Source organism: Triturus cristatus, chromosome 10, assembly GCF_964204655.1.
Source record: "Triturus cristatus chromosome 10, aTriCri1.1, whole genome shotgun sequence".
In the NCBI taxonomy this organism is placed as follows: Eukaryota; Metazoa; Chordata; class Amphibia; order Caudata; family Salamandridae; genus Triturus; species Triturus cristatus.
In genome coordinates, this window is record NC_140593.1 from 908,318,907 (window position 1) to 908,607,264 (window position 288,358).

The following is a 288,358-nucleotide window of genomic DNA, read 5'->3' on the forward strand; positions in this document are numbered from 1 at the left end:
AGGGTTCCAGGGCAATGATAATCAAAAGAGGTTAAAGGACACCCTTGCCGTACCCCTCTAGACAAAGGAGAGTAATCTGAAAGTTTACCATTAACAAAAATTGAGGCCTTAGGACCTGAATACAGTGGGGAAATTAAAGTAATCAGTTCGGGTGGAAAACCAATCCACCTCAATGCATGAAACATGCATGAAACATAAAATCCCTTCCAATCCTATCAAACGTTTTTTAGCGTCCAAAGCAATAGCATCAATAGGATGATCCAAAGAGGAGGTCTTGTTTAGGACATTAAAAAAAACTTGAGAATTGTCAGAGGCTAGTCGTCCCTTAACAAAGCCACATTGTTCAGGGCCTATAATATCAGGCAAGATAGGATCAATACCTAACGCGAAAAGTCTTGGCAAAGATTTTGTAGTCAGTATTGACTACGGAGATGGGACTATAATTCTTACATAGGGAAATATCTTTATTATCTTTTGGAATTAGACATATCATGGCTTCTTGGAAAGTGCCCTGAGAGGTATCTTTAGCAACAAAAGAATTACATAAATGTAAAAGATTGGGCAGCAAAAGGTTTGCAAAATGGTCATAAAATTCAACAGTAAAGCCATCAGGCCCAGGAGCCTTCCCGTGGCGTAACACCGAGATCACATGAGTAATATCCGCTATGGAAATATCAGCTCCCAATGAGTCTATATCAATATGATGAGAGGGAGGAGAAGCAATGGATTAGAAATAATTGGATAAATCTGTTTGCAATGGTTGTATTTCTGGAGAATATACATTTTTATAAAAAGTAACAAATTCATTTAAAATATTGTTGTCTTTAAAAAGAGGAGTCCCAGCGTGACTTTTCACGGATTCTATTCTAGTTTTTTCTCTTCTTATTTTTAAATAATTAGCCAACAATTTTACCATTTTATTTTGACCCTCATAGTAACTAGTACTCATTTTCAATAAATAAGAGGTAGCAGCATCTGTAGTTAATCTGTTAAAAGTGAGTTTGGCGTTGATTAGATTCTTTAAGGAAGACTCATTATTGGGGTGATAATAAGTATATATTCTAATTGTTTAATTTTGTTAAGTAGTTGAGTAGATTGTGCATTCATTGATATTTTTCTTTTGCAAAACAAAATTCATGATAAAAAGACCTAGTTGCTGCCTTAAACAAGTCCAAGATCATTGCAAAAGAGGAGTCTGGGGTAGTGTTAATAGTAAAAAAAAATTCAGAAGCAAACGAACTAAACTGGTCAGTAAATGTAGGGTCTAAGAGAAAGGAATTATTAAAGCACCATCTACCAGCGTGTGGTGAAAAGGGTATAAGGTCAAGATCAACATAAACTGGAGCGTGATCTGATAATAAAATTGATCCTATTTCAGACGTAAGAACATATTAAGCTAAAGATTTACTCAGAAAAAGATAATCAGTACGGGATTGTGAGTGGTATGGGGGTGAATAAAAACTATATTTCCAGAGATCTGGGTGGCAGAGTCGCCAAATATCAATTGATTATTTACACCGGACTATGGATGTAAATTGTGAATGCGTTTTAGTATGAACAAACTTAATTGTTGAATGCAAGTCCAGTATGGGATCATGAATGTGATTGCAGTCACCACAAAATATAATGTATTCATCATCACATAAAAGCAGTTTATCAGAACTTTTTGTCCAGAAAAGCTTATCAATAGAGACTGGACCATACACATTAAAAATAGTTAAAGGTATATTATCAATAAGGAGTTTAACAGTAATCCAAAGACCTTCATAGTCAGATTCCTGATGAACAACTGTAACATGCAATTTTTTATGGCAAAGAATCAGAACCCCACAATTTTTTTCTAAAGCAGGACAAGTGAACACATTACCTACACAACTGTAAACAGTCTAAATATCGAGTTTTTAATTTCAACCTACAATAATATCGAGTTTGAAATATCGTGGGGACACAATATCGAAGTCAAGAATATCAACGACCAGAATATCGACCTGAAGGTAAGAAATATTATTTGTATTAATATCGAAGTTAGTAATATCGATAGCAAAAATATCGATGTTACTAATATCGATAATTATATTAGTGTTATGTATTTTATCATGTATTTTATATGTTTGTGTTTATATTTTTTGTTAATTATTGTACTAGTTTTAGAATATATGTATAACATTTTTAGAAGTTAGTAATTTTTTTTAAAGTAAATTATGCGTTTTAGTACCGTAGTGGGTTGTGGGTTTATAGGGTAATAGGTTGGGAAGTAATTTAATGATATTAAATTATTTAAAATTTTTAGGAATTAGTAATTATTTTTAAGAAAATGTTGTGTTTTAGTTCTGTAGCGGGTTGTGGGTTTATAGGGGAATAGGGTGGGAAGTAATTTAATTGTAATTAAGTAATTATTTATTTGTATTTATTTGTATTGATAATTAATTTTATGTTAAATAATTATTAATTGGTAATTAATTTTTATTAATTGGTAATTCATTTTTATTAATGAATCAATTGGTAATTATATTAAGTGTATTAATGTATTATTGAAGTGTGTTGTGAGTTTATAGGGCAATAGGGTGGGAAGTGATTTAATTATAACTAAGTAATTATTTGTTTTTATTTATTGGTATTGATAATTAATTTTATGGTAAATAATTAATAATTGGTCATTGATTTTTATTAATTTGGTAATTAATTTTTATTATTGATTAATTGGTAATTATATTAAGTGTATTAATTTATTATTGAAGTGTGTTGTGAGTTTATAGGGCAATAGGGTGGGAAGTAATTTAATTGTAATTAAGTAATTATTTATTTTATTGTTGAGTATTGCTAATTAATTTATTGTTAAGTAATTATTAATTGGTAATAACTTTTTAATAATTAATATTTTTCTGTTTTGGAAATTAATTTGTTCATTTATTAATAATTGGTAATTGATTGTTATTAATGATTATTTATTGGTATTTATCAATCATTTATTGTTAATGAATTATTCATTGCTAATTACTTTTTAATAATGATTGTTTTTGGGTATTGAAAATTAAATATTTTTTATGTTTTTATTATTTGGTAATTAATTGTTAATAATTATTATTTAATTGTATTTATCATCAATTTAATTGTTAATTAATTATTAATTGGTAATTATTTTTAAGTAATTATTGATTGGTATTGTTAATTAGTTTATTGTTATTTAATAATTAAATTATTATTTATTTTAAAAAATATATTTTAATTATTAGTAAATTATTTTTACCCCTACGCTATCCAACACTTTCCCTACTGTTGCACTCTTTGGAGTTGGAATAGTTATTTTTACCCCTAGGCTATCCAACACTTTCCCTACTGTTGCACTCTATGGAGTTGGAATAGTAATTTTTACCCCTACGCTATCCAACACTTTCCCTACTGTTGCACTCTCTGGAGTTGGAATAGTAATTTTAACCCCCACGCTATCCAACACTTTCCCTACTGTTGCACTCTCTGGAGTTGGAATAGTAGTTTTAACCTCTACGCTATCCAACACTTTACCTACTTTTGCACTCTATGGAGTTGGAATAGTAATTTTTACCCCTAGGCTATCCAACACTTTCCCTACTGTTGCACGCTCTGGAGTTGGAATAGTAATTTTTACCCCTACGCTATCCAACACTTTCCCTACTGTTGCACTCTCTGGAGATGGAATAGTAATTTTAACCTGTACGCTATCCAACACTTTCTCTACTGTTGCACTCTCTGGATTTGGAATAGTAGTTTTACCCTCTACGCTATCCAACACTTTCCCTATTTATGCACTCTCTGGAGTGGGAATAGTAATTTTTACCCCTACGCTATCCAATATTTATTGTTTTAGTTAATGTAGTGTATAATTTATTTAACAATATTTTCTTTAAATTTGTTATATATATTTGTTATATTTTTATTTATATTATTGTTGAATGTGTATGTATGTATTTATAATTTATAAAATGTTTTTTTAACAATTTATACGTTATTACAATAATTTATTGTAAATATTATTAATTAAGTATATATATTATATTTTATAGGTAAATGTTTATTTTTTTTTACATTCTGGGGCCGATTCCGATTCCGGCCGCAAAACTAACCGACCGACACGGACCCGGACCAGAGACCGACCGACACGGACCAGCGCCGTACGACCTGTGCAGTACGATGCAACGCGTGTGAATGAACCCGACCGACCCGTACCCGCGATGTACGATTAGCGCAGTACGATGCAATGCGTGTAAACTCAGACCGACTCGCACGGAGACCAAGCCGCACGACCGACACGCACAGACAACCCAGCACACAAGCAATAGAGACCACCGCGACTGACGCGTACCAAACACAGAAGACAGGCAGCGGGAACGAGGCGCAGAAGGATGCACGAGACAACAGCAGCGTCCGTTTCCGTCACATGAACGTCTCCTTCATGCCTACAAAACACAAAGGAAAAAAGACAAAAAAAGGACCAAACAAGCAATGACAAAGCCAATAAATATTTTTTTTTTAAAACTGGGACTAAGACACACCCACAACTTCAACTATATAAAGGACTACAATCACTACCATCATCCCTTGCAAACAGGAGACACAGCCAGCAGCAAACACCAGTACACAGCAACCACAGACACACTCACAACTCACCCATCACATAACTAACACACCATCAGAACCTCATACAAAAGCACACACACAAACACACAGCAAAACCAACACCAACCCACCATCACTTACACCCTCACACACACATCACTCACCACCACCACCCATCACCATGCCTCCAACGAAGAATCCAAAGTTCACAGATAGTGAGTTAGAAGTGCTGGTAGACGAGATCATCAGAGTAGAGCCACATTTGTTTGGTACATTGGTTCAAAGGACCCCCATCTCACAGAAAACCAAGATGTGGGCGAGGATTGTGGACAAGGTGAACGCACAAGCACCAACGTTGCGCACAAAGGACGATATCCAGAACAGGTGGTATGACGTGCGCAGGAGGGTCAAGAAACTCATCGAGAAAGATCACGCCTTGAGTCAGCGCACCGGCGGTGGCCCTCCTGCCAAACCAGTCTAATTCAGGAACTGGGAGGAGAAGGTGCGAGACATCCTACCACCAGAGAGTGTCCATGGCCTAACACACACCCCAGAGCCTGGTGAGTACACAAACAACATACCCAAGATTGTGTGGCAAGGGGACAGTGAAACCATGCACCGCAAGCAAAGCTACACTAACCAATAGATAATCAGCCCAAGATGTGTATGCCAGTCAGACACACACAATACCTGCCATCTCATAGTGACTGGGGACTGTGTCATGACATGCAGCAACCTACAAACAAATAGAGCAAGCCAGTGGCACTAAGCCAAATAGACCCTGCCAGACAGTTTGACACCACAAACACACCACCTCACAGTGCAGCTGACTGTCAGGAAGGAATAGTGGGGATGCAGGTGAAGTGAGTGTATCCAAAAGCATGATGGGGCCTGTAGTCACAGATAATGCACACCCTCCTTATTGGCCCATCAAGACATCTCTGAAACATGCCCACATCACAGGGAGTGGAAAATGACTGACAATATGGTTGACACTGGTTCCTGCTGTGGGGAGCACAAGGCCCTGCTAGGGCTTGTGTGCAAATCAGAAGCAGGACAGCACTGACTGACATCCTGAAAGACAACTTGCACGCCCTACAATGGAAGCACGTTTCATGATGGGAAGGAGAACTGAAAGCTCTGACCAGACTACTCAGCATGGGGAGACAACCCCCCTAAACACAAACTCCACACAACTCACCGGGTACAATGCATTAACACACACCTCTGTGAAATATCAGCAAAAGATACCCCGTAATGGGTGCTGCTGTGTGAAGCACAGGGGTTCACTTGGGACTTGTAGCCAAACAAACACCAGGATTTCACAGCCAGCCATCTTGCCACTGCTGTCACACCCCCTCACAGGGAAGCAGAGTCAAGAGGGATGAAGCATGGGCATGCTGGGAAGGGGGTGTAGCCAAGAGTATGATGGGAGTCGCAGTCACAGACAACCTACACCCACCCACATGGCCCAGCAAGATCAAACTGAACCATACTCGCCTCACAGGGAGTGGGAAAGGACTGACAAGATGTCTGACACTGGGCTCTGTTGTGGGGAGTACAAGGCCATGCTGGGAAATGGCCAACATCATACATCAGGACTACACAGTCAGCCATCTTGCCATTGCTGTCACACCCCCTCACAGGGAAGCAGAGCCAAGAGGGAGGAAGCATGGGCATGCTGGGAAGGGGGTGTAGCCAAGAGTATGATGGGAGTTGCAGTCACAGACAACCTACATCCACTCACATGGCCCAGCAAGATCAAACTGAACCATACTCGCCTCACAGGGAGTGGAAGGGGACTGACAAGATGTCTGACACTGGGCTCTGTCGTGGGGAGCACAAGGCCATGCTAGGAAATGGCCAACAACAACATCAAACTCTGTCTGTGATAAGCTGGGAAAAAGCAGTGTACAGGCAGGCATCTGTTTGAAAAGTAGAAAATGTCATGTTTGTGAACCAACGATGCATGTAGAAACATAAATCACATTGTGTGTCTCTTCCAAACACAGGTGGTGCTGGGCACCCACCACCAAATGACGAGTAGTCCCAGACTCTGGTGGACACTGAGCTCTCTGGTCTGACTCTCTCACTGTCCTCTTCGGATGACGACGACCAACCTGGCCCCTCCGGTGTGAGCCATCATGCAGCACCAGCAGCATCAACATCGGCCCCCCCTGTACCCACGCCTCTAGCATCTGGACACCGACAGGGTACCCCCGCCAACACAGACACATCAAGGACAATCAACACCCACAGCACAGGGACACAGGACCCCCCTGAAGCTACAGCCAACACCACCAGCAACACCACCCAAGGGGTCCCAGTGTCACCTGTGCGTACCGCCGCTGGTCCTGCCTGTGTGGAGAGGGGTGCTGGGAGGGGTGGGTGGCACAGGGCACGCCTTGCAGAGGGGTCTGGACTGCATGATGACCCCCAACTGGCATGCATCTTAGATGCGTACCAGGATAGCACCGGAGGATTTGGCCAGGTAGTGGGGATCCTCAAGGACATGCAACACGAGCAGGTCGCCCACCATGCCCGCATACAGGCCAAGTGGGATGACATCACTGCGGTGCATCGGGACATACTACAATGCCTCCGCCAGATCAAAACAAACCTGTCCACACCCCCCTGTGTGCCCACAACATCTGTCACAACACCATCTGCCAGCGCCACAGGGAGGGAAGAGGACTCTGGCGGAGAGTCCCCTACACCGCAGAGGCCTGCACATGAGGATCCCTTCCCCCGCAAAGAAGAGGGGTCATCCGAAGAAGGACATGCGAGAGGCAGATGTCCCAACACATCCCCCAGGGCCTCCAAACCTGTTCTGGACAATGTTCTTTGTGCGCAACCCGTTCACCTTGTCTAATCGCACACAACTCACCCAAATGACATCATGGAGGGTTCATGTTGGGCCAATGTATCAGATGACTGTGGACTTTACTCTGGACATTTCATCTACCAGCACTTCCAACTCCAATGTGAACTTTGGATTCCCAAACCACTGTACAGCACCCACCATCCTGTGCACTTCCCTCACTCTTGTTTGTAAATAAACTCACCAGTACACCTTACTTGCCACTGTTGCGATTCCAAATTGTCATGTTCAGGGAGATGTCGATCAGCTACACAACACAGTGCATGCCAAATACTGCAACAATGTGACCAACGTAAGGTGAGTCATGGGGATGTGACACATGTGAGGGAGACACACCACTATGGCAACACAAAACATACTCACCATGGCCATGTTACTCATCACACACAATGATGTTGACCTGAAACACATTGGCATGCACAGACACAACACCAAGCCCAGTCAGTGGCAACAAGTCCACAGGTGAGGTAAGCAGATGTCACTCAGATGTGGGATGACAGACAACGCACATAACAAAGCATAGCACAGGTTCATTACACATCAGCAACACGTTTATTCCAAAATAGTTGCACGGTAATTCTACGTAACAGTGGACACACGCTCCCAATGTGTTGGAGAATGGAAGTCCAGGGATGTGTGGTACATCAGTTGATGGGAATTGTCAACTTCCACACTGGTGTTGGCTTCTGGGTGTTGGGGGTCAGTGTTGACCACACAACAGGCAAAGTACCCTGGGAAGGACAGATAAGATACAGTCAAAAGCACAGAAGAACAGGAGAGAAATGCAATACACATGCACAAAACATGTTGCAAAACACCTACACAAACACTAGTTAGCAGTACTACCCTATTGTGGAGTACACACCAGCTGAATGGACACATCACAGCGCGCATCCAGTCAAGTGGCACACAGACACACTCAGACAGCAACAGAGCTGGCTCCACACATTCCAGGCTACCTCCATACATTCACATAACAACCATGGAAACTCACATTCAGGTGAAGAAGTTGTTGATGAGCTGGGAGCGGACGTCACCATCATCTTCATCATCACTGGCATCTTGGCCCAGGCCGGGATCCTCCACAGGTGCCGGCGGTTGGTCGTCGTCATCGTCATCCTGGATGAGAGGCACCTCCTTCCACACCGCCATGTTGTGTAGCATGCAGCAGACAAGGATTATTTTGCACACCTTTGCAGGCTCATATGGGAGGGCCCCTCTGGTCTTGTCCAGGCAGCGAAAGCGGCTTTTCAGGAGGCCGAATGTCCGCTCAATCACCCTCCTGCTCCAACCATGTCCCTTATTGTAGCGCAGCTCGGCTGGTGTCACAGGGTTCCTGAGGGGTGTCAGCAACCACGGCATGTTGGGGTATCCGGAGTCACCTACACACACAAAAATGAACAAGTAGCTGAGTTTTGTAGGAGTGTGGAATACAACAGTGACAAACACACACAATGAGAAACAGTCAGTACACACCGACAAACCAGGCACGCTGAGCTGGCATCTGTGACATCAGCGTTGCAATGCGACTACTCCTCATAATTTAGGCATCGTGCGCCGAACCAGAGAACCGTGCACACACATGTGTGATCGACATGTCAGCAAGACAGACCACCAGAGCATTGATCGAATGGTAGTGCTTCCTGTTCCGGTATGCCTGCTCATGTGCCTGTGGTGGTATCAGGGCAACATGTGTCCCATCAATAGATCCGATGACATTCGGCATCCTCCCCAGTGTATACAAGGCATCCTTAATTTCAGGGAGTTCATCTGGGCCCGGTAACTGGATATACAGGTTGAGGAATTGCAACATCCCCTCCAAGACATCGCGTGGCACCCGACTAAACATCGTTTGCGACATACCACCAGCGGTAGCCACAGTGTACTGGAAGGTATTGGTAGCAAAGAAGTGCAGGGCTGCCATTACCTTCACCTCTGTGGTCAGTGCTGTAGGGTATGTCCGGCCAGGTAGCAGATGTGGCACCAACTGCTCCGCCAACTCCGCAATCAGTGGCCTGGTGAAGCGGTACCGTCTGATGCAGTCGCGTTCCTGCATGGTTGCAAGGTCTGGGAACGGACGATGGACAGCTGGTGCCCTGCAGTACAGAGATGCACAAAGGAAGATTGTCAGTACATCCCCCCATGTGGCCATGACCACGATCACTATCACATGCTAGTTCATGACATTACACAATGTACTGAGGTGTGTGCTGTTGGGCATGGACACATATGTCACCTACAAGATAACCACCTCACATCTCAATTCCACATGTCCACATGAGTCCCATGTAGTGCAATGGGCCAATCATCTGGCTGTGTCACCCAACCTATGTGCCGCTGCAACGTTAAAAAAAAACACCCCAGTGACAATTGAGGCCTCATGTCTCCCAGGCATCACAGATCTTTGCCATGCATAAACCCAGGCTCCCTGTATTGCCACATCAACACAGCAATGGTGTAGCACGTACACACCACAAGGCAAGCGTAAGTCCCACAGGTAGTGGCCACTGTTGTTCCTGCCGGCCCTACATGTACGTCTCTTAGACACACACCCCATCAAGGTTGATGCATATACCACATGGATGTGGAGACTGTCACCCATTGGTAACATGTGATCAGACACATCTGAGACACAACATGCACACAGACTGTGTGTGCACATCAGTATTGTGGCTACAGGTCTCACTGTGACGTACATGCCATCACCCCCAGGACTCAGGGTGTATGTGATATGTCCTAAACATATCCAGCCTGACACTGTGGCCTTGACTCATGCCCATTACTGTCCAATTGCACATCACAGTGGTAATGTGCACAACACACAAAGGATTTTCTGCCCCCATGTACACGTGCACAGCCTGGGAGTGGCTGCACAAAGTGCCAGCCAAAAAAACAGCTGTGGCCCCCCCAAACACCCAGGGAATGCAGCCTTACATGCCATGGAACACTGTGTGGCCAATACTATAGTGTGGCAGGTGTGCGCAGGTGTCCATGGCCAGTATATGTGTGTTGCATCCATATAATAGTCACACTAATGAGGTCCGACGCGGGTGACAATGCGTACGCATTGCACGGGTCATGTCCGAGCCGTGCGTATGCTTTGTCATTGAATGCAATGAGGTCCGACACGGGTGACAATTCGTACGCATTGCACGGGTCAAGTCCGAGCCTTGCGTACGCTTTGTCATTGAATGCAATGAGGTCCTACGCGGGTGACAATGCGTACGCATTGCACGGGTCTTGTCCGAGCCGTGCGTACGCTTTGTCATTAAATACAATGAGGTTCGACGCGGGTGACTATCATGCATATGTGTCGGACAGGCATGGTCCGAGACAGGCGTACGCCTTGGCCATTGAATCGTATGGAGACGGGTGCATGTGTATATTCAAAATACGCGTTGTACAGTCAGCTGAACGAGCCGGGCGCACCCATTGGCTCAGGACTGTCATGGAGACGGATGCGGATTCAAAACTTGTACGAGTTGTGCACTGGAAATTCAGTTGGATGCCTACAACAATGTTGAAATTTCAAGTGTTCCATGAAGGTGAAGATTTGAACGATGCGGAAGGTGTGTATGAGTCGTACTTTTAAATGGATTGGCCAGATTCATAGAATGCAACTGTGTTGGACCTATCACTTGGGACACATGGCAGTGAGTCTGCCTCTGCAGCACAGATATAAGGCTGGCTGGCCCCCAGGGAGCTCACTTGCCTGCACTACATGCTACTGGACCACATCCCTGCTACCACTGCTGCTATCTCTGCATCCTCTGGCTCCTGCTATGGCACGTACTCTGGAGAGGGCCCCAGCCTTCACTGAGGAGGAGAACCAGGCCCTGCTGGACGGGCTCCTTCCAGAGTACAGAAGGCTCAATGGGACACCAGGGGAGCAGGTGAGTGTGCATTCCACTGCCTCCTAATTATGCATGTTGTCTGACTAGCAGTACTAGCAGTGTGTACACCAGTGGCAAGCATTCTCACTGACTACTTTCATCCCCCAAAGTGTGTAAGCACATGTAATGAATAGTTTTCCTGCTGCTAAAGAGCATTATTGCAAGCTTAAACTATCCAGGCATTGTTAACATGTCAGACATGCATGTGATTTTTCATTCCCCATGGTTGAACTACCTGTGTAATTTATTTCCCTTTGTGATGATGACATGTATATCCAAATATGTGCTGCACAATTCTGGGGCATGTGTGTTAATGTAATTTTCACTTTGTCCTCCTCACAGGTTGAGGCCCACTAGAAGCAGGAGATCTGGCTGACCATCGCCCGGGCTGTTCGTTCTGTGGGGGTCTACAAGCGCCGGATCCGCAACTGCTAGAAGAGGTGGCAGGACCTTCGGGGCTGGACCCGGAGGATAGCTAGAGTCCAGCTGAAGCTGTCACCTCCACGCAGGAGGGGTGGACACCAGACCCTGACTCCCTACATGCTCCGTATCCTGGCGGTGGTCTTACCGGACCTGGATAGGCAGTTGAAGGCCAGACAGCAGCAGGAAGGGGGTGAGTCCATGTCTGATCTGTGTACTATGTCTTACATGCAAATAGCAGTCTTTTGTCCTGGTCACACTTCCACATTACATAGGTCTTGTAGTCCGAAACTCAGGACCCTCATTTGTGTGATGCACCCTTCTCATCTGTTCCACAGGTGTGGCCCCTCCAGTCTGTTGCTTGTGTCACTAGGGCACTGTGTCCCTGCAGTCAGCTATGCTTCAGGTACCGGTCAGCATCAGTTCTCGTGAATCTGTTGTGTGTTTCATGGGTGGGTCAATTGTTTACACACTGCCTGAGATCTGACATGTGATCTGTGTGTGCCCTTGAGATGTGTACCAATTGCTGGTCTGACTCGCAACATGTGGCTGGGGTATTCCAAACAAACCCATGCAGCAGGGGACTCTAATTTTGGGCCTCAGGAGTATGTATATCAAGCATGTCACACTTGCTTAGCCACCTGACTACTGTCCGGGCCAAACACTGTTTCCCTTAGTCCTGGCCAGTCATGCCCCCTCAAGGGCATTTAGAAACACTCTGTAATCCCACTCCTGTATATGAAATTGCAGGTTGTGCTAAGTGACATGTGCCCTCAGGTGTCTGCCTCTGTGTCATTAGGGTGTGGCTTGTTGCTACGTACAACTGGGGTGTCCATGATTCAGAGGGTCAGCATGACATCTGCGATGTGACTGTGAGAGACAAGACCTGTGTGACATATAGGTGTGTGATCATCTGACAGCGCACAATGGTGTATGCAACTGTGTCCTGCATGCAGCTGGGTTACATGCATGGCAGACTGTGATGTGTTAATGTACAGGGAGTTGTGTTTGCTGAGACTCATATGAATGATTTGCATGATGTGGGGTCTTCTGGGTCCTGGATATGTTGTTTGCATGGGATGGGCAAGTGCGCCGATCATCTGCAGAGTTAGCTTTACCCCTGAGCTAGGATTGTGAGTCAGTGCATATTGTTGTTGTCTGGATGCCCTGCCCCTGTGACAGGAGACAGTGTTGACTGACTTTCAGGGAATCCCAGTGCCATGGCATTTAACTTGCTATGAGTGAGCCTGCATTGTGTTCAAGTGTGCACCATGCATCCCATTGTGGCATTGCCCATTAGGACACGAGTACATCATAGTGTGTGTTGCTGGCATGCATCACAAGCATGTGAAATGAGTCTCTGCCCATCCCTTCATCCGGACACCTGTACTGAGTCAGTAGCAAGAGATGTGCTGTGTGTATAGTGACATACTCCTACATGTTCACTTGCATGTACAACTAATGTGTGGGTGGTGCATGTAGGCACATTGGTGTGTTAGCATCCAACATGCAACGGACATATGTGTGAAAGTCAAGGAGGGATATGTGTGCCATGGTTGATGTTGAGAATGACAATTGTCTTATCCTAAACAGTGTTGGCACTTTGAGCTGTGTTCAGCTGATGATGCCAGGGCTTGCCCTGTGATGTGATGTACTCACTGTGGTGTGTGCAGTTGGTGTAGGTGACTGATGTTACTTCCTATTCCTATCCAGATACATCCACGGCCACAGGAGGGGACAGCTCCACAGACCAGGAGGAGCCACAGAGCCTTACAGGGACAGAAGGAGAGGAGTCGGGTTGACCAAGTGGCACGAAGGGCGAGTTGAGCCACACAGAGGAGTCGTCAGCACCATCCCCCCCAGCTGAGGGCCACAGCAGCTCTGAGGATGACTCCCTTGTGGAGGCGGGTGTCAGCAGCCACCAAAGCCCAGCTAGTGAGGCTGTCTCCTTCCATGCCACCGCCACCACCACCACCACCACCCCCCTCCCATCGGCTCCCATCCCAGAGGTCCCCGTGGGCTCCCGTGTTCCTGAGCATGTCTCCTTTGTGCCAGGCACCGCACCCCCTGCCCCTGTGCCCCCTGCTGCCCTGAGTGAGGAGTCTGTGGACTTACTTCGACAGATCCATGTAGGGCAGACGTCGATGCTGAAGGTCCTCAATGCACACACAGGTCTGTTGACACAACTGGTGTCATTCATGGAGGGCATTTCCTCGGGCATGTCTGCTCTACAGAGGACCAATCAGTCCGTGGCCTCCTCCCTGATGGCAGCAGTGTCCCTCCTCCAACAGTCACGCACCCCTACTACCCCTGCACCACCCACGATTCCTAGCATCCTACCTGTCCCAGGCACAGAAACCCCCAAACCAAGGTCTAGACGTGCACACAAGCAAGGTCAGAGGACTGATTCCACACTCACAGGGGCTGGTTTGCTGACACACACACAGTCATCCACTACCACTCCACAGTCCTCGGAGACCTCTCCCTCCCAGCCCCCTTCCCTTGCCTCACCTGCAACCCCATCCCCCCAGAAGCTCTTCCTCTGTGACCTTGGCCTCTTCCCCAACGACCCCGCAGATCCTGATTACAAGGGGAAGAGGAAGTCCCCACACACAGAAGGGAGTGCCCCTCACACCCAGACAACCTCCCCAGGTGCAGTCAGACCGAGACGCACACCCGCAAGTCCCCCCGGCGCAAGAAGAGCAAGATCCCCCGCCACCACCCAGCTCTAAGGGAAAGTCTCCGTCCTCCATCCCCCAGGCCACCACTCCAGAGGTTCCCCTGCCACTCCCTGCCCCGGGTTCCCGCACACACAGATACACCATCCCCAAAATGCTAAGGCCATCCCCCCCTAGCACTTGCTCCTCCACACCTGGTCAGACAGTTGGTGCCACTGATGTGGGGACCGTGTGTCCCCCCTGCCCTGCCGACCTCACCTGTCCCCCATTCCCTCCCATGGATGTAGGCACTGCTTTGAAGTCCACGACCACCCCATCTGACTTGTGCACTGCAGTGGTGAGCCAATCCACTCCATCTGACCTGCCCACTGGAGTTGTGCCGGCACCAAGCCCATCTGACTTGTGCCCCACAGTTGTGACAGCACCCACCACTTCAGTCAGCTCCACTGCAGTTGCAAGTGTCTCGCCTGCATCCACCACCTCTTCACTGCCTCCTTCTGCTACAACCTGATCCTGTCCCTGCGGTGCCTGACCTGCCCCCATGTATGCCCCTCCGAGGGGATGACCCCGGTGGTGAGCAGTCTAAATATCGATAATTTAATTTCGACCTACCATAATATCGAGTCTAGAATATCGTAGGGACAGAATATCGATGTCAAGAATATCGATGGACAGAATATCGACCCTAAGGTAAGTAATATCGATTTTTGTTATATCGATGATAGTAATATCGAAGTTAGTAATATCGATATGAAATATATCGATGTTACTAATATCCATGTCACTAATATCGATATTTTTAATATTGTTATGTATTTTATTATGTATGTGTTAATTATTTTTTGTTAAGTGTTCTACTGTTTTTAAAATATATGTATACAATTTATATATGTTAATAATGGTTTTTTTTAAAGTTAATTTTGTGTTTTAGTACCGTAGCGGGTTGTGGGTTTATAGGGGAATAGGGTGGGAAGTAATTTAATTATATGAATTTAATTATACATTTTTGGGAATTATAAATTAATTTTAAATATTTTTTGCGTTTAAATTCTGTAGCGGGTTGTGGGTTTATAGGGGATTAGGGTGGGAAGTAATTTAATAATATGAAATTAATTATACATTTTTAGGAATTATACATTTTTTAAAAATAATTTTTGCGTTTAAATTCTGTAGCGGGTTGTGGGTTTATAGGGGAAGAGGGTGGGAAGTAATTTAATTGTAATTAAGTAATATTTATATTTATTTATTGGTATAGATGATTATATTATTGTTAATTAAGTATTAATTGGTCATTAATTTTTATTAATTGGTAATTAGTTTTGAATAATTGATTAATTGTTAATTATATTATTGTTAATTAAGTATTAATTGGTAATTAAGTTTTTATTAATCGGTAATTAGTTTTGAATAATTGATTAATTGATAATTATGTTAACTGTATTATTTTATTATTTGAGTGTTTCGTGCGTTTATAGGGGAATAGTGTTGGAAGTAATTGAAATCTAATTAAGTAATTATTAAATTTGTAGTTGGGTATTGATAATTAATTAATTGTAGATTAATTATTAATTGGTAAATATTTAAAATAATACTTTTTTGGTTATGAAAAATAATTTATTGTTGATTAATAATCAATTGGTAATTAAATATGTTTAAATATTATTTAGTGATATTTCTAATTAATATATTAATAAGATATTATTAATTGGTAATTAATGTATAATAATTATTATTTTGTGTTAAAAAATATGTAATTGTTTAAGATTTTTTAATTGGTAATTAATGTTTGATAATTAATTTTTGGTATACAAAATTTAATTGTTCAATAATTTTTAAATTGGTAATTAATATTCCTTAATTATTATTTATTGGTATTTATTAATAATTTTTTGCTAAATAATTATTTATTGGTAGTTATGTTTTTATTAAATATGTATTGGTATTTTTAAGTAATTTTGAGTTATTTAATAATTAAATTATTAATTATTTTAAATAATTATTTTATTTAAAAGTATGTTATTTTTAACTTCTAAGCTATCCAACACTTTCTCTACTGTTGCACTCTCTGGAGTTAGAATAGTAATTTTTACCCCTACGCAATCCAACACTTTCCCTACTGTTGCACTCTCTGGAGTTGGAGTAGTAATTTGTACCCCTACGCTATCCAACACTTTCCCTACAGTTGCACTCTCTGGAGTTGGAATAGTAATTGTTACCCCTACGCTAACCAACACTTTCTCTACTGTTGCACTCTCTGGAGTTGGAATAGTAATTGTTAGTCCTACGCTATCCAACACTTTCCCTACCGTTGCACTCTTTGGAGTTGGAGTACTAATTTTTACCCCTACGCTATCCAACACTTTCCCTACTGTTGCACTCTCTGGAGTTGGAATAGTAATTTGTACCCCTACGCTATCCAACACTTTTCCTACTGTTGCACTCTCTGGAGTTGGAATAGTAATTTTTAACCCTACGCTATCCAACACTTTCCCTACTGTTGCATTCTCTGGAGTTGGAATCGTAATTTTTATCCCTACGCTATCCAACACTTTCCCTACTGTTGCACTCTCTGGAGTTGGAATAGTAATTTTTACCCCTACGCTATCCAACACTTTCCCTACTGTTGCACTCTCTGGAGTTGGAATAGTGATTTTTACCCCTACGCTATCCAACACTTTCCATACTGTTGCACTCTCTGGAGTTGGAATAGTAATTGTTACCCCTACGCTATCCAACACTTTCTCTACTGTTGCACTCTCTGGAGTTGGAATAGTAATTTTTACCCCTACGCTATCCAACGCTTTTCCTACTGTTGCACTCTCTGGAGTTGGAATAGTAATTTTTAACCCTACGCTATCCAACACTTTCCCTACTGTTGCAATCTGTGGAGTTGGAATAGTAATTGTTACCCCTACGCTATCCAACAATTTCCCTACTGTTGCACTCTTTGGAGTTGGAATAGTAATTGTTACCCCTACGCTATCCAACACTTTCCCTACTGTTGCAGTCTTTGGAGTTGGAATATTAATGTTTACCCCTACGCTATCCAACACTTCCCCTACTGTTGCACTCTCTGGAGTTGGAATAGTAATTTTTACCCCTACGCTATCCAACACTTTCCCTACTGTTGCACTCTCTGGAGTTGGAGTACTAATTTTTACCCCTACGCTATCCAACACTTTCCCTACTGTTGCACTCTCTGGATTTGGAATTGTAATTTTTACCCCTACGCTATCCAACACTTTCCCTACTGTTGCACTCTCTGGAGTTGGAATAGTAATTGTTACCCCTACGCTATCCAACCATTTCCCTACTGCTGCACTCTCTGGATTTGGAATAGTAATTTTTACCCCTACGCTATCCAGCACTTTCCCTACTGTTGCACCTTTTGGAGTGGGAATCTTAATTTTTACCCCTACGCTATCCAACACTTTCCCTACTGTTGCACTCTCTGGAGTTGGAGTACTAATTTTTACCCCTACGCTATCCAACACTTTCCCTACTGTTGCACTCTCTGGATTTGGAATAGTAATTTTTACCCCTATGCTATCCAACACTTTTCCTACTGTTGCACTCTCTAGAGTTGGAATAGTAATTTTTAACCCTACGCTATCCAACACTTTCCCTACTGTTGCACTCTCTGGAGTTGTAGTACTAATTTTTACCCCTACGCTATCCAACACTTTCCCTACTGTTGCACTCTCTGGATTTGGAATTGTAATTTTTACCCCTACGCTATCCAACACTTTCCCTACTGTTGCACTCTCTGGAATTGGAATAGTAATTGTTACCCCTACGCTATCCAACCATTTCCCTACTGCTGCACTCTCTGGATTTGGAATAGTAATTTTTACCCCTACGCTATCCAGCACTTTCCCTACTGTTGCACCTTTTGGAGTGGGAATCTTAATTTTTACCCCTACGCTATCCAACACTTTCCCTACTGTTGCACTCTCTGGAGTTGGAGTACTAATTTTTACCCCTACGCTATCCAACACTTTCCCTACTGTTGCACTCTCTGGATTTGGAATAGTAATTTTTACCCCTATGCTATCCAACACTTTTCCTACTGTTGAACTCTCTAGAGTTGGAATAGTAATTTTTACCCCTACGCTATCCAACACTTTTTCTACTGTTGCACTGTCTGGAGTGGGAATCTTAATTTTTACCCCTACGCTATCCAACACTTTCCCTACTGTTGCACTCTTTGGAGTTGGAGTACTAATTTTTACCCCTACGCTATCCAGCACTTTCCCTACTGTTGCACCTTTTGGAGTGGGAATCTTAATTTTTACCCCTACGCTATCCAACACTTTCCCTACTGTTGCACTCTCTGGAGTTGGAGTACTAATTTTTACCCCTACGCTATCCAACACTTTCCCTACTGTTGCACTCTCTGGATTTGGAATAGTAATTTTTACCCCTATGCTATCCAACACTTTTCCTACTGTTGCACTCTCTAGAGTTGGAATAGTAATTTTTAACCCTACGCTATCCAACACTTTCCCTACTGTTGCACTCTCTGGAGTTGGAATAGTAATTTTTACCCCTACGCTATCCAACACTTTTTCTACTGTTGCACTGTCTGGAGTGGGAATCTTAATTTTTACCCCTACGCTATCCAACACTTTCCCTACTGTTGCACTCTTTGGAGTTGGAGTACTAACTTTTCCCCCTACGCTATCCAAAACTTTCCATACTGTTGCACTCTCTGGAGTTGGAGTAGTAATTTGTACCCCTACGCTATCCAACACTTTCCCTACAGTTGCACTCTCTGGAGTTGGAATAGTAATTGTTACCCCTACGCTATCCAACACTTTCTCTACTGTTGCACTCTCTGGAGTTGGAATAGTAATTGTTAGACCTACGCTATCCAACACTTTCCCTACTTTTGCACTCTTTGGAGTTGGAGTACTAATTTTTACCCCTACGCTATCCAACACTTTCCCTACTGTTGCACTCTCTGGAGTTGGAATAGTAATTTGTACCCCTACGCTATCCAACACTTTTCCTACTGTTGCACTCTCTGGAGTTGGAATAGTAATTTTTAACCCTACGCTATCCAACACTTTCCCTACTGTTGCATTCTCTGGAGTTGGAATAGTAATTTTTATCCCTACGCTATTCAACACTTTTCCTACTGTTGCACTCTCTGGATTTGGAATAGTTATTTTTACCCCTTCGCTATCCAACACTTTCCTTACTGTTGCACTCCCTGGAGTCGGAATAGTAATTTATACCTCTACGTTATCCAACACTTTCCCTACTGTTACACTATCTGGAGTGGATATAGTAATTTTTAGCCCTGCGCTATCCAAAAATTTCCTTTATGTTGTTTTTTTGGGAGATGGAGTAGTAGTTTTATTGTCTCTGCTATTTAATATTTATTTTTATTATTTTAGCTAATGTAGTATATAATTAATTTTAACAATCTTTAAATTAAATGTAATTTTGTAAATTTGTTATACATAATTATTTAATTTTTATTTATGTTATTGTTTTATGTGTGTAATGTGTTTGCAATTTTTAATATTTTTAAATAATTTATAATGTATTACAATAATTATAAAAACATTATTAAGTATATATATTATATATTATATGTATATAATTAATTCATTTTTTATTAAATTATATTGATTAATTATAAATTTTTAACATTATTAAATATATTTAATTATGTTTATTTTATTTATAAGTATTATTATGTTTATTTAACATATTTATTGTAACAACAAAAAAAACGATATTTTTAAAAACGATATTTTTGACATCTATATTTTTTTTTCGATATTTTTGCACTTACCATGTTGTAGATAGGATGTCGATATTCTTGACATCGATATTTGTGTTGCGATATTTTTGTAGGTCGATTTTCTGACCTTCGAAATTTTGTCAGAGATCCGACCCCGGTCCTTAGCAGTGCAGGCAAGCAATCTGTGACAGTTGTCACTCTAGTTTACTCCTTGGCATTTGGACATGGACTGGCCATTGGCCTTTGGTTTGCACAGACGTTTAGATTTTCATATACTGAATTTGTCTCTCTATTTCACTCCTTGGCATTTGGACATGGACTGGCCATTGGCCTTTTGTTAAAACAGACGTTTCACTTTTAATATACTGAATAAAGCTTTTTTCTTTCTCCCTGTGAACTTGATTTAGCTCTACATTATGTTGATGGTGTTTAACATGCCCTTGCACCTGTGATGCTTTGTTTACAATGTTGAATACTGATGTGTTGCTGTGAGGTACTCCCTGTGGTCCATGAGATATGTATCATATTCTGGTGGGAATCCATGTCATCCTTTGCAGCTACCTGGGTGTGTCAGGATCAACTATTTGTGGACCTCTCGCTGTGAGCATTTCATTGGCATGGTCAGATCTGTGGCTTGCACCCCTGCACATATGATGTTCTTCCCATTGTCTAATTTGTTACTTCCACATACTTTGTGCTCATCAACACTGGACCTACAGGTGTGGGCATCATTGTAATAGGAGCACCTGGGTCCTCTGTGCAATGTGCTAGACATATGTTTTGGGTAAGTGCAGATGACTTAGGGGAAACTCACGTACCCAGGCTGTTGTGACCAGAGCCTTCATTGTGTGGTAACTGATGGCTGACTGACCAAATGTTCTGCAGACATGAGTGGGACTTGCGGTGGGTATGTTTGGCACAGCTGGGCTCCCACAGGAGTTGTGTCCCCTCAAGTTAGTGTGTTGTCCAGTGACATGGCCTGGGCCCATGGTGTGTGTTGTATGAGCAAGTATGTGTGTCCACATCCCTGTTCATAAACAGACAATGTTCCCTTGATATGTTCCTGTTGTTGATGCTTGCTGAGTGGTCTTGGGTTCATCCCACTACTTTTCCAATGGGCTACCAGATGTGTGGGTGCATGACACACTACTGTTAATTGGTGTATCATCATTGGGATTTGTCAGTTCTGAGTGGTGATGATGTTGTCAGACACAGATGGGACACAGTCAGGGTTCCTCAAGGCACTTGTTTGTTCGCAATATCATGTAGTTGTCCCTAGGTGGTAGTTTTCAGTGATTGAGACATTTGTATGTGTGTGTGACTGCTCTAACTTGTCGGGTTCACGGCTGCGATGCTGGCAGGTGTCAGCATGTGTGCCTTGTGTTTCTCCTTGGCATCTGCATTGTCCTGGGACTGTGGCAGGGATTCTGAAGGTTACATGAGCTTTGAGGTCATGGCCATGTACCACATACTGTGCAGTATGTCTGACATTCCCCAGGGTTGTAAACTGTCCTTGTGTGATGTGTCTGTGCACCTTAGTTCCTCCCAACATTCCTGTGTTTGTCATAGGTGCATGTGCAATGTCACCTGTCCATGTGGGCTTCACAGATGCACATTGTTGCAGTTCAGGGTATGTGGTGTGGAGGGTGGACTGATGTGAATGTTTGCATGGATGGTCCCCTAGCTCCCGTTTGTCCATGGATGAGGGGCCATGCTGAGTGATTTGTGTTTTTGTATGTGTGATGTACAATTGTGGCACAGGACACATGTCTGGGTTTCCCAGTTTGTAGGACATCTGCCTTTGTCATCACAGTGGAGGTGTTATGCATGCTTGTGTCACCCCACTGTCTGGTCCCTGGGGGTAGTGGTGTTGTGTGTCAGTCTCTTGCTGTTAGTTAGTGTTCATTCCAGCTTGTGTCACATGTGTCTGTTGTGCTCCCTCTCATCACCCAACGCCTGATTTCCCACTGAGGGTGTCCCAGTGATGGTTTACTTTTGTATGGCACTGTGTACACATCTGTGTCACTGTGGTTCAGCCCCCCTCATGTGTTGTGTAGTTGCCTGGTGATACTGTGACACACACACACATATTGTGTCCGATGTGCAGTGTGAGTTTGCCTGTTTGTGTTTGTGCATCTGCACCAGTGCATTGGGATTGCTGTTGTGGGCCTTTGTCTGGATGCTGTTTCTGTGATTTTGAATGCTGTCCCTGTGAGTTATTTCACATCATTGTGCACATTCATCCTGGTTGTTGGGTGTCATTGCTGGCATGAAATGTGAGTTTGTGAGCTGACACCTACAGTCTACACATGTTGTTTTGATTGGTGTGTCTATTTTCGAGATGTGTGCATGCTTGGTGATGGTCACTTCTGCTGTTGTGTCATTGTTCGCTGTATGCATTGTCAGCCCCATGTGTGGTGCTTGTCTGCACATGGCCGAGAGTGTTATGTTTTCACAGCACTGTTAGCCTCACCACATCTCTGTGTGTATGGGACACAACCACTAGTTTGCCCCAGAAGTGTTTGATGTGTTGGGAGCAGGGATCATACAGCCTGTTTGTTATTTTCAGCTTTGACCATGATGACACTTACCTTTTGGTCACTGTGATGAGGGGGGTTTGGTCCCCATCACCACAATGCTCAACATCTGCTGCATTTTGTGAGCCCCCACTTAACTTCTGTTCTACACAGTGAGGGGGTGTACTTTTGGTATTGCCACAGTGCTATGGTGATGCTTGCCTTGTGTATGTCACACTCATGTGTTGGTCACACATGTGCTGTTACTTACATTGTATGCTCGTAGCCGTAATCACTGTTGTGGGCATTTGTCACAGACTACACACTGTTGTCATGATGTTATGGGGGATGTATTTTGCAGACATACCTGATGTTGGAGTATGCTGGATGTGTTGCGCATCACCCATCCTATGGCTGGGGGTGGCAGGGGTGATGGGCAACATAAGCCCTATGGCTGGGGGTGGCAGGGGTTATGGGCAACATAAGCACTATGGGTGGGGGTGGCAGGGGTGATGGGCAACAGGTCCCCTGTGAGTGGGGGTGGCAGGGGTGATGGGCAACATCAGCCCAATGGGTGTGGGTGGCAGGGGTGATGGGCAACAGGTCCCCTGTGAGTGGGGATGGCCGTAGTGATGGGCAACAGGTCCCCTGTGAGTGGGGGTGGCAGGGGTGATTGGCAACAGGTCCCCTGTCAGTGGGGGTGGCAGGGGTGATGGGCAACATAAGCCCTATGGCTGGGGGTGGCAGGGGTGATGGGCAACATAAGCACTATGGGTGGGGGTGGCAGGGGTGATGGGCATTAGGTCCCCTGTGAGTGGGGGTGGCAGGGGTGATGGGCAACAGGTCCCCTGTGAGTGGGGGTGGCAGGGGTGATGGGCAACAGGTCCCATGTGAGTGGGGGTGGCAGGGGTGATGGGCAACATAAGCCCTATGGCTGGGGGTGGCAGGGGCGATGGGCAACAGGTCCCCTGTGAGTGGGGGTGGCAGGGGTGATGGGCAACATAAGCCCTATGGGTGGGGGTGGCAGGGGAGATGGGCAACATAAGCACTATGGGTGGGGGTGGCAGGGGTGATGGGCAACAGGTCCCCTGTGAGTGGGGGTGGCAGGGGTGATTGGAAACAGGTCCCCTGTCAGTGGGGGTGGCAGGGGTGATGGGCAACATAAGCCCTATGGCTGGGGGTGGCAGGGGTGATGGGCAACATAAGCACTATGGGTGGGGGTGGCAGGGGTGATGGGCATTAGGTCCCCTGTGAGTGGGGGTGGCAGGGGTGATGGGCAACAGGTCCCCTGTGAGTGGGGGTGGCAGGGGTGATGGGCAACAGGTCCCATGTGAGTGGGGGTGGCAGGGGTGATGGGCAACATAAGCCCTATGGCTTGGGATGGCAGGGGTGATGGGAAACATAAGCACTATGGGTGGGGGTGGCAGGGGTGATAGGCAACATGAGCCCAATGGGTGTGGGTGGCAGGGGTGATGGGCAACAGGTCCCCTGTGAGTGGGGATGGCAGTAGTGAAGGGCAACAGGTCCCCTGTGAGTGGGGGTGTTAGTGGTGCTGGCCATGCAACCCCTATGGTGGGCTGTTGTTAGTGGCCAGGATGAGGATCCCCTGTGTGTGTGTGCCATTTTGCGGGTACGTGTCGTTTGTTTGTGTTGTAGGTGTCTGACTTACCGCCTGCGCTGTCGACGTCGGTCCCTGATCCGGTCATAGATGTAGAGTACTGGTATGACCTCCGCGATGGGATTCATGATGTGTTCATGTCGTACACTCTGCTTGTTCCTCTGTCTCGTACCCGCTGCAAGCTGGTCCGTCTCGTAGCCTTGTATTGATTTGTGGCGTGAATCGTAGATGATATGCTTGTTTTCCGGATGCTGTGACGTGCCGTGTGTGATGACCCGTCCGGCGCGTAGGAAGTACGCATTGTACTTGTCATGCCGGAAACTGCTATGGATACTGCTTCCGGGCGACTCGGTTCATCTTTAGGAGTTACGGCTTGGACGGAGAATGGGGCTTGATTCACAGCCTACGTGTCGGTCGTGTTTTTGGCAGTTATGCGCATCGTACTTACTCGACAGGACTGATCGGCTCCGGGTACGTGTCAGTCGAATGTATTATTATAATTGTAAACATATTTTTAACTATGTTTATTTTAAATATATGTAATATTTACTTTGTTTTACATTATTTTTTAACATATAAAAAAACAATATTTTTGACAACGATATTTTTTTTCCGATATTTTTGTACTTACCATAATTTAGATAGGACTTCGATATTCTTGACATTGATATTTCGGCTCCGATATTTTGGACGTCGATATTTTGGACGTTGATATTCTGTCGGTGATTCCTACACAACATCTCTTCAGCTTGGAAGCCTCCAGCTCAGAAAGAGGGGATTCCGGAAGCACTGCAATATCAGTTTTTAATTTAGCTAAATGAGATAAAACATGTTGCCTTTTCATAGGGTTACCTAATCCATTAATGTTCCAAGTAGTAACCCTGAATGTAATACTAAAACAATGACATGAACAATCGATATGTCTACAACAGCGAAACTGAGAACAAGATAAAACAAATATGAAAAGAAAAAAGAATAGGAATAGAACTTTTCATTTGATGAAGAGAAGAAAGGAATGTGGAATGACGGAATAGATAATAGGAGGAGAATATGGTAGAGAAGAACGATATAAGGCAACCCCAGGGAAGGGGAAATAGAACAAGAAACAAAGAGACAGTACATGTCATACAAATGACGACTGAAGAACATACCTACAAAACACAAAGACGAAAGAGGGTGGCAACACCAGAAGATGACGACAACAGCGCTTCAAATCCACTGAACGTCTGGGCAGCTTTGAATTGGATATAGACCTCAACATACAGAGGAGACCATATGGGAAAGAGGAAGCGAGAAAGTATACCTGTATTATAAGAAGAAAGACAATATGAATACAAAATGTAAGTAGACAAGAAAAAGAGCAACATAAAGATTAAACAAAATAAAACAGGCATTTAATGAGTTATACAGAAAGGAAAGCAGGCAGAAAAGAACAAAATAACAATCAAGTAGACTTTGAAGTATCCATGACATCTGCTACATGTTGTTGAAGAAATTTCTGTAGCGCAGCGAGTTTCTCATATGTGGTTGTCTTTTCTTTGTAAGTTACTTTAAATAGGCAAGGGTGTATTAGGCCGTATCCAGTGTTTATAGCTTAGTTGAGGACGTAGATCAATAAATTGTATTCGGCGATCTGCAGTGGCCTTAGCTACATCTTGAAAAAAGAACAGGAGATGACCAGTCCAATAAATGTGTTTTTGGCATTTGGCAGCTAACATGACTTTTAACAGGTCAGTATATTGCAAGAAGAACAAGATGACACCACATGGTTTCGTTGAAACTCTGGAACCAAGTCTGTGAGCCCGCTGTTTGTTAAGTGGGGCAGTAGTAAACATATGAAGAAGCTTAGGCAAAAAAGTTTGAAAGTAGACTGTCGGGTTAGAACCCTCCGTGTTTTCAGGAATTCCATATATGCGAAGGTTATTCCTGCCATTTCGAATCTCAAGGTCTTCAATATGCTTTCTGAGAAGAGTTATTTCTGACTCTAGAAAAGAAATACGTGAGCATGCAGACTGAAAAGATTTCATTTTATGTTCCACAATGAGAACTCGCGATATCAAAGAAGACCATTTGCCATCCAGGTACAATAATGGCTTATTAGTTTCCTCCATGAAGGGTTTTAATGCACACATTTCCTCAAGAATCATATCTATTGAAGCTGATGAGGCTTGCACTGGAGAGGGCGATCTTTTTTGGGTCGTTTAGTGGAACCCACAGGCATCTTGCTTGAGAACAGTGCTTTTTGAATGGCACTTGGAAAAGATTCAGATTTGATGGAAGAGGTCTCTTCCATGTCATTGCAAATAGAGTCTGAATCTAAGTCAGTAGTATGATTGGAGGAAACAGAGAGCTTAAGATTCCAATCCAATCCAATCCAAACAAGCTTTATTCGACAGATTAAGTCATTAAAGCGCTTACAAAGTACTGATAAAAATTAGTTAAGTAAAACATCTGCAACATTATGATACATAGCCTGAATGGAGAGACAAACAACAATGACGTTAAGAAGTAAGGTATGTACAAATATCTTAAAAATTTAAAAATCTCGTGTAACAAAGCTTGGTTTAAAACGTTTTAAATTTGACAATTTAATGGAGCATTTTTAAACAAATTTGGCACTTGGTTCGGTCTAATGTCTACTGTGCTAGCTCAATTAGGTACAGCCAATCACTGCCTCCCTTATCCTGGGCTAGGCGTAGGAATTAGATCTTACTGCCCACGACCACCCTAGGTATTCTGCCATCGCTGTGACAATCGTTGCTGATGTATCAAATCACAGGATTCTTTCGGCCTCACTGGCCCTTCTTGTCCCTAAAAACTTACAAATTGGTGTCAACCAGACATGATGTGGGACATCCTGTCCGCCACAAGCAAACAACAAGTGAGCCAATGATTCCATGCTAGACTTGCATACCGGGCACAGATCAACACTAGATTGGTTCCATCTAGCAGTAAATGCTCTTAATGGTAGTATGCCTACCCTAAACTGGAAGTATAATTTCCGGTCAAGTGGTTTTGAAATTTGGTCCCAGTACAACTCCAGCTTCGGTATGACTTTGCATTCCAGAAAAAGGCCAGTTTGGGAAAATGACTCACTGGTTCCAAGTGTATTATGCTGGACGCATTCCCAATATTTGTCTTTCAAGAACTTCTTTGTGGGGAATTTGGAATTTATTGGGTCATTCCACAGTGAAATCATACCAATACTAGATAGAGTGTCTCTAACCACCCATAGCCATTTTATACGATGACAAGTGTTGGCCCTTATTATGTCTTGAAACCCTGCCGCTTATCCTGCAAGTTCGGGTGTAGTCCAGAGTCTCTGCCAATACAGAAGGGGATGTAGTTTAGCCATAACTGCGATAGGTTTCCTCCCAAGATCGTACAATAACGGACACATTGGGGTACTTTGTGGCAACCTAATAATTTTCCTCAAGAATCTGTTTTCTGAAGATGTAAGCATAGATAGGTTCTACCACCCCCCACCCCCAAAGTTCTGATCCGTAGAGGGCTGCACTGATGACTTTCAAGTTATAAATCTCGAGTGCCGGGCTAATGGGCTTGGTGTATGAGGTGTTATGTTCCGTATGTAGCACCCCCGACAATTTTCTATGTTTAAGGGATGCCAAGTCAATCTGATGATTCCATTTCAGATTATCTTGAATGTTAACCCCTAGGTAAGTGAACTCTTTAACTTGCTCTAGCGGTCTATCATTTATTTGGATGCCCCCCTTATAGTCCCTATGCATGTTAAATGCCATTAGTTTTGTTTTCGACACATTGACCTCCAAGCTTCGCTGTAAGCAGAACTCCTAAAAACTTTTTAGGGCTCTCTGGAGTCCGCTTTTGGTCTTGGAGATAATCAATGTGTCGTCCGCAAACATTAGTATGGGGATTTTTTCGCCTGCTAATTTTGGGGCATCTGTAGGGATAGAGCTCATACTGTCCACTATTCCATTAATATATATTGAGAATAGCGTTGGTGTCATCACGCATCCTTGATGCACACCTCTTTCTACTGGGAACGATTCAGTGACTTCGCCCTGGTTACCCCATCTGATTTTAGCATTATTGTCCTTGTGTAATCTAATGATGAGTGTCAACAATTTCTGGTGGCATCCCCAATTCTTGTAAAGTACCTCATAGTTTTGCATGAGGTACGAGGCCAAATTCCGAATTAAGGTCAACAAAAGCGGTGTACAAACTACCCTTGCCGAAAGTCATTGGTGCCGATCACGATCCGGTAAAAAATTCCCCCGTGCGACTCGTATCGGGTCTTTTTACCGTACGAATCGTACAAGTGCCGTACGAACTGGCAATCACGATTCGCATGGTAAAAAGTCCATACGAACCGCACTGGGAATCATTCCCCACACGTCCCCGGGTCGGAAAATGTGTCCGACACGTCCTCGGACGATTTACCTTACAAACGTGAAAAACCAAGTCCGACCTAGGAATCACGATCCATCCCGTGCGTCCGAGGTTACAACCGTATGGAAAAAACACCGTCCGCACCGAACTCCTACAGCAACCATGGAGACATGTGCCCGCATACGCGCCCAACACTCCCCCCAGCCCCCGTACGTCCGACACGTACCCCCCGTATATGTATACCCCCACCCGTCTAGGTACACCCCAGTACGTTCCAGTCGAACCCCCACCCCAGGACGTGTCATAGCCCCGTCTACCCACACCCCAGTACGTTCCAGTCGTACCCCCACCCCAGTACGTGTCGTACCACCGTCAATGTACACCCCCCCACCCCAGTACGTGTCGTACCACCGTCCATGTACACCCCCCCCCGTACGTGTCGTACCCCCCGTGTACCTACACCCCAGTACGTGCGAGCCACACCCCCACCCCAGGACGTGTCATAGCCCCGTTCACCCACACCCCAGTACGTTCCAGTCGTACCCCCACCCCAGTACGTGTCGTACCCCCCGTGTACCTACACCCCAGTACGTGCGAGCCACACCACCACCCCAGGACGTGTCATAGCCCCGTCTACCCACACCCCAGTACGTTCCAGTCGTACCCCCACCCCAGTACGTGTCGTACCCCCCGTGTACCTACACCCCAGTACGTGCGAGCCACACCACCACCCCAGGACGTGTCATAGCCCCGTCTACCCACACCCCAGTACGTTCCAGTCGTACCCCCACCCCAGTACGTGTCGTACCCCCCGTGTACCTACACCCCAGCACGTGCGAGCCACACCCCCACCCCAGTACGTGTCGTACCACCGTCAATGTACACCCCCCCACCCCAGTACGTGTCGTACCCCCCGTCTACCCACACCCCAGTACGTTCCAGTCGTACCCCCACCCCAGTACGTGTCGTACCACCGTCAATGTACACCCCCCCACCCCAGTACGTGTCGTACCATCGTCCATGGACACCCCCCTACCCCTGTACGTGTCGTACCCCCGTGTACCTACACCCCAGTACGTGCGAGCCACACCCCCACCCCAGGACGTGTCATAGCCCCGTCTACCCACACCCCAGTACGTTCCAGTTGTACCCCCACCCCAGTACGTGTCGTACCACCGTCAATGTACACCCCCCCACCCCAGTACGTGTCGTACCATCGTCCATGGACACCCCCCCACCCCTGTACGTGTCGTACCCCCCGTGTACCTACACCCCAGTACGTGTCGTACCCCCCGTGTACCTACACCCCAGTACGTGCGAGCCACACCCCCACCCCAGGACGTGTCATAGCCCCGTCCACCCACACCCCAGTACGTTCCAGTCGTACCCCCACCCCAGTACGTGTCGTACCACCGTCAATGTACACCCCCCCACCCCAGTACGTGTCGTACCCCCCGTCTACCCACACCCCAGTACGTTCCAGTTGTACCCCCACCCCAGTACGTGTCGTACCACCGTCAATGTACACCCCCCCACCCCAGTACGTGTCGTACCATCGTCCATGGACACCCCCCCACCCCTGTACGTGTCGTACCCCCCGTGTACCTACACCCCAGTACGTGTCGTACCCCCCGTGTACCTACACCCCAGTACGTGCGAGCCACACCCCCACCCCAGGACGTGTCATAGCCCCGTCCACCCACACCCCAGTACGTTCCAGTCGTACCCACACCCCAGTACGTTCCAGTCGTACCCCCACCCCAGTACGTGTCGTACCCCCCGTGTACCTACACCCCAGTACGTGCGAGCCACACCACCACCCCAGGACGTGTCATAGCCCCGTCTACCCACACCCCAGTACGTTCCAGTCGTACCCCCACCCCAGTACGTGTTGTACCCCCCGTGTACCTACACCCCAGTACGTGCGAGCAACACCCCCACCCCAGGACGTGTCATAGCCCCGTCTACCCACACCCCAGTACGTTCCAGTCGTACCCCCACCCCAGTACGTGTCGTACCACCGTCAATGTACACCCCCCCACCCCAGTACGTGTCGTACCATCGTCCATGGACACCCCCCCACCCCTGTACGTGTCGTACCCCCCGTGTACCTACACCCCAGTACGTGTCGTACCCCCCGTGTACCTACACCCCAGTACGTGCGAGCCACACCACCACCCCAGGACGTGTCATAGCCCCGTCTACCCACACCCCAGTACGTTCCAGTCGTACCCCCACCCCAGTACGTGTCGTACCCCCCGTGTACCTACACCCCAGTACGTGCGAGCCACACCCCCACCCCAGGACGTGTCATAGCCCCGTCTACCCACACCCCAGTACGTTCCAGTCGTACCCACACCCCAGTACGTTCCAGTCGTACCCCCACCCCAGTACGTTCCTGGCGCACCCCCAACACAACCTCCTAAGTACGGAGCGCACCCCATGCCCCAACATCACAACCGCATGTACGAGTCGTACAAAGCCACACACAAGGACCAAATCGTACAACCAAATGGCCCATGTACACACCGTACACACGCTCAAAACGCACGTACACAACAAGGACAAAACAAAACAACTCAACAATACACCATTCGAAAGGCACACAGCCACTAAACATGGCCAACAACCACTAAAATAACACAATCACTGACCTGCAACTGTCAAAAACAAACAGAGGCCCAATACACCACCACTCCTTATAACACACCCACCCAAAATTCAAACACTGCCACACCCACCCATGGACCAATGAAAAGGGCCCACACACACAAACCATGAGCCTTTGCAACAGACCCACTGCTGCCAGACACCACAGAACCAGACTACAAGCGACACCACATCTTACACTTGCACACCTTCACACGACCACCCTCACAAACACCCTCTCATCACATTCACACACACACACAACCATCCACACCCCCCCCAACATCCACACACCCCCCACACCCACACCATCCCCACCCACACCCCTCACCATGCCCACTACCAAGAATCCAAAGTTCAGTCACCGAGAGTTGGAGGTCCTTGTTGATCAAATCCTCAGAGTCGAGCCACAGATCTTTGGAACATTGGTCAGAAGCACCAGCCAGGCAGCCAAAACAGCCATGTGGCAGACCATCGTCGATGCTGTGAATGCTGTTGCGGACACCAGGAGGACCAAGCAGGATTGCCAGAACAGGTGGTACGATCTGCGGAGGAGGGTCAGAGCCAAGAGACAGGAGGAACACGACCAGGCCAACGCCACCGGAGGAGGGCCCTCCCGCAGAGCCGTACAGTACCATCCCTGGGAGGAGAGGGTGATGGCCATACTGCCGGTGGAGGCAGTTGAAGGAGTAGAAGGACTCCGAGACCCGGGTGAGTACACAAACAACGCACCTCACATGGGGGGAACTGCAACCACAACCAAAATTAATAACAGGCACGCAACCACCACAAGCCATCGCATTACTCAACCACACTCCATGAGCAGGCACATGCCACTGCTGCCACCATGCCCCATGCACCCAGCTGGACAATGTCAAGTCACAGGCCACAGAAGACAACAACACATGACACGGTAACCCGGATGTCGGGAGGCTGGGCACCAAGAATCACATAGTGCGACTCCAAAGCAGACAACAATGCCCTCTGCCCATATGGCCTAGGTCACAGGCAGACAAACACTGTGTCCCAACACAGGAATGACTTGCCAGCAAATGGCGGACGCCTTGCATCAACACATGGGGGTGAAGGCACTGTTTTGCACATGCCAGCAGCTAATGAACAGCCAACAGTGTGAAAGAGTGGCAGCACACACCACCACAGCAGCAGCGCACAGACACACAGCAGACAAAATGGGTGCCTGGAGATCAGAAACAAACTCACATCAACAGGCCAAGGGCCACTCAAAGATCTGCTAACAGTGTGTGCCCAGGAAGCTGGGCCAAGGTGACAGAGGGTGACACACGGAGGGAGGGAGAGGGGGACACAGAGGGAGGGAGAGGGGGACTGAGAGGGAGGGAGACGGACAGAGGGAGGAGGCTGACACACAGAGGGAGGGAGAGGGGGACAGAGAGGGAGGGAGAGGGGGACAGAGAGGGAGGGAGACACAGGAAGATGGACAGAGGGAGGAGGCTGACACACAGAGGGAGGGAGAGGGGGACAGAGAGGGAGGGAGAGGGGGACAGAGAGGGAGGGAGACACAGGAAGATGGACACAGGGAGGAGGCTGACACACAGAGGGAGGGAGAGGGGGACAGAGAGGGAGGGAGAGGGGGACAGAGAGGGAGGGAGACACAGGAAGATGGACAGAGGGAGGAGGCTGACACACAGAGGGAGGGAGAGGGGGACAGAGAGGGAGGGAGAGGGGGACAGAGAGGGAGGGAGACACAGGAAGATGGACACAGGGAGGAGGCTGACACACAGAGGGAGGGAGAGGGGGACAGAGAGGGAGGGAGAGGGGGACAGAGAAGGAGGGAGACACAGGGAGAGCAAATCAGTCCTTTGGTGTGTGGGAATGTCTGCTCGTCAGCAGGTGGACTGCGTGCATGTAGACAAGGGTGGCCAGTGCCAGAACCCCCCCTCTTCATCATGGCAAAACGCAGGGCCATGTCACAACCTGTACACGAGCACAAGGACAGCCACCTGCATCATATAAGTGTGTGGATCCACTCCATGTGCACATGTACAGTGCTACAAGGAAGGCGCAAATGCATAGCTCGGCACACATGCACACTCCACTGCTGACTGCAGTCACACTTGACGCAGCAAGTAAGACTGTGCCACACATAGTTAAAGGGGCCAAATTGGTGCCCAAGGGACACACACATGCACAAGTGCACTGTGAGTGGAATGCAAGACAGATCCTAATTCCAAGAGGAAATGTGCCAACTTTGTAACGGATGAAACATGGATGTTGCATGGATCCAAATTAACATTTTCTCTCTCACACACAGGTCAACGTCGTGCTGCACCCCCCAACACTGGGGGGGAACACTCACAGGACCCGGATCTGCAGGAGACCGATCCCACCGGCAGCGACCACTCTCACCACTCTGCGGACGACCCCGACCGACCTGGCCCCTCTGGTGTCCAACCACCTGCAGCACCTGCGTCAGGTACAACCGTGCCAACCACCACCCCCACTCCTGCCACATCCCAGGAGACACCCAGGATCCCTGCCCCAACACCACAATGCAGCCAGGCTCGCCAGGAGGGACACGGTGTCCCGGGCACCCAGGAGGAGGCAGGCGACAACGCCAATGCCACCCCTCAGGGGTCCCGGAGACCCGATGTGCCCACAAGTGCAGGCCAGACGCAAGTGGGCAGGGGTGGTGGGAGTGGAGGACGGCGGAGGCGCGAGCCTGACCAGTTGGCTGGGGATCCGGTATTTTCCCATGTCCGTAACATCCTGGACTCATACCGGCAGGACACCACGGGCATGGCCCAGGTTGTGTCCGTCCTCGAGGGGATCAAGGTCCAGCAGGCCCAGCAACATGCGGAGCTAATAGCCTGTCTACAGCTACACCAACGGAGGATGGAGGACAGACAGGCTGAGCAAGTGACGGCGTCCCAGGGGATACACGCTGAACTCCGTCGGATGGCCGACACCATGGCCGACCCTCCCTGTGCCAGAAGGCGGAGAACATCACCACCCACAGGGAGGGATCATGAGGAGGAGGAGGAAACATCCGACGGAGCATCCCAGACGTCGTCACGGCCTGCTGCTGAGGTTCCCCGCAGGAAGCCGGGTCGTCCACGGAAAGGACCGTGAGGGTGGCTGCTACATCACCATCTCCCAGGACACCTGGCCTGGCACCTGGCCCACTGGAGCAACAGCATCACAGCATCAAGAGACATTCTCTGCCACATGGCCCTGCTGGTCACTGGCTGACCAATGTTGACAAAGACTGTGGCATGGACTCTGAGGATTTCCAATGGCAAGGACACCAACTCCCCTACTGAACTTTGTATTCCCTAATCCCGGAAAGCCCCTCACTTTGTCCCCCCCCCCCCAATAATAAATCACACTATTAAGAGTAGATGCCTGCTGGTAGCATTATTACCTAACATGTGTCTTGTACAGTCTAAACATGCCTGAGTCATCTGTTCACTTCAACCATCCACACCCTGGGGCCTGAGTCTGGCACAGGACACATGGGTCACAGTTTTTTAGGCAAGACAGACATGGAGCACCATACACACCCGTGATGGTCAGAACCAGCTGAGGGGGTGGCCGAACAACCGTGCTGACAGACACATTGAGTACAGCAACAGTCATGCGCAGAGGTCAGGGATCCTGGCCCGTGTCCTGGGGGGCACCCAGGTACGTGTAGACAGGTGGCAGAACCATGTCCTGCAAGCTTGAGTCCGGTGGATGCAGAGAATGGGGTCATGGACAACGTTGGATGCATGGGGATGGCACATGTCACAATACCCACACAGTCATGGACATCATGCCCAATACACAGTCTCAGCACACGCACACAGCTTGCATCTTGCCACTCGACACATTGACACATAGCCACAATCAGGGAATACCATGCCAGACATGCAGGATGCACCGTGCCAACACACCAGCATTGACTGAGAAGAGGCACCTTGGAGGCATAGGGACACCTTTAATAGTCATGTTTTTGGGATTGCAGAGGCAACTTGAAGTACACATGAACACATCATGTGGAGTAACATGTGGCTCAAACACTGGCACCCCCCTTCTGCAGCACAAATGCGTGATAGCCATGGAACTGGCACACAAGTGTCGGCTAACAGCTAAATACCCACAGCTGCTCACGGAGAGACTGCCATACACCATACATCCGCTGATGTGGAAGTCCCACGCCATGTCAAGACAATGTTAACCGTATGTGTCCGAGGGCAGTGTCACACACATTGATGCCTTCATCACAATCCACTATCCCATCACTGATGACTGACAACCAGGCAGCCCATCTATTCAGGTGTACCCAGCTGCATGTCGTGTCCCATGGGGATGCCACATGTCTGCAGAGGAACCAAATCCCGACCGGGGCAGTGTGCACACATCGTGAACAACTGCCACACCCAATACACCCCAGATGCATCCCTTACCCCATGGAGACTTCCAAACGTGTCCGTGCCTGTAACGCTGAGTCAGCCCACGATGCCATGTCCATGAGGAATAGCAGTGCCACAACAATGCAACCAGAAGACGGCATGCGCAGGTACCTGGGGAAGAGAGACACACAAGAAGTCAGCCACAAAAAGCACAGCCACTTGCATGTGCATTGACTCAACACATGTATGGATGAAAAAATGCTAGGTCACAATTATGAGTGGGGAAATACTACCATCACTGCCACCATCACTCCAGTGACACACCCACACACACCTCTGACTCACGTGCCATACATGCAGGTGGAGACACGCATCACAACACATGCCACACAGGGACCAAGGCGTGCACACTCAGACACTGGTACTCACCACTAAGCAAAGAAGTCGCGTATGAGCCGAGTCCGGATGTCCTCTTGCGGCTCCACATCCTCCACATCACTAGCCCCATTGCCAAGCCCTTCGTCCTCCACGGGTGGATGGTCCTCGTCATGTTGATTCAGGATGAGTGGCACAGCTCTTTCAACTGCCATGTTGTGCAGCATGCAGCAGACCATGAAGATCTTGCAGACCTTCGCCGGGGCATATGGGAGTGCGCCGCCGGTCTTGTGGAGGCACCGGAATCGGCTCTTCAGCATGCCAAACGTCCTCTCTATCACTCGCCTTGTCCGGCCATGGGCGGTGTTGTAGCGGAGCTGGGCCGGCGTGATGGGGTTGCGGAGAGGTGTCAGCAGCCAAGGCATGTTGGGATAGCCAGCGTCCCCTAAATGGAAAGCACATGGATATCGTTAGAACTGGCGAAGCGGTAGTGCTGCTCGGCCAAACAGAATACAGGACAGACAGACTGTACCCACCAACGACACATGCTCGTTCGTTGCGCAGCTGCATCATCATATCAGGCATCCCGCTACGCCTCATGATGTAGGCATCGTGTGCTGATCCTGGGAAACGAGCACAGACATGTGAAATCACCATGTTGGACAGACACACCACAAGGGCATTGATGGAGTGGTAGTGCTTCCGATTGCGGTACGCCACCTCCCGTGCGTGTGGTGGTACCAAACCTACATGTGTCCCATCTATGGACCCAATGACATGGGGCATCCCTCCCAGGGCATAGAAACCACGCTTGACCTCAGTCATCTGTTCAGGGGTTGGGAACTTGATGAAGTCATCCAGGTGAATCAACATGGCCTCCAAGAAATCATGCAGCACACCGCTGAACATGCTCTGGGACATGCCACCAACATGAGCTATGGTATTTTGGAAGGTACCCGTGGCAAGGAAATGTAGGGCAGCCATTACCTTCAGCTGGGGTGTCAGTGCCGTAGGATACCTGTGCTGCGGTTGCAGGTGTGGTGCCAGTCTCGCCGTCAGCTCCAGAATCAACGGTTGGGTGAAGCGGTAGAGCCGGATCCTGTCATTCTCCTGCATGGTGGCCAAGTCTGGAATTCTTCGAGCAACAGGAGGCGCTCTGCAGTAATTTGGAAGTGACAAGGAAGAGTGAGTGCACTACGAGAACAACTCATGTCTACTGAGCACATGTAAATCTGGCAATACACACATGCCACATAGGGAGTCAGGCATGTGCTACATGCCCAGGACACGTATGGATGCAAGGTGACACTCCTTCCAAGACCCAGCTACACACGGTGATTGAGAACCTCCCCATGCCACGCCATGGAAATAGCTGTGTCCCAGTGCAAGTGCACTGCCCGACGCAAGACAGGAGTGACATACACCCACACATCAGCAGAAGTGTGATGCCGATTGCAGAGACTGGCAGCGGAACACTTGAGCCACAGGTCACATGACATTACACTAGTCCAGCCCACACACCTTGCCATGAAGGTGCACATGTCATGACTCACCACACATTCCTTGTGAGTTTGCTGACATGGCCTTGTCACGCTACTCCGTGTCCCTTGCATACATGTGCACCTCACATCCGATAACACATGTGGCATGGTGTTGGGAACAGTGTGCAATGACAATCTACACACAGCCACATGTTGGTTGCTGCAACGGCTGCAGCTTTTGAGGGTGCTACAACATCAACCTGATGTAAATCCCGGACACATATATGGCATAGTCACATTGTGCACTGTGGGTAGTGATAAGTCATGTGTCATGACCCCTGTACCGGGCATCATGGGACACTTCCGTGTGTTGGTGTCCGTGCCATGCCAGTGACGCTCACCCCAAGTGCGCAGTCCCACATGCACACATGTAAAAGGAGTCAAGGGCATGCCTGGCACACATTGCACCCTCACACAGTACACATGTACACATCTCATCATACATCTGGTGCCTTCTCCACTCAGGAGGCATGTTCCACATCACAGCCTGTGACACCTGTGCCCCACACATGTGGTAATGCACAGACGATGCCTTGATGTCCATTCCTGGACAAGTATGTCCATCCATGGACAAGTATGTCCGCCCTATTCCTACATGTGTGTCGCCTATCACCACAGTGATGTGTAAAATCCGCCGTACTGCTGCTGAGAGGGCCTGTGCATGTTCCCAAATCACTGTGGGAGTGCTGCCGTATGTGTACCCATCGTGATGGCGAGCGTAGATGCGAGTGTACGGTCCGTGCCACTACGGGTACGCATACGCGTGCAGACCCATAGTGATGGAGAGCGTAAATGTGAGTGTACGGTCCGTACCACTACGAGTACGCATACGCGTGCAGACCCATAGTGATAGAGAGCGTAGATGCGAGTGTACGGCCCTATCACTATGGGTCTGCACGCGTATGCGTACCCGTAGTGGCACGGACCGTACACTCGCATCTACGCTCACTATCACTATGGGTCTGCACGCGTATGCGTACCCGTAGTGGTGCGGACCGTACACTCACATCTACGCTCACTATCACTATGGGTCTGCACGCGTATGCGTACCCGTAGTGGTGCGGACCGTACACTCACATCTACGCTCACTATCACTATGGGTCTGCACGCGTATGCGTACCCGTAGTGGTACGGACCGTACACTCACATCTACGCTCTCTATCACTATGGGTCTGCACGCGTATGCGTACCCGTAGTGGTACGGACCGTACACTCGCATCTACGCTCACTATCACTATGGGTCTGCACGCGTATGCGTACCCGTAGTGGTACGGACCGTACACTCGCATCTACGCTCACTATCACTATGGGTCTGCACGCGTATGCATACCCGTAGTGGTACGGACCGTACACTCGCATCTACGCTCTCTATCACTATGGGTCTGCACGCGTATGCGTACCCGTAGTGGTACGGACCGTACACTCGCATCTACGCTCACTATCACTATGGGTCTGCACGCGTATGCGTACCCGTAGTGGTGCGGACCGTACACTCGCATCTACGCTCACTATCACTATGGGTCTGCACGCGTATGCGTACCCGTAGTGGTACGGACCGTACACTCACATCTACGCTCTCTATCACTATGGGTCTGCACGCGTATGCGTACCCGTAGTGGTACGGACTGTACACTCACATCTACGCTCTCTATCACTATGGGTCTGCACGCGTATGCGTACCCGTAGTGGTACGGACCGTACACTCGCATCTACGCTCACTATCACTATGGGTCTGCACGCGTATGCGTACCCGTAGTGGTACGGACCGTACACTAACATCTACGCTCACTATCACTATGGGTCTGCACGCGTATGCGTACCCGTAGTGGTACGGACCGTACACTCGCATCTACGCTCACTATCACTATGGGTCTGCACGCGTATGCGTACCCGTAGTGGTACGGACCGTACACTCGCATCTACGCTCACTATCACTATGGGTCTGCACGCGTATGCATACCCGTAGTGGTACGGACCGTACACTCACATCTACGCTCTCTATCACTATGGGTCTGCACGCGTATGCGTACCCGTAGTGGTACGGACCGTACACTCGCATCTACGCTCACTATCACTATGGGTCTGCACGCGTATGCGTACCCGTAGTGGTGCGGACCGTACACTCGCATCTACGCTCACTATCACTATGGGTCTGCACGCGTATGCGTACCCGTAGTGGTACGGACCGTACACTCACATCTACGCTCTCTATCACTATGGGTCTGCACGCGTATGCGTACCCGTAGTGGTACGGACTGTACACTCACATCTACGCTCTCTATCACTATGGGTCTGCACGCGTATGCGTACCCGTAGTGGTACGGACCGTACACTCGCATCTACGCTCACTATCACTATGGGTCTGCACGCGTATGCGTACCCGTAGTGGTACGGACCGTACACTCACATCTACGCTCACTATCACTACGAGTACGCATACGCGTGCAGACCCATAGTGATGGAGAGCGTAGATGCGAGTGTACGGTCCGTACCACTACGGGTACGCATACGCGTGCAGACCCATAGTGATGGAGAGCGTAGGCATGCATGTACGGGCCGTTGCCATGCATTTGGGGTGCCCTAGGGCCCCCACACGCACCGTACCTGTGTGTGATGCTCCAAATTACATAGGGGACAAGTATTAAGGCCTACATGCATGCTGGTTGTCATGGAGACCAAGTTCAAAATTCGAAATTGTTCTGGAAGGTGCACAGCAGAAGTCAGTTGGAATTTGTCTACTTTGTTGCAATGTGTTTGTGGGGCTGACATCATGCAGGAGAATGAAACCGATAGAGAACCCACAGACTGCTAGGTTTGTAGGGATTGGTGGAAACATAGGATGCAAATGTGAGTGACCAATCTCTCTGTACTCCTGTGCATGAGACTGGGCAGAAGGGCACATATAAGGCAGCCAGGTCCCATGAGGGAGCACTTGCCTGCACATCTTTGCATTCGTCGACCCAGCTGCTGCTACTGATTCCCTGGAACCATGTCAAGGGCTGTGGAGAGGACACAGCCATTCACCCTGGAGGAGAACATGGCTCTGCTGGATGTGATCCTCCCACAGTACTCCATGCTGTATGGGCGACCAGGGTATCAGGTGAGTGCATAGGCCACTGCCACAGACTGTCCCTATGTGGTGACTGTGACTTCTGCCATTGCGTCCAGGTGTAACACACATGCCATGTACTGTCGGGGGGGTCCCAGGGGGGGGGTGCCTGATGTCTCCCAGCAGTGCCCTGAGACAGGAGGGGTGGGGGCCTATCACTCACAGCAGTGCCCTGAGACAGGAGGGGTGGGGGCCTAGAACTCACAGCAGTGCCCTGAGCCAGGAGGGGTGTGTGCAGAGTCCTCCCAGCAGTGCCCTGAGACAGGAGGGGTGGGGGCCTATCACTCACAGCAGTGCCCTGAGACAGGAGGGGTGGGGGCCTAGAACTCACAGCAGTGCCCTGAGCCAGGAGGGGTGTGTGCAGAGTCCTCCCAGCAGTGCCCTGAGACAGGAGGGGTGGGGGCCTATCACTCACAGCAGTGCCCTGAGACAGGAGGGGTGGGGGCCTAGAACTCACAGCAGTGCCCTGAGCCAGGAGGGGTGTGTGCAGAGTCCTCCCAGCAGTGCCCTGAGACAGGAGGGGTGGGGGCCTATCACTCACAGCAGTGCCCTGAGACAGGAGGGGTGGGGGCCTATCACTCACAGCAGTGCCCTGAGACAGGAGGGGTGGGGGCCTATCACTCACAGCAGTGCCCTGAGACAGGAGGGGTGGGGGCCTATCACTCACAGCAGTGCCCTGAGACAGGAGGGGTGGGGGCCTAGAACTCACAGCAGTGCCCTGAGCCAGGAGGGGTGTGTGCAGAGTCCTCCCAGCAGTGCCCTGAGACAGGAGGGGTGGGGGCCTATCACTCACAGCAGTGCCCTGAGACAGGAGGGGTGGGGGCCTATCACTCACAGCAGTGCCCTGAGACAGGAGGGGTGGGGGCCTATCACTCACAGCAGTGCCCTGAGACAGGAGGGGTGGGGGCCTAGAACTCACAGCAGTGCCCTGAGCCAGGAGGGGTGTGTGCAGAGTCCTCCCAGCAGTGCCCTGAGACAGGAGGGGTGGGGGCCTATCACTCACAGCAGTGCCCTGAGACAGGAGGGGTGGGGGCCTATCACTCACAGCAGTGCCCTGAGACAGGAGGGGTGGGGGCCTATCACTCACAGCAGTGCCCTGAGACAGGAGGGGTGGGGGCCTATCACTCACAGCAGTGCCCTGAGACAGGAGGGGTGGGGGCCTAGAACTCACAGCAGTGCCCTGAGCCAGGAGGGGTGTGTGCAGAGTCCTCCCAGCAGTGCCCTGAGACAGGAGGGGTGGGGGCCTATCACTCACAGCAGTGCCCTGAGACAGGAGGGGTGGGGGCCTAGAACTCACAGCAGTGCCCTGAGACAGGAGGGGTGGGGGCCTAGAACTCACAGCAGTGCCCTGAGCCAGGAGGGGTGTGTGCAGAGTCCTCCCAGCAGTGCCCTGAGACAGGAGGGGTGGGGGCCTATCACTCACAGCAGTGCCCTGAGACAGGAGGGGTGGGGGCCTATCACTCACAGCAGTGCCCTGAGACAGGAGGGGTGGGGGCCTATCACTCACAGCAGTGCCCTGAGACAGGAGGGGTGGGGGCCTAGAACTCACAGCAGTGCCCTGAGCCAGGAGGGGTGTGTGCAGAGTCCTCCCAGCAGTGCCCTGAGACAGGAGGGGTGGGGGCCTATCACTCACAGCAGTGCCCTGAGACAGGAGGGGTGGGGGCCTATCACTCACAGCAGTGCCCTGAGACAGGAGGGGTGGGGGCCTATCACTCACAGCAGTGCCCTGAGACAGGAGGGGTGGGGGCCTATCACTCACAGCAGTGCCCTGAGACAGGAGGGGTGGGGGCCTAGAACTCACAGCAGTGCCCTGAGCCAGGAGGGGTGTGTGCAGAGTCCTCCCAGCAGTGCCCTGAGACAGGAGGGGTGGGGGCCTATCACTCACAGCAGTGCCCTGAGACAGGAGGGGTGGGGGCCTATCACTCACAGCAGTGCCCTGAGACAGGAGGGGTGGGGGCCTATCACTCACAGCAGTGCCCTGAGACAGGAGGGGTGGGTGTGATGCACAGTGTGAGCCTTGATCATTGATTGTGACATTGCCATCATTCCACCTGTGTACCCACTGTGGCACGTAGTGCTTTTTCCCTCACCAGGGGATGATGTCCCTATGACAAAGGTGCAATGCGTTGGCTGCATGACATGCCTTGTTGTAACCAGCTAATTTGTACCCATATGTCTCTCTGTGACATGTGGCTGGTGTATTGATGTGGTGTCACTTGTTCCTCCTCACAGGTAGGCGCCACTGCCAAGGAGCAGATCTGGCTGACCGCCGTCAGTGCCGTGAGGGGTGTGGATGGTCGGAGGCGGAGCCTGCCCCAGGTGAGGAAACGCTGGCAGGTTATCCGGTGCTGGACGCGGAGGATTGCACGGCTCCTGCTGGGGGACTCACCTGAGAGCCACAAGAACCGCGGCCGCCGCCGTCTGAGCCACCTCCACAGGCGTGTGCTGCCGGTGGTCTTTCCAGACCTGGAGAGGCGCTTACAGGCGATGCAGCAGCCGGAAGGGGGTAGGTACATGTGTGTTTGTTGTGTGTCACCGGCATTTGTAAGGGCACAGTAGCATGAATTCACTGGCAGGGTTTAAAGGTGCTGTGCAGATCCTGTTTGCCCCAGTATAGCGCTGTGCCCCTGCCACCCTTCCCCTCCTTGCAATGTGTTCCCTGGTCTGTGTGTAGTCACTCCTTCACAGGGTAATGTAGGCTGGCGCTTTGTCCACGGGAACAATGTCTGTAGCATCATGTGTGGGGGTGGTGTGTAACAGGTTGTGGGACATTGCCTGTGCACTGTCAAGTTCACTGCATGTGGGTTCCATGTCAGTTGGCACTGATGCTGACTCCAGACATGGGAGTTGGTCTCTCATGTGTCATGCCTTACAGCGCGCATGTCCCATGTAGTGGCCTGTGACATGATGTGCATGAGTGTGCGATACACATAGTGCAGGGATGGTGACGTGTGTTGCAGTCATTACCATTCAGTAGCATGTAGTTGCGTGCCCACTACTGTCCCCTGGGGCACCTTTTCCTCAGTGGTGTATGTGTCATCATAAACGTGGCCACTGTCAGTGTCTACAGCGTAAGTTGTGCTCTGTGCCATTGTCCCCTGTCACCATGTATATAGACGTGCTATTTTGTACAGGTGTCCACTGTGCAGCCTGACCTGATTGTCCTTCTTCATACTCACAGTTGCCAGTGCCTGTGTGTCTTGTTATACTCATCTGAGGATGGGCACTGGTACCTCATTATTTGTACAGGCGCACCTTGGCTGTTTGGCGTCCAATCTTGCTTTTTGCCTGCCCCTGTGTGTATCACCCAGACTATGAGATGTTGGTGCCACCTGTGTCTCAACAATTTGCCTCGTGTAGGGTCTTGTTGGGGCGGGCAATGCCTATGTGTTAAATCCTGATTACCACTTGCTGGGTCTGGGCAGTGTGTGATGTGTCTGGACACACACGCAATGTGCAGTGACAGAGTCATGTTGTGCATGTTTTCAGCATTACCTATGCAGCATGTGTCTCAAGTTCATGGATATGGTCCCTGGTCATCGGTATTTTCGCCAACGCTGTGTGGTGCAGATGCAGTGCTGGATTGTCCCCAGGGCCTGGGTGCTATGTCAGACTCCTTTTCCTGTGTTTAGCTATTGTCTCATGCTCTCCATGGTATTTCAGTGGCATGGTGGCTCAACCAACTGTGTGTTTCATGCCCTACATCGGTACCCTGTTCAGTAGATGTTAGGGATCTTCCTTTTCAGGCCATGCAATGTTACCTATGTAGATTGGACTCATGTGACAGATGTGTACAGGTGTCTGATTAATTTCTGTCTCTCCACCCTGCCCACAGCATCGTCGGGGGACACAGAGGGAGACATGGACACAGACCAGGCGGAGGGACCGAGCACCAGTGCCAGCCGTGACATCGGGTCTGGCACATCGAGTGGTACAGAGGCGGAGGAGAGTGTGGCCGAGGACCTGTCGACTGGCACATCAGACTACGAAGCTGACAGGTCCGGGGACGATGTCTCCGAGTGGGCGGAGGCTGCACCAGCAGCTGACAGCGGAACAACACCTCGCACCACCCCCTCAGTTTCCACCAGCCGCCTCCCACTTGCTCGTGTCCCTTCCCAGCGTGCCCGGTCACAGCATGTCTCCTTCCTGCCAGGCACCGCACCCCCTGCCCCTGTCTCCACTGCTGCCGCCAATGCAGAGTCTGTGGACATCCAGCGGCAACTGCAGGTTGGTCAGGCTGCGATCCTTAATGTCCTCCATGCCCACGGCAAAACCCTCACCAACATCGAGGCTTTCTTGGAGGGCATTCATTCATCGCAGGCTGACCAACGCAACTTGCTGAGGTCCATCGACTCCACACTGACTGCAGCAGTGGGTCTCCTGCAGCGCGACCTCCCCCCACCTACCCCTGCCCCATCCACACTTCCCACTCCCATGCCTGTCACACGTACACCCAGACGTCGGCATGCACCCACATCAACGGACACGGGCACCACACCAGCAGGGAAGGTCCACCGCACTCCTCCTGACACGCACACACAGGGTGAGGTAGGCACACCCACTGGGTCGGGGGGCAAACGTGTGACACGCAGCCATAGTGGGAGTCCGCATTCCACCCAGTCCACTCCCTCCAAATCCCCTCCCCTCAGCTCTCCTGGCCACATCTCCCCCAAGGACTCCTTCATGGCCGCTCTGTCCCTGAGCCCCACAGTTACACCACCACGCAAGCGGTCAAGGAGGTCCCCGGTCAGGGTGGTTGAGTCTCCCCCCCTGTCTCCACCCTCCCCCTGTGGCGCTGCGACCCATCCCTCTGACCCCCCCCCTCCTTGGGGCCTGAGGTCCCTTCGGGTGCAGGGGACTCCCTGGAGGACCTTGCAAAGGTGTGTAGTGCCATCCTGGCCTCCGCCTTTGGCACTGACCCACCCCCTGTGGTGGAGTCCTCCATCCCTGCACCCACAACGCCGCCCCTTTGCCCTGATGTCCCTGCGGTGCCTGTTGCTTCCCCCCCCCCTGATGCCCTCACCAGTGTGGAAGACGATGCCATTTGACTGTGCAGGCAAGGTAGGGGACACGCATCCCACTGTGTCCCCCATCCAGCTGAGAATCATTGACTGCCCTATGGGCTTTGTGAAGATTGAACTGCCTGCGATCCACGGACATTGTGCTCATGCTGAATAAAGCTTAATTTTGTTTTCATTATCACACTACTGCTATGCTGGTATTGGTGTTGGTGGGGCTGCTACATGGTTTTGGGTGGTGTGTAAGGGTTTGGGTGTGTGGGATATGTAGTAGTGTACTGCTCATTGGTGGGACCCTGTGATCTGTGTGCCATCACAAGGTGTTGGCTAACTTTCTTTGTTCATGTAAGCAGTTACTGCATGGTGCACTTGTCCCAGGGTGTATTCCTTCCTCTGTGTACCCAGCTTTCTTCCCTGCAGGGTGTTCCCAATGTTTAGCGCAGAGCTGTGTCTACATGAGCTGTGTGTGTGACGGAGCCCTTCTACTTTGGCCATGCATGCAGGGCCATGTCTCCACCTGCGACAATCGTGGCATCCTTGGTGATCACTGTACTTGTGTGTGGAGTCTGTTGACATGAGTTCATGGGGACATGTTCCCTTGTAGCCAGTATGCATGTGGATAATTCTGGCCTCACACACATGTGTTACACCCCTCCTGTCTCAGGGCACTGCTGGGAGTGATGGGCACCCACCCCTCCTGTCTCAGGGCACTGCTGGGAGGACTCTGCACCCACCCCTCCTGTCTCAGGGCACTGCTGGGAGGACTCTGCACCCACCCCTCCTGTGTCAGGGCACTGCTGGGAGGACTCCACACCCACCCCTCCTGTCTCAGGGCACTGCTGGGAGTGATAGGCACCCACCCCTCCTGTCTCAGGGCACTGCTGGGAGGACTCCACACCCACCCCTCCTGTCTCAGGGCACTGCTGGGTGGACTCTGCACACACACCTCCGATTTCAGGATATGTGCGCTTGGCACATACACGGTGGGGGTACGCACAATGCATTCGAGGTGAGGGTACGAGTCTACTGACACTGGTGTGGTGGGGGTACGCTCCGTACGTCCGCGGGTGTGGGTACGGGTCGTACTTACACTGTTGGCATGGGGGGTACGCTCCTTGCATTCGCGGGTGGGGGTACGGGTCGTACTTACACTGTTCGGCTGGGGGGTACGCTCCTTGCATTCGCGGGTGGGGGTACGGGTCGTACTTACACTGTTGGGCTGGGGGGTACGCTCCTTGCATTTGCGGGTGGGGGTACGGGTCGTACTTGCACTGTTGGGCTGGGGGGTACGCTCCTTGCATTCGCGGGTGGGGGTACGGGTCGTACTTACACTGTTGGGCTGGGGGGTACGCTCCTTGCATTTGCGGGTGGGGGTACGGGTCGTACTTACACTGTTGGGCTGGGGGGTACGCTCCTTGCATTCGTGGGTGGGGGTTCGAGTCGTACTTACACTGTTGGCATGGGGGGTACGCTCCATGCATACGCGGGTGAGGGTACGGGTCGAACTTACACTGTTGGGGTGGGGGTACGCTCCGTACGTCCGCGGGTGGGGGTACGGGTCGTACTGACACTGTTGGCATGGGGGGTACGCTCCTTGCATACGCGGGTGGGGGTACGGGTCGTACTTACACTGTTGGGCTGGGGGGTACGCTCCTTGCATTCGCGGGTGGGGGTACGGGTCGTACTTACACTGTTGGGCTGGGGGGTACGCTCCTTGCATTCGCGGGTGGGGGTACGGGTCGTACTTACACTGTTGGGCTGGGGGGTACGCTCCTTGCATTCGCGGGTGGGGGTACGGGTCGTACTTACACTGTTGGGCTGGGGGGTACGCTCCTTGCATTTGCGGGTGGGGGTACGGGTCGTACTTGCACTGTTGGGCTGGGGGGTACGCTCCTTGCATTCGCGGGTGGGGGTACGGGTCGTACTTACACTGTTGGGCTGGGGGGTACGCTCCTTGCATTTGCGGGTGGGGGTACGGGTCGTACTTACACTGTTGGGCTGGGGGGTACGCTCCTTGCATTCGTGGGTGGGGGTTCGAGTCGTACTTACACTGTTGGCATGGGGGGTACGCTCCATGCATACGCGGGTGAGGGTACGGGTCGAACTTACACTGTTGGGGTGGGGGTACGCTCCGTACGTCTGCGGGTGGGGGTACGGGTCGTACTGACACTGTTGGCATGGGGGGTACGCTCCTTGCATACGCGGGTGGGGGTACGGGTCGTACTTACACTGTTGGGCTGGGGGGTACGCTCCTTGCATTTGCGGGTGGGGGTACGGGTCGTACTTACACTGTTGGGCTGGGGGGTACGCTCCTTGCATTCGTGGGTGGGGGTTCGAGTCGTACTTACACTGTTGGCATGGGGGGTACGCTCCATGCATACGCGGGTGAGGGTACGGGTCGAACTTACACTGTTGGGGTGGGGGTACGCTCCGTACGTCCGCGGGTGGGGGTACGGGTCGTACTGACACTGTTGGCATGGGGGGTACGCTCCTTGCATACGCGGGTGGGGGTACGGGTCGTACTTACACTGTTGGGCTGGGGGGTACGCTCCTTGCATTCGTGGGTGGGGGTTCGAGTCGTACTTACACTGTTGGCATGGGGGGTACGCTGCATGCATACGCGGGTGAGGGTACGGGTCGAACTTACACTGTTGGGGTGGGGGTACGCTCCATGCATACGCGGGTGGGGGTACGGGTCGTACTTGCACTGTTGGGCTGGGGGGTACGCTCCTTGCATACGGGGTGGGGGTAGGGTCCGTACATATCCGTCCCCACGCTATGTGATGTTTGTGCGGCCCGTACCCAGGCCTTTGCCACGTGGGTGCGATCCGTCCCGCCATTGTTGGGGTGACGTGTGTGGGCGTGGTCCGACTCGTACCCACGCTCTTCAGGCGTGGGTACGGGACGTACCTGTCTGGTTGTGTTGCCGGTTCGCGTGGTGACGGACTTCCGTTGTGGCGGTCGCTGGCTTATCAGGACACGCCCCCACCCCCTCGTGGTGACCAGGGCATGGGAGTCAGGTATGTCCAGGCCATGTGTGGTGTGTGACTTATGTGGTTGTTTTGTGGCCTGCCCTGGTCGTGCCACCCCCACCCCACCCCACTTTCCCCCCTCCCTTAGTTATTCTGACCTTCTGCGGCGTCTGCGTCGTAACCTGTAGAGGAGGTGTACTGCTATGAGGGCAGGGATGACTCGTAGGTTCGGGTCCATGTCTGTCCGTCGCGTACTGGTCCTCCTTGTTCGCGTCGTCGTCTGTCCGTCGCGTACTGGTGGTCCTTGTTCGCGTCGTCCTGATTTCCCGGCAGTTTTTGGCTGCCGCAAAATATTCACCGTGCGGGGTGACGTCGGTGCGAATCGTGATTCCTGGGTAGTGAATGGCTGGCTGCGAGCGTCCCGACGTCAGGTCGGCGCTTTCCCGGATCGCATTGGTAGGTGTTTTTTGTTCGGTCGGGCTTTTTTACGAATCGTACGGTAATGGTGTACCCGTGCGAATCGTAATTCCTTGTTTGTAAAAATTGACGACCGGGTACGCGTCGGGCGGAGATTATGCTCCGTCCGACGGTTCGTACCCGGTTTTTGCCGGATCGTGATCGGCACCTTAGTCTTCCAATAGAGCAAGATGAACCTAAACACCTGGTCTATCGTGCTAGTAAAAGACTGGAACCCTGCTTGCAGTGGAGATAAGACATTGAACCCATCAATCCATTCTTGTACTATGTTTAGCACCAGTCTCCCCATACCTTTTGCACACAGTCAATTAAGTTGATTGGCCTATAATTCCCTGGGCATGACTTGTCCCCTTTTTTAAAAACAGGTATGATTTCTGCTCCTTTCCAGGAGTCTGGGACTGGGGCTACCTGGGCGATGGTGTTAGTCAGCAATAGGATATATTGGCACCATCTTTCCTTGTCATAGAGAAAAACATCCCCAGGTATACCGTCTGGCCCAGGTGCTTTCCCGGCCATTATCGATTTAAGTGCCGCTTCTGCCTCAGCCCTTCTAAAAGCCTTGGCCTGGTAAAAAGATCTAGTGTTATCACCCTCTTCTTTAGCTACTTTTGAGGCTTATTGGGGTTTAACATGGTTCACCCAATCCCCTGAGATACGTGATTTTGGGGCTGCTGGGCCTGTCCTTCTCTATCCCACTTATAAACATTCCAAAACAGTTTGTAATTTTTCATGGCACATGCCTCCCTTAATTCCTGCCATCTTTTGTCATCCCATTTTTTCTTAGCTTTCATCTGGATACCCCTATGGATAGACCAAGCTCCTCAAACTGCTATAGGGTCGCCTACTTTGATGGCTGCCCCTAGGGCTACTCGTGCCTCTCGACATTCTTTATTGAACCAGTGTCCAACTTTCTGATTTGGGAACTTTTTATTTCTGCCCTGCTTAAAAAAGTATGTACGCAGATTAGCAAAAAAATTGTTATGGATGCTCGTTAGTTGGTCTGGGGCCGTGGGGTTTGCTACACTGACCTCTAGCTCGCTTATAGCGCTATCCAAACCCTTGTTAATGCTATCTAGCAGTTTGGGCGATTTGACTATTTTTAACCATTTAAGACGTCTCATGTCATTAGATGAGATGACTTCACTTGTTAAGTATTCGTTTCCTGGTTGGATATGTACCTTGTGCTTGCTTAATTTCATAGTCACGCACACTGGGTTATGGTCACTTTCAAGCCTATCTTTGACCTACAGGTCTTAAAGGGCGTGCCATAATTCCAAGCTCATCAGTACATAATCTATCCTGCTGGCACTGTAACCATTATTAAAAGTGTTAGCCCCAAATCTATCAGAGTGTGTACGTCCATTTACGGCCCGCAAGCCCTTTTCCATGCAGCTAGCATTTATTTGAATAACCACATCGGACCACTTCCTTATAGGGTGAAGCTCCAACTTTGATATGCCCAACTTATTAACTTCATTAATTATGAACAAGGGAGAACCCGTTAGGTGAGAAGGACCTAGGGTGCTTACTATTTCAAAAAACAAATGGTCCTTCAACATCACTTCAGTGTATGAACAATAAATATAGACCAGAATTGGCGCTATATTAATTGGAAATGTCCAGCCGGACATATAGATTTAATAATATGCGTGATGAATAGAACATACAGCCAACAAAATAGAGTGGGACACAGTCCTGTGTCCTTCAACAAACAAAACAATGAAAGACAATCACAATTTTGAAGACATTTTTCAGGCTAAACAAACAAGCTTAACGCCGATAGAGAATAAAGGGGCAAGCTTTTTAGACGGTAAACAGTCATGCACAATTTTTAACTAATGTGTTTAACATGCATGCTGTTCAGCAGGACGACGACGTTTCGATCTATTAAGGGATATATAGATCATCATCAGGACTAATTAATGACAAGCCTGAGAGCGCACTGCCTGTAAAAAATGGAAAACGCGGGAGAGGAGGCAGGAAGGAAAACATTAAATTCTCAACACAGATAGGAAACAGTGTACCACACAGTGTACTTAAAAGTGCAAAGTCAGTTGGTGCAGGTCATATCAGAAAGAACATTCACTACAAGTTAAAGCAAAACTTGGGCAGAAACTAGGAATAAGGCAATGACTCCTCACTTCATTTAACATAACAATCTCAAAGCCAAACAGACGAAAAAGGTTCAAAAATCAATTCAAAACTGTAAGGGTGACGTGGTGCGTTCTCAAACGTGAGTAAGGTGGAGCAGAGTGAAAGACGGTAACGTAGCGCGTGATGGAGGCCCGTTGATGTTAAAGGTATTGGCCGTATGGTGAAAGTGCCGAAACAGGAATACCGGAGTGGGTAGATTGTAGGTGGTTGCTTTAAAATAAAGCGACGATCGGAACAATAACGGGTTCGCTATCTAATACTAACCACGCGTTGCAGGGAGCTCGCCGTGAGTAGTTGGACGCAGAGAAAACCGGATGTTCCCGGGTTTAATGGACTTCTAAGGAAGGAAGGGTAATGTTAGGAGGGATGGGGAGATGCGGTGGGGGGGTACGGAACAAAGGTGAATGCCAATAACTCACCGATCAGTTCAAACGGGTGAACCCAACTGCGGTACTTTGGAGCAGAATAGGTTTAAAATCGACGCCGCCGATGAAGGGGATCTGGGCGTCCGCGTTGTAGGTGGACAGCTTGTCGATCACAAGGTTGCCTAGGATGGGAGAAAGGAGGTGAGGATTGGTGTGGAGAGCCTAAGCAGGGGAGCTCCGGAGCGGAGCAAGGCAGATTCTTACCTTAATGCCGGTGACTAGCTCGATCGCTGGTGAAGTGAAGCCCGCGAATGCCTAGGTTAAGGAAGGGTGTTTGGACACGTGATGAACCACGCTCTCACCGTGCTCTCAACGTTCAATAAGCTAAATCGCCGGCAAAGTGAAGGTTTTAATGTTTTCCTTCCTGCCTCCTCTCCCGCCTTTTCCATTTTTTACAGGCAGTGCGCTCTCAGGCTTGTCATTAATTAGTCCTGATGATGATCTATATATCCCTTAATAGATCAAAACGTCGTCGACTTGCTGAACAGCATGCAGGTTAAACACATTAGTTAAAAATTGTGCATGACTGTTTACCGTCTAAAAAGCTTGCCCCTTTATTCTCTATCGGCGTTAAGCTTGTTTGTTTAGCCTGAAAAATGTCTTCAAAATTGTGATTGTCTTTCATTGTTTTGTTTGTTGAAGGACACAGGACTGTGTCCCACTCTATTTTGTTGGCTGTATATTCTATTCATCACGCATATTATTAAATCTATATGTCCGGCTGGACATTTCCAATTAATATAGCGCCGATTCTGGTCTATATTTATTGTTCATACACTGAAGTGATTTTGAAGGACAACTATTATCTTCTTCATCTATATGGTGACCTTCCTCCTTGGTTAGGGGCTCAAACGTCGTGTTAAAATCACCTGCAACTATAATATTCGAAACATCCTGTTGTGAATCAAGGAGATCGTTGAGAGCCGCCAAAACTCCCGACTTCATCCCTCTAGTACCTCTCACGTAGACATTATAAATGCCTATGTTCCAATGTTCACTCATGATTGGTCTAACTGCCTGGTCTAACTGCCTGGATATCACAACGCTGAGTTGGGAGCTCCTGTATGTTTAACCATAGATCTTGTCGCACCCAAATGGTCAAGCCACCCGATGGCCTCCCTTTTGCACCTTTACTAGACAGAATATAGTAGTTTAGGTAACCTACACAGAAAAGCGGAACCTCTGCCCAAGTTTCTTGAAAAATATCTCCCTATGAAAGCGTGCCACTCAGGAGAACCCATTTTCGTGCTCAATCCTGCGATATTTCAGGACAGCATGAAATCCTTGGATGGGATTGTACACGAAGACGGTGACCTAGTAGGTATAACCGGAGGAAGGCTACCCACCTCCAACACCCCATCTATCTGGTTAGAAGGGTCCGAGTTATTCTTTGGGGATTGCACCTGCTCTACAGTAAAATCCTTAGGGCACGCTAGGCTATCCCTAATAGTGGGGCTAGCTATTGTGCATTCTTGTTGTTCTAGGTGCAATGCTTTCCCCAGTCAATCATTTATCTCAAGAGTAGAGTTTCCCAGCATGCTGTGTAACCTGTAACTAGGCAAATGGTCACTCTTACTACTTGGGGGTGAACGTCTAAATTGAATTGATGAATGCCCTGGAGGAGTAGTACGAAACTCCAGTGCAAAAAGGTTTTCCACTAGATCTGTTTTTTTCATGGTAAGCTCGATACAGTCATGCTGGTGGTTTAGTGAAGATAGCCTATGGGCAGCTGCTATATCTTCCCTTATCACTGAACGACATCCCCTAACATGCCTTATCCAGTGGATAGCTTTATTGGTTAGTGAATCCCTGTTCTCTATATCTCTACTTGCATCATACTTGGGTACATTTACTATGAAGATTCTATGGGTGCTAGGTGAGTTAGATGAGTACTTTTCTTGAGAACCTAGCAGGAAACCTGTCTGTGAGTGGACGGTGTGTGGTAAGGTATTTCTACTGGACGACGATTGGGCCCTCATTACTGCTGCCGTGTTGGAATTAGTAGAACTACCTACTGCGTGATGTGGTAAGTGCGGGGTTATTGGTGGCAATGGCTTTTTCATATTTAGCTTTACCTTGTCTTGAGGAAATGATACCCTACTAGATGTGACATTACTGGCCACGGTGGAAGTAGCCAGTGCGACCAGTGGAATAACAGATGTGGCACCATGTGAACATACTGTACGGCTACTTTCTTTTATGTTTCCATTCCCTCCTTGGGTTGGCTCTGATATTAAAAACTTAACCATTGACGTTAACTCTATCATACCTCTCATGGTCCCCACTTCTAGTCTTAATGTAGTGACTACTTGGAACATGTTCTGCCATTCTATATAGGATCCTGGCACTACATCTTGGCTTTGGGTAACTGGTATCGGTGAAGTCTGAGCCCTCGAGGACCTTTCACCCCCACCTTTGTCTTTGTTAACTTGATCTAACAGGGGATTAAATCTATTAGTACAGATGACTATGGGGTCTATGTGTTTGATATTAGGCAATGGCTCGGTCGGACTGGTGTTTAAATGGGGTGTTCCTGTAATATCATGTTCCCCGTCATGTTAGTTACTGGTTTTTTGTTATTTGATTTGCGAAACCTATCCGGGATAGCGAGTTTAGGGGGTTGACTCAGCCTGGCGGTGTTTTTATTAGTGGTTGTTGTTGTCATAGGTGTAGATTCTAGGATACCCTCACACTCACTTATTAGGGTGTCTATACGATCCATTACGCAATTACTACCTGCCATTTTTTGTAGTTTCCTAGTTTTTTTTCCACTATTACCCCGAATTGCTCCAGACCCTCCAGCCTCCCCCTTCTCCACTTCCTTCCAGTGTCTTTCCTTTCCCCATTAACCTGAGCTATACTGCCAAGACCCTTTTGTTTGCTGGTCCTACCAGCACAAATGTTACAACCTCGCTTAATTTCTTGGTATACTTTTGACTTTCAGGCACCAAAGTGTACAAATGAGAAGGGGAGATAATAAGACGTTTTGGGGTCAAAGACATGAACCGCAGGGTCAACCTTCCCCTCAAATAGTAAAAAATGAAACTTCAAAAAAGGTGCTTAGAGTAGTCTATATGGTGGGAGCCATTAACATATTAGTTATCGGATTCTGATGGCAGGGGAACTTAATCGAAAGTACAGCTAATAGAGAAATTATTAACACCCAGTCTGTTAGTGCTTTCATGCTAGCAGAAGTATTATTGTAATTGCTTAATGTACATTATTTTAGTGTTATAGCTTTAAAACAATTTTGTGCTCTCACGCGCCACGCAATAAGCATTTATTAGCTTTTTATAGTAATCATTGTACAGTTTTAAACTTAAGTGGAGGATTGTGTTTTTAAAGCCAATTTGTTTGCTCGTGTCTTTTAAGTGTATTGAAGGTTTTTAACATATTTCCATTTTTTACAGGATTGTAGACATGTATTTTCTAATTTTATGGCCGAATAAAGTTTATTGAATCATATCAGTTATGAGCTGCAAGAAGATAATCCACACAGACAAGTTACTGAGGTAAAAAGACTCCTGAGACCTGAAGAGTAGAGTATCCTTTATGAAAGGTCAGGCTAAAAAGAAAAAATATGAGGCCCATGACATTTGAGGCAAAAAATTAGCCAAAGTTCCTGTAGAACATGAGCCGGTATATATTTGCTGCCTCGTGAATGAAAGGAATGCGCTCGCCGTTCAAAATGACGGGCTCGACCTTGTATGTGAGGAGAAATCCCCTGGGGCCGCTGCGGCCAGAAAAACACACTATAACAATCTATCTTTTTGAAGAAGTGTCTTTTCTTCAGCCCCAATCCTAAAACACACTGACATTTGGCTGATAGAACAATTCTCTGACAGGGAGCTGCTTCATCTGGCTGCTTCATAGTCCCACAAATTATCTTCAGACTATTGATAAAGTCACATTTGTTTGGTGTAAGTCTAAAAGCATGAATCTGAGGCCTGTGCTGACCATTGAAGCTAAAACATGCTATAATGCAGCTGTACAAAATCACCCAGAACTGTCTTCTTTCATTTTCAATGTCATCACCACCTGTCTTTCAGGACCTGCACACATGAATGCAAATGACATAAGCGCTTAAGAAAGATAATAAATAAAACACAGAGGGGCAGATTTACAAGCCCCTTGCGCTTCATTTATGCCGCCGTTGCGTCACTTTTGTGACGCTGCGGCGGCGCAAATCCTGCGCCATGGTGCGGGGTACTTACAACGTGATGCATCTGAGAGATGCGTCACGTTGTAAAGCCCTGCGCCACATGTAGGCGTTCCTGCACAGGGAGGGGCGTTCCGGCGCAGGAACGCCTCCTAAAAGTGGCTGAGTGAAATCTACAAGATTTCACTCAGTCACTTTTAGACCCATGCTGCATCAAAACCCTGCGCCTGCCTGAAGCAGGCGTAGGGATTGATGCAGCATTAGCAAGATAGGGCCCCCCAGAGCATTGCTGGAGCTGCGTCGCGCTTGCAACGCAACTTCAGCAATGCGCCACTTTTACGGCACAGATGCGTCACGCATCTGTGCCGTTTATGCCCCATGGTGCGCCGCATTGTAAATGCGGCGCATCCATGGTGGCGGAGCTGTGGCGAACAATAACTGACACATCCCTGCTGATATGCAGGGATGAGCCAGTTATTGTAAATATGCCCCAGAGAGTTTTCTAGAGCAGTGGAGCACCTGAGAAGTTTGCAATTTGAATTTTAGTGGTCGAACTGAAGGACTGATTAAATCAAATCAGTAACAGGTTCAGAACAGTGCAACCACCCACCTTGTCAAATATCTGGCATAGTAGGGATATATTTCCCTTGCTGAGTCCTCACGGGTTCCAGTCGCTCATTCATGTACCACTGCAAAGCTGAGGGGAGCCAAGGAACACTTAGGAGTGAAAAGGGGGCCACAGTCCTAGCAGCACCAGACCTGATGCTGTCCAACACAAGAAGAGCCTTCCTGGAAGGTAAATTGCAACATTAGTTTAAATGGGCCCCCAGTCAGGAAGTGCTGGGGAAGCCCCAGTGAAATGTTCCTAGATGTTAATTTTGTCCTTAGGAATGTGGGCCTGCCAAGGAGGTATTGCCTGGGGCCAATTGAGAGGTAATTAGAAAAAGGGAACCAAGACTCATGGAGCAGAATTGGCATCTTGCTTAGGTGTAGGAGTTACATAAAGAACTGCGAGTGCTATTTAGCAAGGTACTAACTCAGCATCACATTCTAGGGGACTTTCACCTAGCAGAGTAGATGCTGAACTTTCAACTACTTGAGTAGCGTATGCCCCTTACCATTCCAATCTTCATTGCTATGACTGTAACCAAGACCTCTGCCTGCTGCTGTCAGGGGCTTCTCTCTTTACAGCACTTGGGCTTAGTGGAGCTGTGAAAGTAAAGGGAAGTGCGGAAGTGGGTCACCAGAAACAGAGGGGCAGCCTTTGCTCCTCTGACTTTCTCTGTGGCCTTCCCCAGACATGACAATGCCTCTGAGCATCGAGCTTGGTGTGGGGTTTCCATGTTCTGTAAGAATGACTAGATGAGGCAGGGGCAAACACCAGTTATCCATATCTCTTCAACCTCCTTGCAACATGAATTGCCATGGAAAACACATTTTTGAAGCATTGAGCTGAGCAGGTGTAGAGCAATTTGAGATGCTTTTACTTTATATTCTTTATTATCGAGTAATTTCATCATAAAAAGACAAGACAATATAAAAAGAATCATTACAAACAAAATAGAGGATAAAAACGTTTCCAAGATGAACTCAAAATAATGAACAAGATAAAACACATCACTGGTGCCTAGTGATTCCTATTTCTAATAATCCAAACCCAACCTAGGAATTTGGCCACCGCAACTACAATACATTCACTAGTATCGGATCTTAAAATTCTTAGTGCCTCAAACCCCAGTCTAGTTCCCAGATTACGACATATGGGTTAGAGCCATTTGGCCCGAGGGGCTGCATAGGCCGGGCAGACAAAAAATATGTGACCCACGGATTCAGCACAATCTATACACCAGCGACAGGATTCACACGCCTCTCCCTTCCAGTTTTTAGTAAACAGTCTAGTGGGTAGGGAGCCAACCCTCAATTGATGGTAGAGTTTCCTGTCATTGGGCCTGCTAATGATGTCCCAATAGGCTTCTAAAAGTGGGACATTTTTCTGCACAAGAAACCTGCCTGTCAAAGACTCTACTGGCACTTGGGATAATTGTTTCTGATGTACCAAAGACCAGTAGAGGCTTTTAAATAGTTTTTTAGGAGGAAAGGGATTATTGACAGGGTCGGACCAAAGATTTCCCAAACCCATGGATTCCAATAACAGACCAACTTGCTTAAGCCAAACTATGTTACCGGAGCCCAAAATGGAGCGAACATCCAAAAATGCCTTTGCATAGGGGCCTAGCTCCGGTGTGGTCCACAATCTCCTCCAAAAGGCCAGAGGTTTGAACCTGGCGATGTCTTCAAATGAATGACAACCAAGATGCAGTAGAAGCGGTTTCACTGGACTTGAACTGGGGAGACCCGTGAGGATCCTAAAAAATGTATTTTGCGCCTTGACCAAAGGGGATAGATCAGCAAAACCCCAGAGTTCAGCGCCATAAAGGATCGCTGAATTAATCCTGGCGTTATAAATCTTAATAGCAGGACCTATACTTTTAGTCTGAGACTGTTTCTGTTCTTTAAACAAACACCCGGAGAGCTGGGCAAATTTAAGAGATAAAACATCAATTTGTGGCTTCCAGCTCAGTTTGTTTTCAAGAACAACCCCCATATAAGTCATAACGTTCGTACGTTCAAGTATATCATTATTCATAGTGACATGACCTTCCACACTTTTTCCTTTATTAAAAACCATATACTTGGTTTTTGAAACGTTTACTTGGAGATCATAGTCAGAACAAAAATTGGCAAATTCGTTCAGGGCCGCCTGTAACCCCATCTGTGTCTGGGATAGTAATAGGGTGTCATCGGCGAACATGAGTAGTGGAATCTTGGTACCACCCAGCGAGGGGGCGTCAGTAGAAGTAGATGAAAAGTCCAGCAGCCGCGGCAACCGGGTAGGTGCTCCGGAGTACAGAGGAAGAGCGTGAACCGCCTCTACTTCCGCACGGCTACGCTGACGAGGTCCATCCTTTAGCTAAGGAGGGCCGCATCTAGGGACACGCATAATCGACGTGTTCCTCTCCTACTTTTTCTACAAGATTTCCTAAAATATAGGACTATTGGGATTATAGGGCGTCTTTTCCCGATTCTCATGTTGCACATTCTTTCTTAAGGTCCTGATGAAGCGCTCTTAGATCCATTAGGGACTCATTAAAGCGCGAAACATGTCGACCCTCTATATCCACCTTCTTCACTACACGGGTGAGAGAAGAGGGAATGTATTTGTTTAATTTCCCCTCTCACATAGGCAACTGACCTTGCTTCTCCATCCCCCGTGACATATCTTAACCAGACTCCAGGGACATCCTCAATAAATTGTTAGTGTCCTTGGGTTCTTTTTATATTTCACTCACCACCATCACTTTGTCCCACACACCCCCATGCACAACTGCGGCACACTCCTAAAAGATCTCCATCAAAGAGCCCCGTCAAACGGGCCCGTGAGGGACTGCAGCGCCACCCCACGAGGAGCACCAGCCCGATGATGATGCTATACACCTGAAAGGGTGTGTGAGGGCACCTCTAGATCCACACAGGAGTACCTTACTCTCTCTCGGCACACTCAAACTCTTTTGGAGACATCCCACACTTCTCTTCAGCCTACCTGGCTGTTTATTCGCATCTCTTTGCCCCTAGGAACTGTTACCATCCTATTTTGCTACCGCATTTAACTTGGGAGCTCTGGTACAGGACCTTTCTTCCAAACAGCTCACCGTCCCCCCCTCTTTTGTTTGATGGGGATGAAAAGTACTGCACAACTCTATTTATAAATAACAAAAAGAGAGTTGGTGCCAAGACGCACCCGTGCCTAACACCCCTATTTACTTTAAATTTATCGGTGACCTGCCCTTGATTCCCCCAACGTACTTGTGCAAAGTTTTTATCATGCAACCTAATGACAATATTCAAGAGATTGACAGGCATCCCTAACCCCGCTAGAGTCCCCCATAGTTTAGTCCTGTTAACTAAGTCAAATGTTGACCGAAGGTCAACAAAAGCGGCATATAAAGAACCACCACAAAGATAGACCGTTTTCCAGACGATCAGTTGAAACCTAAAGGCCTGGGCGATGGTACTAGTACTGGATCTAAACCCTGCCTGCAGTGGCGAAATAATATCCTCCTGCTCAATCCATGTCTGGATTCTTGCCAGGATAATCCTGGCAATAATTTTTTGGATTGAGTCAATTAAACTAATCGGGCGATAATTCACCGGGCACGAGCGATCACCCTTCTTGAAGATGGGCAGTATCTTGGCACCTTTCCAGGATTCGGGAATATCTGCCCCTTTTGCTAAAGCAGTTGCCAGGAAAGCTATATAGGGCACCCAATTACTGTGATCGAATTTAAAAAGATCCGCAGGGACACAATCTATGCCCGGGGCCTTGCCACTGGGAATCTTGCTTAAAGCCATCTCGACCTCTTTACAGTCGAATGAAACATTTTGGAGGATGGACATATCCTGTAATATTGAAGGAATAGTCTCTTCAGCCAAGTTAGTAACGGAGAACTGAGACTCAAAGTGCGACACCCAAGATTCTGGAAGAACATGGTTTGAAGGAACCTGCGAACTCGGAGAGTTACCCCACTTCACAATATGCCAGAACAATGACAGGTTTTTTTGTTTACTAGCAACCAGGAGATCATGCCAATGTTCGTTGTCCCATTCTTGTTTTGCCGAAACTTTGGCCTTACTGTAGTTTTTCCTGGCTGTTCTAATATTAGCCTGATTTTTAGATTTAATAGCAATTTTCAGTTTGCCATAAAATTCACGGCACGCTTTGTTATACCAGTGATTACGCTTGGGTAAAATCGTTTTCTTAACCTTACTGGGTTTTGAAAAAAGAGCCTTAAGACCCAAAAATAGATTTTCATGAATACGATGCAAGTCAGCGGAGCAGAAATGGTAAATAAGTAAACAAAGGTGATGGCATGTGCTGGGCTAAACACCCAAATTTAGGATACATATTGTTAATTGGAAGATTTATATACATTTGCTAAAGTGTCAGAATGTGATTGGAAAATTAAGTACTTTTTACATCAATCAATCAATCAATCAATCAATCAATCAATCAAAAGTTCTTTATTCGATAACTATTACAGTTGACCATAAAAGCCCAATACACATATCAAGACTATTAAAACAGCTTTCGAGATTGTGTGTACCTAAAATTAGCTGACTCATATCAAAATTGATTTGCACGACTTAAAAGAGTTTTTTTTAAAAGCAATCATGGAAAAAATAATAAAATCATCATCTAGCCGTTGAAGGGTCAAAAATGCAGGGTAACATTGTCTAAATCCATGTTTTTTGAGCACAGGAATAATCCATCTTCTTCTCGGTATAGAATAAAATGTACAAAAAAACAATATATGTAACATTGATTTTACCGAAACATCATCACATGGACAATTGCATAAAGCTCTCTACCAATCATTTGTTAAGGAAAACTTAACAGTCTATGTAATATGTTCATCCTAAAACATGTTAAGAGAAACCTTTCATAATCGCCAGAAATCAAAACGATATATGGCTGTATAGTTGGGGTCGTCAAGGCCAAGAAATATGCTTGCACCGTTGATTTCTTTAATTCAATTATGGTTCCCGCTTCACCCAAATAATGCATACAACTGGCTTTAAGACCTTTCCTAGACACATTTCGCATAGTGCGTGGATCTTTATAATATTCAGGATGGCCTAATTTAGACACAAACGCTTTAACATAATCTAGCCATCTTATGTTTCTGGCCCCCGTCAGTTGCCAAGGCATCATTCAGTATTTGCCGATTCAAATCAGTCTCATCTGCATTCCATACTCTATGCCACAAGAGGACAGGCTGTGTCTTGATTATATACTTTTTACATCAATAATACTCCATATTTCATTTGGGATAAATGAGTTTATTGACACACACATTGCTCATTATATGTTCATCATGGACAGTGTGCCTGGAGATAGACGAACTGGATAGGCTCACACCAAAGCCATGGGGTTGCTAGAAAATTGGTTTATGAGATCCATTACCCTTGGTATGCAATATATTGAAAATGCATCAATGAAAAAATATTTTTCGTTCAAAGAAAAATTTTGGCAGGTGAGATGCACATTTAAGAGTGTTATAATTGCTTCCAATTCATAATTAGCTGCATTTGAGGAATCAAGCATCTATAGCAACAATTTGTGCTCTAAACACTTGCCGTGTAAATGCTATATGTGCTCCCTGCAGCCCCCCAAAACAATTTTTAAAACATTTTGATGGTGGCCCTGCCCAGATTGAGGCACCACAAACCAGGAAAATATTTAGCTACCTTACTAAGGTCAGGTGCTCCTTGTTAGGAGCAGTGATTAATAAATGAATTGTTGTGGCCACTCATTTATTATTTATTTTAAATGTTCTAATTGTTAGGGTGTCCTGGTCCCACATGGGGCACCCACAGCTTGCCATACTATTGGGGGCCATGTAGGGAGCCCACACAGCACCCACAGCCCCACTGTTTCCCCAGTCTGCACCCATTCTTGGCTGCCAGCACAGGAGCCGGCTTCAATTTGTTTTTACATTTCTTGTTGTTTGTGGGTACCCTGGACATACAGGGGTGTTCACAACGAGCCCACTGTTTGGAGTAGCAGGGGAGACCCAAGGCCCCACTGGCTGTCCAGCCAGCACCCATGTTAATGTTACGGTGAGAGACAGCCACTCTGACTTGTGCTTCCACCTGGCAAGTAACATTTCTTTTGGTTCCCGCTGGGTGGAGCAATCCAGTGCCTCCTGCTCGCATGTGTACATGCTGGGGAAAAATAACTAATCTTAACGCCTTTTATGTCCCTGGGGATTGGGTCCCTAGGACAACCTACTTGCAGCAGGCCCCATGGGAGGGAGTCCTCAAGTCTGTTAAATTGCTCAGGGAGGGGAACACACATGCCACTCTACCAAGTTTTAAATATATATATATTTTTTTTTAATGAAAAAGGGCACAACGTTCTTTTATAACATAAAACTTTCTGTACCATTGGACTGCGGCACAATTTGAAATTAACATCATTTTGGCACCAGGGGTCCCTCTGAGAACCTCAAACAAGAGCTAGGGGACCAGGGTATCCCTACTCTGCCACCTCATTTCCTTTTTATCAAACATTTTCAGGACAGGGGGCCAAGTGCCTGAGTCTTGTAATGGCAGCCGCAACATTTATTTTCATGTTGTGGTCAACACTCAGAGCGCAACTCCGTGAAATCCCGCCTCAATCAATCATAAGCATTGAGTTTTCGAATTTCAGTCCAACAATCCACATATCTAATCATTTTGAACTGTTCATTAGAATTTGAAAAATTAAGATGAAAAACTTTGTATATTTCACTCCAGTAAGATAAGATAAGATAAGAAAAGATGAGATAAGACAAGATAAGATCAGATCAGATCAGATCAGATCTTCTAGGCTGGCAACACATCAGCAAAGATGTGGGGGCAGCCAATTTAGGATTCAGGGACTCAGGCGGCTGCTATACATAAAAATAAAAATAGCACTGCCAGACCAGTAGGTAGTTAGAGTTAGGTTCTAGTTTCCATAGACAAAGCCTTTTTTGGTTTGCTAATAACTTTCAAGCCTTTGACGAACCTTCACTAAGTTTTCAAAACAAGTGGCCTACTTTGTCTAGTTCTACATGAAAAGTTTCAGAGTGATCCATCAAGGGGGGGTGAGAAAAAGAGGAATCACATGGCATGTATCACTCACAAAGCGATACACTACAAAACACCAATGTACCTTGCCCAGAAAATCACACTATCAGGTGGATGCAGAGTTTCCCGGAGTCATGGAGCTCTATTACTGAAACCAGCCCTCTTCCAGAAGAAAATAACTTATGACCGAGCTTTCTCTGGTGCAGCACCAAAAATTTGGAACGCTCTCCTCCCTAACATTAGAAGAATTTCGTCCATCTCTGCTTTCAAAAATGAAGCAAAATCCTTTTTATGAGCAAATTCCTTCCATAAGTTCAGCAGACTTGACATTATCATTGGTCTTTCTGGTTCATACACTTGCTACTACACATCGACCATTAACCTCATTTGGATCTTGTATATTTAATTCTTAAAGCACAATTGTTTCTTCTCAAATTATTGTACAATTACTTATGACTTTGTAGCATAACTTTTTCTAGCAACTTGATGTACACTGATTATTTTGACTAATTCTGTGTAGCATTCGTGTCGTTCTAAATATAAAGATTTGTAAATGTAAAGCGCTGTGATACCCTTATTAGGGTCGTGTTCGCGCTATATAAAACACCAAATAAATAAATAAATAAAATCAAGAAACTAGTCCCATGCTGAGATCTGATTGGCTGACACAACATCAACCAGGAAGCGATGGCAGCAATCTTAGGACTCAGGACTCAGTTCAGAGTCCTAAGAAAAAAGGCAAAAAAGGGTGTAGAGGCCTGGGTAAGGATACCCTGACATCTTAGACCTAGTAGTAGGGTCCCAGAGAGACCCCTTCTGGGGCCAAAATGCGGGGGCTCCATGCTTATTTCTGTAACACCACTGGGGGGTGGGCCAGTGCCCGGGGGGTGATGCATGTTATTTGGGAAGGGGGCAAGTGGCCCCACTCCCCAACCTCTGAGAGGCCCGAGAGACCTCGTTCCCTAGGTCACGGGTACAAAAACAAGGAAGCGGCACATGACATCCATCCCCATGCCTTAAAAAGATCCCATGGACCCCATCCCCCAGGGTGTCACACTTAATAAAATGGAGGGGGAGCCACATGGCTGCCCTCCCTGAGTTTTTAAAGGCTCCGGGGACCCCATTACACAGGGTCAGCTAGTGACTGTGTCGCGTGGAGCTCACCCCCGGGACACAGTAGTTTCCCTGCTCACACTTAAGTGGGTAGGAAAACATATGTTTTCTCTTGTCTGGAAGGACCATTTTTAAATCTCCAACCAACCGGGAGCAAACATGGGAGTCTACTACCAGCTGGCGAGAGATTTAAAAATGCTCCTGCCGCTGACACCAGACTTGTGTTCTGTTTCACTGCCTGCCCTACTGCAGTCAGGGCAACAGAACCAATATTTCTCCCCTTCAGAGGGAGCAGGCATAGTTAGGGGCACCCTCCGGGCGGGAGCTATGCCAGCTCCCGCACCATGCAGAGAGCCTGCTGGGACCACGGGGGCCCTAGGGCTTCCGCCGCGGCCTTCCACATGTTGGTTGATGAGTACCCACCTATTAGGGTCCCCAGAGCCACAGAAGGTTCGGGAGGGTAGCATCATGGCCCCCTCCCCTTTTTAATAAAACACTGCTCTGGGGGTTGGAATACCTGGGGATGGGGTCCCCAAGGTCTGCGAAGGCTCGGGGAAGAAGCCAGCAAGGCCCTCTCCCCTTTTTTCTAGAATTTGTTTCTGGGGATGGGGTCCCCAGAGTCAAATGAGGCTCAGGGAGGGGGATCCTGCACCCTCTCCCCTCTTTTTAATTGAATATGTCCCCAGGGGATGGGGTCGTAGAGCCTTTAAAGGCTGGGACAAGGGTTCATGCAGCCCCTTCACATTTTGTTGAATTTGGCCCCAGGGAATGGGGTCCCTGGCACCTAATTAGGCTTCAGAAGTGTCCCCCTGCCCTTTTTAAAATTTATTTGGCTCACGGGAATGGTGTTCCTGGGACTAATGAGACTCAGGGATGAGGCCACAGGACCCACACCTTTTTTCATTGAATTTAGCTCATGGGGTTGGGGTACTCGGGCCTAATGAGGCTCCAGGAGGAGCCATACGACTTCTCTCCCCTTTTTAATGGAATTCAACCATGAGGATGGGGTCTCCAGGACGTATTAAGGCTTTGGGAGGAGGGCTGCATGCCCTCTCCCCTTAATATATGTGTTTTGGCCCTGGGGATGGGGTCATCTGGGCCCAAAAGACAACACTTTGCTGTGCATAGCTTGGCTTGGAGTTGGCAGACTGTAGGAGGTGTAGGCTGCATTCAGGTGGGCTGGATACAGGGCCGCGCTGCAGGCCAGGTCCTGTGGCCAACTCCTGCTGTGCACAGCCAAAGGCCATGTGTAGCATGGGTTTGGCTGTCTGCGGGGGTGGCCACAGGGCCAGTATAGTTACCTTGTACTATAAGATAACTGTAACTCAAGGCTAAGGTGAAGTGATACATGCATATATGTTTAAAAAAAAACTCAGACATTCACCTAAAAAAACAGGTCAAGTGCAGATATGGTTATAAAATAAAAATAAAAAAACGGTGAAATTCGCAAGCTGTGGTAACTCACACACCAAATGCAATGTGTTTGACTTCACAATGTTTATTCCAATAAATAAAAACACCCAAAAATATAATGTAGTTAAACAACACTTAAAGGACCCAAAAATTATACTACATTCCTAATCACCTCTGTGGGAGTGGTATGGATAAAGTGATATGTAATCTCACCTGTAAGATGCTGTACAATGTTTCTCCCTGCATCTGTTTAATAAAGTGTGCAATCATGTGCATTGTTTTTGGTCTGAGGATTATAGCAAAGGCTGCCCCCGAAGGGGGCCTCGAGGGCCGGCGCCATAACAGCCGCCAGACCCCACAAAGGAGCAGATCTGGTTGGAACTGGTTTGCGCCACCAGGAAAGGACACGCGGCGAAACACGCCTGGGGCCTTCCCCCCCTTCCAAGAACAAAGGGAAGGGAGGAAGGGGAGGGGGATATAAGATGACACTCCCTTTGGGCAGCTCACCTTCCCATCAGGGAGCTGGGGGAGCGGCGCCAACGATTTTCGAGTGGATGTGGATTACCGGTGTCGGCGCTGCACAAGCTCTCCCCAGGCTCCTGGTTTGTCGTCAGTGGTACTTTATCCCACCCAACCGGACTAGAGAATGCGCCGAAGGTCGGGTGTGCTGCGCAGCGAGCCACGGTACACGCGGAACCTTACCGAAGGACTCCTTAGATGTTGCGGGCAGCAATCCAGAAATATTCAGGACGTCGCGATTTTCGGAATTACCGGCACCTGCAGCCATCACGGCGGTGCTCCGGCCTGGAGGTACGAGGACCAGGCGGTCAGATCCGCATGCCCCCGAGACAACGGATGAGAGAACAACGAAGGTGAGCACAGGTCGGCCAGGGTGATAGGGGCGTAGTGTAGCCTTTTCAAATAGGGCCGTAATCGGAAGAGAGTGCATTCTAAGCACGCAATTTACAAGGCAATCACTCGCTGCACCAATTTTTGGTTAAAAGCCCTGCGGAGGGTTGAGTTCGAAGGCCGCGCTGCTATGCGCATTTTCACTGCATAGCAGGAGCAGGATTGAAGTGGAATCAAAGAGGCCTGATTTCGCTGGCAGCAGAAGCTGTTTTGTGGCAAAAGGAAAGGCATGGCCTCCAAAGCGCTAGATATACACTCAGAGTCTATGTGCAGGGGGACTCCCTCCTCCCTTACGCATAACTCGGATGTGCACCGATAAAGGTCGGCCTTATCCGGTTGGGTCAGTACATTTGATAACTCCCCGGCACAGAGTGGCAGAACTCGAGGGCTGTTCTGCAAGTTCTAAAACTGGTCACCGCGGAAAGGCAGCAATCCTGAAGGGGTGAATAGTTAACACGGCAGGAGCTCTGGCGCTAGCGGATTTGGAGAGTGTTGCTGCTTCTCTGAGAGACTGCAGCCTTTCAAAAAAAGAAAATGGGGTAAAGTTCTAAAAAGGAAGAGCTGAGCACATGAAATTAATGTTCTAGGGTGGCGCCCACTACAGGCGGCATCTGCCCCTAGGAACTGCCATACGTTCGCGACCCGAGGGTATCGAATATACGAGATGTGCCCAGGATCACTGACGATCGGTCGAGTGATGGAGCCAAGATTTGGGCTCCAGTCGCCTCTTTCAAATACTTCAACTGAGCTACCACATCATGTTGCACAGGATAGCTGGTGCCTGGTGATGCAATGTGCACACCTTTGGTATGCCTTTGGGAGCGGGGGAACCAGGCATGATCCACGGAGTTGGCTAAGCACCCAGTGATTCGGGGCAAATCACGTAATCACCCCCGGGACTAACAGTAAGGAATGGGCCCCTTTGTATAACGCTGCCGGTGCGCGGGTAAAACGCTTTCATACCCGCGGGCCGAGTCCACGCCAGATGTCAGATGTCCTATTCATTGGAGGTAATGTTACAATAAAAAACAAAACAAAAAAAAAAAAAGTGAGCGGAAAGTTTCATGCTGAATATCCTGTGTGTCTGGTCAAACCACTTAATCTCCTGGTGAGGGACATTTTTAGGCGGAATGGCGCTGATCAAAGTCTTTTATCATGTCCCGGTAATTTTTCAATTCCTGCGACCATCCTGCTACCTAACTCTGAAGCTTGGGCCACTCTCACGTGGTGGCCATACATTACTGAAGTTTGTCTAGCATGCATAACCTTACACTGAAAATGATACAAGCTTCTGCCTATGGGTGTCTCTAGTGCAGAAGGATATGGTTAAAGGAAACAATTGGGCTGCGCTGGGGTCCAGCGGAGAGCAGGCCGTCACTTTCAGGAATGATGGTACTCGCAACCATGTAGCGCAATATAAAGCATGGAACGATGTGCCTACAGCTGCCGAATAAAGTATATTTAGTAACTTTACATCCGATGGCCATACCATGCTTGGAAGGGTCTGATCTCGTAAACTAAGCAGGGTCGGCCCTGGTTAGCAATTGGATGGGAGACCGCCTCTACTCCAGTAACGAAAAATCCTCAATAAAACAGATTTTCAACCACAATCTTAGAAAAGGTTGTATATCACCCAAAAGGAGCGACAGGAAATCCACAGATCACACTCGTACTCAGGATTAAACGTTTTAATCCTAACTAATGATATAGCATTACCACCCCTTTCCTCCTTTCACTTCATTGTTCCATCCCATTTTCTATTTTCCCCTCTTACTTTTTCACTCTGATTCACTTGCCAAAAAAATCTACGGCTTTTTTAAATCTTAGTTGTATTGCTTGTTGATCTGCTGAACAAATTATACAAACTAGAAATGCTCGAGTATTAATCACACCTCAGTGGTTTCATTGAGTGCCAATGGAAGAGCTCAGCCTCTGTTGACACACCTAGAAAAGGGCTAATTATTGTGGCATTCCTGGAAACTTTCAGGGAGAAGCACGTATTCACTGGTGGTGGCGGAGGATTTCCCAACTAAAAGGCGTAGCTCCGAAAGCCTCCCTATAAAGTTAAGTAAAGGAAGTGACGTCCTCGTCTAACCGAGTCTGTGTCCGAGCAGGGTGTTCAGTCTAGCTCCCGCTTGAGCAGGTGACGGATATGGCTCGCGTGCTGACAGCTGTGTTGCTTCTCTGTTTGATTGCAGTGATCAGCGCAGCAGCGCGTGGACATCCTCCAAGGAATGTCCACGAAAGGGCAATTTCATCAGCCAATGAGAACCACGAGAGGGATCAAAGCAGAAACAAGCGACCGGCCGCCGGTGTTGTGCTCAGCCCTGTGAGTATACTGCAAGACTAGATTGTTCAAATGTGTGTTTAAAGCAGAACACCCCTGAGACAAGCGGCCGCGTGTCATAAGTGAGCCCCGGCAGCGCTAACATGAGACATGGTGGCCCAGGTTTAAGAAACACGTCATGGAACGCAGCGCTGACCCTGTCAGCTGCATTGCATGACAGGGGCAGAGCTTTAAGTGGGCCGGGTCCCTCCGGGTCTCAGGTCCAGTCGTATTTTAGAATGGACATTGAAATGGGTCCCCCGAGGGCCGTATATTCGTGCCCTTATCTTTACTGAAGATTCTGAACAATTGATTTAAGGAATGTTCAAGTATTCCATCTCGGTGATTTTGTTTCCGTTTATATTTCGCATGTTTTACTGAATCTTGCACTCCACTGGAGTGCTAGCTATTCTCAGGATGTTGTGTATTTAGTTTTTTGTGGAGCATTACTATGGTATAGTGCATGCATTGAACTAGGTCAGCTCCAGCTGTTTATAACGACCATGGTTGAACGCTCTGGAGCTGAGGCTGAAGGCAGTGTGAGTTTCTCACAGTGCTGTCAGTGGGTCAAAAAGGTGCTCAGAATACATAGTCACCCAATACTTGGCTTCACTGCCGAGCTCACAGAGACAACCCCTGACAAAGCCAATAGTCAAGGCTGTATTTAGGTGTATGTCAATTGTTCTGTTATAGCAAGAACAGAAAGCACAGAGAGACCCCAAAATACAGGTCCGGTGGCACACTATGATGTGGCGTAACGGCCAGAGCAACCGACTTTGGAGCTAGGGAACCAAATATGAGTCTCAGCGTCGGCTCAACAACCTGTGATTCTGGGCAAATCACTTAAGGTCCCCGTGACTACCAAAAATTAGTGTGTCCTGGTGTAATGCAACTGCTGCTCATGTGAAGCGCTCCAATACCTTAGAGGTGAGTTTGCACTATAAAACCTGCAACAGAAAAAAAAAATTGTTTATGTGCTTAAGCCACGTCTCTAACTACATAGGCCATGCCCCTTTTTGTGACCCCCCCACACACATTTTTCATCCCACTTAAAGCCCAGAGAGTGAGAGTGGAAGAAAGCACCATACCTACAGAGATATGGTGCTGTCCTGCTCTATCCCTAGCACTGGCACAGAATTATGCTGCAGAGCATCATGCAAATACCTTTGCACCATAATGCAAAGGCATGTGCGTGATGTCTTGCATGGGTAGGATAAATATTGTGCTTGGACAAACTTGAAAACCTTTTCCACTGTAGATGTGTGATGTAAAGTGCAGCACATATGCAAGTCGGAAACATTAGGAGAAATAATAACATTCCTCCTTTTACCCCTGCTTCAAAGCAGCATTATTTTTTTGTGCAAAACCCTGTCTTTTATTGTTAATAGATAGGGTTTTGCATCAAAAACCATGTTTGGTTGCATGGGAATGCCCATGTGACACTAATGGAATGTCCCTTGAAGCAGAGTATCGTAAAGCAGTGCAAAGCGTTACTTTGTGTTAATTAGAGGCAAATTTCCAGTGCAAAACAAGCTTTGCTCTAAAACGTATATCCCCACAAATCATTTGCCTTGGTTTGCATCACTTCTGTGACACATACTCAGGGCAAATTGTTTGTAAATTTGCCCCAGTCTCTGCTACTGTTTTAAGCTGACTTGTGTTTCATGTAGTTGAAGCGTCTGGTCTATCTCACCTTCTTAGACAGTGGTAAAGGGTTGCTTGTGACAGTAAATTGAATGGAATGTTTGGTTTGGCTGGAAATGTAGAAACATTTGTTGGCATGTCCACTGTAAATAACCATATAATAATATATTGCATATACAAAGCAACATTACACAATTAGAACACAACAGGGCACATAAAAGCAAAGCAGTCAAAAGAGAATTAAACACAATACTCACAGTATAATACAACGTCATGTTGCAATAATGCACCACAAATACAGAGAAGCACAAACAAAAACAGAACTCACCACCACAGCAACAAAATGCCACATAACAAATATGTGCAAATGTTCTAGTCACATATTAACACCTCCAAAATACTGTTTTTGGAATGAGGTGGTAAAAGGTGTTTGGGGCAAGAACTGCCTTAACTTACCACCTAATACCTGAAATAGCACCCGTCAAAAATCTTTTGTGATCCAGCTCTAGATTTCAATACAGAGGCAGGGCTGCGAGGCAAAGGGGTGTGTGGTGACTAGGTGTGATTAACTCCTGACTTTAGTGTGACATGCTTTTGGATGTCTGAAGTCAGAACACACTGATATATTTTGGATCTAAAACATCTGTCAACACCTCTGCCTCCCACAAAGGCATTTTAAAGTTCATTTAAGTTAGCACCAGCAATAAAACAGAGCTCTGTCGACAGTAGTGCCCCATCAGGTTTATTGCACAATGGCATTGTAATTATGCAATCCTGTGTGTGGTTTGAAAATATCATTGGTGATAAATCCTGATTGGGTAATTACCAGCTGGTGGTAAAAATTTCAGTCATTGTAATACATATGCCTGTGCATTTTACAGTTAAATAAATGCAGTTGAGTGTTAAATGTACCAACAGGCAAATTGATTATTTAATTTAGGAGATTATTGGAATGTTTTTCGAATATACACATTTCGGGGTATATTGACAAGGCACTGCACCACTGGAGCATCACCTTTTTTGAAGTTCCATAGGTGCACAATGCTGAGCCATATTTAGAAGGCCACACAAAGCCACCCTGCAGACTTTTCATGGCCTTGTAAATATGGCCCCCTTTCACACATTGCTCTGCGCAAAAGGAGCATTCCACGGGTGTTTCTGTGGGTGTTCCCTTGCAACACTTAATTCTGATGCATTCCCAATTTTATAGGGTTTCATAACGTGGTAGTGCGTCAGATTCCTATGCCTTCCCAGGAGAGGTATTAATGTGGCATAACGAGGAAAAACACCATTATTTCTCCTCGTTTTCTCCCCTTTCTATGTGCGCTGCATTATGCAGCACACATAGAAGGAAAACACCATTAACAATCGTTTTTGTGCAGGAATGTATCCCTTGCTGCACAAAACTATCATCCTTGCAATGCAAGAACCCATGCACCATGGTGCAAAGGTGACTGAGTTGGAACTAGACAGTCAATTGTGCGCCAGTGCAGAGGAAAGCACAGGAATGTGCCACATTGCTGTAAATACGATGCATCCCTGGACTTTCCTAACAATGCAGCTTAGTGCAGAAAGATGGCTTTCAGTGCTGCGCTGCGCCCTTTTCTAGTAAATATGCCCCTTTGTTTTCTCCATCATTTTCATTTCACCCAGGTAGGTAACAATAAATCTCGTAGTATATGTTTTCCTCTTTACTGGCGCACAATTGGCTGCCTAGTGCCAACTCAGGCACCTTTGCACCTTATAAAATTGGAATGTATCAGAATCGAGTGTTGCATGGGAACACCCACACCAACATGTTGACATCCAGGCAGGCCTAAACTCAGAAGCAGGCTTTTTCCCCCTCAACAATTCGAAAGGAGAGACACCATTAGATGAATATGGTGTTGTTCAATAAAACCACAACATCATTCTAACAGCTACTGGTATAAAACACTTTTGTATAATTGCCCTGCATGTTCCCTGTCAGCGTGTTGTGTAAGTACTGCACCCAACACAAGATTGCATGCATCAACTGTCAACACACACGGCAGAGAGGGATCATACTGTTTCTAGGACTTAACCTCACTCAGTTGTTTCTTTAGCCAAACAAAAGTTGCCTAACACACCACATCATCCCACTAAAAATCAGAATTTCTTTTCAACAGATTAGAGAGAGGCCTGACTTTAGTTGCGTAATCAGGAATGAATCTTGAATAAAATTCACATAAACCTAAAAAAAGATTTAACGCCATTTTTGTCTTGTGGTGCAGGTGCCTCTCGAATTGCTTTAACTAAACCTGGTCTTGGCTGTACTCTATTTACGGATATGAGATGTTCTAGAGATTCTACCGACTCCTTCGTAAATTTGCATTTTCCTGTTTCAGAACCACCCCTTGATCTTGAAAGATATTTAAAACTTTATGCAGGGGCGTGGCCAAGATGGCGGGGTGAGCGGACGCTTCCTCCCGTAGCTCCTCCGGCCCGGCCAAGCTTGAGCCCTTTTCTTATGCTTTTCTCCCCCCGCTGAGGCTCAGCGTGGAAGAGGAGCGTGGCGGAGCACCTGGTGCGCACGTTGTTGCCGTTTTGGTTCTGATCGCCTCGGGGGAAGCCCCCAAAAAGTCCGATCGAGCTCGAGGAGCGAAGGAGGGCCTGAGAGGCGGAGCGCATCGGAGTGCTGTCCGGGCGCCTCGGCTGGGCCTGGTGCTGAAAGTTGCGATCTGGAGGGAATTTGGCCCGTCGCTCGACGGAGGGTGAAGGAGCCCTGCGGGAGGGGACCCGACGGTGCGGAAGACTTCGGACGGGTGCTTTGGCACTCAGACCTGTGTCGGCGACACTTCGCACTGTGTAGGCCCCTGTCCCTTGGCCGAAGTACGGCGGACTCTCTGTTGGGGTCGGACCATCTGGGCCCCTGCGTGTGACAGACTGACACCGGCGGTGGAACCTATTTGATTGCTGTGCGTTTTGGGGGCCCCGGTGGTGTCGTCGTGCCTGGTCGCTCTGCCCTGCCTCGCCCTGCCGTCATCTTGTCCCCGTGGGATCAGTGGTGTTGGCCTTCACCGGAGCCCTTGCTGGTGGATGTATGTGACCGCCGCGGCTGCCGGGCTGACTTTTTGGGGGATGTGCTGACGAGGAGCCCCTCACTGTAGCTTCCATTCCTGTCTCGGATGGGCACCCGCGGCTGGCGGTGACCGGACTGGACCGCCATCTTGTCACCTGTGACGCAGCGACCCTGCTTGTGGGGGGACACCCACGTCGAGTGCTTGCCAGCAGCTGGGCATCCCTGGGGCGGCTGGACCAGGGCCCGACCGCAGTGCTTGCGATGTCTGGAAGAGGAGGCTCGAAGAAGGGGGACCACACCCTGCCGGACATGCTTGGCAGGGCCCAGCAATTGAGGGACAGAACACAGCCTTCGCCGGGGACCTCCCGGGCCTCGGCGGACGTGACTGGGGGGGAGCCACCCGTCACGAGGACCTTTATGGAGGAACTGTTTAGCTCCCTCAGGGAGGACTTCCAGACACTGAAGCGGGAGGTGGCCAGCGAGGTCCGGGAAGTGCGCAGGGAAGTGGAGGGCCTTGGCGAGCGCGTTGAAACGGTGGAGACGGAGGCCCAACGCCGGGAAGAGGAGATAGGCCATCTTCAACAGGACGTTCTCCGCCTCCGGGAGCAGTGTGTTGAGCTCCAGGCCCACTCTGAGGACCTTGAGAACAGATCACGGAGGAACAACATTCGAGTGCGTGGTGTGCCGACTGCAGATGAGGGGTCCGATCTGGGGAGCTACCTGCGGGACCTGTTCCGAGAGATCCTGGGGGAAGCGGCAGACTTCCCCATTAGCATTGATAGGGCACATAGGGTTGGCAGGCAGCGCCAGTCATCGGCACCTCCACCGGACATTCTGGCCTTCCTGCCCGATTTCCCGCTGAAGGAACGCATCATGACTGAGGCCCGCAGGAAACAGCCCCTGACTTTCCGGGAGCGGCCGGTGGCGCTTTACCAGGACCTCTCCGCCATCACGCTGCAGAAACGCAGGTCCTTCAGGATTGCCACTGACTTTTTGCGCGAGCACGAGACGCCGTACTCTTGGGGTCATCCCTTCTGCCTGATCTTCCGATGGAACGGGGTGCTACACCAGCTACGCTCCTTGCAGGACATTTGTGGAGTCCTGGGGCTTACGGCGGCGGAGGAGGAAGGAGCTACACCGTCGTGGAGGGCCTCGGAGAGACGGAGCCGGCGGAGGTCGGCGAGGCGACGATCAGCGGCCAGCGCAGGGCGTCCTGATTCCCCTACCATCAGGGCGGACATGGCCGACGCTTTGAGGGCGGCGGCCAGGGACTCGGCCGGCTCCACCGGCGTGGCCTTGACGGCCTAACACTCACTCCGGGGGGAGATGCCTTTAGCTTCTTTAACTGCTGGGTTCGGGGCGGGGGGGTCGGGGGGGAGCAGCTGGAAGTGAGTGGCTGGACGTCCACTTCGTTCCTTTCTACGGACTTGCCCGTTGTGGGGCTTGACTGGGACAATGGGGTGTTTGAGTTTGCGTTTGGCTAGTTGCCAGGGTTGTGTTTTGGGTGGGTGTAGGGGTTGTTCTGGGGTTGGGGAGGTCCCGTCCGATGTTGTCCATGCCCACGCTTGGTCTGTTATGGCTTGTCCTGAGCGGCTGCCCCGCGCGCCCCACCCGCTGATCCCCTGCCCATTGCACGGCGCTCCCGATCCCCGAGAGGAATGTCGGCCCTAAAGGTAGTGACCCTTAATGTTCAGGGTCTGAACAACCCCGTGAAGCGCAGAGCGATCTTATCTTTGCTGGAGGGGACGCAGGCGGACATTTGCCTTTTACAGGAGACCCACTTATTGTCCCGGGATTGCCATAGGCTGCGCTCTGCTAAGTTCCCTACCCAGTTCTTCTCCTCGGCAGCGAAAAAGACGGCGGGGGTAGCCATTCTTCTAGCGAGCTCCTTTAGGGGGGAGGTTTTGTATAAGTGTGCTGAACAGAAGGGGAGGCTTCTTGCGTATCGCATGCGCTTAGGAGGCATAGCGTTTACGGTTGGCTCCGTTTATAGCCCAAACGACCACCAAGAGCGTTTCCTAGACTCCGTGTTGGTGGATGTCACTGCTTCCCCCGACCGCCACGTCATTTTGGGGGGAGACCTTAATATTGTATTTGATTCTGTGATGGACAGATCGGCGCAGCGCTTCCCGCAGACGGGGGAACTGTCCCAGGCTGTGAAGGCCCGGATTGCGGAAATGGACTTACACGACCTTTGGCGCTCCATGCACCCCACGGATAGGGACTACTCTTACTTTTCACACGCACATCGAACCTACTCACGGCTGGACTACCTTCTGGTGAGTGGACCGATGCATGCCGCTGCCACGGCGGCGGACATCGGGGTCCTGACCTTGTCTGACCATGCACCAGTCACCGGCGTTTTCCAGTGGCCGGCGGCCTCCCCCTCTCGGGGGGTGTGGCGCCTCCGGGATACCCTTCTACACAAAAAGTCTGTAGTGCAGCGCATTGAGGAGGTCATACAGGACTACCTAACTCACAATAGCAACACCGACACTTCGCAGGCGACACAGTGGGCGGCATTGAAGGCAGTCCTCCGGGGGGAATTTATCTCTATCTCCGCAGCCGAAAATAGGGAGCGGCAACGGAAGAGGGACGAGCTGACCGTTCAGGTCCGGGAGCTTGAGCAGGTCCACCGCCGTACGGGGGTGCCAAGGGTGTGGAGGCAGTTGAAGGCTGCGAGGAAGCTCCTGTCGGCATTGGATCTTGATAGGGCGGAGTACGCCGCCTTGCGCTTGAAACACGCCTTCTACACTGGAGGGGACAAATGTGGCAAGCTCCTAGCACACCGGCTCCGGGTCACGCAGCAGCGTGGCGTCGTGAGGGAACTGGTGGGCGCGGACGGGGTGGTCGTCTCCGGGGACGCAGAGGTAGCGGAATCATTCCGCGGCTTCTACGAGGCGCTGTATGCGGAGGAACCCTCCTCGTCACAGGACGCCGAAGGCTATTTGGACTCTGTGACCCTTCCGGTGCTGGATCCGGCTCGGGCGGACCACCTGGAGCGGGATATCCATGTTGAGGAGGTGATTTCCGCTATCGCGCGGCTGAAGCATCGTAAGGCCCCGGGCCCGGACGGGTACACGTCTTTGTTTTACAAGACTTTTTGCATGGCTGTGGCCCCTGTCCTTACTCGGCTATTTAATTCCTTTTCCGAACCGGGAGCCATCCCACCGGATCTCCTGAGGGCGACGGTCGCGGTAATTCCGAAATCTGGGAAGGACCGGGCCCTCTGCGGTTCGTATCGACCCATCTCGCTCTTAAATGTCGACCTCAAGTTGTATACAGGGATTCTAGCGTCCAGGCTGGGTCCACACCTCCCCGGATTGGTGGAGGCGGACCAGGCTGGCTTTGTACCCAGCAGACAGACGGTTGACAATACCAAGCGGGTGGCGCATGTTCTGGAGAAGGCCTCGCGGATCCCGGGGGAGCGGATGTTGCTGTCCGTCGACGCGGAGAAGGCCTTCGACAGAGTTCACTGGCCGTATCTCGAGCTGGTTCTCAAGAAATTGGGAATCGGGGATAAGTTCCGCACCATGGTATTCAACTGTTATAAGCATCCTTCAGCGTCGGTGCGGGTCAACGGGTGTAGCTCCGGTGGATTTGCCATCGAACGCGGCACAAGGCAGGGCTGCCCCCTCTTGCCGCTCTTGTTTGCCCTCTACATGGAGCCGTTTGCTCAGAGGATTCGCGATAACCCGGATGCGGTTGGGGTCCGGATGGGCCAGTATGTCCACACGGTCAGTCTCTACGCAGACGATGTCCTGTTGACCTTGGACGACCCTAGGAGGTCGCTGCCTGCTTGCCTCCAGGAACTAGACGCCTTTCCCTGTGTGGCCGGCTTCAAAATGAATATGAGCAAGTCGGTGGCGTTAGACGTGTCCCTGGCTGCGGACACCAGGAGGGACCTTCAGCGACTCTTCCCCATGCAGTGGTCCTCCTCCACGGTGCCATACCTGGGGATTCTGCTGGCGCCCACATTACCGGAGATGGTCACGGCTAACTATGCCTCCCTCAGCAGGAAGATCAAGGAGGAGCTTGGTCGCTGGAGCAAAGGCCTACTGTCCTGGTTGGGGCGAATCGCGGCGGTTAAGATGACGGTGCTGCCCCAGATACTGTATCTTTTCCGGGCCCTCCCTCTCCAGCCCCCGGTGGGCTGGATACGACAAATGCAGGCTGACATCTCCCGCTTTGTCTGGCAGGGCCGCAAGCCACGAATGAAGAGGGTCCTCTCCACGCTTGCTCCGGAGGCGGGGGGCCTCGGTATTCCGGACCTCCGTAGGTACTTTCAGGCGGCACAGCTGCGATATTTGGTGGAATGGAGCAGGTGGGAGTCTGACAAACACTGGCTCTTTCAAGACCAGGCAGTGGCGGGCCGCACTTTACAAGAGGTTCCATTCTTGCGCCGCGCGCACCGCCCCCCTAACCTTTACGCTTCTTTTATTACGCGGGTCCCCCTGCGGGTGTGGGACGCAGTCTGTGAGGCTCGGGGCCTCACCACCTTCCCTTCGCCGTTCACACCCATAGCGGGCAACCCGGACTTCTCCCCAGGGATGGAGCCAGGAGTTTTCTCCCACTGGGTGCAGGCGGGCTGCAGGGCGCTCTTCCAGATCTATGGCCCGGAGGGAGTGATTCCATTTCAGCAACTCCGCCAGGAGTTCGGCCTGACGGAGCTGGACAGATTGCGCTACATGCAGGTTCGGCATTGGGCCCTCCAGCCCCAGGTGCGTGACACCGCTGCTCGTCAAATTACACCGTATGAGAGGTGGCTGACTACCCGGACCTCCGACGCTAAGCTAATTACCGATCTGTACAAGTACCTACAACCCCCGCCGTTTCACTATTACAACCCGGGGAGGGAGCGCTGGCACAGGGAATTGGGTAGGACACTCGGCCACAAGGAATGGGACAAAATTGTGTATCGGGCGCGGCACTCTGCATATCACACGGGCCTTACGGAGACCTTCACTAAGGTGTCCACTTATTGGTATTACACCCCGGAGCGACTGTATGAAATGCATAAAGACACTGACAAGGGGTGCTGGCGGGGCTGCGGGCAGGAGGGTACCCTCTCACACATTCTTTGGGATTGCCCCGTGCTGACCGCTTACTGGAAGGAAGTTTTGGACGAGGTGGATAAGCACGTCGAGATAGAGCTGCCGCGCTTCCCGGCGTATGTCCTGCTGGGCCTCCCCAATGACCTAATGTACCCACTGAAGTCCCGCAGGGGCAGGCAGATCGCGATTGCGCTGGGGTCTGCGGTCCAGAACATCCTTATCCACTGGCGCACCAACACTGTCCCCTCCATCACGGGTTGGTTGCATAGGCTTTGGCATGTGCTGGGAATGGAGAAGCTGTCGCTCACGGTGGCGGGGGAAATAGACCAATTTGAAGAGCTGTGGCAACCCTTTCTAGCGCTGCTGTCCACCGAATTCCGGGAGCTCACCTGTCCGAGGTATCTTAGGCTTCTCAGGCTGACGCCGCCGGTGATCCCGGCGGACTAGATCACATGTGAGATAGAGGCCTCGGGGGGGGGGGAGGGGGTGCGGGGCTTCTTGGTGAGGACTAATCTGACGCGGGACCATAGGACGGGGGGGGTGGGGTATTGTTTTTTCTTCCTTCCTTTCTTTACTGGGGGGATGGGGGGGGGGGTGGATTGTGCTTTGTCGAGTTGCTGCTGGTTTTCATTGCTCAGATTTGGGGTGTTGGATATGCACGCAGGGATTCCACAGTTTGCATTTCCAGCCTTTCATTTACTGTGCTTTTCCCCTGGCCCATCGAGCTATCCATCGCCAACCCTCTTGAGTGGCACCTTTTTTCTTTGATTGTATTAAATGTACCCTAACCTCCTACCCCCCTCCCCCATGGTTTGTTTTGTTTCAATAAAAACGTTTTAAACATAAAACTTTATGCAAAAGTCCATCATGGATCATTTAGTCTGGAGCATATATAAGAACGTCACCTTGAAAAATTGCAACATTCATAACCCCTTTTAGAAGATTGAGCATTAGATGCTGATATACTGATGCAGCCGAAGCAAGTCTGAACCGCATGCAACATCATTGGAACAATCCTGAGGGCAAAACAAAGGCTATCAGATGTCTTTATTCAGGATCTAACTCTACTTGATAGTATGCAGCTGTCAAATCAAGTTTCGTAAAAACCATTGCCCCAGCAACCATGGCCAAAATCTCAGTAATATTAGGAAGGGGGCGAGAGTCAATCCAGATTTCTTTGTTTAGCCTATAAAGATCGACACAAATCCTAAGATCATTATTTTGTTTCCAAGCCACGACCAATGGAGGAAGCCATGTAGATGATTCTATTAGTTAAATTATACCTTTACTACACAGTGCTGTAAGTACCCTTTCTAGGTCTTCCCTAACATCGCATCTTGTGTTTGAGGGGTATGTCACCATCTTTAATTTGTATGTGAGGTTTGAAACCTTTTATTTTAGCCAATTCTCCAGAAAATACCCTGGGGTAGTTACTTAGAAGTTCTTCCACTGAACTATCATCTCTGATGGCTAGGACCTGTTCCTTCACACCAGGGCATTACATCATGTCAAACAGTCCTTGATGGAATCACCCAAGTATATTTAGGCTCTTGAATTCCAACACATCTTCAAAATAGCCAATTTTGCAACCCTCATAAGAAAATTTGGCACAATCCGGTGGTAGCAATTTTCTGTTGCCCCATTTACTTTCAAATAAAGCATGAGTAATCATAGTAATGCATGCACCAGAATCAAACAGTAAATGAAGATTTTTGTCTCCTACTGCCATATCCAAATAGGGATCAATGCCATCCAGGATGCCTGTTCTCACATTGTCATCACTTATAACCAATACCATGTCTCTTACATTTTAAATCGTGTCATCAACCTCATTATCACTATTGTCTTTGACATAACTAATCATTGTTTTAGGTTTCTTATGATCCTGACACACTTTAGCAAAATGTCCAGTCTTGCCACAAGACCGACATACATTTTTAGCTCGACAACATTTCCAGCTCTGTTGTGACAGGAATTGCCACATCTGAAACATATATCAGTGTGTTTGAAACCCGTCTTCTGTGAGAAAAATCTCTTTTGCCTTTGGAAACATCAGACGTCAAACATACAGGATTAACTGGTACTGTCTTTCTGTCCTCTAACTCTTTTTTAGATTTTTGAGCCATTTCAATACTCTTGGCCTCTCTCACACTTTCCTCTAAAGTAGGATTACCTAACATCAACAACTTGTGTTGAATAGCTCTGTCTGAGCAATGACTTATAAATTGATCCCTTACTAATTGAGCACTAACATTTTGCAACTCATATTCAGCAACTAATTTCCTTAAAGCAGTAATATACGTGTCAACGTCTTCATCCCTCTGTGATTCCCTTTTAAAAACTTGTGCAAAACAACTAGACTCGGCTCAACATCACACCTATTGGCCAATTCTTTTTATTGCCTCCTGGTACTCATCTAACTATGGATCATCTGCCACCACCAGAGCCAATAACATTTTGAATGTTTCCCTCCTTTCAAACCCTAGGGATTGGAGTAAAAGAAACTTCTTCCTTTCTGCTCTAAATCTGTGTGAACCAATGGCACCAAGATACGTTTCAAATGCATCCAAAAGGAGGTTCACCTGGTGTCTCTGCAAATGGTGGTGGTGGATTCACTGTCTGCATTGTATATTATTAACAACTTGCACTAATCTATGCACTTTTTTCAAAGATGGGGGATTTATTTTTATTGTAGGTAACCACATGTCAAAATGATACCACAAAATCTTTACCTATGTCATAAATTACAGATTGCACAATAATTTTCCCCCAAAAAATACATTGATGTTCAAAGCTAAAGTACTGGTGTGCGCATCACCGTGCCGATGAGCACAATGTGTGCATGTCACAGCTGTGTTAGAATAACCAGGTAATGGTGTGCATATCACCGCGCTGACAAGCACAAGGTGTGCGTTTCACCGCTGATGAGATGAGAAATACATCCACCACTAAGCTTCGCAGTGCATATGTGCGCAAATATCCTAGAATAATTATTAGGGATATTGCTGACCCACTGTACACTGTATGTTGTGTTAAAATAACCAGAAATTGGTGTGTATCATCGTGCTGACAAGCACAAGGTGTGTGTGTCACCGCTGATGAGATGTTGAAATACATCCACTGCTAGGCTTCACTTTGCATAGTTGTGCAAATATCATCAGGGCTAATGTTGCACAATTCTACACTGTTGCCTACAAGCAGACGTTTAAATAGCCATTACTGCATAACTTTACGCTGTTGTCTCAGCCCGTGTGATGAGAATATTCAAAAACAAGCTTGGACGTGTAAACAAAACCAATGTCAATTTCTTGATTTTGAACGCCACTCTCTCAAGGAAAACAAATACCAGCCTTTCAACGTGTAACACTTGAATGTACTTACAATGTCCCATGTACAAACCATCCTGCCTTTCACAGCTCACTGCTCCAACGACACTGAAATACCTGTGCTTTCTGCTTCACTTGTTTTCCTACAAAACACGATTCCGTCGCACTTAGAACCACCCCTGGTAGGCGGAGTTACAAAAAGGCGTTCAGGGATATGCTGGCAAACTTCTGATCCTCCCTGAAGACGGAGCCTGGAATAGATGGGAGCCATTGCCGAACCACGCTAGCGTGACATACGTTGCTTGACATCCCATGACTTCCTCATCAATCATATCAATATGCGATGGACTCCACAGTTTGGAAGAAAGCGCTGTACTGTGAGTTCTTTGCAGGGCTTTTCTAAAATCATCTCCATATCAGTCATGTAATGACTGCACACGAGCCAAGGTTAATGTTAATAAGTTTATAAGAAGAGAGCAACACCAAAACCCCACAGACATTTATCGGCATCAGTTGGTGAGCGATCATGCAGCGCAGTCCCAACGGTCAGTTCGGGAAGCGCTCGCGTACGCTAGTATGATGCAACACGCTGCCCACACAGTAACCATATACGTGGGGCAGATAATACAGACTGCTCTTGGGTTCAATAGATGCATACCTGCTACAGAGTAATTAGGATGCAATTGGTATTATTATAGGAGGAAGAGTGTGTTTCAATAACTGTATTATATAAGTAATAAGACCGCCCTGGTTGCAATTGAGTCATAGAACCACTGGTATTATGCAGCATTGTATGGCCAAATTATGCAGCAGGATTAAAAGGCAAATTTGGGGGTGAAATGCAGTACATTCTGAAGCAGTAGTAGCTATTTTATCATTTTTTCCAACGTTAACGCTGTCTGGGCAAACGTTTCACCTGATCATCCATAGTTTAACACCTAAATACACCAATCAGCAACTGAAAAGATAACTAGCTTTCTGTGACAAAAAAACTTCCACTGCATGGTAACACATATGGTAGAGTTTTTAGTAAGTTTTAACTGTTTGACCTAAAAACAAAATCAGATTATGTCGCAGGCGCAGCAATTTCATAATTAGCAGTTGTAGAATTGCATAATTTGAATGGGACTGTGTTGTAATCTCCCATCTGTGTGCCCCTTCCTTTCTACCCTCTCTTGCCCCTTCCTCCCCTGCCCTTGCAGGTTGGTCATCATTTCATGGGTTTTCTCAGCAATGGTATTTGGTGAACTTTTTTTCGCCATCCATGCCACAGATACAATAATAATCTATGTATTTGTTACTTAATAGGTTATCTCACGTTGTAAGGAGTGAGAATAAAGAATGCCTGACAATCAGAAAACCAGGTTTTCTCCATGTTGTACACACTTGTCCTTTTAGATCTCACAGCCGCATTTGATACCCTGTCTCCCGCCATTTTAACATCTCGGCTTAGGGAGGCAGGGGTCACTGGATCGGCCTTGGATCTTCTCAACTCTTTCCTTTTGGGTAGAGGACAGAGAGTGAAGCTCGGAAACTTTCTCTCCCCGGCCAAGTCATTGCAATGTGGGGTGCCACAGGGGTCGGCTTTGAGTCCGACCCTGTTTAACATCTATGTGGCCCCCCTTGCCAGACTAGTAAAATCGCAGGGGATGGAGGTGGTGTCTTACGCCGACGACACCCAGATTATGGTGTCACTGGCTCATTCCTCTGTCCATACATCCGCCATTAGCTTTAGGTCCTGTATGCAGCTGGTAGCAGACTGGATGATCATCAACTCCCTAAAGCTAAATGGTGATAAAACAGAGGTCCTGGTCTTTGGGAAAGACCGAGACGTTTGGTCGGGTGAATGGTGGCCTTCATCCCTCGGCATTTGCCCCACCCCCTCCCAATCAGCCAGAAATCTCGGCGTGGTTTTTGACACCTCACTCTCTATGGTGCCCCAAGTAAATAGGACAATGGCCACTTGCTGGGGTGTCATCAGGATTCTGAATAGGATCCGGGATTATCTCTCACCTCTTGCTCGTAAGCAGATTGCAGTCGCCCTTGTGGGCTCCAAGCTTGATTATTGTAACTCCTTATATGTGGAGTCCAATAAGGGCCTTATCCATCGACTACAAATTGTGCAGAATGCTGCAGCACGTTTTGTTTTGGCCCTTCCTTTGGCATCTTCAGCCACGACTGCTAGGAGAGATCTTCACTGGCTCCCTGTTCAGTATAGAATCTCTTTTAAGATTCTTTGTCTTACATACAGGGCCCTCGCGGCTGGCTCTGATGATGCACTTGGGTCTTTGCTTACTCGCTACATCCCCACCAGATCTCTTCGATCTGCTAGTTTATCTCAATTGGTAATGCCTCGCACAAGACTAGCCAGATGGGGAGCGAGAGCTTTTTCTGCTGCTGCCCCTAAGCTCTGGAATTCTCTTCCAATTGAGTTTAAAATCCTCCCCTCAATTGATTTGTTTAAAAAGGCCCTTAAGACGTGGTATTTCACCAAGGCTTACCATTAAGAGATTACTGATTTGATCTGCATGCTGCTTTATTTGATTTAGGCGCCTTGACGCCCATTGGGCTAAGTCCGCGCATGATAAGACTCACTTCATTCATTCATTCATTCATTCAGATGTACTTCTGTGCAACACACTCTGGGTGAATCCACACATTTATGATCCATGATGCAAAAGTGACTTCACTGGTCCCACCATTGGGATGTAAAATTGAATATTGAATGGAAATGAATGGTGCCCTAACATTACCTTCAATACTTGATCAGGTTTAATCATTTTTGGAAAATCACTTTATCCTCCTCTATCTCATTTCCACTGGGAGTATGCCGCAGTGAAGGACAAAATAATGGGGCAGAGTCGACTATTGTATGTGGCAATTAAACCCAAATCATGCTACACCTTTGCATAACCTCTTAAACAGTTGCATCGAACGCCATAGCACTATTTATATACTGGTGCAGACAAAAGCATAGTCCGTCGAATAGGACAACATTGGCAACTCTTTTAACAGCTGACTACAGTAATTAATGGCTGGCGGTGACATACGCTTTCAAGTAAATTGCTATTGGCCAAAATATCAGAATAAGTGATAATTATCACATGTGATAGATTCTGAACATCTGGGTGTCTTATTTTTCTGGATGCAAAAATTATGTACCCTACTGGGGACACTCGTAATTTAGACCATAAAGTATTGTTAACATAGTGTGATTTCACAGTGAACTTGCATACCTAAGATTATTGAAATACATGGTGGTCCCCTTACCAAGGTTTCTGCATGTATCTGTTTAATGAGTTTTTTTAAAGGTATACAATACAACCCCAGTAAAAGCTTTACAAAGGAAGTGAATGAATCATTGTTTTCCGTGTAATCACTTACCAGCACTCCCTACTATTTCCAATAAAACGGTTTCACCCAACAATGTCAGGCATCTATACGAACTCATCCAAACTAGAGTAAAAAAAACACGAAACTTCCAGTCTTACATCTAAGAAGCCCATTAATTCCTAAACAGGATTCTTGCTACAATCACCTTGTGCACTTATCACGTAACAAATTAGGAATTAGCAAGCTAATTGGTAATTCCATTTCTGATTCCTGTGGTAAATCCTCATTTTGGACAGGACTTTCACCTAGAGGAAAGGAAAAAAAACACTGATAACTGCTAATGCTGGGCCCTTTGTAATTCAGAGGCCACACGTAATGAGGATCAGTGTGGAACATGTTACTCTCAACTGTAATTGTTTCACTGCTAAATGCATGGAAATATGTATCACTTCAAGACATAGACAACAATTGGCTCCATGTTTGGCAGTCTCGGCCAAGAAGCCAGAGATGCGTGTGGTGGAAAAACTACCTCCTTATTGCAAAGTCATCCTGGGTCCTGGGCACCCCCAACTTTTTTGCTGACTGGTATTAGTGGTAACTGACTTTGACCCTGGGCTCTGACTAACCAGGGCCAGGACCAGGGCCAGTGCTATGCTGAAAGAGACACTTAGAATACAATGAAAACACCTACTTACACAAGGGTACACTATGGGTTAGGGTACCCCAATGATTAGCAGGACCTCCCCTCTAAGGCCCTAGTACATAATAGGGCAGGGGGATTGTAATTACCTTTATGTCCCTATTATGTAATAGGGCATGGCAGTTTAGAGACCAGCAGCCCTTTCTGCAGTTGCATGTGTGTACTGCTGAAATCCGAGGGCAGTTTAAAGCAGCCCTGTGTTGTAGGAGTGTTTTTAGAATGCAAATTGTGCCCAAACTCAACTTTGGTGTTTGGGGTGCTTACAACTTGATAAACTACAATGTTTGGGCTTATTAGGTACCCCCAGGGTCTCCCCTTGGTGTCCCAGGGGTGGAAGGTCATGGATTTATAAGGAGGACCCTTATAAAATGAGTTTTTAGATGCCCTGGGTTAAGTGAAATTGCACATTTCACTCCCAATATTGTGGTAAAGTGCTTCCCAAAATCAACGTTTGTACTAGGCGCACTGTGGAGTGAGGATCTGAAATATAGTTATATATTCAGAACTCAAGTCTCCCCTAGGTGTTCCAGGGGAGGGGGGCTCCTGTCGATATAGGCAGGGTCCTTATAAAAGATGTATTTGTAGGCCCTGGTTGGTCTAAATGGCCCAAATCATTTTTCCCATTGCAAATCACCTGCCACATAAGTTAACATTGCAAGAAGTTATTAACTAATAATTCCCGCTAGGAGAATCATAAAATACCACTCAAGGACTTCCTAGAATGGTGTTGATAAATCCAACAATATGGTATTGTTGAATTCCTCCTAAAGTGTACAGACAAGAAGTTATAAGACTTTCTTGCCTGTAAGCCAAAATCCAGCCTTCCAGTGGTATGTCCTGATTGGTCAGAGTTAAGTGGATTAGCCAGGCTCCTTTGATGAGGTGCTAAATAGCCACTGGGATTAGAAAGCTCTTCAGGGAGGGCAGGGTTCTGCTACATAGGAATGCCAGAGCCTGGGGAGGGGTTGTAACCATTATTCTTCAATGGAAGGAGGAGGCAGGCAGGAAGAAGCCAGTTTAATTTACCCCACTACTCTTTGAATCCAGCCAGATGGTAGGATTAAGGAAGGAATGAGCAAATGCAAGAGAGAGAGACTATGGAGATTAACCATCCTGGAGGTGTGTTTAGCCAGCTCTTCTCTCCCTGCTGGAAAATCTACCTTGATGAATTTTAGAGAAATGGTGCTCCCTGGGAGAAAACAGTGCCACACTTTTTTCTGATTTTGGGTAAGGATCAAGTTCTCTGGAACCCTGCACATTGGCCGGACCAGATGGGCACTTTTCCTACCCCGGTGTCCCATGCTCGAAATCTGGGCTTTATATTGGACAATGCCTTATCCATGGACAAACAGGCCAGCAAAGTAACCGGCCTTTGTCTCACCATAGCTAAATGGTTGAGGAAGATCCTGTGGATGTTGCCAGTGTCAACGCAAAAGACCGTAGTCAATGCCCTTATCACATCAAGGCTTGACTACGGCAACATCCTCTATCTGGGCGCAAATAAATCTGTGATCGGACGACTACAGGTAGCGCAAAACGCTGCGGTCAGACTCCTTTGTAATATTCCGAAGAACTCTGGAGTCTCGAACCATCGTCGGAATCTTCATTGGCTCAGGATAGAGAGCAGAATCCGCTTCAAGGCCCTGAACTACATGTTCAGAATAAAAGCAGGAATAGCACCAAAATATCTCCAATCTCTTGCCTGCCTCTATACGCCCAAGAGAAACCTCCGGTCACAGACAGCAGCCTGTTTCTGCATACCAAGGTTTAAACGTGCAAGAACAGGTGGCAGATCTTTTGCCTATCTGGGACCCTCCCTGTGGAACACGCTTCCCCCCGGTATCCGGAAGGAAGAAAACTACTGTAGGTTCAGAAAGCTTGTAAAGACCTGGCTGTATGAACAATAACCACTTAACAGTCACCTCCTTCTCTGTCCTCAATCTAGCTGTGTCTAGGCGCCGGGAAACCCTTTTTGGGTAGCTGTTGCGCCCTATAAATTGATAAAATAAATAAATAAAATAACTTTGGATGATGTGGTCATACGCTGGGGTGTTGCCCTTCACGTCATTGGACAGAAAACCCTCCTTCTTGTCCCAGAGAACTTTATATAAGCATCTGAGAGGGGCAGAGCCTCTCATATATGCTACTTGAAACTCAAGGAAGAAGGGTCCATGCTGAGAAGTTTAATTTGTAACAACCAGGCCCTGCCCTCTGAAGACTGTGTCTGCTGCACAAACTAGAACTACAGCCCTGTGGACTACCTTGCTTCAAAAGGACTAAAGATGGTCTCCCTGCAAGGTGCAGCTTACCTGGAACATTACCACCAATAATCCTCAGCCTGGAGTACTACCAGTGGACTTGTAAAGGTTTTGTCCAAGATTGTGGGAACTGAAGTCCCAAACTTTCAATGACCATCTTGGAGCTTCCAGACCCTTGGAATACGTTTTGGACACTTTGGGACCCTTTGGGGAACTTCAGAAAGAAATTCAAAAAGTTTGTAGAACTTTGTAGCAATTTTAAAAAATTCTCCGTAAGTGGACCGACTCGACCTGCCCAGCCAAGTCGGCAACCCTCAACCGTGAGCCGGCCTGCCGTTCAGGTTCATCCCACTGAAAAGCTCTGGAGGGCCGACTTCCAGAGTTTTAACAGGATTAAGCTGAAACCCAAGCCGGCGAACCCTCACCGAATCCGGCTTGGTGAAGAGCAGTGAGGGACCCCTGAAAAAAAGGTTTCTAAGTCCAAACATAGCAGAGGTGACCGGGACCAACAACGAGAGTCAAACCGCCCACCTTCAACCATGAGCTGGCCTGGACCCCTGGTTCATCTGTCTGGAAAGCCCCGAAGATCAGACCTCCACAAGTTTGACCTGGAGCTCGTCGCAAGACAAGCCGGCGAACCCTTACTGAATCTAGACTGGCTGAGAGCTTCGAGGGACCTCGGACAGAAAAGCTTCAGAAACCTTTTTAAGTCCGAAGGTAAAACTTTGACCAAGATTTACCACGAGGTGTAGCCGCACAGGGCTGCATCTCGGTTGGCCTGAAACTATGACCTTGCCCTGCTCTAGCGCGACCAGATGTCCCAATAGGCGCTATAGGTTTCTATGTGCTATATAGTGCTAAATCATTACGCATTCATATCTCTGGTTACCTACATTGTATTTGTTGTTTTGGGGACATTTTAAAGATGAAAATATGTCCTATTTTTATAGAGTGGTGTTGGATTTTTATTGTGTGTTGTGTCTTAATTGTTTACTGAATTGGTGTTTTTAAATGCTTTACATACCTGTCTTTGAAGTTAAGCCTGCCTGCTCGTAGCCAAGCTACGAAGGGTTGAGCATGGGAATCATTTTCTGAGACCTGTACTAAGCCTTATATTGTGTTAGTGGCCGTATTGACAGTGGTAGATATATATTTACCACCACTAATAACCCACGTTCCAACACTCCCCACCTTAGCAGGCGTGAAACACAATTGAGTGCATAGAAGCTTGCAGTGCCTGGGCACACTTTTTAATTTGTGCAGGCTGGAATGGAGGCACGAGGTGGGCACCAGTGTTGATCACTTAGACAGGAACTCATTTCTTATCATCAGGCTTTGATTCAGAGAAAGAGAGAGAATGCAAAAATTGAAAAAAGATGTAGGAAACAGTGACAAATGGAGAACGGAGGGATGGAAATGAATCTGAAAGAATGAGACAAATAGATAGAATTGGAGGGTGAAGGAAGACATGAGGTGGAATCAAGACTAAGCAGCATTGGTATAGGCAATCTCTTCATTCTATGGCACATGTGGCAGGCTCCTAACAAAAAGTTTAAGCCCTGCACTTTCATTCTTTTAACAAATAAAGCATTGCTATAGAAAAATTAAAGTCCAGGCATTTCTGTTTCTGCATTTTTCATTTGTATTTAATGCATATTCTAAATTTGCCCAGGAATTATTTCAGTGTGCATTGTTGTGGATGCAAAATTACTCCCTTCCTCATTCCACATGGTGGCTTTACTGCATCGCTCATTGCCAGATGCGGCTATAATAATGTTCGCCTTTGATGTACACATATAATTTGTTCATCTGACTCTATTGTTTATTTTTCACTGTAGCTCATTAGGCAAAAGCAATGAGCCACCCATATTTTCTATCAGTTTAACTCTATTTTTCTTCGGTTACAATAAAGTTAAAGAGACAGAAATTGAGTAAATATTCCCAGCACCGTACTGAAGCAATGATTAGTAGTGGCACTTACTTTGAACATGAAAATAACTGAGGTTGTGATCACTTTGCGCGGAGGAGTACTTGTACATTTTATATTCATAGCGCCATATCCACAAAGGCAGTTTGTATGTAAAGTAGTACTTTTTAAATACTTGCTGTAGGCACTTTTGAGTTCTCAAATGTGAATAAATAGGAACTATCATACACAATTAGTTCAAATAGAAATCACGTTGTCCTTATTGTACCGTTACCAAGAGGGAGTTGGACCTTTCAGGGCTAATTCACAAAGGCATGTAAGAGTACCTTAAAGAATATTCCTGTGGTATTATTTCCCATACTCATAAGGACAAAAGTGAATCTTTCCCAATGTAAGACAACTGCACACCTGACTTCAAAATACAATGATTGGGTGTTGATTTGGTTGTCATGTCTAGTACTGAATATATTTGCACCTGCAAGTGATTGGACCAGCAAGTTTGCAGATGTGGCTATTACTACGTGTGCCTGGTGAAATCTGGGTCTGTCTTTGTATGTGGTTATTCTTAGTCCTACATCTACCTGCTTCTAAGAGTGTGTGTGTGCACGTGTGTGCGTGCGTGCATGTGTGTCTGTCTCTCTCTCTACTGGTATGACTGTGTGTGTGTGTCTCTACATGTCAGTGTTGAGCTAGTTACATTGATCACATCACGTACTGGGAAATGGTGCATTTAAAGTAGATGGATCCAGTCTCATTGGAAATAACTTGACAGGAATTTAAAGACTACTTTACAATGCATTTTGACATAGCTTTCTAAGGAACTAGTCTGGAAAATAGCCAAATTGTTGATTTGAAAGCACATCAGGCCTGCACCAACTGTATGTCAGTGTTTTAAATATCCCTTAAAGTATCACTCCTTCCTTCTTTCTGGCAATGTTTCTATCTCAGGATCTCTTTTTCTCAACCTGCTTCACATAATTTGCCCCTCTACTGTATCTCTCTCTCTCTCTCTCTCTCTCTCTCCATCTAAAATTGGCTCTCTATTCACCCTTTCCTCTCTCTTATATTCTCTATCTCTCTCTTTTTCATCTTTGTTTCCCTCTCCTTGTCATCCCCATTTGCCTTTTATCTCCAACTTGCTCCCTGGCTGCATTTCTCCTTGAATCTACCTAACCTTCTCCCTCGCTCTACCCTTTCAGCTCCCCTGGCTTTTTTCGATTCTCATCTGTCTTTCTATTCTCTTTACTCCCATGTCACATTTTCTCTTGATGTTTTGATGTCCACAATCTCTCTCTGGTTCTTATCTTCATTGATGTCACTCACTCTGCTACCACCTCTCTTTTTTTGACCCTTCTTCCCTTCTTTGTAATTGTTCTCGCTCCCAATTTCATTTTCTTCTTGTATTCTCTCTCGCCATCTCCTTAGTTCCCAATCTCTCACTTTCAGTACTTTCACCCTTTCTATCTCTTCTGCCTTTCTTTCTCAACCAGCCTGGTCAGTACCAAAAAACATTCTCCTTCTTGCTTTTTTTTGTTTTTCTAGTTCTTCCTCTGCTGGTGTCGATAGTCTGCCAAAACATCAGATTAAAAATATTCTCAAATATCGTGGCGAAAGCTTTGTGATGCCAAACATATCGTGGGACTTAATAACAGAGGAAAGGTTATTTTTATATAGCTGTATATAATATCATTTTAATAAGTTTAAACAATGTTAGCTATTTCAGAACTATTAGTTATTGGTATTGTAATAATATTTGTGTTTAATCTGTTCTAATATATTTTGTGAATTTTGTATGAGTAATACATATTTTTAAAATGTCAGAAATTGATATTTAGTAGTGGGTTGGTCAGCTGTAAAGGATTAGGTGGTGAAGGGTTTACTAAGTCCATTATCATTTTTAATTGCCAATAATTTCAAATGTAATGTGTTTATTTAATTAATAATGAATTATGTAAAATAATTAGTTCTTATTTTAATTAGTTGCTGATTTTTAATTAACTGTTAAGTTCCTCGTGGGAGTGCCATGGACTCTCAGCCAGGGGGAGCGCATGGAGGCATGGAGGCACTCGTGATGAAGATATCACGTTTCTACCTATCACCACAGAAATCAGCCTTGAATCTATGCACTACAGCCAATCATAAATTGGCTGCAGTAAGTCCTTCATAAATTCTTTACCACCAAGACAAAGTTGACTCAACACAGCCAGCAGATCAAGTGAGAGGGGGCTCAGGGTCTGCATTGCTCCAATGCATTTGTCAAACCTTTCCACAGATGGATTAACATTAAACACTTCCCTCTTTTTTTGTTTGACCACTGGCTAAATAGGAGGTGACAAAAACCTTGGTGCTGCGTGATAATACAGGATTAAGACTATCAATATTCACCAGGCTGGTGCACTGGATTGTGGCGCTAGGACCTGTAGATTGTGTAAAGGGAATATTACCTTTCAGTGCCAGTCTCAGTGCTGTGACTGTCATTTCTTTTGTAATTACGCCAATACCACATTCTAAGAAACTTTCAAGAATGGTACCTTTGCAAATGGGTCGAATGCTGCTTGCTGCTGTCTGCTTTCCCATGAAGTAAATGCAAATAAATGGTAGGAAAGAGGATGAAAGAGAGGTGGACCAGCCCGCCCTCTGTCAGTCGCTAAGTGCACAGACAGCCCGCTCTTGACCTGGTTTTAGAGTCATTTTTTATTTTAAAAAGATATTTAAAACATTTTGGTCTATATTTAAAAGTTTTATATACAACATTTCGGAATAGGAATAGTAAATCTGACCCCTCCAAAGTAACACTTTCCCTACTGTTGTTCAGGTTGGAGTGGAAATAGTAAATGTGTTCCCTTCCAAAGTCCAACACTTTTTCTAATTTTGCTACATTGGAGGGAAAATAATCTCATCTCATCATACTTAATTTTGACTACAATTCATAAAAGTTCACTTACAGTACAGAAAAGATATCAAAATGGTACAATGCAGTGCAAATCTTTAAACCAGACATATTTATGGCCTACAAAAGTGCAACTGTGGTGAAAAGGATGCTGCCATTGATGGATAGTCTCCAGGCAGTCGTGCTGGCCAAGGAATTTTATACATCAGCCTTGAAACACATTGGAAGATGGGTAATAGCAATGCTATAATAATAAAAATACATATCATCAAATAAAATATTTACAGTTGAGTGTAATCGATAATGTAATTAGAAGGTAATTCGTTATCCACATCAATTACTTTGTTCCAATGGCGATCAGTATAACTATATAAAAGAAACCAAATAGATATTTTAAGAACAGCGAGACCATAATAAAATATATCAAATATAAATTCCTCAAATGCAGTAAAAGATCTGTAGTAGTAACATCAAAGTGCCAGTATGCACAATTCCACATAATCAGCCCCAAGAGGACACCATTTACAAGAGGATTTTAACAGTACTATGGCCTAGGAAAAAACTCCACTTGTTAATCGTCCTCTGGGCTCTACCCCAACACCCCATATTTGACCCAAAAATGTTGCCACTGCACAAGCAAATAATGGCCTAGCATCTGTCTTCAGGATTCTCAGTGCAATCTGAAAGTCATCTGTTCCTGTTATCTTACAAATTGGGGTAAGCCAATTTTTCCTTGGTGTGGTATAAAATAGACAAGCAAACATTACGTGGGGTAGGGGTTCTTGATGGATTTTGCAACCCATATAACTAAGGTTAGTTTGTTCCTACAATTCCAGTTACTAGTAAAAACATTCAGAGGCAGTGTACCAAACCTGAACTGAGTATATAGTTTCCTACCTCCCGGGTGTTCTATAAAATCAACATAACCTTCCATAGAATGATTCAATTTGTGAGCAAGAAAATCCAGAGTAAGCTTCCCCTGAGCCCTATTCAGTTATTCCTGGAACACCCACTCCCAGTAGGGGTGCTTCACGTCACATTTCCGGGGCAACAAGGCGGAATCGTTGACTTCCCATGCCTCCCCATCCCAATAGCATTAAGCAGATTCTTAACCCCTCTCAGCCGGCTGATTCAGTTGACTGTGTCCCTGCATTTTACATCCTCCAAAGTATGAGCATGCAGCAGTAGTTCAGGGGTTGTCGTGATCTTAAGCCAAAATAACAAAAGGCGTAATCTTACTTTAGAGGCAGGGTAGTGTCTGCCCAAGTCTAACATAAGGGGAAGAAGGGGAGGACTCTGGGGTAGCATCCCTAAGCCTCTTAAGAACTTAGAATCAAGGATACTTCACTCCTCTACACGATCCAGACACCATATTTTTTCTATTTATTTATTTTTATTAATTTGTAGCATACACATTAATGCAGTACATTTACTTGTACAGCCATATTGCAAGCACATTTGCCGCATATCGGTCACATAAAAAACAACAAGTTAAACGCTCATTAGGCAAACATGTAATATGCAACTAATGCAGTACAGAGTAGTGATTACATACAGTATGACGACGTAGCAGCCAGCAGTCAGCTGTATCCTGAGATATTTCACTCGCTTCTCCATATTTACTGAGGTACGTACTTTACAACCCTATGTTTAGGGAATCATGGCAATTGCGGGTGCGCCAGTAGGTACACAGTTAGTGGTGCCCAGAAGTCTTTGGGTCTGCAGGCCATTGGCAGTTCCTCTGTGTAAGTGTTCAATTGATCCCTGCAGTATACCATCTCTTTGAGCCATGGTGCCTCTGTAAGGGCAGTCCTCCCCCCATCCCCCCAGTGTTTCGCCACTTGTCGTTTGGCCAGTAAAGTAGTAGTGATTTAGTAGGACCCAGCAGGCAAGTATTCGGGGAGCAATGTACGGTTTCTGACACCATTTGTGTTAAGCTCGACGTGACTTTTACCCAAAAGGCATATATATTTTTACACTCCCATGCCAAGTGCACAAAATCAGCTGGATCGTTCCCACATCGTGAATGCTTTCTAAGCCCGAATTTCATTAGCTTATAAGGCGTGTAGTACATCTGGTGTAAGTACTTGAAATGTATGATCCAAAGGTTACAATTTGCTTTAAGGTTCTCAGTAAGCGAGCAGGCCCCAACCCATTCCTCCCAAGCCGGTGGTGAAGTAATCCTATTGTTCCATATGGCTGCGGCGGTCAAGCACAATACTTCATTCTCTTTTTGAGAGGCATTATATAGTTTTGTAATTAGGCCTTTACAACCAGTAATGCCTTGAGGATTTGCGGTTCTGCAGGGAACTCAGGAAATAATACTTTTACTGCTGTTCAAAGCCTAGTGTATGTGAATCCTATCATTGCTGTGTGTGATCATCCCCCTGTGAACACGTTCAGGGACGAAAATTGTCCATTAACGTACATGTCCACTAGTGTGTTAATGCCTGCAGTGGTGAGGATTGCCATCGCCCCCTTCTCTTGAGCCACCAAGATATTTGGATGCTCTCTTATAGGCATTTTTGGTGCATATATAGGTATGCTATCCGCTCCCAAGTCTCCCCAGGCCCCGGCAGGGCAAGTGACAGTGTTTATATCATTTCGCCCATTTTCTAACCTATTATGTAATATTATGGCGGTCAGCGGGGTAGGGTGAGCGATGTCTGCTTCCACCGCTAAGTGCGGGAGGTAACGCTGAGGGAACAGCCAATAATGTGCAAACTGCGCCTGGGCACTTAGATAACACAGACGTAAGTCTGGCACTCCGAACCCACCCCTGTCAAAAGATAGGGTTAGTATGTCCCAGCTGCAACTTGGCTGTTTGCCCACCCAGGCTAGAGTAAACAAGCAAGTCTTGAGGGTCCGGAATATTGTTTTGTTCAGCACAATGTTTGGAAATGGATATAAGAATTTGGGGAATATAGCCATTTTTGCTACCACTATTCTGTCTGCTAGGGATAACGGCAGTTGTGTTCATCTGGCGACTTGATACGTTACTTTTGCTATAGCCCGCCCATAATTCATGTTGATCACTACCTCTGGGTCATTGTGCACCCATATGCCTAAATACATCACTGGTTCCGTCCTCCAAGCTAGCGGGAATTACAATATGTGGCTATTTGTGCATGGCGTTATGGGGAATATAAGAGATTTGTCCCAATTGATTCGAAGGCCGGAATAACTGTTGAAGCGTACATATTCTCTTAAGAGGGGCATCAGGCTTATCTCGGGGTCCCTCACATATAGCAGCATGTCGTCAGCGTACAATGATATAGCTAACGGTCGTTGACGGAAGCCTAGGGCTGCCTGGGCGTGTCTTTGCCTAATCTTGCATGCTAGGGGTTAAAATACCAGAGAGAACAGCATGGGAGAGCGAGGGCATCTCTGCCTAGTTCCACTATATATTTGTATAGGATCTGAGACTGTCTTATTAATACGGACTCTAGCCAGGGGGAGCGTATATAGCAGGTTCACCCATTTTAGAAAGGCCTGTGGCATCCCCATGCGCTGTAGCACTACAAACATATATCCCCATTGCACCGAGTCAAAAGCCTTAGCCGTGTCTAGCAGCACCGCAGATGCCTTTAACTCCAGGTTCAATTGGTGAAGTAAAGCAAGCTGGGTGAGCAAATTATGTGACGTGGTCCTTTGGAGGTACAAACTCCGACTGGTCCGGCAGTATCAGATTTGGTACTAAAGGCTGTAATCTATAGGCTATGATCTTGGCAATAATTTTGGGGTCTATATTTATTAATGAAACCGGTCTGTACGATTCACAGCGGTGAGCCTCCTTTTCAGGCTCTAAGAGTGTCACTATCAGTGCTTCTCACATGGTGGGTGGCAGGATGCCCTTCTCGCAAGCTTCCATGTAAACCTCTAACCGTTTAGGAGCCAGGCTATCCGCGTACATTTTTATAAAGTTCCCCCGGCCACCTTCCCATTAGGCAAGGAGACTATTGCCTACTTTACATCCTCCACTGTCCAGGGATGGACAAGGAATTCTTTTTGTCCTGCCGACAACCAGCCCAGTGCGATGTCATCAAAGTACTGATAGATATCGCTCTCTGTTGCCGTATTTTACGCCCATATAGTTTAGAGTAGATGTTAGTGAATACTTTCAGGATCTCAGGTGTTGTGTTACGGATGTGTGATCTACCATTTCCATTACGTGCTCTTGGTCTCTTGGTTCCGCAAATTTGTTTGCAAGTGTCCTAACTGGCCTGCCCCCCCTCCCCGAATGCTCTGGCCCTCCATCTTCATGATCTGTGGTGCACCACTTGTTCTGTCAACTCGGTGTGTTCAGAATTCAGTTCTCTAATCTGTGCTAGAAGTGCTTGGGTGGACGTTTGTTCATATGTACGCTCTAATGCGTGTATTTTGTCTTCCACCCCCCTGTATGCTTCTGCCTAGCATTTTAGGGATTCCTGCCTGGGCTCCCATTAATTTTTCCCACATAGTCACCTTGAAGGCCTCCCAGTGTCCCGGCCTCGCTCACTAAGCCCTCGTTTAAAAAACATAAAGTTTTTGATGGCTGAGCCCACTGTAGTGCGTAATACCTGATCCAACAGCTCAGAGGGCTGCAGTCTCCATTGGAATGGCTGCCTAGCACACGTCGGGATTTCTAATTCTAGCACTACAGGGGCGTGGTCTGACAATGTTTTGGCCAGGTGCTTAACTCCTGTGGTCCATACACTCACTTCACTTGATACCAGCCAGTAGCTGAGTCTATACCATGAGCCACCTACTGTAGACATGCAGGTTCCCTCACGGGTCGTTGGGTTGTGGCTCCGCCACACATCCACCAGGCCATCAGCCTCAATTATTTCCCTAAGTATTCTGGAAGCTTGTTTGTTATGGGCTATTGAGGAGGATGAATGAACCAGTTCCAAGTCTAGGTTTCCATTGAGATCTCCACCCCAGATCACCATATGTGCCGAGAGGTTATCTATTCTCCTCCAAACCTCATTGTAAAACTTTGGGTTGTCCACGTTAGGACCATCTGTGTTCACAAACAGAATTGTCTTCCCTCCCAATGTCCCTTACAGCATGACCAATCTACCTTAGTCATCCGCCTCAGTGTGTATCAGCGTGAATGGTGTGCCCCTTCTCACCAAAATCAGTACCCATCTCGCATATGCTGAGTATAACAACGCAGCCCTGATGATAGACCATCTTTTCCCTGCCTTATGTTCAATGTGCTTTGTAAGGTGGGTTTCCTGCAGTAAAACGATGTGTATATTATAATTGTCTAAATTTGCAAGTACGTGTCATATTTTTGTAGGATTATTTAAGCCCCCTACATTCCAGGTTATGAGTTTAGTCATAGTGCTTGCATATTGTTTGCCCTGCCTTGAAATTTCCTTTGTATCACCCAAGTCGTTACATCTTGAAGGATCAGCCCTTTGGACTGCTGTAGATTTTGTCTGTACTGCATTGCTGAGTGAACAACCCACCCTATCCCCCCCCCACTTCCGCATACCCAACCTACTAAAGACATCCCCAGAAATCCCTAACTCAACTAAATAAGAAACAGGTCCCCAGTGAGCAATTTGGGGCATTCCCATGCAGGGGCACTAGTGCTCCTTAACCCTCCTGATACTGAGGGAGGAGGCCGACTGTGAGCATCGGGTATATTGCCATTGTCACCAAGGCCCATCAAATGCAGTCCTAATTGAGTCTGAAAGCTGTGCTCTTCATCCCTGTCGGTGAAGAGAGCTCCATTCAGGCGCCTCTTACCTCATGTGGCCAATTTTAGCATTTGGCGCTTCCTGTTTGCAGTTTTGCCCTCTAGTGCCATGTCTGCCCACATCATGATCTACGTCACTACAGTTTAGTGCGCCCTGTGTGCCGATGTGGTTCTTCCCCCAGGTGCTCTTTAATTCCGCCTGGGGTTATGAATACTCCCCCTCTTCTTCATTGTTCTTCGTCATCAGTTCTGTCAGCTTGTTCCTGTTTGTTCCTCTTGAGTGAGTTGGTGAAGTCCATGTCTGCTTTTGCGGGTGTTAAATAGTTTTGATTTCCCAACTACCTCTATTCTGAGTAGGGCCGGGTATAGCATTGTGTATGGGATTTTGGCCATCAGTGTGACTAAACTCACTACCTGGAATGTAGGGGACTTAAATAATCCTAAAAAAATACGACATGTACTTGCAGATGGTATTTTTGTCTCGGCCCATGCTCTCACACTAAAAGAAGACCTTCCCTTGACGTGGTCAGACCATTAGTTAATTAGGTTCAATCTTCCACTCACTTCTTTCGGGCCCGGAGGTACCTTCAAGCCACCTTCCTCCACCCATTTAGAGTGGAGTAAAATGAACATAATGATCTTTCGTACAGATTTAGAGAGTTCACAAGCAAACTTGAATGGTCATTCACAATTAATTGTCACCAAATATACTGAATGGCTTGATGAAGCAGTTAAAGCCCCAATATCTATAAAAGAAAACCTCAGGGAACAGTAGTACCCCCTCCGCCCCCTGGTTTTCTGAGGCACTACAGAAAGAATAGCAAAAATGCCGTCGACGAGAACAGTGTTGGCGAGCAAATTATCACTCACCTGAAACAAAAGCATACTGAACGGCCCTAACACAATATAAAAATGTATTGATAGCAGAAAAGAGGAATTAATTCACCAAACAGATTGAGGAAGCAAAAATTCCTCTAAAACACTAATTGCAATGGTAAATAAACTCACCATACCCAAAAATATAGAGACCAAGGGCAATCAAAAGTTTTGTGACGACATTGCAGCTGCTTTTAAAACCGAAGTCTTGGACATTTTTAAAATCTTCGAGGATACACCAGTTAACCTCCCCACCACTCTTCCGACAAGCCCTGACTCTGAAAGGAACACCCTGCTTAGCTTCTCGCTCACTTGATCTGAAACAATGGAAAAATATATACACAAAGCAAAGTCGGGATCCCCCTCCGACCCATTTCCGCCGGCATTTCTGAAAGAAATAGCCGACCTGGTCAGTCCTGGGCTAACAGAAATTTTTAACTCTGTTTGACTCTGGTAATTTTCCTTCCATGTGGAAGAATACTCCCATCCTTCCGTTGCTAAAAAAAAAAAAAAAAAAACCTGGATGCGACCAACCCGAACAACTATCATCTGATAGCCCGGTTTACGTTGCCAGCAAAAATAATTGACAAAATCATGAATATTCAATTAAACCAATTTATTTGTGACAATAACCTACTTGATCACTCCCAGTTTGGTTTCTGTCAAGAACACAGTACGAAAACGGCACTCATCAAAGCCACAGAGGAGATTAGAGCGGTGATGGATGGAGGAGGCACAGCCGCCCTTGTGTTCCCCGATCTGTCAGCCGCTTTTGATACTGTTGATCACTCTCTCTTGCAACAGCGGCTGGAGTGTCTGGGGGTCAGGGGTATGGCACTAGCCCTACTGTCCTTCTTTCTCAAGGACAGGAGATTAACAGTATCGGTGGACGTGTATCATTCAGAGCCTTATACCCTCCCATGCGGAGTACCACAGGGCTCCTTCTTGAGCCCTTTTCTTTTTAACGTCTATATCTCTGAACTGGCTCCTCTGATCCGGGACTTTGGATTTAGTCTGACATCTTACGCCGATGACACCCAGATAGTGGTGGCTGCATATAAAAATCAGGCTCCTCCTACCCAACAATTTCAGAGTTGTATGTGTACTATAAACAGATGGATGAGTACACATTGTCTCAAACTCAACTCTGAAAAAACAGAGGTCCTGACCTTTGTTAATATGCAGCCAAACTGGGACAATCTGTGGTGGCCGGCAGAGATGGGAGAACCACCAAAACCAGCGGTCAAGGCTAAGAACCTGGGACTATGGCTTGACAACAAACTATCCCTTTCTCAGCAAACAAATGAAACTGTCTCCGCCTCCCACTTCCTTATCAAGAAAATAAGGAAGATTTTTCCTTGTATCCCCGTGGACACCAGAAAAACAGTGGTAACTTCATTAATTCGTTTTAAACTGGATTACTGCAATGGGCTGTATTTGAACATACAGAAAAAGTGCTTAAAAAAGCTTCAGACTGTTCAAAATACAGCAGCACGGTTACTGGTTAACACCCCTAGATGCAAATCTGTATCTAAAGAGATTCACAGCCTGCACTGGCCTCCGGTAGCTCAACACATCAAATGTAAGGCTCTGTGTTTGGCTTACAAAGCATTGAACCACACAGGTCCTACCTACCTGCAGAACTTTTTTGTCTGGTATGAACCAACCAGACATCTCTGTTCTACGGGGGCCAAACTCTTGACAGTGCCCAGTATTCGAACATCGCACTGGGGTGGCCGCAGCTTTCATTATGGCACCTCCAAACTCTGGAACACTCTCCCTAGTGAGCTCAGAAGTGCGAGCTCCCTCCCCACCTTCAGGAAAGGACTAAAAACCTGGTTGTTCTAGAACTAGGCGACAGAGCGGGCTACTGTGTTCTCAGCGCCAAGACACCTCCGGGTATTTGTGCGCTTTATAAATCCTGTTAACATTAACATTCATAGGTAAGTATTCTCTATGGGCTGCCTGGACTGCTAAGGTGAAGTCTGGATAGAAGATCATTACCTTTGTAATTTATGCTCTGCTGTTCTCTTGCCAGGCACAGCACAGTGTCCCGATCCCTATAATTGAGTAGTCAGGTGATGATCGGTCTAGGCGGAGCCCCAGGAAACGGCCAAGTTGTGAAGGACATGTGCGCCCTTTCCACAATCAGTACCTGCGACAAGTTTTCAGGCCCGAAAATTAATTTTATCATGTCTTCTATATATAACTCCAACTTGCCTGTGTTTTGTTGATTCTGGCAGCAACATGATTCTAAAGTTATTGTGCCTTGAGCGTGCCCCCAAATCCTCATTTTGGACCTGTATGATGGCCAGCACTTTTTCTATGTCTAGGCATTTAGTGGAAACATCCTTCAGGCTGTCCTCAGTTTCTGATATTCGTTTTTCGACTTCCCCTAGCTGGGCACCCTGCTTGTCCAGCTTAGCAACCTTTTCCATTCTTAGGTTCAGAGCGTCGATCTTACCATCAATGAATTGGAGGCTGTTGTGCATCGCAGCCAGGGTTGTTTAGAGTGAGCTGGCTCCATCTGCTTGCTCCGAGTCTGACATTGTTCATTACTGAGATCTGCCTGGATGTCACAGTTTGAAGGTAAGATACATTTGGTTTTTATCCATTTTACCCCATCCTCAGTCTATCAGTCTTGCAACTTTCTCTAGTGGTTGGTATGTGGTGCGGTTCGTGCTCGCATGGCACTGTATTGGACTAGATACTTATGTCGGGGGCACAGGTGACAAGAAGCGTCTGGGGTGTACTCCACTATCCTTTCACTCCGCAATACCACACGTGGGGAGCGTGGTGCCTTCCAGGGCTGCTACCTCTCTTTTCTTGCCGCTTTTAAACCTCCACCCCTGACCCTTTTGCCGCTTCTTTCAGTGGCTCGTGTTCTCAGCACTTCAACTGGCACCGTGACCTATTGCTTGCTGATCATAGAATTTGGCATGGTCCCTGTGCTGCGTGGCGTCAGCTCGCTCGGTTGCCTCTGTCTGGCATGGGGCACTGGCCTGCACCTCAATTAAGTCTGCCTTCGCAGCCCGCCACATTCTGCCTCCTGGGGCTAGATTGTGCAGTCCATTAGCCCATTATAGAGATTGTGGCGGCCTGTGGGTTCATCGAGCTTATTCACAGTCTTGCGCCGTTCAACCCTCTGATGTCGCTTAGCGGGTCTAAGACACCGATACACACCCCCTGGCAATGTCCGCTTCTTGCTGTTCCTCCTTTTCACTTACTTGGTTATTGCCGTTATATCCACTCTGATGCTGGTTACCGTTATAGCACCAGGCACATTCGCAGGCTTCGGCTGGCTTCCCACCACCATCGCCTGGGCACCATTCGTGCCTATTTCATGCCACGCACTGCTGTCGGGCTATTCGTTTCTGCATGCAAGCCATGCCTCACTGTTTAATTATTGGGCCTTTTCTCGACATTCGTCTGTGGTCGGGTTCACCGCGCCTGCTACTGGGGCACTTCCTTTTGTCTCGGCAGGCTGGCGTTGCTTCAGACCGCCACACTGTTCCCCAGCCTATTGGCTGGCTCACCACCCCAGTCCGCGGCTCGTCCTGTCCCCTCTGCTCTCCTGGCAGCCGCACCCGGGTGCCATTGCCAGTTGCATTCGGGTCATCGCTGGTGGTCTCCTGACCCTTGGCGATTGTGCACTGTTCTTTGCCTCTACAGCCACTGCCGCTTCCGAGGTAATGCAGGTGCGGCTTATTCAGCGCACCTGCGCAGAAACTCCGTGCATTACTGACACTGGTCTTCCCCGATGTGGCGCTCAGTCGTGCGGCAATTGCAGGATCTTGGACGGATTATTGACTCACCCGGTGAAGCTACACTAAAGCGCGGCCATCTTGCCGCGTGCCCTCTAACGCCCCTTCCTCCAGGCACCATAGTTCTGTGCCATACATCACAGAGCTCACCACTTTAGCATCCTATACCTGAAGTGCAGGGCCAATCGGTTTGCTATGTGATATTCGATGCTCTCTCCCTAAGACCCCAGACAGCTGTTTATGCTTCAGAACCATCTTGCTAAGGTGGGATTTCCAGGACACGTTTTCTGCTATCTTTAAACACAAATAATCAAAAGCACTGACCCTTTCAAGCGGAATACCTCCAAGCCTCAGGCAGTGCCTGAAGGATTTGTGAGGGTCCAGGGCCATAAATTAGCTTTTTGTTGTATTGATTATTAAGCCTTTAGAATTGCAGAAATCTTGGAACATATCTAGCAACTGGTAAAGCCCTCCAGGTGTTTTGGATTCAAACAGGGTATCATCTGCAAAAAAAAGTGACTTTCCCCCGCCTAGCATAGGAGCATCTGCTGGTTTGGCACTAAGAAATTGAACCACGCTGTTAATGAACCGTGAGAAAGTGTTGGGGCCAAAACTCAGCCTTGTCTGACACCCTTGGTAACAGAGATTGGGTCTGTGAGCTGGCCTTGAGAGCCCCATCGCACCCTGGCAGAATTTCCTTTGTGCAGGCGACTGAGTAGAACTATAATATCCTCCTACAAACTTAGGTCTTCAAGAGTTTGCCACAGTTTGTGCTCAGGTACAAGATCGAAGGCCATCTTAAAGTCTATAAATGCAACATACAGGATGGCTTTCCCAATTAGGACTGTTTTCCCGCAAAGAGCGAGAAAACGGGGTCTGCAGTACCTGTTTTCTCACTAAATCCTGCTTGGTATGGAGATAAGATATTATTATCATTGGCCCGTAGCTGGATTTTATTCAAGAGCACCATGCTAAAAACCTTCTGTAATGCGTCAGTAAGGCTGATTGACCTGTAATTACTGGTGGATGACCTATCGCCTTTTTTTAAATATTGGTACAACTTCTGCAGCTTTCCAAGAATATGTGATGGGGGCACCTTCAGCAATGGTATTAAATGTTATGCACATATATCGTGTCCAGCCAGGGGTGTCCCACAGGAAAAGATCACCCAGTATTCCATCAGGACCTGGTGTTTTGGAAGGGACTACAGTGCTCATTGCAGATGAAATATCTTCCATAGAAAAAAGGACCCCATTTGTTGTAGGATATACTTCTGGGTTGCACAGCCAATTGCTTTGGTGCTTCTTGGATCAGTGTATAGGGTAGAAAAATGAGTGAACCAGACATCAGGCGAAATATGGTTTTATAATTCGGTATGCCCTAATTCAGCACCCCAAGCCAGCAACAACCAGAATTTTTTGCTTTCTCTAGTTTGGCATGCAACACTAAGGGACTGCCATCTAGCTTCGTCCCAGTCCCGCTTTGCTCTCCAGATTTCCAGCTTATAGGCCTTTCCCCCATTTCTTATCCCAACTAAATCCCTGGTTTTGACAGCTTGTACTAATAGTGATATAGAGTGTCTACAAGCCTTGTTGTACCAGGTCTGCACCTTATTCTTGTTGGACTGCATATGTTTGCTATGTTTATTAGCTGTGAAATAGTGGTTCAGCTGGATGAAAAAACGGCCATGGAGCCTTGTAGCTGCAAGCCTCCCTTCCTCTGTTGACATCGATGCCGCAACCTCAGCTGTGGCAATCGCTAAATCAGTCCGAATGCTCCTTAATGTTTCCTGGTCAGTAACTAAATTATGCCAATTAAGGTGGCGCCTATCATTTGTTGAGCACACCTCTTTTGTAACCAGCTCTTGGATCTTTGGCAGGACTACTGGAGCGCCCCATAAATATTGCTTTGTAATGCAAAGGAGGTTATGATCACTATCTATTGTATCACCAACCACCATATCTTCTACCAAGAACCACAACTCAGATCCAGCAGGATGTAATCAATGCGGCTCTGCCCCCCTAGTCTGTTTAAGGTGTTGCCCCAAGCCTTATCTGATTTGGGCCTTCCATTAACTGCCCTAAGGCCAAACTCCAGAGTCATAGCTTTAACTTGCAGAACTATTTGGGTCCACTTTTTGACAGGCTTCAAGTCCACTGGTGGGACCCACCCCTTCTTTTCTTCTTCCAATACTTCCTGCATTTCATCCCTGTCTAGAGGTTCAAAGGTTATGTTAAAATCCCCAGCTATTATTAGGGGGAGAGAAGGATTTCTCAAACTCAGATATTCCTCCAGTGATGTGATAGTCGCCGAGGGTCTACCCTCTCTGGTATATCTCACATAGACATTGAAGATGTCAATGGCAATATTCGTAAGTCCCTTTTGGCGAATTCGCATAATATCTGGGTTATTCACAGGTAGCTGAGAGGTATTTCTGCAAAGGCTGAGCTTAACCCACATTAAAAAACCAACCGCTGGACAGCCCATTTTGCTTTTGGTTGCTGGTACAAAAAGGCTAGCAAAACCTACCTTATATTGACATATGGCCCATGGGGACTTTGTCATCTTCTCTAAGTTAGCATGAGCATGCTACAGTTTGCCTGCTGCTTTGCACACATCACTATAAAACATTATTTTTGCAATCGTCTCTATTGCCGTTTTTTAGATGAGAACCCATCACTGCACTCACACTCTGCAGGTTCCTGGGATTTTGTCTGGACATTGTGGGCAGGGTTGAAAAACAATGCCCCTTGTTATTTTGTTCTGGCCAGGCTGTAGCACTTAGACAAAACAGGCCAATGCAGCTGTAGTTTGGGACAACGTACTTTGGTTTTATTGGAATACACGGATAGGCACACACACTTGGAGAGGGACCTTTCCAGGGAGAACAGCGAGACAGCACCTATGATGTAGATCTACCTTCTATGGGCTGAAGTATGGGATCTGCAGACAATGCCCAGAGATCTTCTAATATATAATAATACTATTTCTATCCAAGGGGAAGGAGGTTAGGCTATGCTGTCTTTTCACAATGACATCTCCTCTCATGATTTATGGACTAACTGCTATGTTGACCGTACTCGTTTTAGGCATTTTTCTGTTTGTTGTGGCACTTATACTGAATCTTAGAGCACGTTTGTTAAAATAAATAATTTAAACTTGTTGGTGTCTCTGTCAAATCATATTGTGGACAAATACAGGAGTGCAAGCGAAAGGGTGTGTCTTGCAACCGCAATTCCTGAGAGATCTGGGTGTGTTGTGTTCTGGGGTGTCTAATCATTTGTTTCTCTTTGAGTGAGTAGGAAAGCAAGTGAGACACTATAGCTAGTCGGTACTGGGCTCATGGGTACTATAGTGGTAGGTTGACTCCGTCCCTATACACTAAGGTCCCATAGTCCTACACATAGTTCTGTTTTTTGGCAGAACCCCTGCAACATGGAGCCGCCAATGTTTGGTCTGGTACTTATCAACGAGACCCCTGTATAGCGCTTGTGCTTGCCCACAATACCTCTCACCGGTGCCTGGAGACGTCCATGGTGGGGGGCTTGGCCTCCTGTATTTGTAGGATATCCCTATTTCTATAGGTTTTACAAGCTTGAAGTTTAAAAGGTATTTTGGACCTAATTTGTGTGCTGCTGTTTTACTTGTTCATTCCTTAATACACATGGCACAACCTGTCTCTATTGTAGCACCTAACCGCGCTGCGGTTAAAGCTTACTTAACTAAACACGGAGACCCCAATGCAGGGGCTAACATTATTTTCGTGGTTGAAGCGGATCCCGCATACCGCTTTGAAGCATTTTATTCTTGGGTTATATTTCCCGCGATGTATGCGAATGATAATTTGTTTTTCGCCTAAACGGTCGCTGCTCCTCCAGCAGGTTATCGTCCTTTTGCATTAATTGAAATTCCGTTGACATCCTGGGAGCATCCAATTTGGTTTAATGGCACCCTTCCTCACCCTATCTCTTTTGTTTGAATGGACCCCTTGTCTATTGATGGGGCCACCTGGCCTGTTTTGGCTGGTTTTACACCATATCCTAATTATCTCAAAGTTACTATCCTAGAGCTACGTCGGGGGCGTGGCCAGGGTTTGAATGCAGGTGGATATGTGAGCCTGCTGCTCTGCCGAGGCCCGGCCGAAAATCCTGAAATAGGAGCTGAAAGCGGAACCCCGAAACAGCGTGTGCCGGACCGTAGAGCTGGCCGTGTGAAGAGGAGCATTTTGCTACGAAACGAACGGTTGCTGAAAGTGGCGGAGCGGGAGAGAGCCGAGGGCTGCGGCGCGTCACAAACGGAAGACAAGATGGCGGCTGCGAAACTATCCGGAGCCTGATCGGGCGGTCGCTGTGCCGCGCTGCTGCCGGAGAGGTGCACTGAGGCCGGAGAGGAGCGCGAGGAGCACCGGAGCAGAGGAGTGCTGCGGCGAAATAGAGAGGTGATAACTGGGCGATAGCGGGAGCCGAGAGGCGCCCGGGAGTGGGGCACGAATCAGAGACGGCGATCGCGAGGCGGGTGGAGGCGGCGGTTTGAGATCCGAAGCTGGACGACGAGTCGATTGAGGAGGTCAGAGCTATGTGCGGAGAGCTGGCTTAGAGAGATACCAACCCGGCATGGTCTGCAGACGGAGCGGAGGCACCTGACGGCCCACTGCGGAAGGCTTCTCCCTCCCCCCCTGGTCCTGGAGGACGGCGCGAAAGTTTGCAGGGGGAGGCGGGTGCGGTAGTTGACTGACGAACGGCAGCAGTGGAGAGGAGACCACGACTAAAGATAACGTGGAGGGGAGCCTCAGCTTGCACTGCATTACACTGAGGAATGGGGAGGATCCTTTGCGGCACCGGGTGCCCAGATCGGCGCCCGGCCCTGAGAGCACGGAACTAGCGTTGGCGGAATGCTGAGGTTCTGAGGGACCCTGAGACGCTCGACAGGGTGAGATGACAAGCTGATACCCGAGCCTCGACAACCCAGAGGCCCAGAGCAGCAAACTTGTTGCGACCAGAGCAGAGAGAAGGGCTGGGCCAGAATGCTGAGTCCTGAAGAGGGAATGAGCCTGGGCGCGGTCCTGCTACGGCGCTAGGAGGGGAAACGAGCTGCTCGAGCAGCGATTGTACCGGTCAAAAGAAGGGGGTCTTGGGAAGGATTGCTACGGTGGAGCGCGCGATAGCGCTATAGACTACGACTAACTCCAGGAGAGAGCGTGAGGGCCCATCACGGGTAGGCCAGAGATCTGTTAACTCGTGCTAGCGGTGGAGACGAGGTATCGCGACGGGGGTCCTAAGAACATGTTGGGGAAACCCTGACACAAGCAGGGCGGAGGGCAGGCGACCTGAGACACAGAGGCGAGCTCAGCGGCGGAGCAGACAAGACAGTCGACGCCAACTGATTGCCTCCCGCAACAGCAAGTAGATCAGATCTTGCAAGCCATAACAACCACGCGAGTAGCGTTGCAAGCGGACATAGCACAGGTAACACAGAGTCTGGGATTATTAAGAGCGGATCACAGCAAGCTAGCGGACAGAGTGAAAACAGCTGAAACAGCACTGGAAGGTATGGAACCGACAACTAAGGCGTTAACAGCCCAGATGAAAGAAGTGCAGAGTCGGCTACAAACGCTGGAACAGAGGGCGGAAGATGCTGAAGGGAGAAATCGGCGAAGCAACATTCGCGTGGTGGGTTTGCCGGAAGGAGTTGAGGGAAAGAGTATGCTGGAGTACTTAGAAACCTGGTTGAAAGCTGAAGTAGCACCGGAGGGCCTGAACCCCTTCTACACGCTGGAGAGAGCGCATAGAGTACCGGCGAGACCACTGGCGCCGGGGCGCCCACCCAGACCGGTGATTGCTAAGTTGCTGCATTATAAGGACAGAGACTGGCTACTGGCCCAGGCGCGCAAGAAGGGACCGTATAAAGTGGACAATGCTTCTGTAACAATATTCCCGGATTATACATGGGAAGTGCAGCGAAAAAGGGCATCCTACCTGGCGGTCAAAAAGGTGCTGCGAGAAGAGGGACTGCAGTATGCCCTAATGTATCCGGCGAACTTAAAAATCCTGGTTGATAATAAGTCCTACTTCCACAGCAATCCGGAAGATGCATGGGACTGGCTGGAGCGTTATAGGGCAGGAGCGGAGCAGCCAACTCACAAAGGAAGGGTGATCCCAACACGGCCTAAACCCAGACGAATTCCAAAGAATCGGAAACGACAACTGGGATCCCCACGACCGACATCGCGACAAGTGGAAAAGGAAAGATCGGCAGCGATAGAGGCGGTAGCGGCGCTATCCAGGACGGAGGTGGACTCGCAGAGCGACAAAGGGGGCTCGGAGTTGGGCACAGACGGATCGGACTCGGAAGCGTCAAGGGCGGACAGTGTGCGGCTGCCACATGTGACGGTGAGGACGGCTGATGAGCTGGTGGACTTATGATTAGTTCACCCTGAACATTTGAGGCGGCCTCCTGCTGAACTGGTCTGTATACTGCTGGATGGGGAAGATGTAGCTAGCTAAAGGTTGGGGCTCGGCGGGTGCGAACTGGGCCTCTTTGGACCTTTGTGCCTACCCCCAGTGTCATAGGGTGTTGGAGATTCCTTGGGGGTCTGAACACTCTGGTTACTTCATTAGTTTGGATGGGTGTTCAAGTTGGGGCAATTGTCCTGGGGAGGGGGAGTTGGTGTGTGTTTAGTTTTGTTCATGGGTATCAGAGGGGAACCAGTGTGCTCCAGGTAGAGTGGCGGTTTGATGGGGATAGGAGATAAGATAACGGCCTCCATCCCTGTATTTAGGTGCATAACCTGGAATGTACGGGGGCTCCACACTATGACCAGGCGACATCAGGTGCATGCCTACCTGGTACGCAGGGGAGTGCAGGTTGCTCTCTTACAAGAGACGCATCTTACGATGGACGAGGGAAAGGCGCTTCAGAGCAGATGGCGAGGGCAGGTATATTATACTACCTACTCAGCGTACGCAAGAGGTGCGCTGGTGTGGATTAGGGCGGGGGTGCCATTCCAACTGCTGCACAAGATGATCGATCCTGAGGGGCGCTACGTTCTGCTGGTGGGGCGCCTGAATGAGGTAGATGTCATGATAGGGAGTATATACGCCCCAAATGTTGAACAAGGAAGTTTCTTTGACCACCTGTCTGGGGCCATAGCTGCGCACGCGCCGAGCTCGATGCTTCTAGGGGGTGATTTCAACTCGGTGTTAGATGTGACCATAGATAGGTCTCACCCGCCACTGCCTGAGTCGGCGAGTGCGAGATTTGCGGCTAAGAGGCGAAGATGGCAATCAAATTGAAATCTAGTAGATTTATGGTGGGAACAGCACCAGCTAGAGCGAGATTATTCTTATTATTCGGGTCTGCATTATTTGCATGTTAGGTTGGATGCGATGCTGGGCACTTCTGATGTCTATGTGAAAGTGCAGCACAGTGAATTCTTGCCCAAAACATTCTCAGACCATAACCCTCTGCTGATCCACTTGGGATGGCACAGAGAGCGGGCGTTGATTCCAACTTGGCGGCTGAGCCCTGAAATCCTGGAAGACCCGGTGTTCAGGAACGAGCTCCAGCAGGGGATCCTCCGTTACTTTAATGAAAATGAAAATACAGCGACAACACTGGCGGCAGAATGGGATGCATTCAAGACTGTGGTCCGAGGGATCTGTATCTCTAAGAAGGTGGGGGTACGGAAAATCCTGCTTGATGATATCCAGAGAGCGGACGAGCGGTTGCGAGAAGCAAAGAAGCGTAGTCACACAGTGGGGAGGGATCAAACGGAGGTGGCAGGAGCGAGGAAGGAGGCAGCGCGGCAAGTTGAAAGGCTCAGGGCGTTTGATTATAAAGCATATAGAGTGCGAATGCATGATGAGGGGGACAAAACGGGTAGGTTATTAGCGCGGCTTGTCGCCCCTGATAATGGAGGAGCGCCAATCCTGGGGATCCGTACTCAGACAGCAAAGATGGAATATACCCAACGGGGAATCAATGACATGTTCGCGAGCTACTATGCCACGTTGTATAGTAGCCGGGGGGCGGCTGATGTCGAAGAAATGGAGAGTTATTTTGCTGGGTTGGTGTGGCCCCAACTAGAAGAGGAACAATCGCTAGCATTGGGGCAAGAGCTATCGTTAGGGGAAATCAGGTCAGCAATTAAGCACATGGCCCGAAATAAGACTCCGGGAGTGGACGGGCTACCAATTGAGTTCTATGCCACATTTGTGGATGTACTGGCCCCCCGGCTGCAAGCGCTGTATGAACAGGCCTGGATGGCGGGAGCGCTGCCAACCACTACTCGGGAGGCTATTATAATTCCCATTCTAAAGCCGGGCAAAGACCCGGATGACCTAGCTGCGTATAGGCCACTCTCAATGTTAACGGTGGATTATAAAATATTAGGTAGGATACTTGCGACGCGCCTGCTCCCTTATATGGCCTCCTTAGTGCACAGTGATCAGGGGGGGGTTTATCCTCAAACGGAATACAGCCGGCAATATCAGACGTCTCCTGCGGGTTTTAGAGGAACACCGAGACACTACAACGGGAGCGACGGTATTGGCGATAGATGTCGAAAAGGCCTTTGACAGCCTGGAATGGTCTTTTTTACATTATGCGATGGGGAAAATGGGATTAGGAGACGACTATGCGAGATGGACTCGGATCCTCTATAATGGGGCCACGGCTAGAGTGCGAACGGGCACAACAATTTCTCGGGCATACAATATAGAAAGAGGGATGAGACAGGGCTGCTCTCTCTCCCCGCTGTTATTTGCAATAACAATTGAACCGTTAGCTATGCTGGCGCGCACGGGAAAGCAGTACCGGGGCCTAGTGCTACAGGGGGATGTGCAATACATTTCGATGTATGCAGACGACCTCTTAATGTTCTTGGAGGACACTAGAGAGGCTCTAACAAAGGCGAAACACCTGTTGACCGGCTATGGAAATAGATCGGGGCTGCGGATCAATTGGTCGAAGACTTGTCTATTCCCGGCGAAACCGAACCTACCGGCGCTGACCTAGGTGCAAGGGATCCGATGGGAGGCACAGTGCCTGCCATACTTGGGAGTCCTCATTTATCATACACAAGACGGGCTCCTGGAAGGTAACATTAGTCGGGCAATCCGTGGAGTTAAAGGGAGTCTGGAGTTCTGGACTGCCTTGAAGATGTCGGTGGCAGGAAGGGTGGCTTTGCCAAAAATGGTAGTGTTGCCGAGACTGTTATATCTCTTTAGGACTCTCCCAATATGGATACCTGGGGCGGTGTTCAAGCAGTTGAAAGCGATGGTGGGAGGTTTCCTGTGGGGCACTGGTAGGAGACGGGTTGCCCTAGACACAATGATGCGCCCCAGAGCGGCCGGGGTTGGGCGGTGCCCGACTTTGAAAGGTACTATCTGGCGGCCCAGCTCCAATGGCTCACGCAGGCAGTGGCGGCGACGCTTAGAGGGCCCTACCCAGGCAATAACTGCTGGATACCGAGACATGTGCTCTCCTATATCCTGTTGGGGCAGAGACTGCGTAGAGATACTATCACAAATGAGGAGAGAACATTGCAACGTTGCTGGATCAGGAGTCACAAAAAACTTAGAGTGGAGTCCCCCTACGCACCTGAACTCCCGATAGGGACGTGTACAGCGTTACCCAATGGGGGAGACTGGTCCGCATTGGGGGATTGGGAGGAGAAAGGAATATTTATGGTGGGTGACCTCTATGACGACGGTGCCTTAGTGCCGTTCTCGAGTTTACGAGATAGATATGATCTACCGCGGGGACACTACTTATTGCACGCGGCACTGGTAGCGGCGATCCAGCGCAGGTGGAAGATGGGGCTATCAGAACCAAAGACGTCGTTAATTTGCCAATATGTAGCTATGGCGGCCGGCACGTTCAAGGCTGTCACGTGCCTTAATAGGAGAATGGAACAGGAAGGAAGGCAGCCGATGGATAGACTAAAAGAGAAGTGGGAGCAGGACTTGGGAAGGGACATTCCGGACACTACTTGGCCCAAACTAGTGGAAAGAGCATGGAAAAGCACGAGGAACGCTAGGTTTCAGCTAATACAATTTTATGTGCTACATAGGGCATATATGACCCCGAAGCATATTAAACAGTTCTTTAGAGTAGAAAAGGCTGACTGCCCTAGATGTGGGACGGAGGAGGTGGACTTTCACCATATGCTATGGTCCTGCCCGAATCTGACACTATATTGGGGAGACGTAATTACGGCACTGAAGTTGGCAACGGAGCGAACACTTAACAAGGACATGGGGGTGAGTTTGTTACATTGGTTTCCGCATACCAAACGCAATAAAGTGACCAGCAAATTTATAGACTTGGGACTGATATTAGCTAAAAGGGAGATAACCAGCCATTGGAAGCATAGCCAGGGCCCTAGAGTGCAGAGATGGAAACACAAATTCCTTAAGTGGGCTGCGAGTGAAAGTGTGATTAAGCTACGGCTGACGCATAGATACCAGAAAGAGACGATGTTGGAAGTGGCGCGTGCATGGGAGGCGCTAGTTGAAGCACTGCGCAGGGCTGACAGGGACCTAGACGATGAACCTGACCCATCACTGGACCGAGGATCACGGGGAGCACCGGAGGGAACGCGGGGACTAGAAGCGCAGTAGGAAGAGAAAGTGCCAGATAACCTAGGGAGGGAGGCTGCGCTGCAGCGAAGGCACATTGTAGGCAGACACCTATAGGACAGATCACATTGGGAAAGGTGCGCTATGGAGGAGCACACTGGAGGGGGGGGTAGGGGTAGGGGTGGGAAGGGGTAGTAGTTCTGTTGTTGGGGAGGGTTCAGGAATGCAGCTATTAGCAGGTAATAACTGTTGGGAGACTACGGGACACCGTAAATAACTGCCTGGATAATAAAGTGTACGCTTATGTTTGAGAAGAGTAACAACTGAGCACATAAGGGGCAGAGAGCAATTAATAACTATGCACTGTATGCAACATACATGGATGTTAAGATGACGATTGTAAAAATGACAATAATAAAAAAGTTTTACGAAAAAAAAATCATAGAGCTACGTTTGTGGTACACACAGTTGGTTCATCTTCATAGATGAGTAATGCAGTTTATGTCTCGTGCCCTTCAGGCAGCTCTAGCTGGAGCTGCTCCTCCGGCACCAGGTCACAGCGGAGGTCTTGTGATTAGCCCCATCATGATTAACTCTGTGATGGGTAAACGTCCGCAAAATCGGGATGACTTGCCATTTTGGCTCACACAAACTTACATCTCCCGTTGAAAAACACAGGATTCTTACAATGGATGTGCTGAGTGGTCTGATTCCTCCTTTAGCGGACCGCACCACCTGGGGGACGGTGTTTGCTTCAGTGTATACACTAATCTTTGGCACCCTCTCAATTAGCCTTCTGCTGAGCATTCTGAAGAATGCACAGGATGAGCATGGGGCTGCTCCAGGCCTGGATTCGGGCATGAAATTAGTGGGTATGTTCCCTGTTGTATCCAATATGATAATGGCCAATATTAAAGGTGAAGCAGAGTTGTGGATGGAGGTCTGTGGCGGTTAGTCAAATGTAGTGAAAGGAATAATAATTTCTAAAACTCATATTCTGTTGTGCTTAGTAGGCAGAATATGCCATTTTAATTGCTTCTTTTCAACAGTGAAATCGCACGAAAACAACAGCCGATGCATGTTTCGCTCGATGGTTGATTGACCGAGTGCTTTCTCAAGGCTGATATTGACAAAAGGCCACAAGAATAAGTGGTACAGAGGTAGGGTCAAATTGTCAATAGTTTACATCCAAAACGATGTAGATAGTGTGCACAGTAGATAACAAAAGACAGTAAAAATCCCAGATATACCAAGTCAGTTATGTGAGAGGGATGTGTGTAACACAGGGAGAATAGGAATATAAAGAATTTGGGAAAAAACAAGAAAAATGTCAAAGGTTAAAATTACGATAGGCAAACCACAAGAAAAGATGTCAAAGCTTAATATACAGATTATACAGATCTTTCACTGACGTTCAATAACAGGATTATTCCAATGGCTATAATAGCAACATGTGCCAGACGATCTCATAAGCCACATATGAAGCAATATAAACAATTATCCCTCAGTATGTCATGGCCGCAGTTCAGTCTTTACAAGATGAACGTTACAAGTAAGGTGATTACATAATATGCAGTTGTATCACAGAGCAGGTTCAAGCACAAACACACACATCAGTAATCAAATATATCCATTAAGCAGTCATCATCTTTAGGAGCGTGTGCGAGTACAGTAGTAGCAAAGTGTGCAGTAATGACACTGAACATTTTCAAAGGAGAGAGACACATCAATAATAAGGTATAGACATTAGGTCGTCCTTATTCTAACCACAATGGAACTAAAACTTGTTATGTTTAGAATAACTATATCACCGTGATTAAACCGTATAGAGACCCAAGTAAAAGCAAGCAGAGTACTCACTCATATATTATGCACAGGATGTTGCTAAAGTGAAACTCAATGGGCTTACAAAAATGTCTGTTATGCGGTCCTATAGCCTTCAATAAAAGCAGCATGTTAAAAATCTATAATCCATCGATAGGTAAACATCCTAGTTGTTAGCAAGGGCCAGAATGAAATGCCCGCTTAAATAAGAGTATCATGCAAAACACAGTGTGTTGAGGTGAAAGAAAAATAGAAAGCAGTGCTGGAACCAAACGGTGATATATGGGCTCTGTGAAACCACTAAACCTGTGTTGCTGAGAGTCATAAGGCTAATAGTTGATCAAAGGTCACGTTAAGCCAAGCTAAAAAAAGGAAGCTATGGGGAACAAGCAGGATGCCGGGACAGAATCTGTTGCAGGGATTCTGCACATACACGGAACCATGCACAGGAAACCAGGACCTCGGAGTATTGCGGTGTACCAAAAACAGTCCTAGGAGTCCTAACTTTACTACTCCTAAACTGAGAAAATCCTAACTTTAAGACTTTCGGTATTCATAGAAGGCATTTAGGAGTCCTAAAGTTAGGACTCCTAACTTCTGTGAATACCGAAATGAGTAAGTGCATTCTGTGAATACCACAATGGTAGTAAGTTTAGGATTTTTTTCTTAAGTTAGTTCTGTGAATCAGGCCCTGTATAGTTTAAAATGTTTATTTCAACTAACGAGCTCTGTAATACAGTACACGTGCTAATTCTAGCAAAGAAATGCATAAAAACAATGTAATCAGCATCGTTACAACTCCATATAATATGAACGGGGATATCATATTATAATGACAGTGGATTAAACTATAGAGCTCCTTACCACCCTCCCCGTGCTAAGAGCAATGTTTATTATAGCAGTGGAAGACCTCTGGGCTTTGTCAGCGGAACCCCCTACCTCAAGTGTTAGATGATAGGCTTTACATCTCCGGACAAGCACAGCTCTTCCTGCTCCAAGTGTGTTTAAACTGCCTCCTGTGCAACATTAAAACACTTGAAAATTCAGAAGCGCAGCTGTGTTCCATGTTATGTCTATATGTGCGTGGGGCAGACCAAAGCCGATTAACCAGTGGAGTTGTTTTCTGGCCTTGAACACAATGTACAGACGAGAACACAGAGTTCCACAGAATATTGAAAGGTAGACAGTTCTCATGCATAGCAGTGAAAACAGAAGTGTTTACGAGAACCAAGGCATGTAGTGTTGTGTGCAAAAGCGGCAAAATAGCTGTGATGCAAAGTACGATCTCATGCTAACTTAGCAACGTCCGCTGGCACCTCCTAACCCTCACGACACCCTCCCCTTTGGGCAGTCCTACGCACAGTGACAAAAGTAGGTCACAGAGTTCAGGCAGCCTGAGCAAACAAGAGCCAATATCCATAAGGTAATGAACAGTATGCAAAGAAAACCAACAGGGTGTGAAAGAGGAAAGCAAAAAAAATCCACGGTGGTATAAAAATCTATCCAAAAACGTGTAAGCACAGTAAGTTGCAACAGTTTCCAATAGGAAATCGTTGTTATCGTCTGACAAATTAGACGCCATCCAATTCAGAAGTTCAAAGGAGCACACGTGCTCATCAATAATGGGTGCTTCCAGTACAGTAGGCGGGTAACTTGCGTGGTACTCGATATAACTCCTTTGTAGAAAATCATGCGCAGCCGCACAGATATTCCACTGAGCTAGCACTCCAAGAGCAGCTGCACAGGCCATTAAACTAACACCAGAACACTCCTGCTCATGAGACACCAGAGGGCTCATCAGTACAGCAAAATCCGGGTCGGGATACGCTGTGTTTGTGAGGCATAGATCCAAAGCCCATTGAAAGGGACATTCCATGCATGTGAAAATTGGTTGCACGCAAGTATATTATGGAAAGCGAAAAGACAGACTATAAGTCATGCTTAAAGTCGCCAGTGGCAAGGTCCCGTAGCACTGACGTATGCAGTCACGAAGTAGCTGAAGCAGGGCCGGATTGTGAACGACCACAAGAGGATCAGCCATTTTTAAGCAGACAAATCAACAGGAAAACCCCGACAGCTAAGGCGAGTATTAGTGGCAACCCACCAAAGACGCTGGAGAAAATAGAATGAACAAAAGCCGGGACCACACCAAAAATAGTTTGAAAAGAAGTTACAAGGCCGGAGCCCAAAATTTAAAAAAAATTAGCAATCCCTGTTGTAATAGAAGCATTGAAAATAGAATGAATCAGCTCACCAAAATGTTGTGGGAGGTCAGTGTTTAAAAGAGCTTGAACCTCAGTTCCCTTATTAGCCACCTGCAGGACATAGGTTTCATGGGCAGAAGTGAGAGAAACTTCTTTCAGGGAAAAAAAGGCTCTTCTTCGGCTCAGTTTGTCGAACTCTGCCTTCAAGGTCAGAATTTAAGGCTCAATTGAGGTATCGAGACTCCCATGTGGAGGAGGAAAGAGAAAATTTTTACAGCAAACCACTTGTTGTGAGACAGTCACAATGTATGGGATGCCTGCCAACATGCCACAGCAGTTTTCATTATTCAGTAGCAAATAACTCCCATTTGACAACAGTGTTAAAGTTGGCTTAATAGAGGGGACGGGTTTACCTTTGAAAATACATGCTAAATTTGGCACCTCTAAATTGCAAGCGCCATGCAATTGTATGTTTTTACACACAAGGGAGTGTCCAATGGAGGAATCACAAGATTCACCAGTCAGATACACCTCTGTGTCATCCTGCAAACATTTAAATGTGAAAGGTAGTGACCAAACTTCGTGAAGGAAAGAATTCCCTTATGGTTCAAAGCAGCCTAGGGAAAAATGTTTCATGCACGATGTAAATTTAAATAATGAGAAAGGGAGTGTTATCACACCGTGGACGAGCCGATCGGCAGAATTTGTTTCCGCTACAGAGAAAGGCAAGGGGTCTAATTGTTTGATTTGCAAAAGTGTGTAAGTGGCATCTTTCATTGACCTAGACTGTTGTCTTTCAGTCAAATTAAACGGTAAGAACAATGAGGATGAATTCACTTAGTCCCAAGGCATGCAACCCATTTTAAGTGTCTGCAAAGTCCATGCTAACTGCATAATAGAGCGCAGCTGGTTCTGACCATGATATAACACAGATACATCATCCTGTACAATATCGACAAAAGATGAAACAATATCGTCTAATGTGTATATCCTGGAAGCAAGGGTATTAATACTATAATCCACCACAGCGAGAACTTTCTCAAGATTAGCTTGGTCTATTGCCCTTTAATGTGAAGCAGCTTCAATTTGAGACAATTTCCAAATTTCATTGTAAGTAGCATAAATAAATCGTTTAGGCCTAGGGCCAGTCGGGCCCTTAATAAAATCAGATGAATCCACATCATTTGATAAAAGTGACAAATGTTGTTTAACAGAAGCTAGTGTCGAGTGTTGTAACCAATTTTTACATAATTTACCAACAGAATAAGTTGTAACTGTATGTGCACTCAAAAATCTTGGATCAGGCCTATCCTGTGTGTACCCAGGAGCCCTATTACGTAAACGCATTTGACATGCATCAGCACTAGCCTGCCAAACCAACCATCCCATTGAATCAAAATTTGAGATATTGAATGTTGCATTTGTAAATAAAGACTGCAACTCCTCAATGGTGTAATTGGTAGTAATATTCCAGTGTGGATATTCTGCAAGGGAGGGAATGGCTGGAGCATTCAGCTGTTTAGCAGTAGCCATCCCCAAACATGTAGGTTGTTAGATGGAAGCATTTAAAAATAATATTTGAGTCGGTATAAGACAGGCACAATACAACGCCTCTGTGCCCTGCACCTGCCAGGGTTTAGAACCCCAAACTGATTTTAAATCAACGGTATTTTTCCAATGATCATAGCCACCCACTGTCAATTTAAGGATGAATGAATCAGAGTATACTAATTTAGTGTGGGTTAGCATAACTTTCGCTTTTGATTTAGATTTTAATCTAAAATAGAAAGATTCTGGGTTTGATTTTTCAACACCCGAAAAATATGTAAATTTATCCAATAGGGTTTTTGAACTGCCTATCAGTGGGGCGGGCAATATTCCCATTGTGTGTAATTAAAAACAGACCTAAAAGTACTAGCTTTATGTAAATAGTAGTGGCCGTAATGCTGGTAGCAAAACAGGTCAGCATAATTTGCAGAATTGAAATACAAATCTTCAGCATCAAATGCAGCATAGTATTCCAAATCTGAAAATAGAGACTGAATTGCCCCCACATCCCAGTCATCAGAACGTATGTTATATTAAAGCACATCATCCATTGAAACACGAAGTACATTCGGAACATTAATCATCTCGGTGGGGCCATGAATTTGAAATGGGACTTTATCCCAAACTATGCCATCCGCAATGGGCCAAGCTGTAATATTGACAAAATTCTGGTCCCTTTTCATGATGTGTGATGAAGAGTGCTGTGCCAGAGTCCCATCTACCATTTCAACAGCAGAGCGTTCTTTAAGGTAGTGCCCATTGATCAAAAGAAAAAATACTGTCACAAATCTACTGGACATGAACAAAAATATGAAGATGAGCACCATCCAAATATATGTCCAAGGGGGAACCAAATCAGTGTGTTTAAACCAGGAGACAAAAATTGCAGTTGTTGAAGGGGACAAAGTGGATGTGGAATGTGAGTCGAAAGAAAAACGTGACAGGTTCCTGGTTGTAGCATTCAAACCTGGCAACGACTAACTTGTAGGGTAAGCATATTCAGTGTCCTCATTTGTTGCTGCGGACTGTGGGACCAGCAAAGGATTAGCAACAGGGTCCATCTCTATGGCAGTGTCCGGCAGAGTGTTGTCTAACGAGCACAACACAGGATTATCAGAAATAGAGACAAACGATGAGGCAGGCGGCAAACTATTCCGAATCGGCCAGTTGTTGTAGCTTGACATTGTCAATGGAGATGTATCTGTTGTTCATGCGACCAGGAAGTGGTGGTAAGATGACTGTACGAGTTCCCTGCACGCCTAGCACCGGAACCGGGGCTCGATAGGATGGACCAAATTCTTTTTTGATTTTCACCTTCTCACTGACAAGTTCTCCGACTTTAGGTAACCAGCCGACTACCGGAATCTGTAGTGCCCCTTCAGCGGCTGTGAGTAAATGTTCTTTTGCGAAACTGTCTCTCGTTTCTTGTAAATTCTGTAATACAGCAGAATGTTTACCTATGTAAAATGGAACGGCTTGAGCCGTCAAGTCTAGACCATCGAGGTCTGGCACAAACATTTTCATGCCAAAGAGCATTTTGTAAGGGATCTTCTCGGGAGTTCTTCTCGGGAGATTAATAAGTGCACATTGAACGCTATACAAATGGGCTAACCAGTTCCTGCAAGTACCTAGGACTCTAGCTGTTAAGGATTGCTTTCAGTCACGGTTCATTTGCTCCACAACTGAGTTGCCCTCAGGCCTGTATGGAGACGAAAATTTGACCTGCACCCCCAAAGACCTCATGGATTCTTTGTTCGCCCTAGAGGCGAACGCCGGAACCTGGTCCGAATGTTAGGTGCCCACTGCAAAAATTCTCACAAAGACACGCAAATCCCTGATTACAGTTAGAGCGTCAGTGCTGGGTTGTGGCCAAACCCAAAGAAAACGTGTGCACGAATCAACTGCAACTAAGATGTATTTATAGGCAGTATCTGGAGAAAATGGACTGCAGTGATCCAAATAAACACAAGCAAATGGTCTGTTGGATATGCATAACGATGTTTGTGGTGGGCGGACCACAGTTGAAGACTTAATTTGCTGACAGATGTCACAGGAAAGCACATAAGTATGTGTTCGTTTATATAAGCCGCGCCACCAGTAATGTTGTTGCAAGATAGAGACTGTAGCAGACACGCCAGCATGTGCTGAGGCTATGCCCTCGTGTGCTGCAGTTATCAGTGCCTGCCTGTGGTCCACTTTGGGAATCAACCCGTCACCAACGTCATTAATCCTTACATAAGGGATATTATCGGGACTTAAATGATAAGAGTATTTAGAAGGGAACCCTTGCGGGTAATTACCACCCTTCTTTGTAGCAGCTATAGCTGCCAGAATGTCATCATCAATCTTACTCATGGACCTTGTAACTGCTGCTACTAAGCACGTGGATACTGCTGCCTTGGCTGCTTCATCAGCCAGGCTGTTACCAACCGCGTGTACTCCTACATGTTGGTGGCCAAGAGTATGAATTACCTGTGTGAGCGGCAGGCGGTCTTTAAGCTCCGCCACTCGAACCCATAGCATTTTATGCTTTATTGTCTTGCCTTTGGAATCACGGTAGTCATTTTGAGACCAAAAGAATAAGTTGCCATTGAAGGACTGTACACAGTAGTAAGAGTCGCTTACAATTAAGGTAGTCACATTGGGATCTGCAAACTCAAGTGCGAGCACCAAAGCACGCAGCTCCGCCAATTGGGCTGTATAGTCGCCGAGCACCTGCGTGTGTATTACACCCAATGTAAATTCGTCATTGACCATAGAACCAGCCACAATCGTGCAGGCTGGAGAATAAGAATGTTTAGATCCAATCGCCGGTTGCGCCGAACCGTCAGTGTATATGATACAGTGGTACTCCTCGAGCGGGCGCATAGACAGAGGAGCAGGATGAACAAATTCATACTGTAAGGACTCCTGAGTCTTCAACGAAGAATCATAGATAAAAGTGACATCCGGGAGGACAACAACGTTGCCCACTGTATCCACTGTGGATGTAAAGCTTTGGAATTAGGAACACTCACCTTCGTCACTGCTTCTAGACCAGAATATAGTGACATGACCAAAATGCATTTGCCTTGTTCCAGGGCCCGTTCTTTCAGAATGGCCATTTGGACTGCCGTTAAGCATTTTTCGACAGAGGAAAACCACAGTTCAGCAGAAGTGTACAAATGTGACTTATAAGCAATGGGTATTGTATCACCTTCATTAAAAGTCAAGTAAGTGAAACCAACAGTGCCTGGGACGATTTTTATCACCAGGTTAGTATGGTTATCACGGGTCAACAAGTATTTAGATTCATGTAGATCAGACTGCAGTATATTGGTGTGTTCCGGAAGCCAGCATGCTTTCTCAATGGTTGGTTGTATCTATGCATATAGAGGATTGATACGCTGGGTATACTCTGGTATGTATGTTCGACCAAAGTTTAAAAAACCCAGTAAAGATTATAATTTTTTCAGGGCTGTTGGAGGACACAAACGTGCGCACTTCTCCAGGAAGTGAGGGGCTAAACCTCTTCCTTCATTATTGAGCTCGTAGCCCAAGAACAACATCGTAAACTCCGCAATGTGTGACTTTGCAAAGTTGAATTTGTAACCGTAGTCCGCAAACAATACTATGATGTGGTCCACGTGACAAAGATGCGGTCATAACTCGTCGTCTGTGAGATAAATGTCATCCACTTACGAATACGCATCAGGGTCTATTGTTTCTAACAATGGAACCACACACGCGGCGAAAACCACCGGGCTGTTTTTACAGCCCATTGCAAATCTTTTAAATTGCTTTTGTTTGCCGCCGTGAGTAAATGCTGTCCATTTTTTTCGAACTAGACTGTCCACTAAGGCAGAACTATGGGTATTCTGGACCGCATTCATCCAAAAATGAGAGTTCAAATGATGGTAATCCAAAACTATGCGGTACGACCCATCTGGCTTGGTCACGGTAAAGAGAGGGTTATTCATAGGTGACACACATGTTTCAATTACTCCCTGATACTCTAATTGGTCGAGTATTTCCGCTACGGGAGCATTCACCTCCCGTCGGATGGGATATTGTGGTTGTGCCTGTGGCATTAACCGCAGTGGTATCCCGTGGGGGGAGGAGACATTTCATCCCAGCCCACATGAGTACGGTACAGAGCCAGTGCAAGCACTAAAGCCCACTGTTCTGCAAATGTTAGCGCATGCTCTTCCAAGATACTGTGTGCGAAACTAGGGAGGATCACCTCCTCCCCTCTTGGATCAGCCAAAACAAAAGGCGGGGGCCAGTCTGCCTCCGCTAACAGAATGTCATACAAAGAAGTCAGATTTTCCCAAAAGCCCCCTTGATTATGCGTTTTATGTCACCTTCAATGAGAATAGTAATATCATATAGTCTGTCAGGGGGAGCCACTTGTGTGTCAGCTGTTTCAACTGTAATGAAAGTATCAGTTGCTTTTGCCCCCAGAAATGGACGCAGTGCTTGCCGCACTACTGTAACCTCCGCTGCACTGTCTAGCAGCGTGACCGCCCATGTTAGATTCCGGAGCTAGGTTCTCACCGTCCATGGCATATCTCGCTGTTAAAGCGGCCACCTTCTTCTTCTGAAATGGAGGGCGTTGACGAGGAAAGTCGTCTTGTTTTCCTTTACAGTCACCCGCATGTGGCTGTTCACGTCCTTGCGGGATGCCTCGACCTCTGCCGCGTACCTGGCAATCACCTCCACCGGCTTGTGAGCCCGATGTGTCCTGTAAAGAACGAGGAGAACGCTATCAGGAACCTGAAATCTATCAGGAGACCTAATTCTCGCGCGGTCACGCAATTCATATGTGCATCCAGCTCCCGAAGGGGCTGGGGAAGCAGCACGTGACTCCTGTTTCTGTTGTGACTTCCCCTGTTTTTTATTCTTCCAATTCTTTTTAGGGAATATTGGACGATCTCCTTGATCAGTTTGAGATGTCCGTTGAGCACTGTGGCTGTGCAGGTACTCTAGCAAAAGGCTTAACACCCAAACTGTTACGCCCAATTGTTTTATAAGCTTGGGCTATAATCTTAGGTAATTCGCGGGGCTTATCTGCATCTGGGACAAGAGCCAAAGCATTAGACACCTGAAAGTTGACTGCATCACCCTTAACATTAGCAAGGATTAGATCAGCAACTACGTCGTACGCTCCTACTACCCTCAGTCCCAATTCTACCGCCGCTTCTGGTCCGTGCTCATCCTGAACACGTTTGATCACAGAGGGAAGTACTGTCATTGATGGAGTGCCAAAACACTTTGCATAAACTGCCGCAAATATTTGACCCCAACTCTCACAATCAGAGACTTCGGGTACTAAGTCTTTCTGCAAACTTATTATCAAAATTCGGTGCTTCTCCACAGGAGTGGTATGTGGAAACACCGCTTCCAGCTGGTCAAATTTCTCAGCAAGCCAATAAGGTAAATCTTCCTTATTTGGGGGAGGCTTACCCAGGACCAAATTAACCATGACGGGGCTAATAATAACACCGCCAGCACCAGCTGGTTGTTGTGCAACCCCAGGTGCTCCCACCTGGACGTTGCGGTTTACAAATTGAACCAGCGCTCTATACTCACAGACTACTGTAGTGTGCATGACGCAGAGAGCCTGTACATCACACGTTAAATACCGTGGATGAGGCGTGTAACCTGCCAACACGGGCCAAGTGGCCCCATCTATCGATAACGGGCCTAACATGACAGGTGTTCAGGGTATGGGAAGGCCGCCATCTAACCAAATGCAATGCTGCCATGCTGTCAACGGAACTTCTAGAGTTCTATATGGCCGATATACAGCAGGAAGGGTGGTAGGACTATATTTATGCCACAAATTATCCGCCCCCTCTACTGCTGGAAAGGTCACCCAGGAATAAAACACCGCATATGTGTATACTGGGTCTGCTTGGACCACAAAGATCAGATTGACACCAGCGTCTAGCACTCCAAATGCTTGCAAGTGTTACCAGAGCGCCGCACGGCTGTGCGCCGCAATGTCAACGTCAGCCATATAGAAACGTGAAAAGAAAACACAACTTAAAAAGGCGGCAAGACAAAGTTGGGTTGTAATTCAAAATATAAACAAATACCTTTTTATAATCATCAAGCTTGAAAAACCTATAAAAACAACAATATAGGTAGGTCATACTAGCATCAATGTTATCCGGAAACAGAAGTAAGGTAATTGTGAACAAGTAGTAAATACTACTAAAGTGCCTCGTAAATAAGTACCAGACCAAACGTTAGGGGTGCCATGTTGCAGGGATTCTGCACATACACAGAACTATACACAGGAAACCAGGACCTCGGAGTATTGTGGTGTACCAAAAACACGCCTCAGTGCCCAGAACCCCTATCCGGCTAGCTATAGTATCTCACTCGTTTTCCGTACTACAGCGGAGCTACCAATGATTGGATATCCTAGAACATGCGACTCAGGGCCTCTCAGAATTCGTGGGAACAAGACACTCTTTCGCTTAGACACTCATACCTGTTCACAATGTGAGTAACCAGAGACACTGTATAGTTTAAAATGTTTATTTCAACTAACGAGCTCTGTAATGCAGTACATGTGCTAATACTAGTAAAGAAATGCATAAAGTAATCAGCATCGTTACAATTCCATATAATACGAACGGGGATATCATATTATAATGACAGTGGATGAAGCTATATAGCTCCTTATCACCCTCCCCTTGCTAAGAGCAATGTTTATTATAACAGTGGAAGACCTCTGGGCTTTGTCAGCGGAACCCCCTACCTCAAGTCCGGACAAGCACAGCTCATCCTGCTGGAACGGTTTTCTCCAAGTGTGTTTAAACTGCCTCCTGTACAACATTAAAACACTCAAATTCAGAAGCACAGCTGTGTTCCATGTTATGTCTATATGGGCATGGAACAGGCCATAGCCAATTAACCAGTGGAGTTGTTTTCTGACCTTGAACACAATATACAGACGAAAACACAGTTCCGCAGAATAATGAAAGGTAGACAGTTCTCATGCGTAGCAGCGAAAACAGAAGTGTTTTACGAGAACCAAGGCATGTAGTGTTGTGTGCAAAAGCGGCAAAATGGCTGTGATGCAAAGTACAATCTCATGCTAACTTAGCAACATCCGCTGGCACCTCCTAACCCTCACGACAAATCTAATAATCTTGCTTACTGAAAGTAAAATGAAGTGACAATATTAACACAGTACTTAGAACCGATCAGTACTGTGAGAGCCCTATGAAAACGCTAAACAGCTGTTGCTGTAAGTTGCAAAGCTATTGATTTACCAAAGGTCACGTTCAGCTAATAAAGTTGAACTCGAAATAGCATGTGAGCAGCATGTGAGACTGGTAATAAGCCGGTAAAATAAATATCTAATTACTTTCTTCCTTTAAGAAGATTTAGCAAAGTGATCTCTGCGGTCCTGGGAACAAGAATGTTCCGAAGCAAGCCGAGCTCGACTAAATAACCTTCAACCTGACTTGAGACAGCGTCTGGAGTCATCCCTGTGATGACCTAAAGACGGACATGGAAAGGTACTCCATGCATAGTGAAGTGGTTATATCACCTCCAGGATTACACTTTCAGCATAAAGTATGTACCAGGCTCTAATAATACGAATGCTGATTGTCTGTCTCACCAGCCTGTTGATGATGGTACACGGCATAAAGAAGATGAGTGGATCACGGCAGAAGTCCGCGATGTGTGCAGGGAAGCTATTTGGGAGTAGGAGTGGAAGGAGACATTGTCTAAGGATCTGGTTATGCATGCATTGATTGCTGTATTCCAACAATTACAAAAAAGGAGAGTGATGGCAAATTAAAAGATAAGTCAGGTATTGAGGGGTGTTAAAGTACTCTCAGGAAAAGCTTCCCTTTTAGGGGATGGAGAGGGAGGGTCAAATGAAACGTATGCCAAAGAAGTTGGCTGATTATGTGTATAACTGATGGAGTATTTGCGGGAGGAAGTTTTTGCTTTTGATGTTCTTTTGTTGTTTGGATGTGACGGTAAGTTTAGAATTAACAATGTGTATGTTCAATGGTTTGATTTTTTCAATTATGTTTATATATCTCGTGTTGTCTACATTTCATGTTGTAGCCATGTGTAGCTTTGTTTGCAATAGTATGGGAGATGTGTTGTAAATGCACTCTATGACCTGTAACACTCTCTTGGTGGATTATCTCTATGGTGGGGGATGACTTTGAAGGATTCCGGAATATAGGAACAGTCCTGCGTGGGGTTGCACTGTATGGATGAGTCTGACAGTTGTTCTTGTATAAACACGCTATTCTCCTAATTTGGCTGTGCATGTGTTTCCAAAACACACCTCGCCCTCGCACAGATACCTTGGATCCACCGATGCCGCTCCAGAGGATGCTTCTTTTCCCACCTCACCGCCAAGTATTGGAACGCCCCCCCCCCCCCCCACTCCTTCACTCTTCACCCATGTTGACCCACTTCAGGAAGAGACTCAAGACCTGTCTCTTCAACTGATACCTGCAGCGCAGCACCTGGATACCCCCTTGGGTGATAGGCCGTGCTATACAAGTATCACGTGACTGATTGATAGTAAAATCAACAAACTTACCTGGCACGTTGACAATATTCTGGTCCACAATATTTATGTCTCAATATTTTTGTAGTCTACATACAAAGTATGTTAGCACAGTATTTTTTTCCCTATTTTTTTCACAATATTTGAATGCTGTAAAATGTTTGCTCTTGATTTTATGGCATTCAACTCCTGTGTAGAGCTCCTTCTTTGTCACTCTCTGTCCTCTACTATGAGCCTGTATTTTATCTCTCTTCTTCTTGTGACTTCTCAAAAACACCCATAGCCAGAGAATACCGGACCAAATGTTTTAAAATAGAATGAATGGTGCATGTTTAAAAAGAGCATAAAAGGCAACCAAACATTTAACCATGTTATTTTCATGGAGCAACTTGCATCAACAATATGTTTTCTTGAGGTCTATGTTGTGCTCTTCTTCTAAACAGTCCTCGTCAGTCCTGTGCTTGTTCACAGGAATTAAATGAGTATAAGTGGCAGCGGATTGGAAAGAAAAGGCATACATTAATCGTTTCAGATTTCTGAAACATGGAAAACCAGGTTGTAGTTATTTTCTAGTGCATTGGTAGAGGCGGGTCTTAATCATTCTTCCAAGCACATCTGTATGACACCACAAAAAATGGTTCCTACATATGATAAAGCAACTAAGCAGCATACGATTATCCAGAAAACGTGGTAAGTTTAGACAGTTCGAACTATGTAGCCCATTCTTATGCGGGATAGGTATTTTGTACAGCAACCTCTGGAAGGGTCAAAGCAAACTATGCAACTCCTCTTTATCAATGGTTCTCAGTGATGGAGAGATCAAACATTGCAGTGCCTCTTGGCTCAGAAGAGTTGGCAAGTGCATATACCGCCCACCCCCACGGACCACACACGCAACCTCGGAATCATCCTGGACTCCGAACTCAAAATGGACCGCCAGATCAACTCTGTCGCATCCTCCTGCTTCCACACCCTCTGCCTCCTAGGCAAGACTTTCAAATGGATCCCCCTCGAGCACAGAAAGACCGTCACTCACGCCCTCGTCACCAGCAGACTTGACTACTGCAACGCACTCTAAGCTGGAATAAACAGAAAACTCACCCGCCAGCTACAAAACATCCAGAACGCCGCCGCAAGACTGGTCCTCAACCTGCCAAGATACTGCCACATCTCCCCACACCTGCGCATACTCCATTGGCTCCCCATCTAGGCTAGAATCACCTTCAAGATTCTCACCCACAACACCGGACCTGCATACCTGAACAGCCAACTTGAATTCCACGCACCCCACAGGAGCCTATCTCTCCGATGCCATTGTCCCACACACCAGGAAGTCCAGATCGGGAGGCCGCTTCTTCTCCTTTCTCGCAGCCAGAGCCTGGAACACCTTACCGCTCCACCTCAGACAGACAACATCACTCCATCTTCACAAAAAACCTAAAAACATGGCTCTTCGACAGACCTCCTCCTTGATGGACTGGAACCTGCCCCTCCCCCCCCCCCCCCCCCCCAGCACCTTGAGACCCTCACGGGTGAGTAGTCATGCTCAACAAACCCATGATTGATTGATTGATTATACCCTTTCCTTATCTAATAGAGGTACTGTAATCATTTAATAAAAATCAGACTACTGTGTAAAAGGAATGCTCATCTGGCTGATTACAAGTATAGATGCCCATTCAGAGGTGTATGTACTGCTCCAATAAAAGCACAGCAGCCCTACTGACAAAGGGTATTGTATTTTATTTATTGCATAGCAATCAATGAGCTTTGCTGATAAGTAATGATAAAGCCCTGTTTAATGTATGGTGACCTTTCTATGAAGTGTAGCTCACCTTTCAAATATAAAGCAGTTCCACTGAGAAGCCCATGTGCTGCCCTATTTAGAATTGCTGGTACTGATCCTCTTACTGTATACTACCTATGCTGAAAGATTAGCACTTAGGTCGTATGTCCTGTGCAACGGTGCAAGATTCTGATCAAGACCATCAGTGTGTAAACATGTTTCACATCTGATCCAAACGGTGAAAAGCATATTCAGCTTATGTCCATACAATCATTGGGACCTTAGAGCAACACCACACATGTGCTGGGTCTGTGTCATGAAACGTGAAGCAGCCCTTCTGAAAAATGGTACTAATCTCCCATGAAATGTTTCCCAGTTGAAGGGCAGTTGCTTTCTACTGTGAATGACTACAATTGCTTCATTAAGAAGAGCTGCCCTACCAAGTGGCTCCTGAAGCTTATTTATTATTCTTTTTTTTTATGGAGGCCCCTGTGCCAAATTGATGCACCCACAAAATACTCAAATATTGGGGGCTGCCAGGAGAGCCCAACGCCCCTTTGGCCCCTGCTGGGTCCTCTACCAGGTCCCATACTGGGAGCTGGCGGGACAGCAAATTTTTTATTTCAGTGAGTCCTCCAGTGCCCACCTGAGGCACCCACAACATGTTCAATCACAAAGGAGCTAGAGAGGGAAAACATGCCAGAACGCCCTCCAATCAACAATAGTTTCAACACAAAAAGTACTGGCACACTGTAGCATAAATTTATTTTTGTTCTGGAATAGGAGGAGGAGGTGTGCTTTATCACAAACCACCAACACTCATTTATATTATATTATATGGAGACAACCCATCCAGAATGCTACAAAATTAAAAATTGAGTAGGTAAGAAAAGTCAGAATGAAAGAGAATGTGAAGTCAGTCCACAAAAAGATACACTCTACAGAAACCCTCGATGATAAAGAGGTGAAAAAATGTGTAGAGAGAGAGAGAGTACCTCACGTGCGCACCACCAGAGGAGCTACTGGTTGGTTCTCACCAGCTTGCCCACGTTTATTTCATCATCGCCAACTCTCTCTCAAGAAAAAAGTGTGCAGTTTCCAGTGAAAAAACACATAACACAAAACGGTGTAGTGTAAAAAACAGAGAAACACATAAACTGTGCAGACAAAGACAGTAAAAAATAGTGATGGTATATAGACTCTCAAATAATTGTTTTATTCTGGTTAGGAGTCTATCCCACTACTTAAAAACACAGCATGTTGCATACCTTGGTAATGACGGCCAACATGTTTCATTGCCAATTAAATTTGTGGCAAATTCATCAGGGCAAGAAGGGGTCAAAGATCACCTTCTCTGGACACACACCTTTAAAATGGACTGACAAACACAAGAAGACAAACATACAGCTTAATCAGTTCGGCGGGGGATGTATTCACTGTCCATCCTAAAAATGATTATGGTAATGAGCTTAAATCCATTACCTAGTTGGGGCTATGGGCCCACATACCAGCCACCAACCAGTCGCAGGGGCGTTCTAACCTCTTTACTATCGCCTTCCTGCTCTGCAAAGCACGACCGCAGTTGGTGCCTGCACCTGTAGAAAAAGTATATAGACCATATAGACCTAGTCTAACACGACACTTTCTCTGCACATTTATTGTTCCTCGATCTCTCATAGATCATTCACCTATCAGGTTGAGAGTTCTGCTCAACCATGTACCCTTTTCAGCGATTCACCCATTCACTTCTGATGCCTCACGTCAGCACAACCCATTTTCAAATATTTCTACACACCTGAGCTGGCTTCGAGAACGACACCCCTCCTATTTGTGCCACGCTTAAAAATAACCTTGGTTTTCACATACCGCGACATCCACGCAACATCCGAGGGTGCAGACAGCCTTTTCTCAGCGGCTCATGTACCCCCAGCTTACCCTGTAACTGTACACCCAGGCGGTACCTCAACACTGGAACAACTTGCAGCGCGACTGTGTCTGTTTTCAAAACCGGCTCTTGCCCCATCTCGCGAGACTACGCGGTTTCCCGGCTCGTATCAATATACTCAGGGGAAATGCAGCGGCCATCCTAAAGTAGTCTTGGGTCCTGGTTTCAGGTAATTCAGAACTTGCTGGAAAAATGTTTCCCAACCACAGAACGGTTATTGAATGTGTGCCGTATGACTTAACAACAAGCCCGAATCACGCGGGCTAACACCCCATATGCAAAGGACGTATTCCTTCTCAAAAACAGCACCCCTCGAGTGGGAAAACGGATCTCTACTAAAGGATGAAAAACGCGGCAGCCATCTTACCAAAGATAGATATAGAAGGAAGAAACCAGTTCGAGATTAATGAAATTAAGTAAACTCCAGACTGCAAAGTAGAGCGCACATGCGGGTTCGAGGGCATGAGTGTGTGCTCCATGAACATATTTCACAAGGCGCCCTCAACAATAAAAAGAGGGACACAGACTCGACCCGTAAGCCACCAAATGCCCACATTGGAGAGCAGATATACCCCAAGTTTATCATTTCGGATCATACAGCTAGACTTTTCATGGGTAAAACTGCAATTATTGTGCCTTAAATAGAACATCAAGGATTGGTGCGGGTAGTGGGGTCATAATTCCATGGTGTTATACTCAGCTTATTAATGACCACCTATCTGCTCACTTTGTTCCACTCAATTTGGTCATTAAGACCAATAGTATCCCCCTTCTCTGAGTAGATACAGCGGGCCTCCTTCACAGCCAATCTCTTGTCTATTTCGCCAATGTCGCCACAAACTTTCTCCAGAATGACCCACTTTAAAGATCTAAAGTGATGTTGCTGGTCTCTGTAGTGTTGTACCAATCGTGTAGTGAGCTTGCCGGCCCTGATCGTGCTCAGATGTTCCTGTATGCGTACCTTGACCTTTCTAGATGTAAGACCAATGTAGTGTAGGCCGCATGGACATGTCAGTCTGTATATTACATGGCATGTATTGCAATTGGTAAACTGACGGAGAGACCAGGTTCTCCCACTACCTAGTGTGATTTCAGTTGTTTTCTCCGTCAGTTCACACACCGAGCAGTTACCACAGGGATGATGTCCTGGGGGTAGGCTTACATTCTTCTGACCATGGGCAGGTCTTGTATGCACCAGTCTGTCCTTTAGGTTTTGCGTCCTTTTAAACGCGAATCTGGGCTGGGGCATCTGAAAGTCACTAGTTGATAACAATGACCAGTGTCGCTTGATTATTTGTCTGATCTTATTAGACAACGGGTCAAATGTCAGAACTACTGGCAAGCTCTCCCTTGCTTCCTTTTTATTCCTCTCAAGCAATGCCTCCCTAGGTGTATTGTGAGCCCTTTTGCGAGCTCTAGTGATGATTCTCTTAGGGTAAGCACGTTGTTCTAATTTCATGCTCAAAACCTCTGATTGATGTAAATAGTCAGTTGTGGAGGAGCAGTTTCTGCGATATCTCAGAAACTGACCAACCGGGAGGTTGTCCCTTAGAGCTCTGGGGTGGTACGACTGGTAGTGCAACAAGGAGTTTTTGTCAGTGGGCTTATGATGAACGCTGGTGCTAAGTCTATCATTAACCACAGTGATGTCAAGGTCAAGGTACGTTGCCGTCTCTCTGCTGAACTGCCAGGTGAATTTTAAACAGATGTCAAGCGAGTTCAGCCATTCCAGAAATTCACAAAGGTGTTGTTGAGTGCCCGTCCAAATACATAGAACATTGTCTATATATCTCTTCCAGAGGCAAATGTGCCCCTGGAAAGGATTGGAGGGATGGTCCAGGTAGTGTTCCTCGAATTGGCCGACATAAATACATGCCAGGCTCGGCGCGAATGTAGCGCCCATAGATGTCCCCAAGATCTGTAAATACAGGGCATCTTTGTGACAGAAATAGTTTCGAGTAAGGGCCAACTCCACACATTGCATAACAAAGGACTGAGGAGTGTCGTAAAACCACTCCTGGGCCCCCAGGGCGCGAGCTGCTGCCACCAGCGTCGCGTCCTGGGGGATGCTAGTGTACAAGGACTCGATGTCGATGGTCACAAGTAACTGCTGAGAAGGATCAAAGTCCATTTCATTGATGATGTTAAGGATATCGGTCGTATCCTGAACATATGACCGTTGGGTGATTACAGATTCCCTGAGGAAAAAATCAGCAAACTGGGAAAGGGGCTCAAGTACCGAGGAAATGCCCGATACAATAGGGCGGCCTGGGGGTGGACGCTGGGCCTTATGAATCTTCGGCAGAATATAGAATGCCGGTGTCCTGGGGTTGACGTTGAGGAGGAACTCTGCCTCTTTGGCAGTGATCCATTTCTTCTCCCGCGCCTGTGCCACAATGATGGTAATCTGTTGTAGCAGTTCAGCCGTGGGGTCACGTGCAAGAGGACAGTAGTTCTTCCTGTCGCTCAACAACCTCAGTACTTCCGCCTCATAGTCGCTGGTATTCATAAGAACCACAGCGCCCCCTTTATCAGCAGATTTGATGGTAAGTGCAGCGTTATCTTGCAAGGATTTTACTGCAGCCCAATCCAATTTGCTCATGTTGTTGAAGGTGTTAGCCTGTTGTGATTCCTCAAGTAGTCTAATCTCATTCAAGACCTTGTTCTCAAAAACTGCCACCTCAGGGCCAACTGAGGATAGTGGTGGGCAGAACTGGGAGGGACGGTGTAAATCCGTGGAGAAAACTGAGGCAGGAGGCTGTTCTTTGTTTGCAAAGAATTTTTTGATCTTGATTTTTCTCACCACTTCATGGAGTTCGGTCCGGCATTTAAAAGAATCATGTTTAGGGGTCGGAACATACCCAAGACCACGGTTCAGTACTTTTAATTGGCCTGCTGTTAGTTCATGTCCTGAAAGGTTCACAACAATGTTATTCACATCTACATCGGGGCTCGACCTCGACTGCGAGTTTGACGCGGGGAGAACATCTGCCAGTTCTGAGACTGGTTCTGTCTGGCTCTGCCCCGTCCCCTGTGACCTCCCCCTCTGTTGCCTTGTTGTGCCTGGCCCAAAAAAGAACGGATCAGGGAGCCAAGTTCTTGATTGGCCTGGGGTTCCAAATTGAATCTGACCTTCCCCTGGGCTATGGGTGGAGCTGCCTCATCATCCTCGCTGGAGGTATTATCGAAGGTCCAATTACCAGGTGTTCTCCTAGGCTGTTGACGCCCCCCTCTCTGATATCTAGATGGAGGAATACTCTCACTGCTTGCCTGATAATGTTTATCATCCACGTAAGGGAAAGCCCACTCATGTGTGTACCTCTCCAAATTTCTTTTGAGTCCCTTAATTTTTTGATTGACCATGTAGTTTTTATATTCGGTCAAATCGTCTTGTATTCTCTGTAGATGATCTTTTGTATCAGTAAGGGTTGTGTCATTTTTTATTACTTCCTCTAGATCAAGAATCTCCTTCAACAGGGCGTCACTCAGCCTTTTGGCCGTCTGAATAATTAAGATAAGCCAATCCCGGGTACATTTATTTGCGATGAAACTCCAATTGACCCGGAATTGCTTATCTTCTAGAAAAATCCTTGGTTCGATCCTGACCAATAAACTAGCAGGAGCAGCCCCTGCCCAATAGTATTCGGTCATTAGGGCCCCATGCAATGCCACCCTCACCTGTCGTTTCTTTAAACCACTTAACTTCTCCCATTCTTCTCTAGCAGAAAGTGTACTCGATAGGGATGAATCAGGAAAAAGTGAAGGGCCAGACAGAATGGCCGCAATCTGGTCATCCGTGAATGCAAGACAATTACGATCCATACTTCACACAATCACCTCCCCTCAATCAAGAAATCCGAAAAAAAGGGGGGAGTGGGGTGATAAAAGAAAAGGGAAAGGGAGAAGGGTGAGAGATATTCCCAGTTGCAAACGCCAACAGAGGCCAACCTTGGAGTGGGTAGGGGAAATTTTCACAGTTGCAAGCACCAACAAAGACCAACAGTGGATGTATACTGCGGTCTGCAGGGAGTGAGCACAATCCCAGGCCAAGAACAAATCAGCTGATGTTGACAGAAAAATTTAAAAAACACATGTAGTGTGAGCTCTCACGGCTGATCCGCCGTTCAACGTATTCAATCACAAAGGAGCTAGAGAGGGAAAACGTGCCAGAACGCCCTCCAATCAACAATAGTTTCAACACAAAAAGTACTGGCACACTGTAGCATAAATTTATTTTTGTTCTGGAATAGGAGGAGGAGGTGTGCTTTATCACAAACCACCAACACTCATTTATATTATATTATATGGAGACAACCCATCCAGAATGCTACAAAATTAAAAATTGAGTAGGTAAGAAAAGTCAGAATGAAAGAGAATGTGAAGTCAGTCCACAAAAAGATACACTCTACAGAAACCCTCGATGATAAAGAGGTGAAAAAATGTGTAGAGAGAGAGAGAGTACCTCACGTGCGCACCACCAGAGGAGCTACTGGTTGGTTCTCACCAGCTTGCCCACGTTTATTTCATCATCGGCAACTCTCTCTCAAGAAAAAAGTGTGCAGTGTCCAGTGAAAAAACACATAACACAAAACGGTGTAGTGTAAAAAACAGAGAAACACAAACTGTGCAGACAAAGACAGTAAAAAATAGTGATGGTATATAGACTCTCAAATAATTGTTTTATTCTGGTTAGGAGTCTATCCCACTACTTAAAAACACAGCATGTTGCATACCTTGGTAATGACGGCCAACATGTTTCATTGCCAATTAAATTTGTGTCAAATTCATCAGGGCAAGAAGGGGTCAAAGATCACCTTCTCTGGACACACACCTTTAAAATGGACTGACAAACACAAGAAGACAAACATACAGCTTAATCAGTTCGGCGGGGGATGTATTCACTGTCCATCCTAAAAATGATTATGGTAATGAGCTTAAATCCATTACCTAGTTGGGGCTATGGGCCCACATACCAGCCACCAACCAGTCGCAGGGGTGTTCTAACCTCTTTACTATCGCCTTCCTGCTCTGCAAAGCACGACCGTAGTTGGTGCCTGCACCTGTAGAAAAAGTATATAGACCATATAGACCTAGTCTAACACGACACTTTCTCTGCACATTTATTGTTCCTCGATCTCTCATAGATCATTCACCTATCAGGTTGAGAGTTCTGCTCAACCATGTACCCTTTTCAGCGATTCACCCATTCACTTCTGATGCCTCACGTCAGCACAACCCATTTTCAAATATTTCTACACACCTGAGCTGGCTTCGAAAACGACACCCCTCCTATTTGTGCCACGCTTAAAAATAACCTTGGTTTTCACATACCGCGACATCCACGCAACATCCGAGGGTGCAGACAGCCTTTTCTCAGCGGCTCATGTACCCCCAGCTTACCCTGTAACTGTACACCCAGGCGGTACCTCAACACTGGAACAACTTGCAGCGCGACTGTGTCTGTTTTCAAAACCGGCTCTTGCCCCATCTCGCGAGACTACGCGGTTTCCCGGCTCGTATCAATATACTCAGGGGAAATGCAGCGGCCATCCTAAAGTAGTCTTGGGTCCTGGTTTCAGGTAATTCAGAACTTGCTGGAAAAATGTTTCCCAACCACAGAACGGTTATTGAATGTGTGCCGTATGACTTAACAACAAGCCCGAATCACGCGGGCTAACACCCCATATGCAAAGGACGTATTCCTTCTCAAAAACAGCACCCCTCGAGTGGGAAAACGGATCTCTACTAAAGGATGAAAAACGCGGCAGCCATCTTACCAAAGATAGATATAGAAGGAAGAAACCAGTTCGAGATTAATGAAATTAAGTAAACTCCAGACTGCAAAGTAGAGCGCACATGCGGGTTCGAGGGCATGAGTGTGTGCTCCATGAACATATTTCACAAGGCGCCCTCAACAATAAAAAGAGGGACACAGACTCGACCCGTAAGCCACCAAATGCCCACATTGGAGAGCAGATATACCCCAAGTTTATCATTTCGGATCATACAGCTAGACTTTTCATGGGTAAAACTGCACTTATTGTGCCTTAAATAGAACATCAAGGATTGGTGCGGGTAGTGAGGTCATAATTCCATGGTGTTATACTCAGCTTATTAATGACCACCTATCTGCTCACTTTGTTCCACTCAATTTGGTCATTAAGACCAATGGTATTCCCCTTCTCTGAGTAGATCCAGCGGGCCTGCACTGGACAGACCACCCCAAAACTTTCTAGGAAGAAGCTGAGGTGGCCGATTTTTTTTTTTTTTTTTTTTTTTTCTTTTTTTAATTTTTTTTTAAGTTTTGGGAAGATTTGTCTTACGGGCTAAACATAGCAAACCAAAAAAACACTCCGTCCATGGAACAACAGACCTAACTATAACTACCTACTGGTGACTGCCAGAAGGTAGTATATTAGCCTGTGGCTGCCACCACTAGGTAGTTATAGTTAGGATCATGTTTCTATAAGAAATGCCTTTTTTGCTTTGCTAATAACTTTGGCACTGTTTGACAAATCTCCACAAATCTTTCCAAAAAAGTGCTACTTTTTTCCTAGTTTGCACATGGCAAGTTTCGAGGTGATCCTCCATTCATTTTCCGGTTCGGACTTTTGACACAGCTACAGCCTAAACTGCTGAATGGCTTTATACCAGTTTTGGTAAAAAGCTTGATATAGGTCCAGAAAGAGGGCTTTGTGTTTGGTGCAAATCCATTCAGTCTTTTTTGAGTAATTATTGAAAAATAAACTTTGTTTATCAAGGGACTGCATATCCTGACAGATCTCAAAGTGAGATCTGATTGGCTGCCATCATGTCACCCAGAAAGGGATGGCAGCCATTTTAGAACTTGAAACTCAGTCCAGAGTCCTAGTAAAAAGTAGAAAAAATACCCTGAATCCCTAGGCCTGCTATTTGGGTCCCTGGAGCCAAAATCATTTGTGGCAAAATAAACAAAAAAGTGCCGTCTTCTCCGCCTGTTTTTTAAGCCACCCTGGGTGGGCCAGGTCCGAGGGGAACCAATTTATTATTTTCAGGAGGGGGGACACATGTGGCATGCTTCCCAGGCTGTTTTCAGCCCCGGGTACTTCCTTCTCAGGGCCTGGCCAAATTTGGAAAGGAGAGGGAGGAACGTAGCCTCTCTACCCGGGCTGATTTTAGCCCAAGGACCCAGTCCCCTTGGGCCCGGCTGCATCTACAAATGGGAAGGGGATGCAAGGCCCCACTCCCTGAGCCTTAATGGCCCAGGCGACCCCCACCCTAAATGCTAAGTTCCCGGGCTGCCCACCTCAGGACATTACGGGTTCCCTGCCTGCACTGGCATGGGCAAGGAAACCTGTGTTTGCTTTCACTTGGAAGTGGGAGCAAACACCAAATCCATTACCATCAGGCGGGAGCATGAAAAATGCTCCAGCCGCTAGGGAGCGGTCTTTTCATCTCTTTCCCTGTTCACAGTGAAGGAGTCAGGGAAACAAAGGAAAATATCGCTCCTGACTGCAGGGAGCAGTATTTTAAGCTGCTCCATGCGGGCAGGGACAATGATAGCTCCCACAGGAGCCAGGTAGAATCAGGGGAGCCTTATGGCTCGGCACTCAACCATGGTTTGGTGGATGCACTTGGTCGGCACCAGGGCATCTACCCTTTGTTGGCCGGGCCTGGGTATGGGGTCCCCAGGGCCAAAATCGGCCCAGGGCCAGGAGGTCTGCCTGTCTCCCGCTCCCTTTTCCAATACTCCTGGTCACGGGGATGGGGTCCTTGGGGCCTAAATCAGCCTGAGGAGGGGTCCTGAATGCCCCTTTTTTCCAAGATGGATTGGCCCCAGTGGATGGGGTCCCCTGGGCCAAGCATGGCCCAGGGGGGCCATGTGCCCCATCCCCCCAAAACGTGCTGGGCCCAGGGTATGGTGTCCCTGGGGCAAAAAGCAGCCCAAGGAGGGGGGAGCAAGTGCTCCTTTCCCCCAAAAAAGTTGTCAGGCCCAGAGAGATGTGATTTCTGTGACCGAAATAAGCCCGGGGATGCGCATCCCCCTTTTTATTAGTGGTCCTATGGGATGAGGTCCCCAGAACCATATAGGCTCAGGCAGGGAGGCCACATGGCCCCCTCCTTTAAAAAAAGGCCCTAGGGTACGCAGGGCCAAGCCCTGTGGCCATCTCCCCACAGTGTGCCATTGTGCGATGTGGGGTCGGCTTCTTTCGAGGGGTTGCCCACTGGTCCTGGCCACAGCCAGGCCTTGTGGCCAACTCCCGCTGCGCAGTGCCAAAGGGTCTGGACCTTGTGGGGTTAGCTGCATGCAGGGGGTTTGGATTAATGTATGGTAATTAAATATTACTTTACCTTAACAACGATCTAGAAATTCACTGAAAAAAACAAAGGGTAAAGTAACATTATTGTTAAATGAAATGTTAACTTTTAAACACTATAAAACACTGAAACTCACTAGATATAGTTAGAGCTATCTTAAATAACTATAACTTGTGGTCTAAGATAACTATAACTCACTTTCTCGCCATGCACTGCTATTTACTCTAGACATTACATCACTCATGATCTTCTTCAACATCATTGATAATATCACTATGCATTACGGGGCTGTGAGTTATAGTTACCCTAGATTAAAAAAAAAACCTACTCCAAGACCTGTCCCATACTCTCTCACACCCCCACACAACCACTCAATCATCCATTCACCTTCTCACACACCCATACATTAATCACACATTCTCTCGCACACCCATAGGGTCACTGCTACATCTACTCAGAGACCCAGAAAACCACTCACACACCCACTCAGAGACCCAGACAGGCACTCACATAGTCACATACTCTACATGTGAGGGGTTGGCCGCAGGGCCTGGCTGAAGGCTGCATGCAGCATGGGGTTAGATGCATGCATGTGGGTAGGTTGCAGGGCCTGGTCTCTGGCCAAGCACTGCAGTCAAGCCCCTGCTGTGCAACACCAAAGGCCATGCGCAGTGTGCGGTTGGCTGTATGAGGGCTGCGGGCCATACAAGGCAATGGTTGGATTAACCTTTGGTAAGTAAATATTACATTATGTTTAAAAAAACATAGAAATTCACTGAAAAAACAAAGGTTATTGGGACGTTATAGTTAGAAAATAGAACTAAGAAATCATAGAAATTCACCAAAAAACCAAAGGTTACAGATTTTACAGAAACAAAACTAATGGAAATTCAGCAGTTATAGCTATAGAAAGTAACTACCACCGTGACTCCCATCAAAAATGTTTTAAAAAATGTTTTTGGGCTCCGGCGTTCCCTGTGGGACCCCCCTAAACAGGCCAAGGGGGTCAGGGGTTTCTACCCTGACCCCTTCTCTTTTTAAAAAAAAAAATTCTTGTGACTCGGTTCAAGTCACAAGATGGCTTCCAACACTTCCTGGGTTGATGTGTTGGCAGCTAATCAGATCTCAGGCAAGAAATCAGGAGTGTTCGAGGATCCACCACAGCCACAGTTGTATATCTGAGAAATCCTCACATTTCTCAGGAACTACGGAACGGATTTACAACATTTACCAAAATGAGTGCTTTCCGGACCAAGAGCTGCCTTTTTGCCAAATTTGGTGTAATTCCGTTTAGCAGTTCGGGTTTGTAGGAATGTCTAAAGTTTCCTGCGGAAATTAACAGGGAGAAGAAGCAATTTGGGGCCCCACTTTTTCTCGGCCCTCGCTTGATGGATCACCCTGAAATTTCCAAGACAGGAGCTGAAGTGAGCATCCAATTAGTTTTGAAATTTTTGGGAAGATTCGTCAAATTACGCAAAGTTATTGGCAAATAAATCAAAAACAGCTTTTTAATAGAAATCAGGTCCCAACTTTAACTACCTACTGGCGACTGCCCGTAGGTAATGTAATAAAACATAAAACCACACACTCTTTTAACAAAGCTCATTATTGCACAGTGCGATATGCGGCAGCTTTCCTTATTTCCACAGTTCCTAACACGCTTCAGCTCTGTTCTTGAGCCTTGATCACAGCTTTTGGCATAGTCTCTGTTTTTGAATTGACTATGTGTTATTTAAAGACTATTTGATTTGCTATGACGTAGTCTTCAGGTCATGTTCCCAATCAAAGAATGTGCATTTGAACATTGTTAAAACAATAATTGATGTTCTCACACTGCAGCTTGTTAGTAAATCTTTTTACTTTGTTTCAGACACTGCAGTCAATAGATATTCGTATGATTCCAAAGCGCAAAATTATTTACTGCCTAAAAGTTATCGAGCATGCCATCTGCTCTACATCTCACCATTGCACTTATTATAAACAATAAGAGTATGCAAGTAGGAATAAACATGTTTCCCTTGCTCCCATCCACTCACAGTTATTTTGGGATACATCCTGTCTTATCCAGTAGAAGCGAACAAGTCAGGCTCCCATTAATTAATACCAAACAAACACCTTCTCTGTTCAAGGAGCCCCAGATGCTCCCAGGGCGGCTTCGATATAGTGGGGATGGAGAGCAGCAAATATGTCCATGCACACACTCGTTTAATGAAGAAGCATGTGGACTGCAAACTCACACGGATTCTGGACGCTTTATTACAATGTGAGATATGTGACTTTTATCATTCAGAGTTTTCCTGTGTGCAGCGGATCCTGCCATTATGTACATCGCTGCATTTCAGTGGAAATACTAGTTAAAACCACCTGCTTCAGGACAACACAATTTGTGATATTCGGGAGACTTTGCACGATAAATTGGCACCATCAGGGATCCCTGGTGACAGTAATAGCCCATCCGCAGATGCTTAATAGACACACTGATGTGTCTTAATTGTTCTCCCTTGTGTTCTTGGTTTGTGCAAAGTTGTTTATATTCAATTAGATTTGAATATATGTTTTCTATGATCATATGTGTTTTATATGTTCACTAAGGCGAACCCATGCTGCATAAGCCAATAAGGGGGTTGGTTGCACACGTGGCCTAAGCCGAAGGCCATGCTAGGCCCTGCACTGAAAGCCCCTACTCACAACAGGAGGGCTGCACATCGGTGTTGGCCAGTTATACACAGAGAACTATTGCATGTGGTATATAAACAATAATGAAGTGTCGGTACACCTGGCAACTGGACAAATACTTAACAATCTGTGTACCTAGTTGGTGGCCATCTAAATAGCAGAGAGTATTTATTATTCTGCCAGTCACTGGAGGAATGTCAGTAAGAATGCTCAATTTTCATTTCTCCAAAGGGAACTAGTGTATCCACATTAAAGGAAGACTCAGGGGGCAAGCACATGATGTCACTTTGCCAGCTCGTTAGTGAGAGGAGGATGGGTAGCTTGAAGGAGTTAAAGGAGTAGAGAAACTAGGAGACTTTGGGGAAGAAAATGAGGATGGATAGAATAGATAGGTGACTCCAGAGGTAAGGAAAAGGGGCAGAGAGTGCAAGACTATGTCTGGAACAGATAGATGGCGAATAGTGGAGAGGCTGGAAGGGAGAGTGAGAGACTGGTGAGGGATGTACAGGGATTGCAGAGAGAGCATTAAGACCTGGGAGAGACAGGATAGACAGGGAGAGTAAAGAAACCAAAATACAGACTAGACAGAAAGGAGGAAGAGCTGAGGCTAGGGTGGAGAAGAGACAGACTGTGGTGAATGGGAATAGGATAGGGAGTAAACTGAGAGACTGACAAGGAAAGCAGAGAGCTTGGGAGTTAAAGGGGGACAGACTTGGGGGGAGGAAATGAGGGCAGACTGAGGGGGAGAGGACAGATATGGTGTTAGAAATGGAGGTCTGTAGTTGGCAGAGGTAGGTACCTTTGTCCAAATAGAGACCCTTGTTTCTAGTCGGGATAAGGGGTATACACACTTTAGATAACCCAGATCACCCCATGGGTAGCTTGGCACGAGCAGACAAGCCTATCCCAAAGGCAATGTGTAAAGTAGTTATGCTCAAAACACACAGTGATACAGTGATAACACCACAAATGGGCACCACACCAGTTTAGGAAAAATAAAATATCTGTATCTAAACTCATCAAGACTAAAACAAAAGAAAATCCAACATACATGTAATAAGAATATGACTTTTAAAGGTTTCAAGCAACTGGGTCCGTAGAAAACTATGAATGCCTGATTTCTAACAAAGTACCTGTAGATGCGTCAAAATTCACAAGGCCAAACCGCTGCAGAGATGAGAAGCGTTGAGAAACAAAGAGATGCACCAGTTCCTGAGACCATGGGAAGGCTATGCAGCAGTTTTGCTGCACGGATGAGAAGTGATGCGTCGAAACCGTTCTGAGGAGGGAAGTGATGCGTCGACTACAAGATGATTCTGCGCCTTGAGTGATGCTTTCAGAAAACTTGCCACACTGGTGCAATGCATGGAAATCCAGGATACGTCGGCGATCAATACGACAGTGTCGAGTGGCACTGAGTCAGTTTCTTCAGCCATGATCCCTTGATGCATCGGTTCTTGCAGCGGTGACAGGCGCTGCATCAGTTCGGCAGAGGCGATGCATGGAGATTCTTCTCGCACAGCGGTGCTGCATCAGAAAAACAGCCGCAAGAAAATCGATGTGTCGATTTCTTCCGTTTTTTAGCTTTCTTCCAGCTCCCAACAGCAGGAACTACCTCCAAAGGCCCAGAACTTGAACAGGAACCTCCTGTCAGACCTCTCCACAGCAGAGCTCAGGGGAGCTAGGGGTGAATTATTTGTGTCCCTGAGACTTAAGAACAGGAGACCAGCACACACAGGCCGTTGGAGATATTCTTCAAGCAGGTTCAAAGCAAAGTTTCCGTTTTTGTCCTCTCTTTGGCTGAAAAAGCAACTGCAGGCCAACCCCACACCACACAGCTAAAGGGCAGTACTCCTCCTCCCAGTTCTTCAGCTCTTCTCCATGGCAAAGGTTCCTCTTGAGTCCAGAAGTAATCTTAAGTTCTGGGGTTTTAGGTGTAATGCTTATGCCCAAAAATGTCTGTTCTCTTTGTGCACGGGTCTCTGAGCCCAGTCCAAACCAGTTCTGTCCTCACTGGTGCAGAATGACTACAGGGGTGGAGACATTATTGTGCAAGGCAGGTAGGCCCTATTCAGGTGCAAGGGAATCATTTGAAAATGCGGAATAAAGTATTCTGGTTCAACGCAGCTGTCTCCTGAGTGATTTCATAAAGCATCGAATACAAAGATTATTTGATTTTGACAAAATATATTGGTATACAATGGAGCACTTTTGGTTTATTCATGAATATATGGTTCACTTCAGGAGGAAAGTCTCTCCTCTTTCGAGCAGTGCAGCAGCTGGGGGCACAAGTGTCGTACTCCTTTGCATTATCATTGATAGGCTGTGTTGGGATGGTCACAGCGCTGTTATGCACGCATCTACTTGGCAGTTAAAGCAAAAACTTGACTATTTTCGAAGGGAAGGTGTGCACTCGCTACTTGTACATTTGCATTGCAACACTTTTTAAAAGTGGCATTTTAAAACCATCTTTACTAAAAGATGTCATCAAATTCTGAGTTCAGAAAGCCCAAACTTTATTTCTCTATCTTGTCCCAATGAAAAGTTGTACTTGTAAGATGTTACAAAAAATGCCCCACTCTATCTTATGGGGCAAGATAGCCTTTCAATATTGAAAAACGAAATTGGCAGTAATTCACTATCAGGACATGTCACACACACCAGTACATGTCCTACTTTTCACATATACTGCACCCTGCCCAGGGTACCTTGGGCCTACCATAGGGGTGCCTTGCATGTAAAAAAGGGAAGGTTAGGGCCTCGGAAATAGGTGCACTTCCCAGGTCGACATGGCAGTACAAAACTGCGCGCAGACACTGCAGTGGCAGGTCTGGGATACATTTTCAGGGCCACTCGTGTGGGTGGCACAATGAGTGCTGCAGGGCCACTGGTAGAATTAGATTTACAGGCCCTGGCACACTCAGTGCACTTTAGTTGGGGCTTATCAGTAAATCAAATATGGCAATTGTGCAAACACCAATCCATACTAACAATTTACACAGAGAGCATATGCACTTTAGCACTGATTGGCAGTGATAATGTGCTCAGAGACCTAAAGCCAACAATAATAGGTCAGGAAAAAATAGGAGGAAGAAGCAAAACTTTGGAGATAACCCTGCAAAAAGAGCCAAGTCCAACATATTGGAGATAGTAGAGCGAAGGAACACAGAAGGGTCAATGTGGGGGAGACCAGAGATGTTGGGCGAGCAGAGAGACTGGTGGGGACAGCGGAGAGGCTGGGGCAGAGTGGAGAGACTAGGAGTGAAAAGATAAACAGGAGGAGAGAAAAGACAGATGGGTAATAAGGGTAATGTGAGGTCGGAGAGGGCAGAATGGGAGAGGGAAGAAACTTGGAGAAAGAAGACAGACTGCAGAGAGCGAGGGGAAAGGAAGGAAGAGCAGATAATATAGAAGAGATCATGTAGAGCGACACAATCAGAGAGACAGGTGTGGAGACTAGATAAGCTGAGGTAGAGTGGACAGTTGGAAGCAAAGATGCTTTGGGTAGAGCCGGTTAGCTAAGGCAGGACAGGCAAAGCTGGGGAGAAACTATCATTGAAACCAGGCAGAATGGGAGGGTGGAAGAACAGACTGGGAAAGAGAGCTGAGATATGGGAAGAGTGAAGCAAATAGGACAGAGGGGATAGTCTGGGTGAGCATAGATAGTAAGCTGAGAGACCGTCGAGCACAGTGGAAAGACTGGGAATAGAAGACAAGATACTAGAGGAGAGCAGACAAAATGGAAAAGAGAGTGGAAAGACTAGGGAAAGCGTGCACAAGCTGAGGTGGCAGAAGGCAAGCTAGGGGAGAGAGGACAGGCTGGGAGAGAGAAAGGACAGACTTTGGAGATTGAAGGAACTGGGATTGTGGAGAGTGAAGAGACTGAAAGGAAGAGCTGAGAGAGTGTAGGGAGTCTGGATGGAGAGCAGAGACACTGGTGGGAGAGCAGAGAGATTAGTGAGGATAGCAGTGTGACAGGGAGAATGGATCATTTGGGGGATGGACAAAGTGTAGAAAAGGGCACAAAGCATGGGGGTAGAGCATGGAAGTGATGGTGGGAGATAGCAGGCTATGTGGAAAGCAGGCAGACTGTGGGTGAAAGCTGGCAAAACGTAAGTGAGAGCGGAGGACAGGGAGACCAGAGAGCCTGGCAGGGAGAGGAGGGACTGGAAATGAGAGTGAATAGACTAGAAAAAAGAGTGGACACATTGAGAGGGACCTAGTCAAATTTGGAAAGGCAGTGGAGAGGGCATAGAGAGCGAAGAGACTGAGCAGCAGAACAGGTAGTCTGATGCTAGAGAAGGGCATTTGAGGGAGAGCAGAGAGATGAGAGATGAGGAGGGAGAAATACTGGAAGGGAAACTTGAGAGACTACAGAAGTGTTGACATTTTCAGGCAAAGTAGCAAGATGAGGGGAGAATAGATAGTGTGGGAGAGTGAGAGGACAGTCTGGGAGAGTAGAGAGAGATTTAAGGGAGTGTTCATACTTGAAGCCAGAGTAGAGATACAAGGGGCAAAAGAGGGAAGGCTAGGAAAGATGAGGCAAGTTGGGGCTGAGCAGACAGACTGAGAGAGAGCGGGCAGTTTGGGCGGAGCAAAACAAATTCGAGAAATGCAGAGAATGAAGAGTGGAGAGACTGGTGGTGAGAACAGACAGGTTGAGGTGAGAAGGGAGAGACTGGTGGTAAGACTTGAGAAACTGTGCAGAGTGGAGAGACTGGTGGACAGTGCAGTGAATGGCAGTGAGAGCAAATAATCTAAGGAATGTACTAGAATAAGAGGAGCAGAGTGAGGATAGATGGGAGGGAGAGCAGTGTGTTGAAGCTGGAAAGGGCAGTTTTGTAGAGGTAATGGGAAGACTCTGGGTGAAAGCGGACAGAATGGGGGAAGAGAGAGATTGGTAGACAACAGAGCGATTGGGGTGAGAACAGAGGTATTTTTGAGAGAGCGGAGAGACTGGCTTGAAGAGTAGAGAGACTGGAAGGGAAATAAGACGGACGAGAGAGTGGAAGGCTCATGGGGGAGTGCATAAACTGGCAGGGGGAGCACATAGTCTAAGAGAGACTGCAGAGAGACGGGACTGCAGTGAATCTGGTAGGTAGAGCAAACTGGGGTGATCAGATTGAAGCAGTGACATACGCCAGACTGGTAGAGAGACTAGACAGACTGGAAAGGGCAGAAAATGAAAGAGGAAAGAAAAGTGGGCAAAGAGAGCTGATAGTTTGTTGGAAAGCAGATGTACTGGAGGTGATCAGACAGAGACTATAAGACAATGAGGAGAGACATGGGAGAGCATGCAACTGAAGCCACACAGGATAGTCTGGGAGGGGGAGCCCACACACTCTGAGTGAAAGCAGACAGACCAGGCAGACCAAAGGGACTGGGAGAGTGAATAGGTTGGAGGGGGAGGATGGAGCCATTTGAAGAGAGCAGAAAGACAGCTTTAGATAGTGGTGAGGGACAGCGGAGCAGATAAATGTGGACAGTGAAGGGCTGTCAGGAATAGTGAACAGACAGGAGAGAGTGCAGACAGACCGGAGTCAGTTGATAGATAAGGGAGAGAGGACAGGCTGGGGGGAGAGTCAGGAAGAGGCTTGAGAGCAGAGAATCCAAATTAGGAAGTGGACAAACTAAATTGGGGGTGGGCAGGCTGGGCTATGAGCAGAGAGACAGGTGGAAACTTACAGACCAGTGAAGAGCCTATGGAAGAGAGGACAGACTAGGGGAAGAGTATGAGAATGGAAAAGCTAACAAATTCAAGCGGAGAATGGGCCTCGGGGGGCAGTGGACAGGCTGAGGGAAAAGTGGCCAGAGTCTGAATAGATAGAGAATAAGCAAACTGGGTGGAAAGTGAGCCTACTGGGAACACAATGGCTGACCAATAGGAAGCTGGTCAAACTGGGGGAGGGGGAGACCAGCTGACTCTGAGGAGAACTGTCAATCTCTGTGGACAGCAGGTGTTCTTGGGGGTAGGAAAGCAAGTAGGTAGAGGGCAAATCAGGTCAACTTGGATAAGAACTCACAACCTTGGGGGAAAGCTTGCAGACATGCAGCAAAGAAGGCTGTATAAGGAGAAAAGGGGCTGAGGATAGAGGTAAAATAGTCTGCCTGAGGGGTAATCCGCCAAATCCACTTGGAGATCAAGGTGGGTGAAAGTGAGCCACCTCATGAGACCTCAGGCAACCTGGGGGAAAGCAGAAAGACGTAGGGGAAGCATACAAACTTCAGAGGACAATAAATAAAATGGGGACATTAGGTACAGAGGTGAAAAAGCAGGCAAGTTGAAGGTAAAACAACCAGACTTCAGGGACGTGAGGGTCACTAGGCAGACTCAAGTTGAGCAGGCAGGCTGAAGACAAAGTGATAGAATCCAGGGATGATTCTGCCGACTGGGATGAAAACAGGCTAATTTGGGGACCAAAAGTGCATACTGGGGTTAAGCAAGCAGTTTGAGGGAAAGCAGACAGACTGGGGAGAACAAACAAACTCAGGATAAAGTGGACAGACTGGGGAAAGAACAGGCAGGTTGAGAAGAAAGTGAAAAACTATGGTAAACCAAATAGGCTCAATGGAAAATGAAGTTAACAGAATTGGAGAGGGAAATGGTCAAACAGCAGGAAAGTGGGAAGTCTGAGTTGCAAAGGAGACAGACTTGAGGGAATGTTGACAGACTTTGGAGGAAAGAGTGAAGGCCAAGGGAAAAGCGAGCAAACCCAAAAGTAAATTGTGAAGCTTTTTGTTAATTGCACAGACAGTGGCCAAATCATGCACCATCTCTGCTAGTTTTCCAGCAGCTTGGTGAATAGTGATGTTTGAATAACCACTGGCCAAATAATGCATAATCTCTGCTTTTGATCCAGTGGCAAGTAAATAATTACATTTCTTTATTATTTACCGTGCCATCAGATAAATTGTGCATAATTGCAGGTTTTTAGACCTGGCATCCTTGGTGTAGTTACCCCCTGACTATTTGCCTTTAGACCTCCTGTTACACTTATTTTGTTTTCTTGCTGCAATTATGCTACTTTACCACTGCTAACCTCTGCTGAAGTGCTTGTGCTCTACCCCTAAAACATAGTAACATTGGCTTATATTCAATTGCCATATTTAATTAACTTATAAATCTCCAGTAAAGTGCACTACATGTGCCCAAGGCATGTAAGCCTTAAATTAAATGCTACCAGTGGACCTTCAAGTCTGATTGGGCCACCCACTTAAGCAGCACTTTAAATGTGTCTCAGGCCTGCCATTGCAGAGCCTGTGTGTGCAGTTTTAACCTGCATGTTCAACCTGGCAAAATAAGCCTTTTGCTAGGCCCATACATTCCTTTTTTAATATATATGTCACCCCTAAGGTACACCCTAGACAGCCCCAAGGGCAGGGTGCAGTACATTTATAAAGTAGAACATATACTTTTAAGTTTTACATGTCCTGTAGTGAAAAACTCTTAAAATTGTTTCCCACTACAGCAAGGCATATCTCTCTCAAAGGATAATATTAGAGTTACCTAATTACAATTTATAATTGCATTTTCCAAATGCGAAGAGATAGCCCTTACAAGTTTTGTGCCTCTGGGATCAAAATTAAAAATCCCAACTGATGGTGAAGTCGGATTTTAAACTAGAATTCTGAAAATGACAATTTAGAAAGTTGACATTTTCTTTTCTTAGCCTTTTGGTGACTGCAGCCTATCTCTGGTCCATTGACTGGGGGTGGTTAGCAGTTGGGCTTTGTGTATTGTGTATTCCTTTTAGACAGCCACCCACAATGGGAGCTTAGCTGTGAATGCATGGGTCATCACTGGCCAGATGAGAGTGAGGAGCTGAGCCCAGTCTCAATTACACCTGTATAGGCTGTGTCCTGTCTCCACACAAAGGGTCTAATGACCCTGTATTGTCACTTCAGCTATCCTGGAGCCAGGGATGGGGAGGCAAGACATCTGTGCACTACAAATGTATGCCCCTAGAAGCTGCTCCCCCACTTAAAAGGCACAACCTTGTATACAAGAAGGACCTCAGACTCCACCACTTCAGTACACTTCTGGACCTTTGGATACGCCACCAGGAAGAAGGACTGCTGTGCTGCTGAAAGGACTGCCACTCTGCTGGACTTTTACTCTGAAAGAGCCACTGCCTTGCGGGGCACACCTGCTGCTTGCTGCCCTCTCGCCTGGGGAAGATGAACTGGACCTGCAACTCCAGTTTGAACCCAGGAGCCCAGATAAGCACAAAGGGCTAGTATGCCGGCCTCCTGATCTGAACCTCCGGGACATAACAGACTTCCCAACAGCTCCTGGACCAGTTTTCAGTGAATTCCGGACCGCCGAGTGGCTCCTCTCAGGTTGGGACCCCTTGGTGTGGCTTTCGAGCTCTTAAATTCAAGCTTTTGGACTCTTTGCAAACACGAGGGGGTCCGTTTGCACCGGAACAGGGTCGCTTGCATGGAAAATCAGCACTAGTCATGGCAAGTTTGTATCTTCACACAGCAACATTTAATTGCCCATGTCGACCGCCAGTGCAAAGCCCAAGCCCGCGATGCTTATCCTGCTCTTGGCACAAAACATGAGATGGTAAGCCTTCAACAGGACTAATCTGTATCCAACCTGTGATCCATCATGCTTTATGCTTTTAGGTGCCATTTTACAGTTTATTCTTTAAAAATTCATAACTCCGGTTCTCCTAATTGGATTTTTGTTGTTTGGGTCTTGTTTTATCTATTACATTTTTCTCTATTGTTCTAACCTGGCGTGGCATCTTTTTCTATGGGGTTTTCACTGTGTTACTGTTTGAAGTGTTGCACAAATACTTCACACATTGCCTCTAAGTTAAGCCTGACTGCTCTGTGCCAAGCTAACAGGTTAATTTGGGGTATGGCTGTGCCTTACCCAGACTAGGATTGTGGTTGCTACTTGACCAGGGCTCACACCCCAGCCAATCAGTAACCAAATTTCTAACATATGTATTTAGCCAGCAGTTGGATAAATAGTGGTTTGTTTGCTTCTTGCATGGTCTTTGGCCAAACAGTGCATAATCTGTACTACTGGCCAGCAGCCAAGTAAATGCTGAAGTTTCTTTACTATTTGCACAGCAGCTGGCCAGATCATATATATTTTCTGCTATTCAACTACAAATTAAAAGAAACTTCACTATTCACCCACCTGCTGGCTAAATAGCAGTCTTTTGGTACTATTTTAATGTCGGCTATGCAAATAACAAAGAAACTATTTGCCTGGCCTGTGGTCAAAGAAAGCATATCTGCTTTTTAGTCAGCAGTCAGGCAAATAGTAAAGTTTCTTTGCTATTTGCATGCTGTCATTCAAATAGTACCTATAGACTGCTATTTAGCCGGCAGGTGGGTGAATAGTGAAGTTTCTTTGTAATCTGCATGTCTGCTGACCAAACAGTGCACAATCTCTACTATTAGATGGCCAAGGGCCAAAGAGTAAATAGTCTTCTTTTTAGCCAGGGGGCAGATAAATAGTAAAGCATCTTTCCTATTTGCATGGCTGACATCCAACTAGTACCTAATGTCTGCTATTTACCCAGAGGCATGGTAAATAGTCAAGTTTCATTCTATGTACACGACAGGCAGCCAAACAATGCATAATCTCTACTTTTTAGCGAGTTAGACACTGAGGTTGATTTGCTGTTTGCATTGCCATGAGCTAAACAGTGCATAATATGTTTTATTTAGCCAGCAACCCGATAGATAGTGAAGTTGCTCTGTTATTTGCGCAACTACAAGCCAAATCTTACATATTATCTGCTATTTAATCAGCGGCTGGGTAAATAGTTAAGTTTCCTTACTATTTGAATGACTTAGCCAAATGCGTTTTAAACAGTGGCCAGGTAACTAGTAAAATGCCTTTGATATCTTCATGGCCACCATCCAGATAGTACCTAATGTATGCTATGTAACCAGCGACTTAAAAACAAAATTAAGTTAAAAAGCCACAGTTAAAGTGTAATTATAGGTGTGAATTAAACAGAAACACCACTGAAATGCACAAATGATGGCTATGTATGTAATCCATAATTTGCACAAAGGCCATGCAATCCATGCCTTGCACATAAATGCTATATTTATAACCTCACAATGAATATACCAAGAAATAACAACACCCAAAAGCACAAAGTAATTCAATAACAACTCATATTCAAAGCAATAAATAATTCAGCATTTACAGTCTTTAGGAGTGTTCAGGGTAATCTCATCTGAAATATGAGCAGTACATGGAGAAAGTGTGAAATGCTCCTACATGTGTTCTATATGGTCTTTGTCAATGAGAGGAGGTTGGGGACCGTCCCCACAACAGTGTTCGTAAGACATCCCTGCGCTTTAGCCATGTTGTATGTTTTGTATATGTGTGAAGACTTGTCTTTGCTCTTTCATTTGTAAGTGAAGCATGCACAACTCCTGCACATGCCATACCTATTCTATCTGTGTGTGCACTGCCACTGCTGCCTATCCTGCCACTCTTTTGTGTATGTTTTGTAGAGGTGCCTAGTCTTAATTCCACCTCATGCCTCTCTAATCCACCACCAGACTCTTCCTGCTCCTTCATCTCACTCTTACAGGTTTCGGCTTTCTCCCTTTGTCACAGTTTTTCGTCCTTCTCATTCTGTTTCTTTACCCCTTTTGGTTTTTCTCTCTCTTGCTCTGGACCAAAGTCTGCTGTGGGAAAATAAGTGCTGGTCCACAAAAATGAGTGCCGGTGGGCCCCAGCTTCAGCCACAAGCACCAATCAAGCACTGGCCTGCTCTCTGAGTGTGAGGGAGCCAATAACAGCTTCAGCTGTCACCCTCCTGCCTCCCCCCAGCAGTTTCTTGTATTAGGGGTGCTTGCACTGCTGCTGCTCTTGCTGCGTTGGTGTTATATGTTAGTGCAGTTTTGAAAAAATCATTATAAATCCGAAAACGGATCAACATTGCTTGGTTCTAACGTCTTACACTCTGTTCACAGCCACCCTCTCAGACATCTGGAAATCAGAAATTCAAACCCAAAGATTCATCTTCGGCATCGTTTGGTTATTTAATATGCTGTGTGATGAAACTATGTTCTGGTAAGTCTCAGCAATATCTCTAATTCATCCTTTCACTTGCTGTTTAAATATTTATCATGTTTGCTCCAGTAATAACTGTAATACGCAATGCGTCTTGCTGCATAATTATAATAAGATGTTTCTAAATCAAGGAATGATTATGGACATATTGTGCCTCTCCATAAAGAACTATCAGACAACCAAAACTGGAAACAGTAGGTGCACATCTGATAATTAAACGGATGTGGGAATAGCAGAAAATTCATTTAAATACGATCCGTGGCCCGTAGTATAGGGAAAAGTATATGACACTGATGCAACCTGTGCAAGAAACCCTACTGACTGTTCGGTCTGCAGAAAGTGCTGCAAGGCCCATGCTGTATTCCTGAATTCACACTCCTAGCTACAGTGGACACAAAGATAAGCAAGGTCATGTTACAGGTACTACATATTAAGATAAAAGGGATGATGGGGTCGCATTGGTGTGTGGGGGGTGGCGCTGAGCTGACGTACCATATGTCCTCCACCTACAAGTTGCCATTATTTCGCAAACCTCGTAAACCCCTAGGGAAACATTTAGGAGGGAAATTGAGGGGGCTTGCAACATTCATGAGAGCCCCTCCCCCTTCTTCTGAGTTGAAGCTGGGGGTCACATGTGCAGACATTGTGAGTGTGCCTGGAGCCATGCTGTCTGTATTTTTCCATACACACCCTGTTCCCCAGCTGTTGGGATAGGAATCACCCAAGCATGGTATTCAGGCATCTTCCACTGACCTATGCCCAAATGCATGTGTATCTGACTTTCACTTTGGCTCTAGTATTGCACAAATACAAGCATGTGCACAGAGACATAGGACTATCTAAGGTGCTGAACCTGTCACTTTGAGGGGTGAAAAGTGTGCACTTATAAAGAAAAGAGGACTACTGTCCCTGTCCTGGGCACAGCACACAAAGTGATGGCTGCAGCATGCTCTATTTATTGAAGCTGATAATGTGGCCAGACCCTATTATCTGTGTTACCTAGAGTGTGGCCTACACACACTTCTTGTCTAAAGTTCCACTATCATGTGTATGCCCAGAGCCTTGTTTTGGCATCAAGTATGTATGTCAAGGGAGTGTGTGTGGTTTGCAAGTGTATATGACATATGCAGTTGTGTGGCTCTTTGTGTGAGCAAGCCTGAGTATTGAAGCTAGTGGGATCCATTTTGTCCCTGTCTTGGCATGACACAAGCTGGAGGATGAGGACTGCTACCTGTGACAGAGGAAGTGTATTGTCTGCACTTCTTTGACTTGCAGTACAGATCTGAATACTGAAGTGTGGAGGATGGAGTGAAGGCTACCTTTAGAAATTCCATCAGGAAATTTGTTACCCATAGTCTGTAGACAGGTTCTTCCTGCGCATTGACATTTGGTTGACAGTAGGGATTGGGGTGGGACTTAATTTTTTATTTTGCTAGGTGAGGAAATTTCTAAATCAGTCATACATTTTTTCCATTCCTGATTGCCACTTCAGAGATGAAGAGAACACCCAGCGGCAGAAACCTTACACTTCCATGTGTTGTAGGTACTCCAGTCTTGAGACAGCCCCTGTGCTACGTACCCTAAGAAGCATCAATCTTGCACAGTGGCTTTGCCTGGAGAACAGTCTGAGATGGATACTTGAAAAGAGAACCACCCTAAAACAGTTCTGAATCTTCAAACAGTAGATCCACATCCCCTGTCTAGAAATGAGTATAAAAGTGGGACCCAAACCACCCAGCTTTATTCCAGATTTAAGCCCTTCAGGACCCAGAAAGAGAGCGCCTTTTAGAGTACTCAATGAATTTGGTGTGATTGGGGCAGGTATCTGCCTGTCGAACAGTTTTCCAGTGTTAACAGGGCATCAGCTTCAGCCTGTCTGTCTGGCCCTGCAGCATTTCAAACAGTCCAGGACAAGAGAGGACCAGCATTTCTCAAATACTGAGGGGCATTCAGAAAGGGATGGCTATCTGAGGGCAAGTCACAAGCAACTGACGCTGCAGAGGGTTCCTCAGTCATTTCCAACGGGTCCCTGGCTGGACCCACCTCAAGTATCTGTGCCTGATGGCACAATCCGGTCTGCTACTGCTTTCGAGGCTGCATCTGCCTGCACAAGTGTGGATGCCAACTGGATCTGTTACTGGTGAGCAAGGAAAAGGTTAACACATACCTGCTGCACCGCCAGGGGTAAGAACAGAAAAAAAATTGAGGATGCATTTGACTTCCAAAGGAAAAATAGATAGGTGAGTATTGGATAGACCTGTCAGGATGATGTTGTTTCAGTTTATTTGAGAGAGAACCAGAACTTGGTTGGTCATTCGAATGTCTGTAGCAGAGATGTTGACACCTTTTTGGAATTTAAACTGACACCAAACACTGTTAGCTGTCTGATTTACAGGCTTATGAAAAAGCAAGTTGTAATTGAGGATGAACCCCAAGGACTTCAGGTATCAAGGACTCAAGGTTTGGGTGAGAGTCAGGGGTTACATTAATAGCTGCAAGGAGAATTGCCATAACATGTCTGCAAGATCAGGGGAGTTGAGATGAAGAGGAGAACTAAAATCATTTTGGGGTTCAGTAGTAAGTCATATTGATGTATGCAGAAGTGGAGGGTACTCAGGATGTGGGAAAGCCTAAGGATATCATCTTCAGAGGGAACTCTTAAGTAAATGTGTGCTTTATTTGTGTCAGTTAAATGCATATAGTAAGCACAAAACCTGCACTTTTTTAATTCAGTTAATAGAATGCAGTGGCAGTTTAGAAGTTGCAGATTTCAAGGGATAACGTGTAGGAGTTCCAAGTAGAAAACCAGAGCACATATTCTCCGGCGTAGAATGGGGTAATATTGTCTCCCCTCTACATCCTATATTTCTAGCAGATATACAATTTTATGACTGAAAATAAATGTTATGTTATGCTGCAAGGATTTAAAAGGTGCTTAATTCACCTCAGGAGGGGTATCCAGGTGCACTAGACCTCTGAGGAGAGAAACTGGAAATAGAAAGAAACGGCTGTGGCCATTTTAGAGAAGCCAGTTCTTCATGATTTTTTAAAGATAAGAAATTGTTGGAAGGATGGAGAGTGGGGGAGGAGGTTCCAGGTTTAAACCATGAGGTAAGAGAAGGAATATCCTCCTATATACATGTGGCAGATGCATGGAATAACTGAAAGATTAAGTGTACTGGAGCAGTGAGCTTTAGTCAATCTGTATATGGTGAGCCTGCTACTCAGAGGGCAAGTTTCATAAAGTGCTTCTTGCATGTGACAAGCAACTTAAAGGTGACACGTTTATGAATATAGGCAATTCAGGGCCTTGAGGTGAGGAGCCATCGAGTTGCAAGCAGGGAGGTTGCAAACCAGGCAGGTGGCAGCTCACTGTACAATGTAAACGCTCCTTACGAGGTACTCAGGAATGCCTTCATTGAGCGCATTGCCGTAAGCAAGCTGGCCGGTGATTAGGGCTTGGGTAATGGTCAAATGGGTGCTGATGGGGAGCCACCTGAATATTTTGCAAAGCATTCTGAGGGTGCCAAAACAAGCAGAAGAGATGGAGGCAATCTGCTCACTCATGAAGAGCTTGTTGTCCAGAATGGGCCCTAAGTTCCTGGCTGACTTTGTAGGTACAGGCAGTTTGCCTCATTCTTTTTGCCATCATATCTCGTACTAACTGAGGTGGACTTGCCAAAGAGGATCACCTCTCGCTTATCTCCATTGAGCTTTAAACAGTTTTCCTTTATCCAGCTTGTACTTCGTAAATGTAGACAGTGAATTTGACCCTATTTCCTGGGACGTTTTCAGTAATTGACACAATGATATCAATGTGAATTTCTACTTGAAGAGGAATGCTACTTTTGGCTAGTAGGACATACTTTAAATTATTAGATTATTTTATGAGCTACCCCTCATAATTTAAACTACATTTTCTGACTTTAATAAATCTTTATTTTTTGGTACATAGATGTGGAGTTAGATGTAGAAAATCTGTACATACTTACCTGTCGATGTTTTTCGCCTCAATATTTTGGCTTTGATATTAGGAAAGTGCAGTATTCAGTACTCAATATTTTGGGCCCACACCGTAAGTCCATAAATCTAAACACCTCATGGTATTTTATCCTCAATGGAGAAAATATAATAAATGGGCTAGATATATTAGCAAATTATTTACACATTAATTTCCTTTACCATATGTTGAAATATGAAATTTCAAGAAAAGCCTTCACTGTAACAACGAGGTACAAGAGAGTGTAACAAAATATAGTTAATTTATGGAAAACGGAAAACTGTACAGAAATCTGGATCCATGTGAAAACGTACACTGAGAAAACGTTTTTTACAAATAACATAACTCCAAAATTTGGACTACATAATTCAAAACATTATATTACTATCTCCCAGCAAAAATCGCTACCAGAATTTAATTGCTAAAACCAATCAAACTCACTTCCTACATATTTTAGGAATGATATCATTCATGCGTAAGTCCATTACTAGCACAACTGAGGGCAAGTAGTTAATAGCATGATTAGGTGCAAATTGGAATGTATTACAATTGAGGGTTTTGCTAATCTAAATTTTGGAGTCTACGTGCTTGCAGAAGATAACTTTAAATTCATAAAGTCCTTTCTATAAGTACAATGCATGACACTCCAGGAATACTGCTACAATGAGCTTTATGAAGAATCGCTTGCCGAAAGAAGTAATCTAAAAACCAAGGAAAGAATCATCTTATAAACAAGAGTGAATAAGAAGGTTAATTAACGTGGGGAACAAGTAAAGACCAATATGACATGTTATATTTCAGTGTGAGTTAAACATTATATTTAGTTTGAAATTATATACTGGAAAGATTCCCTATTTATTTCCTACTTTTCCTTACTTAATTTGCTAGCAATCAGACACTCTGCTATCAAGAATAGTGTCTTGATTATAAATGCATGTAATTTTTATGCACCCCTCATTGCCTAAAGGGTTAACATTGAGCTAAATATATATCATATTATGTAGGAGGTTTACTTTTGCTAACATTGAAAAGTAAGAAATAAGAATGCTATTTTAGAAACTTCCACATTTTCAAATTATTGCCATTTTAGAACAAGTTATTTTTTAAAACAAGTATATTTTTTACGAAAAATGTACATGTTTTTGAATAATATCACTTTTGAAAATATTGATGTGCAAATAAATATGTATTTTTCTCTAGAGAATAGAATGTTTAAAGTTATCAAGATCTTCAAACCTAATGGGATTTTGGAAACGATTACCATAATTTTAAGGAAAAGAAGATACATGTTTTGGAAACCAAAGCGAGAGAGGCCACATTCTTGATGTGAGTGAGAGCTGATCTCCAGACTTCTCTGAGACAGCTTACTTTTGATATCTTGGCAGGAACAGAAAGGACTATCTCAGCAAAAAGTGCATGTGACACATGGACAGCAAAATCAAAACAACATTAGAGTTGAGCAATAAGCACAATACATTTCCCAAACCAATGTTCATAAAACACCTAATATAATTACTAAAATGATTTTTAAAAGAAAGTGAAAAAAGGTTGAGATGCTTATTGCATTTAAAGTAATTTCTTGAAGTGAAATATTAAACATACCAATGTTTTGCTTATGCCTCACTGAAATGAGCAGGACTGGGCCATATTGAATTTGTTTTTTAGCACTGAAATTAAGCAATTCCCTCATTTTAAGAAAAGATACTTTTCGTAAAACATTCTTCTTTAAATCACATTTTCATTGACATGTAGTAAATAAATGTTTAGAAAGTAGTTATACAAACAAATAACCATCGATTTTGAACATAATTTGTGGTACGTCAGATGTTCCCATAATGTCCACAGAATGTTTCTTGGCCACCATGCTGCCAGTTCAAGAGGGAATAATGATTGTATATTCTTACAGTCCAAGACGACCGCTCATGTTTTTGACTGAAGTTCTAAATCATATTATAGCACACTGCTGCCTTGTAAAGGACTGCAAGCCCCAAGATGCACCACCAGCTTACAGGAGAGGAGGAGCCACACCCCCTTCACGTATATAGAGCTACTTCTATTCCCGCTGCGTAGGGTGTGCTGCTGCCTTGGAGGGGACTGCAAGCCCCGCGGTGACCACCAGCTGCCAGGAGGGGAGGAGGAGCCATACCTCCTTTGGGCATATATCCCTACTTCAACCCTTTCTGCGCAGGACACTGTGCTGGCCAAGGGTGGCCCATTTATGTTTATCAGCAGCAGGAAGCAGCAGGCAAGGCACACCTCTTGATCCTGTGCCTGGATGATGCCTGGACATTGCTGGTAAGCCTGTTATCTTAGCCGTACTGTTCGATTTCTGGAGTGCCCCTCTGTTTTCTTTCTTAAAAAATAAAATAAAAAATCCCTTGGTTCCAATTTAGACTGTAAATAATTAGATTCCACTATATACTGATGTGCTACTGAATTTTATTATGGACAAAAGAAAGGCAGCCGACCATCCTCCAGGTGCTGGGAAGGAACATAAGAGAGATGCAGCTGAAAACTGCACTCTTCAGGCTTTTGACTACTTAATAGTGGAGTTGGAGGATATCCTCAATAAAGGGAGAAACCTGCATGTTGTGCAGGCTTTCAAGGCCTTAAAGTCCAGGATAACTCAATTTTACAAAGAGAGTCCAAATGATGTTCATTCTAGTGCAACAAACTCCTCCCCACCAACTTACAAAAAGTAGAGGCGGCAAGGGCCATGAACGCTGATACTTCACATGTCACACAGATAGCCTCTACCAACAGCCCAGTTGCAATTGGAAGCTCCTACACCTGATCAACCCACCGGTTTGACCCTCTTAATCTGTATTAATCATCATATTCCTCTAAATAGCCTAGACAAAGAAAGGAAACTGCCTTTTACTGATCTGGTACCTAATGCTTTGTGTCTTGACAATATTAAAACCATTTTTAGTAGTTTGAGGAATGAACTTAATATTGCATGAGATGCTGTTTTTGCTTTGTTAGAAACAAATCATACCTTAATAGACACATTTTTGTCATGTCGGACTTGTAATTATCCAGTTTGTCAAACAGTACAGTCCAACTGACTTCCCAGTTCAGGTAACTCTAATGGAACATCACAGGGTAATTGTGCCACAGGGAATAGTCATTCATCTTTCATTCCTACCTTTCTATTATGCAGAGATGTCACCGATCACAATTTCTCAGGACATGGTGTTATTTGTGTAGTAAAGACTGCTCCTCCTGTATATTTACAGGTAGTAAACAAGTGTAAAGTAATCTCCACTTGTTCCTCTAATCCAGGCTTGTTTGGGCATATACCTTCCCCACATACGCTAAGTAAGATTCAAACAGCAATTTTTTTTCATGTGGGGACACTGGTGCACACTTCTCCAACACTGATCAATTAGTTCTTCCACCCAAAGGTACACCTTTTGTGGTTGTTTTGGTGAATGTACCCCCGCTTAACCCAAATGTCAGTGAAAATTTTCTACAAGTCAAAAAATAAAGTAACACATTGGCTAACTACAAGGGCTGGGGCGAAGTAAGCACTCGCACTCAAATTAACATGGTATGTAGGGTAGGATGGGTGGGGCGCAACACCAAACCTTTTTATGGCGATTGCATAGTGGTTCATTTTAGTAATAGTTGGGCTGAAGGCAGAATCCTTGCCTCTTTTGAGGGCCAGGAAGATTCACCTATGAATTTCGGCTACAGCCATTGAGGTTTTTCTATAGTCCGGGCACTGTTCATAGTCTGAGAGTTCCTAGGCTTACTTCAACCCTGTCGAACCAAAGTCATTGTAAGGTACATCTTAGGCCTATTAGGGAATCTGGTACCTCCCTCCCCCTCTCGAATAGATTTGATACTCTCAATACACTTGTGAAGGGGGATTGACTAACTCCTATTGATCGCAATGTAGTTATGGATCTGAAAGGAGAGGAGTTGATCAACCCTCTATAGGGACTGATGTCACTGATCAGCTTAGTTTTTTGTCATGGAATATAGCAGGGTTTTAGGAGCAGGACAATGATCTGTATTGATTAGATTTCATTTAGCCTTATTGCAACCTGGTCAGTTAGAAATATACACTTTTTAGATGGTTTTGTTTATTTCTTTCGCCCAGCTATTCCATCTTCTTCTGGGCAAGCTGAGGTGGGGGCAGGGGTCTAGCTTAATATCATTGACCCTGAACTGTCTGATTGAAGATTTAGAGACAAATTCTTCAAATTTAGTGGTGGTCTTCTTCACTTTCCCTAATAAAACAAATTTGTTGAATTTAAACAACTATAATTCTAATGGCCAATCCTTCCACTCTGATGGAATTGCCTCTATAGGTATGGTTTTAGAGGAATAGAAGACCTTTTCTTTAGCCTCCGGCTCAAGCTCCACTCTTCTTGCACAATAGTTATTATGGGTAATTTAAATATCCATTCCTGTCAAAACGTTTGTCAGATCTTCCAAGATTTCCCATTGGGGGAGAGGATGGAGCCTAACAGCTAGGGCGCTCGATCTCAAATCTGGGCAACCGGGTTCAAGTCTCGGCAATGACACTCATCATCCTGTGATTCTGGGCAAATCACCTAATCTCCCCGTACCTAACAAAAATGAATGTGTCCTTATGAAACACAACTGGTGCGCTTGTTAAGCGCTCTGATACCTGATACATTTGCGTCAAGTTCACGCTAAATAAAACTCAGAGGAAAAAAACTCAACTTTTTAATTCAATCTTTGAATCTGGTTATACCAAGCTCTTCGGGACATCCTACCTATGTTGGCAGAGGCTTTGAAACAATAATAGAATGCATATTAATGTCCTCACCTCTATCCTATTTTCTAACTGACTATAGGGTTCTATTGTATGGTTGAAGCAATTACAATCCACCGGTATTACTGTTAAAGTATTCAAGTAAGAAATTGTTTCTGTTCACCCCTGCCACCAAACATCTAGCTCCAATGGATCAATGCGGACCACTGGTACAACATTGACTCCTATAACATCGATCTACAAAAATATTGAGTCAATAATATTGTATACAGAAAAATCGTCACCCAATACACAAAAAGCTTGATATAAATAATATTGACAGAACAAACATCAAAGAAATTCATATAAACAATACCCAAAAATAACATATCAAAATAAAAATAAACTATTTTCAATAATATAGTAAAATAACATATGCTAAACATTTAAAAAAATTCCAAAACCAATAAAACTAAAAAACAAACAGATACACTGAAACAGCCCAAAAAATAATAAACAAACAATACAACATAAAAAAATCCCAACTATCAAAAATAAACAAACATGTATATATAAATAAAAATGAAATAAAAATATATAATATTTATTTACACATACAATTTAAGTACACTAATAAATAAAATAAAAACATTAAATAAATAAAATTAATATTAAACATATTTAATTATAGCTGCCCAAAAATGCAAAAAACGTATCTCGACAAATAAATTTAAACTGCACCAACAAAAACGAATAGGAACAAACACTCAAGTAGCACAAAACTTTGCAAGACAGAAAACAGAACAAGAACTACACAATAAACTATTCAGAAAAACTCTCATCAAAGGTAAGAACAAAACTCTTTAACTAAATAAATAAACGTAACTTAAAAAATATAAAAAAATTAACTAAAACTATAAAATGTTTTCCTTTATATGTCACAGATTATACTTCACTAAAACTCCACCTAGGAAATTCAAAACCATGATTTACTTCCATTACATGTGCAAAATCAACATTAACAAAAAATATAAAACAAAGTAAGTATATGACTTAATCAACACATATAGATAACTAATAAAAAGAAAATTTATAAAATGAGAAGCAAAATATAACTAACAAATACTTCTCTCTTAACAGCTTCTGCAGACTTCAACAAAACAATAACATCGACTAAATAAACTTCAACAACTAAAAATAGTAAGTATTTTTTTATAAAACTAAATAAAAATAGAGACTAAATAAACAAAATAATCAAACTAAGGGGCCGATTCCGATCCGGGAAAGCACTCCGACCGAGCCGGATCGGGAGTGTTTTCCGACCGAGCCGAAGTCCTGCAGTCCGACCGAGCGAGTACGATGCAGCCGTATGCTGTCGGACTAGGCTCGGTCGGACTCCCATAGAAGTCAATGGGAGCCGGTCGTACGACGCGTACATGGGCTCCCATTGACTGAATGGGTATGTCGTGGACAAGTGCGGCCCCTACAGTGAGTACGTGTCGGTGCCATCCGCACCATACATGCCTGTGTTGGGGAGACCCATGGGTCTCCCCCTGTGTCCAAGTCGTAGGGCTGCGGGTGACAGGGGGTTCGATGCGGACCCGCAAAGGCAACCACCCGGACGAATTGCGAGCCGGACACTCCGTCTCGCACAGGCTGTCTGACGCGTGCATCATACTGGCTCAGTCATGAATCGCATCCCTTGCACGCCACGGTTAGCTTCCGACCGAGACATACGATAGGTTCAGACCCGGAAACGAGTCGGTCGGTGAATTTCATGTAGCTCGCATCGTACTTACTCGCTGTACAAGTCGGGCGGAAAACACACGTACGGCGCGTAGTTTTTCCCGCCCGATCGCGTTCGGTGCCCTTCCGACCCAGATCGGAATCGGCCCCTTAATGTAACAATTTTACAAAATAGCATTTTCCTTTTAAACCAACATAAAAAAAGAAACCAGTTAACAAGCCACGGACATTAAAAAAAAAAAACGATAAAATCAAAGCAAGACAAATGTAAGTATATTTTCAAATATAATAATTGTAAAAACATGTTTACTCTTCAATAATTTATAATTAATAAATATATGATATATATATATATATATATATTCACAGACATACAAAAAAATCGAAGAAGGAGCAAAATTCATCATATCACATAAGGGAAAACTACTTCTGTGCTACATGGGCTATACTTACACGCAAGAGAAAATAACAGTAAATAAAACCCATTGGAAATGTAAAAAAATACTACTCAAATTCCTACTATGGGAGAGCCACAACAGTCGAAACAAATGTTATTAATGTAAGGGAACACAACCATCCCCCCAATGTCACAAAATCGAGGTCAGAAATGCTTTAGAAAACATCAGAGAAGCAAGCACAAGCTCCCAACCGACCAATACCCAAATATTTAAAAAAGTACTCACTAGGGTTCCTGAACATGTGACAGGACAACTGCCATCTATCATATGTCTAATAGTAAGAACTAGAAGAGCTACTGCTCCAACACCACATTTGCAGAAATCAAAATATTACAAGAATAAACTGTCACACGTGAAGATGAGAAATTCATTTTTCATGACAATAACAGTCATAAAAAACAAATTATTATCTTTGCCACCAACAACAACATTCAAAAGATAAAAAACTGCAAAACATGGATGATGGATGGTACATTCAAAGTTTGTCCCAAGCCATTTTACCAACTCTATACTATCCACGGCGAATATGAAGACACTAACATCCCCTTCATAGACGCACTACTCCCCAACAAGCAAAATACCACATACGTAGAACGCCTTACAGTAACAAAACAACACACCGACAACTACTTCCCACAAAAATAATATTTGACTTTGAACAATGAATAATTCAGTCAATTTTAAAAATATACCCAGACACTGCAATACAAGGTTGCTATTATCACTTCAACCAAAGCATCTGGAGACACCTCCAAAAATCTACTCTAAGTATAGCTTACGCCACAAATAGCAACTTTGCTTACCAAATCAAAACATATATAGCCCTGGCCTATGTACCAACAACAGAAGTAGCCAACCACTATAGTATACTTCTTGAAAGTCCTTTCTACTAAGCCAGCAAAGCAAAACTAACATCCTTCCTTGACAACTTCGAAGACACCTGGGTGGGAAGGCTACATAGGTCAGGGCACTGAAGGCAACCAAAGTTCCAAATCCCCTGGTGCAACGTCTATGATAGCACACTAGCTCAAAAAGCTATAACTAATAACGCAGTGGGAGGATGGCATAATGCCACCCGAGCCACAATAGGAAAAGCACAACCAATCTTACACAAACTAATAGAAGCCACAAAAGAAAACAGAGCTATAAAGAGCTAAGGCTAAAGTAACCCCTAACTAAAATAGGCCCTAAACTCAGTAAACAAACAAAAACAATGTATGAATACCTACAACACAAAACTTGAGTATTTCCAAACACCAAAGTGCTATAATACCTTGACATGATAGCTAAATCTATACTATAAACAAAAACAATGCTAAACATCATAAAACATTTGAAAATGACAAAACACTTAAACAACATAATACTACTCTTTTTTAAATTATTAATTATAATTATGTCATTTAGAAATTAAAAACCTAGATATAAATATATGAAATAATAAAATTATTAAAAGAAAAAAGAAACAAACAAACCAAATGTAACTAAAAACCTTTCGCACCCTTAATAATAAAAATATTCTTACAGTTATGTCGCAGTAAATGGTCCTCAAAAATTAACAAATCCATAGCGGACAAATTGAAACACGAATTCATTCAGAAAGAAAGCCCCCGAAAAAAATGCAAAAATAGTACTGTAGAAAAAAGGCTCCAGCGGCGTAATCCTCTCAATATCGAAACCCTCAAATTCCTGAAAATTTAAAAAAAATCCAACAAACCCGAAGAATAAAAAGAAATGTATAAAAAGAAACAAAATACATTTCCCTTTTTTTTTTAAAAGAAATGCGTCTTCAGCAACATCCGTCCACGAAACGAGAAACCTGCAAAAAAAACACCCTCCAACAATAACATATTTAAACCCTCACACATTTATTTCAACATTAAAAACAACATAACACAATTAAACAACACATATCTAACACTTTAACACACTTTACTACTCTTCAACAGTACGTCAAACACATCAAACACTAAACTACCAAAACAACACCTAACTACACAGAAAATGAACATTTAACGCCCTGACAATTCGAACTACACTACTACTACCTCGCCCCTACCCCAAAACTACCTTTAAAGTAAATTAAATCAAACGTACCTTAACCAACGAAACACAGCTCCCAACCACAAGGTTCTTACTTCCAAAATGACCTAAAAATGAAACAGAGAGAGAGAAAAGTGAAGAAATGGAAAAAGAAATGGCTACATAATGAAACAAAGACTTACTTTCCATAGACAACAATGAAGAAATAATAAAAAAATCTAAAAAATTATATTAATATTTTTTTGTAAATTCTTTTTAAAAATGTACAAAAAATGTACAATTGTAAAATATATTAAATATTATAATATCCAAAAACAAAAAATATAATATTTAATATGTATTAAAATGTATATGTCTTTGATATACTCACCTTCAAATTACAATAACACTATTGTAAATGTGCAAGCAATATAACAATGTTTAATTAAACACAATATACGATACAAACATATATTTGCGAAATTTTGTTTACATTATTTAATATATATATATATTACGTGCTCACACCCTTGCTGCTAATTCGTTTGGTCCTTGAGCCTGCCGTGAGGGGAACGGCCAGCGTTGGGGGCATTCTTGACTTTCACCCTTGCTCACCTTATTTCTGACATCGCCGCCGTGAGGGGAACGGCCCTGGGAAGACTACATCCCCCAGAGCTCACAGCACCCGGCGCTCGCCGCAAACGTCATCAGGCAGTGCCCGGGACCCATTTAAGGCTTCCAGTAGTCCCGCTGCGTGGGACGTGCTCACACCCTTGCTGCTAATTCGTTTGGTCCTTGAGCCTGCCGTGAGGGGAACGGCCAGCGTTGGGGGCATTCTTGACTTTCACCCTTGCTCACCTTATCTCTGACATCGCCGCTGTGAGGGGAACGGCCCTGGGAAGACTACATCCCCCAGAGCTCACAGCGCCCGGCGCTCGCCGCAAATGTCATCAGGCAGCGCCCGGGACCCATTTAAGGCTTCCAGTAGTCCCGCTGCGCGGGACGCGCGCGGGCAGCGCCCGGACGAAGCCCGGGCCAAGGGCGGGCCCGTCCTTGCCCGTCAGTGGCCGATGGTGACCGGGCTGGGCTCTCCCTCTTGGTTTTGGGGTTTGTCATTTGTGTGCAGGTTGTTGTCAGTTCATTCGTAGAGATTTGGTGACTTAGTGAGGCTATATTTGTCTTACTGGGAGTTGGGGTAGCCCAGTCATAACATAAGTGCACTAGTGCTAAACCAATAGGCATCATGAGTAAGAGGACAGCCGAAGGAAGACTGGTGGGGACTCTGGATGACTACCTGACAAGGGCAGAGTCGGTAATCAATAATAAGATTCAAGCAGTGGAGAGAAGATTATCTCTAGACCCATTTACGGTGCTGCCAGCTCCTCAGCTTGTGGATGCGCTGGTTACTATTACGAATACTGGGTCTGTTAATTGTCCCACGGTGGACCTAGCTTGTTTATCTCCTAGGTCAGGTATTACCGATACCCAGTCAATTGTAGGTAGTCCCCCTAGCCCTGTTATGGTAACAACAAGGGCAAAACAGAAAGTTACCGACCCCAAGTCCAGAGAACCACCTTGTAAGAAACGGAAAGGTAGAGGTCCCAATAAGTTAAATGCCCCAAAGGTACCTGTGGGAAATAGAGGGGTTCAACCCTGTGGGATTCCAACTGTGCTTGAAAATAACCCCTCCATGCAACCCCCAATTCAGCAGCTTCTTGAGCCATTAAGCTTATTTCTCAAGGACCAGCTGACAGCCCTTATTCAACCTTTTCTGGGAAAACTAGACCTAGTGGTGCCAAGGTTAAACAGTATTGAAGATACCTTGGTAAATAAAATTCCTTCAGCTGTAATTCCACCTGTACCTATCTCTAATTCTATGGCTAGTACTGCAGGTGAAGTGGCTTCTGCTGCTCATTCTGACTCAAGATCTCAAGGCATTAACCCTCACGATAAAGCTGTAAGCAGAGCAATTCCAAATCGGTCTATGGTCCCCTCCTCTTTCTTGGAAAGGCCTTTACCTGCTCAACAGCTTAGGAAGATATATTTTTTAAATAATATAATTTAATAAACTAAACAATTAAAAGAAAATGTACAAACTATAACTTTGTAAAATATATATAATGTTTCAACAAAAATAAAATTATATAAAAGGGATTAAACTTGTAAAAACAAATTAACTAAAATGTTTACTTTTTTTACATACAAAATGATAAATAATTAAAATCAATAAGTTTATAATGAGAAAACTAAAAATATATTTACTTTACTATTACGTGCCTATACTTAAAAAAAAGGTACCATTTTTCAAAACTATTGAAAAAATATTTATTCAAAAATATATTTTTAATTTTTCAAATGTACATTAAAAATATATGTTAAAAATATATTATACTTTATAATGTATTCTGAATAACACAAGCATTTGTGAACCATGTTTTTCAATATTTTCAAAAATTGTATAACAAAACAAAATAAAAGCAATTTAGTTGTGAGCAACAAAGATAAATACATGTGTTTGCAAATAAAAACGTTAACAATTAAAACTGAACTCAGGGAAAGTGCTGGATAATTAACCATAAAAAATTATTATTCCAACTCCAAAACCAACTAAACTCAGGGAAAGTGTTGGATAATAAACTAAAAAAAATACTATTCCAAATTCAAAACAACGTAAGAGCAATCTCATAGCTCAAATATATAAAATCACAACTTACTACATTGGGTGGTCCAGATTTATTTATTTCATACTGCGAAATGATAACTAAAGCAGATTACGAGTGTTTTAAAAACAATTTCTCCATTTGTGTTGCTGCTTTAAGGGAAGGTAACAAATTGTGGAAACCTGCTGCTCATGTCCACTGCTTGATTAAAACTCTACTTATAACTGAACCATATTTGACATCGACCTATATCGAGGCTGCCTTGCCCAGCCAAGCTTGTTGAAAAGCTAATGAATTCGCAACTGGGATCCTTTTTGGATAACAAACATTTGCGGGATGACAAGCAATTTAGGTTTCACAAAGGCCATTGTACTGAGTCAGCATTAATAGTGGCAACAGAGGTAATCAAGGCATCCATGGACAAAGGCGGTAATGCTGCCCTTGTCCTACCTGACCTATCTGCAGGGTTCGACACGGTCAATCATAATCTCTGGATTCACCTGTTGGGGGCTTAGGGATTGAGGGTGTTGCGTTCTCACTATTGCGCTCATTCCTGACCATTTTCAATCTGCTTCCCTAAAAGATTTTACATCTGAACCTTTTTCTTTACCATGTGGGGTTCCACAAGGCTCGTCTTTAAGACTAACTCTTTTCAACCTGTACGTCACATCTCTAGTAAAATCTTTTGGGTTGTCATTGGTGTCATATGCTGATGACACCCAGATCACGATTTCTCTCTCTAGCAAAGGCCCAGATATGACATCCTATTTTGTAACTGTATGAGTACTGTGAGCCAATAGATGGACAATTGGCTTAAATTAAATTTGTCAAAAACTGAAGTCATCCTATTTGGTAACATCACCTCTTGCTGGTCCCCTACTTGGTGGCCAGATGAACTTGGTTCTCCTCCGATCTGAGTAAAAAAAATTGAAAAATCTTGGTGTTTTAATTGACGAAAGACTCACATCAGGAAATGTGTTCTTTGGAAAGCAGTCATTATAGCCTTTGTGCTATTTAGAGTTGATTATTTAATAATGTGGCTGTTCACTCCAACAAGCTTTACTCCTGAAGAAGCAGAAATGTTGTTATTTACACTGCCCAGAACTAAAACTTGCTCCCTTTAGGACTGAAAACAGCTCAATCCCTGCTCTTGTTGTGAAAAACTTTAAAAACCTGGCTTCAGCCAATAGGATTCCAGCTTGCACCGTAAGACTTATTTTTCTGGCTTTTAGCCAAAAGCATCTGCAACCTGCTCATTAACCCTGTCATTCAGCTCCAAGATGCCTCCAAGTATTGGCTTGTGCTTTTCAAATGTATAAATCATATTAAATCACATGGGTGACAGACGCTTAGCACTGCATGCTATGGACAAGCTTGAGGCTTAATCTTTGTACAATGAATCAGCTTTCCCAAGGCCTAGTCTGCTGATAATTCTCTAACCCGCTTCTGAGTGCAATAAAACATCGGCCCAGACCATTGCCCCTTTTGTATTGCTTTGTCTGCATTAAACCTGGCCAAGGAAAAGATTTTTAATACCTTTATAAAAAGTTTTAGAATTCATATAAGTGAGGTCTTCTACGCCACACCTCCTGATGCTTAATGATTTTAAAACTTGCGTGGGTGTAGGTAATTTTCTAAGTAGTGCAGTTAAGCTAAGAGAGGCCTGGATTTTATTTTGTTATGGCCTTTCAGGTCTTTATTGTAGTGTCTTGTAAATAAAAGAATGCTGAACTCTATTGGTTCCCACTGTAAACCGTAGGCCTGTGACATAACCGTTGGAGAGAAGTTGAAGGCAGGATTAGAATGTTGAGTTCTGACTTACACGCAGCAGAATAAAGATGTGTAAAATTACACTCCGTGAGTGACATGGTTATTTGCGAGTACCTGGCAGGATGCTACAAATGGTGACAAGATAGGGGATGCAAGCCCGTACATTGAAAGTGCTCTTCCAGATAGTTTACTGTGGTCCATCAACCTGCTTGTGCATGCCATGTGTGCCACAGTCAAAGTGTGAAATCGGCTCTGGCGGAGTCTCAGATCAACACCAGCCGGTGTAAAATGTGGGCTAAAGGCAGGCAACCAGGTTACGAAAGCAGCATACAGCAATAGTTCAGTGCAGATAAAACTGAAATTCATGTGTTATGAAACTGAGTTTAACCAGGTGTTTGCAAAGAAACATTTTAAGCACAAATATCATAACATTATCTTCTTTCATGGACTGCAAGGTTTATCTACTTACCTAAACCATTCATGAATCATCGTACCACAATGTGCTACAGAGCCGACCCAGAAAGAGGGGTTTGGGTTGTGCTAGTGGAGTTGTCCCCAAACGTAGCGGCCCACCACTAAAGTTGCCAGGTAGAGGCTCAGAACAACTCCCTAGACCGTCGTTAAATAAAGAGTTCCGATGGAGAGTCAAGGCAAGATCCAAAGTCCACAAGTCATTAAGGCTGACCCTGAAGTAAAAACTTCACAAGGCCCTAGAAAAGCTCTGCCTGATCGAGTTCCACAAGAAGCACTTGAGAGACCACAACTGTCCACTAATTTTGCTGCATTCTTAAAACTACCAACTGTATTAGATACTGCCAAAAACACAATGGTGGCAATAGATGAACGGCATGGATAGAGACTTTTGAAGATTTTATAGATGCAATAGATGAAAAAGATGATAAAAAGATTATAAAATATCTGAGGAACATTGTTGGTGAAGGAGGGAAAGTAGCCATAAGAAAGATAGCACAAGAAGGGGAAGTGACATACAATCACATCAAAACAGCCTTGAATGTCAAGTTTATTCCAGTGCAAATGTGGATTATGAAAGATGCATATTCAGTCAGGAATGCCAGAGACCAGGAGTTTGTTGAGAGACTGAATGTTCTGGTGAAACACTGTAAATTCAATCAATTTAATGATGAGGAATGTGCCAGCCTCAGAATAATCGATGGATGGATGTCAGATTCCTTTCAATTATGAATTCTGAAGGAAACTCATAACTTGGAACAAGTTCTTAAGGCTGCTCATGCTGTAGAGCCTGCTGGTCATCAAGTGACTGACATGCAGGCCAGAGGCACCCGATATCTGTCAGTCATGAGCATATAAAGTAAGCCAAAGTACAAGGCCGAAAGACACAAAGCGATGTCTCCAAAGAAAAAGGAAATGTGTTACAGATGTGGACTGTCATTCCCACATGAAGGTAAATATCCAAAGGAGCGCTACCTCAGCGATGTTCGACAAGCTCTAACAAGCCAAGTGTTCACATCAACTGAGGATAACCAACACCAAGTGAAGTTGCTTCTTTTCTAAATCATCGACAAAGAATGCTGCAGCATCAGTTTCCAGTGAAAGTGACAATGACAATTGTGCAAGTCTATATTTACTTCAAAAAGGCATGCACAAGTGGGCCCAGTAGAATGTAAGGAAAAATCCACAGTGAAGAAACATCTGCACCAAAAAGAACCAAAAGCATTCAAACATTGTTCGAAGATCACTCTAAAAATACATGGGTGTTGGATACAATTCATAATTGACAGTGGTGCACCAATAAATATCATGACTGAGGAGAAGTATTAAGAATTGTCTCTGTTACCACAACTTACAAAGTCAAAAACTAAAATATACATATGGGCTGCTTCAACTCCCTTAAAGAGTTAAGGCTCTGTTGTAGCCACAATGAAATATAAGAAAACTGTGGTACAAGCACTGATTTATGTACTTCAAGGAACAGCTCCAAGGGCCTGTTTGTTGAGCTTCAACACTGCTGCTGATATGGGTATATCAGTGAACGACAATATGAATGCCCATCATGAATTTGTAAATCAATTTCCTTCATTATTTCATGGGTTAGGAAAACTCAAAACATTGAAAGTAAGGTTACATATAAATGAAGATGTTTATCCTGTTGCTCAAAGACACAGACATATTGTGTTTCACTTGTGGGATGCTGTTGAAAAGGAACTTATTTGTTGCTTAAACATGGCATCATTGAACAGTCCACTGGTCCGACTCCAATGGTTTCTACCATGGTAGTTGTGCCTAAAAGAGACAGTGAAGGAGCTGTACGCATATGCGTTGACATGTGGCAAGCCAGCAAGGCAATTGAGCGAGAGAGACATCCCGGTCTGCACATTGCTGATATGATAACTCAATTGAATGGTGTGAAGTTCTTCTCTCGACTCGACTTAAATAAAAGATATCACCAATTAGAATTTGAATAAAAATCCAAGTACATTTCAACCTTTTCTATGCATACTGGTTTGTTTTGCTATAATCAATTGAGTTTTGGTGCATCCTCTGCTGCCAAACTTTTTCAAGATGTCATTTGACTTGTCGTATAGCCTGTAGTACATGCATTTAACTACTGTGATGACATATTTACTTTCGGAGCCATACAAAAAGAGCATGACAAAATTCTCATGCAAGTATGTTGGTTGCTGAACGATGCAGGCTTAACTTTGAAAGCTAACAAATGTGAATTTCACAAGAAAAGCTTGAATTTTTTCTTCCCATGTTTTTTCTGATGGGAGCATGAAACTAGATGCAGCTAAAGTGCAAACGTTATCCTCTGCATATCCCTACAAAACATTTCTGTGTCATGATCATATCTTGGAATGGCCAGTTACTGTTCTAGATACAGACAAGGCTTTGCTATGGTCAGTGCACAGTTACGAGAAGTAATTAAAAAGAATATGTCATAAGCCATATGAAAGTGAGAAGAGCTTCCAAAAAATCAGGCAAGCTATTGAGAGTGCCACAGAAATGGCATACTTCTATCCCAAGCTTCATACAGAGGTTGTAGTTGATGTTAGCCCTGTCAAGTTAGGTGCAATCCTTGCACAGCACAACTGACAGCCTATTGCTTGGGGAAAGTAAAGGCCTGTCATAAACAGAATGTCCTTGCTCGCAACCTCAAAAAAAAGGTTTGGGAGTGGTGTGAGCATCTGAATATTTCCATGTATTCTTGTACGGAAAGCCTATCACAGTTGTGACTGATCATCAAGCACTGTTGATGAAATATGGCAATCCCAAAGCCAAAATGCCACCTCAAATTGAACGTTGGGGTTTGAGGTTACAAGAATACAACTATACAGTTCTTGATCATCCAGGGAAAGATCAGAATCCTGCTGGATATTTTTCAAGAGTGACATTACAGTACCCTGGTACCCCATCTAAGACAGTGGAGGTCTGCATCAATTTTATTGTGAACTTAAGCACACCAACTGCCATGTCTTTAGAACAAATTGTCACTGCCATGAGCCGAGATAGTGACATGTTAAAGCTAAAAGACATTATTGCTCATCAGTCAGCACTCTAGACCTCTCACTAATGACAATGAGTGTTTGAAGTTTATAATGTAAAAGATGAACTTTTAGAGGCTCAAGAAGGCCTACTTCTGCAAGGTACATGAATTGTTATTCCTGAGAGTCTACGGTAAAAAAAAGGGATTGACATCGTCCATTAGGGACAATGAGGAATAGTTGCCACCAATAGAGCTCTCCATGGCCAAGTCTGGTTTCCTTACCTCAATGAAAGAATCGAAAAAGAATGAAAGGCTTGTCATATAGGCAACTGTCTTTTGTTTCAAGTTATTCAGCACCCTTTAAACATATCAGAATTGCCACATCATGCTTCTAGTCATTGTTGATCAATACTCCCTTTTCCATTGGTAGAAGACCTTTTATATACTACACATGAAAAAGTTATTCAAAAATTAAACAGCATCTTTGTCACACAGAGTGTACCTACAGACATAAAATCCGACAACAGCCCACCTTTTAATTGTCAAGAATTCAGAGACTTTCCAAATCACCTCAATATAAAGCATTAAAAAAGCACTCCTCTTTGGCCCCAAGCCAATTACCAAGTAGAACGGTTTATGAGTACTTTAAAGAAAGCTTTTCAGCTTGCTGCATTGGAAAAGCTTAACCTCAAAGTTAGTTTGAACACTACTCTTTGAGCTTACCATTTGACCCCTCATTCAACGACAGGGAAAGCTCTACCACTCTCATGTTTGGAAGTTAACTAAGTGGGAGAGATGAAACAGAAAAGGGAGGGTTTATTCTTGTGTGGGAGAAAATGGCGCCTATTGAGTGTGCGTAAATTATATTGATGCAAGTAAGGCGGTGCATAAAGGTGAGGGAGTCACCCCTAAGCCCTCAGAGTAGACCCAAGGGTCAAACATGAGTATAACAAGCTTATGCACATGCTCCTGTCAATTGCAACTTCTAGTAAGACATTCGTTGAACTTCAGAAAACATTCGATATACACATGTGTAACAAAAAATGAGAATAATCTGTGCAGTTGTAATTCTCCTGTTCCTTTAATCCGAGAATTGCCCAGCCAACACGTGTTTTGTCACTAGGGATGTCCCCTTCGACTTCTTCGGCGCTGAAAAAATGTATAATGGAACATAATATATCATGAAATCTTGACATTTTTCAATTAAATATGATATGTAGACCACATACCATACTCCATGTAGTGGAAACCCTAATTTAAGGAAGTGCACTCATATTCGCATTCCACCTGGAATAAATTTGGTGCGATAAATCCTAAGTACCTGCCACAAGGTTATGGTGGTACCTATTGATAATCCATGGGTTGCATTTTTCTAACCTCCAATATTGCTAAATACAGTCAAAATTGCTACATAACCACTGTAGGAAACTGTCATGAAGGTGAAGAGAGAAGACAAAGAGGATATGAGGACTGAAACATTATACATTTGGAGAGAAAACAGCGAAAGTTTAAATGGGGTCTCAAATACGCCCCAGTACAAAATGGCTGAAAGTGAGGATTGTTTACCCTCACCATGTGTGATATATGCATAAACCTTGGTAAACATGCGACAATGCAGTGGGAAGAGCCCTACCTTTCAGGCAAGCGCAGTCAATATCAAACTCCTAAGAGAAGGATTAAATTGGACCTTGTGTAAGTATCTGACCACAAATTAAATGCTCCAAAATTTAGTGAGTAGGTGAGAAAGAATTTCTCACCTCTCCGCCGGTTGTACTTCCGTCCCGGCTGGTAGTTAAAATCTGTTGTTAACCGACTTCCACGAAATCCCTTTAATTTTTATCAAGAGTGGTTCCTGTGTGAGTAAAGAGTTGAAAGAGACTATTTTTGAAGTGCTATTGTAAAGTGACAATAACTTTATGATATGTCCACAGCTTCAAATCCATGCCCCCGAGTCTCACCTTCTGGTTCTAGGTAAGATCAGAAAGGCCTGTAATGTCAATCCAAAATCTGACTTTTATCCTGTCTTCAGAAATGGCACTCCATATATGAGTACCTAGAGTTGCCCACACAAACTATGTGTAAGTTGAAAGTAGTTCTTGAGTGTCAATATAGTACCCCCGTACTTCCATACTTCTAACTTCTTAATAAAGTGGGAGAGATAGTGCCTTGTAAATAAAAGAATGCTGGAACTCTTTTGGTTCCCACTGTACACCCCAGGCCTGTGACGTAAGTGTTCGAGAGATGAATCGAAGGCAGGTTATTGGTGAGTACCTGGGCTTTCAGGATGCCATATTTATGAGTTATCGCCTTCATGTAGTCGTCATTTCCATGTTCCGTGGACAGAGTATAGCGGACCTAGTTGAGGTTTCTGCACTGCCTCAAATATTTAAGGATCTATTTCATGTTGACAACAAACTTTTGTTGCAAAGTCTCAAATGTAGGTTGAGCTTCACATTTTGATGTTAAAATGCCATCACAATCCTCTCCTATCTCCCTCAACATTTCCTTTGACTTATGGCAAAATAAATCCCTCAAGGCCTTATTTTTCAGTTTTACAAATACCTGAGTATCTTTCTTCCTGCTTCCTATCCCTAACATAAGCCTACCTCTTCTAACTGTTTGATGATCAAAGTGAAACCCACCCCGTAGGATCAGCGCTGTATTATCCCTTTCAGACAGTATGGTGACTGCCTCTCTGTTTGACCCTCTCACTTCAAAGGATGCAATGGCTCTTTGCCACTATGATGTACAATTGTGAACTCAAAAGGCACAGAGTTCTTTGCGTGTGCGGACCTGGCATAAATGTCACCCTTCTCACCTAAAGATGTTCCCCTATGCAGAAGAGAACCACTTATTGCCAGTTTTTTTTACCTGCATAGGTATCTTATCAATGATATTCTTTTGTTGATCGATGACTGTGAGAAATAAAGTAAGCAAAGCTGATCATTTCTTTTGCCTTGGGAGATGTCTAGATTTGTGGCTATTTACACCTCCTCACACCTTTCCAGGACTCGAGGGAAATGTGAAGGAAAGTAATTAATGCTTAACTGTTGGGGGCAATCCAGGCATTAGAAGTCAGCAATTATATATGTCAGCCTTTTAAAAGTGATACCTCTTACTGGTAGAATAAAAAATTCAATGTAAACTCAAAATGTTTATTTTTGCCAGTCGCCTAGCAGTAGTGAGAGCTCGGTTTCTAGTTCTCCCGAAGCCAAAGTTAAAAGGAAGCATGATTGTAAGCACTGCACAAGTTATCAACTACAGCAGGGGCACGATGATTACTGAAGAACAGTCACAACTGCCGTACTTAATAACAGATTTAACATTTAAATGGGCAGGAAGGTATACCTTCCAACACAAGAACAATCCTTAGAGGCATATTTATCTGTGTGCTGTAGAATGTAGCACACGTGGAAAAAGGAAGTAACTTTACGCCTCTCTGGGTTAGGGGAACTATTTTGTCACAAATCCAGGTTTACTGCCTTTAGTAAATCTGGGTTTGTGGCACAATACTTGTGTGTATGCATGGGAACAGTCATGCTTCACCCATGTAATGCCTGCCAAATGCAAAGCCACTGAAGGTGACACAAATCGGCCCTTGCGTGACTTTGTAAATCTCGAATAGCATTTCGCGTTGTGGCCAAAAAGTGGCAAAACCACGACGCAAAATGTTAGTAAATCTGGGTCAAGGTATATAACTTTTACACCATCCAACCTGTTATCCGAACTCCGGGAAAACAACACGTGCTGATAAGCTGTTTGGCAGTTCCTAATTGCCTAGAGGTAAAAAGTACCATTAATGCAGGTCCATAAAAAGCAAAAAAAGCTGGGTGCAATTAAATCAAAAGTAAAATGTCATACATTGTATGTGAAAAACAGCAAAATATTGTTATTTAGGGCAACGGTCACTAAACTAGTCCAAAGCTCGACCATCAGAAGCAATATCATGCTAAACTACAAACTGATTAAGTCTTGCTGTTGATTTGTTTGATTATTTTCTGTTAGTTGGAGAAAAAAAGGTTGTGTAGGCAAAGGAAATCACTATTTTTAGAGTGTGTTCAGTATTATCGTAAATGTTGAATCATCATGAAATTTGATAGACATGCTTATAGAGGATCAAACATTGCCTGTAGCTCGTTTTGTTAGTCAATGTGGATAAATGGTATAGAATTAAAACATAGATTTGCATTCAATGCTTCTTAAAAAAGTCCCAAAATGATCTTTAGAAGCATTCATCTATTTATTTATACAACACATCATATTTACTCATGTCGTGATTGTCTTGATATAAGCGGTAAAAACGTCTTATTCCAGGTATTCCTGTTTTTAAGCTATACTTTATAGTAGTTTCATATCATTTGTATTTCTGCTGTTTCCTGATATTATGTCATATCACTATTGTTTGTTCAGGCCCTGCCTGTGCGAAATGGACCAGCTAATGAAGGCCAGAATGCAGAAAACCTACAACGAAAAGATGAAGTGATATCTCAGATGTGAATAGGAAATACCACCCCACTGTCCATAGAGTTTAGTTAATTTTGCATTCTTTTTGAATAATAGTAAGTCCGAAGAAGACAACCACCCAGTTCAAATGCCTAAAGGCGATTCACCTGTCAATGTTTCTATTAAAAATAACTATTTTGATTTAATTCTGCTGCAATTCGGTATAACATCACATCATTTGCTATTCAGAAATAGATTACATCACTTGTTTTAGATAATATTTTCTTGTCATCACAGTTTTTGCATCCCGAGAGCTGATAGATTTTTTTTACATTTGTGCATGTCCACTTTACTTGTCTGCATAGTTATGAAAGATGCCATTATGAAATCTGAGTAATTACCACAAGATTATAATTGTAACGATGTCTGTAATTTGTGATTTTAAAATACGAATGTGAGTACATGTCTAAAATATGTCAATATAGTGTTTTTTTTAAAGAAAGGTAACAATAAAATGTGTTAAACAGTGTGTTTTTTCTGTCTAAGGCTGTACCAGCATGTTTGAATCCCATATATTACAATCCCTTACTCCTCACAGAAAATGGTGTTTGAAACAAAATGTTTAGCAGTATTAAATCTGTTTAATCACAGGGGGTTAACCTTTCCTTTATTCATTTTTGTAGATGCTTAGTGCATTTGCTTAGTAAAAAGTGTAACTATTCTGTTAATGTTGCAACAAGGAAAGGTGTACATTTTTGAAAACTATTGTTACGTCCACATTCTGAAATCATAGGAGAAGGGAGTTGAGTCCATTGAGATGGTGACATAGTTATCGGGTCCTGCACAAGCAGATGGGAAGGTGGCACACTTGGTGTGCAAGAAGGATTCCCCATCATCTTCACCCAGGACTGTGGACCAGTGGTGGAGAGAGTGCTCACAGACACAGCATCCATGGAGGCCATCTGCAACCTCCAGGCTGTTCTGTAAATTATCCAGGATTAGAGCCTTTGATTTCCTTTCTACACCTACCATTCCAGGACAATGCTATCCTGCCGAAGACGGTGTTCAACCGTTTTCTTATGAAGTTGTCTCTTGTCCACTCACATATAAGGGAGCTTGGAGCTGAGAAGGATGTGTAAATATTATGTCCACAGTGTTAAAAATATACTCACTCAACTCCATTCTCCTATGTGACTTTTCACTTTTCTATCACCTTCTGACTTTAATCAAGCATATGCTGGATGTTTTTTTCTCTCTTTTAAGAGATGTTCCTGAAAATGCCTTGGATTCCCAGTGAGGCCTTCTCTCAGGGCCGGACTAGAGAACCAAAGTAGCCCTGGCAAAAATGCTCAAATCAGCGTCTCTTCCTTCATCACCTCACACAATCTCTCTCTCTCAATCCATCCATCTATTTTCTCTCTCATCTCCTTCTCTGATGGCTTTCCGTCTACCTTTCCACCTTTCTTTCTTTCCTTCTCTCTCTTGAAGCCTCCCCGTACCTTCTGAAATTAACCTGAGAATGCTGGGGAAAATGACAGGTGCACCAGGAGCAGTCACACCTGCCATAAAAAGCAGACACCTGGGGCTCCAGCACACCCAGGAAATGCCCAGTGGAATAAAAGGCCTGTCCAGGCTTGCCTTTTCATCAAGGATTCCCTGATCTGCCAAGGCTATTTCTAAAATATTCTCTTCATGACATGTCATTTGTCTACAGTCACTTTCCTTTTTATGGACTCTTAGGGCTAATTGTTCCTTTGAGTTGGAAATGGACTAGTCAATAATGTTCTTTCGGTATCGCATACATTGGGAGTATAAGTGTTAACAGAGTTAATGGTCAGAGTTGTTCCTAAATTCCCACTCTCCAGAGGCGCTGATCATGGACTTTCTTCACTGTCATACCCAGGGACTCCTTCATTATGTATTCGGCATAATATAAATTACTGGTGGACAACATTTCTGATATCTTCCTCTTGCCAAATGTTCTGGACTCTATATTATAATCCAATGAGGGATCTTTAAGCAAGGGATCCAAGGGAGTTTGGTGAAGGTTGTTTTTTTTCTTTAGCCTCTCCCTTTCTCTCCTGGTTCTTGATATCTCAACTTCTTGGCACTTCAATGATGTGGGCCTACAGTAAATTGTCAGTGGGATGTTGCAAGTTGTACAGTAACCATGGTGAGGAGAAAAGTCAAATGAACCTGTCTCCTTCCACCAAAGAACTAACCCCATGGAAGCTTCCTTTGACTTTCCTCTTCTAATGACATTTATAAATAAAAAATAACTTGCAAGTGATACCTCAGCTGTGAAGTGCATGCAGAATTTAGTGACTTACCAATGGCATCTTTAACATCCAAGCTGCAAAACCATGAGGACTAGACTGCTTTGCAGGGACAATGTTTGTTACATGGCAGCACACCTTATGGTACCCAGCCTCAACTTGCACCAGGCTAGCTATGTATCATCCAGTACTAATAATACCATTTCTCTGCCCTCACTTCTTCAAGGTTAATCCTTGCTGACATCCTCTAGATCTGTCTCATTCTTGAGAAAGCTAGGTAGGATGGTTTATCTCTTTGTCAGCATCTCCAGTGTGCAGCTAGCTGAGGTCCCTTTCCCTGCGGGTAAATGTGTGCTGCAGGGCACACACCAGCTACTTACACTACAGTAGAGAGGAAAACCAAAAGTCAAGTAAAAGAAATCCACACAGTTCATTGATGGGGTTTTCATCACTTTTGATGGCCTGTATTTTGATGAATGTCCCAGTACAAATTTGAAGTAAAGATAGGTATGACAGGAGAACTGTGGGTGAACTCTGGCCTCTCCTCCATATGTTAATGCTGGTGATTTAATTCATGCACAACATTTATTATTGACTCTTTAAACGCCATTGCATCCTCTATATCAACTACTTCATTGGCATGAAGCTGGCTTCACTCAAAATTGCCAATGTAGATATAAGGAAGCTACATTTCATAGGTTTACAGGTATGATAATTTTCTAATATCTGGCTCATTTACTGGACACTAATTTCCTCATGAATGAGGTCTATAGCAAATGGTATCCTTTGGGCACCTCAAAGCCCTCTTTGTGGATAATTTAGCCTACTTTGTTAGTAATAGTATGTATATTGTCCAACACGAACGAATACTGCACAAATTCCAGAGTGGTATCAGCATATGCTGATCAGATTTGTGGATCAATTCACCCCTCCAGCATGCTTGCATTACAAAAGACCGTGTACATCTCCCACCTGGTCTAATGAAGAGATTAAACTGATACAGACAGAGGTGATGAGCATAGGGAGGATGTGGGGGAAGGACCCTAAAGAATGCACCAATTGTAAGCTAACATTCAATTTGAAAGCAATAATTATAAAAAGACGTTATCATGAAAAAACAAAAACATCTTTTCACCTTAGAAAATTTTTGAGGGAGTAAATAAGACTAAAGTAATGCAGACTTTGAAAGATTTCACCATTACCACTGTCTCTCCCTCCTGACCAACTTGGAACTATTGTACGTAGGAACAGAGACTTTTAAAATACAGACTTGCTCTGTTTGAGATGATTTGGATACAAAAGAGCGGCTGAAATCTTGTTCTATGTCAGTGGATCATGCCATTGCTCCTTTCATCTTTTGTGAGTTCTCCCTTGATGAGACCATCTGAGACGATCACTGTTATAAAGACTATCAATCCCTCTTTTTGTCTGGGAGGTCTCTGCCCAGTGAAAATTCTCCAAGCTGAACATATTGAGCTGTTTCCTTATATCAGAGAAATTATCAACACCTCTTTAAAAAAAAGTATTGTTCCCTATACACTCAAGCAAGCCTATGTGAGACTGCTCCTTAGGAAACACAGTTTGCATGCCACTAACCCCAAAAAACTGCTCAGATTCAAAAGTCCTGTGGCTTCTGAAACTGATGTAGAAAGCTGCTTTACCACAATTTCAGGAACTTGTGAAAGCAGTCGGATTTCTTGGGTTAGCTCAATCTAGATTTGCCCAAATAGAAAACCAGAGACAGCTCTCATCGATGTGAAGTCCACTGTCCTGACAACTGTAGGCTCTGGCGACAATTCACTTCTGCTGCTGGATCTATCTGCAGGATTTAATGTTATTACCTACATATTTTGTCAAAACTACAACAGGATGTGGTGGGTATTTCTCATCTGTTGTTAAGTTGGTTAAAGTGTTCTCAGGTATCGAGTTTCTCAGGTAGATATTGGTCAGGAACAAGCACAAGATGTGCTAGTAGATATTGGGGGGAAAAGTGAAGAGAAAAATAAGTGCGTCACAGCGTGAAGACAAAACGGCTGACGAAAAGCTACCTCAGCAATGTTCGAAATGCTCCCACAAGTGACAATGACAATTGTGCAAGTCGATATTCACTTCAAAAAGACCTGCACAAGGTTTATCTACATTTAAGGGGCCGATTCCGATCCGGGTCGGAAAGCACTCCGACCGAGTTGGATCCGGAGTGTTTTCCGACCGAGCCGGACCCCTACAGTCCGACCGAGCGAGTACGATGCGCACGTATGCTGTCGAACTTGGTTCGGTCGGACTGCCATAGAAGTCAATGGGAGTCGGACCACCGACGCATACATGGGCTCCCATTGACTGAATGGGTACGTCTCGAACAAGTGCGCCCCCTACAGTGGGTACGCAGCGGTGCCATCCGCACCGTACATGCCTGTGTTGGGGAGACCCATAGGTCTCCCCCTGTGTCTGAGTCGTAGGGTTGCGGGTGTTAGGGGGTCCGACGCGGACCCCCGAAGTCCGACTCCGGGAGCTTTTGCGAGCCGGACACTCCAGCTCGTACAGGCTGTCCGGCGCGTGCATCGTACTGGCTCGGTTGTAAATCGCATCCATTGCACGCCACGGTTAGCTTCCGACCGAGACGTACGGAGCGGTTCGGACCCGGAAACGACTCGGTCGGTGAATTTCATGTAGCTCGCATCGTACTTGCTCGCTCGTACAGCTGTACGAGTCAGCCAGAAAACACACATACGGCTCGTAGTTTTTCTGCCCGGATCGCGTTCGGTGCCCTTCCGACCCGGATCGGAATCGGCCCCTAAGTATTGCCATTCTTTCTCACAGATGAAATTCTTATCAGGGGCTTTTGTAGTGGTCTCCAAAATTAATTCTCACATATAAGTAAATAGTGGAAAATAGTGCATCAAGCTGTAAAGACACTGGTTACAGATCTCTTAGGACTTATCATCTCGCTAAATCTACATCTATAAAATATGGGTAGATATAAAGTAGATACAAAGATCACGGCTATTACAAACCCGGTAATCTCATGTTTTACAAACCCTCTTTTCTCCCCCCAAGTCCCTCCCCCCTTTGTTCTCAGGCTTAGGATCGCTATATGTTATTAATACATCACTAAGATGACAGCTATTCATAATGATATTTAAACCTTAGACATCACAACATACCATCTTAATTCTACTAAGATGATTGCCACTTTTACCCAAATAATCTGTAGAGCACTCTAGCCTGTTATGTCAACCTATAAGGAGCCTCCTTAGAGATCCTTATCAGGTCCAGAATCTTCAGATGCTATTAACATTTCGTTAAGAAAGCATTAACACATCACTAAGATAGCCTCAATAACTATACATATGGCATTAAGACATCACTCAGATGGCCATATCAGCTATTCATAATGGTATCAAAAAAATTCTGATTAATTTGACATAATCTTTTTAAACACCATCAAGATGGCTCACATCTTTATTTAAACTACCTGCGGAGCACCTTAGCCCTTGATATCTAACAATCAGTAACCCCTTGAGGAATTCGAATATGCCATTAATACATCACTAACATGGCAGCAATAGCTATTAACAACCACATCTAAATTTTAGGTATCTTGATTCACCATCGAAACACCACCAAGATGTCCGCCATGTTTATCCAAACAATCTGGAGAGCACTACAGTCCTCTAAGTCAACCAATTAGGAACCCCCTACTGAACCTCTGCTTGACATACGCGGGAATTTTTCAATACAAAAACCACTCCCACAACACGTAAGCACCTTTCCCCCCTCCAATGTAGAGAACTCTTACAGATGCGGAGAGAAGCTCGGACAAGCCTCCGGACAGACGGTCACGGATGTCCGGTATACGAGCGTCTGTTTACCTGAATTGCTGAAGCAACAGTTTCCATTCCTGGAGAACGCGTATGCGACCCGGTCACGCCATGCATCTTTAAAGCATGGGTAAGAGATATCCGCCATAGCTAGCGGCACCACTAAAGCATTTTTACTATCTAGGTAGAAAAAAGAAAGGGAATAGAACATATAACAACTGAGATTCTGTGTTAGCTCCAAAAACGTATGAGGCGCATATTATATTACCTGCCAAAATACGTTTATCGAGTTACGCTAACCAATGAATAAATGTTTACTTTAATCGTATTGGAGGCAGATACAAATTATGTAAAATCTAAACATTTAGTTGTTATCAAAGCTCCATTAATTCAAATTGGCTTATTTATTTATTTATTTATTTGTGTATTTTGTAAAGCGCACAGCTGCCCCAGCGGGGCGTCCCGGCGCTAGAAACTCTGAAAACAGGGAGCAAAGGGTTTAGCAGACCTACTTAAGAAGAGAAGAGATGTGTCTTCAGGGATTTACGGAAAGCAGATTCAGTTTGGCAGGTGCGTAGGGCTAGCGGGAGCTTGTTCCAACGCTGAGTGGCACAAACCTCAAAGGTTTTTCCACCTGCACGTGCTCGCTTGAATCGTGGGGTGACTAGGAAAAATAAGGAGTTGGAGCGTAAAGTCCTGGAGTTGGCGTACGGTCGCAAGGTGTTTTTCAAATGGGCCGACCCATGGCCTTTGGACGCTCGAAAGGCCAGCGTCATAGCTTTGAAAACACATCTTTTGGCAATGGGTAACCAATGCAGTTTACGAAGGTGTGGGGACATGTGATGTCTAGTGGGGACATTCTCCACCAGCCGTGCAGCGGCGTTTTGGACCGTCTGAAGTTTATGGCAAAGACCAGCTGTGATACCAAGATAGAGGGCATTGGCATAGTCAAGATGGGATGTTATCAATGCCTGGATCACAGTCTTACGGCAATCCGCTGGCAAATACTTGATAAGCCGTTTAATAGTTCTGATCTTTGCGAAGCAAGAGGCTGCTACCGTTTGTACCCGAGTACTGAAACTGAGGTGGCTATCCCAGCGTACTCCTAGATTTCTAACCGAGTCTTTGGGGATGGGAGCTTGGCTCAGATCGACTGGCCACCATAAACTGGAATCCAGAGGAGATGGGGAGTTGAAGAACAGAATCTCCGTTTTACCTGCATTAAGTCGGAGGGAGTTGGCATCCATCCAACTAGAAATGTCTCGTAGGCAGGATTTCAGCGGATCGAAAGCAGAAACAGAGGGGGAATCAAAAGTAAAAAGTAGCTGAATATCGTCAGCATAGGAAATGGATTTAATCCCAGTCTGGGCGATCAGCTTAGCTAAGGGGGTAAAATAGACATTAAATAGAAGCGGACTCAGAGAAGAGCCCTGTGGGACTCCCCATTTGAGTGGTCTGGCAAGGGAAATGTAAGGAGGGGTGAAAACCTGCTATGAGCGGTCCGAAAGGTAAGATGAGAACCATTTCAGCACAGCGCCACCCAGACCTAAGTCCTCCAGCCTTCTCAGCAAGATCCTGTGGGAGACGGTGTCGAATGCCGCTGAAAGATCCAGCAGCACTAACACCGCCCTCGCCCCCCGGTCAAGCGTCCACCTCACCGAGTCAGCCATTTCAATAAGGGCCGACTCCGTGCTGTGGCCCGACCTGAAGCCGTGCTGGGATTCATGGAGCAGCCCATTGGATTCGATGTCATTCGCCAACTGGGAATGCACCAGTTTCTCCAGGATCTTAGCTGGGGCAGGCAGGAGAGAGATAGGCCTATAATTACTGGGGAGGTCCGGATCCAGATTGGGCTTCTTAAGAATGGGAACCAGGGAGGCATGTTTCCATTTAGCAGGAAAGCTGCCTGTTCTGAGGGAGTCATTCCAAATATGGTTCAGGTAGGGATTAAGTAGGGGTACAAGTTTTTTGTATTGCTTGGCTGGCCAAGGATCATTGGGAGAGCCTGATTTGCATTTAAGTAGTTCGGCCAGAGACTCAGCCTCTGAGACTGCTGCGAAATCGAGGAAGGAGGACAGCGGTGGCGAGAAGGTTGTAGATTCCTCTACCCGTTTTTCTATAATGGGGATGGGGAAGGAGGAGTAAATGGTCTCGATTTTGTCCTCGAAAAATTGTGAAAGTTGATCGCAAAGCGACTGTGAGGCAGGCTGAGTACGAGTCAACGCGTTGGGGTCAGTGAAAGATCTAACTACATTGAAAATCTCCCTAGCACCATTGTTGGCGTGTTTGATTCTGGAGGCCAGATAATCCCGTTTGTGCTCCTCAATCATTCGTCGATATTCTTTGAGGGCTGTTTTATAGATGATTTTACTTTCCGTGGTATAGTTCTGTCTCCAGTGGCGTTCAAGGGATTTACAAGAAGTCTTTTTCTGTCGGAGCTCGTCAGAGTACCAAGGTGCTGAGGGTACATCCCTATGAGTTTTGATAGATTTGAGAGGTGCCAAAGCGTCTAAGGCCTGACCGATCCATGCATCCAAGTGGTCAATCTGTAGGTTGAGATCAAATGACAAGCCAGGTTGGGTGTTTTTTAGGTATTTCTGGAGTGTTTCAGGGGTGATGCGACTCCAGTTTCTGCCTGATGATTTGGGGGTAATAGCGGGTCGAATGTGGCAGGGAATGCCAATCTCAAAAGAAATGAGGAAATGGTCCGACCAAATAACCGGGGTAGGGGGGGACGCCTGAATAGATGGTAGGTTAGAGCAAATCAGATCCAGTGTATGACCTGCTTTATGCGTGGGTAAGGTTATTATTTGGGCTAGGTTGCAGGCCGCTAACAAGGAAATGAAATAATTGCTGTGCTTACAAGAATCGTTGTCAGCATGGAGATTGAAATCACCTAAGGCGGTGAAGTTAGCGTAACGTGTGCTTAGCTGAATAATATAGTCCGCCAGAGCCGATAAGTGAGCAGTGTTGGAATGGGGGGGCGATAGATAAGAATTCCGGAACAAGAGGAAGACGAAGAAGTTAGGACACTAAAAGGCATGCCTTCTATACAATCAATTTGGTCATATGTGGGGAGGGTGACCGTCCATATGGATTTGTGAATTAAAGCAGTACCACCTTCTGGTAAACCATTGGGCCTGTTGGCACAGATGATACTGTAACCCTCCGGTAGGGCAAGGGTGATAGCAGGGTTAGCGGTGTCATTCAGCCAGGTTTCAGTTAGAAAGAGCAGATCCCAATTGTTATCCCAAAGGGACTGTCAAATGTCGATGGCATGTTTGCTCAGTGATCTACAATTGATCAGTGCAGCTCTGAGGGTCAGGGAGGACTGAGCTCCATGTATGGAGACAGGGTTCAGAGCATGCACTGAGCGAATAGAGTAATCTGAAGCAGGGAGGGAGAAATGGCAGACTGTGCAGGCACGTACCTGGCTCCGGGCGTCAAAGGGGAGACAGGGGCAGGTCATGCAGAGGGGGGATCTCAGAGACAACAGCTCAGACGGCTTAGAACAATAATATTGAACTGTCATAATCAATAGGCAATAATATATACTCTTTTTAGGGAATCAATATCAGGCCACTTCCAAGACAGAGATATCAGCATGCTCTATCCTTTGGGTAAGTTTTTTCACCACCCATACTTCAGTATACTAACTTTATCTTCGCTATGCGAAGAGAAATTAAAGCCAATTCTCTTTTTTCCTTCCATTTTCAGTGCCTTCAAAGATAAGTAAATTCAAAAGAATAAATCTTCGAGTTTTGATCTTAATACTGCAGTCTATGAGATGTTTCTGAGCAATGATGTTACTGTTTTCAACAAGGTAACCGCTCATTCCGAACCCATCAAACCTGATCACAGATACCAACTTTGTAGGCACACCCTGGAACTTTTGCTGTGCTATGATGATCACATGCAAGGTAGAGCACTATTCCCACACCATCTCAAATCCTCTTTCTTTTAATATTCTAATCTACATAGAATTCCTACTTAAATCCTCTCTGAGTCTGGGTTAACTTTTTCCCGTGACAATAGAATCACCTGAAATCAACTATAGTTTTTTAAGTTGTATGAATGTAAGTACGACTGACATTATGTACCCTGATACTTTTAAACCTTTCTTTTCAGGTTTCATATCGAACATGGCTGCCTGATGAAGGCGTAATGCCAAAACACGTGTAGGATCCTATTCCTAGCCATGGCATATAGGAATGCCCTTGCTCATCTTATGTATCTTGAGATGCCAAAAAGTGTGACAATGTTTTGAAGAAACTACACTGTCTGTATAGAGAAAATAATCAAATAGAGCCATATCTAACTCTTTTGACCTAACTGTTTTTTTATTATGTATATCTTCAATAATGTAAACATTGAAGAATCATGATTTTTGATGAAACCAGTGATATTAGACAGACAAATATGAATGCACAAGCATGTCTGGAATACATAGATTAGCAATTGTCTTTAAAAATTATATGATGGATATACATTTGAGAGTAGAATTCTGAATTTTTATAAAATAATTCTCACTTTTTTAGACAAAACGCATATTAATAGATGACAAAAGAATGAACAAAACAAAAAAAATAATTTGGGTGTTTGCATATTCTTAAATGTAAATTTGGGAGTCCACTTTTTTATTATGTTTCCTAAATGTTTTTTCAAAGATATTATGTAGACCCTAATTTAGGAAACGCGATTAGGGGTACCCCTTTTTGTGTTTGACCCTCTTACTTAGAAGGATCCATTGGCTCTTTGCCACCATGATGTACAATTGCTAACTGAAAAGGCACAGCGTTCTTTTCGTGTGCGGTCCTGGCATAAATGTCACCCTTCTCACCTAAAGATGTTTCCTAAGCAGAAGGCATCCACTAATTACCAGTTCTTTTACCTGCATAGGTATCTCATCAATTATATTATTTTCTTCATCGATAATTGTGAGATATAAAAGCAGCAAAGCTGCTTATGTCTTTTGCCCTGGGAAATGTCTAGGTTTGCCGCTATTTACACCTCCTCACGCCTTTCCAGGACTCGAGGGAAATGTGAAGGAAAGTAATTAGGGGCATATTTATCAAGAAACGGCGTTAAAATTATCGCCGCTTTAGCGGTAGAAAACTGCCGCTAAAGCGGCGATAATGAGCTTGATAATATGCCGCAGAGAATTCCCATAGAAGCCCATGTTCTGTTGTCAACATGGGCTTTTATTGGAATTCTCTGCGGCATATTATCAAGCCCATTATCGCCGCCCCTTAATGCTTAACTGTTGGGAGCAATCCAGGCACCAGAAGTCAGCAATTATGTATATCAACCTTTTCAAAGTGATGCCTCTTACAGATAGAATAAAACATTCAATGTAAACTCACAATGTTTATTTTTGCCAGACGCCTATCAGTAGTGAGAGTGTGGTTTCTAGTTCTCCCTAAGCCAAAGTTAAAAAGAAGCATGATTTTAAGCACTGCACAAGTTATCAACTACAGCAGGGGCACGACTACTGAAGAACAGCCACAGCTGCCTTACTTAATAGCAGATTTGACATTCAAATGGGCAGAAAGGTAAACCTTCCTACACAAGAACAATGCTTGGTGGCACATTTACCTGTGTGCTGTAGAATGTAGTATACATGGAAAAAGGAAGTAAGGTTACGCCTCTCTGGGGTAGGGGAACCATTTTGTCACAAACCCAGTTTTACTGCCTTTAGTAAATCTGGGTTTGTGGAGCAATACGTGAGTGGATGCATGGGAACAGTCATGCTTCACCCATGTAACGCCTGCCCAATGCAAAGCCGCTGACGGCGACACAAATCGGCCCTTGCATGACTTAGTAAATCTCGAATAGCATTTTGCTTCGTGGCAAAAAAGTGGCACAACCACAACGCAAAATGTTAGTAAATCTGGGCCAAAGTATATAGCTTTTATACCATCCAACCTGTTATCCGAGCTCAGGGAAAACAACATGTGCTGATAAGCTGTTTGGCCGTTCCTTATTGCCTAGAGGTAAAAAGTACCATTAATGCAGGTGCATAAAAAGCAAAAAGGTTAGGTGCAATTACATCAAAAGTTAAATGTCATACATTGTACGCGAAAAACAGCAAAATATGGTGATTTATGGTAACGGTCACTACACTAGTCAAAGACTAGACCATCAGAAGCAACATCATGCTAAACTACAAACTGATGAAGGCTTGCCGTTGATTTGTCTGATTGTTTTCTGTAAGTTGGCGCAAAAAAAGGTTATGTAGACAAAGGAAATCACTATTTTCCGAGTGTGTTCGGTATTATCCTAAATGTTGAATCATCATGAAATTTGATAGACATGCTTATAGAGGATATATATGCTAATAGAGGAGCAAACATTGCCTGTAGCTCGTTTTTGTTGTCAATGTAAGCAAATGGTAAAGAATTAAAACATAGATGTGCATTCAATGCTTCTTGAAAAGAGTACCAAAATGTTCCTTGGAAGCATACATCTATTTATTTATATAACACATCATATTTAATCATGTAGCGATTATCTTGATATAAGCAGTAAAAACGTCTTACTTCAGGTATCTTATTCCTAAGCTTTACCTTATAGTGGTTTCATATCCTTTGTATTTCTGCTGTTTCCTGATTTTCTGACATATCACCATTGTTTGTTCAGGCCCTGCCTGTGCAAAATGGACCAGCGGATGAACGCCAGAATGCAGGAAACCTACAAAGAAAAGATGAAGTGATATCTAAGATGTGAATGGGAAATACCAACCAGTTGTCCATAGCGTTTAGTTCATGTTGCATTCTTTTAGAATAATAGTAAATCCGAAGAAGACAACCAACGCAGTTCAAATGCCTAAAGGGGATTCACCTTTCAATGTCTCCATTAAAAATAACTGTTTCAATTTAATTGTGCTGCAATTCGGTATAAAAGGGGGGGTGGGGTGGTGATGGACGGAGCATCAGAACCAATCAAACACTCACACCCAGTCAACAGATCTGGGTTTGATCCATCACCGTTCTTTAGCCCACTCTGCCACCCCAGTTCAGACATGGCCATATGCAAATCAGTCTGACCCTGTGCCTCATGGGAACAGTCCAGCCCGAACTGCCAAGCCATGCCTTCCCTGGACCGGAAACAAGCTTCCTAGGACCGGTTTCTGGCATTTCAGCCGTCTTCAGCCAGGCTTGCTTGAATCCAGTGGCAAAGTGAGCAAGGGACTCACGTCTGAGCATACCCTGCCAACTTATGGCGAACAAAGCGGTACAAAAGGGGGGGGTGGTGATGGACGGCGCATCAGAACCAATCAAACACTCACACCCAGTCAACAGATCTGGGTTTGATCCATCACCGTTCTTTAGCCCACTCTGCCACCCCAGTTCAGACATGGCCATATGCAAATCAGTCTGACCCTGTGCCTCATGGGAACAGTCCAGCCCGAACTGCCAAGCCATGCCTTCCCTGGACCGGAAACAAGCTTCCTAGGACCGGTTTCTGGCATTTCAGCCGTCTTCAGCCAGGCTTGCTTGAATCCAGTGGCAAAGTGAGCAATGGACTCACGTCTGAGCATACCCTGCCAACTTATGGCGAACAAAGCGGTACAAAAGGGGGGGTGGTGATGGACGGAGCATCAGAACCAATCAAACACTCACACCCAGTCAACAGATCTGGGTTTGATCCATCACCGTTCTTTAGCCCACTCTGCCACCCCAGTTCAGACATGGCCATATGCAAATCAGTATGACCCTGGGCCTCATGGGAACAGTCCAGCCCGAACTGCCAAGCCATGCCTTCCCTGGACCGGAAACAAGCTTCCTAGGACCGGTTTCTGGCATTTCAGCCGTCTTCAGCCAGGCTTGCTTGAATCCAGTGGCAAAGTGAGCAAGGGACTCACGTCTGAGCATACCCTGCCAACTTATGGCGAACAAAGCGGTACAAAAGGGGGGTGGTGATGGACGGAGCATCAGAACCAATCAAACACTCACACCCAGTCAACAGATCTGGGTTTGATCCATCACCGTTCTTTAGCCCACTTTGCCACCCCAGTTCAGACATGGCCATATGCAAATCAGTCTGACCCTGTGCCTCATGGGAACAGTCCAGCCCGAACTGCCAAGCCATGCCTTCCCTGGACCGGAAACAAGCTTCCTAGGACCGGTTTCTGGCATTTCAGCCGTCTTCAGCCAGGCTTGCTTGAATCCAGTGGCAAAGTGAGCAAGGGACTCACGTCTGAGCATACCCTGCCAACTTATGGCGAACAAAGCGGTACAAAAGGGGGGGGTGGTGATGGACGGAGCATCAGAACCAATCAAACACTCACACCCAGTCAACAGATCTGGGTTTGATCCATCACCGTTCTTTAGCCCACTCTGCCACCCCAGTTCAGACATGGCCATATGCAAATCAGTCTGACCCTGTGCCTCATGGGAACAGTCCAGCCCGAACTGCCAAGTAAAGAATTAAAACATAGATGTGCATTCAATGCTTCTTGAAAAGAGTCCCAAAATGTTCCTTGGAAGCATACATCTATTTATTTATATAACACATCATATTTAATCATGTAGCGATTATCTTGATATAAGCAGTAAAAACGTCTTACTTCAGGTATCTTATTCCTAAGCTTTACTTTATAGTGGTTTCATATCCTTTGTATTTCTGCTGTTTCCTGATTTTCTGACATATCACCATTGTTTGTTCAGGCCCTGCCTGTGCAAAATGGACCAGCGGATGAACGCCAGAATGCAGGAAACCTACAAAGAAAAGATGAAGTGATATCTAAGATGTGAATGGGAAATACCACCCAGTTGTCCATAGCGTTTAGTTCATGTTGCATTCTTTTAGAATAATAGTAAATCCGTAGAAGACAACCAACGCAGTTCAAATGCCTAAAGGGGATTCACCTTTCAATGTCTCCATTAAAAATAACTGTTTCAATTTAATTGTGCTGCAATTCGGTATAACATCACATCACTTGCTATTCAGAAATAGATTATATCACTTGCTTTAGATAGTATTTTCTTGCCATCACAGATTTTTCAACTCGAGAGCTGATACATTTTTTTACATTTGCGCATGTCCACTTTACTTGTTTGCATAGTTATGAAAGATGCCATTATGACATCTGAGTAATTAGGTAAACAACGTTTACCCCGAAACTTTTTCCCCGCTTGGAATCACAACGCGGTTGTTACAACGACCGCGTTGTGATTCCGCATACCATTACTCCGCAAGTCGGAAGAACGACTTGCGGAGGGGGGGAGGTATTGGATTTAAAATCCTTCCCTAGTGTCCGCACACACTGGAGTTGGAATAGTAAATTATACTATTCCAACATCCAGTGCCCCCCCTCCGCAAGTCGTTGTTCCGACTTGCGGAGTAATGGTGTGCATTTCCCAAGTAAAAGTGTAACTTCTGTTGATGTTGCAACCATGAAAGATGTACATTTTTAAAAACTATTGTTACATCCACATTCTGAACTGACCGGAGAACAAACTTGAGTCAATTGAGATGGTGGCATAGTTATCTGGTCCTGCACAAGCAGATGGGACGGTGGCACACTTGCTGTGCAAGAAGGATTCCCCATCATTTTCGCCCAGGACGTTGGACCAGTGATGGAGTGAGTGCTCATGGCCACAGAAACCATGAAGATCGTCTGCAGCCACCAGGCTGTTCTGTAAACAATCCAGGATTAATGCATTTGATTTCCCTTCTTGCACCTACCATTCCAGGACAAAGCCACTTTCCTGTGATGTGGGTGTGGTTATGGATATATTAATTTCTAACCAAGATGGTCATCTTCACAGCTTTTGTTGTCAGAGCTATTGTTACATTCCATATAGGTACCATAATATAGGCCCCGGTAACTTCATTACCCTTCACCTATATTCTTCCCTACATTACACGTGTAACTGTTTACAGGGACTGACCTTTTACCTAGATACAACACTGCATTCAGAACGTGGGTTTTCCCTAGTTCGAAATTTCATACATTACACATGAGGATTCTCAGAAGCACGTCAGAATTACCTTCTCCTGTATAATATCTATGTATAAAGTTTGTGCTCAATGTCATCCTTAGGCCAACATAGTAATACAGCGAGGTAGGACCCCCGGGGAGACCTATGAGTATATATATATATCACATCTTGCTAAGATAGGAGGAGAAGACCGAGACTTCCCGGCCGACACACTGACCAGTGACGCTGAGGTTCCTGCATGCAGACACTCCAGCTTGCCGTGGTCTAACATCGGTCGCGGGGTGTCCAACTCAAGACCAAGACGGGGTCCCACAGTCTCTCACTTCAGTTAATGGGATAGACTAAATTCTAGATGGATTCTTGGCTTAACACCTATACACATGCTAGGTACATGTAGGTACATCTAGTTAGGGAAGCATCGTAAGAGTACGCATCTTTTTATCATGTGTTTTATATACTCGTATGTATTAATGATTATTGAAAAATGGTAGAGCTATACCATCTGTTGGAGGTCGGAGGCCCAATCCTGCACTACTGTCACTAAATGCGCGGCCCGGGGCTCCTCACTCAACGTTAGGCCAAGTAAGGACACCGTTTGAGATAGCCCTGCTCACCCCCTTAGTAGCTTGGCACAAGCAGCCAGGCCTATCTCCAAGGCACGAGTGTTCAGTATGTGCAACCACGCCCACAGCAACCCCCTGGTGACACCACAAATGGACTCCACATGAGTTTGATAAAAACGAGCATAAACTTTATACAAAAAGTCATACTATTAGACCACACGATACATAAGCCAACATAGAATAAAGGGTAATATTCGTTCCGGCTGGTTGGTAGGTTCAAATCCCAACCACCACTTTCAGCATGCTATGCTGGTCGCAATGCTAGAATCACACACGTAGCAATAGACAGACAATAGTGCACTGCATAATGATATAATCCTGTGCTGGGCAAAGGAGATATAATACGATGCGTAACGATACACCCCGGTACCCGCAATGGGAGAAATAATGCAATGCGTACCACTGCCTTTATGTACTGCGCAATGAAGGAATTATGAAATGCATCACAACCCAATCCCATACGTTGCAATGAAGAAACAATGCAATGCGGGCCGCTACAATCATGTACTTTGCAATCAAAAAATAATGCAATGTGTAACGATAATCATGTACTTTGCACTGAAGAAATGATGACTGAAGAGTCGGTGGTATAGTGTATAGGGAAGGGTGCCCCAATGGGTATATCCACTAAATATCCGTTGATCTGTCTATAAAGGTACGGTGCTAAAGGCTGGGGAGAACCACCTACCTCCCTAAATTCTGCGGCCTTAGCTGCAACTCTAGAGCTTTGATTCCCTAGCACACGTCAAAGTGATTTATACAAAAAACACAAAAGACAGCAGTAGCATTATTAAGTCAATGCACATATAGACACAAGTCACAGTAGCATCTTGTGTTTTCTATTTTTCTTTTTTATTGTTTCTTCTGAATCGTGAGCCAGATTGAAAGACAAAGCCAACACGTGTTTCGTCGCTTCTGTTCTGTATACCCCTGCAACTTTTTCAAGGCTCAACTGCCTCTTCTTGACATGTGGTGATAATGCCAACCCACATGTTTCTGAAGCAATAATGCAATGCGGGCCGCTATAACCAAGTACTTGGCAAGGGAGAATTAATGCAATGCGTAGTGCTACATTTGTGTACTTCGTTAGGCAATAATAATGTCAGGCATCCAAAGACAGTCCAGCAGTTCATTAGCAGCAATGTTGGCAATGTGTTTTGCGACAATCAGCCTCTTCAATAACAGTTGCCCCCCGCACGGCTCAATGATGACACAGAGTACAGCTTATTTCTCTGTACTGCCACGCCTTTCGTCAGTACGTGCCTCACTCTGAGCCAAAGCTAAAGGCTCACGTCGTCAGAAGGACTAAGAGGCCAAGAGAGTGTCCCTCCCAGCCTGTACCCTGCCCAGGTAGTAATCCACGTTACTGGCAGCTCAACTCTGCCGGGGCTGCCGGTCCGGGCCGCGACTCTTTGGAAGGTCTCAAGCGGCCGCAGGGCACACGTACCCCACACCCCTGAGATTACTTTTACTCCGGCTGCACGTTCACCACCGCACCCTCCGGGTCTCCTCTGGCACAAAGCCACACACACAACGCTGATGGGACTTCACGCTCACCAGGCACTCCTCCATTCGGTCTCAGTTGGCACCAAGACACGCTCACCGTGCTGCAGAGACTCACTTTCTTCTGGTGCGCACGATGATCAGCTGATCACCTCCACAGTCCCAGGTTGCACCAAAGCATGCATGCTGCTTCACTGAGACTTACTCCAACTCCGGTGCCCCGATATCCAGGCGCTCTTCACCAACGCCTTTGATGCACCCCGACATGCACCCTGCGCGTCCAAGGCTCACTCCACTTCCGATGCACACGTTGGTCAGGCGCTCCTCACCAACGTCTCCTGTGCACCACAACACGCACCCTGCGCGTCCGAGACTCACTCCAGCTTCGATGCACACGCCGACCAGACGCTCCTCCCCAGCACCTGCGGTGCACTACGACATGCACCCTGCGCATCCGAGGCTCACTCCAGCTTCGGTGCACACACTGACCAGGTGCTCTTCACTAACGCCTGCGGTGCACCACGACACGCACCAAGCGTGTCCTAGACTCACTTCAGCTTTGGTGCACACGTTGACCAGGTGTTCTTTCTAATGCCTCCTGTGCACCACGACACACACCACGCACGTCTGAGTCTCACTTCTCCTCCATGTGTCCAAGATCACAAGGCACACATTTCGAGGGTCTCAAGCTGCCACAACACGCGCCCACCGCATTGCTTGTAACTTCTCCTGACACTTTCATGTTCCTGTGTTTCCAAACAGGGAGCCAGCTCACCCCGGGCCCTTGGGGTTACAAGACACAGCACAAAGCACAGTCTTTGTCAAGCAGGGGGACCCAGCGCCTTCAAGCACTGTCTCAAAAGCCTCTTCCTTGGTTAGAGCAGTAAACCGCAGACCAGCCCCAGATCACGAAGCAAGGATTAGTCTTTGCCCAGCAGTCTCTTCAGTTACTTCTACTTTAGCAGAGGTTCCTCTTGACCACAGAAACGGGTCCAAGCCTTTTCAGTCTCAATCCATTCCTGTTTCATTCCAACGTTCAGGGGCCTCAGCTCTCATAGTTATACCCCTAAATGTCTTTGAAGTTCGTAAGTGCTCAGGGGTCCATTCCCAGCAGCAAATGCAAGAACAAAAACATTTCATTTCTACACAGAAAACGAACCACCAGCGAAATATTGTCCATATGAGGACATTGAAGTTCCGCTCACGTACCAGGAACACTTATTCTGGTTTAAAGGTGCCCTCCCCCATACAAGAAATAGAGTAAGGCTCGGTCCACTCGGAAGAGAAGGAGCGACATGGCCATTATTAGTGGCCTATACACCACATCCTGACATTGAAACAATGCCAGAAGGAGACTTGCTTATACTTCACAAAGAATTAATAAACATGTACAGAAACATAACCCAGTTTGTCATGAGGACACTTACAGTCCAGCCGGCAACGGTTACAACAAATACAACTCCAAATCAAAGTACAGCAACTAAAATAACACCACAAACGTTACACGCAATAATGGGTAGAATGCCCGCAAAACGTGAACATATACCATTCTGGGTAGCTCAGAAAATAACCCAGCTAGAAGCAGTATTTCCAAATATTAGCCCATATGAAAAACACAGAATGCTGACAATCTGCTTGCCCATGGGGATAACACCAAAGATAATCAATCAATCAATCAATCAATCAATCAATCAGGGGAATTGTAAGGGCGCTACTCACCCGTGAGGGTCTCAAGGCGCTGAGGAAGTTGGCGGGGCGGCAGATCTGTCTAGCCGAGGAGCCAGGTCTTGAGGGTCTTCCTGAAGGTGTTCAGGGAGGGGGCACGTCTGATGTCTGCCAGTAGTTTTGTCCAGGTCTTGGCTGCAATGTGAGAGAAGGATCTTCTGCCTGCTCTGACTCTGTGGGTGTGCGGGGTTTCAGCCAGTGCGAGGTTGGACAATCAGAGGCTTCTTTTGGGTACGCGGAAGTTGATTCTGTCATTGAGGTATTTGGGTCTGTTGTTGTGTAGGCATTTGTAGGCATGAGTGAGGATCTTGAAGGTGACTCTTTTCTCCACGGGGAGCCAGTGGTGTCTTCGTAGGTGTTGGCTGATGTGTTCATGCCGGGGAATGCCGAGGACGAGTCTAGCGGAGGTTTTCTGTATTGTCTGGAGTTTGCGGAATAGGGACTTCTTAATGCAGGCGTATAGTGCGTTTACATAGTCCAGTCTGCTGGTGATGAGTGCGTGGGTGACTGTCTTCCTTGACTCAGGTGGGATCCATTTGAAGGTCTTGCGGAGGATGTGGAGGGTGTTGAAGCAGCTGGAGGTGACGGCGTTGACCTGTCGGTTTATGGTGAGTGATGATTCGAGCACGATGCCGAGGTTTTTGGCATGGTCTGAGGGGGTAGGTGGGCTTCCGAGGGTGGATAGCCACCAGGTGTTGTCCCATGCTGAAAGGGTGGTTCCGAGGATGAAGACTTCTGTCTTCTTAGTGTTGAGCTTCAGGCAGCTGTTGGTCATCCAGACTGCGACGTCTTGCATTCCTTTCTGGAAGTTGAGTTTGGCTGTGGTGGGGTCTTTGGTGAGGGGGAAGGATGGGCTGGGTGTCGTCCGCATAGGAGACGATGTTCAGGCCGTGTTGTTGGACGATGGCTGCGAGGGGGGCCATGTAGATGTTGAAGAGGGTAGGGTTCAGTGATGACCCCTGTTGGACTCAGCAGGTGATTTTCGTGGGATCAGAGAGGTAGGGTGGCAGTCTGATCCTTTGGCTTCTTCCGGTGAGGAATAAATGGATCCAGGCCAGGGCTGTTCCTTGTCTGCCGGCGGCGTGTAGTCTGGTGGCTAGTGTGCGGTGGGGGACGGTGTCAAAGGCCGCTGATAGGTCGAGTAGGATTTGGGCTGCAGAGTGGCCTTGGTCCTGGAGGGTGCAGATGTCATCTGTGTCGGCGAGTAGGGCGGTCTCAGTGCTATTGTTGCTTCGGAATCCAGATTGGGATGGGTCGAGAATGGCATTGTCTTCAATGAATCGCGTCATTTCCCTGTTGACTGTTTTCTGTGCAACTTTGGCTGCATAGGATAGGAATGAGATGGGCCGGTAGTTCTTGAGGTCGGCGGGGTCAGCTGAGGCCTACTTTATCAGGGGCCTGAATTCTGTGCGCTTCCAGTTATCTGGGAAGGTGCCTGTTTTGAAGGTGGTGTTGATGGTGTTTTGTAGTTCGGGTGCGATGGTGGCCGCGGCTCTGTGGTAGATGTGACTAGGGCAGGAGTCGGTGGGGGCCCCAGAGTGCATGCCTTTCATGGTTGAGGCGGTGTCTTCGGCCGTGGCCGGTGTCCAGTTGGCGATGGTGAGCTGGCAGTATGGTCGACAAAGTTGTCGTAGAGGTTTTTGATCTTGAGGTGGAAGTAGGTTCCAAGCTTAATGCAAAGGTTTTGGGATGGGGTGATGTCTGTGTCTTCGCTGCGTGGGTTGGTGAATTCCTGGATGCAACTGAAGAGTTCCTTGGAGTAGGTGGAATTATTGTACCTCTTGGGGTACAGTTTGTGCTGCCATATACACCAGAACTCATGGTATCCCATCATTAGCAGTGGTACCAGATGTATTGAGACAAATACAAAATGAGTATGGGGCAGAACCTGCTCTGAACTTAGGGACAAAATTACTAGGTAATTATGCCCAGGTATCAGCAATATTATTTGCAAATATTAAAGGGGAGGCAGCATCGGTGGCTATCCGCCAACATCTAAGGGAGTTAAGTCCTTTACAACCGGAGCACGAACTACCTAAAAAAATTGAAATTGAATATTCAGAATTAGGCGGGGCATTTTGGGTGGAAAAGCATTAAAACCACAACTGATGGGTAGTCCCGAAAAGGAGACCATCAAGCAAACACCTGCTTCGTCAAAAAAGAAGTGGAACAAGAGCAAAAACCAAAAGTTAAAGAAAACAGATCTCAATCTAGAGGCAGATCTCCTCCACAGGAACCCTCTGAAAGGAGGTATAACTTTAGAAATAGGGACAATATTAGGAAACCTGACAGTTATCAGGAAACTGATACAGGTTCCTCTTGTTCCTTTCAGGGTTCAACAAAAAACTCGTACAAAGTCCAGAGACAAGCAGCACGCTCAAGAATATACTTCCAAAAAAGAAGATTAAACAAAAGCTAAAGTTCTAAAAGAAGAAGGTTGCAGGTCTAAGAATCAGACATACCCAGAATTCTGAGTACTCGACTGCTGAACGGGGAATGGGCTCTGACGATGCTAGACAGTGCGGCAGAAGTAACAATAGCTTGCCAGAACCTGATCAAATTTCTGGTGACAGCGGACTTGAATGATTATATCATGGTGGAAACACCTGATACTAGGGTAACTGTCCCAAATAAATTGAATGAAATAAGACTCCAGATGGAGGGGGACAAATGCAGGGCAGTTAGAGTTCTCCTTTGGTAGAACCTGATTTGTGGCTATGACATCTTGTTGGCTGAACAAGATTGGCCGCCAGCATTCGTCATAGATAGCCCTAGGTGAGAAATGGTAATACTACCAGCAGTTTCCAACCCTGTTCCAAAATATATAAAATATACATATGCACGGGAGGGGGCGGTAGCCCTAGCTCAGGCATTATACAAAAACCATGTTGGATGGGATGAGGATTCAACCCACCACTTTATTCCATTAAAGAATACCCAGATTGCACAAAGGCAATATCCAATAAAGCAAGAAGCTAAAAAACAGGTCAGGAGATCTTAGAGCAACTTGATTACCAAGGGGTGACTTTGTTTCCCATATCAAAACCGGACAATTCATATTGTTTAGTTTTGGATTACAGGCATTTAAACACTTGCACTAAGACATTTGCATTTCAAAATGCACACAGTGAGCATTATTGAATAACATTGTGTGACAAAATGGTGTTGAGCCATTTTCTTATGATGTTTTTTCTTGTTTCACTCATATGTGGATATGTCATGGATCTGAGAAGCATGTGTTGCAATGCTTTTAATTCCCCTATTTTTATTGCATTCATCCCCCAAGGTAGATCCTTGTTGTCACTGATTTTTGCTCCTTTCTCCTCAGCTGCTTTCATCTACAGAAATTATACTGGACTCCTCCTCTGCTCTGTCTCAGGGTAGTTTGGTGTCCTGCTTCCAAAGTCTCGTTAAGCTTTTTATCTTCTATCAAGAACTATTCATATTTCAGCAGATGTTTTTAGATCCTTGTGATATTTTTCCTTGCAATGGTACCCATATAAGGAGCACCCATCCAACATATGTCAATTGCAGGGTGGCAGTGGGGCTAGTGGGAGGAGTCCCCCTTTTTTCAAGCAATTACAAAGGAAACAAGAGAGAGCTTCATTGCACCCAGTCCTTGAAAACCATGCCATATTACAAATCCAGCCAGATTTTATACCCACAGTTATCAAGCATATGCTGGATTCTTTTTTTTCTCATTTTAGAAATGTTCCTGAAAATATCTTGGATTTCCAATGAGGTCTCCTCTCAGGACTGCACTGGAGAACCAAGGTAGCCCTGGCAAAATGTTCAAACCAGTCTCTCTTCCTTCATCTCCTTACACAATCTCTCTAAGTCCATCCTTCCATTCACTCTCTATTCTCCTTCTCTGATGGCTTTCTGTCTACCTTTCCACCTTTCTTTCTTTCCTTCTCTCTCTTGAAAACTCCTCGTACCTTCTGCAGAGAACCTGAGGACGTTGGGGGAAGTGGCAGAAGCACCAGAAGCAGCCACACCTGACCTAAAAAGCAGACACCTCGGGGTTCCAGCCCACCCAGGAAATGCCCAGTGTGAATAAACGGCCTCTAAGAATTTCCTGCTTTGCCATGGCTATTATTAAAATATTCTCTTCATGACATGTAATTTGTGTCACTTTCCTTCTTTAGGCCAATTGTTCATCGCCTTGTTGGAAAGGCACTAGTGAAGAATGGTTTTTTCTTATAGCTTAAATTGGGAGTATCAATGTTAAGAGAGTTAGTGGTCAGAGTTGTTCCAAAATTCCCACTCTCCAGAGGCGCTGATCATGGATTTATTTCACTGTCATTCCCAGAAACTCCTTCATTATATATTTTGCATAATATACATTTCTGATATCTTCCTCGTGCCAAACGTTCTGGGCTCCACATTACAATCCAACGAGGAACCTTTAAACAAGGGATCCAAAGGGAGTTTGGCGAAGGTTGATTTTTTTCTTTCCCCTTACACTTTTCTCTCCTGGTTGCTGATATCTCAACTTCTTGGTACTTCTATGATGTGGGCCTCCAGTAAATTGTCAACGGGATTTGTGAGATGCCACAGCAACCAAGTTGAGGGGAACAGTGAAAGGAACAAGCCTCATTGCACCAAAGAAATAACCTACTAACCCCATAGCAGCGTTCATAGACTTTCTTCCTCTATGGACGCCTATAAATAAAAAACAACTTGCGAGTGATCCTTCAGCACTGAAGCGCATGCAGAATTTAGTGACATACCAATGGCATCTTTATCATCCCGGCTGATAAACCATGGGCCGTATCACAGAAGGTGCCCTGGGGGGGCGCAACAGGCAATTGCGCACGCTTTGCACGCCCCGGGGCATTTAGGTATTATAGAAGGAGGCGCAGATGCTTTTGCGTTCCCTTCTATAATATGATAGCAATGGTGCACTTAATGTGCCAGCGCTTCCTTCAGAGGGTGTTCCCTCATTTGCATAGGGGCTTGCCCCATGCAAATGAGTCCTTTGACTCTGCACCTGCTCCATATTACAGACAGGAGCACAGAGTCAAACAAACCCACAGGACACTCACTGCACCCGCCTGCAAGTGCAGGTGGGTGCCGCCTGTACAGTGAAAACACGGAGCAGCTGCTCCATGTTTTCACATGAATGCACTGCCCCAGGGCGGCACGAGTTCACAGCAGCCTGGGGGCATAGCATTCACCATAATAGGGAGCATTATCCTTTTGGAAGGTGCACCAGGCTCAAACAATGATAATGTGTAATACGGCCCCCTGAGGGCTAGACTGCTTTGCAGGGACAATGTTTCTGATTCATGTCAACACAGCACATGGTGCCCAGCCTCAGCTTGCTCTGCCCTCACTTCTTCAAAGTTCATCCTTGCTGACATTCTCTAGATCTGTGCCTCATCCTTGAGGAAGCCAGGTAGGATAGCTTGTCTCTTTGTTGGCATCCCCAATGTGCAGCTAGCTGTGGTCCCTTTACCTGCAGGCAAATGTGTGCAGCAGGCCCATACCAGCCAGTTGCACTACAGTAGACAGTGAAAGCAAAAGTCAAGTTAAAGAAATCCACACACTTCATTGATGGGGTTGTTATCGCTTTTGATGGCCTGTATTTTGATGAATGTTCCAGTACAAATTTGAAGTAAGGATTGGTATGACAGCAGAACTGTGAGATAAACCAGGCCTCTTCTCTAATGGTAACTCTGGTAATTTGATTCATGCACAAGATTTATTATACACTCTTCAAATGCCATTGTACACTGTAAATCATACTTCATTGGCATGAAGCTTGCCTGTAATGAACATTGCCTATGGAGATATCAGGAAGGTACATTGCATAGGTATACAGGTATGATCACTTTTTAAGGTCTGTCTCCTTTAGTGGACAATGATCTCCACATGTATGGGGTCTACAGCAAATTGTAACTTTTGGGCACCTTCAAACCCTCTCTGTGGACAATTTAACTTGGTTTGTTAGTTAAGAGTATGTGCATTGTCCAACAGGAGGAAATACTGCACAAATGACAGAGTGGTGTGATCATATGCTGATCAGATTTGTGGATCAATTCACCCCACCCCCAGCATGCTCTCATTAGAAAAGGATGTGCACATCCCCTACATGGTCTAATGGAGAGATTAAACTGATACAGACAGAGGTAATGAGAATAGAGAGCCTGTGGTGGAAGGACCCTAAAGAATGCACCAAATGTAAGCTAACATTTCATAGAAAACTCTAATTATAAAAAAAAGTTATAGTGAAGAATTCAAAAACGTTTCACCTTCGAAAATTTGGGGGAAGGCAAATAAAACTAAAGCCATGCATCAGATATTCACAGATCTCCGAGGGTTTGAGTGGGGGAACTGCTAGCTGGTTGTATCAGTTTTCTTGTACTGTATTGCACTGTTTGCACTATATTGTATCTGTAGCGTATTTAAGTATTTCGTCCTGCACTGCTGCATGTAGCAGGGTGCAGGAGCACTTGATCTCCGCATTTAAAACGTTTTACCCATTATTTTAACTGCTCACCTCCCATCCGCATCCTCTAAGCAGATTTGTGGCCATTGAGCGTGCCTGGTGTGCTCTTCCTGCTTCTGCACAAGCACAGGCGCCATTTTGGAAGGGTCGGCGGTCTAATGTTCAGACCAGCTGACCCGATCCATCTGCTTAATGGGAACCGTAGCGCAGATGTGCCACTGGCGTGCCAAAGGCGCACCTAAGGCAAGCCCGTCTGCGCCCGTCCGCGCTCCAGGTGCACTCAGCGCCAGCCCCCCTGACAGTTTTGCTCCCCAGGACGGCATCTCTGCGTCTCAGCACCGCAATGACCAGAAATATAGTAGGGAAGAGCTTATTTCTCGTGATGGTGAAGTGCATCTCCGTACAGGCCCCATTCTATCCCCTGGTGATAAACCAGCATGCCAAATATGTTCAGTCTTAGACTTAATTGCTTCATGATAAAATCACTCTGCCACTCTGGGGATAGTACCGAAAAAGGCATGGCAGGAAAGATAAAATGCACTTTGATAAATGCCCGCTCATTCATTAAACACGCAATGGAAATGGACGACTTTCTAGACAGCTCTAATATTGCTATAGTTTTTCTTCTGAGACCTGGGCTGATGCTGCCTCTGGGCCAGATCTTGTCACGGCCACATCTCCCGGCTATTCGCTAATTATGCTGGACCACATTGCAAACAGAGGCGAAGGCCTAGCAATTATCTTTAAAGTCAAATTTAAAGTCAGATTTGACCACCTTCCCCACCCTGGTTGCAAAGCCCTGATCTTCAAAATTGATCTTACAAATCACTACTCCTTTAATGGGGCCTTGATTTATAGACCCCCCCGGCCCTAGAAATCACTTTCTAGATATGGATAAGTCCCCTTGGGACATTAAAGTCAATTCCTCTGACTTTACCATCCTTGGTGATTTCAATTTTAACCTGGAGAATAAGGAGGATTCAGATGCCCAGGATCTTATAGCCTCCTTCTCTCTCTTAGGTTTATCGCAACTAGTTTGCGGTCCTTCACATTCTGGTGGCCACACCCTGGATAGTATTTTCTCAGATTGTCCATTCATTCAGGTTTCCCCTTACTTACACCTAACCTGGTCAGATCATAGAGCAGTGATGTTCCTTCTGAACCCAGCGGGCCACATTTCAGAACAGCCCAGGAGCCTGCCTAGTTTGACCCTGATTTCAGGTAGGTCGCCCCCCCTTCTGCCGCCTCATGGTCCTCCTGTGATGCTGCCTGTGCCTGCCACGCTGCCTGCTCCGGCCGCTTCCTGCCCTCGTGCCACCGGTATACTTGTGCCCTAGTGTGCGCCTTTCTGCTGTAATATTGTAAAATTGTGCCTCTTTCTGTTGTAATTTTGCTTTTAGTTCTTCCGCTTGTTGTCTTTGCTCTTCATTGTACCTCTGCCCCCCGTTTTTGTTTTTTGCCTTCTGTATCCCCCCTCCTGCTCCCCTCCCTCGCACTCTCCCGCCACTGCGTCCCTGCGTCCCCGCCCCCCTGTGAGCCTTCACTTCCAGATACACACCGACCCCAAGACCACCCTTCGAGGTACCCTTATCTACAGACCCCCGGGGCCACGCACACAATTCAGCGAAGCCATCGCAGACTTCATCAGCCCGCATGCCCTCGCCTCCTCAGACTACATCCTCCTAGGGGACCTGAACTTCCACCTGGAGAACAACAATGACAACAACTCCACCACCCTGCTAGACAACCTCGCCAACCTCGGACTCAAGCAACTGGTAGACACCCCCACCCACTACGACGGCGCTTGACCCCGTCTTCTCCTCCAGCAACCACGTCACCTACAGCTACTCCACCGGACTACACTGGACCGATCACAGCTGCGTCCATTTCAACTTCAGGAAGACCACGACTCACTGCCACGCGCAACAGGCTCCCGGAAGATGCTGGAGCAAGATTACCACCGACCAGCTCACCACTTCCCTGAGCCAAAACCCCCCTACCTACACTATGGACACCAACGACGCAGCCCGCAACCTCACACAGTGGATCACCAACTGCGCCGATGACCTGGCACAACTGAAGAACCCTCGAAGCAAACCTGGCAGCAGGAAAGCCTCATGGTTCACCGACGACCTCAAAGACTCAAAGAAATCCTGATGTACCCTCGAGAAAGCCTGGCGCCATGAACAGACGACAGATAACCTGAATGCCCTCAAGATCGCCACCCGAAAACACCACCAGGTGATCCGCACCACCAAAAGGACATCATTTAGAGAACGACTGGACAACAACACCCACAACAGCAAGGAACTCTTCAGCATCGTTAAAGAGCTCTCCAACCCCAGCGCCAGCAGCAACGACATCACGCCTTCGCAAGACCTCTGCAACTCACTCGCCACGTTCTTCCACCGCAAGATCGTCGATATACACAACAGCTTCGGAGCCCAGTCCATGCACCCCACCACCGCACCAACGCCCCCCACCACCACCCTCCGCGCCTGGACCCCCATCAGCACTGAATACACCACCCACGTGATGAACACCATCCACTCTGGCTCCCCAGCCGACCCCTGCCCCCACCACATCTTCAACAAAGCCAACTCCATCATCGCACCCCAACTCCGGAACATCATCAACAACTCCTTCGCATCCGCTACCTTTCCGGAGAGCAGGAAACAAGCGGAGATCAGCGCCCTCCTGAAGAAACCCACCGTGGACCCCACAAACCTCAAGAACTTCCACCCCATCTCGCTCCTCCCCTTCCCCGCAAAAGTCATCGAGAAGACCGTCAACAAGCAATTGACCTCCTTCCTTGAGACGTACGACTCCCTCGACCCATCGCAGTCCAGTTTCCGAGCGAACCACAGCACCGAGACTGCCCTCATCGCAGCCACCGACGACATCAGGACCCTGCTTGACAACGGGGAAACTGCCGCCGTCATCCTCCTCGACCTATCGGCCGCATTCGATACAGTCTGCCACCGCACCCTAACAACCCGCCTCCACCGCGCCGGGATCCAAGGAAAGGCCCTGGAATGGATCACCTCCTTCCTCTCCGACAGAAGCTAGAGAGTCCGTCTCCCGCCCTTCCGCGCCGTGGCCACCAAGATCATCTGTGGCGTACACCAAGGCTCCTCGCTTAGCCCTACCCTCTTCAGTGTCTACATGAGCCCCCTCGCAGCCATCGCTCGCAACCACAACCTCATCATCATCTCCTATGCTGACGACACACAGCTGATCCTCTCCCTCACCAAAGACCCTGCCACCGCCAAAACCAACCTCCACGAAGGAATGAAAGACGTCGCGGAATGGATGAAGCTCAGCCTTCTGAAACTGAACTCAGACAAGACGGTGGTCCTCATCCTCAGACCAGCCCCCTCCGCCTGGGACGACTCCTGGTGACCCCCTGCTCTGGGCACTGCCCCCAAATCCACGGACCACGCACGCAACCTGGGCTTCATCCTTGACTCCTCCCTCATGATGACCAAGCAAGCCAACGCCGTCTCATCTTCATGCTTCAACACCCTTCGCATGCTCCGAAAGATCTTCCGGTGGATCCCCACCGAAACCAGAAAGGCGGTCACCCAGGCCCTCGTCACCAGCTTGCTGGACTACGGGAACGCTCTCTACGCTGGAACCACAGCCAAACTACAGAAAAGACTCCAGCGCATACAGACCGCATCTGCACGACTCATCCTGGACATCCCTCATCACACGCACATCTCCACCCACCTGCGAGACCTGCACTGGCTCCCCGTCAGCAAGAGGATCACGTTCAGGCTCCTCACCCACGCACACAAAGCTCTCCACGACATGGGCCCCGAATACCTCAACAACCGCCTCACATTCTACTCACCAGCCCGCCAGCTCTGCTCTGCCAGCCTTGCCCTCGCCACCGTCCCACGGATTCGCAGAACCACCACCGGAGGAAGATCCTTCTCCTACCTGGCTGCAAAGACATGAAACTCCCTCCCCACCCACCTACGACTGACCCAGGACCACCTCTCCTTCAGGAAGCACCTCAAGACCTGGCTCTTCGAGCAGTAGCAGCACCCCCCCCCCCCCCTCCCCCAGCGCCTTGAGACCCGCTCAGGTGAGTAGCGCGCTCTATAAATATTCTTGATTGATTGATTGATTGATTGATTGATTGATTGATTGATTGATTGATTGATTTAGCTATCGACCTTGGCACTTGATTTCGGAAGGTCCACATACGAGGCCTTGACTGAATCTATCATACCAGTGTCTCTTAACCTGGATCTAGCAATGGAGGAGTATCTTCAATGGATAAGTGATTCCATTAACATAACAGTCTCACTCCAGTCAAACAAGAAAACAATAAGAGATTGATTCCATCTGAAGCTTGGTTCAATGAGGAGCTTAGACTGGCTAAACAATCATGCATGTTAGAGAGAAAATGGAGGTTGAATTATTGCTTGAATGATAAAGACTCTTATAAGGCAGAACTATTATAATATAAAAAATGTCTGACCATAACTAAATCCATTTTCTTTACAAATAAGATTAACTCGGCCCTGAATACACCTAAGGAGCAATTCGCTACAGTGGTCAAGCTTAGCAACCCGAGACCATCTAGTAATCTTAATGCTGATTCCTCATTCTGCAACAAACTTGCTACCTTTTTTAAGACTAAGGTAGAAGTGATTTTTAATGCCTTAACCTCGAGCCCCAGCTCCAAGGGGTTGTGCGCTAACGCAACCCACAGATAGCAGAGTGCAATGACCCTAAAACTGGTGAGGCTAGTAAGAAAGCCATCATTTCGAAGACTGACCTACCAGCCCCTTCTCAATCCAATAATTCCACTCTTTTGGCATTCTCACCCCTTACAATAGACCAAGTAATCAGCTTGTTCAGGCAAATTAAGACAGGTATGCCTCTTGACCTATGTCCAGAGTTCTGCAGCCAGATTCAGTCATAGTTTCTGAACATCTTTTGGGGATTTTTAATGAAATGCTCCTGTCAAGTTATTTCCCTAAAAGCTGGAAAGTTGCATCCATTCTTCCTCTTTGAAAAAAAGCCTAGTCTGGATGACGATATTCCCAATAATTACAGGCCAATTTCTCGACTTCCCTTTCTAGCCAAATTGATAGAGAAAGCTATAAACACTGAGCTCGCTCTCTATCCCTAGGATCATAATCTACTGGATTCTTCTCAGTTTGGCTTTAGAAGTCATCATAGCACTTAGACAGCCTTGATCACTACTGTGGAATATATCAGAACAACCTTAGACAGAGGAGGGAACGCTGCCCTAATCTTGTTAGATCTTTCAGCAACGTTCGATGCTGTAAGCCATCAACTCCTCATCAATCAGTTGTTCGAGATTGGAGTTAGAGGTACTGCTCTTAAGCTCCTCAGCTCATTTCTCACTGACAGAACACAGTACGTGGAATGTAACGGTCACAGATTTGCCTCTTTCACCCTTCCCTGTGGGGTTCCACAGGGGTCATCACTGAACCCAACTCTTTTTAATCTGTATGTCACACCCCTGACTGCACTGATCAAAGACCTTGGCTTCTCGGTTGTTTCCTATGTAGACGACACCCAAATTGTAGTGTCAGTCACAGAAAATGCTGATAACACAGCTACAGATTGGGCATTGGATGTCTAACAACTGTTTGAAGTTGAACTCAGATAAAACTGAGTAATCAACCATCACTTTGGTCCCCCAGCTGGTGGTCTCAAGAAATGGGTGCACTCCCCACTACTGTGCCAAAGGTAAAACATTTGGGAGTACAGTTTGATGAAAAACTCTCCTTTGTAGGTCATGCCAATGCCATCACTTTGTCATGTTTCTTTAATATTAAATCCCTTAGGAAGGTTTTTCCTTTTATCCCTCTGGACCTACGTAAAGCAGTGATTACTGCACTGGTCTTTTATAAAATTGACTACTGCCATGGGCTCTTTCTGACCACCCACAAGGAAGCTCTGGACAATCTAAAAATGGTCCAGAATGTGGCCGCCAGGCTGCTTTTAGGGATCCCAAAATCGGTGTCCAGGTCTCTCCTCTTACTCCACTGGCTTCCGGTTAAAAAAAGGGTGATGTTCAAATCCCTGTGCATAGCTTTTAAGGCCCTCCATGTTGAAGGCCCAGTCTCTATTAAACAACTCTTTCATCGTTACTTCCCTGCCAGAAACTTAAGATCTGCCTCCCAGGCTAATTTGGTTGTTCCCAAGTTTAGAAGAGTTACCTGGGAAGGCAAGGGCTACGCTGTGACCCCTGCCAAACTCTGGAATACAATGCCGCTAACACTTCAAACTTCAAAAAATCCGTTCACATTTCGTAAAGCTCTTGGCTATTTAACCAGGAACAGAGGGTCTTAACAGCCCTTGCTCCTCTGACTTTTTTGTGGCCTTCCTCGCTCATGAGGATCTGAGCTTTGTCAGGGGTCTCCTTGTTCTGTAAGAATGGCTAGATCAGGCAGGGACAAACACAGGTTATACATACCTCTCTAACCCCCTTGTAACATACATTGCCATTGAAAACGCGTTTTAAAGCACTGGGCTGCGCAGGTTTGGAATAATTTGAGATGTAGGTCAACAGAGCAGAAATGTTAAATAAGTAAGCAAAGGGGTTTGCATGTGCTGGCGTGGAACACTCAAATTTAAGAAAAATATTGTTCATTGAACGTTTTAGATACATTTGTAAAAGTAGCAGACTGTGATTGGAAAATCAAGGACTTTTTATTTCAATAATACGTTAATTTAAGATAATTTAGTTTATTAACGCACAAATTGCTCATCATGAGTTCATCATGGAAAGTGTGCCTGAAGATTGGTGCACCAGATAGGTTCACACCAAGGCCATGGGATTGGTAGAATAGTGGATTATGACATCCATTACCCTTGTTATGCAATATATTGAAAATGCCTCAATGAAAAATTATTTTGTGTTCAAAAACAATTATTGGCAGGTGAGATGCACATTGAAGAGTGTTAAAAAAGCTTCCAATCCCTATTTAGCGGCATTTAAGGAATCATGTATCCATAGCAACAATTCCTGCTTTGAACACTTGATGTGTAAATGCTATATGCACTCCCTGAATTGGTGGTTGCCCTGCCCAGACTGAGGCACCACAAAGCAGAAAAATATTTGTTAACTAGCCCACTAGTGCAGGTACTCTTGGCCAGGAGTAGTAATCAATAAATGAGTGGCTCTTGACACTAATTTATTATTTCTTTCATAGTTTTTGGGTGTCTTGGTCCCACATGGGACATTTACAGCTTGCCATACAATTGGGGGTCATGTGGGGAGCCCCCACAGCACCCACAGCCCCGCCGTTCCCCCAGTCTGCACCCATTATTGGCTACCAGCACAGGAGCCGGCCTCAATCTTTTTTGTTGTTGGTGGGTACCCTGGACACACAGGGGAGTTCACAACGAGGCCACTGTTTGGGGAGGCAGGGGGATACCCAAGGCCCCACTGGCTTTCCAGCCAGCACCAATCTTTATGTTCCGACAGGAGCCAGCCACTCTGTAATGTGCTTCCACCTGAGGAGCATCATTTCTTTTTGTTCCCGCTTGATGGAGCAATCCAGTGTCCCCTGCTCACGTGTGTACGTGCTGGGGAAAAAACTCATCATAATGCCTTTCATGTCTCTGGGGATTGGGTCCCCAGGCCAACCTACTTGCAACAGGCCCCATGGGACAGGTCCCCAAGTCCATTAAATGGCTCAGGGAGGGGAACACACACACCCTCTATGCAGTTTAAGATATTAAAAAAAAATTAACTGCATCTGCTCAGGGCCCTAGCCTGTGCAAAAGGGCACAACGTTCTTTAAAACAAAATTGTGGTACCATAGGACTGCGACACAATTTAAAAAGAAACATCATTTTGGAAACAGGGGTCCCTCTGAGACCCTCAAACAAGAGCTGGGGGTCAAGGTATCCCTACTCTGCCACTCATGTCCTTTCATTTGAACATATTCAAGACAGGGGTTAAGTGCCTGAGTCCTGTAATGGCAGCCGCAACATTTCTTTTCATGTTGCGGCCAGCAACTAAGAGCGCTCGCTCTGAGAAATCCCCCCCCCCCCTCAACCAATCAGAAGACTTGAGTTTTTGAATTTCAGCCCAAATATCCACATATCTAATCATTTTGAACTGTTAGGCAGTTTTTAAAATATAGATTCAAATTCATTGTATATTTCACTCCAGTAAGATAAGATAAGATAAGATAAGATAAGATAAGATAAGATAAGATAAGATAAGATAAGATAAGATAAGATGAGGTGAGGTGAGGTGAGGTGAGGTGAGGTGAGGTGAGATGAGATGAGCAGCCATTTTAAGACTCAGGGACTCAGCCTGCTGTCCTACATAAATGTTGAAAAAACATACCGGGGGCTGTGTTGGGATACCCTGCCCCCTAGGATTAATGGGTCCCCTGGGGCCAAAAATCAGCATTTCTCTTTAATCAATGCCACAGATCCGTGGGGTGGACCAGATCCCCAGTACAGCACATTTTTTATTGTTTGGGTAAGGGGCATGTGGGCCAGTAGGTAGTTATAGTTAGGGCCTAGCTTCCATGGAAAAAGCCTTTTTTGGATACTTTCACTAATTTTCCAAAACAATTGGCCTACTTTCTCTAGTTCTACATGGAAAGTTTCCGAGTGATCTGTCAAGGTGGGGGCAAGAAAAAGAGGGTTAAAAAAATGCCCTTCCCTTGCAATTTGCCATAGAGATTTTGACACGACTACAGCTGCTTGGCTGTCACCACACCAACAAGGAAGTGGTGACTGAGGCCCAAGGACTTGGGACTCATTCAGAGTTCTATGAAAAAAGGCAAAAAAGGATGTAGAGATCTGGGTAGGGATACCCTGACCTCTTAGGCCTGCTGGTAGGGTTCCAGAGAGACCCCTTGGGAAAAAGCATAATTCCATGTTTATTTCTTTAAAAAACCCCGGGAGTAGGCAAGGGCCCAGGGGGGGTGATGCATGTTGTTTATTTGGGAACGGGGAATGTGGCCTGCCTTCCCTAACCTCTGTGAGGCTACAGGGAGCCTGTTCCCTGGGGCCACGGTCAAAAGACAAGGAAGGGGTACATGGCACACAATCCCCAAGCCTTAGAAAAGGTCCCAGTGACCCCATCCACCGGGTGTCACGATTACTAAAATAGAGAGGAAGCCACTCAGCTGCCCTCCCAGAGCCTTTTAAGGCACCGGGGACTCCATTCCACAGGGCCAGCTCAGTGACTGTGTCTCACACCAAACGGGAGCAAACATGGGCGCCTACTACTAGCCGGCGGGAGATTTAAAACTGCTCCCACCGGCTGAGAACAGACTTGTGTTCTGTTTCACTGCCTGCACTCCTGCAGGCAGGAAAACAGAACCAATAGTGTTCCTCTCAGGAGGGAGCAAGCATAGGCAGTGGCACCCTCCAGGAGGGAACAATGCCATCTCCTGTACATGGAGAGAGCCTGCTGGAACCATGTGGTTCTTGGGGCTCCCCCCACGGCCCCCTACATGTTGGTTGGTGAGTACCCACCTATTCTAAAAAGAGGCTCCAGGGAACTGGGTCCATGGCGCCACAGAAGGCTCTGGGAGACGGTAGCAGGGAAACAACCTTAACAACGTGGTCATTACATCGCGTTACCTTTACAACGCGGTCGTTACAACGACGTGGTTGTTACATCATAGTACCATTACAATGCAAGTCGTTTCAATGACTTGTGCTAGATAGTGCTCTAAACTAAGGAATAGTATAATGTACTTTACCATCACCTTGCCCACTGTTGTACACACTGGAGTTGGAATAGTTAATTATACTATTCCTCAGTTCAGCGCGCCATCTAGAGCAAGTCATTGTAACGACTTGCGTGTAATGGTACTGAGATGTAACAACGCGGTCGTTATAACGACTGCGTTGTAATTGCATACGTTGTAAACACATGCAATGTAATGGTATATATTTGTGGTAGCATGGCCCCCACCCCTTTTTAATAAAATACTACTCCTGGGGGGGTGGAGTCCCTGGGGAAGGGATCCCCAGGGCCAGAGAAGGCTCAGAGAGGAGGCCAGCAAGGTCCCTCCCCTTTCTTCTTGAATTTGTTCCTGTGGGATGGGTTCCCCAGAGCCAAATGAGGCTCAGTGAGGCATATCCTGCACCCCTCTCCCCTTTTTTAATTGAATATGTCCCTAGGGGATGGGGTCTTAGCGCCTTTGAAGGGTGGGGGAGGTCTTCTTGCAGCCCCTTTCCTTTTTTGCTGAATTTAGCCCCAGGGAATAGGGTCCCTGATGCCTAATTAGGCGTGGCAAGTGACCTACCTGCCCTTTTTTAAATTAATTCAGCTGCGGGAATGGTGTTACCAGGACTAATGAGACTCAGGGAGAAGGCCCGCGGGGCCCTTGCCCCTTTTTTAATTGAACATAGCCCATGGGGTTGGGGTACTGGGGGCCTAATTACGCTCGAGGAGGAGCCATATGACTTCTTTCTCCTTTTTAATGGAATTCAGCACTGAGGATGGGGTCGCCGGGACCTATTAAGGCTTGGGGAGGGGGCTGCATGCCTCCACCCTTAATATATGTTTTGACCCCAGGGGATGGGGTCTACAGGGCTCTATGGTCAACCCTGAGCTGTGCACAGTCTTTGGCATGGATTTGGCAGATGTTGGGAGGGGTTGGTTGCAGTCGGACGGGCTGGGCACACGGCCTAGCTGCAGGCCAGGTCCTGTGGCCAAGCCCTGCTGTGCACAGTCAAAGTCCATGCACAGTATGGGGTTGCTTGTCTGGGAGGTGGCCACAAGTCTGGTATAGTTACCTCATGCTCTAAGGTAACTATAACTAACACCCTCCCCATGCACTGTTAATTGCCCATATATTACATCTCTCATGATATCTTCTATGACTTCATTGAAAATAACACAGCAACATTTACATTAAAATTATTGATGAGAAAACTGTGCGTGGCAGGGGTGCAAGTTAGAGGTAATTTAGGGCACCAGTTTTGGTTTCTTGAGATTACAGTAGCTATAACTGGTGCATTTCTGTGGGTTTTAGAGTTTAAAACATTACGTCATTACGAACATTTCACCTAACTATAAAGTTACTTTGACCATTGTTTGTTCAATGAATATATATATATATATATATATATATATATATATATATATATATATATATATATATATATATATATATATATATATACATATATATATATATATATATATATATATACACATATATATATATATATATATATATATATATATTCAGTGAAAAAACCATGGGTTTCACACACGTTATAGTTAGGAATTAGCATTTAAAAAACCTTGCAAATTCAGTGAAAAAACCATAGGTTTCACACATGTTATAGTTAGCTGTACATTTCACTCGTAAAAAACCAATGAAATTCCACGTTATAGTTAGTGCAGGCAACTATAACTCACGCGACCGCAATCCTCTGTTGATGCTAATACTGTATCTTTAGCTATACATATATTACAAATATTTATTTTTCATAAAGACACATATGTCATCAGTGATGTAATATCTGACATCATCAGCAGAGGATTGCGGTCGCGTGAGTTATAGTTGCCTGCACTAACTATAACGTGGAATTTCATTGGTTTTTTACGAGTGAAATGTACAGCTAACTATAACATGTGTGAAACCTATGGTTTTTTCACTGAATTTGCAAGGTTTTTTAAATGCTAATTCCTAACTATAACGTGTGTGAAACCCATGGTTTTTTCACTGAATTTGCAAGGTTTTTTAAATGCTAATTCCTAACTATAACGTGTGTGAAACCCATGGTTTTTTCAGTGAATTTGTATGGTTTTTTAAATGCTAATTCTTACCTATAACATGTGTGATACCCATGGTTTTTTCATTGATTTTGTATGGTTTTTTTAATACAAATTCTTATATTAATCTTTTTTCTTTTTTTTATTTGCAAGGTTTTTTACATTTTTTTTTTACTTTATATTCTCTTAAAACACTATGCTTAAATTTTAAAAATTCTGCAATATATTATTTTTTCTCATTTTTTTTTTACCAAACAGGTAAGATATATTAGTATAACATAGTGATTCTTTTTTTCCTTTTTTTTTTTTTTTTTTTTTTTTTACGTGCGCGTACGGTAAGCTTACGGTAAGCGTACGGTTTGCGTAATGTACGTAATATTTCTACTCTTTTTGCGTATGGTTACGCAATTTACGTAGCCGTGCGTGCTGCATACGCGGCGCGTAAGCGCATACGCTACACGCGCACGTTACGCGGAAGTGTTGGGGCGTGCATGTTATGCGCATGCGCGCGTGCGTGTGTCTTTTATACGCGCATGCGTACTTTTACCGTAAGCGCTCCGTAAGCGTACCGTAAGCATAACGTACGCGCACGGTGGGTCATGTGATCAAGAAACAAAACTTTTAATTGGTTCAAAGTAGTTTCAGTTCTAGAACTCTCCTACACCACACCCATTCCCCTCATTTCTGCTTGTGATCCCTTAGGAGAAGGAGCTGAGTTGTCTTTGGGATACGATGGCAGACCAGCAGTCCTCTTCTGAGAGTGAGGCTAGCAGCACCACCATCAGGCAGAGAAGGAGGAAACAGAAGAGCTCTTTTATATGCGAGTATTTTACTTTTCCTGAGGGCGAGAAAAAAGTAAATGCTGCTTTAGTGACTTGCAAGCTGTGCCAGCGTGTACTTTCTAGAGGTAATCCTAACAAGAAGTATTCCTTCGGGAATCACACTATGTTACGACACCTTGAGGATGTACACCCTAGGACACATGCACGACATACTAGAGGAAACCCTTCAGTAAGTCGCGCAAGCACATCCACAGCAGCTCAGCCGAGTCCATCTTCGGAAGCTCAGCTGAGCCCTTCATCTGTGGGGGCAGATTCACCTTTTTCTGGTCCTGTGGAAACTAACCATCGGTTTGCGAGGGTTACAATGCGGTGCTCAAATTGCCATGGTCTAATTGTTCATAGGGAGACCAGTCTTCCCCTAATTAACAACAAAATAGACCAGCACATTTGTCCTACCAGCTAATATTCCCATTCTTCCTTTCCTCTGTCCCTGCATGAACACAACGGCTCTTTTAAGAGCCAACCTTACCTCTCAACTTTTTTTAATTTTTTCTTAAAAACTTTTTTTTTTTTTTTTTTTACCGTACGCGTACGGTAAGCGTATTTTTTTTTTTTTTTTTTTAATAAACAATTACCACATTACAAGGTCCTTGAGGGATTAATAACGAAATACTGAAAATCTGTTTGAGGAGAAGTGGAAAAAAGGGACCATCTAATTTCTGACTTACCTGACCCACCCAAAAATTTAATTAGAAAACAGTATTCCTCATTTATACCAGTACACCTTAATTTATGGTGAAAACATAGTCCATAATATTTTACATGTTCCTTACATTTAAATTTCTCCCATTAAAAAAAATGATAAACACAACTTCAACAAAAGGAATTCAAATTCTATTATTCATTTCTTAATTTACCACATACATCCCCTCTCAAACTCATAACTCACCTTTAAAATTAGTTAGTTGTGAAAGAAATGTGGCACTCAAACAGCAGATTATCAGAGCCAGGATCTCTGTTCTGTACACCTCTCTCCTCTCAGCAGAACCAGATAATGGCAATGTTTCCCTCTCCTTTTCCACACATATACATGTTAATTTCAAATCTCAGTGCTTCCCCCTTTTTTTCAAATGTAATCACACATTTCTATTGGATGAAAACCAACCCTTTTCCAAAAGTACCCTTCCCCCAACTTGACTTCTGCCTGCTACCATAGCAACAGCTCATGGAACACTGCTGTGTGGAGTTAGGTCAGAAGTTCACCACACAATGTTTCATTTCCAAACAGCAAGAGTGCTTGACTTTTCTAACCTAACAGCAAATCCATAGTACTGTTCTTTGGTAACACATTTTTCTGTACCAATACAAAACATGCTTCTATAATTTGACACATACAGCCTAGTTTTTAGTGTAGAATGGTATGAAACAGCCAATGAGTTCTTTTTATTTTTAAAAAATATGTATGCCTCCATTTCCAAACTGTCTTTCATTTCTTTTTCCCATTCTACTGAAATACACCTCCTGAGTGCATCCAGATCTCCTTGGAAGATGTTCACAGTGTGGATTGTAGGGCACAGCTATGTCTTCTGGAGTGAAAAGTATGCAGAGAAAACAGGTATAGTGAGAGACCTTGCTTTGCCAAATGTAGACATTAAATGGATTGGTCAGAGAGGGTTAAAGTGGCACCAATTGATGCCATTGGTGAAATCCTTCATGCAAATCCAACACCCTGACCTCATAATAGTGCACTGTGGTGGCAATGACCTAGGCACTTTGACTGGGGTAGGTCTGGAAATGCTTATGAAGGACACCTTTGCACAACTGTTTTCACTTTTCCCTAAAACTGCCTTTGCGTATTCTAACATATGCCAAAGGCAAAAATGGAACTGGTCCAATCATTTTTGTCCTCAGATTGAGAAAGCTAGGAAACACGTCAACAAATCTGTTTCTGCTTTCCTCCGAGACTATGGTATGGGTTCCATTTACCACAACAACTTGCGTTACGACATGCAAGACATTTATAGAGGAGATGGTGTACACTTCACTGATGAAGGGAACAGAGTCTTCCTCTTGAACCTTAGACTCTGCATCGGTACTTACTTGTAGGTACCACTTAAAAATCACTTCAATAACACAACGGCTCTTTTTAGAGCCCCCTAATATCTAAACACTTAAATCTGAATTTTATTTCTTTTTTTATTTTTTTTTTCTACCGTTCGCGTACGGTAAGCTTACCGTACGCGTACTCCGCGATTTTTAAAAAAAAATTAATAAATGTTTTTTTCGTAATTTTGTGTCCTTCTTTGACCCCCTTTCAAATGTTAGGGGGTCTGTAGCTCTCTTCCTTGCCCCCTTTTCACGATTTCTCCCTTTTTTTTTCTGTGTGAAACACACGAAATGGCGGCCGACACTTCCTGATTTCGTCCGATTCGAATGTTTACAGTCATGTGACAACCAATCAGATTTGAGCTCGCGCACGGCACCGTACGCGTACGGTAAGCTTACGGTAAGCGCACGGAGCGCGCTTACAGATATATATATTGATTTAAATGCTATTTTCTCAGGAACTACTGAACAGATTTACACCAGACCTACAAAAGGCACTTCCTTGACCTTATGGCTACCTCTCTGCCAAATTACAAGTAATTCTGTTCAGCCGTTCGGGCTGTAGCTGTGTCTAAAGGTCCTATGGAAAAATGCATGGGGAAAATGCGTTTTGGGACCCCCTTTTTTCTCAGCCCCCGCTTGACGAATCCCCCCGAGACTTTCAGGGTAGGAGCGGAGCGTAGCGCCCCATTAGTTTTGAAAATTTCGCGAGGATTCGTCGACCGGCGTCAAAGTTATTCCAAATAGAATGTTGCGGATTTCCTATGGAAACAGGGTCCTAACTATAACTATCTACTGGCGACCGCCAGTAGATAATAAATAAATATATATATATATATATATATATATTCACTGAAAAAACCATAGGTTTCAGGGGTGTTATAGTTAGCTGGACTTTTCACTTGTACAAAACCATTGAAATTCCCCCGTTATAGTTAGTTCAGCTAACTATACTCGCGCGCCCGCAATGCACTGCTGATGACGTCACATATTACATCACTCATGACATGGTCAGCGACATCACTGATGACATCACTGATGACATCTCAAATGACATCACTGATGACATCACTGATGACATCATCCAGTGAATGTGTGTTATTCTGAAAATTAAATATGTTTTATATATGTATATCTCAAGGTCGATGGAAGAATAAATGGGTATATAAGTGTCTAAATGGATGATTTGTTTTTGAAAAATTGATTGTGTAACTGACTGATTAAGTGTATCATAGTGAATACATGGCTTAGTGAGTAATGTTTAAATATGTAAATATCTGTATCAGTCTCTCACTTTGTGTATAAGTGGCTGCATGGGTTGGTGAGTAGCTACATGGGTGTCTATATAGGTTATTAGTTGGTTTTTTGAGTATCAGTCTGAGTGTCTGCATGGTTCGGTGGGGGTATTATGTAGTGCATAGGTGCATGAATGAGTGACTCACTGTTTGTATGTGTTGAACACAGTATGTGTGCAGGACTGTATGGGTGGATGAGTGTGTGTATGGGTGTGTTAGTGAGTGAATGACTGTCTCAATAGTGTCTTTATGAGTAACTACATATGTTTTAAACTAGTATATGTGACTATTGGTGTATATATGTGAGTATATGTGAGAGTGAGAGATTGAAAGAGTTCCTGTATGAATAAGTATGTGTTTCTATCAGTGATTGTTTAAAAGACTAAGTATGTGTAAGTTTCCGTAGAAGTAAGTGTGGTGGTGTGTGTATAACTGTATATGCAAGTAAATGTATGTTTGAATCTTTATTAGCATGAGTGACTATGTGTGTGAGTAACTCTATGGATGAGTGGCATTGTGTAACAGGATGTATAGGTGTATGAGTACATATGATGAGTGAGTACATGTATGAGTGACTGTATTGGACTGTTGGTGAATGAGTGGATGTGTATGTGGATCTTAGAATTACTGAAGAGGTTATTGTAACTGGTATTGGTATGTCCATTGTTTTGAAAATTTTAGTCTCTATTTTTGAATGTGTGTATCAAAGGTTATATTAGGGTGAGAGGAGGTCTGCCACTCTATCACAAGGATGATGTCATTTGAGATGTCATCAGTGATGTCATGAGTGATGTCGCTGACCATGTCATGAGTGATGTAATATGTGACGTCATCAGCAGTGCATTGCGGGCGCGCGAGTTATAGTTAGCTGAACTAACTATAACGGGGGAATTTCAATGGTTTTGTACAAGTGAAAAGTCCAGCTAACTATAACACCCCTGAAACCTATGGTTTTTTCAGTGAATTTCTGAGGTTTTTTAAATGCTAATTCCTAACTATAACGTGCCTGAAACCTATGGTTTTTTCTGTTAATTTCAAAGGTTTTTTAAATGCTAATTTCTAACTATGCCTACAGAGATAGGACATGTGAAGAAAGAAGAAAAAATGCACAGAAAGAAACAAAAGAAGTGCAGAAAGAAGCAACAGAAGTCCTCAAATACGAAGATAAGTGCAGGAAGAAGGATAACGTGCAGAAAGAACAAAAAGAAGAGCAGAAAGAAGCCTTGTTGCAAAATCATCCTGTACCCTCAACTTTTTCAGACGGATACTGGTGGTAACTGAGTCTGACTAACCAGTCCTAGAGCCAGTGCTATGTTAAAAGACACTTAGAATACAGTGAAAACACCTACATACACTAGGGAACATTATGCGTTGGGGTCCCCCTGTGATTAGCCTTACCTCCTCTATAAGCCCCTAGTATATAATAGGGCATGGGGATTAAAACTACCTCTTAAAACAGGCCACAGGGCGTTTTTGCACACGTTAACTCAGGCCCCGTCCCCTCCTTTCACCATTGTGTAAACACGCCCTGTGTCCGTTTTTAGTTGGGAGATTAAGTTCATTTGAGTCCTGAGGGTCCCTAGGGTCCAACTAGCCCACTAGGTACCTCCAGTAAGTGCCACAGAGCTGCGTTGCAGAGAGGTGTAAAAAGTGGCACGGCCTGGACCACCTCTCTGCAATGCAGCTCAGTGGCGCTTACTGGAAGCACTTGGTGGGCTAGTTAGCCCCCAGGGGCCCTCAGTATTGAAGGGAAATTATATCCCCAATTTAAAACGTGCCATGGTGCGTGTTTGCACACGTCACCTCAGGCCCCGTCCCCTCCCTTCACCACTGTGTAAACGCGCCCTGTGGCTGTTCTAAGTTGAGAGATGAAGTCCCCTTGAATCCTAAGGGTCCCTAGGGTCACACTAGACCACTAGGTACCTCCAGTAAGCGCCACAGAGCTGCGTTGCAGAGAGGTGTAAAAAGGGGCTTGGCCTCAGAACACCTGTCTGCAGCGCAGCTCCCTGGCGCATACTGGAGATGCCTGTTGGGGGCGCGTTTGCAGAGTGCTGCATGGAGGGGGCATGGCCTCCGGCACGATGCCAGTCTTTTATTTATTTTATTTTTTTAAGAAGGGGGGCTGTGTGGTTCCCCTTCTTATTCTAATTTATTGGCCCTGATGACCCTATCCCCCAGGGCCTGTCTCCTAATTATATTTTTTTGACCCCAATCCCCAGGGCCGGCCACTGTTTTTTATTATTTTTAAAAAATATATATTTATAGACACACCTAGGACATGCTGGACAAACCGTACGTACCTATCACCATGACGATTTGCGTGATATTCATTAAAAGGCGACTATGCATGCAATTAATCCACGTGGAATGTATTTACACCACTAGTGAAGCTCTGACATGTCTGATGCTCTACCGTGCCTAATCCCGGTAGACACCCTTGTCGTTTATTTATACAAACATGGGTAGCTATTGACGGGCACATTTAATACACATGCACACCAAGCCATTCAAAGGGGATTCGACAAAAATTCGACCAAAACTATGCAAGAAACCCCCCTCACAGTTAATAAAACACACATCCACTGCCGGATGTGTAATACTTTTTATTTTACTGTCTGGAAAGGGGACGAACATCACTTGCGAGTCACAGCGCGCTCCTGACAGAGCCCAATGCTGTGTTACACCCACCATTGCCTGCCGAGTGCCACACACCTCTGTATTGTATTCCACTAGCTAGTGCATATGCTATGACACTCTCTAGCCCATGTGCACTGTAACACCACCCCGTGAAAATGTCATGCCACACTTGTCTTCGCACGGGTTATATTGCCCCATCTAACGTGCCTTCCTCGATGCCTATGTTATAACGCACAGTGCTATGCCATACATATTACAATTTGGGATCCATATCTTTGTCACAGTGCATATGCAACGTTACACTCCCCAGCACATATTTTATATTACAACTTTAGAGACTAGTTAGGTTACACAACACTGCCCTGTGCATATTACACTCTAAGGCGCATATCGCATAGCACGCGCTAGTGCCTGTGCTATCTCGCGCTCTCCAATGAATCTGTCATTGCGCACAATGTATTGCATATTATATTTCACGCCTGGTTCATCTTATATCACACTTTTTGGTGCATAGTTTATACCATACACTATATCTAGTTTTCATTTTCAATCGTGCTCTCAGGACTATGTTCTATATAACACTGTGTTCACCTACCCTTTTCACGGGCATTACATTTTGCGATAGGGGGTGGAGGGTCAGGGGGTGTTTTTGCCAAGTGAGCCCGGAGTCACAGTCACTAACGTCTTCTTCTTCCTGAATAAAAGTGAGATTATGCTGCATACTTGTTCATATTTTAAGTAGTTTGCACAGACAAAATGTTTTAAAAACAATAAAGTTTCTAATACCCGCCTTCTCTGAACAGTTAGCTTGCTGCCCCATCCCCCTCCTCCCTATCCTCTGTTGTGTGAATCCATGGACTAGCCTCCTCCCTCCTGCCATGCATGGTCTGATGTGCTGCCACTGCCCTCAATTTAGTATGATGTACCAGTCCACTCCTCCTGCCCTCCATTGCCCAATTCTATGCCCCATCATTGACCTCCTGCTTAAACTCTGTGCTTAGCTTGCTGCCCCTATTCTCCTTCCCCCTGCCCTCCGATGTCTTTGTGCATGCCCCTGCTCCATCCTTTTTGCCCACCATGTCCCATGGACCTGCCACTCCTATCTACTCTGAGTGTTCTGTTGAGCTGCCACTCCCCTCCCACCTGCCTAGCATTGTCAGATGACTGTAACCTGTCCCTGCCACCTCCACCCTGCCTGTCCACATGCCATGCCTCTATCCTCTTCCTCCTGTCCTACATGGTCCATTGTACTGCCACACCCTTCTGCCCTCCCTGGTCTGTTGTGCTGCAACTGCTCCTCCTGCCTGCCCCGTGTGGTCTGTTGTGAGGCCCCTTCCCCTGAACTTTCTTGTCTGTGCACAGGTCCTGACCCTCCCTTCTATCCTCCATCGTCCTTTGTGCATGCCCCTGCACCCTCCTTCTTGCCCATCATAGCCATTGTGCTGCCACTAACCCTCCCACTTGCCATGCATGGTCTTCTGTGCTGCCATGGCCCCTCCCACCTTCCATGTGTGGTCAGTTAGCTGCCCCTGACCCCCTCCCACCTTCCCTCCATGGTCTGTGTGTATGCCATCACAGTCTCACTGTTGCTCTTCATGTTGTGTCTTGCTTCTAGTGCCCATCCTGCCTGACCTCCATGGCCATCTTGCTGCTCCTGCCCTGCCCCCTTGCCCCCAGCCCTCTGTTTACATGTGCAGACCCCTACTCCCTCCCTCCTGGCTTGTCTGTTCCATTGTAATGCCCCTGATCCGTCCCTCCTGCCCTTTATGGTCTGTTATGCTGCAGCCTTCTCTCCTGTCTGTCCATTATGGTCAGCTAGCTACCATTGCCTCTTGCCCCTCTGTTCTCTGTTGTCCATGTGCATGGTCCTGTCCCCTCCCTCTTGCTTTCTATGGATTGTTGTGCTGCACTCCCGTCCTGCATGCCCTGTGTGGTGTATTGTGCTGCTGCAAACCCTGATGCCTGCCCTGCAGGGTCAGTTTGGTGCACCTCTCCATGTCTCTCCTGTCCTCTGTTATCCAAGTCCATGTCCCTATCCCATTTCCTTCCATGATCCAATGTACCATACTTGCGAACATTTTGAACTTGGTAAGAGGGAGATTTTGAAAAAAAACTGGGGTATTGATTTTCCCCTTTGAGTTACATTGAAAAAGAGGATATTGTAGACAGGAGACAGATCAAATAAAGCCCATTTGAGCTTAAAAACATTGGACGTTTCCTGGCTGAATCGGGTCTGTTGGCATGTATGGTTGTACTACCATTGCCTCTTCCTTCTGCCCACAATGGTCTATTACATTGCCACAGCCTTGAAGGAGGGTAGATTTTGTATCACAGGGGGCCCCTGGCCCGTTCTGTCCACACCTGAAGTATGAGACCCTTGTCCTTGCCCTGCCAGCCGCATTTGTAGGCCGTATTAAATTGACCAGCGGGTCCTGTGTTGCTATATAATTATCCTGAGACATCCTTACCACTCAGCCAGCATAAAACCCCTGTGTAGGCCCTTCTGTTCAATATGTAGGCCTCTTTGTTAAATTGACCATAGCTCTGCAATTTTAGTGTATAGCAGTCTGAAGGCAGGTCTGCGAGGCCTTCTGCTCCAAACTAGTAGCCCCCACCCTACCCGAGTGCTCCGTGCTCGGTATCAAAGTTCAACATCCCCCTGAAGCTGTCGACATACAGTAGGCTGCATCCTGGACTGGTACTTGCTTCCTGGGCAGGTTTCCCGCTTTTAAGGAAGTGGCAACCGCAGAGCGTCAAGTTAGGAGAACTGAGGAGATTTTATACATGAATATATTGAATTCCTGTACAATACCCATTATTTTCTGCTTGCTCTATGGAACTTACAATAAGCGATTGGCCTGAGAGACTGACCTTTTCACCCAGTCCATTGTCAGCATTAAGTGGGTAAATGACGAAATGTCTGGTAAAATCTGCAGACGAAGCTTTTGGGTAGCATACGTAGGTAGATGTAGCGTGCAAAGGAGCCCACAAAATGATATAAAAAGGGAGCACCCACAGATATCGACGGACAACCTCGCCGTCTGTATGTAGGTTAACAGGCTGTGCAGGTTTTCCCCAAGAACTGGGAGCTCTTGTCTTCCTTTGCTTAAAATGTCTTGCTCTGCTTTGCTTGAAGTATCTTATTCTATTTTACATATGAAATGTCATGTTATGTTTAACCATTGTTCTCTTTACTTTTGCATTTAAAAGATGTTGTATTGTAATTGCAGGAATGCTTGCTCTAAGAGTAAATGTGAGTGTCCCTAGGTAACATTTTCCTTGGTGTAACTTGTTTCTCATGATGCATTTATAGATGTGTTTTCTCTCTCTCTCTGTCAGTCCATTAATTGAGATACAGAGAATATCATGACAGCTGTATGATTATCTGGATTCTGTATTTTGTACTTTATGTCTCTATTCTGCGGTTTCTTTGAAGTTGCATCTTCTCATTAAACTGCCATTGTATTCTGCCTCCAATTCCATGTCTCATATATCTGTTTTCTTCATTTTTGGAGCAAGCGTTCCTAGGCACCCCGGCTCAAATTAAGGTGCCCCTTTTGTCCCTGACTCACTCTCCTGCTCAGTTCTGTGGTGGCTCCCGGGGCTCTGGGGACCGCCCCTAGCTTCCTTGACCCGTAATAGATCTTCCCTCCAACAGCCTCTCTTGCAAGTCCTGTATTGTTGGTTTGTTGCCCCTGCCCCCCTTTCCACTGCCCTCCATAGTCTGTTGTGCTTCCACGGCCCTTCCTGCCTGCTCAGTGTGGTTAAATTGTTGCCTTTGCACCCTCCTACCTGCCTTCAATTTTCAGAGTCCGTGCCCCTGGCCTCTGCCTCTCAACAGTATCCTAATGAACAACTAGATTGCTAACATTCTATATTTATTACAAAAGTGTGGAACGCCTGACATCATCTTGATGTAATCAAAACTGTAATACCTAGAGCATTCCTTTAGAAATTACATATATGAGAGGGTCTTATTGGCATCAAAATTATGGTTAGTGCTCTAAAAGACTAAAATAAGGACATATTTTCTGAATTTTCAAATAGCGACAAAGCACTTTTAAATTATTTGTTATCTTTATGTTTTTTTATCTAGTTGACAACTTGATTAAATGTTGCACTGAGGGGAGAGGATGTGGTGTTACTTCCAGAACTGCAGACTTTGCAACTGGGGAACCAGGTTGAAGTTTCTGCTTCAGCTCGACATTCTGTGATTCTGGTCAAATCACTTAGTCTCCCCATGTCTACAACCAAAATGAATTTGTTCTTGTGTGATGTAACCAATGCTCATGTAAAGCACTCCAATACCTGACAAGTCTGCACTATATAACACTGCAAAAACACAAAATAATAAGTGTTTTGCACACTTCTGTCATTGGGCTATATTTGGGCTATATCTGGGTGATTTTGGGCTACATTTGGGCTCTTTTGTCTCCGGTGGCCATCTTGGGAGATTTATTTGTTATGAAGTTTCCTAATTTCCTCATGTACTGCAGTCTCCTCAGTCGGAAATGCTTTCAGTTTTTTACTTTGATTCCATCATGAAGGTATTCAGATATGTCACACATTTGCCATGAATTCTGAATGTTAGCACTCTAGTTGCTCATTAGATCACTGTAGTAAAACTACTGTTCACCATGGAAGTCTGCTCCTGGTATTAAAAGTGCATGTTTCAGTCTGCATGTCAGAATTTTTTAATGAAATAGAAGAGGATTTGAGAAGTCACTCAAAATGTGCCCTCATTTTCTTTCTTCAGCATTAATCATAATTTCTATGGCAAAATGAACCCCCTCATTGTGTTCCTTTTTAAATTAAATGTTTTAAGTGTTACCAGTTTATTCCAATCAAGATGGCTTCAGGTGTGCCATACTTTTGTCATAATGAAGACAGTAAGTGCTCTAGTTGTTTTTAAGAACATTCTTGGACATTCTGTCATTGGGCTATACTTGGGCTACATCTGGGTGATATTTGGGCTACATTTGGGCTCTTTTGTCTCTGGTGGCCATCTTGGGAGACTTATTTGTTATGAAGTTTCCTAATTTCCTCATTTACTGCAGTCTCCTCAGTAGGAAATACTTTCAGTTTTTTACTTTGATTCCATCAAGAAGGCATTCAAATGTGTCACACATTTGCCATAAAATCAGAATGTTAGCACTCTTTTTGCTCATTAGATCACTGTAGTAAAGCTACTGCTCACCAGGGAAAACTGCTGCTGGTATTGAAAGTGCATGTTTCAGTCTGCATGCCAGGATTTGAGAAGTCACTCAAAATGTGCCCTAATTTTTCTTTCTGCAGCACTAATCATACTTTTTATGGAAAAATGAACCCCCTCATTTTGTTCCTTTTTAAATTAAATGTTTTAAGAGTTACCACTTTAATCCAAGCAAGATGGCTTCAGGTGTGCCATACATTTATCATAAGTAGGACGGTTAGCGCTCTAGTAGTTCTTTGGAACACTCTGGAAAGCTGCAGTAGAACACAAAGGAATCAACTGACAGTCTCTGCCCTTGTTGGATGTACATGTTTTACTGAGAATGTCAGACTTCATTCTCACATGACTGAGAAAGATAATGTGAATTTACAGAAATTAAGCTCTCAGTTTAGCTTATAGATCACCTTCCAAACCTCTGTGGTAAAAGCATGAGAAAATATTTTTCTCTCAATCATGATATCCCAGCAGAAGGCTTTTTCACATGGTGAAATCACCTTAGAACATACCACAATTCCTAAAATGAGTATGGTACCATCAACAAATGATTTATAATGTAACTAAAGTCTTAAAATCTTCTATTAACTGCAATGCTTTTTAATGAGGTGCTATCATGTATATTGGTCCCAAGATGGCTGCCAACACTTCTTGGATGAAGTGCTGACAGCCAATCAGATCTCAGGATGAGATGTGTGGTTAGGCTCCGCCCACATATATATATTGATTTAAATGCTATTTTCTCAGGAACTACTGGACAGATTTACACCAGACCTACAAAAGGCACTTCCTTGACCTGAGGACTACCTCTCTGCCAAATTTCAAGTAACTCTGTTCAGCCGTTCGGGCTGTAGCTGTGTCTAAAGGTCCTATGGAAAAATGCATGGGAAAAACGCGTTTTGGGACCCCCCTTTTTTCTCAGCCCCCGCTTGACGAATCCCCCCGAGACTTTCAGGGTAGGAGCGGAGCGTAGCGCCCCACCTATTTTGAAAATTTCGCGAGGATTCATCGACCGGCGCCAAAGTTATTCCAAATAGAATGTTGCGGATTTCCTATGGAAACAGGGTCCTAACTATAACTATCTACTGGCGACCGCCAGTAGATAATATATATATATATATATATATATATATATATATATATATATATATATATATATATATATAAAACGTAGATTCAGTTTCCTAGACAGAAAACTTTTATTTTCAATTTGCAACAATAAATTGATTCTTGAATGATAACCCCATTGGAGTGCCAACTTTCTCTGTCAAGGAAACAGAAACTGCTTTTGCATTGACGTACGTGGACAGTGTTGTGCAGCGGGGGTGGAAGGGCTGTGACCAAAATATATATACACACACATTATATACACATACATTATTATGTGGGTTGTGGTTATTTGGGGGTTTAGTAGGTAGTTTATTAAATGTATTTCTTTTTACATTTGAAAAAATATATTTTTGAATACTTTTTTTAAAGGTTATTATGTTATTTGTTGGTCAGATTTTGGGGTTTTGTAGGGCTTTTTGGTGGATGCTGTATTAGGGTTAGAGGTGTTGACAGCAGATGTGTGGCCGTGACATGGTATATGGCAGATATTTGGAAAAAGGTTTGCACAAGTGCACAGTGATTTCTCAGAGCTACTCCTCCAAACACAAAGCACTCTATCCTGTTTGGTGGCAGTGGCGTAATACAAATAGGCAAATCCCCCCGCTCCCCAACTAAATGGCATGTGGGGCCCCTGAGCTTCCTATATCTTATACATGTTCATTGACCTTCAGCTGACCATGGCGACACCCTGAAGTTTAGGCCCCCCCCCTTGTGCTGCATGGGCTGCTGGGGCCTGCGATTCAGCACTGCCCTGTGGCTCTGGGACCCATGCATCACATGGCCAAGAGGATATAAAGAGAGGTGCCTGACTTCCGTCCTGGTTTAGGCATTGATGCCTCTCTCGAATCTTCTGGATTATACATGATGTCTGTTTTCACATTGATTAGGCACTGTAGGAGATTTCTCTTCTAGGGCCTGATTCACAACGGCAAACTGAGGCTTAAATCTAAGTTCACAACCTTTTGGGATTCACAAAGGTAAGTTACTACTAGCTCCCTTACGACTAGTATACTTGCTCATAGTAACTTTACTGCTAGTAGGTTTACTAGTAGTAATTTACCTTTGTGAATATCAAAAAGTAGTAAACTTAGAATTAGGTCTAATTTTAATTTTGTTTATCGGACCCCTAGTCTTCTATTCTGTGATGGTGTAATTTACGGGTGCCTGCTGCTGTACTCACTGACTATTTATTGTTTTCACACCCCTCCCATTAGTTTCACCTTCATATTTGAGCAGTTGAAATCTCTTCTCAAATCTCTGCCCTTGAGTCCCAGTCTTTCTTTACATATTATAACTACTTCATCATGTGACAGAAAACAAGGGGTGGAAGGAGCCAAGATCCAAAACAAGAGCAGATGAGCCGCTTGGTTTCAGAGCTCTAGCACCACTCCAGTTGTGGAGATTGAGGGCCACGGATTGCAAAAAATGTTAACCCAACAAAGTTAGAACCTGAAGTAAAAGCAGTTGCCTCTACAGCAGGTACTGCAGAAATTAATGCCTGAGGAGTAGAACCCTTCCATTGATGATTACAATGTTGAACTCAGTGATAAACAACAGTGACAGCCAATGTAGGGAAGCAGCTGCAGCTCTGTTCTCCTTTTTCTCTTCCTTAGAGGTGAATTCAAGAATTCAATACTCCGTACTGCGCATTCTGGACTAAAAGGTAAGGGTGAATTTCAGACATGGAAGATTGACTAGGCTAGCATTCTAAATCAAAAGAAACAGAAAGGTGCTAAATACATGCCTACTAGTATGAAAGTCTTATACTTAAAGACCAGGTGTCTCTTAATTTGGAATTGGTGATCAAGCTGAGTAGGAAAGATGAAGGGGGCAAAAGGTATAAAAATGACTTACCACTGCTAAGCTGGATGATGTGTCCACTGTAACTGTATCTGCTCCCTTGCATACTATACAAATTCACATACTCTCTCTATAACGTTAGGTTGTTACAAGTGCCTAGCCTCAGGATAACCTATTAGGGTAGAAGCTGCACTCTATAGGAGACTGACTAGGTAGGTGCCTGACTTAAAAACACACCTGTAAGGAAGCTTCCCCCAATAAACACGTCAAGCAACAACAGAATGAGGGGTATGCAACCAAAATATTACCAAATCCTTTAGCTGGTAATATAACCTATACTGTTTGGGAGATGAAATTCAAATTACAAATTGAACATTATCTGACAGATGAAAAAGAAACACAACCAACTGGCCATAGAAAAAAATTATTATGAGATTATTTCACAAACTGCAATAGCTGCTAACCAAAGGGATATATCAGCTGGTGCTGGTTAGGGAGGGATTGATCAATTTTTTCATTATAAAATGTGTTTGAATTATGTGAGCATTTCAGATCGATCTTATATGTCAACTGGGAGAGGGTTCCAGGGGGAAGGTAGAGAGGATGAGGTTCTTTAATAGATTATATTTGTCATGGAGCATCAAATATAAAGTGCAAAGGATTCTGACAGCAATAATATTTATACAAGTATATAGACCAACAAATGTATTCCAAATGGCATAGAACAGTATACTTCTATGTACAACCCAAATATAAGAAGTACAACAATGTTCTAAGGTCTTTCAATACATATGCTAGTTGTTCAAAAAACAGATATTATGATTAGTTGAATCTTTCATGTCCAAAACATTTTGAAAGAAACAGTCAGTTGTTCAACAAACAGACTTCACAGTTCATAGAATCATCCATGTCTGACACATGCCTTACTGATTGTGTACTTTTTCTTACATTAAAGTCTACCCAATACTTTTTAGGGGGTTTGTTTCCAGTCTGGTGGACCAATCTCCATATTGCAACTTTCAAATGCTAGTAGGTGAAGTTCACGATTGTTTAGACCATGGGTACTTTGCATGTTCACAATCTCTCCATACATTGCTCTTCAAAATGAGACGGTATTATGGCCTATCAGTGTCTTTTGTCCATACAAACTTTGAAGGCTCTGTTTACTGTGAAAGGTATGGTGGTTATTGCTTATGGTTCTCTTAAAACTCTTCGTTAATATGGTCCATTAGCTTCTTTGAAATGTTGTTGGTAGCTTTTTACTTGGCATAGCTATTTGTATCTGTCTTTTAAAAAAATGGTTTAACTTTTTTTAAATATATATATTTTTCAAGTTAATCCGGGATCAACTTGGTAGGGATAAAAGCAATGTGGTAATCGGTAGCTCCTAGTTATGAAGAAATACAATTAATCAGTGTGTGTAGATTGTGGCGGTCGTGTTGGTCAACATGTTTCATGCCTCAGTAGTCCAGGAGGGATCCATGGTGTTTCAGCAGGACCAAAATGAGTGATAATAAGTATCTCTACCATTGGTTACAGTTGGGAGGATGTGTATTGGTATCAAATGATTACCAGCATGTGCTTACATACAATTGTGAATCAGCTGAGGTTTTCCTATATTTCAGCCTGAAAGAGAAAAATTATGTGATATTTAAATGCAAAGCATACCCTGAGTTGCGCGCAGGGAGTAAGCAATGACATGAAAATATATTGTTTCAATAAAAACATGCTTGGAGTGCAATGAAAAAGCTTCTTTCATGCATAGTGTCACGCATCCCAAAATATTCAGGTGAGTGACGTAGTAATCATAAATTGTAGAAGTAAAAAAAGCATCAAAACAGACGTCCAGACATACAAATCATATTGTGAGTCACCCCTTGTAAAGGGTAGGTATCTGTTCTTACCCAAAGAACACAAATTATGTGCCCGTTAAGTCATAAGCGGATGACCTTGTCAAGGCAGTGGAGAGCATTTCTGCAGAAGTAAGTTTAAGAGATTTTCAAAAACGGGTTCAGCAGGCATTTAGAAGTATCTGAACATACCGCTTGATCTCTATAGTACCTACATCATAGGTGTGCTGCAAGGCGTAGTAAGCTACCCCGTCATCTGTTTGCACAGAGATGTTTGTTCACTGCTCAGTGCTGGATTAAATGCATCTTCTGGGTCATAGCGAGAAAGGTGTCCACCCCTCCTCTGCATGGCCGTAAGCATGTAGCAAATGACACGTGAGTGGGGGGAATCGTTTGGCAGCAGTTGAAGAAAAAAACGGGTAACTGTGGGGGCCATCTTAAAGTATAGTAAATGATGGCTATACCAGAAGGGACATTGTTCTATGATGATAATAGGGGGGTGGTGCTCAAGCTATGGAATGTGGACTAGGTCACAGTGGCAAAAATGCTGGACTAGGGATCTGAATATTCAGAGACGGTAAAAAGACGGAGTTACAGCATAGTGGCCATATCGCTATATTGACATGTGCATGTCACTGTGGGTGGGGGAAGACGGGCACGTAGATAATATTGGCCACAGAGGTAAATAGTAACATATATTATGTTCGATCATATAGCTCAATTGTCATGCACCGTGTTCGTGAAGATGATTGGACGTAATTCCATAATGGAGGGTTTATCCATCATGTTATCAAAATATCCTGAGTATCAAATGTGCTGATAATCCCCTGCAGTGGATGTGTGATTATCTTGTGCACTCGATCCAGGGTATGTCATTTTTAAGACAGTGGCCATGTGCAATGAGATGAAAGACCCACCGTTGCTCTCTGTAAAACAGAGATTTAGCACTCCATCTAATATTGTCCTTGAGGATTATCCACTTGATGGTATCTGCCTAGTGGTTCAGACAAACAAATTGCGACAACATCTTAATAGTGGCCCTTTTGCAACTGATTTTGCGTCGATGTTCTGAAATTATTGGTTTGATCATCCTAGTGGTCATCCCTACATAGTGAAGTGTGCAGGGACAAGTGATAAGATAAATGCAATTCTTTGTATTGCAAATAGTACGGCTTCTCTGTTCCCAAGGACGGGTTTCCCCCAGGTCAAGTTCCTTTGCTGCTTGTGTGAGGGTTCATACAGGGCAAGACCCGCCAGGGTAATGCCCCGTGACCGGTGGCAGTCCCCACAGTGTCTGCTGGGAATCTTTGGTGAGGGTAGGCGTGTATGAACTGGGAGATGTCTAAGGTTGCTAGTGCGTTTGTTCACAAATAACGGGTAAACAATATCCAAAATGCCTGTTTTGAGAATGGGCCAATGCTTTTTAATGATTTTTGGGATTTGGTTGGATGAGGGGTTGAAGTTCGTGATGAGGGTGAGTGTCTTCTTTGGTTCCTTCATTCTCGTCTCCAGGAGGGATTCACAATGATTAGTCCTTGCTCTTTTTTAAGCTTGGTTAATAATCCTGGATGGATGATGGTGCCTGGTCAAGTTGGTCCTCAGTTATTTGGCCTGTTCGTCATATTCCTTGATAGTGTTGCAGTTATGATGGAGATGAAGAAATCAGCCCACCGGAAGGTTATCTCGAAGAGCTTTTGGGTGGGAGCTGTCATAAAGCAGAAGGCTGTTCCAGTCTGTAGATTTCTTGGAGTTCATGATGGACAGTTTTCCTGCTTCTCTGGAGATCAGTAGGTCCAGGAATGGTACCGAGTGTTCTGACACAGTGCTGGCAAATTTCAAAAAAGGGTCAAGGGTGTTAATCCATATGAAAAACTCAGCACAGGTGTTAGTATCGCCATGCCAAAGGATCATTATGTTGTCGATATATCTCTGTCATGTGATGATATTGGCCCTGTATGGATTCTCATCCCTGAGGATTTGTTAACCTTCGAAGGCTGCCATATAGAGACAGGCTAGGCTCTGCACAAATGTTCCCTGTATCTGATGGTAGAGTTGTTAATTGAATTTGAAAAAGTTTTCTTTCAAAGCTATGGAAACACAACCCACAATAAAGCTGATGGATGAGGTTTAACCCCAGGGGGTTTCTGCCATGAGGATAGTTTCCATAACTTCAATGGTGGCATCTTGCAGTATGTTTGTGTATGATGCTTCCACATCGAGAGTGACAAGAAGATCAATTTCATCCTGCAGGGTGTGATTCTGTAATAGATTGAAGAAATCCTTAGTGTCTTCCAGATACGTCAGCATTTTCATCACTATGGGTCTCAGGAAGTAGTCACAGAATTTGCTCAAGGGCTCGAGAAGGGAGTCGATGCCGGATACTATAGGTCTACTGGGTGGTGGATGGGTCCCCTTGTGGATCTTGGGTAATTAATAGAAGTATGGAAATTGGTGTTCGAGATTGACCAGGAAGTCTGCCTCATTTATGGATATCCAACCTTCTGTCCCAGCTGTACTGCCCAGGTGTTTGATCTTAGTCGTGAGCCTGACAGTAGGGTCTGTATCGATAGGATAGTAATATTGATTTTTGGAAAGTTGCTATAGGCATTCATCATCATAGGTCCTGATGTTTCCCAGCACGATAGCTTCTCCTTTATCAGGAGGTTTTACTACGAGAGACAGTATGGTGTTTCTTACCCAAATCGATAGATTATTGCAAAGAACACTGGGTATCATCTTGCTAACATCTTGTAGTACTGCTTTCACAACGTCAATGATCTCGCTGGGCATCAATGCTGTGGTTGGCGTAAACCTGGAGGGATTGTGTAAGCCTGAGTCTCCTGAATCTATTGAAGGCTTGTCTTGAAAGAACGCCCACCGTCTGATCTTGCGAAAAAACGAATGAAGTTCTAAATTATGTTGGAAATGGTCTTCCTTGGGAGTAGGGGCAAAGCCCAGGCCTTCTCGGTTCTGCTCCCTTTGCACCACTAGCATAAAATCCCCAGCAGACGTCCTGTTTGCCTGTCCAGCTTATTTACGCCCAAGAGCTAAGTGGCTTGTACCAATATGCAGACAGATGGGAACACGTAGTGATGCTGAAGCGCTGTGTGTACTCAGATCAGATGGTAGACCAGTGGTGGGCTGCACAGTAGCAAAGTTTATGGGCCTTATGTGGGACCTTAGGCAGAAGCTGTTGCAAGCATATTGAGGTTGGGGGAAGAGGAGTAGCCTACCCTACCTGCTCTGTAATAACTAGAGGTCTCAGCTGTTCTGTATCCCATCGCGGATATCTTAATATCAGCGTTGGTTGTATATCATTTGCTGATTGGCATCACAATGGACCACATTTGAATATTTTGGCTCCTTGAAGGCTTTTGTTGCTACTGCCTTGGGTGCCTGAGTTAAGGGGATGCTCTGTATATGTACCATACTTTTGGTTCCAGCCTTACACGGTACGAGGATGATGAAATGTCTGAAAGGTTCACATTTTCAACAACTTATAATTCTTATTATTGAGTTGAACCCTATACTTCTATCTACATATTTGTTGTTAATGATCTGTTTTTTCTCTTTAATAGTTTTAAAGTTTTAACAATCTATAACTCTGTATGTATGAGTTGAACCACTCTTTACAACCAGGGGTCTTTGCTATTGAATGTTTCCCCGATGTATATTTTAAGTAAGAGTTATATTGCACAGCACAGTTCTTTTTGGCCAAATGACCGAAACAAAGTTTGGATTGACCTCATTTGTTTCTGGATTGTATGTCCATGGGTATTGTATGATGACCAAGATGCATCCAGGTTCACACGATACAATTGAGCCTGCATCCATTAAGATTGAAGTCGGTCTGACCATGTATTTACTGTTTTGCATTGACCCTGGTTTGTAATTTGCTATTAATTTGTACAAATCCTTTTATGGTTTTAACCAAAATAAAGCTATAAGATGATGATGATGTTATTTGAATATAATTTATACTGCGCATTCTTCACCCTAGAAGGGATATCTCAGCGCTGCAATGAACCACAGGCAAGCAGCATTAGTATCTGAAAAGCTCAGCTTTGAGAATCTTTCTGAAGTGAAAGTGGTCCGTGCACTTCCGTAGGCGGGAGTATAGTTGATTCCAATATAGGGGGGACAGATAAGCGAAGGTTTTATTCCCAGAACGAGTTTTCCTAATGTGGGGCATAGTGAGAAGAGATTTCACCCTGGATTACAAAGATCTGCATGGCTGGTAAGGAAAGAGTATCTCAGTCAGATAACTGGGTCCTCTGCCATTCAGTGATTTGTACATTATGCAACAGATCTGGAATGTAATTCTCTTGCATATGGGAAGCCAGTGGGGTGGGCACAAGACTGTGTTTTGGACCGCTTGGAGTTTGTGAAATAGAGACTCACTAGAAACAGCAAAAAAAGTGTTACAGTAGTCCAGGCGGCTGATCACTAGTGCTGTACTAGGGTCATCGCACAGAAAGTGGGAGTAGTGGAAAGACTCTGCATAGCAAACGCATCATATGGAAGCTCGTATCAGTGGTAGCCACTACTTGATCTTTCATAGAGAGAGTCTGGTCCAGGTGAATGCCCAGATTTTTAACCACCGACTTGGGGGTAGTTGCTACGCACCAATCTATTGCCACCAATCCAGGGACTAGAGCAGTTGGGCATTACCGAAAAACATATTCTCTGTCTTGCTAGCATTCAGCTGGAGCAATTTCTCAGCCATCCAAGCAGAGATGGATTTTATACCCTCAGAGAAACGTACTTTTGTATTATGTAGGTCGTTATTTAAGGAGATGAGGAGTTGGTTGTCGTCTGCACATGATAGAGTGGTAAATTCATAATCTCTGATGGTTTTGGCGAGGGGGCCACATACTTGTTAAACAATGTGGGGCTAAGACAAGAGCCCTGAGACACTCTCTTGTTGAGCTCGATAGTGCGGGATCTAAATGGGCCTACATTGATGGTCTGGGTTTGATGAGTTAGAAAACTCAAGAACCATTGTAGAGCTAGCCCCTGAATACCTATCTCTTCTAGCCTCTGGAGCAGTCTATGATGGGACACTGTGTCAAAGCCTGCCTATAAATCAAGCAGCACTAGCAGAGCATGCTGATGTGCATCCTATGCAGCTTTTGATATAATCTGTTACAGCTAGGAGAGCAGTTTCAGTGCTCTGCATGGGTCTGCAGCCGGATTGTGCATAATCCACGATCCTTTTGGATTATAACTGTTCCATAATGTATTTAATATTGTGTCCTTCCAAACATTTGCTCATCAGGGGGAGAAGAGAGATAGGATGGTATTTTGATAGGTCTGAGACAGGGAAATTCATCTTCTTATGAATACGGGATAACCTGTGCGACTGTCCAGTCTAGTGGAAGCCTTCCTGAGCTCAACAAAAGGTTTAATAGAGAGCAGATGGTGGGGGCGAGCTGGTTAGGTCGAATTGCTGAGATCTTGTCTGGTACTAAGTCTAAAGAAGACCCTGAGTTAGCAGCCTGAGCATTTCACAGACAGAGTCCGTCCTAAGGTGTACCAAGCTCTCTAGGTTACCCGAACTATCAGCATTTGAGGGGATGCAGTAGGGTTCTCCTCCCAATTGAGCTCTTGCTCTAGGAAATTTATCATAGATAAGATTAACTTTTTCTTCTAAGTCGTTTGCAATGGCATCACATAGAGCTTGCAAGTTAGGAGTATCACTTGAGCATATGATCAGATTAATAAAGAATGTAAGAACTTTATATAACTCTTTTGATGTTCCTATGATATAGCGCTATGATTACTTTATAGGTTTCTTTGCGAGTGGGGTTGTGGGATTGACGCCAACGTCTCTCTAGTTTTTTTACATCAGGCTTTTTCTCCTTGGCTTGCGCTATTCGAGTATACCAAGGGACATGTGTCCCATGTTTGACTACATGTTGATGTTTCATAGGGGCTAGGTTGTTTATAGTTATTATTAAGGATTCATGATAGTCCGCAAGCATCATGTAGACTTCCCCTGTCTCCCCTATTGTAGGAGCAATAAACTCCTTAGTGAAGGCATCCGGGGTGATTTTACGCCATTGTCTCATACACATGTCACTATAGCAATATGGTCACTACCCTGATAGTCCGTTATTGTACCTTCTCTGACTGTTCAGATCCCTCGTTCAGCATATTTGCCACTGTGACTTAGTCCACATTCCGTAGCTTGAGCAATCCCCTCTATTATCATCATAGAACAATCTCCCTCTTGGCATAGCCATCATTTACTATACTTTAAGATTTCCACCACAGTTACCTAGTTTTTACTTCACCTACTGTTAGCCGATTCCTCCCATTCCCATGGCGTCCGCTACCTGCCGACTGCCACACAGAGGAGGGGCAGTCAACCTTCCTTCTATGACCAGGAAGATGCATTTAATCCAGCATGACACTGTGCATTAACAGAGTGCTCTTAGCGTGTTTTTATTGACACATGATATTTTCACATCATTGTTTACTCCCTGTGGGCCACCCAGGGTATGCTTTGCATTTAAATATTGCATTCTTTTTCTCTTTCTGTCTGGAATATAGGAAATCCTCAGCTGCTTTAGGACCTTTTGGCACATTTCTGACTTACAATCGTATGTAAGCACATGCTGGTAATCGTTTGATACCAATACACATGCTCCCATCCCTAAGCAAGGGTAGGAATACTTATTATCACTCATTTTAGTCCTGATGAAACACCATGGATCCCTCCTGGACCAGTGACGTGTGAAACATGTCGACCTACTCAATCTGCACACGAGCTAACAATTAGCACATTGCTTTTATCCCTACAAAGGGAATCCCAGATTAAATTGATGTTTAGTACCCCTTAGTTATTTTTAAATCACCACACACTTGCACTCATCATCACAGCTATTCAACTAAAATATTACCCCCAAAGGTCCCTTTCACTGGTCTATGGTATATTGCAGCGCCGACCCCACGAGGAGCTAAGCACGATGATGAAGCATGACACCCTCACGGGTGTGTGAGGGTACCAATTCTTAAATAGGAACGTCCCCTCACCTGTGCCATTTTTTCACCCTGAAGATACACTCCTATAGGAACAGTCACCCTACCAGTATTTCCATACTTATTCTCGTGAGCAAGGGTTCTGAACTTTTTATTAACTCCCTTCACCCCTCTCATTGTTATTGATATTCAAAATTCTTTTGATAATGAAAAATTCCACTAATCATAGTTTCTGTTTTTTAACAACTAGCATATGTGTTGGAAGACCTTAGAATATCTTTGTATTCTTATGTTTGGCTTGTACATGGCAGTATTGTATACTGACCTGTGTCAATTGGAACACATTTTTTGGTCTATGTATAATATACTTAAATAAATGATATTACTGTCAGAATCCTTGGTGATACACATTGTATAATGTATATTGGATACTCCAGGCAAATATGACTTCTTAGGTTTGGGATTGCTGTCAATAATGTCCATATTGACACTTTGGTAGCAGGAGTATAGTTTGTTGTAGTTTCTTCCTTCCCCCGGATTCTTGCAATATTGACCACACTATCTTTTTGGGGGATATTGTGCAGTTGTGTTGCTACCACTGCTACCCTTGTGATAGTTGTTTATTCAACAGATGATCTATTACTGAGCACTTTAGAATGGGACCTTTCAGCTAAAGACTTTAGTCCAGCCCTAGACAGAATGATTGACTAGTCTGATAAACTGCTGTTGGAATCACAAGGAAACAATGACAATAACACTCCGACACTGATGCTTACGGAGGAGCGCCAAAAAGATTACAATGCTGTTAGGTAATAAAAAGATGCAAATACTCAATGATCATGTGAAAAAAACATGTAAAAGAGACCTCTCGCAGATTGCTTGATCTGGAAGAATGGCATGCCAAAGATAAGAAGATGCAGGAAGAGACACAGGTTCAGATTGAAGGACATAGTTCAAAGTCTACCAAAAGACTCTGAGAATTACCTGAATCTAAATATTCTCAGAGTCCTCGGTGTCCGAGGAAACAGAAAATGTGAAATTCCAAGGCCATTTAGTGTTGATTTATTTTCAAATGCTTTTTCGTAGACCCTGCAATGGGACTTCTCTAAACAGATGCTTTGGGCCCAACATTTCCATACAATTTGCCAGAGGCAAAGAGTAGCTCCAACCACATGGCTAGCCAGATAGCACTGAACACCTTTAGTGTACAGCAAATGATAAATTACCACACTAGACCTACTACTGCACCTACTGCGGCTGCAATCTATTTTATTTCTCCTGACTTTGATACAGCTATTGTGGATCATGGGTTGCATCTCAGCAGCACACTGATCCATTCAAGTAAGTTGAAGCCTGGTTTATTTCCAAGAATCAGTTAAATTGATGCTGATTTTTAAAAACACAACTCATTTTGTGTTCAATTCCATATAGACTTAGAAGTTTTAGAAGTACCAAGGCATGAATAAAGAGGTTGCAACATCTAGGTGCCGATTCCGATCGGGTAAAAAAAATTCCCGTACGACTCGTATCCGTATATTTTTACGTACGAATCGTACAAGTCCCGTCCCACCGGTGAAGTACGATTCGTACGTGAAAAATACATACGAATCGCTTTGGGAAAAGGTGTACGAGACGGAGACGGACAGTTTTACGTACAAATCGTAAAACTGAAGTCCGAGCGCGCAAGTACGATCCGTACCGCCCTTCCGAATACACAAGAGTATGGAAAACGTCCCGTTCAGAGCGAACTCCGTACCACTCGTATCCGAGTAAACTTGTGCCCGGGATACGAGTCGTACAGCCCCCCCGCATATGTCAGCACCGTACCCCCGTATGTCAGCACCGTACCCCCCCATGTCCGCACTGTACCCCAGCCCCGTACTTGTACGCACCGTACCCCACCACCATACCCCAGCCCCATACTTGTACGCACCGTACCCCAACACCGTGCCCCAGCCCCGTACTTGTACGCACCGTACCCCAACACCGTACCCCAGCCCCACACTTGGATGCACCGTACCCCAGCACCGTACCCCAGCCCCGTACTTGTACGCACCGTACCCCAGCACCGTACCCCAGCCCCGTACTTGTACGCACCGTACCCCTCCGTACCCCAGCCCCGTACTTGTACAAACCTTACAACAACATTGCATATGTGAGCACGATACAACAACATCGCGTATGTGTGCACCTTACATATGCGAAAACGACTCGTACTGAACCAGGACACTGTAAAACAGCACAAGGAGGGTCAAATCGACTCGCACAACACCACAAAACACGTCTACAGTAGAATATACATCTAAATGACTGACCTGGCACATCCAGCCAGGCAAACAGAGGCCCAAACTCACAACCGCCTCTTATAACACACCCACCAAAATTTCAAAATCAGGCACACCCACAAATGGACCAATAAAAAGGGCCCACACACACAAACCATGAGCCTTTGCAACAGACTCGCTACAGAGCATACCCCAACAACTGCACCCATACACCTTAACATATACACCTTCACACACACTCCTTCACACATACCCACACACACCTTCACATTCACACCCACACACCCACAGCCATCCACACCCTCATCCCACACCATACCCACAGACAAGAATCCAAAGTTCACAAGGGTGCAGCTGGACATCCTTGTCAACGAAGTCATCAGAGTCGAGCCACAGCTCTTTGGAACATTGGTCAGACAGACCAGCATAGCCGAAAAATCACGCCTGTGGCAGAGGATCGTCGATAGGGTGAATGCTGTTGCGCCCATCAGAAGGACCAGGAATGAATGCCAAGCCAGGTGGTACGATCTGCGGAGGGCAGTCAAGCGGAAAATGAACGAGGACTACGCCCAGAGCAACATCACTGGAGGTGGGCTGCCCCGCAAACCGGTACATTACCATCCCTGGGAGGAGAAGGTGATGGCCCTGCTTCCGCCGGTGGGAGTACATGGAGTCGAAGGAGTTGCAGAGCCTGGTGAGTACACAAACAACTTACGTAACATGGTGGTAATGGCATCCACACCCCAACTACACCAAATGCACGCAACTACCCCCAAGCCCTCACCGGACGCAACCACACTCAAAAACAACGCTCATGCCACTAACATGTGTATGCCCCCTTCACAAAGCAAGGCCATGCCATGTCCCAGGCTACACAAACCACAAACCCAAGACTGGATGTCCGGGATGCTGGGAGGGTGGGGCTCACAAAACACATTGTTCAACTCAGAAGCAGACACCATTGCCCTCAGCCCATATGGCCCAGGTACATACCCATGCACCATGCTCAATGCACAGGGACTGGCTAAGTACTGACAAGGTAGCTGACACTTGGCCCTGCTGTAGGCAGCACAAGGCTCTCCTGTGACCACTGTAAACTCAAACACCAACACCACAAGCTCAGATATCTAGGACAGGAACTCACACTCACTGTCATGGCAGCATGCTTCATGAGGGGACAGATACATCACCTGGGAGACCCAATGCCAAATCACACTACACCCAACAGCAGGCCCTGTCACACACACCCCTTACACAAGCACACACCCCCGGGGCAGGCAATGGATTTACCCACTCTCACAATGGACATGTGACACAACAAGATCAATCCATAGCCAAATAAGCATCCAAGCCAAAAATCTACATGTCAAACACTCAGGAGAACATATCAATCTGTCCCCCGCAACATACCCATCCACAAGTGAACATTGAGGGGAATGCTAGGCACATCCAACTACCTGGAGGAACTGTGCCAACCTGAATATGTATGAAACATGGATGTCGCATGAAACAGCATTAACATTGTCTCTCTCTCAAACACAGGGCAACGTCATGGATCTCCCCCCAACAATGGGGGGGAAGAATCACAGTCCCAGGCTCGGCAGGAAGCTGATCCCACCGGCAGCGACAACTCTCAACACTCCGCGGATGACCCCAACTCACCTGGACCCTCTGGTGCCCAAGCCCCTGCAGCACCTGCTTCAGGTACATCTGTGCCAACCACCACCCCCATTCCTGCCACATCCGAGGAGACACCCAGGAGCCCTGCCCGCACTGAACAACTGAGCCAGTCTGACCTGGAGGGACAAGGTTCTCCTGGCACCCAGGAGGAGGCAGACAACTCCGCAACTGCCATCCCTCAGGGGTCCCATAGACCGGATGTGCCCACAACGGCAGGCCAGGTTCGTGTGGGCAGGGGTGGTGGGAGTGGAGGCAGGCGGAGGCGAGAACCTGACCAGCCAGCTGAAGGGTCCGGTATGTCACACATACGCAACATCCTGGACGCATACCGGCGTGACACCAGGGCCATCAGCCAGGTAGTGGAGAACCTCACAGAGATTAAGAACCAGCAGGCCGAGCAACACGCCAGTCAACAACAACACCAAGGACGGATGGAGGCAAGACTGGCTGAGCTCCTGGCGGTGCAAACGGACATAAGCCGCTCACTCTGTCGGATCGCCGACAACATGGGCAACCCTCCCTGTGCCACCAGGTGAAGACCACCACCAGCCACAGGGAGGGAGGAGGAGGAGGATTCGTCCGATGGAGCGTCACAAGCATCGTCAAGGCCTGCATCTGAGGGTCCCGCGAGGAAGGTGGGTCATCCACGGAAAAGACCGTGAGAGGCAGCGGACCATCCACATCTCCCAGGTCACCTGGCCTGGCACATGGCCCTCATGCGCAACAGCAGCACCTCATTCACAGACATTCTCTGCCACAAGGATTTGCTGGTCACAGTCTGACCAATGATGACAAACACTGTGGTCTGGACTCTGATGACTTCAAATGCCAAGGATCTCCCCCTGTGAACTTTGGATTCTATGCACACTGTATAGCACCTATTTTTCCACACTAAACACGCCCCCCACCGAGAATAAAACTAAATTTCTTTAATTAGATGTTGCAGTCATTTGAGTACAAAACCTACATGTGGGGAAATGTCAAACTATGCCTGAGTGTTGAACTAACTCAAGCCATCCATACCCTGGGATCTGAGTCTGGTAAAGGACACACATGGGTCACAATGTATCATCCAATACAGACATGGAGCACAATACTCACCCATGATGGCCTCAAGCTGCTGAGGGGGGGCTTGCAATACTGTGCGGACAGACCAATTTGGAAGAGTATCATTAAGGCGTAGAGGTCATGGCTCATGTGGATGTTCCCGGGAAGGGAGTCCCAGGTATGTTTGGCCAGGTGGGAGAACTATGTCCTGCATGCTGGAGTTCGGTGGATGTGAAGAATGGTGGCTAGGGCAAGGTTGGATGCACGGAGTTGGCCCAACGGGGTCTCGGATGACAGACGTCCAACGTTGGTTTGGGGTCTGGGGTTGTGGACTGCCTCCTGAGTGTGGGTGAGGAGTCTGAAGGTCATCCTTCAGCAGACAGTGATCCATTGCAGCTATCTCAGGTGGACGGTGATGTGGCTGGGGCGCGGGATGTTGAAGCTGAGGTGTGCAGATGCACCCTGGATGTGGACAAGTTTCCCGGGAGTTTGGCTGTACTTGCTCCATAGAGAGCGGGGTTGTAGTTGACACGGCTGGTGTCATGGACCTGGGGGATGGTCTGTCTTGCCTTGGAGTGGATCTATCTATGGATCATGTGCATCATGCAGAGGGTGTTGCAGCATGAGGTACAGATGCTGGTGATTTGCATGGCAATTGTGAGCGACTAATCCATGATGCACACCATCTTGTGTGCGTGGCCACTGGGTGCTGGTGCAGTGCCCTGGCGGGTGGGACAAAAGGAGTTGACCCAGCTGTAAGGGGACAATCCTCAGATGATAACCTCAGTCCTGTACAAGTCCAGCCTCAGGTGGCTGATGTTCAGCCATTCATCAACGGACCTCATGCCTTCTTGAAGGTTGGAACTGGCAATGGCTGTGTCTTTGGTGAGGGTGAGGAGCACCTGCCTGTCAATGGCATACGAGATGATGATGAGGTTGTGTGCGCATGTGATGGTGGAGAGGGGGGTCCTGGACACATTGAAGATTGACACGCTGAGAGATGATCCCTGGGCCATGTGCCAGATGACGCCACTATACTACATGCTGAAGGCTTGAGTCCCACTCCCATGGCCTTGCTGGTGTACGGAGCCGGTGTGGAGTAGGAGGGACATGACCTGGTTGGTGTGACAGGGCCTAGAAGGCGGGGCAGTGCTGTGTAGTCAGTTGGAGTTGCACACTCAGCATGCAAAGGTGTTGTGTGTGCGCTTAGGGTATGCCTGAGAGCAGGCGGTTGATTTTCGGGTAGACATTGCTTGGAGGGTGGCTGCAACATCAGACTGTTGTGTGATGTGGGTCATGCAAGGACATGGGGGTCGTGCAATGTGCACGTTGCATGCACTGACAGTCCTGCCTTTGGCACCGCGTGGCCGCAACAGTGGCACAGACAAGCTGATGACAGCCAAATGAATGGGTGGAGGGAGGAAGGGAGGAGCATCTTTGAGGCGTGTGTGTTGCCGAATCCGGGAACTTTGTGGGCCCTTGCTGCAGGGGCCGCAGCAGCAGGCGGCATGTACTGGAAACTATGCCGAAAGTAGCACACAAAGACAAGGATGTCAGAAAGGACAACTGCAACAGGCGTATGTAAAGGAAGGAGTGTCAGGTTACTCATGGCACACCCAGAGAAAATGGATGAACAATCACCAAAGATGACTGACACAGGATCAGGAAACAGAAGGCCAAGCTCCGCATAGGAGACACACCCTCAGCAGGCGTTGACGGCCCGTTGGGGGACCAACCTGCCCAAATACATACACAACCATGGACTTCATGCACAATAGAGATTATAATCCATGAAGAACTGCATGCATGTTGCCAAACTACACATAGACTCATATGCACAATCTTTGACAGCTATGCCAGAGATGCTGCATGTATAGTGGCAAAAGACCTGCATTGACAGAGATAAGGCACCTTGGAGGGTGAGGAACACCTTTATTACTCAGGCTCACACTAAGGGAAATGCATCAATATGAACAGACTCACAGGTCATTTGGCTGAACATGTGGCATCTACACTGGACACCCCCTTCACAATACGGATGTTGTAAATCCAAATGAACTGGCACACAAGTTATGGGGATGAGCCAAACACCCCCTTCTGCACACGGAGAGGCTGCAATTCCCCACTGAGCCTGTTATGGGGATGTCCCACACTATGTCCACCCGTAGCATCCGTATGTTTCTGAGGGAAGTTTTACACACATTGATGCCTTCATCAGAATCCACAAACCATTACAGATGACTGTCACGAAGGGTGACTATCAATTCATGGGAGTCATGCTACATGTTATGTGCCCCATGGTGAGTCGACATGTATGCATGGTAACACAACATGCACAGGAGCAGTCCCCACACATTCCAAACACGTACCACCCCCAAAATGCCTTGCTGCAATCCTTACCCAAAATGACATTTCCCCATGTCCGTGCATGGAACGCTGATTCAGCACACGTTGCAATACTCATGAGGAATAGCAGGAGGCCAACGATGACACGAGCAGACAACATGCCAAGAACCTGGGGATGACAGACACACAAGAAGTCAGCTAAAAGATTTTTATCTGCATACATGGTCATTTACTCTACAGGAATAATGTTGTCCCCATGTTATTTTAAAATTAAGTGTCTCAGCTAAAATGTGTGGAATGACATCATCACTCGAGTGACACATCAGAACACACATCTAAGTCACTTAGCATACAGTCAGCTGGACACACACATTGCAACACCTGCCACACACGGGTGGATGTTCCTGCTCATCCTGCTCCAGGATGAGTGGCACTGCCTTCTCCACTGCCATGTTGTGCAGCATGCAGCACACGAGCAAGATTTTGCAGACCTTCGCCAGTGCATATGGGAGGGACCCGCCTGTCTTGTGAAGGCACCGGAATCGGCTCTCCAGGAGGCCAAACGTCCTCTCAATCACTCGCCTGGTCTGTCCATGTGCATTGTTGTACCGGTGATCTGCAGCTGATCTTGGGTTGCGGAGAGGCGTCATCAGCCATGGCATGTTGGGATAGCCAGAGTCCCCTACATGGAAACATCATGTAAATAGGTGGGTCAGGAGATGTCGTAAGAGCCGAAGATACCGCAACACACAGGACAAACAGAGTATACCCATCAACAAGACATGCTCGTTCGTTGTGCAGCCGCAGCATCATTTGTGGCACCCTGCTATGCCTCATGATGTAGGCATTGTGTGCTGACCCTGGAAAACATGCACAGACATGGGAAATCAGCATGTTAGCAAGACACACCACAAGGGCATTTATAGAGTGGTAATGTTTACGGTTGCGATAGGCTACCTCCTGTGCCTGTGGTGGTACCAAAGCCACATGTGTCCCATCAATGGACCCAATTACATGGGGCATCCCTTCCAGGGCATAGAAATCACCCTTGACACCTGTCAACTCCTCAGGAGTCGGAAAATGGATGAATTCATCAAGGTGCTCCAACATGGCTGCCAAAACATCATGCAGGACAAGGCTGAACATTGTCTGTGACATGCCACCAACATCAGCTATGGTGAATTGAAACGTACCTGTGGCAAAAAAATATAGGGCTGCCATCACCTTCATCTTGGGGGTCAGCGCAGTAGGATACCTGTGTCGCGGTTGGAGGTGTGGTGCCAGCTTGGCGGTCAAGTCCTCAATCAACTGTTGAGTGAATCTGTAACGTCGTATGCAGTCACGTTCCCTCATGGCACCCAAGTCTGGCATTGGTCGGGGGACAGGCGGTGCCCTGCAGAAAATTTGAATGAATAAAGAAGAGTGAGAGCATAACAACATCAATGTCAATGAACAGAGCACATGCTCAACTGCTACTACACATCTGCTAAATACAGAGTCTGGTCTGTGCAATACATCCAGGACACGTATGCCAGCTTGGTGATACTCCTACGAAAAGCCAGATACACCCGTTGATTGGCAAGTCTACATGACATGCCCTGAAACGAGCTGTGGTCCAGTGTAAGTGAACAGCCAGAGACATCACAGGAGTGACATACATCCACATATCTGCATTTGAAGGATGTCATCTCATACAGACAGCTGATGGCAAGCTAGACGCACAGGTCACATGGAATGTCAAATGTACAGATCACACACATTGCGATGAAGGGGTACACGTGAAAACAGAAAACACAGACATTGACATGACGGAGATATGTCCTCATGTCAAAATATCATGTTCGATGCATACAGACACTGCTTACGTGGGAATCCACATGTGGCATGGTGTGCGTAGATGTGTGCCATGCCCATCTCCACACAGACACATGTTGGATGCAGCAACAGCAGATGCAGTTGACGGAACACCAGCAGCAAGCTCATGGGAACACATGACACACACATGACATAGTCACATCGGGGCACGCTGGTCGTTAAATGTCAGTTGTTAGTGTCCCTGTCCCTGGCAACAGGGGACAGTTGCGGGTGGTGGTGACTGTGCCATACCAGTGATGATGTGCTTGACACGTTTGTACTACAGGCACACATGTGCAAAGTGTGAAGGGGAAGTGTGCCACATAGTGCCCCATCACACATGACATGTGTACACAGGTCATCACACATCAATTGTGCAACTACATGAGGAGACATGTGCAATATCACTGCCTGACACACCTAGGCCCTGCACATGAAGGACTGCAATGATAATGACATGATGTACAACCTTGTGCGAGTCTGAGACCTCCATTCCTTTCGTGTGCGCCTCCTATCACCAGTGTAAGCGTGTGAAATGCACCATACACACGCTCTGAGGGCGTGTGTACGGTCCGTATCACTATAGTTGTGGTGCCGTAGGAGTACGCGTAGTACGGACCGTACACACAGCATGTGTACGGTCCGTAGTACTCCGTAGGAGTATCACCAAGCTGGCATACGTGTCCTGGATGTATTGCACAGACCAGACTCTGTATTTAGCAGATGTGTAGTAGCAGTTGAGCATGTGCTCTGTTCATTGACATTGATGTTGTTATGCTCTCACTCTTCTTTATTCATTCCAATTTTCTGCAGGGCACCGCCTGTCCCCCGACCAATGCCAGACTTGGGTGCCATGATTTTGAAATCAAAATTTACATAGGGGACAAGTATTAGGCCCAAAATGCATGCTGGTTGTCATGGATACAGAGATTTCAGTTGCAATGTGGCCATAATGTGGGCTGGAAAAGTCAGTTGGCCCAAAAATTGCAATGTTGCAAAGTGGGGTCTGCCTTGCTATGATGCTCACAATTTGAACCATGCACATTTGTGTCATTGGTGTATGTTTAAAGGGATTGGAGGAAACGTAGGATGCAAATGAGTCTGACCAATCACTATGTACTCCTGTAAATGAAAGACCCCAGCAAGGCAGATATAAGTCAGCCAGAACCCATGAGAGGGCACTTGCCGGCACAACTTTCCTGTCGACAACACTGCTGCTGTCTGTGCTTCCTCTAGCACCATGTCAAGGTCTGTGGAGAGGGCCCAGCCATTCACACTTGAGGAGAATGAGGCATTGCTGGATGTCCTCTTCCCACAGTACCCCAGCCTGTATGGGAGGCCAGGGGAGCAGGTGAGTGCTGACTCCACTACCTTTGACTGTGCACCTTTTTGTGACTGTCACTTCTGGCATTGTGTCCAGGTGTGACAGACATGCAATGTTGTTTAGAGTGGGTCCCGGGGGGGAATGGTTTATGTCTCTCATGCAGAGCATGATGTAGTTCATGTGTGCACTCCTCACTTGCATTGTGCTTACTGTGACATTTACTGCATAGTGCATGACACATTCAGCCTGGCACATCCTTTGTGGCATTTTTGGTCTATAGTCCTGAGGTGATTCAGTGGTCCCCCCAGTGTGACCAGTGACTGTACCCACAGATGTGTGTGAGTTGAGTGGAGCTGTGGTGAGAGTGTCCAAGTGATGTGTATGCCCCCTGGACATTGATGTGTGTGAATGTTACTTGTCATGTGGGTGAGTGTCTATGTGAAGTGTTGCACCACAGCAGCATGGAGGAGGCAACAGCTCTACCCATCTGATGTGAGAAGTAAGCCGTGCTGTGTGTCTGACTTGCTGAGCTAGCCCGACACCTGTGACACCCCACAGGCAAGTGGCACATGTGCAGAGTGAGGTTTGTATCCACTGTTGCCAATGGCAGGTGATTGATCTGTGCCTGTGTGTGTCTGTGTACTCTGCTGAGGTTGTGTCAGTGGCCTGGGGCATGTAACTGCTTTGAGGTGCTGTCCATCAGCCTGGTATTGCATGTGATGCACAGTGTGTGCCATGATCTGGGAGTGTGTCGCACCCCTCATGCCACCTGTGTACTTTCAATGCCATGTAGTGCATTGGGGCTTCCACAGAGGCCAATGTCCATATGACAAAGATGCAATTCCTTGGCAGCATCCTATGCCCTGTTCAAACATATCAAAGATGTTCAAATGTGTGTCTCTGTGACATGGAGCAGGTGTAGTGATGTTGTCTCACTTTGTCATCCTCACAGGTAACTGCCTTCGAGAAGGGGGAGATCTGGAAGCGGATCGTCAGGGCCGTGAGATCGGCGGGGTTCGCAGTCGGCGCCTAGCCCAAGTCCGAAAATGGTGGCAGGACATCCGGTGCTGAACCCGGCGGATCGCCCGGGTCCAGCTGGGGCTCTCACCTCCACGCCCCCACGGGGGGCGCCGACGCCTGACCCACCACATGACGCGTGTCCTGGCGGTGGTCTTCTCTGACCTGGATAGGGAGTTCCAGGAGAGACAGCAGCAAGGAGGGGGTAGGTACATGTGTGTTTGTTGTATGTCACCAGCTTTTGGAAGTGCTCTGTCGCCTGGATACACTGCCAGGGTTTATATGTGCAGCGCATATTCTGTTCCCCAAAATCAACCGGTGCTCTTATTCCTCCCTTCCCCTTCTTGACATGTGTTCCCTGGTCTGTGTGTAATCACTATTGCACATGGTCATCTAGGCTGCCAGTTAATCAAAGTGCACATTGCTTTCTGCATCATGTGTGAGGGTGGTCTGTGACATGTGTTGGTAACTTGCCTATGCCCTGTCCTGTTCAGTCAGTTGGGGGTCTATATTTGTTGGCACTGATGCTGAGTCTCAACATAGGAGTGTGAGGTTTCAAATGAACACACTTGCAGCATGCATGACAGATGTTGTGGCCTCAGACATGATGTGCATGAGTGGGAGATATGCATAGTGCCAGGACGGTTGCTCATGTTACAGTCAGATTATTCCAGGACCATGGAGCAGTGTGCCCACTACAGTCCCCTGAGACACCCTTGCCTCGTACTCATGTGTGTCATCCAACACTGTGCCCATTCTCTGTGTGTTCAGCATAGGTTGGCCTCTGTGGCATTGTTCCCTGGCCTCATTTGTATTTATCGAAAATGTGCTACATGTGTCCACTGGACAGGGAGACCCCATTTGGCTTGTGCATACTCACACTGGGCAGTGCCTGTGTGTCTATTCACAACTATCTGTTGATGGTTGTTTGTCACAAATATGTGTTGGCATGTGGAGTACATTTGGGAATTCTTGCTGCACATTTTGGTAAACCCTGATTAAGAGGTGTCACTTCTTGATCTGTCTCAATCACATTGTCTCAGGTATAGGGGGTTTGTGCGTGCGAGGCCTACATGGCCAAATCTTATGTCTCCTTGCCAGGTCTGACCTGTGTGTGATAATTGGCTGGACAGAGACTCAACATGCAGTGACCCAGTCATGTTGTGCAGGGTTTAATGTTTGTGCTTTGCAGCATGTGTCAATAGTTTAAATACATGATTCCTGCTCATACATTTTTGGCACCAGTGTGTGGTCCAGATGCTACGTAGTTTTGTCTTTGTGTGCTGACATCTGTGTGGACATTCTGGCTTGCCATGAGGGTGTCTCCTCAGTGCAGGTATGCCTTTTTCCAACACAATTGCAGGCCCATTAGCTTATGCATTGTCCTGTGTTTGGACATGTGTGCCACTCCACATGACAGGCAGTGGGTCAGATGTGTTGCCAACTGTGTCATCATGGTACGGATGGCCATGTGACAAGTGGCATAATTCAAGTTGTTAGTCAAAAATTATTGTACCTTGGCACTCACTACACTTGTCAACATGTCTTCATGTTTTAAATGCTTTAGTTTGATGTTTTGTTGTGAAGAACAATAATGTGCCTGCATGACAGATGTCTCCCAAGGAAGTGCACAAGAAACCACCTTTACACTTTCAGGGAACACGCTGGCACATTTTAAAGAAAGGCATAGTTCGAATAAGACTGTTTTTCAGATTATACATATACATGTTCCCACAGTGTGGTGGAATTTGGGTAAGTCCTTGTTTGTTGGTGATACCAACTTACGAGTGTCAAGTCATCCAGACCGCCGTGGGCCCATGTATATGTACTTTCTGCAACACCATTTCTTTCTAACAGTGGCTTCTTTAAATAAGGCTGCCAGCTTATAAAATAACTGGGTAAATGTAGTTTTGTGTGCACCTCCTTGGGAGACATCTTTTATACAGGTACATGTGTGTTCTGTTCACAAAGTGGCACATTCACACATTCTAAACATGTCGATTGTGGAAAGTAGTGTGATTCCCAAGGGAACAAAATGTATTTCGTTTGGGTTTCCAAAGTACTTACAGGTCTCTGAGTGTGGGGACACCTTTAGTATTGAGGTCTGTTATTTAGCCTTGGGTGCACCAATACTGTTTCTTTCCAGGTAAGCAAGAGGTGGCATGACTTCATAGTATTGCTGTGCTCAACTGTTCCCAGACACTAGCTTCTCAGTATATTTCTCATTCAAGTTTTTGGCTGGTGTGTCCTATTTTTCCTTGTTTCCAAGTGGCATGGTGGGTCAACCAACTGGGGAGAGGGCTTACATATGTGCGGAGTAATCTGGATGTTACTCATGATGCATTGCCTGATATGCACTGTGACCTATTTTTTTTATACTCATGTGTCAGATGTATACAGGTGACTGATTTTTTTCTGTATCTTCACCTTGCCCACAGCATCATCGGAGGAAACCGAGGGAGACACCTGCACGGACCTGGAGGAGGGATCCAGCACCGGTGCCACCAGGAGCCAGTGGCACGGAGGGCGAGGGGAGTCAGTCGGAGGACCTGTCTGGTGGCGAGACCAACTACGACGCTGACGGGTCCGAGGCTGACCTCATCGAGGGCGCGGAGGCTGCTACAACACATGGCAGCAGCACAACATCTGTCCCCGCCTCCTCCATTCCCATCACCGCCCTCCCAGGTCCTCCGGTCCCTTCTGTCCGTGCAGGGCACCACCATGTCTCCTTCGGGACAGGCACCACACCCCCTGTCACCCCTGCTGCCCTCACTGCAGAGTCTGTGGACATACAGCGGCAGTTGCAGGTTGGGCAGACATCGATGCTGAATGTCCTCCATGGCCACACCAGACTGCTGACACAGATGGTGTCGTTCATGGAGGGCATGTCAGCAATGATGTCTGACCAACGGATGTTGCTGCGGTCCATGGACTCTTCACTGACGGCAGCAGTGAGTCTCCAGCAGCGCTTCGTCCCCCCTACCCCAGCCCCATCCACACTTCCCACTCCCATACCTGTCCCATGCACACCCAGACATTCCCAAGCATGCACCCCACCAGACACAGGCAACACACCACCAAGTAAGGGCAAGCACACACCTCCTGGCACGCACACTCAGGGGGATAAAGGCCCACCCACTGGGTCTGGGGCACACAGACATACACGCAGCCACAGTCTGAGTCCGCATGCCTCACAACCCAGTCCCTCCAAAAGCGGCTCCCCTGCCACACAGTCACAAAAAGAAAGCTACATGTCTGTGCTGGCCCTCAGCCCCACTGTGTCACGACCCCGCATGCGGGCGAGGCACTCCACGGGCAGGGGAGTTGAGTTCCCCCCCATGTCCAGCCCCTCCCCCAAGAGCGCTGCACACCATCCCTTAGACCCCCCCCCCCTCCGTTGTGCCTGGGGTTTCTTCCGGTGTAGGGGATACTCTGGATGCCCTGGCAGAAGTGAACAGCGCCGAGCTCACCTCCACCTTTGGCGCTGCCCCACCCCCTGTGGTGAAGACGTCCACCCCTGCAACCACCACACCTACCCTTACACCTCCTGTCCCTGCGGTGCCTGGTCCTTCCCCACATGATGCCCTCCCCAGTCGACGAACCTGAGGGTTCCACTGTGCAGGCAAGCTAGGGGAGACGCGTGCCCATGTGTCCCCCCAAGGACTTCTGTTATGGACTGGCCATTGGCCTTTGTATATAGTGTTATTTACGAATTTTTGTTTTATGCTGAATAAAGCATTTTCTTTTTACTTTGAACACTATTGCATTTCAGGTATTGATGTTGGTGCTGAGGCTCCAGGAGTTGGTGTTGTGGTAATGTGTTATGGTTCTGAGAAAAGTTCTAGTCATGAGGTGGACCATGGTATCTGCGTGCCATCACAAGGTATCTGCAAAGAATCTTTGGTTGTGTGTGTTATTTTTGTTTTGAGACATTGTCCCAAGGAGTGATCCTTCCTCTGTGGCACCTGACATCTTCCCTGCAGAGAGTTGTACAATTGTTGTGCTGACCTGTGTCTACATTTCCTTTGTTGGTGACGGATCCCTTCAACTATGGCCATGCCTGCTCAGCAATGTCTCTGGCTGCATTGTCTGTGCCATCCTTGCTAGTCACTGTACTTGTGTATTGAGTATGTTGAAATGCCTTCATGGAGAAATTCTCCCTTTTCAGCACTATGCATGTGTGTAATCCCAGCCTAGCACACATATGGTACTTGTTCTGCAGGGTATTTGGGCACCTGACTCACAATTGTGGGCATTATATCTGTGGGAACTCCACCCTATTCCTTCCATGAGAGACAACATCTTGGTGGCTGTCCCAGCACCTGTACATTCCTATCAGTCCTGGGATGTGCGTGACAGTAGGTGTTCCCTTTGGCTCTCTTAGTTTAGTAGGCATTGACATGACTATACAGTCTTGTGGCATGATCTCAGTGAGTGTATTGTGCTGCATCCACCAGGGGTGGGTATGCATGTGTCATTTGTCCTCACACCCACATGTGGTGTGTCATGCAGTGGGGGAAAGACATCCATCCTCCTGGGAGTGGGACACTGCTGTCAGTGATGTGTTGTTATGGCACTATCATCATAGTCGAAAATTAGGGATGCGTACATACACCCAGGGAGTTGTGGTCATCTGATAATGATGTACACACCCCCATGTCTCTGTCCACTGCTGGTAGTGATATGCACCCACGCCCACGTCTCTGTCCACTGCTGGTATTCCTCTGCACCCACCCCATGTCTCTGTCCACTGCTGGTATTCCTCTGCACCCACCCCCATGTCTCTGTCCACTGCTGGTATTCCTCTGCACCCACCCCTCACATGTCTCTGTCCACTGCTGGTATTCCTCTGCATCCGCCCCCATGTCTCTGTCCACTGCTGGTATTCCTCTGCACCCACCCCCATGTCTCTGTCCACTGCTGGGAGTGATAGGAACCCACCCCCATGTCTCTGTCCACAGCTGCGAGTGATAGGCACCCACCCCCATGTCTCTGTCCACTGCTGGTATTCCTCTGCACCCACCCCCATGTCTCTGTCCACTGCTGGTATTCCTCTGCACCCACCCCTCACATGTCTCTGTCCACTGCTGGTATTCCTCTGCACCCACCCCCATGTCTCTGTCCACTGCTGGTATTCCTCTGCACCCACCCCTCACTTGTCTCTGCCCACTGCTGGTATTCCTCTGCACCGACCCCTCACATGTCTCTGTCCACTGCTGGTATTCCTCTGCACCTGCCCCCATGTCTCTGTCCACTGCTGATATTCCTCTGCACCCACCCCCATGTCTCTGTCCACTGCTGGTATTCCTCTGCACCCACCCCCATGTCTCCGTCCACTGCTGGTAATCCTCTGCACCCACCCCAATGTCTCTGTCCACTGCTGGTATTCCTCTGCACCCACCCCTCACATGTCTCTGTCCACTGTTGGTCTTCCTCTGCACCCGCCCCCATGTCTCTGTCCACTGCTGGTATTCCTCTGCACCCACCCCCATGACTCTGTCCACTGCTGGGAGTGATATGCACCCACCCCCATGTCTCTGTCCACTGCTGGTATTCCTCTGCACCCACCCCCATGTCTCTGTCCACTGCTGGGAGTGATAGGCACCGACCCCCATGTCTCTGTCCACTGCTGGGAGTGATAGGCACCCACCCCCATGTCTCTGTCCACTGCTGGTATTCCTCTGCACCCACCCCCATGTCTCTGTCCACTGCTGGTATTCCTCTGCACCCACCCCCATGTCTCTGTCCACTGCTGGGAGTGATAGGAACCCACCCCCATATCTCTGTCCACTGCTGGGAGTGATAGGCACCCGCCCCCATGTCTCTGTCCACTGCTGGTATTCCTCTGCACCCACCCCCATGTGTCTGTCCACTGCTGGTATTCCTCTGCACCCACCCCTCACATGTCTCTGTCCACTGCTGGTATTCCTCTGCACCTGCCCCCATGTCTCTGTCCACTGCTGGTATTCCTCTGCACCCACCCCCATGTCTCTGTCCACTGCTGGTATTCCTCTGCACCCACCCCTCACATGTCTCTGTCCACTGCTGGTATTCCTCTGCACCCACCCCCATGTCTCTGTCCACTGCTGGTATTCCTCTGCATCCACCCCAATGTCTCTGTCCACTGCTGGTATTCCTCTGCACCCACCCCTCACATGTCTCTGTCCACTGTTGGTATTCCTCTGCACCTGCCCCCATGTCTCTGTCCACTGCTGGTATTCCTCTGCACCCACCCCCATGTATCTGTCCACTGCTGGGAGTGATATGCACCCACCCCCATGTCTCTGTCCACTGCTGGTATTCCTCTGCACCCACCCCCATGTCTCTGTCCACTGCTGGGAGTGATAGGCACCCACCCCCATCTCTCTGTCCACTGCTGGGAGTGATAGGCACCCACCCCCATGTCTCTGTCCACTGCTGGTAGTGATATGCACCCACCACCTTGAATCTGTCCACTGCTGGTATTCCTCTGCACCCACCCCCATGTCTCTGTCCATGGCTGGTATTCCTCTACACCCACCCCTCACATGTCTGTCCACTGCTGGGAATCCTATGCAGCCACCCACCCACCCCCTTGGTGCAGTACACTGCTGTCCTGGGCTTACACACACCCCAATATAATGGTAATATGCTGCACCAGGCCGTAAGCCAACATTCGTGGCATGTGTACGCCTTGTATCCCAAATGTACTGGTGCCGTAGGTGTTCCCTTTGGCTCTCTTAGTTTAGTAGGCATTGACATGACTATACAGTCTTGTGGCATGATCTCAGTGTGTGTATTGTGCTGCATCCACCAGGGGTGGGTATGCATGTGTCATTTGTCCTCACACCCACATGTGGTGTGTCATGCAGTGGGGGAAAGACATCCATCCTCCTGGGAGTGGGACACTGCTGTCAGTGATGTGTTGTTATGGCACTATCATCATAGTCGAAAATTAGGGATGCGTACATACACCCAGGGAGTTGTGGTCATCTGATAATGATGTACACACCCCCATGTCTCTGTCCACTGCTGGTAGTGATATGCACCCACGCCCATGTCTCTGTCCACTGCTGGTATTCCTCTGCACCCACCCCATGTCTCTGTCCACTGCTGGTATTCCTCTGCACCCACCCCCATGTCTCTGTCCACTGCTGGTATTCCTCTGCACCCACCCCTCACATGTCTCTGTCCACTGCTGGTATTCCTCTGCATCCGCCCGCATGTCTCTGTCCACTGCTGGTATTCCTCTGCACCCACCCCCATGTCTCTGTCCACTGCTGGGAGTGATAGGAACCCACCCCCATGTCTCTGTCCACTGCTGCGAGTGATAGGCACTCACCCCCATGTCTCTGTCCACTGCTGGTATTCCTCTGCACCCACCCCCATGTCTCTGTCCACTGCTGGGAGTGATAGGCACCCACCCCCGTGTCTCTGTCCACTGCCGGTATTCCTCTGCACCCACCCCTCACATGTCTCTGTCCACTGCTGGTATTCCTCTGCACCCGCCCCCATGTCTCTGTCCACTGCTGGTATTCCTCTGCACCCACCCCCATGTCTCTGTCCACTGCTGGTATTCCTATGCACCCACCCCTCACTTGTCTCTGCCCACTGCTGGTATTCCTCTGCACCCACCCCTCACATGTCTCTGTCCACTGCTGGTATTCCTCTGCACCTGCCCCCATGTCTCTGTCCACTGCTGGTATTCCTCTGCACCCACCCCCATGTCTCTGTCCACTGCTGGTATTCCTCTGCACCCACCCCCATGTCTCTGTCCACTGCTGGTATTCCTCTGCCCCCACCCCAATGTCTCTGTCCACTGCTGGTATTCCTCTGCACCCACCCCTCACATGTCTCTGTCCACTGTTGGTCTTCCTCTGCACCCGCCCCATCTCTCTGTCCACTGCTGGTATTCCTCTGCACCCACCCCCATGTCTCTGTCCACTGCTGGGAGTGATATGCACCCACCCCCATGTCTCTGTCCACTGCTGGGAGTGATAGGCACCCACCCCCATGTCTCTGCCCACTGCTGGTATTCCTCTGCACCCACCCCTCACATGTCTCTGTCCACTGCTGGTATTCCTCTGCACCTGCCCCCATGTCTCTGTCCACTGCTGGTATTCCTCTGCACCCACCCCCATGTCTCTGTCCACTGCTGGTATTCCTCTGCACCCACCCCCACGTCTCTGTCCACTGCTGGGAGTGATAGGAACCCACCCCCATATCTCTGTCCACTGCTGGGAGTGATAGGCACCCGCCCCCATGTCTCTGTCCACTGCTGGTATTCCTCTGCACCCACCCCCATGTCTCTGTCCACTGCTGGTATTCATCTGCACCCACCCCTCACTTGTCTCTGCCCACTGCTGGTATTCCTCTGCACCCACCCCTCACATGTCTCTGTCCACTGCTGGTATTCCTCTGCACCTGCCCCCATGTCTCTGTCCACTGCTGGTATTCCTCTGCACCAACCCCCATGTCTCTGTCCACTGCTGGTATTCCTCTGCACCCACCCCCATGTCTCTGTCCACTGCTGGGAGTGATAGGAACCCACCCCCATATCTCTGTCCACTGCTGGGAGTGATAGGCACCCGCCCCCATGTCTCTGTCCACTGCTGGTATTCCTCTGCACCCACCCCCATGTCTCTGTCCACTGCTGGTATTCATCTGCACCCACCCCTCACTTGTCTCTGCCCACTGCTGGTATTCCTCTGCACCCACCCCTCACATGTCTCTGTCCACTGCTGGTATTCCTCTGCACCCGCCCCCATGTCTCTGTCTACTGCTGGTATTCCTCTGCACCCACCCCCATGTATCTGTCCACTGCTGGGAGTGATATGCACCCACCCCCATGTCTCTGTCCACTGCTGGTATTCCTCTGCACCCACCCCCATGTCTCTGTCCACTGCTGGGAGTGATAGGCACCCACCCCCATCTCTCTGTCCACTGCTGGGAGTGATAGGCACCCACCCCCATGTCTCTGTCCACTGCTGGTAGTGATATGCACCCACCACCATGAATCTGTCCACTGCTGGTATTCCTCTGCACCCACCCCCATGTCTCTTTCCATGGCTGGTATTCCTCTACACCCACCCCTCACATGTCTGTCCACTGCTGGGAATCCTATGCAGCCACCCACCCACCCCCTTGGTGCAGTACACTGCTGTCCTGGGCTTACACACACCCCAATATAATGGTAATATGCTGCACCAGGCCGTAAGCCAACATTCGTGGCATGTGTACGCCTTGTATCCCAAATGTACTGGTGCCGTAGGTGTTCCCTTTGGCTCTCTTAGTTTAGTAGGCATTGACATGACTATACAGTCTTGTGGCATGATCTCAGTGTGTGTATTGTGCTGCATCCACCAGGGGTGGGTATGCATGTGTCATTTGTCCTCACACCCACATGTGGTGTGTCATGCAGTGGGGGAAAGACATCCATCCTCCTGGGAGTGGGACACTGCTGTCAGTGATGTGTTGTTATGGCACTATCATCATAGTCGAAAATTAGGGATGCGTACATACACCCAGGGAGTTGTGGTCATCTGATAATGATGTACACACCCTCATGTCTCTGTCCACTGCTGGTAGTGATATGCACCCACGCCCATGTCTCTGTCCACTGCTGGTATTCCTCTGCACGCACCCCATGTCTCTGTCCACTGCTGGTATTCCTCTGCACCCACCCCCATGTCTCTGTCCACTGCTGGTATTCCTCTGCACCCACCCCTCACATGTCTGTCCACTGCTGGTATTCCTCTGCATCCGCCCCCATGTCTCTGTCCACTGCTGGTATTCCTCTGCACCCACCCCCATGTCTCTGTCCACTGCTGGGAGTGATAGGAACCCACCCCCATGTCTCTGTCCACTGCTGCAAGTGATAGGCACCCACCACCATGTCTCTGTCCACTGCTGGTATTCCTCTGCACCCACTCCCCATGTCTCTGTCCACTGCTGGTATTCCTCTGCGCCCACCCCCATGTCTCTGTCCACTGCTGGTATTCCTCTGCACCCACCCCTCACATGTCTCTGTCCACTGCTGGTATTCCTCTGCAGCCGCCCCCATGTCTCTGTCCACTGCTGGTATTCCTCTGCACCCACCCCCATGTCTCTGTCCACTGCTGGTATTCCTCTGCACCCACCCCTCACTTGTCTCTGCCCACTGCTGGTATTCCTCTGCACCCACCCCTCACATGTCTCTGTCCACTGCTGGTATTCCTCTGCACCTGCCCCCATGTCTCTGTCCACTGCTGGTATTCCTCTGCACCCACCCCCATGTCTCTGTCCACTGCTGGTATTCCTCTGCACCCACCCCCATGTCTCTGTCCACTGCTGGTATTCCTCTGCACCCACCCCAATGTCTCTGTCCACTGCTGGTATTTCTCTGCACCCACCCCTCACATGTCTCTGTCCACTGTTGGTCTTCCTCTGCACCCTCCCCCATGTCTCTGTCCACTGCTGGTATTCCTCTGCACCCACCCCCATGTCTCTGTCCACTGCTGGGAGTGATATGCACCCACCCCCATGTCTCTGTCCACTGCTGGTATTCCTCTGCACCCACCCCCATGTCTCTGTCCACTGCTGGGAGTGATAGGCACGGATGTATGACGTTACAACGCATGCTATTACAACGCATACCTTTTCAACGCATTTTTTACACCGCAAGTACTACTACAACGCATTACTTTACAACGAATACTCTTACAACGCAAAACCTATTAAAATACTGAAAAGTGCTGTTACAACGAAATCTATTACAACGCATACCATTACAACGCGATTTTTTTTTTTTTTAAATTAAAAGTACAATAAAATCTGGCACGGGATGCAGGGAAATTAGGGGTTTTAGGGTGGGGAAGTGTATTAAAATGTGGAGAACAACTGAGCGTAAATCTACTGAAATGCTTAACCAAATAATACTCGAGTATTAAAATTAATACTCGAGTATTAAAATTAATACTCAAAATCCCCAATTAAATTCCGTTTTCACACATTTCAAAGATTAACAAAAAGAACGATAGTTAAAACAACAGTACTAACACAATTTTTATCATGAATAAATTGGAAAGTAAGTAAACAGAGTAAAACACACATACACATAGGCGCCATTTTAACCATCTCACTTGTAAAACTTGTCCTACCACAGTTTCTATGTAAACAATACCAAAAGACATGTTCCAAAATGGATGCCAAAACGGAGCAAATGAATGAAAACAATATTTTTTAAAAAGCATTTTTAAATTATCATTTTCCACAGTAAAACAAAGCATTTAAAAAAACACAACGAACGCAGTTTTTAAAAAAATTAATAGTGACACAGAGTAAAACTTATAAATACAAGGAAGACACCATTTTGCACTCAGTTGATTATCAACTAGCAGAGAGACCAGACGTGAAAAGCTGACCCTCTGTCACCTCCACTGCGACCTCCTCAGAGAGAGCACGGAATTCATTCGTAAAAGCATTACAATAGAGCAACTACTAGTAAGTCATTATAATATTTTTAAACGTTGGTTTTGAGGAAAATATATTTTCTTAACCCAAAAAAAATTTAAATAAAATTCTTAATAATAACTTTTAAAATGTACTGTTTCTAATTTATTATCACTAAAAATATACACCAACTTAAAACAAGTATTTTATTTTCCAAAAACAGAAACTCGGAATATATTGAGATTCAACAATAGGTGTACCTAATTGAGCATCACCACCACGTAAACGACTGACATATAAAATTGTGAAGGTAAATGTAATTTATTTGTAATGGTTTTACTTGTAAAACATATTTTTAAAAATTACCTAAAGTGATGTATGGCAATGGTGTTTTTTTTTTAAACCTCAATCTCACTACATCATAAACGAAAAAATAGCATGATGCAGGAGTAACAATTACTAATAAGACTTCAGTTGGGTACTACATCTGAAAAAGCGATTCATATTACTAGGGCAACTATTTCTATTCAAAGTCCTAGAATATTCTGCATTTTAGTAATTTAGTGATAGTATCGGATTAACCTTTTTTTTTTTTTTAAAAATGCATTAAATGTGTAATATGTTTTCTTTCACCCATTGTTACTCATACTCCTTTGTCATATATCAAATTGTTTATAAATTGTATTTTTTTTCCAACCAACGTTGGCTAAGGAACATTAATTTATTCAACTTTTTTTTTCCCCAGAGTACATCTGTACCAAAAAAAAACTTTATCCTGCTGCAAGCATTAGCTTAAAGGCACGAAAACAAGCAATAACAGAAAAAGGTATGTTACCTTTTCAGTATTATTTTTACTATACATTTTTAAACCTTCCTTTTGCAATTATTACTCCTCTAACGTACCAAATTAGAAAATTAATGGATAGTTTAGAGTAACAATATACTATTTCTACTCCAGGAAGGTGCAACATTAGGGAGATTTTTTTATAGTGTAGGGGTACATATCTCTATTTCAACTACAGGAAGGTGCATTGGTTAGTACAGTGTCATGTAGTATTAGTTATATTGTATGTCATTATTAATTTAAATATACTCAGATTTTACATTTCAAACCAACGTTAATTTTTTTTTTATCTTCTTTTTTTTCAAAAGACAACAATTTGATTCCTTACAGAAAGATTCTTTCCACCACACACGTTAAATCTAGAACCAACAGACCAAATCATCCTCCGAAGCCTCATCCAGAAAAGCAAGTTCTACAAAACAAGGTATTGATTTTCATGATGGTTTCTTAACCTTCAATATATTAGACTAGCTATCTCATTGCTAATATTGAAAAAAAAAACAATTGAATTATGGTTACATTTGCAGAATTCAGAATTTTATTTTATGACTAAAGGATGGTGTAGCATTAGGGAAAGTGTTATCTACTGCAACTTATAACAAATATACAATTTAAAAAAAATTATTGTAAAATAGCATTTCTCAACATCGTTCAGTTTTCTCATTCTTTTATTTTTTCACTTTTCCAGACATTTATTTTTCCATTCGAAATCCAATCACCTCATAAGTGTCTACTCCAGCCTACACGCCATTCCCAATTAAGAAGAGTCAGCAAGAAAAGCAAATTCGAAAGAAAAAGGTAATTTTATCCAACATTCTAAGGTGCACCAGTTGTAAAAATGTACCATGCTGTAGGGGTAACAATTACTATTCTAACTCCAGGAAGGTGCATCAGTAGGGAAAGTGTCGGATGGTGTAGGGGTAACAATTTACTATTCTAACTCCAGGAAGGTGCATCAGTAGGGAAAGTGTTGGAGGGTGTAGGGGTGCAATTTACTATTCTAACTCCAGGAAGGTGCAGCAGTAGGGAAAGTGTTGGATGGTGTAGGGGTGCAATTTACTATTCTAACTCCAGGAAGGTGCATCAGTAGGGAAAGTGTTGGATGATGTAGGGGTGCAATTTACTATTCTAACTCCAGGAAGGTGCAGCAGTAGGGAAAGTGTTGGAGGGTGTAGGGGTGCAATTTACTATTCTAACTCCAGGAAGGTGCATCAGTAGGGAATGTGTTGGATGGTGTTGGGGTGCAATTTACTATTCTAACTCCAGGAAGGTGCATCAGTAGGGAATGTGTTTGATGGTGTTGGGGTTCAATTTACTATTCTAACTCCAGGAAGGTGCAGCAGTAGGGAAAGTGTTGGATGGTGTAGGGGTGCAATTTACTATTCTAACTCCAGGAAGGTGCATCAGTAGGGAATGTGTTGGATGGTGTAAATGTTATGTTTTAGGTAATTCATAAATTTATTCAGGCTAATTTTTTTGTCTTTTCTCCTCTTTTCAGATAATGTCTAGCCTGGGAGCTGCCAACTTTATTAAATCCAGGAAGGGGAAAAATTTGTTAAACCATGGTGGATACATATATAGTAAGGAAAGAATAAGTTTAACTAGAAATCATTGGAGGTGTGTGCAATACTACACTACCCATTGCAGTGGCAGAGCGGTTACTGTTGATAATTTGGTTGTGAAAACCACAGAACATAACCACTCTTCCTCTGCAATGGATGTAGAAATTAGAGAAACAATAAACGAGATGAAAGCTATTGCAAGCACCTCCAATGATTCAACAGGATCAATTTTAAGAGAGGTTGCACAGCATGTCCCCAGTCATGTTGCTAGTAACATGCCTATAATACCTAATTTGAGAAGAATTATTCAGAGACAAAAGCAGGCAAGTAACATTCAATTATCTACACCACATACTTTCTCTGACATTAGAATTCCTCATGATCTTTCTATTTCTTTTTCTGATGAACCTTTCCTTCTGCATGACAACGAAAACCCTCAGAAACGTATTCTAATTTTTAGTACCCCACGTAACCTTGCTAAGTTAGAAAGTAGTGAAATTTGGATGATGGATGGGACGTTTAAAAGTACACCCCATCCTTTCACTCAAATTTACACTATACATGCTAAAATTAACAATAGTGTAATTCCCTTAGTTTATAGTTTGCTACCTGATAAGACTTCTGCAACATACACTGAACTTTTATCAGTGATTAAAAGTAAAACATCTTCAAGTCCTCGAAAAATAATTATTGATTTTGAATTGAGCATGATCAATGTGATCACTAAAACGTACACGGATACCCAAATTCAGGGATGTTTTTTCCATTTTTCGCAGGCATTTTGGCGTAAATTACAGAAAACATCCCTAGTTGCAGAATATTCTCGGGATAGCAAACTACAATTTGAACTTAAAAAATTAACTGCACTTTGTTTTGTTCCTCCCGATAGTGTGGACGAGTACTACACTGCAATTATAGAATCTGTTTATTATACGAGTAACGAAGAAAAATTGGCACCCATTCTAAATTATTTTGAGGACACATGGATTGGACACCTAAGCAGATCGGGTCGCAGGAGGAAGCCACGATTCCATGTGGAATGGTGGAACTGCTACACGAGTTGTTTAGAGGGAGAAGCAAAAACAAACAATGCCATTGAGGGATGGCATAACTCCTTCAACCATACAATTGGTAAACCACATCCTAACTTCTACTCATTTTTGGAAACTTTGAAGAAGGAGCAAAGTTTCCAAGAAATGAGAATAGCACAAACACTCGCAGGTAGTCTAAACCCACGAGTAACAGTCAAAACAAGGGAAATGTCTGAGAGACTATTGGCAATTCTACAACAATTTTCGTTGTGTGTGGCTATAGACTACCTGGAAAATCTTTCTAACATTCTTTCTTTTTAAAATAATGTAATTACTTACTTTCCTGCTTTGCTTTAAATTTTACTAATTTTCAAATTACAATTGGCATACCAAGGTATTTTCTAAAAATTTTTTCAAACAAACAAGTCGGGTTCTTTTTTTTTAAAACAAATCTTCATTTCAAGCAAAAACTACCAATGTCTACAAATTTACTGTCCCATAGTATTTGAACTATTGTTCGACATCGGAACTCCATTAATTAAATTACCGAAAAAATCCAATTTAATTACCTTCGAAACAAATCACCAAAAATGAAACATATGTAAAATCTACAATTCAAACCATATTCCGAAATGCACTTTGCAGCTTAATCATCATTTTAATAACAATCGTTATTTTTCAAAATTTGAAAGTACGCAACTTTTTTGCAGTTAGAAATGAAGATCGACATTACTTTTGTTACTTCCTAAATAAACAAATCAACTTTCTGAACAGTAACTTTTAATTTTTAAACAGTTACATACTTTTTTAAACTAAATAAATAACTTTTAGCGACCCGACATAGGCATACATTAATGACATTAATGTGGACATGTTTAAAAACAATTAAGTAATCAATTAGTTTTCCCGCAACCTCCCCTTATTCTTTCCTCACTATATATGTATCCCTTTTAAAGGTTTATTCTACAATTACAAATGAAAATATTTCCTACCTGGCCGCAGATCAGCTTCCTGCTGCTTCCTCCTCCGATGCTCTGCAAAATGGCGTATTACGTCGACGCTCACGTCATTACGTCATCGCGTGCATCTAAATTTAAAGCGGACTACTTTATTTAACTAATCTGTAAATAAATGTTTATAAATGTTAATAAAATATTTATATTTTGTTTCAAAAATGTTACTTACATTGCAAAATTCATTAAAAATATGGTTTATTTTTTCATGATTTTTCTATAAATAAAAAATGTGAAAACAAAAATTGTTTGCTGTCATTATTTTTTAAATAGTTATTTAAACTTCAAAATTATAACTAATTAAATGTTAATTTACTAAATATGTTCCTTACCTCGACTCTATTGTCTTTTCCTTTCAAAAGTTTCTCTTTCTTCACTTTCTGATCCTTCTTTTCTTGTTCCGCGGGTTGTACATTCTGATGCTGCCAAAATAAATAAAGGACAAAGACGCTCATAGACTTCAATGGAAAAGCGTGGGATTTTTTTTTAAAAAGTAAGTAATTATTTTCTTTTTTTTGTTTTTAAACTATTATTGTTTTTAAAATGCATTTTTTATTACTCTTTTAATATTTCAAATATTATTATATTTTTAATTATTTTTAATAAATTTATCTAATTTTTATAATAAATAATCCAAAAGTACTCTTCTTTTTTTAAAAAAAAATGTTCTCTATTTTTTGAACTTATAAATACTCTAGTATTTACATATCTGATTACTTAAATTTTTGATAGATACTGTAGTATTAATATTTTTAAAAAGTACTCACAAACTTTAAATAAATTAAATTTAAAATATGCTGTTTCTTAATTTGAAAAAACCAATAAACTAAATTAATTTAAGAAATACACTTTAATATTTTAAAAATACTGAACTATTAAAATTTATTTACTCACTCTTATTTTTTTGAAAAAATATATTAAATACTCTTTCGATTTAGAAGAATTCTCAATTATTTATTTAACTTTAAAAATACTCACTATTCACTGTAATATGTATAAAATTAAATATAAAAAAAATCATTCCATTTTCAGAAATACTCAAGTATTAATTTAACTATCCAACAAAACATTCCTAGTAGACAAAATACTCAAGTATTAAGTATCAAGAATTAATATTAAAATACTCAAGTATTAATTTAACTATCCAACAAAACATTCCTACTAGACAAAATACTCAAGTATTAATATTAAAATACTCAAGTATTAATTTAACTATCCAACAAAACATTTCTACTAGACAAAATACTCAAGTATTAATATTTTGATAAACTACTCACTTTTTTTCAAATACAATTTTTTTTAAAAAAAATAATTATACGATATATATTTATTTTAATTAAAATACCAACATTAAAAAATGCGTTGTAATAGTATATGCGTTGTAAAAGTACTTACCATATAACATCTTGCGTTGTAAATGCATGCGTTGTAAATGCATGCGTTGTAAAGGCATTTCCAAATAATACGTTGTAAAGGTATATGCGTTGTAAAAGTACTTACCATATAATAGCATGCGTTGTAAAAGCATGCGTTGTAAAAGTTTTTGCGTTGTAAAAAATGCGTTGTAATAGCATAGCGTTGTAAAAGTTGCGTTGTAAAGGTGGTTCCCCGATAGGCACCCACCCCCATGTCTCTGTCCACTGCTGGGAGTGATAGGCACCCACCCCCATGTCTCTGTCCACTGCTGGTATTCCTCTGCACCCACCCCCATGTCTCTGTCCACTGCTGGTATTCCTCTGCACCCACCCCCATGTCTCTGTCCACTGCTGGGAGTGATAGGAACCCACCCCCATATCTCTGTCCACTGCTGGGAGTGATAGGCACCCGCCCCCATGTCTCTGTCCACTGCTGGGAGTGATATGCACCCACCCCCATGTCTCTGTCCACTGCTGGTATTCCTCTGCACCCACCCCCATGTCTCTGTCCACTGCTGGGAGTGATAGGCACCCACCCCCATGTCTCTGGCCACTGCTGGGAGTGATAGGCACCCACCCCCATGTCTCTGTCCACTGCTGGTATTCCTCTGCACCCACCCCCATGTCTCTGTCCACTGCTGGTATTCCTCTGCACCCACCCCCATGTCTCTGTCCACTGCTGGTATTCCTCTGCACCCACCCCTCACATGTCTCTGTCCACTGCTGGTATTCCTCTGCACCCACCCCCATGTCTCTGTCCACTGCTGGTATTCCTCTGCACCCACCCCAATGTCTCTGTCCACTGCTGGTATTCCTCTGCACCCACCCCTCACATGTCTCTGTCCACTGCTGGTATTCCCCCGCACCCATCCCCATGTATCTGTCCACTGCTGGGAGTGATATGCACCCACCCCCATGTCTCTGTCCACTGCTGGTATTCCTCTGCACCCACCCCCATGTCTCTGTCCACTGCTGGGAGTGATAGGCACCCACCCCCATCTCTCTGTCCACTGCTGGGAGTGATAGGCACCCACCCCCATGTCTCTGTCCACTGCTGGTAGTGATATGCACCCACCACCATGAATCTGTCCACTGCTGATATTCCTCTGCACCCACCCCCATGTCTCTGTCCATGGCTGGTATTCCTCTACACCCACCCCTCACATGTCTGTCCACTGCTGGGAATCCTATGCAGCCACCCACCTACCCCCTTGGTGCAGTACACTGCTGTCCTGGTCTTACACACACCCCAATATAATGGTAATATGCTGCACCAGGCCGTAAGCCAACATTCGTGGCATGTGTACGCCTTGTATCCCAAATGTACTGGTGCCGTAGGGGTACGTGTGATACGGACCGTACCCCTGCATTCATAGGGTGTGTACGGTCCGTACCATGCGTACCCCTACGGCCCCAATCCAATAGTGATACGGCCCGTACCCACGCTATGAATGTGCGGGTACGGTCCGTATCACTATAGTAGTGGTGCCGTAGGAGCATGCGTGGTACGGCACCACTGCAATCGTGTTACGCACCGTACACACGCTCTGAGAGCGTGTGTAGGGTCCGTAACACATGTACTCCTACGGCACCACTACAAATGTGATACGCACCGTACACACGCTCTGAGAGCGTGTGTAGGGTCCGTACCACGCGTACTCCTATGGCACCACTACCATCGTGATACGCACCGTACCCACGCTATGGATGTGTGAGTATGGTGCGTATCACTATTGTAGTATTGCCTAGGGGTACGCGTACACGTCCACTTCCGTTGTTGCGGTACGCAGGGATTGGTGGACACGCCCCCCAAAGTGAACAAGCCCCTGGAGGAATTTATGTCCTCAATATTGTAGGTTTTAATTTGGGTAGGGGGTATGTTTCCTGTCCCTCGCCCCCCCTTGACCCCTGGGTGTTGTTCTCACCTTCTGCGGCGTGTGCTTCGGGTTCGGTGCACCATGTCGTAGGCTAAGAGGGCCGGGATGACACGTAGGATGGGGTCCTTGTCTGTCCGTGGCGTACCGGGGCTCCATTTTCGCGTCGGACTCAGGTTTCCGGGTATTTTAGCTGCCGTAAAAAAATAGCTGTGCGGAATGACGTAGGGACAAATCGTACTTGCTGGTCCGTAAAACGCTGCCAGACTCCATACAGATGTCGCGTACGCACTGTCCAGGATCAGATTAGTAGGTATTTTTTAGCCGTACGGTGTTTTTTACGATTCGTACGGAAATGGTATTTCTGTACGAATCGTACTTGCTGGTTTGTACGGTGAATTTCCCGGGTACGAGTCGTACGGAGAATACGCTCCGTACGACCATTCGTACCCGGGTTTTACAGGATTGGAATCGGCACCCTAATGTGAAGTACAATGGGGTCTATGGCTGGATAAACAGGATAAGTTAGAAACGCTGGATAGCACATGTTGTTTGTAAAACGAGTATTATGACATGAAGACCAGCATGTAGCTTCTTTTGTTTTTGTGGCAATCAAACTGTCCTGGCCATGAATTACTAGCACATGACTGACTGATGTTCCTCCTGTGAACAACCAATGTTCTAACATTTTGGTAAAATGCTATCACATAGAAAAGGGTTGTCAAAACTATTAAGGATTAGTAAGTAATTTTAGGAAGGAGTTTCATTAATACAATAGCTCTGTTCGGTGAGTGAATAAAATCTTTAATAATGTATCAATTAAGTTATTTGTGTTGTGAAGAGATTTGTAATAATATCTTTACAGAGTCTATTGTATTTTTAATTAATTGCTCTTTGCTCTTGTTCTTTTATGTCACAAGTGGCTGTTGTAACTTCTCCTGGCTGTCAATAAAAATAAAAGCAGTAATGTATGGAGACCCTGGTATAATCTTGCTGTCTGTTTTATTACCAGAATTTGAGGCTGAGTTTGATGATAAGCAACTGGCCTCATAACCGTTAAGCCTTCAAAACAGTCGGCAAAAATAACTCTTGTACCGGATACTTAAATTTCTAACATGTGAATAGTAAGTATATGTAAGGAATTGCTACAACAAACAAATGATGGACGGAATGCTGACAATGCAGACATTCTCCCCCAGTCAAGAGATCTGGGTTAAATCCATCGTTCTTTTGCCCACTACGCCACCCCAGTTCAGATATGGCCATATGCAAATCAGTCTTGACCCTGTGCCTCATGGGAACAGTCCAGCCCGAACTGCCAAGCCATGTCTTCCCTGGACCAGAATCAAGCATCCTAGGACTGGTTTCTGGCTATCAGCCGTCATCAGCCAGGACAGCTTGACTCCAGTGGCGTAGTGAGCACGGGTCCCACGTCTGGGAATACCCATCCCAATGTAAGGAATTGCCTCTTTTTGCAGGATCACCCTCAAGTTTTTTAGACTGATGCTGCTAGTTTATTTACTCTGAAGGTGCGTTGAAACCCGCTAAACAGACCTTAGTGCTAATGATCTGGCCCTTAAAAGGCATATGCCTGATTGGTTCACTCATGAACCCACTATTGTCATACAACCTGCTAGCTAGACTTTGGCATTTCAATTAATGACAAAATCCAGATCTTCCTTTTTAATATCTATAAGTTATCCCTAAGGTAAAACTAACAACCCTTAAGGCAGGGTGCTGTATAAAAAAAGTGGGATATGTGTTTTGGCATGTGCTAGCAGTAGAAACCCCAAGTTGTCATTTTTGCAGTAGAAAGGCTAGCAGCCCCATTGGCGAGTACGGAATATACGCTACAGCGTACCTGTGCTAACTTCTAAATGGGACTACTAGGGGTGGTACTTTGAAGTATCAAAAGAATTGTTACAGTAAACCCAAATTGATGCCCAAATTGAATTTAATTTAGAAAACAGTGGTTCAGAAATAGCCTAAAGGGTCCAAGGCAGGTAGTCTCCACTAGGAGGACAGGGTACTAGAGTCGTAATTGATAATCAATATCTTTGAGATATTGATTATCAATTACGACTTCGGTACCCTGCCCCCTTAGCTGAGACTACCTACCTTGGACCTTTTTGGCCATTTCTGAACCACCGTTTTCTAAAATATCAATTTTACCCCAGATCCACATAACAGGGTCCCCTTGTTTTTTTTTACTGCAAATTGAATTTAATGCAACATTTATGTAAATTGCAACTTTTGAAAGTTGACACTCTTGTATGCAAAGTTTTTCAGTGACCATTTTTGTTGCTTGCCACAAGACAGCGTTCAGGCCTACCAGTAGGAACTGTGAAGAAGTCTCAAGAAGGAACACAAACAGCTGGAAGAGCTGTTATCTCTTTTTGGCAGGAAGGCCAAATGGGTTGGGAGTCCAAAAGGTAAGCTTCAAAGAGGAAGTCACCTTTGAAGAGCAAATGATGGACAAACAGGAAAGAGGCTGTTCTTTTTTTGTCTGATAGACAAGTTGGAGTCGGGGACAGAGAAAGGGAAACACTTGCCAAGGCTGTTTTCATGTGGGCATGTAGCCCTGAAATAGCCACACATTTTAGATGAGGCTACCAAGCTCCAGACACCAAGAAGGGAGATCTTCCATCTAGGAGTGGCCAAAACATTGCATTCTAGGATAGCTAGAAGCCACACTTGACAGGAAGCTGTCATCAGGCAGGAGGATACCTGATACCCCATTGACTAGTAGCCTCGGCATCCCATGTGGGCAAATTCTGGGATTAAAAGTGGCAACCCTGGCACCAAGACCATGGATGATGTCTGGACTGGAGAGAGGACCAAAGAAGGACTGCTGTGCTGTCCCTGGACCCGGCAAAGAGAGGGGCTACACCACAGACTGGACAGTACTTTTTGATCTATGGGACTAGCAAAAGAAGAGACTAGTCCTGAGATGCACTGCTTGAGGAAAAGTTGTACCCAGACAGTCAAAGTGGCTCTGAGAGCCAGTTGGCTGACTTCCTGCTACAGCTACAGTGCCACAAAAGCTGAAGAAGCCTCACTTGGCCAACTGGTTGCCAAGATTGCCTAACCATTGCAGACTACCGAAGCACAGCCTTGAAGACTGAGACAGGATGCTCAAAAGTTGCATCCATGTCTGCTGGACCGGAAAGAGACATCGGTGTGCAGTTTGGTCAGCTAAGATGGACAATAGTCTCAGTTTAAGAGAACTGCTGGTTTTGCTGTAACTGGAGTCCAGCAGATGAGCAGCAACTGGTTTTTGGATGGACTTCAACCTGACTTTGAGAGACATAGACCCCTGTGGTCAAAGTCATCCCACTGTGCTTGTGGACTGAGGCGTGGCTGCAAGAAGTATCCCTGGTCACAGAATCAGTATCCTTAGTTCAGCATCCTGTATCCCTTGCATCACAACCACTCCTTTGATGTGTATGGTGGGTAGTCCATAGAATCTATAACTGGACTAAAGACTACTTTGACTGAAAGGTAGCTATCCTGCCAAGGCTCATTGGCTCCTGTGACCCACTCCCTGCTGGAGTTGGTCAACCAGACCAGGCTGGAGTAGTCATATCCAACTTTACAAAACATTAAAAAAAAGTTTTCCAAGTACCCGCTAACTGAAGTAGTTACCAATGCTTGTTTGCGATTTGAACGAAAGCAGTGAATTGTTATTTGTTTAATAAGTTATATCTCTGGAACCCTCCAATGGATCTTGTTAATTTTTGTGTCTAGAAAGTCATAAAAATAAGAGCAATTTTTAAAAACTGGTTTTGGATTTCCTTTGTGTCTTGTTTTCTCTTATTCAACTGTTTTGCCACTTCTGAGTACTTCGCACTTGTTCCTTTGACAAAACATGACTGTTCAAAGCCACAGACAGCCAGGGTTGAGTTAAGGTTTTGTAAACTACCTTGACTGGACTTAAGAGGGGGTTGTGAGTTTAATACTCTGTGAAGTCGCATAACCACATTATATAATGAACTGCTTTCCTCACATTTGGTGCCTAGTCTTGGGGTCAAGAACCTGTGTTTTACAAAAACATACAGTTATTAAATCTGAGACTGCCAAAATTCCACCAAGTTGACACCTAAAGAAAGTTCTTATTAATTCTAAACGATTTGTCAAGTTTGTGAGTCACGTAAGCACTCTTTCCCAGAGTTTACAAACTTTTAAAAAGCGTAGAAAAGTTTCTGAAAAGTTGCCAACACTTTTGTAAGGTTTCTGGAAGTCACAAAAAAGGGATAGGAAACATGGAGATTGACTAGGCCACCCAGTCCACCCTTTGGATTGATGACTTGACAGTCATGTGGAAGAAGAAGAAGATCAGCTTGGGTGTCTCAACAAAGAAAGCAGATCTTGAGAGAGCCCTCAGGCCTGCGAAGAGGCCCACAGAGCCCAAGCACTTTTGTAGAGTGAGATCACCCTAGACAATGGGGAAGAAGATGATGACAGGAGTATTCAAGGATGAGGATGAGGGGGGGTGACGATCTCCTGACTCCAAGCATCCACCACAGCCTCCCCTTAATATCTGGCAGTGAAAGTAACACACCATCAGACCTCTCAAGACCCAAGTAAGCCTCCTAGAGTTGAAGAGAAGGAGATTGTCCCTTGAAGAAAGAAAGGTCAAGCTGACCTTATAGTCAAAAGAGAACGGTAGTACCAACAAAGACACTGAGGTAACTGCATGGGGTGCTATGATTCTAGATACCCCAAAGGAATTGTGCCTACATATGTTGAGGAGTATGGCATAGATAAGTGTCTGGCAGCCTGAAAGCGAGCTCCAAGGATGAAAAAGGTGCCCAACACTGGGAGTACTTACTGTGGGAACTGATTCCAGTGATAGGGAGGGATAGGCTCATGGCACTAGAATATGTGGTGGCAGAGTCTTATACACACATGAAAGTAGAATTTATGGAGCTTTTTGTTTGAACACAGAGGAGCATTGACAAAAGTTTAGAAATAACCATTAAGGGGGCAACACAGACATGTGTGGACTTTGTGGAGGCTTTAATAAAGTAACCAAATGGTTGAATAATCGGTAACCTATGAGGGGCTCTACAATGTGATGCGCGAAGAGCGTATCCTAACAAATTGGTAGTCAGAGAAGTTACAAGAGCATCTGGTAGATTCTAATTTGCATAGCCCATCTCCCACATCACCCATAAAGCCTGAAATAACCTGCCACAGCAAATCAGAGCTTCCTCATCTCTTCTCGAGTTCCACAAGAAGCAAAAGATCTAAATCATGGCGTCACCATCCCGAGGTCGGGGGGCAAAGCCTACTTATCTGCAAGCGCCTGGAAACCCTCTTGTGTGATGAGTGCACAATACTTATAAGCAAAGCATAGCCCTAGAGAGTTGGGCAAGATGGCTCATGAATGGGTGCAAACTAAGGGAAAAAGACCCCTAAAGAACCCCAAAAAGTGCCCAAGCGGGGGGACCCACTCTCATCCCAGTCCAAAAGAAGGGGATACCTACAAAATAATGATGAGTCTTCAAAGGCAGGGCATGTTATGACTGTCAGCAGTCAGCATACAAGCAGGGAGTTCTGTGTGCACTAAGAAGTCAACCACTGGTAACCATCCTAAAGGTATAAATGGGAGGGAAGGAAATTGAACCTATGGCCCACTGGCCTCTGAGTATGGGAAAGTATAGGATGTGACCAAGAATCAATGGAGCTGAAGTGAAGGCTTTGAGGGATACAGTTGCCTGAATAACCATGGTAGTGGCAAAGCTGGTTTCCCCAGACCAAATAATGCAGAAAGAGGTGTATCAGTTAGTCATCTCGGATAATGACACAAAGTCATATCCCATGGCTATGGTGGACTTTGAGTGGGAAGAAGATATTGACCTAGAGAAGGTGGCTGTGTCCCCTGCCCTGCTTAAAAATGACCTGAAAATGTCTGCCTGTGAAGGTGTGGAAAAGAGGGCTCATGCAGAAATGCTGGACCTCCCCGAGTGGGGGTGCAATTTCTACAGCACAGGAAGCCTTTCAGGGAAGTTAAGGAACTTTGGAGTCTGGAAGAATGACCCAGGTCCCTTGTTATAAGAGAAAGGGCAGGAAGCCTGGCCAGCTAGTATCCCAAACTGCTCAGACCCAGAAGCAGACAAACCCTGAGGGGAGCGGCTTGGTGCCGGAAGAAGAGGTTGTCCCCTTGAGACAAACTTGCCAGAGTTGACACAACTTCAGGCGACTGGAAGTCCCTCCAAGGAGGACTTGTACCAGATGCAAAAGACTTGGCCTGAGACAGCTAGCTGAAAAGCAACATAAAATGATGACAGTGGGGCTATATTGGGAGGAGGGAGTCCTGTACAGTGAGGCAAGGGGCCCCCAAACCAGAAGGAGCCAGGTGAGACCAATTTGCACATTGCTGCGTTTGAACTGGTGTGGCGAAGTGAGCTAAATAACGATGATGGATTCAACCCAGATCTGTGACTGGGGGTGAGTATCTGAAAAGTTTCAGCGCTCCGTCTATCCTCTCCTTCCTTGTGTTTGCTTTGTTCTCCCTAAGTTGGCAGGGTATGCCCAAACGTGGGCCCCTTGTTACTTGCCACTGGATTCAAGCTAGCCCGGCTGATGAGGAGTGTTACCCTGAAACCGGTCCCAGGATGATTGTTTTCAGTCCAGGGAAGACAGGGCTTGGCAGTTCGGGCTGGACTGTTCCTATGAATCACAGGGCCAAGACTGATTTGCATATAGCTGTGTCTGAACTGGGGTGGCGAAGTGAGGTAAAGAACAATAATGGATTCAACCCAGATCTGTGACTGGGGGTGAGTGTCTAAAAAGCTTCAGCGCTCCGTCCATCATCTCCTGGTGTTTGCTTTGTTTGCCATAAGTTGGCAGAGTATGCCCAGACATGGGTCCCTTGCTCACTTTGCCACTGGATTCAAGCTATCCTAGCTAATAGGGGTTATTACCCCAAAACTGATCCCAGGAGGCTTGTTTCTGGTCCTGGGAAGACATGGCTCGGCAGTTTGGGCTGGACTGTTTACATGAGGCACAGGGCCAAGACTGATTTGCATAAAGGTGTGTCTGAATTGGGGTGGCGAAGTGAGCTAAAGAACGATGATGGATTCAACCCAGATCTGTGACTGGGGGTGAGTGTCTCAAAAGTTTCAGCGCTTCGTCCATCATCACCTTCAACAGTACAGAGAATTCCTCCTTTACCTAGCACATGACATCTCCTTAGCTGGTCATCTGGAGCAGACGCAAACACAGCAGAGGTTGTTCAATCACTTTGATTGGCCCCAAATGTCAGAGAAAATGAAGGAGTTCTGTGTCTACTAGGTCACCAATCAAAGCACTGGCACGACAGGGGTCAAGCCAAAGGCTCCATTTATACCACTGCCTGTGGTGGGGACTCCCTTTAAGAGGGTGGGAATTTACAATGTTGGTCCCCTAGACTCACAAACTGCATCTGGTAATAGATTTATTCTGGTGGTAGTTGATCATGCCACCAGGTACTCAGAAACACTTCCATTCAGAACAGTGACTGCTCTTGCAGTGGCTAGGGCTCTACTTGGTATCTTCACCAGAGTGGGTTTCCCTAAGGAAGTTTTTTCAGATATGTCAGCCTATCTGAAAGCAATGTGGGTAGGTGTTGTGTTACCTATAAGTTCACCACCCCGAACCACCCCCACGGTAATTGTCTAGTTGGGAGATGTAATAAGATCATGAAGGGCATGATAATAGGTTTACCAGAAAAACTCAGAAGGAAATTGGATGTTCTCCTACCATGCCTACAGGGAGATACCCTAAAATGGAGTGGGCTTCAGATCCTTTGAACGTCTGTTTGATCATCATGTAAGAGGTCCAAGTGAGTTTGGTGAGAGAGGATAGGAGAAGCCCATAGAAGAACCTCAGACAGAGAAGGTGGACAATATACCAGGCATTCACTCCAGAATGTTAGAGTATCGGAAGAGGGCAAATGAGAATATCAAGCTAAACGTTTCATGCAACATATCAGAAATTAAAGATTGTGACACACAAATATCATGAAGCGCAAATATTGCTGCCAAATACGTACGTAGGTACGTAATATCATTTTAAATAATATTGATGTTTTTAATATCATTTTCAATAATATAGTGGCTCACAATATAATTTTTTTAATGATTTGAATGTGTTTTAGTTGATATATTAATTTCATGTGTTACTATTGTTTATATGAATGTTATTACTTCTATAGAATATTGCTTGTAATTTTAAGTGATTTGGAATTTTTTATTTAATTTTAAATAGTGTCGTAGCAGGTTGTTGGGATAGAGTGGGAAGTTAATTAGGCAATAATTAATTATAGATTATTGAATACATTTTATATAGTTATATGATTTATATTTATTATGCAAATGGTGCAATACTGATTTATTTTCGTTATATGTTAGTTGTGGGTTGTTACGTTTGTCGGGGTCTAGACTGGGAAGTTAATTAAGTAATATTTAATCAAGTGTTAACTAAATAATTGATTTTAAATATGTATATAATAGAATACTTATTTTTGTAGTTTTAATTATATTTTAGTTGCAGATTGCTAGATTTGTAGGGGTATAGGGTGAGAAGTTCATTCCTTCATTCAGTCATTCATTCAAGACTTTATTCTGCCATTAAAGTACATCCAATTATCAAATAATTCATGCAGTATAATTCATTAAAACAATAACATCTTTTAAGATATCTTCACATAACATATACAATCATAAGCCCTGGACAGAATCTAACACAATACATTTTCTTAAATAAATAGCCTTTGAAGTAAAAAAAGCAACACTAAAACACACAAATTCCTCATTTAGTGCAAGCAGAAATGTTTGTTCATCTATAAAGTTTCTTATATTCTCCATAATAAAAAGGGGTTTCAAATATTGGCATCGCAGCTCCTAATAAAACTTACAAAATAAAATAAAGTGCTGTGTGCTTTGCGTACTCATTCCATCACAGGGACAAGGGGTTTTGTCAGAGGTAAAAGCATTCATCTTCAGAAATGCAACCAAATGATGCACCATACATCTAAATCTAGTTAGGTTATACTGATGTTGGTTATTTTTAAGACACTTTAAATACTCCTGACACCCCTCCTTTTTCTCCAAGGACATATACATAGCAACCGTCATTTTCTTTGTCTCTGAACAAAGTCTATCTTCAGACCTATGTAGAAAAAAAGTGTCCTTAATGTGACTCTTCGTTAATAGTAATACCTGCCAAGTTAAGCATAGACTTAAGCTTGGAAACTATAAAAGCCAGCCATGGTATGCGAAAAGCATATTTCAGCTTTAAACATTCAAATATAATCCGTTTGGTAAAGCTAGTTTCTTCTTTCATCCAGATGGAGAGCCAAAGCAACAATGGTTTCATTAAAAGAAAATCCTCCAGATAAAACAACCTCACCTCTATATGCAAAATCAGGGATGGGGCTGAAACAGGGAAACAGAGCAGCTGTTTTAAAAAAGTGTTTTCTTCAACTTGAAGCGATTTGCTTGGAGTTTACCCCGGGCAGTCCGGTCCCAAATAAGGCAGCAGGTATTACTTTAGCCTTGTAAATCTCAATCATTTCTTTAACCAGGCACTCACCCAGTTTAGATGAAAAAGTAAAAATCCCCCCACAAATACTGCTCATTTTATGTTTAGCATTTGCAATCTGTTGCACCCATATGCCATTACTTGTAAACTGGATCCCCCAGATAGCAAAAGGTGTTCATTCTGTTGATTAGGGAGCCTTCAATATAAAAAGGGCTACATTTATTTAATTTTTTTCCCTCATATCATTGTAAGAGGTTAAATCAATTAATCAGTGAATAACAATTATTTAGTAGTTTCCAAATCTTTTATTGAATAATAATTATGTAAATGCATGAATGTTTTTGTTTTTTATTATGTTTACACATATTTTGCATGTTAACTAATAATTTTTATGTTAAGAGTTTGTTATTTTTTCTACATTCAAGATGTTACTTGTGCGTGTAATGTGACTGAAGTTAAGTACTTTCCCTATTGTTGTTTAGATGCAGTTGGAATAGTAAATTGAACCTCTTTGCAGCACAACACTTTCGCTATTGTTGCGCTGGTTGGAGTGGGAAACCAACACTTTTCCTACTGTTCATGGACTGGAGTGGGAATGGTAAATTTTACTCTCCAAAGTCCAAACCCTTCCCTGCTGTTGCACTGACTGGAGTGGGAATAGTACATTTTAGGCCTCTGAAATCCAGCGCTTTCCCTAATGTTGTGCTGTTTGGAGCAGAATTGTACATTGTACCCCTCCGAAATCCAGCTCTTCCCCAACAATTGCACTGTTTGTATTGGGAATAGTCAATTTAACCCATCTGAAGTCAAACACTTTCCCTGCTGTTGCACAGACTGGAGTGGGAATAAGGCTATGCCGTGCAGAATATTTTAAAGCGTGTAGCTAGCTGATGGCTTCTTAGGGCTGGATAACTCATAGCATACACTAGTGAGCTTTTAAAGCAGTAGGTATATAGGCTAGTGGGGTATAGCCATGTTTTAAGCATTCTGAAATGTATCGTGTTCATTTTGTTGCTCAGCAGGCATAACATTCCATAGCTTAGGGGTCTAATATGATGAACATCTGCTTCCCCATCTATTTCTTTGGATTTGCAGAACCTTTAGAAGTGGGGCTTTGGAAGCTCCTATGGTCCTACTAGGGGGATAAGGTACTATAAGAGGGCCGTTATCAGTGAGGGCCCTTTATTGTTGATTTCCCTATGAGCCAGATAAAGTGCCTTAAAATTAATGCTCTCCTTCACTGGAAGCCACTGCAAGGAGGCCAGTGCACATTTTGCAGAGGAGTGTTTTGGTAGCTTAAAGATAATCCTTGCTGTCACATTTTGGGCCAACTGAAGTCTCTTAATGATGTATTAGGGTGAACCCATATACAGTGAGTGCCTTCCTCTGTGGCACCTGACATCTTCCCTGCAGAGAGTTGTACAATTGTTGTGCTGACCTTTGTCTACATTTCCTTTGTTGGTGACGGATCCCTTCAACTATGGCCATGCCTGCTCAGCAATGTCTCTGGCTGCATTGTCTGTGCCATCCTTGCTAGTCACTGTACTTGTGTATTGAGTATGTTGAAATGCCTTCATGGAGAAATTCTCCCTTTTCAGCACTATGCATGTGTGTAATCCCAGCCTAGCACACATATGGTACTTGTTCTGCAGGGTATTTGGGCACCTGACTCACAATTGTGGGCATTATATCTGTGGGAACTCCACCCTATTCCTTCCATGAGAGACAACATCTTGGTGGCTGTCCCAGCACCTGTACATTCCTATCAGTCCTGGGATGTGCGTGACAGTAGGTGTTCCCTTTGGCTCTCTTAGTTTAGTAGGCATTGACATGACTATACAGTCTTGTGGCATGATCTCAGTGAGTGTATTGTGCTGCATCCACCAGGGGTGGGTATGCATGTGTCATTTGTCCTCACACCCACATGTGGTGTGTCATGCAGTGGGGGAAAGACATCCATCCTCCTGGGAGTGGGACACTGCTGTCAGTGATGTGTTGTTATGGCACTATCATCATAGTCGAAAATTAGGGATGCGTACATACACCCAGGGAGTTGTGGTCATCTGATAATGATGTACACACCCCCATGTCTCTGTCCACTGCTGGTAGTGATATGCACCCACGCCCACGTCTCTGTCCACTGCTGGTATTCCTCTGCACCCACCCCCATGTCTCTGTCCACTGCTGGTATTCCTCTGCACCCACCCCTCACATGTCTCTGTCCACTGCTGGTATTCCTCTGCATCCGCCCCCATGTCTCTGTCCACTGCTGGTATTTCTCTGCACCCAGCCCCATGTCTCTGTCCACTGCTGGGAGTGATAGGAACCCACCCCCATGTCTCTGTCCACAGCTGCGAGTGATAGGCACCCACCCCCATGTCTCTGTCCACTGCTGGTATTCCTCTGCACCCACCCCCATGTCTCTGTCCACTGCTGGTATTCCTCTGCACCCACCCCTCACATGTCTCTGTCCACTGCTGGTATTCCTCTGCACCCACCCCCATGTCTCTGTCCACTGCTGGTATTCCTCTGCACCCACCCCTCACTTGTCTCTGCCCACTGCTGGTATTCCTCTGCACCCACCCCTCACATGCCTCTGTCCACTGCTGGTATTCCTCTGCACCTGCCCCCATGTCTCTGTCCACTGCTGATATTCCTCTGCACCCACCCCCATGTCTCTGTCCACTGCTGGTATTCCTCTGCACCCACCCCCATGTCTCCGTCCACTGCTGGTATTCCTCTGCACCCACCCCAATGTCTCTGTCCACTGCTGGTATTCCTCTGCAACCACCCCTCACATGTCTCTGTCCACTGTTGGTCTTCCTCTGCACCCGTCCCCATGTCTCTGTCCACTGCTGGTATTCCTCTGCACCCACCCCCATGTCTCTGTCCACTGCTGGGAGTGATATGCACCCACCCCCATGTCTCTGTCCACTGCTGGTATTCCTCTGCACCCACCCCCATGTCTCTGTCCACTGCTGGGAGTGATAGGCACCCACCCCCATGTCTCTGTCCACTGCTGGGAGTGATAGGCACCCACCCCCATGTCTCTGTCCACTGCTGGTATTCCTCTGCATCCACCCCCATGTCTCTGTCCACTGCTGGTATTCCTCTGCGCCCACCCCCATGTCTCTGTCCACTGCTGGGAGTGATAGGAACCCACCCCCATATCTCTGTCCACTGCTGGGAGTGATAGGCACCCGCCCCCATGTCTCTGTCCACTGCTGGTATTCCTCTGCACCCACCCCCATGTGTCTGTCCACTGCTGGTATTCCTCTGCACCCACCCCTCACTTGTCTCTGCCCACTGCTGGTATTCCTCTGCACCCACCCCTCACATGTCTCTGTCCACTGCTGGTATTCCTCTGCACCTGCCCCCATGTCTCTGTGCACTGCTGGTATTCCTCTGCACCCACCCCCATGTCTCTGTCCACTGCTGGTATTCCTCTGCACCCACCCCTCACATGTCTGTCCACTGCTGGTATTCCTCTGCACCCACCCCCATGTCTCTGTCCACTGCTGGTATTCCTCTGCATCCACCCCAATGTCTCTGTCCACTGCTGGTATTCCTCTGCACCCACCCCTCACATGTCTGTCCACTGTTGGTATTCCTCTGCACCTGCCCCCATGTCTCTGTCCACTGCTGGTATTCCTCTGCACCCACCCCCATGTATCTGTCCACTGCTGGGAGTGATATGCACCCACCCCCATGTCTCTGTCCACTGCTGGTATTCCTCTGCACCCACCCCCATGTCTCTGTCCACTGCTGGGAGTGATAGGCACACCCCCCCATCTCTCTGTCCACTGCTGGGAGTGATAGGCACCCACCCCCATGTCTCTGTCCACTGCTGGTAGTGATATGCACCCACCACCATGAATCTGTCCACTGCTGGTATTCCTCTGCACCCACCCCCATGTCTCTGTCCATGGCTGGTATTCCTCTACACCCACCCCTCACATGTCTGTCCACTGCTGGGAATCCTATGCAGCCACCCACCCACCCCCTTGGTGCAGTACACTGCTGTCCTGGGCTTACACACACCCCAATATAATGGTAATATGCTGCACCAGGCCGTAAGCCAACATTCGTGGCATGTGTACGCCTTGTATTCCAAATGTACTGGTGCCGTAGGTGTTCCCTTTGGCTCTCTTAGTTTAGTAGGCATTGACATGACTATACAGTCTTGTGGCATGATCTCAGTGTGTGTATTGTGCTGCATCCACCAGGGGTGGGTATGCATGTGTCATTTGTCCTCACACCCACATGTGGTGTGTCATGCAGTGGGGGAAAGACATCCATCCTCCTGGGAGTGGGACACTGCTGTCAGTGATGTGTTGTTATGGCACTATCATCATAGTCGAAAATTAGGGATGCGTACATACACCCAGGGAGTTGTGGTCATCTTGTCGTACTTTAATATTCGGGACCGCGTAGGGGACAGGGCCCTACCCCTGTCTATCTTGGTATTAACAAACCGCAAATGGTAAATGCGGCATGTACGAGTGCTTTATATATCGTTCTAGCTATGAATGCACTGCGTACACGTTATTCTGCTTCACTACGCGGGTTCCATTTTGGAAGCAGTGGCCATCTTGTCATTGCCCTCACATAGGCTATGATGGAATAAATACGGGCCTCACAGTACATGGGCTTTCTCTCTGACTTCTCTGTGACCTGGGCAGCTGGCTCTGCTGCCCCAGGTCAAACCGGTCTCACGAGCTCCCCTTCCTCCGTCCACCTGTGATTAGCATCAGGGCTTGACCCATCATAAAACCCTTTCATTCTATACAATCCCCCGGCTAATCTCTTCCACACCTGCTTGTTCCTGCTTTATGACTTGTTTCCCAAAACAGGAGATGCTCATGTTTATTGGGGGGTCTATTGACATCCGATGTGGGATCTGAACCTTACTGTGTAAATCATTGTGGGCTGGCCGAACTGGAATGTGGGATGGTCATCATGACTCTGCTTTTTCGTTTGTAATGTATACCTTTATATGGCCATATCGTAAACCAAGGAATGTGTGCCTGGAGCATGATATTTTGTACTTAAGGAGAAGCCCGTTCCTATGATTTTCAGCAGTCTCCTGAGAACATACACGCTGTTGTACTTCTAGGATACCTGTAATTGGTCTGCAGCCAATAAACGAATCTTTGACTTCACCTAGAAGACTCTGGTGCCGATCACGATCCGGTAAAAAATGTCCCCGTACGACTCGTATCGGGTCTTTTTACCGTACGAATCGTACAAGTGCCATACGAACTGGCAATCACGATTCGCATGGTAAAAAGTCCATACGAACCGCACTGGGAATATTTCCCCACACGTCCTCGGGTCGGAAAATGTGTCCGACACGTCCTCGTACGATTCACCGTACAAACGTGAAAGGTGAACTCCGACCGGGGAATCACGATCCATCCCGGGCGTCCGAATGTACAACCGTATGGTGAAAAGACCGTCCGCACCGAACTCCCATAACAACCATGGAGACGTCCAAACAGGTGCCCGGTACGTGCCGTACCCCCCCCAGCCCCCGTAGGTACGCGCCGACCCCCCCCAGCCCCCGTAGGTACGCGCCAACCCCCCCCCCAGCCCCCGTAGGTACGCGCCGACCCCCCCTGTGTGTACACCCGTGTACGGTGCGTACCCCCCCGTGTACGCTCGAGTCGAACCCCCCCGTGTACGCTCGAGTCGTACCCCCCGTGTACGCTCGAGTCGGACCCCCCCGTGTACGCTCGAGTCGGACCCCCCCGTGTACGCTCGAGTCGGACCCCCCCGTGTACGCTCGAGTCGGAGCCCCCCGTGTACGCTCGAGTCGTACCCCCCCGTGTACGCTCGAGTCGGACCCCCCGTGTACGCTCGAGTCGGACCCCCCGTGTACCCTCGAGTTGGACCCCCCCGTGTACGTTCGAGTCATACCCCCACCCGTGTATGTACGGTGCGTACCCCCCCGTGTACGCTCGAGTCGGACCCCCCCGTGTACGCTCGAGTCGGACCCCCCCGTGTACGTTCGAGTCATACCCCCACCCGTGTATGTACGGTGCGTACCCCCAGCGCGTAGCGCTGGGGGTACGCACCGTACATTCACGGGTGGGGGTATGACTCGAACGTACACGGGGCGTCCGACTCGAGCGTACACGGGGGGGTCCGACTCGAGCATACACGGGGGGGTACGCACCGTACATACACGGGTGGGGGTACGACTCGAGCGTACACGGGGGGGTCCAACTCGAGCGTACACGGGGGGGTCCGACTCGAGCGTACACGGGGGGGTCTGACTCGAGCGTACACGGGGGGGTACGCACCGCACATACACGGGTGGGGGTATGACTCAAACGTACACGGGGGGGTCCGACTCGAGCGTACACGGGGGGGTCCGACTCGAGCGTACACGGGGGGTCCGACTCGAGCGTACACGGGGGGGTCCGACTCGAGCGTACACGGGGGGGTCCGACTCGAGCGTACACGGGGGGGTACGCACCGTACATGGGTGTACACACAGGGGGGGTCGGCGCGTACCTACGGGGGCTGGGGGGGGTCGGCGCGTACCTACGGGGGCTGGGGGGGGTCGGCGCGTACCTACGGGGGCTGGGGG

At 45.8% G+C, this 288,358-nt stretch overlaps 1 long non-coding RNA gene across 1 annotated transcript; it reads left to right on the top strand.

Moving 5' to 3' along the window:
• The first annotated feature begins 66,585 nt into the window (after positions 1–66,585).
• On the top strand, positions 66,586–180,189 carry LOC146796235 (uncharacterized). The gene is made up of 4 exons (XR_014969587.1): positions 66,586–67,043; positions 69,279–69,409; positions 154,267–154,366; positions 179,628–180,189. It is a non-coding gene; the product is annotated as an uncharacterized LOC146796235 (long non-coding RNA).
• The last annotated feature ends 108,169 nt before the right edge of the window (positions 180,190–288,358 follow it).